At 46.6% G+C, this 288,358-nt stretch overlaps 1 protein-coding gene across 1 annotated transcript; it reads left to right on the top strand.

Annotated features, from left to right (window-relative positions):
* Nucleotides 1–79,947: 79,947 nt before the first annotated feature.
* On the top strand, nucleotides 79,948–209,189 carry ACVRL1 (activin A receptor like type 1). The gene is made up of 10 exons (XM_085600349.1): nucleotides 79,948–80,347; nucleotides 136,549–136,625; nucleotides 161,854–162,084; nucleotides 162,932–163,143; nucleotides 167,395–167,494; nucleotides 173,846–173,992; nucleotides 176,497–176,772; nucleotides 181,141–181,338; nucleotides 204,167–204,297; nucleotides 205,461–209,189. Exons 2-10 carry the CDS (start codon nucleotides 136,559–136,561, stop codon nucleotides 205,590–205,592), a joined length of 1,494 nt encoding a protein of 497 aa, XP_085456475.1. The 5' UTR covers nucleotides 79,948–80,347; nucleotides 136,549–136,558; the 3' UTR covers nucleotides 205,593–209,189.
* Nucleotides 209,190–288,358: the final 79,169 nt, after the last annotated feature.

Genomic DNA, 288,358 nt, shown 5'->3' on the forward strand with positions numbered 1-288,358 from the left:
GCAGAGAGAAGTTTCGCATGCTATCGTTGCATCAGATTTACCCTCAGCTGCAACGGGGAGACTGGCTCTGTGCCATAGATCTACAGGATGCGTACTTCCATGTGCCCATCGCACGGAAGCACAGGAAGTTCCTGCGATTCCAAGTCGGCGCCAATCACTATCAATACACAGTACTGTCATTCGGGCTAAAGTCTGCACCCAGGACCTTCTCAAAGTGCATGGCGGTGGTGGCGGCACACCTGCGGAGGAACAAGGTGTTTGTCTACCCGTATCTGGACGATTGGCTGATCAAGGCATCATCCTTCTCGGAAGCGCAAGAACACTTCCGGTGGACGTGCGCTCTCTTGCACAAGCTGGGGTTGCACGTCAACATGTCCAAATCGGTCCCGACTCCGGTCCAGTGCATACAGTACCTGGGAACCTCCATCGATACGCGGTCAGCAAGCGTGTCTCCTTCGGAGGAGAGACGGGTATCACTCCTTCGGAAGGCTCAGGACCTCAGGACTGCTCCATCGACGACAGTGAGGAAGGTGTCTTCGCTGCTGGGATCGATGGCCTCCTGTATCTTCCTCGCGCCTCACGCACGGCTGCACATGAGACCACTGCAGGAGTGCTTGGAGGATCAGTGGGATCAGAAGACAGGTTCTTGGGACGACAAGATACGGCTGTCTCTACATGCTCTTCAGTCTCTGAAGTGGTGGTGTTCGGCGGAAAACCTCCTCAGGGGGGTTCCCTTCCACAAGGACATTCCCACGAAGAGTGTTGTGACGGATGCGTCTCTCCAAGGCTGGGGAGCGCATTTCGGGGACTTGCAGATTCAAGGAACGTGGTCCCCGTTGGAGGCGACGTACCACATCAATTTCCTGGAACTCAGAGCTGTCTTCCTGGCACTGAAGGCCTTCCTTCCAGACCAACTCGCTGCTCACAGACGGATAATACAACCACTATGTATTACCTCAACAAGCAGGGGGGGGTCGAGATCGCGCACTCTGTCGCAGGAGGCGCAGGCGATCTGGCACTGGCTTCTGGCCCGAGGACTGACGATTACGGCCACGCATCTGCCAGGGGTGCAGAATGCTCAGGAGGACGCACTGAGCAGGCTGATTCAGGAAAACCACGAATGGGTCATAAACGACGAAGTACTAGGAGAAGTCTTCGCAAGGTGGGGGACTCCAGACGTAGATCTGTTCGCCACCGCCGAAAACAGCAAATGCCGAGACTTCGCATCCAGGTACTACCAGCGGGGGACGCTGGGGAATGCGTTATGGATCGATTGGTCGAACAGCTTTCTGTACGCTTTTCCACCCATTCCCCTGATTCCGGCAGTGCTCATCAAGCTGTCCCAGTCCAGGGCGCGGATGATCCTGATCGCGCCGGAATGGCCCAGACAGTGGTGGTTCACGGACCTACTTCACCGGTCTCTCCTTCCTCACATACGGTTGCCGTGCAGGCCGGACCTTCTCACGAAGTTCGGGGGGCGGATGGTGCACCCCAAACTCTCGTCTTTGAGTTTGGCGGAATGGCTCCTGAAATAGTGCAATATGGCCATCTGAATCTACCAGAAGATTGTATGGACATACTGAAGGAGTCTAAACGGCCTTCCACTAGGACGTCCTATGCCTATAAGTGGAAGAGGTTCTGTATCTGGTGTAAGTCTAAGGACTTTGACCCTACGACATGTAAGGAAGATGTCATCCTTCCGTACCTTTTGCATTTGGCGCAGTCTGGCCTTAATTTCCATTCCATTAAGGTTCATCTAGCTGCTTTGACTGCTTACAGGAAATGCCCTTCACAGACTTCCTTCTTTCAGATCCCTGTGGTCAAGGATTTTTTGGAAGGCTTGAAGAAAGTGTTTCCTCCTGTCAGACTTCCCTCGCCTTCCTGGGACTTGAATGTGGTGCTGTCCAGACTGATGAAGGAGCCTTTTGAACCCATTCACAAGGCTTCATTGCAGCACCTATCCTGGAAGGCGGCATTCCTAGTGGCCATTACATCGGCCCGCAGGGTGAGTGAACTTCAGGCATTATGTTGTCAAGAACCTTATACTGTGTTTCATGCTGCTAAGGTTGGATTGCGTACTCACCCTAAATTTCTTCCTAAGGTTATCTCTGATTTTCATGTCAACCAGACTATAACTTTACCTACGTTCTTTCAGAATCCCTCTTCGCCAGCGGAAAGGTCTCTCCATTCCCTGGATGTTCGGAGGGTGTTGAAATTTTATCTGGATAAGACCAAGGATATTCGTAGGTCAGACCAATTGTTTGTTAATTATGGATCAGTCAGGACCGGTCTCGCGACCTCTAAGCAGTCCATTTCTCGGTGGATTGTGTCCTGCATACAATTGTGTTATCAAAAGGCTAATAAGACCTTAGGGGGTAAACCTAAGGCTCATTCCACCAGGGGCAAAGCTGCCACGACGGCTTTGCTGCGTAATGTTCCGATTGCGGAAATCTGCAAGGCGGCCACTTGGAAGTCGGTCCATACCTTTGCTGCGCATTACTGTCTGGACACGGATGCCAGGGCAGATGCTCAGGTTGGGCAGGCTTCGCTGCGAAATTTGTTCGCACAGTAGTGGTATTGTCTTGTGTGTTCACCACCGCTGTTGTTGTGTGGGGATGGGCTTGCCATTCTATTCACTAGATTATGACTATACACAGAGATCCCCTACTACAGAAGGAGTAGTTTCTTTTCTGTAACTCCAGTTCTGTAGTAGGGGTATCTCTGTGATAGTCATAAGCGCCCGCCCTCCTCCCCGGTGGAGAGATAATTCTTCATGTGAGGAATGCTACAGGTCTGGTGTGCTACGCCTTAAAAAAGAACTGAAAGTAGAGGGGACCTGCTGGGCATTCTGGGATACTGGGAAAGTTCTGGAAATCTGGAAAGTTTTCTTAAAGGCACAGTATCCTGTTCTCAGCCACATAATGGCAGCCTATGGGGCTTGTCTGTCCATTCCTTCCTCTCCATCATTCCAGAGGCTTTTGCTGGTAGAGGCAGGGTTTTTTCCTGTGTGGAGAAAAGCTGGACAGGCAGTGCTGTTTGTGGATGTTGGTGGAATTCTAGTTGAAGTACTGGACAGTGTAGCCTGTGGGTATAGGCTGCATTATCTGTCTTTAAATTAAATTCTCTCTTAAAGGTGGATGCAGGTCTACATGATTTGACACCTTAAGAGATTATTTTTTATTGCTCCGGGGTCCACGCACATGGGCAGGACTATTCACTAGATTATGACTATACACAGAGATACCCCTACTACAGAGCTGGAGTTACAGAAAAGAAACTACTCCTTCCTAGGACCGGTTTCTGGCATTTCAGCCGTCTTCAGCCAGGCTTGCTTGAATCCAGTGGCAAAGTGAGCAAGGGACTCACGTTCAAGCATACCCTGCCAACTTATGGCGAACAAAGCGGTACAAAAGGGGGTGGTGATGGAGTGGGTGGGGGATATAGCTGGACCACGGTCCTTAATGGAATCCATCCCCCCAGGAAGTACAGCCCAGGCTAGGCAGGGTTAATGAGAGGGATGCAGGAAGACAGGGAAGTTACAGGGCAGTGGAGTGGGACTCTGGCAGTGGTGTAACCAAACTTGAGGGGGCCCCTTTGCAAAGTTCACAGACGCCCCCCCCCCACGCTCTAAACCCAGTCAGGAGCTTTAAGGACAGGGACCCCACCGCCCATGCACAGTGCTGGAGGGGGCCCCTGGAGTCCCCCCCCCCCCCCTTCCCCCACGGCTATGTGGCCCATTTTTACGCGGCCGCCACGGGGTCAGCCCAGTTGTAATTTTATCTATAGGAATTTGGCCTCTAGGGTGGAGGGTATTTAACAACATGTGCCTGGCACGGGGCCCTCTTTCCCCTGGGGATTCGAGGAGGAGAAGGGGGCAGTGTTCCCCGGAGCAAAGGTGGCCAGGCTCCGAGAAGTCAATAAAGAATGCTGGAATCGGTGCAAAGCGTCAGGTTTTATGCGGGCCATGGTCAAAGCAATTGGCGGTCCATGTAATATAATTCGCACAAATAATTTAGAGCGTTTGAGGGTTCTCTTGTGTGGGGGAGTGGGGAAGAAGGAGTTTGGGTGAAATGGAGTGTTTGACTAAGATTGAGCAGTATCCAGGTTTTTTGGAGAAATTGGGCGTTGCACGCCAGGAATTATGGGGCGCATTCAAGGGACAATGGTAAAGCAGATAAATATGCAATTGTTACACGTGAGGGGGTGCGTAGCATGTTTGAGGGGGTGAAGTAGATGCAAATGAGCACATTTAAGAGAGAGTGAAAAGAAGGATATTCAGAAGGGGGAGATGTGGATAAAAAAGGCATATATGTTGCACATAGACGGCACATAATGGAGGGATTGTGACACTATGAAAACGACTACCCCTCCCACGGGCATCAAGACGGTTGAGTCCACACTGACAAATGCACAATTGATACATTTGCAATACTAATTAGTTGCAACAAATTGTTGTGGTTACTCATTATGTCAAATAGCTGACAACAATTGGCGATGGCCATGGCTCTGGTGGGTCTTTAGGTGTGCTGCCCCTAACAGAGGGCGGATCAGCGGGTTATGCATGCTGTGCTGGGACCACATTAACGCTGAAACCCCAAACGTTAACCTTATGTACCCCTTATAATTTGCCAGTGAATAAGGGATGAGACGGTACCCATTCGCAGATCTCCTCAGCAGCTGCATTGCCCATCATGGTTAGGTTGGCAACTTATGCATGCAGGGCGGGCGGCAAGTTTTACAGCAGGTACCTTGTCCTCGGCGGTGTAAGCGGTAGAACAGCCAGATTCACACCAAGCGAATGAGTAGAGCAGAATGGGTGTCACAGACTTTGGTTGCCAACTAAACTGGTCTGGGGGGGGTTGCATTTGGTATACCATATGGTAAAGAAAGAAAAAAAATCATCTGGTCAGCAGTGGTAAGGAGTATCCCTTGACCCTCTTTTGACGCGGGTGGGTGTGCAAGGCACCTCGCCGGGGGTTGGGGTGAAGGGAGTTGGGAGAAACTGACCGCTCCCTGCTCCCTCTACCCCCTTACCCGGCGCCTTCACACTGGTGCAAGGCAGGTCGCGGGGAGGGTGGTGCAGCATATACTATGGAAGGTCTCTGCGAAAGGCGGAATAGGTTGGGGGTTTGTGCACGCAAAAGTTTGTCACACCCGGGCATTGGAACGGGTCGCTGGATTGCGAAACGGGCACTAACAAAGGTGATTTTATATTGGGTTTTAAAACCTTCATACTAGTAGTGCAATGTGAAAGTATTGAGTTGCCTCTCAGGCACTAATAGCTTGTTACGGGTGTTCTAAAAGGGTTGGAACATTGCTGACTAAGCCTTAAACAAAATAAGTTTTATCAGAAGATTCTTCACTGTTGGAATTAATACACGAGCACACAGAATAAAAAAAGGAACATTTGCCAAGGATCGTGCAATAGGGTATGGGGACGGTTAATGGCGTGTACCCTAGACACAATTAGATGCTACACAGTGACAACAGCAAACAGGTGAAGGAATTGGGGGGGGGGGCAGTAGAGGGACAGTAGTGGGGCTGATCTTTTCTCTCTTTCAGTATGCTAACACCTATTCCATTTTAGGTCAGCTGCAAAAAGGACGTGCACCAGGCCAGTCCTGAGGAAAGTGGGAGAGGAGGAAGTGCCCCACAGAGCCGGTTAGGTGTGGCCACAGGGGGTGAGACAAAACCTAGCAGCTGTGGCCTTGGAGGTTAATTACCAGGATGGAGACCATTCTGCGCAATGTTGGGCCCGCTTTGCAGCAACAGCCAAAGCCAACAGTTGGGAGGGGTGGGGACTAGCCAAAGCCCATATGCGAGCGCCCTCACCCCCCCCCCTCACTCCAGTTACAATTCTAGGGCAGTGGAAGGGACTGGCAACAATAGGGGGGATACAGCATGTCTGTCCAAGGCACAAGGTGTGAATGGTTTGTAAAGCCATGGTTGCAGTGGAGGGAATTGGAAGGTGTCATTCAAGCATGCCTAACCCGTGTAAGAAAGGCAGACGTTCTGATCATCCACTTGGGTGAAAATTACCTCCCAGCTATGGGTAGGTCCGATTTGTTTCATATTATGAAAGAATTCCTCATCGACTTCGCTGGGACCATGAATACCACAGATGTGGTATGGTCAGAGAACATTCCCATAAGGTCCTGGGTAGGGCTCAATGGAAAGTTGCCAGTTACAGAGGGAAACAGGCTACAAGCAGGTGACGGTCAGGACCCAGGAGGGTACTGGCAGGCTACCACAATGGCCTTGTTGGGTGAACCGAGCCATCGACGGCGAGATCAGGCCCGGCGTCGGCGCTCGCCGTCGAAGGGGGAGCGCCGCTCGCCGTCGGCGAAGAGGCGACGATCGCCGTCGAAGCGATCGACGTCATGGAGATCGACGCCGAGAAGACGCTCGCCGTCGAGAAGACGATCGACGTCGAGAAGACGATCGACGTCGAGAAGACGATCGGCGTCACGGAGGTCGACGTCACGGAGGTCGACGTCGAGGCGGCGGTCGCCGTCGAGGAGGCGGCCGACGTCGAGATGACGCTCGACGTCGAGGCGGTCGATGTCGAGACAGCGCAGGGGGAGCCCTGACGCCAGGAGTAAGAGGGGAACGGAGTCGCCGGGATCGGGGTACTCCGTGGTGTATACACCCCCTCGGAACCCTACGCCTTCACCACCTCCACCGCCACCGCCACTGCCACCACGGCCGGCGTCACCACCTCCACCTCCCCCTCCGCGTCCTATACCACCTCGCACTCCGTTGGGGCCGCCTGCAGTTCCACCGAGGTCGGTCTCCCTGCCCAGGTATCCGACTCCGCCGCAGGGGACGCCGAGGCCGCGTCACCCACGGTCGCCGGGCCCGGCTAGACCGTTGGACAGGCCGAAGCCGAGGAGGTCGCGCTCCCGCTCCGTCAGGAGGAGAAGGTCGCGGAGCCATAGGAGGTCGTCGTCGTCGACATTGGGACAGCGCCATAGGAGGCACAGGTCCAGGTCACGCACACGGTCCTTGGCCAGTGACTTCTCGCCGATGCTGTTGGACTCACCGGGGACTAGGGTGTCTCCGGTGGATGATCTGGTCTCCTTCCAGGAGGTGCTGCTGCGGGGGGCAGCCAAGTTGGGCATCTCGGTGACGGTACCGACACCCACGACGTCCGTGATATTCGAGACTCTACACAAAAAGCACCTGTCTCGCCCTCTGCTGCCTCTAGTGCCGGGACTGGTGGAACCCGCGTTGGAGTTGTTCCTCACCCCCGCGGTGACGAAATCCGCTCCCTCACGGCTCATGAAAAAGTATCGGGCCCCGGACTCGGACCCTGCTTTTTTACGGATGGACCCGAAGCCGGACTCTGTAATCGTGACGGCGGCGAGGAAGCAGCATGCGACTACACAGTCATCGATGGTCCCGCCCGACAAGGAAAGCCGCTGGCTGGACTCTGCGGGCAGGAAGGTGTGTGGGACCGCGTCGACCACCATGAAGGCGGCAAGCGCGGGGGCGCTGTTGAGGCATTACGACCGGGCCCTGTGGGAGTCCCTCCAACAGTATGCGGACCTGCTGCCCCGGGACCGGAAGGAGGACTTGCTGGAAACGGTGCGAGAGGGCATGCTGGTTTCGAACCAGGTCATCGGTGCGGCAGCGGATGTCTCCTTGTTGGCGGCACACTCCTACTGTCATGGTGTCCATCAGAGGCGTCACTCGTGGCTGCACCTGACGTCGCTCAAGCCCGAGGCTCAGCACAGAGTAGCCAATCTGCCCTTCTCGGGGGAAACCCTGTTTGGAAAACATGCGGATGATGAGATGGCCCGCATGAAGGCGGAGGCGGAGACCCTGACGGCTGTCGGGTTGGAGAAGGCCGAGAAGAAGAAGCGCCCGTTCCAGAGGCGGTTCGGGTCAACGGGCAGAGGGCGTGGGCAGGGTTCAGGACAGCAGCAGCACCAACAGCAGCAGTTCCGGAAGCCCTTCCAGAAACGCCAGAGGGGTAGAGGAGGCCAGCAGGCTGCTACCACTACCAAGGGCCCGGCCGGGTCTCGGCCCTGAGCGACTACTTCCCCCTCAACCGTTACCCACTCCAGTGGGGGGAAGCATTCAACTTTTTCCGGCAGAGTGGAGAAAAATTACTCCGGACAAGTGGGTGCTGAATATTGTTTGCAATGGATACAGTCTTCGGTTTATCAGCCCGCCTCCAGCGATTCCGCCGGTAAGCTCTCAGGTTCAGCTGCGAGAGCTCCAGGCGGAGGCAGACATCTTGTTGAGAAAAAAGGCGGTAGAAGAGGTACCTCTGTCTCAAAGGTGAAGAGGTCTGTACTCTCGGTTCTTCCTCGTTCGCAAGAAGGACAAGAACGAGTTCAGGCCCATTCAGGATTTGCGACAGGCAAACAAATGGATTCGCAGAGAGAAGTTTCGCATGCTATCGTTGCATCAGATTTACCCTCAGCTGCAACGGGGAGACTGGCTCTGTGCCATAGATCTACAGGATGCGTACTTCCATGTGCCCATCGCACGGAAGCACAGGAAGTTCCTGCGATTCCAAGTCGGCGCCAATCACTATCAATACACAGTACTGTCATTCGGGCTAAAGTCTGCACCCAGGACCTTCTCGAAGTGCATGGCGGTGGTGGCGGCACACCTGCGGAGGAACAAGGTGTTTGTCTACCCGTATCTGGACGATTGGCTGATCAAGGCATCATCCTTCTCGGAAGCGCAAGAACACTTCCGCTGGACGTGCGCTCTCTTGCACAAGCTGGGGTTGCACGTCAACATGTCCAAATCGGTCCAGACTCCGGTCCAGTGCATACAGTACCTGGGAGCCTCCATCGATACGCGGTCAGCAAGCGTGTCTCCTTCGGAGGAGAGACGGTTATCACTCCTTCGGAAGGCTCAGGACCTCAGGACTGCTCCATCGACGACAGTGAGGAAGGTGTCTTCGCTGCTGGGATCGATGGCCTCCTGTATCTTCCTCGCGCCTCACGCACGGCTGCACATGAGACCACTGCAGGAGTGCTTGGAGGATCAGTGGGATCAGAAGACAGGTTCTTGGGACGACAAGATACGGCTGTCTCTACATGCTCTTCAGTCTCTGAAGTGGTGGTGTTCGGCGGAAAACCTCCTCAGGGGGGTTCCCTTCCACAAGGACATTCCCACGAAGAGTGTTGTGACGGATGCGTCTCCCCAAGGCTGGGGAGCGCATTTCGGGGACTTGCAGATTCAAGGAACGTGGTCCCCGTTGGAGGCGACGTACCACATCAATTTCCTGGAACTCAGAGCTGTCTTCCTGGCACTGAAGGCCTTCCTTCCGTCCTTCCAGACCAACTCGCTGCTCACAGACGGATAATACAACCACTATGTATTACCTCAACAAGCAGGGGGGGGTCGAGATCGCGCACTCTGTCGCAGGAGGCGCAGGCGATCTGGCACTGTCTTCTGGCCCGAGGACTGACGATTACGGCCACGCATCTGCCAGGGGTGCAGAATGCTCAGGAGGACGCACTGAGCAGGCTGATTCAGGAAAACCACGAATGGGTCATAAACGACGAAGTACTAGGAGAAGTCTTCGCAAGGTGGGGGACTCCAGACGTAGATCTGTTCGCCACCGCCGAAAACAGCAAATGCCGAGACTTCGCATCCAGGTGCTACCAGCGGGGGACGCTGGGGAATGCGTTATGGATCGATTGGTCGAACAGCTTTCTGTACGCTTTTCCACCCATTCCCCTGATTCCGGCAGTGCTCATCAAGCTGTCCCAGTCCAGGGCGCGGATGATCCTGATCGCCCCGGAATGGCCCAGACAGTGGTGGTTCACGGACCTACTTCACCGGTCTCTCCTTCCTCACATACGGTTGCCGTGCAGGCCGGACCTTCTCACGAAGTTCGGGGGCTGATGGTGCACCCCAACCTCTCGTCTTTGAGTTTGGCGGCATGGCTCCTGAAATAGTGCAATATGGCCATCTGAATCTACCAGAAGATTGTATGGACATACTGAAGGAGTCTAAACAGCCTTCCACTAGGACGTCCTATGCCTATAAGTGGAAGAGGTTCTGTATCTGGTGTAAGTCCAAGGACTTTGACCCTACGACATGTAAGGAAGATGTCATCCTTCCGTACCTTTTGCATTTGGCGCAGTCTGGCCTTAATTTCCATTCCATTAAGGTTCATCTAGCTGCTTTGACTGCTTACAGGAAATGCCCTTCACAGACTTCCTTCTTTCAGATCCCTGTGGTTAAGGATTTTTTGGAAGGCTTGAAGAAAGTGTTTCCTCCTGTCAGACTTCCCTCGCCTTCCTGGGACTTGAATGTGGTGCTGTCCAGACTGATGAAGGAGCCTTTTGAACCCATTCACAAGGCTTCATTGCAGCACCTATCCTGGAAGGCGGCGTTCCTAGTGGCCATTACATCGGCCCGCAGGGTGAGTGAACTTCAGGCATTATGTTGTCAAGAACCTTATACTGTGTTTCATGCTGCTAAGGTTGGATTGCGTACTCACCCTAAATTTCTTCCTAAGGTTATCTCTGATTTTCATGTCAACCAGACTATAACTTTACCTACGTTCTTTCAGAATCCCTCTTCGCCAGCGGAAAGGTCTCTCCATTCCCTGGATGTTCGGAGGGTGTTGAAATTTTATCTGGATAAGACCAAGGATATTCGTAGGTCAGACCAATTGTTTGTTAATTATGAATCAGTCAGGACCGGTCTTGCGACCTCTAAGCAGTCCATTTCTCGGTGGATTGTGTCCTGCATACAATTGTGTTATCAAAAGGCTAATAAGACCTTAGGGGGTAAACCTAAGGCTCATTCCACCAGGGGCAAAGCTGCCACGACGGCTTTGCTGCGTAATGTTCCGATTGCGGAAATCTGCAAGGCGGCCACTTGGAAGTCGGTCCATACCTTTGCTGCGCATTACTGTCTGGACACGGATGCCAGGGCAGATGCTCAGGTTGGGCAGGCTTCGCTGCGAAATTTGTTCGCACAGTAGTGGTATTGTCTTGTGTGTTCTCCACCGCTGTTGTTGTGTGGGGATGGGCTTGCCATTCTATTCACTAGATTATGACTATACACAGAGATCCCCTACTACAGAAGGAGTAGTTTCTTTTCTGTAACTCCAGTTCTGTAGTAGGGGTATCTCTGTGATAGTCATAAGCGCCCGCCCTCCTCCCCGGTGGAGAGATAATTCTTCATGTGAGGAATGCTACAGGTCTGGTGTGCTACGCCTTAAAAAAGAACTGAAAGTAGAGGGGACCTGCTGGGCATTCTGGGATACTGGGAAAGTTCTGGAAATCTGGAAAGTTTTCTTAAAGGCACAGTATCCTGTTCTCAGCCACATAATGGCAGCCTATGGGGCTTGTCTGTCCATTCCTTCCTCTCTATCATTCCAGAGGCTTTTGCTGGTAGAGGCAGGGTTTTTTCCTGTGTGGAGAAAAGCTGGACAGGCAGTGCTGTTTGTGGATGTTGGTGGAATTCTAGTTGAAGTACTGGACAGTGTAGCCTGTGGGTATAGGCTGCATTATCTGTCTTTAAATTAAATTCTCTCTTAAAGGTGGATGCAGGTCTACATGATTTGACACCTTAAGAGATTATTTTTTATTGCTCCGGGGTCCACGCACATGGGCGGGACTATTCACTAGATTATGACTATACACAGAGATACCCCTACTACAGAACTGGAGTTACAGAAAAGAAACTACTCCTTCCTAGGACCGGTTTCTGGCATTTCAGCCGTCTTCAGCCAGGCTTGCTTGAATCCAGTGGCAAAGTGAGCAAGGGACTCACGTTCGAGCATACCCTGCCAACTTATGGCGAACAAAGCGGTACAAAAGGGGGTGGTGATGGAGTGGGTGGGGGATATAGCTGGACCTCGGTCCTTAATGGAATCCATCCCTCCAGGAAGTAGAGCCCAGGCTAGGCAGGGTTAATGAGAGGGATACAGGAAGACAGGGAAGTTACAGGGCAGTGGAGTGGGACTCTGGCAGTGGTGTAACCAAACTTGAGGGGGCCCCTTTGCAAAGTTCACAGACGCCCCCCCCCCACGCTCTAAACCCAGTCAGGAGCTTTAAGGACCGGGACCCCACCGCCCATGCACAGTGCTGGAGGGGGCCCCTGGAGTCCCCCCCCCCCCTTCCCCCACGGCTATGTGGCCCATTTTTACGCGGCTGCCACGGGGTCAGCCCAGTTGTAATTTTATCTATAGGAATTTGGCCTCTAGGGTGGAGGGTATTTAACAACATGTGCCTGGCACGGGGCCCTCTTTCCCCTGGGGATTCGAGGAGGAGAAGGGGGCAGTGTTCCCCGGAGCAAAGGTGGCCAGGCTCCGAGAAGTCAATAAAGAATGCTGGAATCGGTGCAAAGCGTCAGGTTTTATGCGGGCCATGGTCAAAGCAATTGGCGGTCCATGTAATATAATTCGCACAAATAATTTAGAGCGTTTGAGGGTTCTCTTGTGTGGGGGAGTGGGGAAGAAGGAGTTTAGGTGAAATGGAGTGTTTGACTAAGATTGAGCAGTTGGGCGGGGAGGCTGCGAAGTATCCAGGTTTTTTGGAGAAATTGGGCATTGCACGCCAGGAATTATGGGGCGCATTCAAGGGACAATGGTAAAGCAGATAAATATGCAATTGTTACAGGTGAGGGGGTGCGTAGCATGTTTGAGGGGGTGAAGTAGATGCAAATGAGCACATTTAAGAGAGAGTGAAAAGAAGGATATGCAGAAGGGGGAGATGTGGATAAAAAAGGCATATATGTTGCACATAGACTGCACATAATGGAGGGATTGTGACACTATGAAAACGACTACCCCTCCCACGGGCATCAAGAAGGTTGAGTCCACACTGACAAATGCACAATTGATACATTTGCAATACTAATTAGTTGCAACAAATTGTTGTGGTTACTCATTATGTCAAATAGCTGACAACAATTGGCGATGGCCATGGCTCTGGTGGGTCTTTAGGTGTGCTGCCCCTAACAGAGGGCGGATCAGCGGGTTATGCATGCTGTGCTGGGACCACATTAACGCTGAAACCCTAAACGTTAACCTTATGTACCCCTTATAATTTGCCAGTGAATAAGGGATGAGACGGTACCCATTCACAGATCTCCTCAGCAGCTGCATTGCCCATCATGGTTAGGTTGGCAACTTATGCATGCAGGGCGGGCGGCAAGTTTTACAGCAGGTACCTTGTCCTCGGCGGTGTAAGCGGTAGAACAGCCAGATTCACACCAAGCGGATGAGTAGAGCAGAATGGGTGTCACAGACTTTTGTTGCCAACTAAACTGGTCTGGGGGGGTTGCATTTGGTATACCATATGGTAAAGAAAGAAAAAAAATCATCTGGTCAGCAGTGGTAAGGAGTATCCCTTGACCCTCTTCTGACGCGGGTGGGTGTGCAAGGCACCTCGCTGGGGGTGAAGGGAGTTGGGAGAAACTGAGCGCTCCCTGCTTACTCTTCCCCCTTACCTGGCACCTTCAAACTGGTGCAAGGCAGGTCGCGGGGAGGGTGGTGCGGCATATACTATGGAAGGTCTCTGCGAAAGGCGGAAAAGGTTGGGTGGTTTGTGCACGCAAAAGGTTGTCACACCCGGGCATTGGAATGGGTCGCTGGATTGCGAAACGGGCACTAACAAAGGTGATTTTATATTGGGGTTCAAAACCTTCATACTAGTAGTGCAATGCGAAAGTATTGAGTTGCCTCTCAGGCACTAATAGCTTGTCAAGGGTGTTCTAAAAGGGTTGGAACATTATAGCTGACTAAGCCTTAAACAAAATAAGTTTTATCAGAAGATTCTTCACTGTTGGAATTAATACACGAGCACACAGAATAAAAAAAGGAACATTTGCCAAGGATCGTGCAATAGGGTATGGGGAAGGTTAATGGCATGTAGCCTGGACACAATTAGATGCTACACAGCGACAAGAGCAAACAGGTGAAGGAATTGGGGGGGGGGCAGTAGAGGGACAGTAGTGGGGCTGATCTTTTCTCTCTTTCAGTATGCTAACACCTATTCCATTTAGGTCAGCTGCAAAAAGGACGTGCACCAGGCCAGTCCTGAGGAAAGTGGGAGAGGAGGAAGTGCCCCACAGAGCCGGTTAGCTGTTGCCACAGAGGGTGAGACAAAACCTAGCAGCTGTGGCCTTGGAGGGTAATTACCGGGCTGGAGACCATTCTGCGCAATGTCGGGCCCGCTTTGCAGCAACAGCCAAAGCCAACAGTTGGGAGGGGCGGGGACTAGCCAAAGCCCATATGCGAGCCCCCTCACCCCCCCCTCACTCCAGTTACAATTCTAGGGCAGTAGAAGGGGCTGGCAACAATAGGAGGGATACAGCATGCCTGTCCTAGGCACAAGGTGTGAATGGTTTGTAAAGCCATGGTTGCAGCGGAGGGAATTGGAAGGTGTCCTTCAAGCATGCCTAACCCGTGTAAGAAAAGCAGACGTTTTGATCATCCACTTGGGTGAAAATGACCTCCCAGCTATGGGTAGGTCCGATTTGTTTCATATTATGAAAGAATTCCTCATTGACTTTGCTGGGACCATGAATACCACAGATGTGGTATGGTCAGAGAACATTCCCATAAGGTCCTGGGTAGGGCTCAATGGCAAGTTGCCACTGCATACACAGGTGGAGTTTAGGCTTACCCCCGAGGAGGACCCGCTGACCCCGGCCAATACGATACGCAACTTGGGGGTCCTAATAGATAAGAACCTCCAAATGGAGTAGCAGGCAAACAAGACAGCCAGTGTGTGCTTCGGTTTGCTGCACCTGCTTCGTCGGATACTTCCGATTTTACCGAAGGATTTGCGTCCCTTGATAGTAAGTAGCACAGTGATGAGCAGAATGAACTATTGCAATTCCTTGTATTTAGGGGCCCCTCAATACATCTTTCAGGGTCTGCAAAGAGTCCAGTCGGCCGCGGCAAAACTGGTATTAAACTGGCGGCGCAATTCGTCCTCCACTCAGGCCTTGAGAGAGCTCCACTGGCTACCAATTAAGGAAAGGGTCCTTTTTAAATCCCTCTGTCTGGTGTACAGAGCAACACACGGGATGGGCCCGGTCCCTTTACAGGAAAGGTTCACCTGGTACCTCCCTCGGAGACAGCTCCGTTCCTCCAGCGCCAGTCTGCTGGTAGTTCCCAGATTCAAACGCTCTAGGCTGGGAGGGAGGGCCTTTAGTGTGGCTGGTGCTCGGCTGTGGAATGAGCTACCACAGAGGATCAGACAGATCGACTCTCTTCAGAAAGAGCCTTAAAACATGGCTCTTTCCGAAAGCCTGATCCTCTCTGGCCTGCCTCTAATCCCTCTGCACTGGCTGTATGTGCCTATATCTGAGCGCCAGGATACCCGTGGGGTGACAGCAGCGCTATACAAGAACCAGTACAATACAATACAAAGTTGCCAGTTACAGAGGGAAACAGGCTACAAGCAGGTGACGGTCAGGACCCAGGAGGGTACTGGCAGGCTACCACAATGGCCTCGTTGGTTGAACCGGATGTAAACAATCAAGGGCAGAGTCTGTGGCCCGGAAGAAGTTGGTGCACAGGTGACCTGGTCACCTTGCAAGGAAGGGTGGAGGCTTTCAGGGGCTGGTAGCAGACTCTTGCCCTGAATAAAATGAATAGTTACACTGGAAGTGAATGGTCACCTGGCAAGCTGGAAGCAGACGTTTGCCAGGAAAGGAAAAGGTATGGTTATGATGGAAGTGAAAGGTCACCTGGTGAGGTTGGAAGAAAACGCTTACCCAGAAGAAAATGTGTGGTTGCACCAAAAGTTAAAAGGTCACCTGGTTGGGCTTGAACCAGACTCTTGCCCAAAAAGAAGGGTATGATTACGCTGGAAGTAGAGAGTCACCCGGCTGGGCTGGAAGCAGATGCTTGCCCTAAATGTGGGGGAATGGTTACACCCAAGGTGATAGGTCACCTGGGATGACTTGCCGGCACTGAATGTAGGGCACAGTGCTCGTGGCTATGGCAAGGAAGGCATAGGCTCATTGGATAAAGTTAAAATGGTGGTTAAATGATTGCTTGTAAGTTAAAAAGTGCCTAATTAACTGCGACTTCAATTCTTCCATGAATGTGAAATTGGTGTGGTCTCAGTTTGGGAGATTTGGGAGGTCGACTAGGTGGGGGGTGCCTCCGCTAAGCGTTTGGCGGGGTATGGAACGGTGGCGAGGCTTGCTCCTGAGAGCGCATTGCTGGGCTTGGGGTTCTGTCTGCAGTGCCAGAGCAGAGACCTACAGGGACCAGGCCCCGTTGCCAGCCATCTCGCAAGCTGAGCAGCTGACATGCGGCTCAATGAGTTCAGCCATCTATGCTGACATCTGCGTTGAGCCGCTTGCCACAAGTTCTGGAAGTGCAGATCAGTTTTCCATTTTTACAATGTAGGTAAATTCAGGCACCCCAACACAGTTCACTTATGAATAGCCGAAATGTCAAAGATGTTTTAAGGCATGGCAAGGGCCCCATCTTCCAATGAAAGTGAACTTTCTCCATATATGACCTCTGTCTATTCTATTTCTCCCTCTCTAAACATCTCTCCATCTGCCTACCTCGAACATTCATGCCAACATTTGTGGAAAAATAGGAAAGAAGAAGATTTTGAAATCAAACATAATCAGGGGACTTAATTTGCCCCACTGACGTACATTGAAGTAAAGGCAAGTTCAGGCTAACCCTGTGTTAGCTTAAGGATTTTTGGGGTCCCCGCCAAGACATAATAGAACTGTTGCGTGACCATGTTAAAGTTTAACATATACTTTAGTATTGATTGGCATCAAGGAGAACATGGACTATCAAGAAATAGGGGGGAAAAACATCTAATTTGTTCTATACAGGAGCCCCCAAGATATGTCTTGCCCAGGAACCCAACAGTCCTTAAAATGACAGTGCGAAATATTTTATGAAAAAAGAATGTGTGACAACATCATGCACCCAGCGGTAAACAGGGGTACATGTGCAGATTTTAAAACCCGGTACCTACATTTAGGCCAGATAAAACAAGACCCGCTTGTACTCTGTTTTAATTGTGAATATGGAAATATTATGTGCAAACTAGATTTGGTAAATCTCTATTTTAGTAGGGATTATAAAGCATTATTGTTTTGTTTCTCTGGGAGATATAAGGTAACATAAAATACTAGTGGTTCTCTAGCTCCCAGGCAGGTGAGATTGAAAGTAAGGAGCTACTCACAGTCACAGCAAACCTTGGTCTGGTTTAACCACAGAGGCGTCCCTTGGGTCGAAGAGCCCTAAGCAAGCCCAAGAGATGGTGGATCTTTCTGGGTGGAGGAAGGAAGGCCAGCGGGAGCTGGAACACGCAGGTGATGGGAATGTGGCTAAGTGGAGCCTCGCACCACCTCAGATGCCTCCAACCAGGCGCAAAGAAAAGCAAGAGATATGGTATCCATTGGTACAGAACCTAGGTAAGACCTTGAGGAAGTGTTAGAACCACACACCAAGAGGCGCACGCCATGTTGGGGCCCTGCTGGACACTAGTCAAGCCACAGTACCACCAGGCCCAGGGCCTTAGAAAATGTGTCCCTGGGAAGACCAACCCCAGCCTTGAAAGGAGACAGGAGAGGCTTTTTCCATTAGAGGAAGGGAGGAACCATAATTCTAATTTCCAGCTGGGCAAGAGAGAGACCCTTTCTCCTGGCGGGAGTTCCTCCATGGACGTCAGTTCACCACACTGGAGTGGTGGTCTAGCAGTGGTCGAATTATTATTATCATAGCCTTCGGTATGCCAGGGCCAAAGGCAGATGTGCAAACATAACACCCCAATCTCACTCACTTACATTCAGTCACTCACACTCATTCTCACCTACACTCGCTCACTCAGTCAGTCTGCACTTCACCTTGCTCTCACTCAATATTTCTCACTCGTTTATATTCAGTCTCACTCATTCTTGCTCTGGTTCACTCATACTCAGTCACTCTGGCTGACTGCACTCACTCTTACTCTTTGTTCTTTCCCCTCCCAGTCCTGTTCTTGCCCCCTGATTCTGCCACCTCTGAGGCCAGGGGTCCCGAAGGCATAGCCAATGATCTCAAGGGGTCACAGCTCCGACTCCTGGAGACCCTACATGACGTCCATGGGCTCCCCCCCCCCCCCCCCCCCCCCCAGGAACTGTCTGTTCCCATGAGGACAGCGGCCGTAGGAGCCCCTCTGAGCCCTTCATGTTCCAGGTTGGCAAGCCTTGGCATGAACAAGGTGAGAGGAGGCTCCGGGTCACACCCAGAGGTCAGGGTGCTGTGGTTCGGGCCATAGACTTGTGAGCTTTACAGATCAGTGATCCCTCCCCCCTCCCCAGCCAATCTACCCTCAAGACCTGGTACCAGTCACTGTTGAAAGCTACTAGAAGGGAGTGGTCACCAGGTAAAAGGGCGTATGGAAGCAGCAGGCAGTGCATTGGAGCGCTGTACATGAGCACCAGTTACACTACACATGGTCACATTCATTTTTTTGTTTTTCAGGCACCGAGGAGATGAAGTAATTTGGCTAGAACCACACAAACCTGCAGCCTTCACTCTTTGGGACAGAAAGCGTTCTTGTGTATTGGGGTCCAGTTGGTCGACCGCCTTGGTGTACCACCACTAAGGAACTTCAGGTCCACAGCGACAAAGAATCATGATGAAACAAGGGGGCACGGCAAGTACAAGTAGAGAGGGGAAAGTCAGATAATTCTTAAGAAAGTCAGAGCCTGTTCATTTCTTGTACATTTGTCTCAGTTTACTGCATTGTTTCATTACTGCCTTGTGTGACATTCGTTAAAAAGACTGACTTCTAAAGATAAATGAAAGATTCAAAACAGAATTCCATCCCCAGAATAACCATGAGTGAGTCCAGAAACATTTCCGTTTGTAATAGTAACTATGTCAGTTGTCAAAATTCTTATTATAGATGACACACATTTAAGGTCCTTAAAACAATATACTAGTGAGGATGTTGTTTTTGTGCCGTAGTCACTATGAACTGAGGGCCTTATTTTCAAGGAATTAACGCAGCTTGGTGCCGCAAGCGATTTGGCTGCACTACACTGCGTTACTTTGGGAGCAAAGAGATACGTCATATCTACAACGATATGACAAAAACTTTTGCTCTCCCCTGTGCGGGCACACAATTAGCTGCCATGCACCATGGTGCAAGGGTGCCTGCGTCATGGGGATGATTCTTTTTGTGCCGGAAGGTGTGCCTTCCTGCACAAAAACAATCACAAGAGGTGATTTCCTCTTCCTATGTGTGCTGAAGAACGCAGCACAGATAGAAAGAGGAAAACAAGCATTGGCATAGCCAATAGGTCTCGCCTTTGGGACCTTATAAGTGTTTAGCCATGGAACGGTTGATGTTGTTGCACCAAGGATATTGTGCTGCATAACCAAATACTTCTAAGGTCCCAAAAGCGAGACCTATTGGCTATGCCAATGCTTGTTTAGGCATTGGGAGAATAAGTGATTTGCCAGCATCACAGGAGGATTGAGCCTCCCACCAGACTCGAACTTGGATCTCCAGCTTCAAGGTCGGCCGCTCTAGCCGTTAAGCCACATCCCCAGCATGTGATAGAAGTTATGAGTCAGTCAGCAAAGCAATGACCCAGGTTGAGACTATGCTGGGTGTGAGACACGGACCTCAGAAGCGAGACTGCAGGAGTGCACTCTGCCATGGCATAGACCCTCTAATTGTTTACAGGCACATACATTCTCTGTTGGACCCCTCAGCTCCCCCACCCCTTCTCTGTGGTCTCTCCTCGTAGTCTTGCAGTTCGGCCCAGAGTCGCCTGCCTACGAGCTAGTTATCAACGAGAAATCTGACTCCTCGCGCCTCTAATAAATCCCAAAGTGTTTGGGGGGATTTCTAAGCAATGAGGGGTTTTACAGACGTAGTAAAGCAAGTACCGTGGCGGGGAAACCTTAGCCTCCTTAAAGATCCGGCCTTGAGGAGCCCATTCTTTTCCTCATTCCTAGAAACGGAAGGAAACTATTTCTAATGAGGGGGGCTGTTTTCATTAGAGAGGGGAATTCACGAAGGAGGAGGGGTTGAATAGCTCAGGTCAGCCGCACGCGGACCTGTGAGCCTGTGGGCCTGCAGACCAACTAGCGCTTCCAATGCACCTCAATCTCTGTGACGGTGCAGGGTACCCCTTCAGTGCCAGCAATACGGCCCACCGCAGAACAACCAATGCACCTCGCTTCTTACCTTCAGCACAGCAGTCTGACTTTTTTCAAAAGAGTCCATAACAAAAAAAGAAAAAGAGGGTGACAACGAACACATTAAGAAACAGAGCCACGAGACAGAAAGACATAGGAAGGAAAAACGAAAAATGAACAAGTTTCACTTTCCTGTCAAAGGGCAGGGACCCAGAGCTGGAAACAGGGCACCTGAGAGGGAGGGCGAGGTTGAGACAGGCAGGGGAGACAGAGTAGAGAAATGTAAACAAGCGTGCGCGGCTACGCTAATTAGAAAAAGATGGCCCCTGCGCGTCGCTGCTCTCTCCCGCAAGGTGGATGCCTCCACACGCACGAGTGTTCGAAATGTGCAGACCGATTCCAAAAGGTCATCTCCTAAAGCATCGCATGAGCGCTGAGCTAGGCTCGACCTAAAAACGAGGAGAAATGAAAAACTTTCTCCTCGTTGCGCCTCCCTATTGCCCCCCGTAGCATTCTGATGTATTTCCAGATTTACTAATTTTTGTAAACCTGGAAATGTGTCCGGTTCTATGGGTGTTGCGTGGGAACACCCACAGCAAAACCCATGTCACGCCCCTTTCAAGCAAAGTGTTGCTTGTAAAGGGGCTATATTCACAAGGACAGGAAAAGCCACGCAGGGTGACTTTTCGTATCCTTGTAAATGTAGGGCAGCAGGTTGCGCCGCCGGTGCGTTACAAAAAGTGGCGGCACAAGGGGCACAAGGGGCTTGTAAATAAGCCCCAATTTGTTTAAGTGGGAAAGGCAGGACGTGTGCCCCAGTTTCCGTGTCACAAATCCTACAGTCCGTCCTCTGCACAACATCTGCTCCTCCCTCCAGTTTCACACAGGAGCAAGCATGTCAGGAAGCTTGATGGGGCCAGGATCCCAAAACTACTGCGGAGCCCCTCTTAATCTTTCTGTTTCAAGAAGCAGCTGGTGATTAGGAAGACCTGCAGTGTAGGGGGTGTGAAAGCACAGTATCCGTCGCCATCTAGGGGTGTAGCTGCATTAGCTGCATTAAGTAGGAATACATCACGCCTTATGATTTACTGTTAAAAACATGTAACAGGAGAGGAGGTCCTCAAATGCAGAGTGGTGGGCACAGAGCCCGGGAGCCCTCCCCCTGTGACAGCCTTGTACAAGGCGCCAATGCCTTTGACTTGGTTGTGTTTCAAGAGCTAAGTTGGTCACTGTGTTTAGTAATACCAATTTTCAGGTAACATTAACCTGATGCTGTGTAAGTGATATTTTCAGTTGCAAGTTTGGTTTGGCCCCTTGATTCTGCCTCAAAGAGTGACGAGCAAAAAATGAAATAATGTGTTAGCCTACAAAGCAATCCAGCAAACTGCATGAATTGAACATACATCTGTCTTATTTACAGTGATACGGAGTGAACTGTGAGGGGGGGCACCCCCTGTGCATGCTCGGCTTAACAAACTTTTTCAGGGGACCGTTGGCACATTAATGGAGACAGAGGTCAGCAGTTAGGTCTGTGGTCCCACGGAGCTGCCCCTCGGGGTACAAGCACGCAGAGGCAGAGATCTGCGGGAGGCAGCCCTTGTCTCTGGAAACGCCCTCACTTGCGTGCTCTATATTTAAACTGCAATTTCAGTGGAACGAGTTAAAGGAAAAATCCACATTAGACGTGGGTAATATGCTTGCCAGCTGTGGTCCGTATAGCAGGATGTTGCATGTTTTTCATTCCCAAACTAATTTAGGGAAAGGGCAGCGTGGGCCGTTCCCAGGATGGTGGGCTCGGAGAAGGCTCGGCAGTCCCATGGGTCAAGAGACAAGCCAGGGAGATGCTGCCAGGCCTGCGCTTTTGTTGACTCCCTCGCCATAACAATCACCCGATCTACACAGACAAGCACAGCTCTCACGGTAAGGGAGCATCAGAAATCACAAAGGTGCATAAGGTGGGTCGACACAGAGTCGACTTAAGTGCTGGTGATGCCTGCTGTGCCAATTTATTTCAGCCCCCCCCCCTCCCCATGACCTCCTTCTCCCCGGATCCTCTCGCTACCACCCTCCAATAGTGCCCTCATCCCTCCATAGCACCTATTGCATGCATTTCATTTGATTTATAGCGCCACTCATACCAGTGTAGGGTATCAGAGCACTTTACATCACATACACACTATACAGAGACAATGAATCCTACATTTGTAAATCCGTGTACAGTAAATGTTACATAAGACAGTAAGGAATAAAAGGTGTAGGTAGCACAAGTCATCCGTACTGAGGGCAGTGTATTTCAAGAGTGTTTGGTGTGGAGAAGAACAAACTCAGAATTTAAAATGCACTGCATTGGTTGGAGTTGACTTTACTAATATGAATGTGTTCCTACACAAAAAAACTCTTTTTTAGCAACATTGGGAACATGAAAGAATGGGGAAAAAACATAACATTTATGGCCTAAATCCATTGTCTTTTTGTTCACCATGCCATTCCAGTTTGGACCCAGCCATATGCAAATCAGTCTTGACCCTGCGCCCAATGGGACCAGTCCGCCCGAACTTCCAGACCAGGTCCTCCCTGGACTGGAAACAAGCATCCTAGGACCGGTTTTGTTCTGTGGCATGCCCACATGCATCCCAAAACTACACCCCAATACATTCCCAGTGTAAGTGTCATACATCCCAGGTGTGTGCCATCCATCCGCAGTGTGTACTTCTGTTCACAGTGAGTTCCATCCATTCCCACTGAGCACTACCCTCACCTTGACCCCTCTGTGCAACCAGCCTATTCAGTCCACTTTTATTCTTTGCATCCTGTGTAGTTAATACTACTCTCTTTAGTGTAAAATGTGATTTGTGCATAACATATGCAAGGCCCACAGGGCCTGTGCTGTTGGAAATAACAAGAACATTGTTGGACCCATAATAATGTTCCCACTATTATATACCTAGGACTACGAGCCCCAGAATGCAGTGCTCCAAACTTGGACTGAATGAGCTACTCAAACATGGAATGGCGGAGCCATGAGAGCTCTCTTCTCATTCTGTGACTTGTACTTTTAAATTTTAAAATAGTAAGGTTAGGCTAAGAAAATTGAGGCTACAAAGGTCCTAATAACAGGGATTACTGGCCCAATCAGCATTACCAGATCCGAAGGAGCACCCCACAACTAATACATTACATCCGAAGATTTTGGCTCCTGAACGCTGGGTAGACACAGTGGGTCTGCTGTTCATGCAAGTCCTCGGCCTCCACCGCTTTGAGGATAACGGATTTGACAAAGTTACAAAAAATACAGAGCTGGAGACTAGGGGGCTTATTTATGACATTAGTGGCGCAGGAAGTCACCTTGCTGCACTGCCCTGCGTCACAGGGAAAGGGTAGACATGCGCCATGTTTATCAAATACACACATTCCTGTCCGTTTCCCTCGTGCTGGCGCTGTTTTAGCAACCTGGCACGAACGCAAGCACTTTTGCACCATGGTGCCTGTATTGTAGGCAGGATTGTTTTTGTGCAGGAAGGGGACACCTTCCTGTCCAAAAACAATCCTAAGTGTCTTTTTCCTCTTTCAACGTGTGCTGCAGAATGCAGCACACATAGAAAGAGGAAAAAACAAGGAGAAATAAAGATATTTCTCCTTGTTACGCCTCTCCTGGAAAGGTGTAAGATTTTTTGTGCAAAGCCACATTTACAAGTACTTGGATTTACAAGTCCTTGTAAATCTGGGAATGCGTCAAAATCCATGGGAGTTGTGTGGGAACACCCACCGCAACACCCTTGGAACGCCTACCCAGGGCAGAGTACCACAACACAGCAATTTACACTGAGTTGTGCTACTCTGGATTTATGCAAAAGACACACAAATGATGATAGAGGCTACTCAGAGCCACGCAAAGTGTCTTTACGCGACTTCATAAATCTGACTCTCTTTCTGTCGCGCATGTACCACATTGCGTGGTGCAAACATGATGCAAGCCGCCCATGAATATGCCTCTAGGTTTATGGTGACGCAGCACATCACCAGTGGGCAGTCTAGACGGGCCTCATGGATTCCTCTCACAATGGCTGTGGAGGGCTCAAAGAGCTGGTTCAAAGAATGGGTGGTGCCTAAAAAGTGGCGCGAGTAGCCTGTAGAAGGGGCGGAAAGGAGGGAGCGTCAGATGCGAGGTCAGATAGCTGAGGTGGGTCTGCAGGCGGGATGCAGGGTCTGAGCGTACACAATGGAAAACCCTGGCTGCTCCCCCTGCTGCCGTGAACTTCCTGCCTCGCGGGGCTGTAAATAGCAGCTGTCCTCGTTACCCGGCTCACCCATTGAAGTGAATGATGTTGACAAAGAGGCCATTTTCGATGAAAAATTGCTACCATTTTTGCTTATTCTGGCAACAGGAGCCGGGGGTGACATTAGGAGTTGTAGACTCGAGAACAGTGCAGTGGCGTCACTAGATGTGATTTTTGGGAGGGGGGCACAAGGAGTAACATATAAAGCTGGTGGGGGCCACCTATAATGGGCAGTCGTAAAAAATGCATACATGCTTATAATAAATATGTGTGTGTATGTGCGCACAAACAAAAACATACAAAGCCATTTAAACATTTTAAGCAGACTATGAATTAAACATTAGGAAGGCCTGTGGTCTCAGGAGTGTCTCAATCACTCCAGTTCTCCTATTCAAACCACTTTCTTCTGGAGTCTCCCGGTTAGACACTTGCGCCCCTTCTCTCCTGATATCTTCCTGACACCCTCCATCTGCGTGTCTCTCACTTCCTCTCTTTCCTCTTCAGCACCTTCTTTTGCTCCTGCTGCACACACCTGCTCACATTTTCTTCCCTTCATCCCCCCACACACAAGGTACGCACTCACATTTAAGCAGTGCCTTTTCTTTAACTTTGGCCATGACAATATTTTGACAGCTGTGTACCCCCTTCACACACCTTCTCATTGAATCATATTTACAATTCACACACCGAACCATTGCTCTATGCGCTCTGCAAAGAAGACAAGGATTGGATGGACATTTATTCTGAACCCTTTCATGACCGACTGATGGGCACTGTGAATAAGTCACACTGCCTTCGGACTGAACTCCACAGCACTCAATCGTTGCCCATTGTAAACACCCACCTACAACCTGAGCGCATGATACATGAGTAATGGGTTGCTTGAAAAAAATGCAGAAACACATCCTGGAAAAATCAAATACTCTTAGGGAATTCAAGAGAAAGTAAAACCGAATTGCAAGCAGGAACAACATCCCTCTTCTCAGGGTGAGAGGTGATCCAGCGGGTTACCAGCCTCAGATACTCACACACCATATACTCAGCCGGGCCCATAAACACACATTCACATAGGCTAGTAAATACCGCTGGGGATCAATTTTTATTAATGCTTTTTATGAGATTAGTTACCTGTCAGATTTTAACCAATCTTTCACTGATCCAAAAGTTCTTTCCTCTGGTCAATGGACCTATTATTTGGAACTAGTTGATGGTGAAATGACATAGAATTTATATTTCTTATTATTTTGAAATAACCACAGACTCGGGAGCAGTTTTAAATGTTTATCTAGTTAATTCATGTGAGCCAAAAAACAAGATTACAGTACAAACTCCGGTTCTCCAAGGAGGAAAAGTCGATTCTTTCTTTACCCTGTCACCCATATTAGATTGACATTTCACAATGACAGTACTTCAGAAAGGAGAGGATAGAGAGAGCAGTACAATGATATACTACACAGAGATATATTTACCTAGGATGGTGTGGAAACCAACCCCTTGGCCAAGGAGCTGGAAGGGTCCCCTGGGAAAAGATCAGGTGACAAAGACTTCAGGACAGGTTTCAGGACAGGATTCAGGACAGTATAGATGACCTCTTCTAGATCCGACGCCTGCGTCGCACCCCTCTCTGACACTATCTTCCTCCTCGATTCTTCCGCGATCTTCTTCTAATTCTTTGCCTATTTTCCCTCCTCGATTCTTCCGCGATCTTCTTCTGAATTAATTTGGTTTAGGCTCCAAGTTCTGCAATTCAATTCTCCTTGAGCATTCGTTCAGCTCTCGGACAGCATCCCGGTCTCTCAGCATTCTGGTCTTGCTGCGAATAAACTAACTAACTAAACTACTTTAATTATACCTTTCTTTGCTCATGTACCACCCATTAATGCTTCATCTTTATGAAGCTCCTAATTCTGATAGGACAGGCAAGGGGGGGATGATCATCACACCATGCTAAGTTTTAATAATTTTCTTCGGTTCTTTGTTTAATGTTCCCACCCCTTAATTCTTATTCCCAAGCTTTATTTGCCACCAGTATTCACATCTTTTATCAGACAAATGTATACATTTGATGTTCGTTTCCATTCAGTTTTCAGGATGTCCATCAGGTTTCCAGGCCATGTAGCAATGATGGCCTTGGACGGGTTTCAAGTACCACATCACGGCTTCCCGCCTTGTTTTTACTGCGCCTGCGTGAGGAGTCACATGCTGTACAAACTTTAGCATCGCGCGGAGGCCCAAATACGAACTAGTAGAGAGGTCAAAAGATAACATGTTAAATTCAAAATAAAATGATTTCACTGTATACCACCTATCTCTACTCTAACCCATTTACTTATAATAGCTCACCCCGCATTACATTTAGTCACTAGCATGTTTTAGTTTCGGCAAAGCAGATGCCTAGCAAGTGAGTTTACAAGCGGCCATTTTAAAAGCATTTGCGCAGGTGCAGGAAATTCCCTCCAAGCAAAGACTTGTCATACTGCGTAGATGCAGTTGACGCATGCGCAGTACAGTTTCCCGCGTTAGCAGCCATTTTAAGTTTCACTCGGGTTACTTGTTAGTAAAACACATAAGCAAGCGTCATTCTAGCTAAAATATGTGTAAAAATGTGGTGTATATTAGTTTATACGAAACTTCAATTAATATATTATTACGAGTTATATGAGAGGATTGCTTCCGAGCAAGTCTCTTTTATAAGAGTCCTTGCTACATCAGAGGTCAGTGTCTGTTTTTGCTGGCTGCAACTGTCACCTGGTACTGGGGGCACAAATTGGGCAGGATTATTATAGATTGTGCAGGGCCCCACCAGCCATCCCCTCAGCAATGTCACTAGAACATATGACTTATTTGCTGGAGCACTATCCGTCCATGATGAAAAGTAAAGTTTTGGGATCTTTTCTTGTTATGCGGTGCCAGCGGCGTTGTTAAACTGCTGTCTTACCTGGTTATGGTGGTGCCACCCCTTGTCAGAGAGGCATACATGACCCAGGAAATGCCCCCTGGTAGCCTGCGGTGTAGAGAGCTGATTGATAGGCTGGCTGGGCTGCAGTTTTCCCACACTGAACGCAGCCACCAGGAAGTGTCACATAATTTTGTTATTGAAACATAATGAAGTTGCTGCTGTTTTGCAATGGTGCTCCTTGGCACTATGCTAAATCATGAATTACTGGAATATTTCATGAGGTTCCCTACAGAGCTGTGTGTAAAACCTATTGCTTTGCAGGTAATACATTTAGAAAACTGTGCTGCAAAAAGAATTGTTTGTCCCATTTTTAAAGAAACTTTCCAGGGTCAGAAGCCAACCTAAACCCTCATTACTATACTATGCTTTTAGATCCCAGACCTCTCTCCGACATTAGGTGTCAACATACATGTTAATCAGCTGACGACGACGAGGGAGATTTGGGGGGTTCCTTATAATAGACGCAGATCCAGAAACCATGCTAAAATGCCATCTGCACTCCATGCAGTGATCCAGATGTTCTTTTTGATCTTGCTGGGAAGTCACTCTGTGGTCTGCATCTGCTTTTGATAAAAATGGCGCTGTATACTTGGATGATATGTTTGCTTAGTTCATGTGAAGCTGCATTTATTGAGCTCTCGCGTTTCCCATTTTGCAAGTGTGAGAAGCACATCCAGTCCAGGCACTTTTCTTTGGATTTCGGGGATTTGTAGTCTTTTGAACCCAGTATGAAATTAGGATTACAAGTCCCAGAATGCAAAGAAATAAACAGGTCTAGGTGAGTGACTCTCACATGGACCTGAGAAATGGAGCAATTCTAGATTGAGTTTTTATTCATTATTGCTTTAATTGTGCACTTCAGGGGTACAAGCGATCTGGGTCACAAATGCCCATCATAAAGCTAGGTCAAGGCTGGGCTGACCAGATAATTTGAGCCATGTCAACTATCCCCAAACCATGAGGGCAAATTTCAGTAAGTCCTATGTTTTCAGGCTACGGCTGTTCGCAGGCCCATACTTGTAATGGGAATGGGAAAACCACAAGTCCCATCATGCCTATAGCTGGTGACTGGAAAACCAGAAGTGGCTGAACATTACTTGAAAGACAATAGGGCCAGATGGGAGATCTGTGGAGCTGCTGCCTGACAAAGTGCAGCAGAAGCTACAAGAACTTTAGAGTGGTTCAGAAAGTCTTATAAGCTTCTGTATAATGACTCCACAGGACTGGCAAGCCCACCAAGAAAGTGAACCTGTGCATTTCTGACTAGAAGACAGGGCTCCAGGTTGTATCTTCAACATAGATATGTAATGGTCCCCATAATAGGTGCAACACTTTCAGGATTTTCACCCAACAGCACTATTGGGCCTATTTCTGAGGTCCTGGAGTGTGGCTTGCCAACTTATCTCTCCACCTCCCTCCACATGTACTATTGTCCTGGCACTGGTAACTCCAGGGGCGCTGTTACTGCACATTATCTGCTCCAGGTGGCTCCACCGTCAGAAACCCATAACCCGGCGGCCCAACAACCTCAGGACCAGGGCCGGTCCTAGGATTTGCGGGGCCCTGGGCCAAAATGGAATGTGCGAGCCCCTCTAATTTACATAAGTGACCCCTTGCAAGTAGACCATTCAGAGACACTGCGGGAGGCCCATTGTCCAGCATTTTAGTGACCCCAGAGTTTTAACTTTCAGCCCACATGCAATTCTCACACCTTCAGCCTGATAGGTGTGAGAATTGCTTGTGGGCTAAAAGATAAAACTGTGGGGGCGCTAAAATGCTGGACAATGGGCCTCCCGCAGTGTCTGAATGGTCTCCTTGCAATTGGGACAAGAGAAAGCGTCTCCCTCCCCTAGGCCTAGAGACACCATCCCTGAGAGACCCGGGGGGGACCCCTCCAATGGACCCTAATTGCAAGGAGACACATTTCTTTTAGTTGGATCGGTAGGGAAACAACAGGACACACGATCGGTGAGGGGCCCCATGCTGGTGTGCTGAGTGCGAGGCCCTGGGCAACTGCCCAAGCCAAGCGCCGGCCCTGCTCAGGAGCCTGGGTCACAGTGGCAGTATAGGCGAGACAATCAACACTTTTTGCTTTCCTGACCGGGTCCGTCATGCCAGGCAAGGCAGTCAGTGGCCCAAACATGCTAGGGGAAAACCAGTGCTTAATTTGAGCCGGTGGTTTCCGGTGCTCATCACCTGCACTTTATTCTCAACACCGGCCCTAATGACAGTCTCCCACATGTTGATGCTGTCTTTCAAATTTTCAGGTGAGCAGACAGTGTTTGATAATTCAATATACATTAAAAATTAATATCATCTGCCACTTATGCCATTCTTATAGCTTTGGGTGGCCTGGAATAGTCAGAATTTGGTACACATGTAGGCATGCTATGGTTAGTATTTGTGCTGGTACTGTCATTGGTAGCGCTGGCAGGACCCCCCAAGAAAGGCCCTGGCACTTACGTTTTTTTTTTACAAATTAAGCACTGGAGAAAACTCTCTGTACGGACCAACTATTGTTACTTAAAAAAATTCCAAGCGGGCCAAAAACCACAGTAGGATGCTCAGCACTGACCTGAGAGGAAAGTCCATCCACTAATGCAGTAGATTCACTTTCATCACAAACATCCCTGTCATGCAGTAAGAATCTCTCAATGTGGCAGTCAGGCCCCCGCCAGGCAGTGGAGGCCAGAGTCCTGCTGATGGGTGAGCTTGTGGCTCCCCATCAGGGTGTAAATGACCCCCTTAGTTTCCCCACTGCACACACCAATCACTCCCTCCACACTCTCTGCCAAGGATTATGTATCATGCTTTTCCTCCAAGATCACCACTATTTAGTGCCCTCCTATTTACTTTTCACATATTCTCCCACCTCCATCACCCCATTGATTTGCTCTATCACTGGCTTTTCTACTCCTTCACCCATGGAGCTTATGCTCCTTCCCAAATCCTTTAATCCATTACGCACACCACCTGACCCTTCAGCCCATAAACGATGAAACCCTTCACTCTTTCTTCCAAGGTGCTTCACTGCCTGACCTCCCTATTCAAACACTCCTACTTATCTGGCATTTACCCACAATGATTCCAATCTGCGGTTGTCCTCCGCTAACTAGAGAAATACTGCGGAACCTTCCTCTCCCATTAACTAGCAGCAGTCGCCCAAGTCCCTTTCTTCACCTAGAAACTGGAACACCAAGGGGCATATTTACAAGCCCCTATCGCCACAGGAATGTCACTTTTTTCGACGTTCCTGTGATGATACGAGCTTCGCCCTTATTTACAAAGCGGCGTTAAGCCACGTTCAGGCCCCTTTTCACGTTATACTTAGCATGAAAGGGGTGGGCAATGAGTGTTGTGGTGGGCGTTCCACCGCAACACCCATTGGTTTTGATGCTGCCCCATATTTACAAGGTTGGCGTAAATATTTGGCAGCACCAAAATCAATATAAAAAAACTGGTCTTAACATGGCACAACGAGGAAAAAGGCTTTATTTCTCTGAGTTTTCCTGTTTCTATGTGTGCTGCATTGTGCAGCACACATAGAAACAGTAAAATGCCATACATGGTCGTTTAATGTGCAGGGAGGTGTCCCTTCCTGCACATAAACAATAATTTTAAATATGTGTGCTGCATTAAGCAGCTCACATAGAAGTTACAAATCACTATTTATGATTGTTTATGTGCAGGAAGGGACACCTTCCTGCACATAAATAATCATTCCTACAGCACATGCACCCTTGCACTATGGTGCAAGGGTAACTGTGTTGACGCTAGGAAGCTAAATTTAGCGCCAGCGCAGTGGGAAACACAGGGCTGCCCCACATTGTTGTAAATACAGTGCAGCTCTCTGTATCAAAAGTGGTGGAGCGTGGCGTTAAGCCAAGAAGGCTAACGCCGCGCTCCGTCACTTTTCTTGTGAATATACCCTAAGTGTTCAATAGACCCACTACAAATATATCATCTTCCAACCTTCTCAGTCTCTTCTAGTTGAGTTTCTGTGCCCTCCAGTTGACTAAAGCTGCACCCTCCCATTTTTCACCTTCCTCTCCTTGGCTTCCCACCATCATCTATCATTCATTCTTCTTGATCGATCCACCCCACTTGGCACAGTTGATCACACCTAATTACTTTCCTCCTCTCACACCATTGGCACGAAGTGCTCTGTTCCCCATATCTAGCCCATCACTTCTTCTCAGTACAGTGGGACTCCAAGAGATTCCTACCAGCCTCTCTACCGGTGGAGGCTCCTCAAGGGTCAGTTCTAGGTCCCCTCTCTACACCATCTCACTTTGTTGCATGTTCTTTTTCATCCCTTCTTTCTCCTTATGTTACTATTTGTCTGTCTTGCTCTTACCCCTTCCTTCCCCGTTTGTGTTTTTCTCTCTCTTGCTCTGGATCAAAATCTGATGAGGAAAAAAATAAGTGCTGGTCCCCAAAAATGAGTGCCGGTGGCCCCACCTTCTACCATCAGCTCAAATTAAGCATTGACCAGACACCACCTCTAATCAAAAGGCTATGTGGCTCTCAGCTCAATAGAGGGCCTTCTGCATGTTGTCTATTGTATCCAAAGTGCTTCACTTCACCATCCTGGACTATCTTACAAACGTTCTGACGTACTACATGCCTACTAGGCATTTACCCAGCAGAACCTGCAGATGATGCGTAAATCACTGAGTGCTGCATCAAGAGTCTGATCGCTCTACCTTCCAGGACCCCATCGGTGGAACTCAATGTCTCCTGAGATCTGAGCCAGCCCACTCACTCAGTGTGCTTAAAAATACCAATGGGATCCATCTTGTTCAAGCAGCACAAAATGCACATTGCGTCACATTGTAAATAGATGTTTCGTGAAACTCGACTGTGTAACTTGTCTTCATATGTTTGTCAATGCCTATACATCACGAAGTACAATCTTTGTACAATACGTCAACCACCCTTTTTGGTGAGCGTCAATTGCCCTCTTTGATAACCATGCTAGGTTCCATTATTTCTGATAGAAATTACATGCTGATCATGTCCAATAAATAAATAACCAATCAGCGCTAGTTGTTGTGATCAAACTGTTCTGAGTGGCTACTGAACAGCCAACCAGAATATCTCTGAACAGCGAGAAATATTTCCTGGGGCTTTCTTTGTACACAGAGGCACAAGTAGCCCAGATACCAGTGATTCTCCATGTTCAGGCATGGAATTCGCCCTTTATTTTAGTTTGCCAGGAGATCCAGCTTTTGCTGTAATGCTAAACACAGTCTGCGTTCTTGTGCAGACTATTAAAACAAGCATTGGCAAAGCCAAATAGGTCTGGTTTTAATGTGCCCACACACGTGTAAAAAAAGGTGTTCACAAATGCTGTTTAAATGAGTTGCTTAAACAAATGCTTTTTATCACAATGAAGACAGCCCTAATGATTTTGTGAGTGCTCTGAAAAAGTAGCTTACATGATTGCTTTCTATATAGATTGCATATAGGAGATAAAGAACTGAATGTGACAAACAGTGTGATGATTGAGTGTACTTTTCAGATGTAATTCAATAGAGGCTCTTCCTTGAAGGTGGAATGATACACCAGCCAATAGCATGAGGTCAGAGAGTTCTAGGAGGCAGAGAGGGAGAGTGGTTTAGATAGTGAAATAGACAGGGCCCAGGTCGAGGGTAGACATGGGTAGATGTTGTCTACCCACTATTTTCCGAGGGTAAACGCTCTCTACCCTGCTGCAAAACTGGAAGCTTTCTGCGATGTGCAACGTTCCTTTCCCCCTTCTCCCGGAATTCACAGAAATATGCTGCACTACTCCCGGTGCCATTTTCTGACACCGGGACACATGGAGCAGCACCCTGTACATTGTCTGCTTTTGTTCAGAGCATCAATGTGCAGGTGGTGAATCAGATGCAAGCTGGGCCCATAACACAGGCCCAAGTTAAGGGCCCATCAGGCCTCCTCTTGGTGGATTATCCTGGCTGGAACTATCAGAAGCCTAAACCTAGATGCAATGGAGGGGAAGCAAAGGCTCACATCTTATCAATTCACATGTACTTAAGAGAGAAATGATTTTGACTCTGTTCAGTCCCTGTATATAAGAGATATTTATGCATGCACGCACTGTAAGAATGTCAGATGTGCCGGTCGCCCCAGTATTTACACAAATAACAATTTAAATACCACTATTTTGTTTTATTTATTTTATAGCGCTTTAGCACTACAGTAGTGCTAAAACGCTATAAAAGGAATAAAACAAAATGGTGGTATTTAAATTATTTGCGCACATGTGATGAAAAGTGCTCTGACACCCTGCATTGGGATAAGTAATAGTATCACTACTCATCTCAATGCAGGGTGTCAGAGCACATTACATCACATGTACATATTGTGCATTGACAATAAATCATATGTGTGTACATCAATTCAAAGGATGTGTTACATAAAGCAGTGAGAGTTACAAGGTGTGGGAGCCACATGTCCTTCATACCTCACTATGCTGTATTATAAGGATTACAATGTATGAACTGAAGGTAACAAAAGGATCTCTGTCTTAACAGCAGTAACCCATTTACCTATTTACATAAAATAGAAATTTGTCAACCGCTTGTTACATAATGTGCGTTGTAGGAGACAAATTAACCCTCTATGCTACTTTGATTCAAAACTAGGACTACACAAAATGTAGATCTCTCCAGAAAATATGTTATACTCCAGAATTATCTTGCCATTATTATAATTCCATGAAATTTAGCTGGCACACAAAGATCTCTGCTGCAGGTGCCTTAGCCCCATAAGGTATTAAAAAATACAGACATTGCAACTAATTAAGCAGAACTGATTTACTGCCACATTTCTCCTTGTTTCCAATTTCTTTGTGGCAGGGTTTTAAAAAACATAAATGTATAAGTTGAGGCCCAGATTTTGCTAATGGGTTGCGTCAATATTTTGGCACAGCCCCAATGCAAAATCTAATTTGTTAAATATTGTTGTGCGCTCAAATGTATACTCATGATAGACCTGCTAACCATATGTGAGGTCTTAAGATCTGATGTCACTTCCTGTGAGGTCAAGAGTTGTGATGCCACTTCCTGTGGTGCCACCTGTGGCCATGCCCCATGATGTCACTTCCTGTGATGTCACGTGCTGTGGTGTCACACCCATTCTGCCTAACTTGGTGTTTTCCCACACTTCTTTTTTAGGACTTGAGCCCTGGAAATAGACATAGTAGACAGAATTTAAAATTGACCCAATGTTTACTTCCACAGGGGGCCTATTGAAAGGTAGAGGCCCTCGGCAATTGCCCACTTTACCCATGCCTTAAAATGACTCTGCTATTGAGACAGAACACCACTCCACCACACAACAATCAGGGAGCCAGCACCCCTCAGGGTGGGGCCAACCCATGTTATAATACACAACAAGGCACACGACCACCACTGCTAGACAAATACATACCAAACCCTAGTCCACCAATAGCCTACCCAACACAGCTCACATCTACTTGTGTAAACTGGGATTAAACAACAGTTGTAGTAGAGGAAGGCAAACACAAAGAACCAAGTCCTCCGTCTCTGTCTGTTAGTGCACTCAGACACATACAGGGGAGAGGAGTTGGCCTAACGGCTAGGGCGCTCGGATCTCGGACCGCCGAACATCCTGTGATTCTGGGCAAATCACTTAATCTCCCCGTGCCTAACTAAAAAATGAATGTGTGTCCTCATGTAACGTAACTGGTGCTATGTAAAGCGCTCTGATTCCTGATTGGATTCTGGTCTAGTTCGCGCTATATAAAACTCTGCAAAAAAAATAAATATATATATATATATATATATATATATATCACTTCCACTCGCCTCACTCTTCCCTTCGTTGGAAAACAAACGAGCGCAGACCCAATCTTATTCGTGCAGTTATTTATTAGCCATTCTCCGCCATTACGCGTTTCGGGCGATCCCGCCCTTGATCACATGACAACACTTTGGCTGATGACCGCTCTTTTTAAAGTGCAAGTGCTAGTGCATCAATTAATGGACATAGAAAACATACATTTCCTTCAACGTTTACAGGTATATACCCCACCAAACCTAATAACCACATAATGTCAATGTGTTATCCTGATAGTATTTTTCACATCATATGAAATAACTCATAGGTATTACCATAACTTGATAATCGCATAAATGCATGAAATTTGCTTCAAAATATGTCCATTACAAATTATTATACAAAGTTTTGACAGTGCCCTCACCTCAACAATTTAAAGTGCAATATAATCTATTAATTAAAGACTAAATTCATTCAAAGAAAACTAGTTGATGACCTTGGAAGATTGCCATTTTCTATTCTGACCTGATTCTGGCATGATACTGATCCAAAAACCAGATCTAAACAGAAAGCAAAGTTGTATCAATAAATATAAAGTGCATTAAAGGTTTTGGATGATACGTACTGATGTTTGAATTGAACTATTTCTAGGAGGTCCAACAGAAACCGTAAATCACTTAGTAGAAGCATGTAATATGCTTTCTATTTAATTTCTAAAAACATTCCTAAAAACTAATTTTGTATTCAATAAATAACCATATATATCATCCTAAAATATTACCTAAAATATTCATGTCCAAAAACAAACTATGGTGATGAAGACTCCCACCTAACCATCCAAGGAGGACCAAAGTGAAACAAAGAGGCACAACCACATACATATAATCAATTCGTCCCTGTGGACTGTCATTCACAGCGTGAAACTTAAAAAGACATTTCCCCTCCATCACACTTTCTTTATGTCAACTTACATCCTATTGTGAGCATTTTTCAAACTTCACAAAAACGTGTAAAGGTCTTCACTGTTATTAAGCCCCATCGGGTGTTTAGAATCCAGCTGTAAAATGTATGTTGTTTCTAATTTCCTTAGCTTGGATTCCCTATCCCCTCCTCTTTTTTGTGGGGTGACCGTATCAATAACATAATACTGCAAGAATCTTGGATCACTGTTGTGAGTGCTTTTAAAGTGTCTTGCGACCGGGTAACTTTCATCATTATTATTGATCGCTCTCAGGTGTTGCAGGATTCTTTTATGCACCGGTAATTTCGTGCTCCCTACATATCTCAAGTTACATCTACAGGTGAGCACATAGACAGCGAATTCGGTCTTACATGTGAGATAATGTTGAATATCACACGATTTAAAACCAAATGCTGGAACATAGTTCTTAGTATTAATTGCATATTTACATGCTTTACAGGATGCACATTTAAAGAATCCCTTTCTCATTGTTAACCAGGAGCCTTTGTTACCTGTTTCCAAGTTGCTTCTGACTAAAGCCATGCCCATACTATTAGTCTTTCTGAAGGCAACTGAGGGACTACTTGATAATAGTTCTCCAATTATAGGGTCATCCTTCACAATAGGCCAGCTTTTTCTTACAATATTCCTGATCTGTTTCTCCTGCCGTGAAAATCCTAAAATCAAACGAATGGGTTCCTGCTCTTTTTTCGAGTCTAATACAGTCTCTTTCTTTTTTAACAGATCCTGTCTTGCCAATGATCTAGATTTAATGATGGCAGACTCTATGATCTCTGTATTGTAACCTCTATTTAGGAATCTCGCCCGGCTTTCGCCTTGTTTGATTGTACATTCTTTATCCTCACTACATATGCGTCTGATCCTGAGCATCTCCCCGTAGGGGATGCTCTTAATCAGATGTGGAGGATGGGCACTCGAGGCGTGTAATAATGTATTGCCCGCTGTGGGTTTCCTATAGAGGGTAGTGGAGATCTTGTTGTTGATTATCTTGATTTCCACGTCAAGAAATGTGACCTTTTCCTTGCTGATGTGTGAAGTGAATTTTAAGTTGAGTGTATTATCATTCAACAATGTAATGAAGTCAGTGGCGCTTTCAACATCACCCTCCCACACTATAAAAAGGTCATCAATATAGCGGAGCCAGGAGATTACCTTCTCATTAAATACTCGTTCATGTTGTTGCATGAGGACCAGCTCCTCCCACCAGCCCATAAACAAACAGGCATAGCTGGGAGAGAAGCTGGCCCCCATGGCCACTCCCTGTATCTGTTGGTACATAATACCATTGAATAAGAACAGATTATTTTCAAGGCAAAATAGAAGCATTTTTACCAACATCTTATTGTGCAGAAAGAATTCAATTGGTCTATTCATCAAGAAAAATTCTATAGCTTTGATACCATCATTGTTTCTAATGCAGGTATAAAGTGAAGACACATCTAGTGCAATCATTAAATAAGAAGGTTTCCACCTAATATGTTGCACTTTCCTTAGAAAGTCACTTGTGTCCTGTACAAATGATTTCAAACTTTTCACAAAGTCCTGCAGAAAGAAATCTATGTATCTTGACAAGTTTTCCAAAAGGCCATCACACGCAGAAATAATAGGACGTCCCGGGGGTTTCTTCATATCTTTATGCAATTTTGGTATAAAATAGATAACGGGGATGGTAGCATTTTCCTTTTTAAGATATTTAAATTCATCCCAACTGAGTAAACCCGTGCTTCTCCATGCCACAAGCTGGGAAAAGAGCGTCTCTTGTGTGGTTTTGAATTTGGTCGGTGCTACTTTTTTATAGCATTCTATGTTATTTAATTGGCTGTGTGCCTCTTCAAGATACTCCTTCAGTGGCCACAGCACCAAATTGCCTCCTTTGTCTGAATTGCGTATGATGATCTCCTGATTTTCTTTTAATTTTTTGATGAGTTGCCAATATTTTCTCTCATGGTTGGAAAACTTCTTTTTGCTTATTTCATTGGTTGCAATGTTGAGCCTTTTGATTTGCGCCACTATCTGTTCGTTGAAAACGTCTATAGAATCTCTCGCCATGACAGGTACAAATTTAGACTTGGGGCGGAACGGAGTCCAAGGTTTTATATCCGTCCCTGGGATCTGTGACGTTTGCATATTAGTTGTCATATTTTCACATTGAGCTTGTCCATTCACGATGTTGTCACCTCTTTCCAAACTCCGCGTAGTCTCAAAAAGTTCATAATCGGAGCCTCTCAGCCCATGCATTTCTGATACCATGACCGGGCCCCCCGATTGTTCTGGTCTTTCTTTGTTCCCTCGCTGATGATGGTATTTCTGTAATTTCAGCTTACGAATGAACTTGTAAATATCTGCGCGGGTTTGGGTATAATTAAAATTAGATTCGGGGCAATAGGAAAGTCCCAATGATAGAAGTTGTCGTTCTGCAGCCGAGAGATCAATACCTGCCAGATTTACAATGGTATTGGAATGCTCAGAGGATGAAGGATCAGTGCATAGATTTGCTGGCAGTTGGTCCCCTACCGTCGTGCCCTGCCCCTCCCACGCCTTCTGACGTTTTCGCTTTGCTTGCCTACGCTCCCTTCTTCGTTTGGTTGCCCTACTTTTTCGGTTGCCTGGGTGCGTGGCCGCAATGTTTCCCTCCTGCTTCGTTTTAAAATATCCAATTCTTCCCCCAAGGTTAATCTGATGTTCCTTGCCTCGGCCCTCGCTGCCGGATTGTCGGACTCAGATCCGCTCTCCATGGCCGAGCTAAGCTCCGATGCTGATGGGGAAGCGTTGGTAGCTTCTTGGTAATTTCTTCTATCCTCCTTGTTACCCATACGTTTTTTAGCTGTGTCAACACGCATAGAGTCATACCTCCTTGCAAATGTGAATATTTGCCCATTAGCATAATCGTCACGATCACGCCTAAATTTGTAGGTTTTGCGACTCTTTATCTTTTCCTCCTCCTTTTTAAGTCGTGCGTTCATCTCCTCCACCAATTTTTGCTTAACCTGCGGGTCACCTAGTGGTTCTATTTCTTTTTCCATGAGCTCGATCTTTTCTTGCAGCGCTCCCCTGTCAATCTCCGCGTACTTTACCAGGATTGTAACAAGTCGCCTCGATGATTCAAGATTACATTCTCCCCATTCGGCCATCATGAGGGGATTCGGGGATTCGTAGCTGGGGGCGATCATTATCCGAAGGCCTCTCGGAATTCTCCCAACATCAAGATACCTCTGTAATGACCGCGCCTCCCACCACTTAGCCTGCTCCTGCCGTTTCAGTTTTTCCAGCGCTCGGAAATTATCTCTCAGTCCCATACCTTTACTAGGTTCTTCCGTGGTCACTTTTCTAGTTCCTTGACCGTCTTCGGGGGAGTCCGAAAACATCCCCTCAGCTGCTAGCTCGCGGTCCCTGAGTGTGTCTGCGGACATCTTCTGGCTTTTTTATAATTCAAATCGCGAGATGGAACCCCTCGTACGTAATGCTTTCAAGGGTTCGGACTCGCGTTGCACACCTTTCCACCTGTCCTTTGCCAAAATGCGCCGTACCTTATTGGAAGTGCCCACCAACTCTGCCGCAGGTGCCTCTTTGCCGCCGATCCTCCGCAAGGAAACCACCGGAAACGGAAAAGCCCCACAGCTGCTCGGCAGGCAAATCCACGTACTTGCGTTGAACTACAGGCTGACAGGGGGCTTCACTTTTTCCCGACTGGAAAAACCTTTGAGTGCCCCGGGGGTCCCCGCCAACACGCACCACGAGCCCGCGGTGCTGACTGCAGTCGGATACTCCAGGACAAGACTTGCCGTAAGTGAAGCCACAATCGGAGAGGGGGTCCGCGAACCGGAGACAGTCAGTCCGGTAAAATATCACTTCCACTCGCCTCACTCTTCCCTTCGTTGGAAAACAAACGAGCGCAGACCCAATCTTATTCGTGCAGTTATTTATTAGCCATTCTCCGCCATTACGCGTTTCGGGCGATCCCGCCCTTGATCACATGACAACACTTTGGCTGATGACCGCTCTTTTTAAAGTGCAAGTGCTAGTGCATCAATTAATGGACATAGAAAACATACATTTCCTTCAACGTTTACAGGTATATACCCCACCAAACCTAATAACCACATAATGTCAATGTGTTATCCTGATAGTATTTTTCACATCATATGAAATAACTCATAGGTATTACCATAACTTGATAATCGCATAAATGCATGAAATGTGCTTCAAAATATGTCCATTACAAATTATTATACAAAATTTTGACAGTGCCCTCACCTCAACAATTTAAAGTGCAATATAATCTATTAATTAAAGACTAAATTCATTCAAAGAAAACTAGTTGATGACCTTGGAAGATTGCCATTTTCTATTCTGACCTGATTCTGGCATGATACTGATCCAAAAACCAGATCTAAACAGAAAGCAAAGTTGTATCAATAAATATAAAGTGCATTAAAGGTTTTGGATGATACGTACTGATGTTTGAATTGAACTATTTCTAGGAGGTCCAACAGAAACCGTAAATCACTTAGTAGAAGCATGTAATATGCTTTCTATTTAATTTCTAAAAACATTCCTAAAAACTAATTTTGTATTCAATAAATAACCATATATATCATCCTAAAATATTACCTAAAATATTCATGTCCAAAAACAAACTATGGTGATGAAGACTCCCACCTAACCATCCAAGGAGGACCAAAGTGAAACAAAGGTGGCACAACCACATACATATAATCAATTCGTCCCTGTGGACTGTCATTCACAGCGTGAGACTTAAAAAGACATTTCCCCTCCATCACACTTTCTTTATGTCAACTTACATCCTATTGTGAGCATTTTTCAAACTTCACAAAAACGTGTAAAGGTCTTCACTGTTATTAAGCCCCATCGGGTGTTTAGAATCCAGCCGTAAAATGTATGTTGTTTCTAATTTCCTTAGCTTGGATTCCCTATCCCCTCCTCTTTTTTGTGGGGTGACCGTATCAATAACATAATACTGCAAGAATCTTGGATCACTGTTGTGAGTGCTTTTAAAGTGTCTTGCGACCGGGTAACTTTCATCATTATTATTGATCGCTCTCATGTGTTGCAGGATTCTTTTATGCACCGGTAATTTCGTGCTCCCTACATATCTCAAGTTACATCTACAGGTGAGCACATAGACAGCGAATTCGGTCTTACATGTGAGATAATGTTGAATATCACACGATTTAAAACCAAATGCTGGAACATAGTTCTTAGTATTAATTGCATATTTACATGCTTTACAGGATGCACATTTAAAGAATCCCTTTCTCATTGTTAACCAGGAGCCTTTGTTACCTGTTTCCAAGTTGCTTCTGACTAAAGCCATGCCCATACTATTAGTCTTTCTGAAGGCAACTGAGGGACTACTTGATAATAGTTCTCCAATTATAGGGTCATCCTTCACAATAGGCCAGCTTTTTCTTACAATATTCCTGATCTGTTTCTCCTGCCGTGAAAATCCTAAAATCAAACGAATAGGTTCCTGCTCTTTTTTCGAGTCTAATACAGTCTCTTTCTTTTTTAACAGATCCTGTCTTGCCAATGATCTAGATTTAATGATGGCAGACTCTGATGCTAATACTGTATTTAGACACTTATTTGCCAATGTCTTCTTCCATACATTTTTAGCTATACATATATTACAAATATTTTTTTTTCATAAAGACACATATGTCATCAGCAGAAGATTGCGGTCGCGTGAGTTATAGTTGCCAGCACTAACTATAACGGGGCAATTTCACTGGTTTTTTATCAGTAAAATTTCCGCTAACTATAACATGTGTGAAACCTATGGTTTTTTCAGTGAATTTGCAAGGTTTTTTAAATGCTAATTCCTAACTATAACGTGTGTGAAACCTATGGTTTTTTCAGTGAATTTGTACGGTTTTTTAAATGCTAAGTTACTTTACGCCATTCGTGGCGTGCGCGCCCACTTAACGCAGTTCGTTCCGTGCACGGTAATATTTTAATTTTTCGTAAGTTTTATGAGCCATGCACAAATGGTGCCCTTCAGGCACCATTTGCACACGGGGTGGAGAGAGTGTGGATAATTTTTTATTTTATTATTTTTGTTTACAATATTTAGTTTTTGTCCAGTTAAATAATCCCTATACATTTGGTGGCCGGCGGCAACCAAAAGCACAGGGGGTGGGGTGAGTGTGGATAGTGTTTTTTTTATTTCCGTTTTTTTACCGTACGCGTACCGTAAGCGTAATCGGCGAAATTCCCGAAAATATAAAAATTCCGTTTTTGCCCTTGGGGGATCTTTGGGGACTCCCTCAACATGGCTATGTGTGTGGGAGTTGTCTACACAGCCCCTTTACATGTTTTTGGGCTTTATATTTTAAAAATCACTCTCAGTGCGAGAGACAAAATGGCGGACGCCGCTTCCTGGTTTCGGCCGATTCGAATGTTTACTAAGATCTAAGAGCCAATCAGAATCGCGCTCGCGCACGCCACCGTACGCGTACGGTAAGCGTACCGTAAGCGCACCGTAAGCTGGCTCAGATATATATATTGATTTAAAGGCTATTTTCTCAGAATCTACCGAACAGATTTACACCAAACCTACAAAAGGCACTTCCTTGACCTGAGGACTACCTCTCTGCCAAATTTCAAGTAAATCTGTTCAGCCGTTCGGGCTGTAGCCCTGTCTAAAGGTCCTAGGGAAAAATGCATGGGAAAAACGCGTTTTGGGACCCCCCTTTTATCTCAGCCCCCGCTTGACGAATCCCCCCGAGACTTTCAGGGTAGGAGCGGAGCATAGCGCCCCACCTATTTTGAAAAATTCGCGAGGATTCGTCGACCGGCGCCAAAGTTATTCAAAATAGAATGTTGCGGATTTCCTATGGAAAAGGGGTCCTAACTATAACTACCTACTGGCAACCGCCAGTAGGTAATATATATATATATATATATATATATATATATATATATATATATATATATACACACACAATTACCAGGTGCACCCATCCTGCATGTACACCAACCCTTTGGCACACCAGTCATGCAGCCACACCCAGCTAGCCAACACATTACGATGCCACCCTGTGGTCTGTTACCACTCTCATCTGCAAGCATTACATGCTCCAGGTCTAGGCTGCACACAACAGGAGCAAATAAAACAAACACTATACACTTGTAATAGTGTCTTCCACAAACTAGGCGCTAATCAACAAGAAATTCCCAGAGGTGTGTGAAAATATACATTCCGTCAGCTATCTGTGCTACAAATCCATATCAGTGAAATATACGTGTCATTCAAATTCCCACAATATACAACGATGGGTGCATAGGAACAGTGAAGAGATCAGTTGCCGGTAACACATGGCATACCACTTGTGCCTCTTGCCCCTTCATAAAATCAAAATGAGCATTGGCAATGCCAATAGGTCTGGCTTTAAAAGACTGTTGTATGGTAATGTAAAGCATTACAGAAAGATAGCATGAGAATAGATATGTATTTGTGTGATACAAAAAACTGCAGAATAACATTGGTGTAGGTTTGCACTCTCAAGCCAGACCCAAGAATCTATGTACGTTAATGACTCCTGTCCTTCTATTTGTGCTGCTGCCAGAGAAAAATACCACAAATTATCTATTTTTTAAGACTCTTTAATAGTATTACAATGTAGTGTGTGCCCCAGAAGATTTAGGCTCTAGGTAGCTGGATAAATAAACAAAACAATCACAAGCCGTGTGGAGGCCAAACACTTTTTTGTGGAAGCACACACATTCTGCCCAATCAAGACATGTTCTCTTAGCTCCCAACAAGTAGGCGGAGCCAAAGTCCCTCTCCTGGTGATTCTCATTCTCACATAATTGGCTGACGGCAGCTGCGCTATCAAGCCAGACCATAAAGAGGGCGCCGTCAGTGTGTGAGCAGAGCTCAAGAGGCACCATTTGAAGATTCATTAAATTGCATATGTCTTGCCGAACAAGATTTATTTCGGTTAGGGCCACTGGAATCACGAGACAACAGAAAACCAAATTATGCAGCAGGTTTGACTAACTTATCTGGCAGGGAAAGGTAAATTATGCTAAATAATGCAGTATATTCCATAGCAGTATTATTTCTCTATTTTGTCATTTAAACACAAATTTTCATTGTCTTTATCAAAAGTTCCACCTTATTTGTTCCAGTTTAACACCAAAATGCAGCAATCAGCACTGAAATGTGACCAGTTAAGCTTTGCAAAAGGTGTACCACTGGGTGGCTCCACAACTAGCATTTTTGGGTCGTTTTTAGGTCTTTCCTACCTGACAGCGCAAGCTGTCTGGTTGCAAAAGACCTATTGTGGGTCTTTTGCACTGGGCTTAGAACCCACCCATTTCTTACCATTGTAAGGCTTTATTGACACTCTCATTTACTTGCTTCTTATTAGATGGCTTGCATTGCCCCATCTTGTCTATCTTGTGTTTGTCCCTCCCTTGGAGCATAGCTATTTTTTTCTTTTTGGTTAAGCACTCCTTTAGAGTGCATGTGTTTTCCATCTCTCTCCCTTGTGTGCTTCTCCCGCCAAATATCCACACCTCACCCCTTACTGCTTCTGCATTGCTCCAAACTTTTTAAGTGTTTTATTTTTAATTTTTGAAGTACATGTCAGCTGCCATCTGCTGACTGGCCATTTCGACATACACAAATTGCATTCACACTAACAAATCCTCTTTTTTTTATTCACCAATCCAAGCTCTATCCTGGACCAGTAAATAAAAAATCATTATGCTGGCACATTCATGTGTCATCGTGCATTTGCACAAATATGTTGTCATGCATATGCGCACCGGCGCAATGGCACAAATGCTTCTTTCTCTAAGTCATTGCGCCATTTTTATTTCTTTTTGCTGATGTTGCACAACATAAGCAGAAAGCATTTGGGTTTTCCTCAATCCTGTACAGCATTGGCAAAGCCACTGGTCAACAAGGTGAGATCTTTTGGATTTGCCAATAATTCTTTTTAATAAATTTTAATCAGAGGGGCGTGGTTTCAGCGCCGCCTTAGATGGCCGCTTGACCGGGAGGCTCCGGCACACCGGGACGTTTCTTGAACAGCCGATGCGATTTTCGCATCATTTACATCTCGGAAACCAGCTCCTCTACTGTCGGAACACCGCTCTTCACGTGAGCTACTTTTATTAATGAAGCGCGTCGTGCTTCTTCATCTTTTCATCATGGACACGGTCATCTCAGAGCGCCCGCCATTTTGACTATCCTGCATTTCTCCGTTATGGAAAATGAGCTGAGCAGAGTTTCTGGTGCAGTTTTCTGTCTCTCCTCATACTAAAGGATCTTCTATGCCTCTATTCCACAGCTGCACCTGCACTCCATCACATATGCCATAATTCTGACTATATGCTTTATTCTCACTGCATTTTTGTGGCATCTTCATTTAGAAGACTATTTTTGGCGCTTTTTTCTTCTTCTCTACCTTTTAAAGGATTTGTTATGCTCCTACTCTACGGCTACACCTGTTACCAGTCTCGTATGCCATAATTCGGACTGTTCATTTTAATTTCCCTGCATTTCTTATGGCATTTTCAATTAGAGGAACTCTTAATTTTCCTATCCAGTCACCACATGCCTCCTTCTACGTGAATGGAATTTATTTGTTTTATTAATCAAACCTTTCCCTAGTCAATTTGTCGCTATTTCATGACATGTGACCTGGCTTCACTGCGTGTTCACTAAGGGGTGTCTAGCAAATGATCCTTTGATATATTTCAATTTTCATTGGTCATCATATATAACGCCTTTTGAGGAATCTTGCTTCCACGATTGCCTTCTCTTCTACCTTTGGCTCCCTCTACATAGAACGCACATTGCTCTATTTGTCTGGCTCACTTTTATGGGTAGACTATGCAAGCCACAATTTGCATTCGTTCCTAAAGGTCACACCCCAACGACAACTCCTCCTCCTCTACCAGTAGAAGCAGCATCCCCTGCTGGAGAAATGGCTGGAGTGGCTTCTACTCGCACTCTCTCGTCGCAATCTACACCCCATAAATCTTCTCCACCTACTTCAACTTCCAAACGTCTGAAGCAAGATCCTCCCTCTCCCGACCAGGCACCATGTCCCATCTTCTTAGAACTGCTGTTGGAGGAAATCCGTGCCTTGCGTCCATTTGTGGAAGAAACAAACAGTAAAATGCAACTCCTGGAGGAAAAGTGGTCTTCAATGGAGGACTTTCGGTTGTCCAAGGTGACTCTCAAAGACTTTCCTCTCTGGAGAAGGAGGTATGCACACTTGAGCAGCATACTGAAGATTTGGAGAACCGAAATAGGAGGAATAATTAACATATTTATGGACTGCCTGAAGCTTTAGAAGGTGACAATCCTGTCTCCTTTTTCTCCTTCTTCTTACCAAAACTATTAGATATGCCTCCTTCAACGGCTCTCAATATTCAGAGAGCTCATAGACTTAGTCCCCATCCTCCGATTTCTCCATCTTCGGCCAGACCCAGGGGAGTCATCATTATCTTCTTGAAATTTACTGACTTGATTTCAGTCCTTTCTGCACCTAGAGTCAAACGACAAGTCTGTTGGCTTGGTCAGAGGGTCTTCCTATTTCAAGATGTCTCCAATGTTACAGCTGCCAGGCGGAAAGAGCTGCTTAGTCTTCGACCACCGCTTCGCTCTCTTGGAGTTTGTTATGGCCTTTTTCATCCCTGTATCTTTAAGGTGACTTTCCAAAACCGGACTCTGTCCATTGAAGACCCTGCGGAACTCAAGAAATGTATTCATTCTCACACTACAAGCGACATGGACACTGCTGGTCCTTCTAATGGTTGACAAGTTGTGCATCTATTTGCATTTCTTTCCATTTTTCAATACTGTTAACGTATGATTCAGTTGTGTAGTTTATCTTTGTTTCTCCTTTTTCACATTTTTCATTACTGTTGATTTATGATTCAACTGTTTAGTCCATATTCGTTCGTCTTTTTACATTTCTTAGGTTTGTCAGACGTGTAATTTTTCTAATATTTATGATGTCTGCTTTATTTCCTTCTCATATCTTCAGAGGTTTTGTCTGTTATCTTTAACATGTTTGGTCCATCTCCGTGTTCCTATTTGTTCTGGTGTGGTCTGGACTTCCCGGGTTCGGGCGTCTCATCTTTTCGTACGTCGTCATTGCCTCAGTGTTATCTCGTTTGTGTCCCCCTCAGGTATATTTTTTCAGTCATCCTATTTGGATATGTACTGTCTCTCCTTGTCCTTTCTCTCTTTTATTTGACTTCCCTTTTTCCTTTCCCTGTTTTCTTTCCCCCTTTCCCATTTGTTTCCTGTTTCACTTTCTTACTATTGCATATTTTGTTCTATAAGTCTCTTTAATGGTTTTACATTCAGAGTTATCTCCTGGAATGTGAAAGGTTTTATTAGCCCAATTAAAAGACAGAAAATTCTTTCCCATCTTGCCTCTTAAAACCCTGATTTGGTTCTCCTACAAGAGACACACCTTACAGAAATTGAGGCGTTAAAATTTAAAAGATGTTGGGTGGGTACAGTTTTATTCTCTCCTTCTACCAATAAGAAAAATGGTGTTATAATTTTATGCCACAAGAAATTAAATTGTAAAGTTATATCGCAAGAAATTGACACAGAAGGAAGATAGATGTTAGCTAAGTTGCTAATTAATGTTTCTTTAACTGTTTTTAATATTTATGGGCCTACACATCCTGATTGTTCCTTTTGGCCTTTGATTACGCAGAAATGTATTCAATTTAGGGATGATCTCTTCATATTAGGAGGCGATTGCAATCAAGTTGTAGAGCCATTTCTCGACCGACAATCTCAAATCCGCTTCATTCCTCACAAAACTCATAAACATTTTCTCAACACTATCTCTCAAACACACCTTGTAGACTCTTGGAGACTTTCCCACATCGACACTCTTGATTTTTCTTTCTACTCTCCTCCTCACGCCTCACCTTCCCGCCTAGACTATATCTTTCTCTCTCAATCTTTATCTCAAAATCTACTATCCTCCTCTATTGAACCTATAGTCATCTCTGACCATGTCCCAATTGTAACAGATCTTGATTTGCTCCCTCCGCATCCCAAGTCCTCCCGTTGGCGCTTCAAAAATTCTCTCCTTCTGGACCCTCTTTTCTCTTCTTCTTTTCGCACTTTTGCGAATTAATTTTTTTACCTTAACAGTGAACCCAATTCCTCCCCCGTATCATATGGGATTCTTTTAAAGCTACTGCAAGAGGCTTTATTATAGACTTTGTCTAAAAAAAAAAGAAACGTTTTCTTCAACAACGAAAAGCAGCCTTGGCACATATTAAGCTCTTAGAACATAAATTTTACACTTCTTCGATGGATTCGGTCTCACCAGAATTAATACGTGCTAAGCTTGCCTTTAACAAAACTACTACTGATAATGCGTCCTCAATACTCCTTCGTAGTAGCACTCGCCACTATGGTGGTCGCAATAAAGCAGGTAAGCTCTTGGCGAATTATCTCAAAACACGTAAAGACCGTACTGTAATTGATTCTATTTATTCTCCAAATGGCTCTCTCTTGCATAAATATGAAGAAATTCTCAATGAATTTAAACTTTTTTATAAGGATCTTTATACCCCAGAATCTCCTCCTTCCCCTCTCTCATTCAATCATACCTCAATAAACTTCCACCTCCTTCATGGCATGGGAGAGATTCCTGTTCAGTAGGACAGGAGTACGGCAGTGATACACAAGCCAAGAAGCCCGACTAAAAAGGTGGGCTCCACGGAGCTCATTAAAGGTGCCAGAGAGAAGACCTTGGCTTGGCTTCTTATGTCTCATTTCTTTAACGAGCTCCGTGGAGCCCGCCTTTTTACACTAACACTAATGCAGGTGATACGGGTGTAAACGGAAGTTGGACAGAAGATCGGCATGGCATATGATTATCATTAATTATTAATCAAATGTGGCAAAAAACACAGGGCAACAGGGGAAATAGGCATTCTCATGGAGTGCTTTTAGATAAAGAAAAAAATCCTGAAAGCAGACACTTGTGGTACCATAAAAAGAGCCAAAGAGATGGTAAACAGGCTATATTTGACTGGGACAAAGACTAGAGGTGCAGCGCTGTATTTTCAGCATTTGCATGCGTTTATGTGTGAATGGTAGTGTTTCTGTGTGTGCTCTCGTGTGTTTGCTTCGATGACTTGAATGTGCTACACAGCTTGTCTCTGGTCTGATGTATTTGCAGCATTGGTGCATGCAGGCATGTGTGAGCTCTGTTATATGTGCTGTATTGGCATGTTTGTGCTCCATTTAAATTTGCTGCACATGCCCAGGGTTTGCTTCTGCACTAGCTAGTTTGGATCTTGTTTCACTCAGATAAATATTCTCTATTTTTCTAAACTGTTGTGGATTCTTTTTGTGGCGTATTTACTGTGTTGTTGTATGGGTTATTGCACAAATACTTTCCACATTGCCTTCTAAGTTAAGCCTGCCATCTCTGTGCCAAATCACCAGAGGGTGAGCACAGGGTAATTTGGGATTGTGTTGTGACTTACCCTGACTAGGATTGTGGTCCCTACTTGGGACAGGGTGCATACCTCAGCCAACTAGAGACCCAATTTCTAACAGTCTGCTTTATTGTCACTCTCATTTGGTTGATTCTGATTTGTTAACCTGTGCAGTGTTCACATCGTCTTCTTGTAATTGACCCGCCCCTGGAACATAGCCAAACTTATGTCCTTGCATTATGGCAGGTATTTGTCTTTTTTGTTGAAGCACTACATGAAAGTGAATGTGTTTGTGTTGGTCTGCTTGTTCCCAGCCCCTCCCACACTCCCCCTCTCTATCAGTGTGTACTCCCACCTCACCTCCCCTTCCCTCTTTGTTTTGCCTCCCATTCCGCAATCCAAAAAAAGCTCTATGAGGTGGCCAGCGCTGTTCACGTCATTGAGCATTTTATTTATTTATTTTCTGGCTTTGTTTCCTCCGCACATATCCTCTTGCCCTCCATGTTATTTCATGCCACGCCCTCCCTCAATAGCGCTATGACGTGGCCAGTGCTGGTGGCGTAATAACCCTTTTTTGTTGCTTTTTGTCTGTGTTGCTCCCTACACCCCCCTCAATCTTGCCTTATGTCCAGGCCTTCCTCCCCGCCAGCAGTTAAAAAAAATAACACTATGGCTCAGTCAGCACTGGCCGCGTCATAATGCATTTTCTTTTTGCTTTCTGTCTGAGTTGTCTCCCACGCGCCCTACCTCTGTCTTGCCTCATGCCAGGGGAGTTACCTAGGCCCCTGCAACTCCTGTGGAACAGAGGCCCCCATGTCCTCTGGAGGTCCCCCATCCCTTCAAGGGGCTCCGATTCAGCCCCTAGCAAATTCATATTTGTGAGACATGGTAAAGGGGCCCCTCATGGCATTCTGCAGGAAGGTCCATTATTTTGTGTTACACGACTCCCTCATGCTCCGCCCTCCCCGCCAGCAATTTAAAAAAAGCACCATGACAGGGCCAGTGCTGACAGGCATGCTCCTGTGCAGCATTCCTAAAAAAACATTGACAAAGCCAATAGCTCTCAAAAGCGAGACCTACTGAATTTGCAATGGCTTGTTTAGGTCTCGCAGACCTAGTGCTGGAACGCACATGCACTCCTCGCTCTGCGAGACATATTGTGGTAGAGGAGATTTTACAACTGAATGTGAAGCCCCGCTCATCTTTATTATTGGCTAGTGTCATCATTTATGTTAAACGCTGCTTCTGATTGAGTCTCCTTTTAGCTCCGCCCATCCAGATTGGATTGTGTACTCGCGGAAATTACACGGTGGCTTCATGTTGTGGGTGCGCGCGATTTTATTTCACTCGGCTTTGGCAATGGTAGCCGCATGCTCATTTTTGCATCGCGCTTTCACTTAAAGTGAAAGCACAATACAAATATAAACAAGCGGCTGCCTTTGTCACTCGGCTTTGGCAATCGCAGACGCGTGTTTATTTCTGCACTCTTCCGTTTTATGAAGACAAATTTTCATCTGTTCCAAAGAGCTCTACTGTGAACCTAACAGTGCCCTAGCAAAGTGCCCTGCCCACTCACGTCCCAAGCATTACGAAAGGTGAGCTGCCACCTACCCTCCCTAAGTGCCAAGCCTTGCCAAAATGTCTTACATGTACAATAACCCTTCCAACTGGAGCGCCAACCTCCCAAACGTTAACACTAACCTCCTTTCGTCTACCGAAAGAAAATCTTTAATCATCCGATTACTTCTGCTTTGCTATCAACTCTCAAAGCACTTCAAAACCAAAGGCAAAGAATACCAATTGGAAAGCTAGTTTGCGCAAACTGACAAGGTAGGGGTGGAGTAAGGAAAGGCTGCCTGCACCGCCCCATGAAGCCTGTAATTGGCTAGAAGCAATATGACCAGCCCGGAAAAGATGACACAGCTGCTCCAGCGGAAAAGGGCAAATTTACATATTCTCCCTCTGTCACAGACTCATCTTCACAACCACTCATCCATACACTCATTCATTAGTGGGGCCCATAACACCAACACGCACTCCTTTTATTCGAATCTGTACACAGGAGAAAAAGCTCTGGACATGTGGGTACCTTATTACCTATCAGGATTAAATTTCTTTACATTATATACATTATATGCATCTGCACCTATGGAATCCTGACCTTAACATCAAGGTACTCCACCCCTTGGTCAACGGACCAATTAGTTGGACTGGTTGATGGTGATTTAGAACCAGCTAAAACACAATTAAAGCCTAGGAAGCATTTGATTAATTTTCAGTACTCAATTAAAGACTCACAAACTCATTCCTTATTAATCCAAATTTGTTTATCTAATAATAATTTGCTCTGCATTAGCATTTAGGCGCTACAGAATATAACATAATTCGGTTCATTTCAAGCATAGATTTAGAAATGCTTTTATATTTACCAAATATCAAACGTTGGCGACCCTCCGACCACACAGAGGATTATTCAAAGTCTCTGCTACAATCTCCAGGATAAACTGTCCAAACCATCAGGTGAAATAACCTTTCCCGAAAATCAAAGAAACCCAAGGTAAACCATGGAAATCTTCATCAGTTCAACGTAGACCCAGCGCCACAGAAGATCAGCCCAGTGAACCACCCCCCTTGGGCGGATGAGGGTCTTTTATACCCTTTTTCTCTCTTACTTCAGATCAACATGCAACAATTTAGGGGTAGAAACTGTTCTGATTGGCCAGTCCGGGTCAACCTGCAATTTCTCAAAGGTTTCACATGACCCACTGGTTTTCCATGAGACTTGGCATTGCAAAGCGCAAAATGTATCTATTATATATTTTTTTCCTCCGGTTCACAGGCAAAAGTTCCGAAGTAATAACACACAAGCCTCCTTGTACAGGTCTCCCATTGTACCCTTGGTAGTTCACACCGTTCATCACTTGGCAACCCTCCATGCTCCTATCCTTGACAAGGAACACAATGGTACAGGGGCTGAGGTCACTTGGAGATCTCCAGTGCCATCCGATTCTGTGCAGAAGTTATCGTGCTCACATGACGACGGCTTCACAGGAGCGCCATCTCAAGTACTGCGGCCTAGCAGGCCAGAATGCCAACTTAAGCAAAAACAGGCATAACAGTAATTAGAATATAGAAATGAAGATTCTAATGTTTAATCCCACTCTAATCCCAATGCATATTAGTATTTTCCTAGTTTGTAGCAACATTTAAAGCAATAATACTCACCATTCTGCAGTACTGAAAGCACAAACCATCACAAAAGCAACTTGAATCATGCAATTCTCTATTTCACCAAAATCTAAAGTTAGTTTGCGTACCACAGTTAATTAATGAGTTGTTCTGCCATGCAATTAGCAATTTAGTCCCACGTGTGTCTTGTGTTTATCAAGGTGTAAGGGTTGGTTAATAGTTTTTCACTTGAAAATAATTAGTACGAGTTAATTCTTAGAATGATTACGTAATTAATTTCATGCAAAATAGAGGAGGTATACAAAATGTTGTTTTACCTGCTCCATCAATCCCCCTTTGATGATTTTTAACATCACCACTAATCACTAAATTTTCTAAAACTTTTCTACGGAAATGGTTTTACTCAGTTCCCTTGCATCAGTATTTTACCCACAAAAGAACTACCTAATTTTGTTAATAAATTCTTAATAGTAGAAAATCTTCTATCAAGTTTCTCCCAAACACTTTCAACCTCCAGTGGAACAATTTCTTCATGCAAATCAGTTATAGTCTTAATGTATTTCATTAGGTTTGGACTTTCGTCAGGAATGTAAGTACAACAATGTTGCACTTTCAGCATTCCACAGACTCTTCCCTCTTTGGCCAATATAATGTCAAGGGCAAGTCGATTTTGCATAATCATAGCTCTCATGGCAACCATTTCGGTATTCACCATTAAAAACCCTCCAGCTGTGCTGGATGATAAACGATCCACAACTGTAGACAATTTTCTAATTTTATGGGCATTCAGAGATATTCCAACTGCTGGTATCAGTGCTCCAAAAATATCACCTATAATTTCTGACCAACTCTCCCTTATTCTACGTGTTAGTTACCTACCTATTTCGTGCAAACCGTCCTCTCCCCTTCCCACATGAAATATTTTTGGGAAGACCAGGCCTAGGTAGCATGTTCCATACCAGTGGTCCGGTAACCTATAATAATCTCTGTTCCCACAGATGTAATATATTCCAGGGAATACCGGATAATTTCCTCCTTTAAATCCCCATCCTCCCATGATTTTATATAAGTCATGGCATTCACTTGCACCTACAAAATAATTATCATAAACAGTATTATCTCTACTAATGCACAATTTCCCTTTCTGGGGCCAATCTAAAGCCATTGCGAGATTTGTTTCTCCCTTTAAATGATTTTCCTTCCCAACATCCCAAAATGTTGTTTCCATCTTTTCCCCAGACACTTTCCTTTGCATCTTAACTGTCCTCTCCTCTACCATGTTCAGGAAGGTTTTCTCTAATTTTCTCAAACTACAAGTAAGATTATTCTTAAACACTTCTTCTAAAGTTAACTTCCTTGTTTCCAAGAAAAATTTGCCTAATGTTCTACCAGGAATCACCTTGTTTAGTTCAGGAACTACAGGTATCTGTGAGAAAACATTATCTGCATCAGTGTAATAGTATTCTAATTTCCCTGTTTTATAAAACAAACTAGCTAACACACTACAAGATATCCCATATGTCAAAGGAAGATGATGATAAGTGACACCTTCTGACACAGATGCAGGTAGCTGCATGCAGACGTAACAGTCCCTAACCTCCATAGTCTTTACATACTCGTACAATAACTTTGAAAAAACATTATTAGAAAAATCATTTATGGACTTAACTTTGTGAAGTTCTGCTCTATCTACCAGTTTTGTAACATGACTTTCATCAATCCTCCCCTTATTAGTCCTGTTTTCGGTGTGTTTTTCTATATCTTCAAATGTTACTCTAAATGAAATTGTTATTGCCAATATGATCCAGACAAGCATTAGTAATCCTGTACAACAAAAACACATTTTACACCATCTTTGGAGAAACCCACATGTAGGTTTTCTACTTTCTCTGTTTGCCATTTCGGTAATGATCAGTATCTTTTGACTTAGTCTCTTTTCGTCAACAATTTTCCTTCGTCTAAACCTAAGGCCTTGATTGTCTACGTGGGTCTTTTCTGGTCATGTGTCTCATCCGGAGTTTAAATTCCTTGCGATTTTCTTTGTCATTTCAATCCATGCATGAATCGTCTTTGTCTTTAGGTTCACAATCTTTGTTCAGAACTTCCTGATCATCCGTTTCTTCTCTGATGTCAGACAAGATAACTCTCAGGATTTCCGAATCTTCTTCTTCTTCAACCACTTCCTGCACAGTCACTCCTAGACTTTCTTGGCCATCTGCTTCCTCTTGTATATCAGGAAGTGCCACATATGTCCATTCCGGTGACTTGTACTTCTGGTTCAGTTTCTTTATCCTCTTTGCTCCTTGCAAGTGTTTCTGATCAGTGTCTTCTGATTTTTCTTGACTAGACACTTCATTCACTTGTTCAGCATTAGAATATTTTATTCTCGTTAATCAGTATCTCAATCTTTTGAGTTTGTTGGGCCAAATTTCTTCTTTTGACGGCCTCTAATTTTGTTCATTTCCCTTCTTGCTCCCTTTTCCAAGCTCTTTTCCTTAAAGTTCTTCCCCCTTTGCTTTCTTCTTCACTCTCTTCAGATTCTGTATCGGTCTGGCTTTTACTTTCTTTGGATTTTATCCTCAGGACCTCAGGTTCACTATCTACATTTATCCCTCCTCGTGTTTCTTCCACGCAATCTTCCTGCTGACTAACTGTCCATTTTTCTACCTGGGTGTGTGTTGTCCCTATACCTCCTCGGGGGGTCTTCTGCAATTATCTTACCCTCACTCTCTGTATCTAATTCCTCACCTTCTATTTCTATGATTTCTAGGCGGAACTTCTCTTGTGGTTGTACTCGGGACTTCCTTACCAAAGATTTCTTGTTCAGTTTCTCCAGTATTCTCATTTATTCTTTCTCGTATTCCCACTTGTTCTGTCTCTGATTCAGAACTGGTATCGGAAATTTTAAGTCATCTTCTTAGTGGTATATTCTCTTGACCCACAATTTGACTCAAATCCGCTTCGCCTGCTCCTGGGTTTTGTCTTGTTCTTGTCTCTTCTGATTCTGATTCAGAGCTGGTATCTGATGCTTCCTGATACTCTTCTTCAGATCGATATGCAGGGCTGGAAACTCGAAAATTGTGGCTGGCATTAATCCAATTCTTTACCTTTGCACACTTCACAGCAGTCGTTGTGGTCAGAATCACTTGACGTGGTTTGCCCCAGCTTGGAACCAGACAATTTCTCCTTCTGTGTACTTTGATGCGTACCCAATCTCCAGGACTCAAGTCATAAGCTGGCTTCTTTTTAAGAGTGGTCGCATCTGGTCCCACCTGATGAAACACCGAATGTACCATATCAGCCAATCCTTTGCAATAATCCAAGACGAAGTCATCAGATATCGGCAGTAGTTTGTTGACAGGAATGAAAACTTGTCTCATTGCTCTACTCGTAACAATTTCTTGAGGACTCAGACCTGTGTTACAATCAGGATTTGACCTAATTGTCATGAGGACCAGAGGCAAGACATCTGGCCATTTTAGACCTGTGGCCAAACACATTTTTCCCAATCTGTTCTTTATGGTGCCATTTATCTGCCCCACCACTCCAGAAGCTTCGGGTCGGTAGGCACAATGCAGTTTCTGTTGTACATTCAATGCTTCACAAATCAATTTTATAATTTCATTCTGGAAATGCGTTCCTCTATCTGATTCAATCCTTACTGGGAAACCAAACCTAGGAATGAACTCTCTCAGTAGGAGTTTCGCTACAGTAACTCCATCATTCCTCCTGGTCGGGTAAGCCTCCACCCAACGTGAAAACAGAAAGACAATCACCAGTACATATCTTAGTCTGTTACATGAGGGCATTTCAATGAAATCAAGCTGCATTTGAGTGAAAGGACCTCCCTCCTGTCCTATGGCTCCCAAACTCACCACAGTGTTCCTTCCTGGATTATATTGCTGGCATATAAGGCATCTCTGACAAAGGTTCTCAGCTATAAGCCAAAACTTTGCATTATACCAGGTCTGTTTAAAAAGTCTAATCATGGCATCCCTACCTATGTGAGCCTGCCCATGGTACATCCGTGCCATGGTAGAGGTCATGCTATCAGGCATTACTGGTCTTCCATCACGGTAAACCCAAACTCTGTCTGCCTCTCGTGGTGCACATCCTGATTTTATCCACTGTTTCTTTTCCTCTTCCCCTGCCACTTCCTGTAACTGCCTCACTTCATCCCATGTATTCACAGTGTTAGGAAAAAGCAAGGGACATGACTCCATTTCCCTCTCCCTATTACGGTTCAAGGAGTTTTGATTTCGCGCACAATATTGTGCTATGTCATTGGCAAACTCATTGCCGGCTGACACAGTCAGTTCCCTTCGTATGCGCTGCGCATTTTATAATTTGTTTAGGAAGCTGTATCGCCTCAAGTAATTTTCCAACCATTTCTGCATTTCTGATTGGAGTTCCACTCGTTGTCAAGAAACCTCTTTGGGACCAAATCTGCCCAAAGTCATGCACCACTCCAAACCCATACTGACTCTCAGTAATCACAGTGTCTCGCAAATTCTTTCCCAACTTGCATGCTCTAATCAGTGCAAACAACTCAGCAACTTGAGCAGATCGTACTCCTCTCAAACAAGATGCTTCCGACACAGTCGCTACAGTACACACAGCATATGCAGCGCTCAAAATCCCTTCTCCAGTTCGCAAGCATGACCCATCCACAAATATCACATAGTCACTCTCTTTCAGGGGCACATCTTTTATGTCCGGACGCAGTTTGGTGCAGAAATCAAGCACTTCCAAACAGTCATGATCAACATCATCCTTCACTTCCGCATTCACAGCATCAGGTAGTGATGTTGATGGGTTCACATTAGTGCACCTTACTAGATTCGCATTTGTAGCACCCAAAATGACCTTTTCATATTTGGTCAGACGACTATGCGTCATGAACTGAGTCTTGCTCCTTGTCAAAGAGGATTGCCACATCATGGGGCACAAACACTCTCACAGGATATTCCATCACAATTACTTCACTTTGTTCCAAACTTTTACACGTGGCTGCCACAGCTTTCAAACAACCAGGCAAAGCTACAGCTACTGGATCTAACACAGCTGAAAAATAGGCAATCGGTCGTCTCAATCTTCCATGCCTTTGTACCAACACAGAAAGTGCACATCCATCTCTCTCACTGCAATAGAGCTTGAATTCCTTTTCGTAATCAGGCATTCCAAGAGCTGGTGCTTCACACAAGCTGTCTCTCAATTGTCTAAAAGCCTTCATCTCTTCTTTATTCAGCTCAAGGAGATCATTTACATCACTTTTTGTTAAGCGTACCAATGGTTTTGCGAGCAGCGAGAAGTTGCTGATCCACTGGCGACAATGTCCTACCATCCCAAGAAACATTCTTACTTCTCTTTGTGTCATTGGTGCTCTCATTCCTTTTATTATTCTAATCCTGTCCACAGTCACCTTTCTCAGACCCTTTTCGATCTTATGACCTAAGTATTGTACTTCTTTCTGACAAAAGTGTAATTTCGATGGGGATACTTTGAGTCCTCCATCAGCCAAATGATTTAACAGTGCAACTGTGCCCACCACACATGCCTCTCGTGTCTTCGATGTCACCAATAGGTCATCGATGTACTGCACGAGCACTGAACATTCAGGCATTTTTAAATCTTCCAGGGATTTCTTTAGAATCTGATTAAATATTGATGGACTTTCTGTATACCCTTGAGGGATACGGCACCATACCAAAATACGCTCGCCGAACTGGAACGCAAAAATGTGTTGGCTATCAGGGTGCAATGGGATGGAAAAGAAAGCATGACACAAGTCAATGACTGTGTACCATTTTGCATCATGGGGAATCTGATATAGGATTACCGAAGGGTTTGGTACAATGGGACACCATGGAACAACGATTTTATTAACTTTTCTCAAATCCTGTACTATCCTAAAAGTCCCATTCGGTTTTTTCAAACCCATGATCGGAGAATTACATGGACTACTCATTATCGCTCTCAGAATTCCTTGTTCAATCATTCTGTCAATCGCAGGCGTTACTCCTGCAATTATTTCTGGTGTTAGTTCATACTGAGGAATATTCGGGTAATTTACTCCTTCTTTTACAATTATTTTCACAGGATCTACTCTTTTCATCAATCCGATATCCTCTCCTGTGAAATCCCATACTTCGGGTTTTAAGGTTTTCTTCAACTCTTGAGGCAATCCTTCCGGATCAAATGCAACAAATGCCTCAGTGATTTCAGGTTCTAAGTTTGTCATTGTCATTCTATACAGTACGTCTTCGGCGGGAGTTTCAAAAGCTATGCCATCAGGGGTACAGAAAATAGTGCAATTCATTTTGCACAACAAATCTCCTCCCAACAGATTTACGGGGCTAGTGTCACACACGACAAATCGATGCATGTCTGTGAATTTCCCTATTTTAACCTTAACAGGATCTGTAAGATAAGCTTTTATCTGTTTGTTTGAGACTCCAACTACTTGGATTGTTTCACCAGAGAGAGGAAGATGTTTAACGTCAGCTGATCTAACAGTTGAACGAGTAGCACCAGTATCTACTAGGAAAGTGATGTTCTCTTCATTCACCTTTCCATCCACAAAGGGTCCTGTTTGGTCTACCTCTAGAGTTGCGCCAAGTACGCACTCCTCTTCCTCTCCTAGGCACCGTCAATGACTCTCTTCTGACTCACTCATCGCGTTGCAGCCAATACTGCGAAACAGCACTAGCGCGCAGTAGCTTTGTTACCTGTTCCTCGGTGTAGAATCCTGTCTCATTACTGCATCTCTGAGGATTTACGTGCTGTGGAAAAGGTGGCTTTGGCACCAGACACTGTTGGGTAACAACCTGCTGCTGTCGCGGCGGTTAGCAACTCACCTCATTCTGCACCTGTGGATTCAATGATGAATTATCACCATTAGCTCTCGGTGGCAATTTACACTCAGTTTTCCAATGCCCTAATTTTCCGCAATTATGACATGGCCACTTTTTCTTAGCTTCCTCTATGCTGACCTGTCCTTTTCCTTTTCCAATATTAGGCTTTTGTTTTGCCTGACCCATACCATTCGCTTGCTCGATCAACTGTGCTTCTTGTCGCTCGGCTACCTTAACCTGTGACCACATTGCTTTTTCCTTCAGTTTACGTTGTTTGGCTTCTATTTCATCACAAAACATTTTTGCATGTCGTAACACCTCATCTATCTTTTTATTCTGCCAATCTATTGTATGTTGTTTGATCATTTCACTAACTTCGGGCTTTAAACCATAAACAAATCTGTACACAAAATGACTGAGATCCTTTTAGCTTAATTTCTCATATCCACTATATTGCTTAAAGGCTAACAATAACCTCTCATAATATGCATGTACAGATTCTTTAGCCTCTTGGTGAGTTCTGTCAATTTTTACCCAGTCAGTTTCTTTTGGAGGTACTTTATTTTTTTAAAAGGTAATTACCTGATCATATTTTTTCATTACCTCCGGATCAGGGGCTCCCGTCTTAGGATCCCTAGGATACTCTTGCGTTGGCCAATCTTTTTTTGATAAACAAGTTTTATTGGAGATTTTGAAAAACACAGCAAAAGAAAACATTGCGCCTGACAAACCACCACTTTACAATCACACAGAGTGAAATCACGCCCCCCTCGCCCCCACCCGAAGCCCCGTCCCCCACCCCCACCCCCGAAGCGCCCAATCACGATACATTGCCCAACCACTTCCCCCATACCCTACGATATTTCTTAGGGCAGCCCCTCGCCTGATAGAGAGTACGTTCCTGGGCCGCACACCAGTCCACCCCAGCACTCCATTTAGCCAAAGTAGGCGGCCGTGGGTGTTTCCATGCCGCTGCAATGTCTCTCTTTGCCACCATGAACGCCGTCATAAGGAACAGTTTCTCTGCACGTGTGCCATGTAGACCATCCGTGATGCCCAGCAGGGTGTGCCTAGGATTGTGGGGCACCTCCCACCCCAACACCTCCGTGAGGTCAGCCTCTATGCCCCTCCAGTAATCTCTTAGGTCCGGACAGGACCACACCATGTGGATAAAGTCGGCCGGGTCAAAGCCGCAGCGGGGGCAAGATGCGGTGACAGAGAGGCCCGCGCGGTTTAGACGTGCCGGTGTGAGGTATGCAGTGTGTAGATAGTATATCTGAATCAGCCGCAACTTGGCAGAGGCCGTCACCAGCCGGGGGGCCATAAGGGCGTCCCTCCAGTCCACCTCATCCAAGGGACCCACCCAACCCTCCCATCTTTCCCTCAAACCGTCCTGAACCGCAGGGGTATTGTTAATAAGTGAGCGGTGTATACGGGAAATGCCCCCCCTCCCCAGGTTACCCAGCAAGACCTGAGCTTCGGGGGGACTGTGGTCTGGCAATCGAACATCTAGAGGAGTATAGGTGCGTATGGCATGGCGCAGCTGGAGGTACCTATAAAACTGTGACGAGTGAAGGGAAAAGTGTTCCTGCAGCTCTGCGTATGAGCACATGCGCCCCCCCCGCCAGATGTCCCCCAGCTGGGAGATTCCGAGCAGGTCCCATGATCGAAAGCCCTCCAGGGCAGTAACGTCCCGCAACCGCGTCCCGTGCCAAAGGGGAGTGGCGCGAGTCAGCCGCCCGGTCCACCGGGTATGGTGAAGCGCCGCTCGCCAGGCCAAGAAGACCGCCTTAGTGATTCCGGGGCAAGAAGCGGGGATGGAAGCTCCGTATAGGCGATCTAAAATGCAGGGAAAACCCAAATCGGCTAGCTCCAACCTGTAAGCCGGGTCGGACCATCCCCCTCCGAACCAATCGTGAATGACGAGAAGGCGAGTGGCCAAATAGTAGAGGTAGAGGTTGGTCATACCCAACCCGCCATCAAAGGTGGGTAGACGACACGTCGACAAGGCCAACCGCGGCCTTCCCCCGCCCCAGAGGAATCGAGACGCCAACCCGTCCAGTTCGCGGAACCAAGGCCGCGGATAGGACACGGGGGTGTTTTGTAATATATAGAGGAACCGGGGGAGGATCATCATTTTGTAGAGTGCCACCCTCCCCAGCGGGTTGAGCGGGAGCGGTTGCCAGCGCGTCAGGTCAGCCTTGGCCTTTTTGACCAGGGGAGCCACATTGAGGGCCCAGCTCAGTTCCGGGAGCAGAGAGACCCAGATGCCCAGGTATTTAAAGGACAGCCGATGGAGGGGAATCCTGTCCTGCCAGTCAAAGCATTCCCGAGAGGGGTGAAGAGGCACAAGGACCGATTTGTGCGAGTTTAAGTGAAGGCCAGACGCGCGGCCAAAAAGGCCCAAGAGATGGAGGGCACGGGGACCAGATCGCGCCGGGTCGCTAAGGTACAGTAACACGTCGTCTGCATAAAGGGCTATTCTGTCAGGCGCAAGACCCGGCCATTCCCAGCCCCGAAGAAGAGGATCCGCGCGGACCAGGGCAGCAAGGGGTTCCATAGCGAGGGCAAAAAGGAGGGGCGACAGTGGGCACCCCTGCCGCGTCCCCCGACCGATCCGGAACGGCTTTGACAACGCCCCGTTAACTAGCACCCGGGCACGAGGACGCGCGTAGAGGACCCGCACCATTCCGACAAACTTGGGGCCGAAACCCATATGAGTCAGGACCTCAAATAGATAGGACCACCCAACCGAATCAAACGCCTTCTCGAAGTCGGCGAGTAGGAGCGTGAGATATGGGGATATGCGGTGGCGATGAGCCAGGGCCACATGAAGTCGACGGAGGCAATGGCGAGTACCGCGGTCCGGCATAAAGCCACATTGGTCCGGATGCACCAGGCTGGGCAGAAAGGGCCGAAGCCTCTGTGCCAGGACCGCCGCGTAGAGTTTGATGTCCGTGTTGATGAGGGAGATCGGTCGGTACGCTGACCTATCGCAAGAGGGCGGCGCGGATTTGGGCAGAACCACAATCGTGGCCATATCGGCCTCTGGACGGAAGGAACCGCGTTCAATCGCATCGGCATAAAGGGCGCGCAACCGAGGGGTCAGAAGGTCCCTGTAGGCGGCGTAAAATTCTTGCGGGAATCCGTCCGGTCCCGGGGTCTTCCCCGCCGACGTGCGCCCGATCGCCTCCCCAATCTCCTCCAGGGAGATGGGCACCTCCAGACTCTCCCAGTCACTGGACCGAAGACAGGGCAGTTTTAGATTGTGAGCCGCAAGCAGTGAAGCTAAGGATAAGTCCGACGCCCGGGCCCGGTACAGCTGAGCGTAGTATTGAGCGAAGGCATTTGCCATGGCCACGGAAGTGGACTGAAGCTGGCCTTCCGAGTCAGTGACCGCCGGGATGATGCGCGACGCCCCGGGGTAGGTAACCAGCCGGTGCAGCAGAGCCCCATTCTTGTCACCCCACCCGTAGACCCTCGCCACCGAGGACCGCCAAAGAAGCTTGGCCGCATCCATAGACCGTTGGCGAATCTCTTCCCGCAGAAGCCGCAGCTGACGATCCACGGCCGGATCCCCGTCCGCGGACAGGGATTGCTCCAGACGCAACGCCCGGGCCTCGCAGGCACTGAGTTGCTGAAGCTGCGTCTGGCGGTGCCGCACTACCAACGCCTTAGCGGCTCCCCTGATGGTGGCCTTACCCGCCTCCCAGAGGGTGCCCGCCGAGGAGACAGACCCGTCATTGTCACCAAAGTACTGCGCAAGCACGGACCCTACCTCCTTGCAGAGTTTCTTATCCCGGAGAAACCAGGCGTTGAAGCGCCACATTTGACGGGCCCCTTGGGGCGGGGGCCCCAGACCCAGGAGGACGGGGGAATGATCAGATATCCCTCTGGGAAGAATGCAGACATCTTGGATGCCCGCACACTCGGTGGACGGGACAAAGATTGCGTCAATCCGCGCATGAGTGTGGTGGGCGGCCGAGGTGTGGGTGTATTGCCGCGCGCGCGGATGCCAGACACGCCAGGCGTCGCATAAGCCCTGAGCCTCTGCCCACCCCACCAGCTGTCTAGCCCGTGCGGCTCGGGGCGTCGAGACCGGTCCCGAAGAGTCAAGCAGTGGGGCAGAGACAGCGTTGAAGTCCCCGCCCAGAACCACAGCACCCGGCGGGAGAGCGGCCAGCAGGGATGTGGCATGGGATAATGCTTGGGCCAACCCGGTGGGCGGCGCATATAGCGACAGAAAAGTAAGCGGCCGACCTTCCAGTGTGCCACAGACAGCGATCCCCATCCCCTGGGGGTCGCGGGCCACCCGGGTAAAGACAAAGGGAACAGAGCGGCGCAGCAGGACGGCGACCCCCCGAGACCCGCGAGAGAACCCAGAGTGTCACACCCGGTCGTACCCATATCTGGCCAAGAAGGGACATCTCTCGCCTAGCAAGTGGGTCTCCTGAAGAAGGAGCACGTCGATCTCAGTACGTTGAGCGTATTTGAGGACTGCAGTGCGTTTAAGTCTATCTAGGAGGCCATTCACGTTCCATGACAGAATGCGCATATGCGCCTTGGAGGGGAGATCATCCATGGGAGCGAGGGGAGCAGAGCATGCCAGAAAGGGAGTGGCCAGAAGAAGCCAGGACCACGGGTCCAGCGCCAGGGAGGGGCAATGGGCCGCGCGCGAGGGCAAGCAGCAGCAGGGCCCGCATGAGTGAATGCAGGGAGGGGCACAGCAGTGTATCAAGTGTGGTGCAGTAACAGACGCCCAAATAAAACCAAAACCAACCCAAACGAAACAATCCCCCAAGAGGAAACAGCCAACGGGCCCCCAACCCCAGACCCCCACCCCCCACCCTACACTTCAAAAACAGAAGCATCTGTCGCCCGAACAACCCAACAGGTACAAGACCCCAAGCCTAGATGCTCGGGTGTAGAGAGCACAGTGGACCCCTCCAGAAGAACGGATTTCAGTGATACGTCCTAGGTAATTGTAAGAAAGCGTGGGAGTGGAAAACCCACTCCTCTCCCCCATCAAATAAGGTTGTCACCCCTCCCCGTAGAGACTTGAATCAAGCAACAAGTTACATGGCGGGACTACGGGAGAGGTCAGACAAGTCAGACTGTATGGTGAGGGGGGCGGGAGTTCCCCCCGGCCCGGGTGACAGGCGACGCCGGGGTCCCCCCGTCACGCGAGACGATGTACCAGAGGAGGCCGAAGAGTCCCTCACACGTCTCTCAGAAGCATTGGCAGACCGGGTCCGGGCCACCGCCCCTCCGCGGCGCAGCCGGGACTGCGTGCGCTTCCTGCGCCTTGGTCGTCGGGTTCCAAGCACCTCGTTGCCCCGGGGCCCCGCAGCGGGCGACATCGCCGCGGTGTGGCGCAGAGGCTGCTCCTCCGTGAGCCAGGTCCAGGCCGCCCGAGGGGTGTCAAAGAACAGAGTCTTGTCCTGGAAAACAACACGAAGGCGGCCCGGGAATTGGAGCTGGTACTGAAGACCCAGGGAGCGCAGCTTCTGCTTCACCTCTGTGTAGGAGCGGCGCTGCTCCTGGACCTCCCGGGTATAGTCCGGAAAAATCATGATGTTGTGATTGTTAAAGGACAAGGGGCCACGCACTCGCGCCTCCCGCAAGATAGCGTCTCTGTCCCTGAAGTTGAGGATCCGCAGGATAAACGGGCGCGGGGGGGCCCCCACAGGAGGTTTGGCCGCTAGAGACCGATGTGCCCTCTCTACCACAAACCAAGTCGACAACCCGGTCTCCGGCATCCAGGACTTGAACCATTGCTCGAGGAAGTCGTCGGCACGGCCAGATTCCACTCCTTCCGGAAAGCCCACCAGGCGAAGGTTGTTGCGACGGGCACGATTTTCGGCGTCCTCTGCCCGCCTGTGCAGCTCTTTAGAGTGGGTTGTGAGTTCTCTGACCTGGTCCTGCAGCAGGTGAATGTCGTCCTCTGCCGTGGAAATCCGGGACTCTGCCTCCGTAATGCGGGCCGTGGCGTTGCGGAGGTCTTGCCGTAGGAGTGCAACATCGACCTTCACCTCGCCAACCATCCCCTCCAGGGAGGTACGGGAGGCGTCGATGGCTTGAAGGATGACGGCCAAGTCTTTATTCGGGGCTGAAGCCCCCCCCCCGCCCGGAGGGTCCGAGCTGGCAAACTGGTCGATCCTCGTCTGGTGGGACGTACTCGGCAACTTGGGTCCCCTTTCCTTGCCCATGGCGGACCGAAGGGGTAGGGGCCCGATCCGTGAGGGGGCCCGGAGGGCAACAGGCGACTCCCGCTCTGCGAACGCGGCACCTCTCCGCACCAGGTCAGCAGGGGATGAGGTCAAAGGGTACGGGCGCCCCCCAGCCGCTTCGCCGGGACCGGACCAGGCCGCCGTCACCGCGGCGTGCGCCACGAGCCAAGGCGTCCGCCCGCTGTCCAACGATGAGTCGCAGGGGGCCACCGAGGCGTCGTCCGGGTAGGACAGCAAGAGACTCCAGGGCCGACAGCCCAGCCCCCTCCCAGGTCCAGGGGCAGGGTGCGGTGCAGGAGAGGGCTCGAAGGGGGGGCCTCCTCCCCGCCGGCGGTGGTCCTGGGCAGTGAGTCAGGGGGGTCACCACATCAGCCAGCACAGGTTAGCGCCAAAAAGGAAATGAGTGGTCCAAGCGCTGTGCCCCACCGGGAGTCCGCCAGGAGAAAGCAGCCGGGAGGGGCCTACAGGGGGTTCCCACTCAGGCAGCCACCATGCGACAGCTCCGTCACACCAGCTCGGGTCTCTCTCTGCGCGGGCCGGCCTGCCCGCCGACAAGGGCCGCGCCACCCCAGGAAGCGCCCCTCCAGCCTCTCCCGTCCCGGCTCACCTCAAGGCCACCGCCAACCGGGGTCTGGATCACAGCTCCTCCGGGTGTGGGGCAGCCCACGACAACTCTTCGCTCCTGCGGGGCACTCCCGGATTCCAGCGGCCTGGGACCCACCAGGGGGGGGCACAGCGGGGCGATCCACCTCCCGGGAGGTAACAGCGGGCCCAGCGGCCGGCAGCGACGGAGACAAGCGGTGGCCCAGACCCCCAGGCAGCCCAGCGCCGCCAAAGCCAATGCGGGTCGATCTCCCCGCCGACTAGGGCCCTCTTCCGCCAGGCGAGCGCGCCGGTGAGCAGCGGGAGGGGGCTGGGCAGCCAGTAGCAAGCGTGGGGCCCGCGCCCCTCGTGGTGCGCCGGGGCCTCTCTTAGCGGACAGCGCCGCACACAGCACCGGGGGGACGCGGCCAGATGCCGGCGCGGCTCACGGGCCGTCCAGCTCCGCCGCGGAGGTGCCGGACGGGACGAAACTCGGGCTGGGGGTAGGGCTCCGGATTCCCCACCCGCTCCGGTCTGTAGCCAGGACCTAGGACGGCATCAGTGGAGGAGGATCGGCGCTGAGGGGTCCGGCAGCCGGGAGCCTCACTCCGTTGCAGCCATCTTGGCCAGCGCCACCTAGCGCTCCCCTGCGTTGGCCAATCTATTGTAATTTTACATTCTGTCCATAAATCTGCAGGCACAATTATATCAAAAAGAAAGTTCAGATCTATCCACAACACCTTTAAAAGTTTGACAAACCTTTCTACCTGCCGGTACCATTCAACTGGTTTTTCTCTTCACCTTGGGAAATCATTGGTAAACGACAAAATATCTTGTCTAGTCCAAGGGACATGCACATATCCCCCTACTGGGATTTCTCTCATAGGACATTCTGTTACCACTGGCTCTTTTTCTCTCACCGGGAATGCTGAGAAAGCCTTATCTGTAGTTTCCTCTCTTTTTCGGAACCATCTACTTTTCCACCGATCCACATCTCCCCATTTCCTTAGCAAGGCAATCAGCTCTTTAATTTGGGTCAACCTTCCTGCAGTATTCAAGTTTTCAATATCCTTTTCGGAAAAATCTACCCTCTATGGTTTTTGTAATGACCTTACTTTCTCAAATTCAATTCCCATTTCACTCGCTGTCTCTTCTAATTTTTCATGTAAAGTCCTCGCTCTCCAAGTTATACTTTTGCAGAGGAACATTAGCTCCTCATCCTGATATGCTTTTAATTTTTCAGTTTGAATGGTTCCTACGATTAATTTCTCTAATGTTACCTTTAATTTTGCGAAATTTAATGGTTGTGGTTCTGTATCTTTTCTCTGTATACTTCTTAACCAATCACTTAATTCTTCAGATATGGGTCCTATAGGGGTTGTCTCAATTCCTATTTTATCCGCTATTCTCTCTGGTGTTTCAGTTGCAGATTCTGTGGTCATAAGTGTCTTACTCACTGGACTTTGAGTTACAGTTAGATTTTTAGAAGTACTTAAACCTGATGTTCCTGATATATTTTTCCATTCATTTCCCCCAGAACCGCTTCTTTCTGTCTCTTTTTGCCTACTACAATTAAAAGGAACTGTTAAACAATGCTCACTATCTTTCTGTTTATTAAAGACAGGCATCACCGGCCCTATGGTTACAGGTATGGTCACCGCTTCCATATTCTTAGTTAACTCTCTAATTTTCTCAGTTAATTCCAGTGTAGTTCTAGCTAACTCGGCTGAATTTTCATTTCCAGTTCTAACGGGTTGTGGCATTTCATAATCTTTAAATGGATTAATTTTCCCCAAATTAGGTGGCGTTTGCTAAAAAATTTTATTCATCACAGTTTCTTTTACCGGCGCACTCGGCGTCAGTAATGTAGAATTCGGTTGATATGGGGGTGGATTTTTATAGAACATGTTCTCCAGCACTTCATCTTCTGATTCACTCACTCCATATCTATAGACTTCTGACCCTGTGTTATTTCTCTTTTCTGTACATTTCCTGCCACTCGTCTCTTCAGCGTTTCTCAGAGGAAACATACCATCAGTCATATTCGCATTCCGCCATCTTCTCATTCTGTCATCATGACTTTCTTGACCACAATGTCTACCAAACAGGTAATTATACCTTCTTCCACTCCGATGCCTTTCCCTTTCATACATCTCTTCTTCCCATTCAGTCAAAGCCTCGAACTGGGCAGGTATGGGTTTCATTCCACCTCATCATTCTTTCTCTTAAATTTTGTAATACTGCCAAACTAAACGAACTACTTTCTGGAAGCGCTAGTACTCCATCCTCTTTGGTATACCTTGCCCAATTCTCCAGCCAGATACATGTATGATAACCATATTTCGCTACCATAAAAGATGCAGGTGTTTTCGGTGGAGGAAGTATCTTTCCTTCCCTAGTCATAATCGGCTTTTTCTTCTTAAATAGGTTTTTAACTTTCCCAAACCATGATTTTTCTCTTTCTCAGATGGATCGTAGTACATCATTTTTAATTTTCAAAGTTCTTAATCAACTAGGCTTTGCAAATCACTTCCTTCACGGCTTCTCCGTATTCTGTCCATTCCCAGCACGACTCACACTAACGCACCAATCCTGGGCATCTACGTCACACCGGTAATTCTCCAATCCCAGCGGGACTCACACTAACGCACCAATCAGTGAAAGCTTAGTCTACTTACACAAGAATTCTGTATTTCCAGTAGGCAGCGCTTACCTCTACCCTACCACAGAATTTTTCCTGTTTCATCGATAAAGTAGCACTTCCCTCTACCTTACCCTTCTAACAAACAAAAGGCAAACTGTTTCTCTGGGGATAAAACACATGTGGAGTCTACAATGCTCCTGAGAATTAGGGCCAGAGTTTCACAAAAGAACCTATTGCTATTTCACTCACAGACATTCATACGGTAAATGTCCCTACCGATAACACATGACGATGTTACCACCTTGAAACCAGACAATGCGCTGTGCGACTTCACTTGCCACACATTTCCCCTGCCTGCATACAGGGCAACCAACGTCCTACTTCCCGTAAGTCTTTAGAACATTTGACACCATAAAACGCAACACAAACTCAACATAAAGTGTTAGACATAAACCTTTGAATATAGGGGTTTTATATACACTAAACTAGTAAAATAACCATTACTAATCACAAAACTAGTCAATAATAACCATCAATCTGCTACCAAGAAAACTGCTCCAGCGGAAAAGGGCAAATTTACATACTCTCCCTATGTCACAGACTCGTCGTCACAACCACTCATCCATACACTCATTCATTAGTGGGGCCCATAACACCAACACGCACTCCTTTTACTCGAATCTGTACACAGGAGAAAAAGCTCTGGACATGTGAGTACCTTATTACCTATCAGGATTCAATTTCTTTACATTATATACATTATATGCATCTGCACCTATGGAATCCTGACCTTAACATCAAGGCACTCCACCACTTGGTCGACGGACCAATCAGTTTAACTGGTTGATGGTGTTTTAGAACCTGCTAAAACACAATTAAAGCCTAGGAAACATTTAATTAATTTTCAGTACTCAATTAAAGACTCACAAACTCATTCCTTATTATTCCAAATTTGTTTATCTAATATTAATTTGCTCTGCATTAGCATTTAGGCGCTACAGAATACAACATAATTCAGTTCATCTCAAGAAGAAATCCAATCTTTGGAACATAAGCATAGATTTAGAAATGCTTTTATATTTACCAAATATCAAACGTTGGCGACCCTCCGACCACACAGAGGATTATTCAAAGTCTCTGCTACAATCTCCAGGATAAACTGTCCAACTCATAGCAATAATCAAACCATCAGGTGAAATAACCTTTCCCGAAAATCAAAGAAACCCAAGGTAAACCATGGAAATCTTCATCAGCTCAACATAGACCCAATACCACAGAAGATCAGCCCAGTGAACCACCCCCCTTGGGCGGATGAGGGTCTTTTATACCCTTTTTAGGTCTCGCCTGATCCAGCGCATGCGCTGGCCTGGCCGAGACATTTACTGTACGGGTTTTGAAAGTGCTGCCACACGGCCTAGCGCTTGCGTTCACGCGAGCGTGCACGCACGCAGCCGGCAGCTTTCAGCGCCCGAGGCGCCATCTGGAGCTTTCACTTTTTCCGCTGCTGCGTGCTCACCACTCGCGTTTTTGCCGTCGCGCGCGCACCCCTGATTTCACTTTTGCCGTTTTGTCTTATTTTGATACAGGCAGAGAAGTTTCTGCTGGCTTCAGGTTAGTACAGTAGACTTTAATTTTGTTTCTAATGTTGTCAACTAGACAAGTTAGCACCGGACCTTTGGATTTGACTAAAATTATATGTATAATATACTTATTGACTCTTTCGGCCATTCTTCTTTGATAGCGTCAGTCACATTTTTTTTTCCAGCCACACAGCACAGAACATGGGGCACTAGGTCGGCTAACTTTTCTGTGAGTCATGGCATTCGGCTAATTCACAGGGAGAATGGACACCCACACACAAAATGTTACTTAAATGCCAATGCTGCGTTGGCAATGTGTGCTGTTTGAGACTTTAAAAAAATTTGCCTTTAGATAGATGTTTTTTTTTTAGATTGACAACGGCCTGGCAGCTTTGCCAACAATAAAGTTTTTCAAAAATCATGAAAAACTAACTAAGCATTGACAAAGCCAAAAGTCTGCCTGCTAGCTCCAGGCCTAATTATTTTTCAGTGCTTGTTTTTCAGTGGACACATTTGTTTTTCCGGCATTGGTGTCCTTCTTTTCTACATGTATCTTTGATATACGTTTCCTGCGTTTTATGTAATATAGACAGACATCTTTAAGACAGACATCTTTTGAATTTCTTTCTGAGAGCAATTATAGGGGTTACAGCCTCTCCATTAGGCCTAGGTAACATTTTAATTTCATTAAGGGAAATTAACAAGTTTTCTGAAATTTTCCATTGCACATGTTTTGTGCTTGTTTTTGCTCAGAGGAGGCTGCAGAAAATATCTCCCTGATAAAAGTATCTGCTGTAAGCAGCCTCATGCTGATGTCTAGCATGACTGATTTATGCAAACTGTCACACAGAGACACCAGCAAACCACATTTTGCATTAAGTGTTAATTGACTTTAACAAATAGTTACGCTGATTTGCAGGCTCCTAATATTCATCTGGATTCCATCTCGTGTCTGTGTATTGAAACTCGGTAATTCACTCTTGCTGAGGTTTCTTGACTCCTTGTTGCCTACCCACCTCTTCTTTTGTCATTTTGAAGTTATACATCCACATATTGGGCAACCTGTTTGCTATTAATAGTGGTTTCCATGACCCGGGATGTTTAGGACTCTTTCTGTGTGTTTTTCCACTGTATGACTATAGAGCCCAACTTCGAACTCTAGGATTTGGAAAATCAAAAGTTTCTATTACTGCTGTTTATTAGGGGTGGTCAACGAAGTATCCAAACTTGTTTGTATAGAGAATGGACATGTGATTACAGTATCCTGGTTTACATTGTATGTTTGTCTAGGATTCCAAGGGACATGTGGTATGTCATAGATAACATTATAAATTTGTGGCCGCATTTTGTTTTTGGTGGGCAACCTGTCGTCCCTCATCACCTCCGCCAACCTGACTAAACTAATGCCCACTGTGATGTCTTGCAGAGACAGGGCCGGCTTTAGCACTGGTGGCGCCCTGTGCGACAATGTTTGTTGGCGCCCCCCACAGACTCCCTCCCTACCACCCTTTCACAGTGCCCCCTCAAGTCTCCATAATCACTCTCTCTCACATGTATTTAATTAGTTGTATGGCACCTCCTATACCAGTGTAGGGTGTCAGAGCACTTTACATCACACACACACACTACACAGAGACAATCAATCATAGGTGTGTAAATCAGTGTATAGAAAATGTTACATAAGCCAGAAGACAACAAGGTGTAGGAGTCACATGTCATCCATACTGGTAGACATTTTAGTTTAAGAGTGCTTGGTCTAGAGAAGCACAGTGTCACAATCGGGTCAGAGAGTCAGTAGTAGGATATACCCAACCCACTAACCTGAGCCGGCCAGCAGGAACGGGGCTAACGTTGCCTATCCCTTCCTTCCCTCTCCAGCTAACGCCCACTGCGACCAGAAGGCCTACGCAATGTATGGGAGCAGGCGGGGGAAAACAGGGGGGAAAGAAGGAAACATAAAGTTGTAGCGGTAGTCGTCTGGGGCAGGTCAAGACAGGCTCACAAAGGGGTTCCCTGGTAGGACCCTAAGGACGAGAAAACAGACTTGCGTCAAAGGGGAGGCCCTATACTGGCACTCAGTATGCCCTAACCCCTGAGCCCTGTACTCACATGTGTTCTTGCCGGGACTCGGGCAGTCTGGAGACATCTTTATCTCCAATGGGCTAGCAGTCTGGAACTGGTGTTCCGGCGGGGCCAGTACGCACCTTAACCTCGGCACGCTGTTCAAGAGCCAAAATAAACAATAAAGACGGGTGCTGCCTTGTGTCAGAAAAAAGCGGGAGAGGAGCGAGAACAAGGGGGGGTTCTTTCTTGCCCCCTACAATCCAGCGTCTTGTCTCTCGCCTCTAGGGAGCGTCCCTGCTGGTTCTGGTGATTAAGAATTCCCCCCAGCGCTTCACCGCTGTTCCTACACAGCGAGGGCTGGCGCGGTATCGTGGAGAACTAGCGTTTGGCTCCAAAGCGCCCACCCGCCTCACTCGGCGGGGGCGCCCAATTGTCGAGAAGCCTCGAGGCTTCCCCGTAGCGCTCGACCGCTGTTACGTCACAGCGAGAGCGTTGGTAATCGAAGAGACTCTGCCCTTCGGTTCCGCGTCTCCACGCGGTTTCCTGGAAGATCTCTAGTGGAACGTAGGAGTCCGGGCACGAGAAGAAATAGCAGCAAGGTTGTTCCGGCATTGCAGTCCGTGGACGAAGAGTCGTGTAGCAAGGTCAGCGTTTTCTCGGGGAGTGTTCTCTCGACTACTCGGAACTGAGCTCACACAAATGTAAATTGTCAAGCGCCTCCTAGTGGGGGAGGCATCCCTTTATACTTCCTGGAGTGCCGCGAGTTCGTCCTGCTCGCCCCAGGGTCTTATGGGGGATATAGTTTTTGGGCCAGGTTCGGGTGATCGCGACACACAGACTCATAATTGAAAACGTATCCCCATGGTTTGGAGTTACATTTAATAATAGAGTTTTTTTATTCTTACGAAAATGAATCCTTTTTGAAACATTAGAATAATGAAAGACCGAGGAAAAATCATAATGCTCTAATCTATATCTTGCAGTTTGCATGCAGCTCTTTGATAGTTATTAGCTCACTGTTCCATGTTAGGATTTTAACATTTACACTGCCAGTAACAAAAGGATCTCTCTGTCAAAAGCACTGACTGATTTAAAATATATGCACTTTCTGATCTGCATGGTACACATTCTTGGAAGCAGGCATAAAACCCTCTGTGCTACCATAAAATGAGTTAAAACTTCCACTAGACAAAACTCCTTCTGTCTCCAGGAAGAACATGAATCACCGTAGTTATCTTGACATTTTTATTGCTGTATGAGAATCGCTGAGGCCAGCAATGCAGCAGCAGGTGCTTCTAAAGCTATAAAATACTTCCAAGAACGCCGCCCCCTTGAAGAGACAGCACCCGGTGCGGTGGCACCGGTCACACCGCCCTAAAGCCGGCCCTGTGCAGAGAGATTTGTACCTTCATGGGTGTCGCCACCACAACTGCTCCCCTCAAAGCACTGAAAGCTTCTATACCAATCTGGCTGTCTTATAGCCTTCCCCTGTTTACTTTTAGACAACTACTTTCCTTTTTGGCCAACCCCTCCATGAGAGTGCCTGTGTTTACCAGCTCTTCCTCGTGAGCTTCTCCCCCTGCCAGATTCCCCTGTGCTGGTTGTTTCTCCCACTTCTCGTGTGGTGTTCGCTGTCTTGTTTGCTGAGTTTCCCCTTCTCTTGCACACCCAGGGATTCGGACTTTGTCAGGTGTGGTAAATTGCATCTATTCTGACTTTTGGGGCATAACGTGGATGTTGGTGCATACTGTACCAAAATATGCATCTCCCAGTAATTACCAGACTTTTTATTTGTATAATTCCGGCCGGCTTTTCTCTCTGGTAATTAATGGTGCTGCTAACTGTATCACACCTGTTAATTACTTGGTGCAACCATGCACAATTGATAGCTCTTACCCCTACCCAACTTGGGGGCGGGGCTTATGTTTGGAATTTTAGACTGGCCTCAATAATCCTAAAAATGAGTTTGATGCTGATGTACTTCTGTACAAGGGGAGTATTCTTGAGTAAAATAGCCTGGTGTACCCTATTATTTCAGTAAAGCTTTGTTTAAAACCAACATTGTGAAATCCAATAGGTCTGGCCATTTTATAAGTCGAACTGTTCATGGATTGGCAAGAGTGTGTGGTTGGTTGAGTTTGAGAGTAAGTCAAAAGCTTGGATAGGTGGACAATGCATGAAGGGGTAGATAAAGTAAGGTACAGTTCAGGTTGAAATGCTTTAAGGCTATCCCATAAAATGACTTATACTTGTTGATCAACAGCACAAGATATATATATGGTTTTAAATTAAAAAAATTGTAAAACGCCATTTTAAAATAGTTTCAAAAGGTACACAAAAATTCAGAAAGGGAAAAAAAACCAGACCTGAAACTTAAGTGAAATTTTTTACTGTAGATGTGCATTAGCCAAACATCATTTCTACGTTTTAGTCGAGAACAACTCCTTTATATGGAGTACTCTACAACACTACCAACACTGTAGATCTGCTTACCTCAAATGTCTGTTTTTCTGGTACGCTATTTAAGCATAGAGTAAGCTCAGTGGGATCGACACAAAGATATATAATATCTTGTGAGCAAGGGCTCACCAAGTGCTACTCCCGTTGTATACTTAATAACCCTCAAATGCACAAGGCACACAACCCCCACTGCTCACAGCTTTCAGCAGTGCACAGCAGAGGTTGTGTTGAACCTGCTGCAGGGGCTGGACCCGGCCTGATGCCAGGCCCTGCACCAAAATCACTGTGGACATCCAACTCCTGCTGTGCATGGTCTTTGGTCATGTGCAGGAGAGCTTGGCCTGTTGACTATGCCCAAAGGTTGACCTATAGTGCTTGGCCAGGCCATTTTTTTTCCTTCAATATTTTTTTTCAGATTCACAATTACTAAATAGGATTTGTGAATCCGGCACAAGTCTCAGTCTGAAGCTTGTGTCAAGATTTCACGTCCTATTTCTGACTTGTGAATCCCCGACATTGAAAATGGCACCCGGGGGACCACGGTACCTAGTATGTTCATCATTGGTTCCAACCTTCATTTTAGGTATTATGGAGTTATGAGCTAAAAATCAGATTTGTGAATACAATAAAAAAAAATATATATATAATTTTAAACTACAAGGTTGAGGGTTTTGAGGGCCTCACTCAGATTAGCCAGGGGGGTTAGGTGGTGCCTACCCTGCACTCGTATAGTCCATATTTTTCTAAACTGCAGGACAAGTCATGTGCCTTTAATTCCTGTAGTGGCAGCTGTATCAAATTATTTTTCTTCTGGCAGCCATTCCAATGTCTCAGATCTGTTTTGCCAACTCTGGTACCACGGATCCGAAAGGTATGACAAAAGAAAGGGCTCCCATGTCCAGCTTTTTTTTTTTTTTAGGAAAAAATCTGGCCTCATGAATTACCTTTAAAATGTGCTTGGCAGCTGTTTTAAATGCTAATGTCTTACACCAAACCGACGAAAGCATGCTTTGTGAGTGCTACTTTCATGCCAAGTTTGGTGTAAATCCAGTCAGCGTTCAAGTTCGGGGTGAAGATATGAACGAACTTTCCAATGGGGACTTAATTGGAAAGCTTTTTTTTTTTTAGTCCTTTCCCTGCCCCAACACACTTTTTCCCCCTTGCAGGCATTTCTTAACAAAACCTGGCACGCCAAACCTAAGCTGACTAAGGTAGTAGATTGCCAAATTTCATGCAAATCCATCCCTCATGCAGGGCCAGGAAAAAACATCGCAACACCCAGTCCACCCCCTCCCACCAACCTTTTGGAATTCCGTCTGCCTGCTTTGCCAGCCCTCGCCATCTTAAAAATGGCTGCATCATTTACAAAGCTACTCTCACCAGTACCCGCGTTTATTTTGCAGACCAGCTCACCATCTCTGGTGACTCTCCAGACCTGTAAAAAAGTAATAACAAGGCAGCAAACCGTTTCCATCAATACCATTAGGATCTGTAACAACATCCGTGTATCCTTAAGGACCACCCAAATGCTGCTCCACCTCCCCACACCCAACAATGGTAATAGAAAGCATATTACACTCTGTACATATACATATACGTTCGTGTATATAATATAAAATAGGTAAAACTGTCTCCAGGCCAAGAAAAGGCCATTGTTGTCTGTTTGCTCGGTGTAATCTGTTCTAAGCAATGAACTCAAGCTGGATTTTCCTTATATATAGCTATTTTTGACGCTCCATGTGTTGACTGGTAGACTTGAAATCTTCAGATCTCTGTAGCTAATTCTTGGTGTCAAATTTTCCTTCCAGAGTCTATAAAATAGGTACCATTGGATTGGGAAATACAATGCCCTTTGATTTATTTCTTGTTGTATACTACATAATCTGTGCGAGGGGAGCAATTTCAATGAAAACAGAAGTCTTTATTCCACTAGTGTTCCTGGGCACCCTTTGCTTGAAATTTAATCAGTGTGTTAAACACTAGTAATGAGGGGTGCTGTATCTTTATAGCGCCCTCAACCTTTTTAGGTCTCGCCTAGCGTTGCTGCGCATATGCGCAGCCCGCTCGGCAAGATTTAATGCAGATGAGTACTTTTACAAAAGGGCTTTAAGCCCCGCCCCTCATTTCCAATGGCTGGCGTCACGATTTATGCTAAACTGTGGCCAGCCATTGGAAATGAGCTATGTATGTTGCCTCCTTTTGGCTTTTTATGCCGTTCCACTTGGACTGGCTCGCCTGCTTTCTGTTTGTCGTAAAGCTTTTCTTATCTTTCTGGGCGTGTTTGATTGTATTTGGTGTTTTTGTGCTCACTGGAGCGTTGCGGCTGTTCTGCTGATGGCGGAGCGCTCCTTTACTTTACAGATAAACGCGGTGCCTGATTCAGAGACACCGCGCTTTCTGTTTCGACTCAGTGATAATTTGGAAGGCATTTCAGTAGGTTAATGCTTGCTCTGCAGAGATCTTTGAGTGACCCGTAGGTCACAGGACTGCAGTCCCACAGGACAGGTCCAACCCTGTGTTGATCTATTGACTCGTTATTAGACCGCTCCGGGGCACCCGGAGAAGTCGTGCTCTGTAAAACAAGTCATAATTAAAAGATTGTGCAGGTGAAAGGAAATGAATGAAGTCAGCGTGTCACTGTTGCTTCTACAACACCACGCCCATATTAAAGCACGCGTTGGAAGCTTCTGCCAGGTGAGAGATGTCGCTGCAGAATTTACACAACAGTCGTGTTTTTTTGGCTCGGCCAGTCTCGTTCAATTATACCTTGTCCTTGTTGTTGGCTAAATAGACTCGTCCTCCAGGGCGCACGATTCTCATTCGGCTTCTGGGCACTTCAGGAGAAAAGGCGAGGGCCGAGGGTAGACACGGCATGCGTCTGATTGATAGGCGCTGACTGTTGATGGGTTGTGCGTGTGTCTATATGCGGGTGTCTGTGTGTGCGTGCGTTTGTGTGTGTCGGTCTCTGTTTCTTCTTGCTTGTCTATGTGCATTTCTGTGTTTTTATTCATCTGTGTGTATCGCAGCGTGTTTGTTTGCGACAGTCTTTTTGCCTCCTCGCCTCTGTGTATTGTATCTGTGTGTTTGAGTGTATGTGAGTTGGGTGGGTGGGTCTTTGTGTGCCTTGTGGGTGCACAATGTACGTGGCAAGCAACCTACATCACAGGGCGGGGGCTCGGGTCAGCTCTGAGCAGTTGACTTGGGAAGGGTGTGTGTGTGGGATCTTTGTGTGCATTGTGGGTGCGCATGCTCATCTGCCCAAGTGCCACTTTTGCAATTGATAGTCTACTTACGTGCCCGCACCTGTTTGCCTGCGTCTCTCTGTATGCGTGTTTGACTGTGTGCAGTGCCTTCAGTGCCTCTCTGACTGTGCATTTGCCTATGTTTTTGCCATAGTTATGCCTTGAATGTACATCTGTAAGGGCCATGTACTTCAATATATTTAGGTATCTGACTATCTAGTAGAACGTACGTGTGTGTGTGTGTGTGTGCGCGCGCGTGCAGGTGTATTTCGTGTACCCGTGTGTGGTGATGTCTTTGTGAGCGGTTTGGTTGTGTTGTGTCTGTTTCCACTTTCTACACATTTGAGTGAAATCAGTAGTAAACTCTGCTCTATTATTCTTTTTAGTATGTGGGCAGGGGGTGTACCTTTCTTCAAATTCCTATTAATTCAGCCCCTCCAAATCACGAATGTCAGCTCAAAGCACTTGCGGGTAGTTTCCCGCAATAGTTTCTAGCGTCACTAGCAGAGGCTTTTAATAGAGGCGTTATCGGCTAGAGCGTCTGACTTTGAAGCCGAGGAACCGGGGCCGTGTCTCGGCGCGAGGCTCAACATCCTGTGAAGCTGGACAAATCGCTCTGTGCCTATAAATGAATGTGTCTGCAATGCAGCTGGTGATCACATAGAGCGCCCCGATATCTGCGGGTCGAGTTCGCGCTATATAAAAAACTGCAAAAAAACACAAGCATTTGCATTGCCAATAGGTCTCGCCTTTGGGACCTTATAAGTGTTTAGTTATACAGCACATTATCCTTGGTGCAACAACATTAACTGTTGCATGGCTAAACACTTATAAGGTCCCAAAGGCGAGACAAATTGGCTATGCCAATGCTTGTTCTCTCTTACTTCAGATCAACATGCAACAATTTAGGGGTAGAAACTGTTCAGAACTTGGCATAGCAAAGCGCAAAATATATTTATTATATTTTTTTTCCCTCCGGTTCACAGGCAAAAGTTCCGAAGTAATAACAAGCAAGCCTCCTTGCGCAGGTCTCCCACTGTCCCCTTGGTAGTTCACACGTGACACAATGTCAATAGCTCAAACTAGTGTCAATGCGAGACCTATTGCATTTGCAAGTGCTTGTTTTAAGGTAAGGGACCACTGCTGGGCCTCTGTCACTTTCTCCATCTCCCCCGGGTACTTACAGAGGGCATGAGGGAGGGGTGGGCAGAGAGAGAGGAGCGGGCTGACACTTTCCCAGGGCTGTTTTGGGTTCCCTGTCGTGCCCTGGTCACCGTGTTCGCCGTCTCGCCATCAGCTCTCTCCCTCCCAGACACTCGAACCCGCGCCGCCCCGGCTGACAGCTTCCGACAGCCTCTTGTTCAGCCCTCTCTAGAAGTCTCGGTTCCCACGACTGTCGGGTCCCTAAAAAGGAACCGAGTCACGAGACGATGCGCCCTGGACTTAGCGTAAAAGGAACAGGAAGTGCCGGGATTGTTTGACTGAGAAAAAACACACTGAATGCTTGGGTTATTCAGCGAGGGAGGAGGAAACGAGAGAGGGGAAGCGAGCCGCAGAGGAGCCAGCGAAAGGGATTCAGAGCTGCTCAGGAGAGGAACGGAGGAGGAGAGAAGGGAACTATAGAAGGCGAGAGGAAGAGCTTCGAGGAACACAAAGGGAGAGCACAAGTGGGGGAAAAGGAGGAAGGGAGAGAAAAACGGGAGAAGAGTAAGAACGGAGGAAAGGACGAGAACAGCGAAGAGGGTGTCTGAAGAGGAAGGCAGAGGAGGAGAGGAGCGCGATAGAGAAGGAGGAGGAGAGAGCCCTGCCTGCTTCTAGTCCGCATAGTGCCATGAAGCCACTCTAAGCACTCGTCTGAGAGCCGAAGCGGGGAACAGACTACGTAACCTGCACAGGTAATTCGTTTTTATAAAAAAAATAGTTTTAAGAAGACGGCTGTTGATATTATAAAAGTGTATACCACAGTGATGAGCCCCAGACATGGCGAAATGTGCCCGTGACTCTAAGTGACATTTATTCTGAGTGCTTGGTAGGAATACTAGATGTTTAAAAGTAGGCGCTCCTGGTGAGACGAGGCATCCCGTCCGTTCCTGCACCAGCCTTGGTTCTGTGACAACATTCCTAGGATGCTGTAGATGAGGTGTGTGTGGATAATCACTGCTGACTCGTTTGTCTAGCGCTCAAACTTGTTATAGGCAGCCAGGCGCTAACGAAGCATGTTCTTCGATCGCCAACTAGTTTGCAGGGCCTGCCTCTTAGAAGGTAAACTGATGTTAACTTTCGGAAGTTTCTTGGCATGTGGGTCCTCATGTTTGGTGAAATTACAGCGGCTTGAAGCCCTAGTCCTGATTCCGTCTCATGCCCTTCTTCCTCCACCCTACACTCCATACCTTTTCTTTCGCTCTTGCAGGTTCATTTTTTCTTCCCTTCTTTTTCCCCCCGTCAGTGTTTTCCCATCTTTTTCTCCCCCCTACTTTCTCGCTTTCATGCCTTCCTCTTTTGCTCTGCTGTCAAACTCTGAATGTGAAAAATGTGTCTTGGCTACAAAAACGAGAAGCGGCAACCATGGGACCAGTTGAGCCCTGGGGCTTTCCTTCCCTGCACTGGGAGTCCGAGGAGTTTTTGAGGAACCAGAGAGTCTCTCGAGGTGACAATACCTTTAATGACTCAATCTTGCAGAGAGAAAGGTTATTTTAGGTTATGTTATTGGCATTTAGTAAGTAAGCACAATGTTATTGTTTAGTTAATTAAAACCATTACAATTTTCCTTACTGTTTATAGCAGCTGAGAATCAACAAGATTTAAAATCGTTCAACAGTCAATTACACCAAAAAGTGTCTCACAGGTTAAAATAACTGTTAAACCATAAATATACCCTAACATTCTATGAAATAGTACCTGTACTCTACTTTTTCTACATGGATTGCAATTATGAACCGACCATTGACTGATGACAGAAGTCAGTCACTTGGGTACCAGCAATAAGTCAATATGAGTCAAAGTAGTAGTCTCTGCGGGCTGGTGGGCCAGACCTCTGGCTCCCTCCTTGTGATGTCGCCATCAAACAAAGGATCAGGTATTACTAACATTAAGCTTTCTATGAGTGGACCCTCTCATTATTGTATTGACTTTGTTGCCTGCTCATGTATGCGCAGAAACTTAACCAGTTATTGGCATTTGTATAGCGCACAGTGCTATTGTTATGGCTTCGACGCACTTTCCATTGTCTGAGGATGACTTTGAACGGTTCCGAGGTTTCCATAACACCTCCCAGTGGTGCCACCAGGTGAATGAGTCAACTTCATGATATGTGGTCAGTGTGCCTGGTGTTTGATGGGTGAGGCCAGAGGGCTGTACCCTGTCGCTTACACGTCTTTCAAGATGGCCCGCATGCCCGTTGCCCTACAGAGGTACAGGCCTGTCAGGAAAGTGGCTTTAGCGACTGCTGATGGGTGCTGTTATAAATAAATAGAGGCAGAACTGAACCACGTCGATGTGTGAGAGTTCTGTTGTATGATGTAGATCGTTGCCAGTCTCGATGAAGAGAGTGACTGAGAGTACAGTGATACATACACGTAGGCCTCTGGAATTATGCGGCAGTCGAGGAGCAAATGATGTGACAGGTTTGACTAACTATTGTGGCAAGAAACGACAAATCATGTGGTGCAATGCAGCACATTTTGTATTAGTATTGTTTATTATTTTGGAGTTTTTACCCACGGTAACAGTACCTGGGCAAAGGATTCACCTCATTAGTACCACTTCGGCACCCAAATATAGAAAAAAGGCAACAGAAAGGTGACCAGTCAAGCTTTGCGAAGAGCCTTCCACAGAGCAACAACCGGTGGTGCCACATTTTTGTAACTTTTCACCGGTTTAAGCTAGAAACTATTTTTTGTTGTTGAAATCTGTAGATTTTCCAGCCAATGGTAGATGGGGTGGCAAAATTGTATAATACGAGTGGCCTTGCTCGTTTTGCAACAAAAATGTATTTTGGAAGTTGAGTTGTTTTCATTCATTCTTGTTCCACCCACAGGCATAAACACAACCCCAATAGGAGGCTTTTGGGCGTGGTTGAGGGGCTCCCCAAGAAATAATGTTAAAAAATACAGCTAGGCGATCCATTTTCTAGCGCAGTATTCCCGCTACTCTTGCTAAAGCGCTATAGCGTTAATAGGCAGATCCTAAGAGAAACTCATGAAAACACTCCAGGGTTTGACTCAGTACCCAGGTGAATGTATAGCTGCAGCAGCCAATCACGCAGGCTCTCGTATGAGATCCCCGAGTTGCCATCAGCTCTGGGAGCAGCCATTGTCCCCTGGTCTGTATTGGCCCTGCTGCATCCTACATGGTCAGTGAAACCTTGGTTATCCGTCTCAACATAATAAAGCTCTATGTCAGGGCCACTGGACTTTTAGTGGCAGGGATTGGACCAAATTATGTGGCAGGGTTGAATAAATTATGTGGCAACAAAATGCAATTATGCCGCATTATGCAAACACATTGTTTTACAGTATTACATCATCATTGTGTTATCTGTACACATGTTAACACTGTCGGGCGAAAGGTTTCATCTCCTCAGTTCCATATTAACAACCACACACAACAATAAGCAATTTAAAAGTGACCAGTCAATATTTGAGAAGGGCTTTCTATTGAGGGGCAACATGAGTTGCTGTCTTTTTAGTAACTTTTTAAACGTTTGGGTTTGACGCAACATTTTTTTTTGTTAAAACCTGCAGATTATGCTGTAGATGATGGATTATGTGGCAAATGCGGCGAATCTATAATTATATGAAAAATGCAAAGGCCAATGAATGGCATAGTTCCTGTACCCTTGTTCTATGCACAAAGATTCAGGTATAGGGGTCAAAGCTTTGTGTAGAATTATGCATCGTGGGCAGACGACCAGTAATTGGAACCAAAGCAATGTTCAGCATTATAAAACCTGACCAGACAGCGTCATGGCGGATTGCGGAGCATTAGAATGTTATTGTTAATATTAATTATCACTCACCCCTCCTAGTTTTATGCAGCGCAAATTTGGCTCAAGAGCATTAGATTGCTTTATATGAGCATCAGATGATACCTCACAAGATCAGATATGTTTTTTGAGGTAGGAAGAAATTAAATGAATTGCCCAGAATCACAAGATGTTGAGTCGACACCGGGATTCGTACCTTGTTCCCCAGTACCTAAGTCAGAAAAGTGGCAGCTAGGCTACGTCTTTTCTCCTATCAGATAAGAACTGTGCAAAATGAACGACTCGAGAGTTCTTCACTAAGGGTGATGGAAAGTCTAGATGGGCCTGGGGTCTTGTCTGCGGGGGATGCTTAGACTGGATGGACCTGGGGTCTTATCTGTGGGGGATGCGCAGACTGGATGGGCCTGGGGTCTTATATGTGGGGGATCTGCAGACTGGATGGGCCTTGGGTCTTATCTGCGGGGGATGCGCAGACTGGATGGGCCGGGGTCTTAACTGCAGGGGATGCATAAACTGGATGGGCCGGGGGTCTTATCTGCAGAGGAAGCGCAGACTGGATGGGCCTGGGGTCTTATCTGCGGAGGATGCACAGACTGGATAGGCCGGGGGTCTTATCTGCGGGAGATGCGTAGACTGGATGGGGCCGGGGGTCTTATCTGCGGGAGATGCGTAGACTGGATGGGGCCGGGGGTCTTATCTGCGGGGGATGCACGGACTGGATGGGGCCGGGGGTCTTATCTGCAGGGAATGTGCAGACTGGATGGGGCTGGGATCTTGTCTGCAGAGGAAGCGCAGACTGGATGGGGCTGGGGTCTTAACTGCAGGGGATGCACAGATTGGATGGGGCCAGGGTCTTATCTGCAGGGGATGCGTAGACTGGATGGACCTGGGGTCTTATCTGCGGGGGATGCGCAGACTGGATGGGGCTGGGGCTCTTATCTGTAGGGGATGCACAGACTGGATGGGCCTGGAGTCTTCTGCAGGGATGCGCAGGCTGGATGGGCCTGGGATCTTATCTGCAGGGGATGCACAGACTGGATGGGGCTTGGGTCTTATCTGCAGGGGATGCGCAGACTGGATGGGCCTGGGGGGCCTGGGGTCTTCTGCGGGGGATGCGCAGACTGGATGGGCCAGGGGTCTTATCTGCGGGGGATGCGCGGACTGGATGGGGCTGGGGTCTTGCCTGCAGAGGAAGCGCAGACTGGATGGGCTTGGGGTCTTATCTGCGGGGGATGCGCAGACTGGATGTGCTGGGGTCTTCTGCGGGGGATGCGCAGACTGGATGGGCCAGGGGTCTTATCTGCGGGGGATGCGCAGACTGGATGGGGCTGGGGTCTTGTCTGCAGAGGAAGCGCAGACTGGATGGGCCTGGGGTCTTATCTGCGGGGGATGCGCAGACTGAATGGGGCTGGGGGTCTTATCTGCAGGGGATGCGCAGACTGGATGGGCTGGGGGCTTATCTGCGGGGGATGTGTAGACTGGATGGGCCGGGAGTCTTAACTGTAGGGGATGCATAAACTGGATGGGCCGGTGGTCTTACCTGCAGGGGATGCATAGACTAGTTGGGCCTGGGGTCTTATCTGCGGGGGATGCAAAGACTGGATGGGCCAGGGGTCTTATCTGCAGGGGATGCACAGACTGGATGGGCCGGGGGTCTTATCTACAGGGGAAGCACAGACTGGATGGACCGGGGGTCTTATCTGCAGGTGCTGGAAAGACTGGATGGGCCTGGGGTCTTATCTGCAGGGGATGCACAGACTGGATGGGCCTGGGTGCTTTCTTGCAGGCAACAGGCAGAGTAGATACTCCTGGGGTCTGTAGCTGCAGGCAGCATATGGACTATATCTTATTGAATATAATTTTAGACTATTAAAAGATTTTTGGGATATCTCTTAGTTTGGTTTCATCATAAGGAAACATAATCAGTGCTTTTTTGCCCTCTAAATTCCATACTTCGAAAGAACCTGGATGTCTGTGGGGCTGGGGCGTATCTGGATAGACCTATGTGGCCAGCTGTCTCTGGGTTCTGGACAGCAGATTGCAAGTATTCTGCCCATGTGCCCTGGTTCTGTCCGGGTTCTGTGAGCACACTATAGCTGGTTTAACTCTGTACACTACCTCTGCCTGGTCTCTGGGGACACAGTTTATCTTGTCCACCTCTGTGCTGCACCACTGCCTGTGTCTGTGGGCATGCTGGGCAAGGTGCTCCTTTGTGCCCCAGCACACTCTGGGCCAGAGTGTACCTGGCACACATCTGGCTCCAGGCCTGCCTGGGGTCTGGGGAAGAGTGTGTTTTGTCATCTCTGTTCACTACACTGCCTGGATATCTGGCCCCCCTCTGGGCCTTAGCTATTCTGAGTCAATGGGGCAAAGTGTCTCTGGTCTACCCCTGTGCTCAGGTCAGCCTTGGTTCTGTGGGCTGAGTGAATTTAGTCCACCTCTTTCCCCATCACTGCCTAGTTCTGGGAGGTAGAATGTACCTGGCCCACCTCTGGGCCCTTGCTCCCATGAGTTCTGGGGCAGATCGCATCTACGCCATCTGTGGGTCCTAGTGCTGCCTGGTTCTGGGGCAGAGTGTATCTGGTCCACTTCTGGGCCCCAGGTCTGCCTGGGGTCTGGGGGCGAGCTTATCTGGTTCACCTCTGGACCCCAGGTCTGCCTGGGTTCTGGGGCAGAGTGTGTCTTGCCCACCTCTTGGCCCCAGGTCTGCCTGGGTTCTGGGGGAAGAGTGTGTCTGGCCCACCTCTTGGCCCCAGGTCTGCCTGGGTTCTGGGGGCAGAGTGTGTCTGGCCCACCTCTTGGCCCCAGGTCTGCCTGGGTTCTGGGGGTAGAGTGTCTCTGGTCCACCTCTGGGCCCTGGCTCTGTCTGGGGTCTGGAGGGTGAGTTTATCTGGGCCCCGGGTCTGCCTGGGTTCTGGGGCAGAGTGTGTCTTGCCCACCTCTTGGCCCCAGGTCTGCCTGGGCTCTGGGGGTAGAGTGTCTCTGGTCCACCTCTGGGCCCTGGCTCTGTCTGGGGTCTGGAGGGTGAGTTTATCTGGGCCCCGGGTCTGCCTGAGTTCTGGGGGCAGAGTGTGTCTGGCCCACCTCTTGGCCCCAGGTCTGCCTGGGTTCTGGGGGTAGAGTGTCTCTGGTCCACCTCTAGGCCCTGGCTCTGCCTGGGTTCTGGGGCAGAGTGTGTCTTGCCCACCTCTTGGCCCCAGGTCTGCCTGGGTTCTGGGGGCAGAGTGTGTCTGGCCCACCTCTTGGCCCCAGGTCTGCCTGGGTTCTGGGGGTAGAGTGTCTCTGGTCCACCTCTGGGCCCTGGCTCTGTCTGGGGTCTGGAGGATGAGTTTATCTGGTCCCCGGGTCTGCCTGGGTTCTGGGGCAGAGTGTGTCTTGCCCACCTCTTGGCCCCAGGTCTGCCTGGGTTCTGGGGGCAGAGTGTGGCTGGCCCACCTCTTGGTCCCAGGTCTGCCTGGGTTCTGGGGGTAGAGTGTCTCTGGTCCACCTCTGGGCCCTGGCTCTGTCTGGGGTCTAGAGGGTGAGTTTATCTGGGCCCCGGGTCTGCCTGGCTTCTGGGACAGAGTGTATCTGGGTCACCGCCTGGTTCTGTGTGCGTGACTCACTGTCCCATCAGAGCCAGAATCTCCCTATCTTGATTCCTGTTCTGGCTGCTATGGCGACGGGTGGGGGCCGGTTACTGAATGGCAGGAAACAGAAGACATCAACATTTATTAAAAGAAAACGGGTTAAAAGACACAGACGAGAGCCACATTTAGAATACCCAAGGCCAGTTCAATCAGAGCGAATAGGGGGAGCCGAGCGTGGGGGGAGGGTTATGGGCTGGAAGTCTGAAACATGTTTACTTTGGACCAAGACTGACTCAAGAATAGTGACTTCTGAGCAGGAACACTTGGGACATTTGGGACGATGGGAATTCAAAAATGCGTGGATGTGATAACCATCTGAGCCTCGAGGTCTGGCTAGCAGACTCTTAGGGCTGCTGAAATCTGCAGCTACACCCCAACCCCCGACCGAGCCCTTGGTACCCATGGCCTCGGAAAGCTGTCAAGAGCCCTAATGCAAGCACAGAGGATGCCCCATCTCCTGTTTTTATTGCAAAAACATCTATAATTGGGATCCAGTGGGCCCCTCACACCTTCGGGCCCCGGTGCGACCGCACCTTCTGCACTATTGACAGCTACGCCCCAGCTTGATACCCCTATAAACTGCTGAAATCAGAGCCCATCCCAAGTTTATAAACTGCTAATGACGTCCCTGCAAATTTCTGAAAGCAGAGCTCACCCTAAAATCAAAGACAGGGAAGTTCTGGGCTCTGTAAACTGCTGGATTTAACCCAGATCTCTTGACTGGGGGAGAATGTATGCATTGTCAGCATTCCGTCCATCATTTGTTTGTTGTAACGATATCAAACGCCACAGCAACCTCACCAGCTGCTAATATTAGCGCCCGCACAAACCGTACAAGTTTTTAAAACCAAAGTTCGCAGTAACCTTCTAAACTTCTAAAATCAGAACCCACTAACCTTACAAGCCTCTAAAATGAGAGCCACTCTGACTTTACAAACTGAAAAAATTAGAGGCCAGACAAACCTACTAAAATCTAATTCTATACCAACTTTAAAATGTGCTAAAATAATGTCCCACATCAACCCTACAAACCGCTAAAATTAGTCTGCCCTAACCCTACAAACTTTCAAAACCTGAAGCTCACCGTAAGTTTACAAACAACAAAAATCAAAGCTCACTAATTTTACAAATTACAGAAATTTCAGTTTACGCGAACCCTACAACTGCTAAAATCAGAGCCACATCGACCCTACAAACTTAGACAACCAGAGTTCAAATCTACCGAGCTTGCGCTCACCCCGGGGACTTTTAAAATCAGAGCTCGCAGTAACCTTTTAAACTGCTAAATCAAAGACACACATGCCTTACTAACTGCTAAAACAACAGCCTACACACTATCTGTTATGCCCTGCATAGTACTTTCATAGCTTGCAGTTTTCCAGTCCACCTGCTGCTCAGCCACTGTGTGTGTTTGGAGTAGAATGTTAGTAATGCTGTCATGAGTGGAATGTTGGGTGTCTGACTGAGTGAGGTATGACAGTTACAGATTGGCTGAGCATCAGGCAGGCTGCTACTGGTGGGGTTGCTGTGGCATAGGACCAAGGACTGACTACTGGGCTATCCTACATCATTACTACCTGTTTATCTGGTCTACAAAGCTGATGTACCTACTTACCATCCTGCTGTACAACTGGAATAAAGGTACTTAAGAACTTATATGGCTGCCAGCGTCTACTTCCTACCACAGAGCACAACATATTTTGGCGACGAGCGAGAGTTGGAGACGTACCTAGATGCCTACTTGCCTCTACAGTTGGTCAAGTAACCACAAGATGACATCTACACAAGTCCACATAATGAGAAGAAGCTACAGGTCTAACTTGCCCAGACAGCATAGAAACGACGCAACTATAAGCACACTAAAGACTACTTATGAAGAGACTCAAGAGGTTCCAACGCAACACAAGATGTCACAAGCAAAAAAAGAAATTGGCACAGCACTCTCCGCAGCCCCACTAGTGTCCTGTACATCAGACAGCCCCAACAACAGCGTGCTGTACTGTGTGGTTGTGCGTACACCCACAAGTCCTGCGCCTACAAGGAAAGTTCACTCCTTGAAAATGACTTCCTACGTGAATACACACTGCATGGACGCGAACTTCAAGATTTACATGGACAGCTGTCCTGCGCCAAATTCGTCTGCTGCCAGGTGTTGGTGCTACTTTGGAGGTGCCTGAAGAATGACTTTGAATGATACAGGTTTCTACAACGTGTGCGGAGATCACAACACATGGTCTTGCACAAGAATGAGGTCATTCTTCAACATACATTCAGCTCTGTATAGAGTGCACATCAAGAGGTACATGGCCTGTTGGCCTGCGCAAGGTATTTATTTCCTGATGTGGGCACAACATGGAAAGGGCCTGCATATCGTCTGTTTGCTTCCTCTCATCTACAAGGTGATACACGTCTACTTCAGGCGCAGAGATTTCTACACACTACCCTGCACTTCAAGTGAAGCAAGTCTGGTGTGGTGACCGTTTGGTGTATTATTGTCTTTCAACCATTCTTGCTACGGTTGCATTTGTGGACTTCTGGGGTAAGTTTACTCTTATTCATATTTGGGCCCCCAGCTGCCCCCTCGACGTTTGGCAGTTCAACCGCCTCTTTCAAATTTCTTCAAGAGCCTGGCATCTCGGGCTCACCTTGCGCGTGCAGCTTTTAAAAAGTGTGCGTGCAGACTTACCTTCCTCACACGATCCAGCAAATCCGTCACTTATCCCCTGTGACGTCGGCCACTCTCCATGATGTTCTTGGGAACGTCTCCTACGTTGTGACGCCATCGCTGCCCACGGCTACTTTGAGACATTTTGGTGCTCAGACGCACTGTGAGCCACCCTGCAGCGACGTCGACAGTGTGCCACCATCTTGTGGTTGGCGGCCATTGGTGGTTCCTCTCATCTACACTGCCGGGTTTCCAACCACGTTGCCTGCCATCCACACTGTTGTAAACTTCTTTTTGTTCCCTGACGAGGTAGTTTCTGCTGGAACGTCCCTACCGCTTCCTCTTCACGCTGGTGTAAACTTGCACTGTGGCCTCCTTGAGTCCTTGGACAACACGGCGTTCTATCGTCGTTTGGACATGGGTAGCACCCTCCGTTTCATGTATGTCGGAGGTATTGTCAGATTGCCGTACTTTCTTCCCTTGTGTTTTCTGGCAGCCAGGTTCTCTCGTTTTTTTTTTAACCTTTGTTTTTTTTATCTAACGGACTCCTTTCAACTGGATGTTCGGTGCTTATTGGTCTTGTTTAATTACATGCTGCACCTAAATCGTTTTCAAGCTGCCACATGTTGCTCTTGTAGTCCTTTGCCTAGCGGTGTTTATTTTTCATGTATTACGTTCCAGCATTGTGTCTTAATCTTCCTTGCAGTGTGGTTTGGGGGCAATGTTACATTTTTCATGTGTCTCATTTCTCAACATTTTACAGTGGGTGTGTTCTACAGTGATTGTTTTCTATGCCTTGCTCGCTTACAGATTTAGCATTATTTGCATTATTACATTTGAGGTGTTTTAGTTCTCAGTGTTTCAGCTTCCACATGTTTAGTTCCTTTACGCAAGGGATGCCCTAGTCTTGCTGTTAGTGGGTAGCTGTACAACATTCTCCCTTACATGAGGGATAGTCATGGGTTTGGGAACTTGTTCCTTTCATACTAAGCGTTACACGCGACCCCTACGCAGGGGTGGGTAATATAAGTTTTCTCTCATTAAGCGTTACACGCAGCCTCTACACAGTGGTGAGTTTATGGGTATGTTTCTCATTGACAGTTTTTAGATTTATTCTATTTGGTAACCCTGACACGGGTCATGTTTATTGGGTCTCCACCAATTAACATAACATTTAACCCTTTCACTGGGTTGGTTTTGGTTCATGGGTACGATTCCCACTAATTGTTCTTTGATTGGTAACCCTTACACGGGGTATGTTTATGGGGTTTCCTCCATTTAACATAGCATGTAACCCTCTCACTGGGTTGGTTTTGATTTATGGGTACGGTTCCCCTACACAGGGTGTATTTTCTAGGTTTATGGTTCCATATTCATAGTTAAAGTCTTAGACCCTTATATGAGGGTGGACTTTAGGGTCTTAATCCCAGGTTTTTGTACCTCACATGAAGAGTGAAGGTTTGGCTTTTATATCCATCTTCACAACGTAGGTAAGTTTCCTTATTCTAGGAATCTTGTTTTTCATTTGTTCCCTTGTAGTAGGGATCGTAGTTGCAGGGTGTTTTTATGCCCTTTGCATTTCGCAACAACATTTTTCTCATTATATTTATTGGGAGAGGATGGGTTATTTTACTCAATTTATATTTTTGTAAGCTATCTATTCTCTCTGTTTAATGGCTCTGACCCTCTCGTGATGTTTACATAATTGCACATCCTTGGGTTTTGAACTGTTTATTGCATTTGTAATTTTTCGTGTGTATAGTTTTTTTCCCCTTAACCCTTACCAGTATTTGCAATTTTTGTTTTTCATTTTAAAGGAGGGGGATGTGTTATGCCCTGCATAGTACTTTCATAGCTTGCAGTTTTCCAGTCCACCTGCTGCTCACCCACTGTGTGTGTTTGGAGTAGAATGTTAGTAATGCTGTCATGAGTGGAATGTTGGGTGTCTGACTGAGTGAGGTATGACAGTTACAGATTGGCTGAGCATCAGGCAGGCTGCTACTGGTGGGGTTGCTGTGGCATAGGACCAAGGACTGACTACTGGGCTATCCTACATCATTACTACCTGTTTATCTGGTCTACCAAGCTGATGTACCTACTTACCATCCTGCTGTACAACTGGAATAAAGGTACTTAAGAACTTATATGGCTACCAGCGTCTACTTCCTACCACAGAGCACAACACTATCCTTACAAACGGCTACAATCAGAGCCACACTCGCTAACAAATTGTTACAAACCGAACCCAGTGCTAAAATAGGATCCTAGATTAGCCTTAAAATGTACTAAAATCAGAGCCCCATTAACCTTAAAAGCTGCTGAAAGGAAAGCCCATGTGGCAGGAGCACTACAAACGTCTGAAATCAGAGACACTAACCGTACAATGTATAAAAATCTGAAATTGTGCTAATATAAGTAACTAAAATCAAAACTCACAATAACATTACAAACTGCTAAAATCAGAACCACACAGACCTTACTAATTTCTAAAATCACGGACCACAAAAACCTTATAATACTTTACAGAGCTCAAACTAAACTTGTAAACTGTTAAAATCTGAGCCACTCTAACAGTTCATATATCTGAAATTAGAGCCCGAACAAACCGTACTCACTGTTAAAATCTGATCCTATATTAACCTTAAAATGTGCTAAAATCGGAGCCTCTGTAACCTTCCAAAGTGTAAAATCAGAGCTCACACTAACCTTACAAACTGTTCAAATTAAATCCCACATGAGCACAAAACCCCTCTTAAATCGGAGCGCAAACTAATCGTACAACCTGCTAAAATCAGAAATTGTGCTACATGAACAACTATTAAAATCAAATCTCACAAGCGCCTTACTAACTCCCAAAATCAGAACCACACACACACCTTACTAACTTCCAAAACCAACGACCACAATAACCTTAAAAACTGTTAAAATCAGCGCCAGATTAACTATTCTTGAGAAATGCTAAAATCAGAGGTCCCACTAACCTTACAAACTGTTAAATTCTGAGTCACTTTAACCTTTTACACGTCTGAAATTGGAGCCCACACAAACCATACACACTGTTCAAATCTGATCCTATATTAACCTTAATATGTGCTTAAATCAGAGCCCACACTAACCTTACAAGCTGCTAAAATAAAAGCACACTGCAAACCTCTAAAATAAGAGCCCACACTAACCGTGCAACATGCTACAATTAAAAAGTGTATTAACATGAAGTACTAAAACCACAGTTCACAATAACCTTACGAACAGCCAAAATCAGAAGCTCGCATAAACCTTACTAACTTCTAAAATCACAGACCACAATAGCCTTACAACCTGTTAACATCAGATCCACACAAAAATTAAAAAGCGCAAAATTCAGAGCTCAAATAACACAAGAAACCATTAGTAAAAAAAACCTTCTAAACCTACTGATTGAATCAGTGCTTAATTTTTAAAAAACACAAGTGCCAGGGCTCTCATCTGGAGGCCACTGCAGCTTGCTCCACCCATTGCCCCTGCCAGTACTGCCAATGATAGTAACAACACAACTATACTAACTATCACACTCCTACAAGCGTGACAAATCGGACTATTTCAGGCCCAGAAAGCTACAAGAATGGCCTGGGCTGTAAGTAATAGTAATTTCTAATATATATTGATTCAATAATTAACTGTTCTTGTGGTCATCTCTAACTTATCCAGACAGCGTCACCTTGTGGCAGACTATCACAAGCGCCACTGCTGACAATTAAGTGGCGGTGCCAAGTACCGGAAGCCACCTGCTCAAATTAAGCACTGGATTGAATGAGAGCATAGAGTTACCCTGTGGACTGCTAACTTAAGGTCCTATGCTACTCCATGGATTACTAAAATTAAAGTCTGCACCATCCCCATGGACTGATACAAGCAGAGCTCACTCTGCCTCCATGGACTCTAACACTATGGACTATTAAAATCGGAGCCCAAATAAATCCTTGGGCTTCTAAAATGAGATTTCACAATAACCCTACAAACTGCTACAATTACAGCTCACACTAATCATGGGGATTGCTGAAATCAGAGGCAACACAACTCCTGTGCCCTGTTAAAACTGGGACTCCCACTAGGCTTAAAAACTGGCCCAGAAGTATTAACATGGGCAGGGCTGGACTGGGAACCCAGAGCAGCCCTGGTAAATGTTGTCAGACTAGTCCACGTATGGTGCATAGCGAGGGAGCGCAGTGAGCGAACCTGACCAAGACAATTTGGCAAAAAATGTTGCATTCTACAACACATTTAATTATATAATCAATTGCATTACCTTTTAAAGCAAATTAAATGATGACCTTAAAGTGCACCAGGATAAGGCCAACTTTATTGGGGCCTTTCAATGATTTCCTCACTATCACCCTCCAGTAGTGCCCCACTGCCCTCCTCTTTCCATAATCACTCTTTCAAGTGTATTTAATTTGTTTTATAGTGCCTCTCACACCAGTGTAGGGTGTTGGAGCACTTTACACCACACAGACGTACCAGGGACATCTTAAGGATCTTGGGGGCCCTGGGCCAAACGAATTTTGGGGGCCCCTGTTCAGAACAACTTTTAATTTAAGATCCAATCTCAGATTTTTCATGACCTCTTTAGCCAGGTCACTGACAGCGCAGAAGCACACTCGTCCAAATGTTAAATGTGTTTACATCTAATATTTAGGGATAGTGACTTGTGTTTTCAATATTAAACACAGCAGCAGCTCCCTAATATAACTGCAAATAATCTCTGTGACGCCCTCCCATTTCGAATATGTGAGGTCCTGTTTTGAGCTAAAATAACCTTTTTATGGATGTTGCACAAAAGGTAAACCGTTTTCCTCTTCAAAATGTCCCTTATACACTCTCTCACATCACCCACATAAAAAATAAGTTAAAGTAAAACAGTATTTGAAAGAATTTGTTAAAAAATTACCCAGGGTCACCAGGGTAATACTCTCTGTAGAACATAGCTGGCTCCATAAGGGGGCCCCCTGAAAGTCTGGGGCCTGGGGCCAGAGCCCACTTTGCCCATGCCTTAAAACGTCTCTGAGACGTACAGAGACAATGAATCATACATGTGTAAATCAGTGCATAGAAAATGTTACATTAGACAAAAAGGAATACAAGGTGTAGGATTCACATCATCCACACTGGTAGGAATTTTTTAAGTGTGCTTGGTCTGGAGAAGCACAAACTCAGGATTCAAAATGTAACACAGTGAGTGATTGGGGTTTTAGGATTGACTAATAAGATTGTATTTCTACCCAAACAAACCCATTTTAGCAACATCAGGATAATGGAAGACTGGGGAAACACATAACTTTCAAATCTGTACCATGCAGTTTGCATGCAGCTCTCTGATTGTGGTTTATAGCTCACTGTGCTAGATTACAAATGCAAGTAATGCAAGTAATGAACTGCAAGTAGCAAAATAATCTTTGAGAAAAACAGTAACCCACTGACCTATGCACATAAAATACAGTTCTGTGATCTGCATAGTACACTTACTGCCAATAGACAAAACTCCAATCTCAATCCTGAAGGAAGTGATCCGATGAGGGTCACCCGGGTCACTCGAGAGTCGCGACCACCTCTCAGTCTTCCATACAAATGAAGAGTCGGTCAGACAGTAGAGAATACAAACCAAGTAAGCTTTATTCAGGATACACTCAAGTGGAGTCTGGTCTGACCAGCCTCCGTTGATTGCTGCAGAGGGACTGACTTGCGCAAGAATGGTGTTACAATAAGTATAACTCTAAACCAATCAAGATGTGCTCTGACTGGAAATTTCCAGTTGGTAGCTGGTGAACAAAGGAGACACAGAAAGATGGGTTTCGATCCTGAGACCGGGCACATGCTATCTCAGCGCCAAGGTCACTCTGCCTGCACCAGCTGCTCTAAGGTTGGGAGCAGGCCTATCTAGTGGAAAAGGTATGTACGGACAGAGACAGTGTATTCCTTAGTACAGCGAAGCTCAACCTTGGAGAAATGAAAACAGTTGCAGCTGCTTTCAGCTGGGGTAGAACATGAGAGAGACAGAAGTTAATGTCGATCATGACTCAAAATAGTGGCTAAGAAGAATATGGCGCCGCGAATGATAACTTAAGTCATATACTGCATGGATAACTCAGCTAACACATTTTTATTCCAACACTCCTGCAGAAAGATTAATCACCAGAGATACCAAATAGTGAGACTAAAATTGTTGCCTGAAAACTGCTGGAAATACAATAAAACTCTGCAGATAGAGTGAGAAGTGAGTGATGATGCTGGCCAGGGCTGCTGATTTTGTTACTAGGGGCCATATTGCAGCGCTGCTGCAAAACCTGCCCCCAGCAGCAAAACCGGCCCCACCCCTTCAGCCTCCGGGGGAAATGCCTGATGCAAAATATGGCCAGTCTGGCCTTGACCTCGGGCTGCTAAATTTAGACCACAATCAAACCTTTGGATTTCTATAATCAGAGCTCATACTAATGGTATAGCTGCCAAAACCATGCCTCAAACTAAGCAAGTGGACTACTAACATCAGAGCCCAACACTAGACCTAGGCCGGAGTAGCTGGCATCCATAGCCCTGTGCGATACTGAAATGAGAGACTGTTCAAGACATAGAGACTGAATTAATCAAGGACCATACCAGCCATGCTGACTGCTGATATTAGAGCCTAAGCTATTTTTACCAACTTCTGAAATCAGAGTACACACTACCGCTACCAACTGGGAAAATCAGGATACTCCCTACCGCTACCAACTGGGAAAATCAGGATACTCCCTACTGCTTCAATCAAAATTAAGGGGGGAGGGAGGGAAAAGCAATGATCCATTCAACTTCCAAGTCAAGTACAAATATCAACAAGTATTTTTAATGCAATAGGTCTCGCATTATTAAAGTTTGAGCTGTCGGCATTGCTAATAATAATGCAACACCAATAGCAGCTCAAAGATTCAGTAATGCGAGACCTATTGCATTGCAATTGTTTTTGTTATTTTTTTTATATAGCACGAACTTGAGTGACAGGTGTGTATTTATGTTGCATTGAGTACAGTGTAATTATGTGTTGTGCTATTATGTGGCACAGAGTGCTATTGTGTGGAGTGTATTTATCTTGCATTATGTAGAGAGTAATTATGTGACGTGCAATTATGTAGTACTGAGTGGTATGTGGAGTGTATTTATGTTGTATTGAATACAGTGTAATTATGTGATGTGTAATCACACAACCACACACAACCACACACACACACCCGCACCCACAACCACAACCACACACATAACCACACACACACAAAACCACACACACAACCACACACACAACCACACGCACAACCACACACACAACCACAAACACAACACACACACATACCCACAACCACACACACAACCACACACACACACACAACCCCACACACAACCACCACAACCACACACATAGCAACCACAACCACACACACAACCACACACACAACCACACACACAACCACACACACAACCACACATACAACCACACACACACTCAACCACACACACACAACCACAACCACACACACAACCACACACACACAATCACACACACAACCACATACACAACCACACACACAACCACAAACACACACACAACCACACACACAACCACGTACACAAAACCACACACAACTGCACACACCACACACAAACCACAACCACACACAACCACACACACAACCACACACACAACCACACACACAACCACACACACAACCACAAACACAAAACACACACAACCACACACAACCACCCAACGACACTCACACACATCCACACACACAACCACACACACACAGCCACACACACACACACACACACAACCACACACAACTTAAGGGAATCGGGTAACGGAAAGAGAAAAAACTCTATCCAAAATCACACGTTTTCAGTTCAGTCAGAAAGTATGACTTAGCCCCAACGAGTCCTTGTTTTGTAGCTAAGCAGATACAGTCAATTATTTCAGTAAGCCTGACGTGACATTAGAAAAAGAGAAGTATAGTGCAATTATTAGGCACGCATTGTTTACCTTGTAACCGCGTAAATATTTGCCGCGCATTTTCATTTTTTTTACCTTGTAACCGCCTTCATTTATTTTACCTTGTAACGAAGTAAATATTTGCCGCGCATTTTCATTTACTTTGCCTTGTAACCGCTATTTTACCTTGTAACCGCGTAAAGATTAGCCACGCATTCCTTCCAATTAAGCAACAAACTGTATTGCAGCCTCAAAGCCACAAGTAAAGTGATCGCAAAACTGAAAGCAAAGCCACAAGAAGTATTTGTTTTACTGTCTGTTTCTTCTCTCATAGTGTATTCATCTTTCTCTTAGTTTGTGCATTTCTATCTCTCTGTCTATCTGTGTGTTTCTGTCTTTGTATATGCTCCTCTGTGCCCGTCATGCTCCGCTATATGTGTCTACCTATGTGTACACTGTATTTGAGTGTATGTATCAAACTCTATATGTGCCTTTTAGTGTTTATAAGTTTCTGTCTTTATCTCTGCCTCTGTTCCTCTTTGTCTATCTGTCTCAGTTTCTAGCTTTGTGTATGTGCCTGTTTCTGTTTATCTCTTTGCTTGTGAATCTCCTTTTCTATATGTGTGTACGATTGTTTTCCTGTACCTAGGTCTAGCTCTGTGTATTTCTGTCTATATGTCTATAACTCTATTTGTAAGCAAGCGCCATTTTAGATTAAGGGAATCGGGTAACGGAAAGAGAAAGAACTCTATCCAAAATCATACGTTTTCAGTCCAGTCAGAAAGTATCACTTAGCTCCAACGAGTCCTTGTTTTGTAGCTAAGCAGATACAGTCAATTATTTCAGTAAGCCTGACGCGACATTAGAAAAAGAGAAGTATAGTGCAATTATTAGGCACGCATGGTTTACCTTGTAACGGCGTAAATATTTGCGGCGCATTTTTCATTTTTTTTACCTTGTAACCACCATCATTTATTTTACCTTGTAACAAAGTAAATATTTGCCGTGCATTCCTCCCAATTAAGCAACAAACTGTATTGCAGCCGCAAAGCCACAAGTAAAGTGATCGCAAAACTAAAAGCAATCGCTTTTGGAAGCAGAGACAGCCGCCAATGGTGCTCGCGCGCGTGCCACAGACAGCCATATGCTTTCAATTATCGCGCCCGTGTCTGGGCACGATAATTGAAACCAGATAGGCTTTAGTGCGCGTAACAGACACCAATATGCCGTGGGTGGAGTGATGCGCCCGCCTTTGGCCTATTGCGTGCTCTGTCTAAAAAATACAGCCTCTAAAAGCTCAATAATAGAAGACAAAACAAAAAACACATGCACGAGTGTGTACGATTCCAGGGTCCATTTCTGAACCCCAGACAAAAGGACTCTCGCTGCGCGAGCACTGCTGCGCAGGGCAAGGCTAGGCGCGAGGCCTAAAAAGGAGGGGGGAATGGACCACTTGTACCTACGTTACCAGGGTTGTCAGTTCATGGTACCTTTCATAAAAATCCTCATACATGTATATAGGTGGAAAGGCCGTATATCTTGATTCTCCACCTATTCGTAACGTGACAGCATCATCATAGGTGACAAGACACTGGAGGCCGGTGTTGCCCATGCTTTCCAGGAGGTCGGAAATGTTGATGTTGCTAGGTTTGTCGAGGTGGAAGTTAAGATCCCTTGGAAAATGTAGTGCTTGCAGTCTATGGTGATTGGGGCCATGAGGTCAGGGATGGTATTGTAGAAGCTGGAGCGTGGTTCTGGTGGTCTGTAGGCAAGGGTGTCCCTGATGGTGCTTTTTCCATCTGTGTGAAGTTAGAAGTTGAGATGTTCCATTATCGGGGTCAAGTCGTCTGAGGTCGTGCAGCGGATGGTGTCCTTGTAGAGGATGGCAATTCCACTTCTGTGTTTGTTGGTTCGGTCCTGATGTGTTATCTGGTTTAACCTTTGGGGGTGGCGATGTCTGGCGAGGAGAGGGCGTTCAGCCAGGTCTCTGTGAAGACATGAGATCATGTCCCAGATCTCCATGGGTGTTTGCCAAGTGATCATGCATTGCATACAATGCACTGGAGTTGTGCCATGGTGGTCTTGCTTGGCGTGGTGTGTGCAGTCCTTCTTGCGGTGTCTTTAAGAGAATCTCTGGCGTTGTTGGTTGCTTCGGTGTTGCAGGTGAAATGGCAGTGCTGGCAGAAGAAAGGTCCACTGGTGGTGTGTGAAGATATGCAGCAGAAGTTGTTGTCGATGCACCCAGGATCCAGGGCTCGGAGGTCTGGGGCGGTGTAGGTGTGCGAGGTGGAAAAACCATGGGTTTTCCTTTGGCCATACATACTAGAAAGTATTGTAGTCTTATTGAGGATGTCAAAAATGGACCACTGGAAAGTATAAAGAATCCTAGGCCATATAAATAGAATGTATCTATTTAAAGAGAATTTATAAAGAGAACGGTCTGTTGTTTCACCTTCCAGGATGATTACTTAAGCCTTCTGTAGGGTGCAAGATTCCATCATGAATTTTGTCAGAAATCTTCATTGAAGAAAATATTGATGGGCATGTGTCCTCTAAAACAATAAATATAGAGCAGTTTACCGCTTCACTGCTCTTATGATGTGTGTATATGTCATAAAATGTATAGAAAGGTATTGCTATCCTGGCAGGAAAGTCAAATTAAAGTATCTAAACATGGGTGCCATGACTTCTTATAATACACATTGTCGGCAAACTATATTTCCACACATACTCACCCAAATATGCACCTTAAAATAATTCACTTGGAAGAAGTCCTTGGGTACTCAGTTCCTAGTGATTAATGCATATATTTTTAAATATAAACCTATATCACAGTGCCAAAATATTGCATCCAAAATATCGACAACCACATTAATGTGAAGATAAGTATATAAATGCTGTGCAAACAAATGATGGACGGAATGCTCAACACATCAAACATCCACTCCCAGGCACATATCTGGGTTAAATTCATTGTTCTTTTCCTCACCGTGCCACGGGCGAAACAGTTCCTTGTTTGCTTGTGTTCGGGTTCTGGGAGGACATGGCCTGGCAGTTCGGGCTGGAAGTTTCCTGTTGGAGCAGGGTCAAGATTGATTTGCATATAGCGGGGTCCAAAGTGAAGTAGCATGGTGTGCAAAATAACAATGTATTGGGATGCGGCACAAGTAATTTCCAATAGCTGAGAGTAAATCAAGCATTGCATCCATTACTGTTTTATTTACTTTATAAGTAAATAAAGGCCCACATAGAGTTGCTATTCTTACTCCACACCTATGTACTTTGAGAATATATATCTTCAAAGGACACAGGTGTCGAATTAATAGTAAATCTATATTTACCTTTATATACTCACCTCATGACATTGTGGTAATCAATATTCTGGCTAAGATACTATTGCAGGACCGTAGTCGGTCATTCAATATAGTGGCTTACATCATCATCTCAAAGGGAGTTGTGATATCCTCTTTCTCATATGGCACTTATATGGCTGATGCATGGTGGACCAATGCATCCTTTGCAAGGGCCTGTGTTCGACTTCATGGTCACAGGTTCAAATCCTAGCAAGTCCACTCAGCCTTTCATCCATTTGAGGTCGTAAAATGAGTACCGTTGAGTTGGGTAACAATAAAAGTCTAGTATTCAGCACCAAGGTAGGAATATATACCTTTACAATGTGGATTTTACTCCGCAATACAATCACAACGCGGTTGTTACAACGACCGCTTTGTAACCACGCAATGCCATTACTAAGCAAGTCATTACATCGACTTGCAGTAGATGGCGCTGTAACATAAGAAATGTATACTTGTCTATTCCAACTCCAGCCTACGTAACAGTAGGGAAGGTGTTGGAATAGTAAACTATACTATTCCTTATGTTAGAGCGCCATCTACTGCAAGTCGATGTAATGAGACTGCGTGGTTACAGTGCGGTTGTTGTAACGACCACGTTGTGATTGTATTGCGGAGTAAAATTTGCAATGTTAAGGTTGTTTCCCCCAAGATACCTACGAGTGAACGTGTGCTTTACAAATACTTAAGTTATGTGCTGCATGTGTGGTACTGCAAGCCCCTCGATGCTGTGTGCTGTTGACTGAAAAAGACACAGGATTGGCTTAAACAAATTCATCTTAAGGACATGGGGTTGGGTAATATGGAAGAAGATAATGTATGAGGGGATGTAAAACCCAAGTGCCCACTGATTACCCACACCTGCTCACAGAGGGAAAGAATTTTTTTTATGTGACTAATACCTTTTTTAACTTCAAGAAGTTTACTTTTGGGGCTTGGGATTTAAAATGGGATCTGGCTTGGCGCCTCTGTTAGCAGTGGCGTAACACAAAATGATGGGGCACCCAGCAGAATGTGACGAGGGGTCCCAGAGTCTCCCATAAATATTCATTGGCCTTTGGCTGGTTGTGAGCCCTCTGTAGGGTTGGCGCCACCTGGAGGGTTGGGGGTCCCTTGCACTTCTCAGGCCTGCATTCCATCCCTGTCTGTTAGGTTATTTATTTATCTTTTTTCAGAGTTTTATATAGCGTGAACTTGACCTGGAGGTATCAGAGCACTTTATATGAGCACCAGTTGCGTTACACAAGGACTCAGGGTGGATTACATGATATGCCCAGAATCACCAGATGTTAAGCATCATTGCCGAGACTCGAACCTGGTTCCCCATATTTGAGATCGACCACATCCTCTCCCCTAGGTTATAGCTATCCCACGTGCAGGCCCACGCCTACACAACCCCAGTTTGTAAGCAGGCCTCATAGCTGGTGCTCAGCCTTGCACTCTCCCATGACCCCAGACATTTATTATCTGATAGAGCACATTTCTGTAATACAGTTAAAAGCGTCTGTTTTCATAACAGAGAAATGATAATCTCCCCAGCCGCCCTCTACCACGAATTTCACCTCAGAATCAAGGCCCAGGCAGACGGGACACACGCTTTTCAAAACAAGAAGCTCATAATGCGATTCCATAAAGCCAAATTCATTTTGTAAGCCAAGGACACAAAGCTCTCCTAATAGTAACAAGCTTCCCCGGTTTTATGGTATTTATTTTTAGACATTTCCGTCTGTTTAAATCCTTAGTCATTTTTTTGCTATTTTTTCTGTATTTTTCCTTGTTTTGTGACTAAAGTAGCCGACGCTCGTATTTTTCCTCATTTCTTTTTACCAGATGTTATTCTCATACTTCAGCCCCCGATGAGTTTAGCACTAAAAGAAGCCAAGTGCTAAACATCAATGTACATAAGGGGCACTGAGCTCACATGAGCACACCTGCACCTCCTTAAAATCTATTGGAAACAGTATGATTTTTTTTAAATTTAACTTCTGATTGGCAATCCTACAAGCCTGACAGTCATGACAGCATTAAAAACACTCTAGACAGAACATTTTCCTCCCCCCCCCCGCCCATTTAAAACAAGCATTGGCATAGCCAATAGGGCTCGCTTTTGGGACCTTATAAGTATTTACTTATCCAGCACAATATTCTTGGTGCAACAACATCAACTGTTGCATGGCTGAACACTTATAAGGTCCCAAAGGCGAGACCTATTGGCTATGCCAATGCTTGTTTTTTTTTTTTAACGGGTTGAAGGTAGTAGTTGTCAGGGGTCTGGGTTGGGGGAGGCCGTTCGATTTGAAAGCTTTTGTGCGTGAGAGAGACTGTTTACATGCATGTTTGAAAGCATGCAGTTTCCGTTGTTCGCTTTCCATTCTCGCTTGCAAGAAAGCTCAGTAGATTTGCGCACCTGCTGCAGAGATCTGCTGCCAGCCACTAGGTTAAAATTTTGATGGGACAGCTTTAGCCTTTACTTTGCCCCACTTTGTTTAAATTCTTACAGTTAGGATTGTTCGTAGCAGGCGCGCAACACCCGTTGGGCTCACCGGGCCTCAGCCCCCCACCCCCCTCATGTGTGTCAGCCCGGCTGAGACAGCCTCGCGGGCTGGCGTCCGTCTAATTGCAGCCGCACCCGAGTACTTCACACGTCTTTAAAAGACCATTTACTCGTTAATGAGGCTTTTGTTGTGTTTTCACCTCTTCTTACAGCCATTCTGCCTATGGCTGGAAGACTTAGCCCCCCCCCCCTCCCCCAAAATCTTTTTCAGCCCCCCCCCCCCCCCCCCGAAATTTGGCTCTAGTTGCCCGCCTGGTTCGTAGTAAAATAAATTGCTCATTAGAGAAACCATAAGGTCAAGAAAATGCTGATATTGTTAAATGTCTGCCTTGCAGCCCAGCCCCCCACTCCAATCAATTTGGTGAGCAACCGCATTTAATTTGTTTCCATTTAAAGCACCGAGTGCGCGTTGCGTTTCATTGGAGGTGTGTGCTCTTTTTCCATGCAGTTATCGGATGGTGAAAGACCAACAAAGTAGTTACAGAGAGTATTTTGTTCGTTTTGGCAACTTCTTTGACCTCGTCCCCACACTCCCTAACCCCTAAACATTGCACCAGGATCACAGTTCCCATACTTTTGTTTACGCACTTCGCTGTGCAAAAAAAAAGCATTGGGGTGGTATAGTGGGTTCTGCTAACAGGGAATATTTGACAACCTCTATGGCTACACAGTGTTACGTCCATCTCAGTGGCTCATGTTACTAGGAATACCAGGTTTCCATTAGTGGGCTTTCAGTCCTCTAATCAGTGTACTGTGAGATTTGCAGCCACATTTCGCTTTACTTGCGTAAATGCATTTGACAAGAGATGGTGTTTCAGTTTCAAATGGGACAAACATCAGGTGGTGCTATGTTTCTGCTTGCAGCTCTTACAAAATGCAGAACTACATTTCCCATGGTGCAAAATTCTGTCGGCTGAAAAGCCAGGACTGGAAACAGATCCGCTCGCCTCAACTGCATGTTTTGCTTTCACTGTTTTCATGCATATTTTAACGTTAGGGGTAGTAAGCGCTATATAAATACATGCAAGAAGGTACGTTTTTTCTTTTTAACCAGGTATGCTATTTATTGTAACCAGTTATCGCCGTTATGTACGTGAGCTGGCTTCTTATTATTTGTTTTTTTTAACAAGGGGATTGCCCTTATTTCTCAGCAAATTAATATACCTAGGCTGTAGCCGCTGGAGGCACCTATCGCTTTCCTACACAACGCGGGAGGTAAGCAGCTGCCAGGTATCTCTTCTTGCACCCGGTACTTGTGAACTTTTTTAGCCACAGAAGTGGCGGAAGTGAAAGAGGGTTGCATGTAATCTATGCCAATACAAAAAGAGCAAGGTTATGATGTTCATACTTTCGAAGTCGCTTCATCGTTTCACCTTTGTGGAAACCATTTGGTTTGTGAGCGGGAGTGCAGGATATGGCAAACATTGACTTGCGAACCTACAAATTGGGGGTCACGGAATGGCAGCAAAAATGGGGTCGAGTCATGAGGTGCTCGGTCCAGTCAACGTATACATTAATTAAAACAGTTGTGGCAAATACCTTGGTAATTCTGTCAAACCCCATACTAAATTTGTTTCGGCATAATTGATCACAAACCGGCTCAATTTAAAAATATCATTTGGGGTTAAGGTACATGCTGGAGAGACGGTTGTATACACGCCAATTTCCAAGTTATTAGAAGAGTAATATAAATAGTGGTTAACAGTTGTGACGCATCTTAAAATAGCATTGGGTTAACGTGTCTGCTGTGGAGTATAAAGTAAAATTGAGGTCATAGATTTGTATTTTATGTAGCTTTTTCAATGGGTTACTGCAGAGATCCTTGTGTAACCCGCAGGTCACACATTACAGTCCTTGGAATATAACTAAATGATGTTTATTTCTATCCACTAGCTGCATGCGAACAGCAGCAGGCCATAAGCTTAGAACCTAAATGTTTTTTTCTTAATTTTTAGTCATTCGAAGGTTACTAAATGTAATTAATCAACTAGACTTTTGACATTGTTAAAGTGCACGCACATTTCTTACAGACACAGCTTTGAAAAGGTAAACCCGACCTCCAGTTCAGTTCAGCTTGTTTTACGCACGTGTGAAAAGACGACAAGCTGTCTTTGATTACTTTGTGGTGTTGGCTTAAGGTGTTAATCTCCATCAAGCTCCCAGTCGGCTTGATACTCTTAACAGAAGGATGTTGATGGCCCTCTAAGTGAGGCATTTGAACCGCTCTTCTACTTTGAGATTCCTTCACCACCTGCAGATTGTTTATTTGAACGCAAGGCAACAAAATGTGGCCACTTCTAAACGTGCCCCGATATCCAAAAAAACGTTAGAACAGAGATGGCTGTTGTGCTGAAAATAAGTGCAGATAGGGTTGCCTCCTATCGTAAATAATGAGCCATGGCGGCTTGAAGGCTAATGAGATAAGGAAGGCAGATGGCGGCTGCGCACGTTCACGCACACATGCACGCAAGCTTTAGGCCATGAAAAGCTTGTGGGTAGCACTTTTTTTTACCCCCTACTAAAAGTCGAGCAAGCAGCGCATGCGCTGCTCTAGGCTCGGCCTAAAAAGGAAGATTTAGGACTGTCCAAATGTTTATTTTGCCAGGTCAAAATGACAGTTTTAAAACTGCACTACAGGCTGCAGTGGCAGGCCGGAGATGTTTTAAAAGGCTACTTTATACGGTGGCACAACGAGTGCTGCAGGCCCTAATAGCCTTTAATTTCCAGGTCCTGGGTACATGGAGTACCATTTACAAGGGACTTGCAAGTAAATTAAATGCACTAATCTGGTATATGCCATGTTTTAGGGAGAGGTCACAAGCAATTTACCACTGATTAGCAGGGGAAAGTGCACAGAGTCCTAATGCCCAAAAAATGGGTTCAGCATCACAATGCACTCATCTGGGAGTGACCCTGTAAAAAGAGCCAGGTCCATCATGGCCATTTTACAACATCACAATTATTAGTTCTCTCCTAGGAGATGGCTTTTAGCTGTCTGTGGGCAAAAGCCTATTGGGGACTGCAGTGCTTTAAGTGGAATGAAAACGGTGGGGGCTCTAAAAGGTGCTTGGCCCAAGTAATTACTAACATAGCTTAAAACATGTGAACTGCAATCCTGTGGTTATACAACAGCTGCCTGGCCAGCTTTTAGGTGCTTCTTTGTGACTTTTCAGCATTTGGATCCATACATATCACACCGCAAACATGCCTAATACAAGCCAGACTTGTAGGCTCTGTGAGTGCTTTTTAACAGTTTGATGTGAATGAGAAACAACAATGATCTGATGTAAATAATGAGCTTTGTTATTTACAAATGGTACATATGTGACCATCACTATGTGCGCAGTGGAAAGAGGCCAAGGATTGGATGAGCATGCGTTCTGAACATTCTTATGCTCCACTGTCTCACACAGCCTCCGCTTCAAGGCTCTCAATTTTTCCCCATATGAACACCGTCCCAGAACTCAAGTGGACACCTAGATGTGTCTCCGCTCACCTGTACCATACAAGTATTGGAAAACGCATTAGCTCTTCCTCGTCGAGCCGAGACACCTTGGCTTTGCTAATACTTAGTAATATCAATTCCAATTATAGTACAAAGTTGAACTTAAGCAAAAGTAGTTTACAAATGTTAACATATTCGGACTTTGCGTATGTCAAATATGCAGTGTATAAACAGAAACATATTGTTAAAACGGCTGGCAAAGGCAATAATTTCCCAAGACATGACCTTTTGGCTTGGTCAATGCTTTTATGAATGTTACTTATAAATCTTGTGGTATCATATTTTACTTTCAACAATAAATGAATGATTTCTCAGTAAAGGATGCCTTGTACATTGTTTGCAATTGATTCACATTCTTTTTGGCCCTGTTTTTTTTTTTTTGCTTGGATGTAAAAATGTTTGTGCAAAAAGGACTAAAGCTAAATCAATATGCTCTGTTTGCTTGTGTGCAGGCAGCAAAATGGTCCAAAAGCGAATTTTCTCCATTATGGCAGTAGTGCAAATGTTTTGCGCTCTAGCCCTTGGTCTTTCTTTACCCACTTCTCTTTTCATAACTTAGCATACGCATGCGCACAGCTACCTGCACGCGCGAGCACACGCCAGTAATTAATGGGGGCTCAGCAGGCGGGGAGATGGCAGCAAGGAAATACCCGCCTGTCCGCCCCCTCATCCCTCCGCAGTGCACTCTAGGGTGGGCGCATGAGAGGGCTGATGCGCCGCTCAGAAATGTGCGGCGTTGAGTAGATTGATGTATGCCGCAGGAAGCTCCAACAGGCCAGCTAGGTTCTGCAGCCTTGCAGCCTCTGCGCCGGTGGTTGCTGCCAAGTTTCCGGAAGCGCCTCCAATTAATTAACCAGCTCTGCTGCTGTTACAAATCTAGGTACACCGGGAGATGGTCGGTCATTAATTTTGGGTAAACTAGTTGTTCCAGCCTGAGTCACCCAGGGTAACGGCCTGTACTAAATGTGTTCACACCAGGCCTGAAGAGGCATTGTAACGACCACTCAAGCATGGCCAGAAGAGACAAGGTGTCTCCCGAGAAAACACTCCCTTTAAATCTCTGCAGCAAACCGTGAACTACTAAAATATCCTGGTCTTAGAATACCAATAAGTAAAAAAACAAGCATTGGTTGCGCGCGCGAGACACCATATGTGGTGGGTGAGGGGGAGAAGCGGGAGTTGTGTGCGCGTGAGGCCAAAGCTTGGAAATCCAGCATTGGCCACGCGGGCGGAAAAAGTGAAAGCTTCAGATGGCGCCTCAGGCGCTGAAAGCTGCCGGCTGCGCGCATGCACACTCACGTGAACGCAAGCGCTAGGCCGTGTGGCAGCACTTTCAAAACCCGTACACTAAATGTCTCGGCCAGACCAGTGCATGCGCTGGATCAGTCGAGACCTAAAAATAAATATAGGCAGGGAAATGGATGTTTTCTGCCTCCATTTACATGTAAAAAGTATGTAAAAACAGAAAATCAAAAGCTTTAATAATAACCAGTTTTTGTGTAGCTCTTAAAATCGCACTTATTGCAGTTTCTGCTTTCTGTAAGTAGGAAGTGCAACAGAGGCCAAATGGTACGCAATGTATAGGCCTGGGAAGGATGAAAGTTTGAATTGGCCCAGCCTGGGGGTGACATTGTGATACATTGGTTGCACCAGGAGGCAGCAGCAAGCACTTAACTCGGTTTAACATTTCACTGGCTCTGCAACGCTCATTGTTGACATACTCATTGCAAAATGGCTCCATGTCATGCAGTGCTACCTTCCTGAAGTGTAGTATAACACCCTAATTGTAGGATGCTTGTTCTTTATGTGGCATACCAGAATGAGGTATATCGTGCAAAGAGTCCAGGGGTTCCCATATGAGTGGACAGTAGCTTGCTCTAGCAATTCCAAGGTACTCTTCTAGGGGGTAGTGTGGTCGAGCAGCCTAAGGCTTATCAGAGAGGAGTGTTAGACATCTGCAAATATACAAAATAGTCAATAACTGATGCACACGACTCAATAAGGAGATCCACACCAACTTATAAAAATAACACATATTTTTATATATGTTTAGGTACCAGAATCAATACGATAAGGCAAGTATGTTTTTCAACAGAACTACTTCTACATTTAAATATTCGACACTTAGTGCATTTTCCAGAAGCTGCAATGTTATCCTATGGGAGGAAACACAAGTACGGCATTCAGGTAGAGTACAGTGATTTACGATACCAATCTCCGGGACTTAAGGTGAGTATTGGGCAAGGTCCAAGGCATCACCAGCCGGTCACCTCCAGAGGCACTAGAGCAGCCGTGGGTAGTGGTGCAAAACAACTTTGGGTGCCCAAGGTTAGTCAATGGGGATCGGTCTGGGGGAAAAGAAGCTGAAGGTTTCGACTGGAATGCCACTCAGGCTAAACCAACAGAAGGATTCAAGTCTTGCGATGCTATGGGATGTGGGGACACCGACGGTCCTCTTTACCTCGGGCTGGGGTTGCCGGTGCAGAGGATATTTGAGGTGTCAGGTTACTTCATCCAGGAGCACTCGTGGTTGAGGAGGCCTGCAAACAGAGGCAGCAGGGATATTGGGGAGTTTATGAGGTGTGAACCCAAAGTGGTTTCTGTCTCTGAGCGCTTGGGGACCATACTGGTACCGTTGGCCCACTTTGACTTGGGCTGGGGAGAGCTTGGGTGCAGTGTTGCTTGGTGGCATCGGGTTTTTGCAATTACGGAGTCCTCACGGTTCTTCTCAGGGTGCCTGCAGGATGCAGGGGAGTAGTTCTGCCGTTCCACAGAAATTCTTGAGTCTTTATTGAAGGCAGGCCATCCGTCCAGGCTCTGGAGGCACGACAGCTGCAGGTCGCAATGTCTTTGGTGCAGGTTCGACAGGAACAGCAGACAAGCCGACAGGGCTGATGCCAAGTCAGTTGCTCTTCCTCAGTCTTCTGCTTTCGCGGCTCTTCAGTGTTCTTCTTCGTAGGTCATCAGGATCTGTTTTTCTGGTGCCAAGGCCTACCCTAAATACTGGATTTAGGGACGTTAGGGGAGTGTAGGGCAATAGCCAATGGACCACCTACCCCTGGGGTCACTACCAGGCACAGCTCCTCCATAATGGCGGAAGAGCATTACCCCACTGCTCATAAGCAGCAGATGAAATATAAAATGACAATAAAACTATTTTATTATCATTTAATTTTACCCTGACTACTGAGCTGATGCGAGTCTAAGGTGGGGCGGGGCCAGGCCATGGCAGGTAGGTGGAGTGGTAGGCACTGTAAGTGCGCTTGTCGGTTTGGTTGGCCATCTTAGGGCATCCAAACCAAAATGAGCAGTTAGATTTCTCCAACCCAGCTGTGTTGCACAGCCGGGTGGAGAAAAGGCACAGACTCCCTGTGCCTGAGCGAACATCAGACCAGCACGCTCAGACCAATCCTAGTGCTTTTTTCATACTAGGTATAGCCTGAGAGCAGCATCCGGATTCTGTGGGGAGTCTGTGTGTGGCCCATGGACTGCCGGGAGGAGACGAGTACCGAGGCGGCCGGCAGCGGCAGATAAGTCTTTTTTAAAATATATTATCATTCCCCCACCCACCCAACGCGCTGCCCCACCTCTTTAGATTGGCGGCATCCGCCACTGGTCACTATGCCGCTTATATGACCACTTACTGTGGGAAGTGGGCTAATCCTTGTCCCAGAGTTCCTGAGTATGCAATCATCAAAATGGCTATTTTTGAAAAAGTCGCCTCCACTAAAGTAGCCCACTTTAGGAATGGTACTGGCCTGAAGGTGGACATGCCTATCCAACTAGCTAATTTTCCCACCTGTCCAGGAGCCAAAAGGCTCCGGGCAAAGGGGGGTGGCTTTCCTCTTCTGTGAGAGAAGCCAGATTTGCATACCAAAGGAAGTCAGTTCTTTGAAGCTCCCCTGCCTAGAAATGCTAATCTGCTGGTCATCCTGAGGGTGGGGATGTAGGCACCCTCGGCCCAAGCAGGCTTTATTTCTGGCTTCCTGAGAGCAAAGGGCCTCATCCTTGTGGGTCAGACCTTGTCTCGGTGGCAGGCTGGCGAAAACCAGTCAGTCAGCACATTGTAGCTGGTAAGTTTTCAGGGGGCACCTCGAAGGTGCCCTCTGTGTGCAAGTATCAATAAATCTAACAGTGGCACCAATGTGAGTTTATTAATATGAGATGTTTGATACCAAATATCCCTATTTTCAGTGAAGCCATCATGTAGCTGGCTAACTCGTTTTCATCCGTGTCCAGCACATATACTCAAAAAGCCTTCTCTGTTCACCTGTACTGGCAGCAATAGAGCTGACCAGCACTGGGGTATATCTGCTCATGCAGATAGCTCCTCACATGTTGTAAAGTGCACCCTGCCTTACGGGTGACTTACCTATCCTGCATGCAGTGTCTGGGGGCATGGCACACAGGGATGTGTGCCATGGTGTATTTTTACTTTTGTCTGCACCAAGACATGCTGCCTGCAGTGGCAGTCTGTATTTGTTTGGTGAGGAGTCCTTTAGGGTGGCACAATGTATGCTGCGGCCCTTAAGGACCCTCTTTAGCCTTCTTGCCCTAGGTACCAGGGATACCACTTACTAGGGACTTACAGGAAGTGCTAGAAGTATTTGCAGACTGGAGTACACTTGCACAGTTTTGGGAACGAGATCTGGCACTGGAGAGCTGGTTAGCAGGAACCCAGTGCCCTTCCAGTCCAAATCACATCAAATACCAGGCAAAAAGTGGGGTGACCATGTCAAAAAGGGCACTTTCATACACTAATGCACTGTGGAAGTTGTAGTCATTGTTGGCATATGTAGATACAATTGACCTGCTACACATGAAAACAATGACATGTAAAAGAAAAGTCTAGAGATGGTGCATTGAGGGCCAGATGTACGACCATTCCATTTTGTGAGTTGCAAATTGCGATGTTTTACGACTTGTAATTTGCGACTCACAAATTGGAATGTACAACAGTGTCTCTGACACTGTTTGCGATTCCTAATGCTGTCGCAAATGACCTGCCTCTTCAATATTCATGAGGCAGGTCACAATTTGTTACCCATTGGGAATGGCCAGCACTCGCAGGGATGGTGGCCTGCTGGGGTCAGCAGACCACCATGTCTGTGACTGCTTTTTCAATAAAGCATTTTTTTTTTATGCAGTCCATTTTCATTAAAGAAAAACGGGATGTATTTAAAAAAACAAAAACAAAACGTTTGTTTTATTTTTTAAGAGTAGGTAGTGGTCTAAGGGACCACTGCCGGCTCTTAAAAAATATTTTCGCATCCATTTGAAAAGGGGAAGAGGTCCCCTGGGGACCCCTTCCTGTTTGCGAGTGGCTTACCACCTACTTGAAATAGGTGGTAAACTGCGAGTGTTTTGCGACTGCAAATGGGGTTGCAAAGCAATGGCACATACCATTCTGACTCGCTATTAGGAAAGGACACCCTTGGCATGCCCCTTCCTTATAGCGACTCACAAACACTATTTTGCGAGTCATCGACTCGCAAAATATTGATTGTACATACCAACACCCTTTTTTGCGGTCACAAAGGGGCCGATTTCTCATTTGTGAAAGCAAAAAATGGTCATACATCTGGCCCCATGTCCGTTGAGTCCAGTAGTCATCTGGTAACATTGCCTCACACTCAGCTTGGCACCCGAACTCAAGGAAGAAACCAGGTCCTAGGAGAGTGATAGTGATCGGATCTCATGTGCACACTGGGAGACCTCTTTGCTCTTTTGGTCGGGAGCCTATAGGCCTCTGGTCTTCTGCAGGCTGTGTTTGCTGGTCATATATTAAGCTTGAAGGTCCACTGGCCCTGGTCCTCACCAGAACAGTAGTTCTTTTTGGCTAAAGAACTCTGAGACACGTTCCTTGACAGCACTTTTCTGCCGGTACCATCACATGTTTAAGAGCCAGTGTGCTCCTGGTGCAAAGTGATAGTATTCCAATTTGAACTAGTCTGTCAGCTTTGTCCTCGCCAACCCGCGTTGGGTGGTCACTTATTTACACTTAGAGTCAGTTGATTGCCTGGCCTCACCAGGCTGCTTGTGCAAGCCACTCAAGTACAGAGTGTATCGGGAGCTGGTCCTCAATAAGACGTATGGATTAACATCCCAAAGCAGCATATCTCAAGTAGCTATTGTCTTTTGCTGGACCAATAACTGTACACTGGGCAAGTAACAGCAGTTAACCCCCCTCTGCAGAGAAAGTTAACCACTATTGCTGTCATGGTCCGAGTGCTATAACGGTGACTTGAAAACTGGAATGTTGAGAGTTCTGTTGAAAACAAAGGGATGCAGAGGGTCAATAATGGATAGTAGAGACCTTGTGGTCAAGCATTCCAATATCTGTCTTTCTGTTGTTCCCTCTTTCATTTAGAACATTCTACTCTCTTTGAGTAGAATGGTCTAATAGGATTATAGCCATTCGGCTTCAGGCTATACCAGTTGTTAAATGCCCTGCCCCTCATTCTATGACCCAGCCTAAGGCTCAGACCTATTACTGGAGCAGAGGGCCATTAACAACCAGTACAGCCTTCTGCAGCAGGCTATAAAGTCATTATGTCACTTGACCTCAAAACATTAATGATAAGCAAGAACTCTTGGGTCTATTTCATTACAACCACAGTCATATTGTTGGGAAAAAATCTTTCTAAAAGCTCAAAAATGAACCAGCCATTCAAAAAACACTAAGTATTCAAAAGCACAGTCTGTACAGCAAAAGGCAGTGGTAATCAAGTACAGATTTCTTGATCTCATTGGGATTGAAACACATTACGTTTGTAAGTCAAGTCTGGATGCCCTTCCGATCCCTGCCCGGCTAGAATACTCAAACTCCTAGCCCCCGTAGTTAACAACACTCTGAATAATGTTTGGAACACCTCACTGGACACGGGAATCTTCCCCACTGAATGGAAGAAAGCCTTTGTCCGTCCTATCCTTAAAAAAGAGGACGCTGATCCAACAGAACTGAAAAATTTCAGACCAATCTCTCTGCTCCCCGCCCCTGCTAAGATTCTGGAAAAGGAGGTACAGAGACAGTTGTCGGACTTTCTTGAATCCAATAGCTGCCTGCACGACTCACAATCAGGTTTTAGGGCGGGCTACAGCACCGAGACAGCTCTGCTGGAGGTGGTAGAGTCAATTCGGGAGACGATGGATACTGGAAACTGTGCCATGCTTGTGCTGCTTGACTTGTCGGCAGCTTTCGACACGGTCTCTCATAAGATCCTGCTTAATAGACTCCACACATTAGGAGTCACAGGGACCGTGTTACGCTGGTTCCAGTCGTTTCTGGAAGACAGATCTCAACAAGTCTTCCTTCCCCCACATACTTCCAGCTCTAGGACACTGTTACAAGGGGTCCCACAGGGATCCGTCCTGAGTCCTACCTTGTTTATTGTGTATCTGGCTCCACTGGCATCTATCGTGGAAGATTTGGGTGTTCGTGTTGTTTCCTATGCTGACGACGCTCAACTTATCTTCTCCTTTAAAGAGCAGAGTGAGAATGCTTTTACCAACTTCAGGCAGTGCCTTCTTAATATTTCATCTTGGATGACTGACAACTGCCTGAAGTTGAACACTGATAAGACCGAGATATTGTTTTTTAATCAGCCTCTCCCTCCTCAATCCGAGCTTTGGTGGCCAGCAGAATTAAACCCTCCTCCTATTCCGGTCAACTCTGCCAGGAATCTGGGTTTTAGAATTGACACCCAACTAACAGGCAAGGCTCAAATATCATACATATCTTCACAATGTTTCTGGAAACTGAAGGCACTGCGCAGGTGCCTTCACTTTCTTCCTATGGAATGCAGGAAGACGGTGGTCCATACGCTCGTCACCTCTCAGTTGGACTACGCCAACAGCCTCTTCATTGGTCTCCCTGACTATCTTTTGAGGAGACTTCAAAGGATCCAAAATGCTGCTGCAAGACTTATTAGAAATGTGCCCTTACGGTATCACATTACCCCCCATCTGCAAAGCCTACATTGGCTGCCGGTTAAAAAAAGAATGATGTTTAAGGCTCTAGTCCTTGCTCACAAAGCACTCAGAGAGGTTGGTCCTCTCTATCTGAGACGTAGGCTCCAAAAATATCAGAATGCTAGAACTCTTCGTTCCAGTAACCTGAATCTCCTAGCCATTCCACGCTTTAGGAAAGTAAGGTTAGGGGGAAGAGCCTTTGCGGTAAAAACAGCCACGCTCTGGAATCTGATGCCTAACCCCCTGCATCAGATAAAGGAGGAACTTCCTTTTAGAAAGGCCTTGAAAACTTGGTTGTTTGGCCTTTCTGCTACCCTCTAACTCCCTGTTTCTCTCTCCTGGTCTATCACCCTCCCTGGATGGATGCCAGCGCCGGGACACCTCCGTTGGAGGTAGCTGTCGCGCTCTACAAATGCTAATAATAAATAAATAATAAAAAATAATAATGTGCTCCTCTTTCCTTGAGCAAACAACACTAAAAGAAAGTACTTCCGTGTATACGCACTCATTTTCAAAGTAAAAAACATTCCCCGCTAGACACGCATGACCAGCCCTGCCATGTTTTCCAAGTCCATACTGGAGGTGCTGCTCTAGTTCCGGCTTTTTCTTTAAATTCTGGGACTTGCAGTGATGGTTATTCCATTAAAAACCAGGAGCACAAGTCCCAGAATTCAAATAAAAAAACCTGAACTGAAGCAGAACATAACACTTGGACCTGGGAAACTTGGCAGCTATGCAATACCTGTGAAGAAATGTTCTGACTGCAGTGTCATTATTGTATAAGCACAGGCGCAACCCAGTATGCCAAAGGGATCTGGGTATTTGATACTTGAGAAAGCATGGGTTCACTATCGTCTCATTTGCAAGTACTCAAACACTCAGTGGTCACTAAATTATTCTGGTTTGCTTAAATAATTTGCAACAGGCTAGTAGGATAGCAAACAATTTAATGTTTCAAAACTTTCGGGAAAGTGTACTACGCTCCACACAGGGCCGGACTGGCCGTAGCGAGCACCGGGTATTTCCCCGGTGGGCCACCATGGTGGGGGCCAGGTTTTGGGCCCCTGGGGGGCCATTTATGTTACTGGGGGCCGACAATACCGGCCCCCTGTAACAAAATTGGCCGAAACTGGCCCTAACAATCAACTCGGCCGCACTCCCCCCTCCCTTCCAGGGGGGCCGGCCAAGCAGTTTGCCAGGGCTGGATTTGGTTCCCAGCCTGGTCCTGGCTCCACACCATTTTAGTAAGAAAATTGCCAAATGCCTAAGTTATCACACTGTGAGAGGGAGACGTAGAAATAGTTTGTGTACATGCAGAACTTCAAGTGACAAGAATTTCTTACTAGAGTCATGGGCCACTCACTGGGACTCAGGACACAAATGTATTCATCTATGGCAACAGGAAACCGTAATGAGTGTTCAGCTACCTGTGCTAACCTGAGATTGGAACGGAAGTAAAGAGGTGGAGCCAGCGGAACCCTCTCCAACACAAGCAGACCCCCAGGATGGGAGGATACTGTCAGACCTGCTCCTGCCCTGTACATAAATATTGCTTCTTGCTAGTCATTGTAAATAATTCTGAATAAAGTTGTGTTCCTGTTTCACTCTCCCTTCACGTCTTTAGGCGAGCACAGTTCCTGCATGCGCTGCGGCACGCCTTTAAATGGGTGCGTTTGAAAGTGAGTGAATGCACCTTCCTGCAGGAGCATGCCTGGGATATCACTGGGCCCCCTTTCAAGGGCCATCCTTGGGTGTGTACTGACTTTGTGTCACATCTTTATGATGCATAGTCAGTGCACTTCTCAACAATTCCTTCGCCACAGAACCTGGATCTGTAATACGGCACAGGTGCAGAGGCAATGGCACGGGGCCACGCCCTCTTGCAAATGAAGGACCACACCCTGGAGATTGCGCCCGCACTAGTGGTCGTAGTGCATAAAGAAAAGTATGGGAACTGTGACCCTGGCGGGGACTGCAAGTGGGGGGGAGGGTGTGATCAGAGACACGACTGAAAAGAGAAAAATGTTCTCTATTTTGTTGCCATTTCACCTGCAGGCTACTGCCTATAAAATATAATGCACACATCTTAAATGGAAAACAAAGGAAACTCATGTTTATCTGTGGAAATACATTTTTTTCAGGTAGGAAAGTTCAGTTGGTTAAAAGCAATCACTTCAGTTGTCTGTGGGTGTAACAGGGCGGTTACTGTTTTGAATCCAGGTGGGCGAACTTTCGAAATAGTGCCGTGCATTTATAATGCTAAGTGGTTCAATCTGTGACAGAAAGGACGGAGTATATGAGCCAGTTTGAAAATATATATTATAGTATAAAGTTGCACACAGTATAATTAAGCTGTCAAAAAATGTGCAAAAACATGGGTTAAATGTTTACAGTTCATTCAAAAGGCATGTTTTTAGAAAGACGTAACTGTACCTAGTGTAAACTTCTTTATAGGTCTCCATTAAAAGGGCAAATTCCAGATTCTATCAATTAAAGCCCGTACTGGCTCCCAAGCAGCCTTCAGATTTGCTGATTAACCCATTGCACACATTCACATTTCTTTCAGGTAGAAGACAACTCCTTCTTTAGCTGCCTCTCCCTTCTCCCTTCACAGAGGAGGAGAAGCTTCTTCTCCGCTTTCAATCCACACTGTTCAGGAATAGTTGTTTTTAGGTCTCGCCTAGCGACGCAGCGCATGAGCTGCTCGCCTTGGCGAGATCTATTGTCGTCGGTTTTTTGGCAGAAGGGGGACAGGAGATGTGCACGCGCAAGCGCCTGGACAGGCGATGTCAGGCACGCCCCAAGACACATCGCCTCTCCGTGCGCGTGCACATCTCCTGTCCGGGTGCGTGCGCCCGCACATCTCCTGTCCCCCTAACCCCGAAAAACAGTTAAACTCTCACGCTGTGCACAGGGCTTGTTAAGGCCTTGCGCTGTGCGCAGGGCTTATTAAGGCAGAATAGAGTCTGTGGTAATAACTATCCCGCTCGGCAGGCTGTGACTTCTAAAACTAGACCATCTGAGCAGACGCCAAAGGACTCCAGTGGAGCAGGCCACAGGCAAGGGAGCGGAGGGGTCAGACAGAGTCCGCCACGTCACAGTGATGTTTGATCCCCTGAAGACCACCCCCCGGAGCAGACAGGCCGTGCCTTTTCTTTTTAAAGAACTGCACAGTGCAAGCCAAGCTGTCTCCTGCACCATGCGCGCCCTGGCATTGGCTGTGCTGGCACTCTGTGCTGGAGGCTGGGCACTCCCTGCACAGGTAACTCTTCGAATGCTTTGGAACTGCGCGCGTGAATGCTGCTTGCGCCACTGTGTGTGTGTCAGTCTTGCGCCACTGTGGTGTCAGTCTTGCGCCACTGTACACGTGCCAGTCTTGCGCCACTGTGCAGGTGTCAGTCTTGCGCCACTGTGCACGTGCCAGTCTTGCGCCACTGGGCACATGCCAGTCTGGTTTCAGTGGGCACCGTATGATTGTGTCTCAGGCTGGACTGTGGCTCAGTCAGGTGGGAACAGGGACGCAAACCTATGCACAGAGCGGTATAGTTGTTGTTACACTAAAGAGCACTGCAAAGTTATGTTGTCAATCTTTGGAAATGCCACAGTGTTTATATGTGCATGTGTCTATCTATGCGATAGGCCAGGGGCTGTATGTGCATCGCTGAGCCATGTGCGCGTAGCAATCACGTGTTTATCAGTCCAGGCAACAGGGCACAATCACTGGATGTGATAGTCTGGAATGGGCAAATAGTAATACAATGTGGGCTCACAGGCCTTATCAGCGGTTAAAACCTATGTGTTCCGTGGGTTACACTGTCCAGCCTTGTATAGCGTGCTGACCCCACCACACCTAACTGTAATAGAGGGCAGACAAAGGCATACAGCTTATCACTCACAGGTTATCACTCAAAGGTAAAGAGAGGCATGCTTTGGCTTTGTTTAGTTCCTGTAAATAAGAGATATGCATGCACTGTAAGAATGGCAGATGTGTTGTTCTATCCCAGTATTTACACAAGTAACAATTTAAATACCACTATTGTGTTTTATTTATGTCAGAACGCTATAGATTGACAATAAGTCATTTGTGTGTAAATCAATATGTACGATGTATCACAGAAGACAGCAAGGGTTACAGGGTCCAGGAACCACACGTCTTTCATAGCTCACAGTGCTATACTAAAAGGATTACAATTTATGAACGGTCAGTAACAAAAGGATCTCCGTGTTAAAAGCAGTAACGTACATAAATAAAAATCTGTCACCTGCGTTAGGACATATTAACCCTCTATGCTACTTTGATTCAAAACTGGGACTAGACAAAACACAGATCTCTCCAGCAAATACGTTATAATCCAGAGTTATCTTACCATTATTATTCCCTGATATGTAGATGGCACACTAAGATCTCTGCATCAGGTGCCCTAATGCCATAAGATATTTTAAAATGCAGACTTTGCAACCAATTAAGCATAACAGATGTATTGCCACGTTTCTTCTTCTTGCCATTTTCTTGGTGGAAGGGTTTTATAAAATAAATAAGTTGAGGTCCGGATTTTGCGTAGGTGTCACTTTTTGGGCACAACCCTGATGCAAAATCCCATTTGTTAAATATTATAAATGCACTCAAAGTAGACCTGCAAGCATATGTGTGAGGTCTTAAGACCTGACATCACTTCTTGTGATGCCACTTCCTGGGAGGTCACTTCCTTGGAGGTCACGGGTAGTGATAACACTTCCTGTAATGCCACCTGCGGTGATGTCAGCACTGTGATGTCACACGCCATGATGTCACACGCCATGATATCACTTGCATACTGCCAAACTTGGTTAGTGCCCCCACTTTTTAAATTTTGTAGGTCTTGGCTAGCGTAGGCTGCGCACATGCGCAGTCTCGCTGGCGAGATTTAATGTTTTGAGGTCTTTTCGGTAAAGGGCTTTAAGCCCCGCCCCTCTTTTCCATTGGCTGGCGTCACCGTTTATGGTAAACGGTGGCCAGCCATTGGAACAGAGCTGTTCATGACGTATTTTCTTGGCTTTTTGAGCTGTCCCATTTGGACGGGCTTGTCTGCCTTCCGTGCGTCGCGAAAGGTTTCTTATCTTTATGGGGCCAAACACATGGCCCCATAAAGATAAGAAACCTTTTAGCAGGCGAGGCCGTCCAAGTGGGACGGCAGAAAAAGCCAACCGAAAACGTCATGGCGAGCGCTTGCTTATTTATTTGCTTTGCGTTCTGGGACACGCAATTCTGGTTAACGCTTTACGCATGCGGAACTACAAGTACCTGAATACATAGAACACTGCAAGAATCCAAGCAGTGTACTTAACGGCTTGAACGGCCGATCTTGAAGCTGAGGAACCAAGATCGAGTATGGCGGGAGGCTCAAGCATCCTGTGATTCTGCGCGAATACCTTGATCACCCTGTGTCTAAAAACATTTTTTTTTAAATTGAATGTGTCCGCGTGCAGTGCAACTGGTACTCATCTAAAGCGGGTCGAGTTCGCGCTATTTAAAACTGCACAAAAAAGCCCGCTACTCATGCATGTACTTAGGAAACGTGAGCGTTCTGGAGCCTATGACACTGCAAAGCAGTTGCTCCGATTTAGACAGCATCTATCTTGCTTTTGGGAATCGCAGTTTGTCGTAGCTGTGACTCCAAGGGTACCAGTATGCACAACACATTTTACTACAAAGCTAGAACTGGCTTTAAGTGGGTCCTCTTGCCAGCTCAGCTGTATCCTGAGTGAGTGTCATTTGTGTGGTTGTTGCAGGAAGCTTAGGAAGCAGGGAGGGGCCCTGTGGAGAGGGTCACGTGCTTAGTTCCACTTTAGTGGTGAGGCAATGACTACACATCCGCGTGCAGTCTCTGTAGACTGCGACGGAGACTCCAGAGGTTTGCTGCTGTCTCAGCACATTGTGCAACTTCCTGTCGGATGCTCGCGCCGTTCGGGGTACGCCTACTGCATGACGGTAGCGCAGGGCCGGACTGGGAGTCAGGTGACCGAGACCAGGAACTGGGAGCAGAGACACTGCTGCAGAGATGGATAAAAACAACATAAGCCAGGGCGGGATGCAGGAGGGAGAGAGACCGCGAGAGCAGGGGCCAGAGCACACAAAAGAAAGTGAGGGGCTGCAGGGGCAGAGGTATCCGGGACGGTAGGATGAACGAGATGAAACGACTGGATTGAAAGACCTCCCGAATCAGGTAAGAAAGTCCCTAGTTCCCAGAGAAAAGTCTGTGACCCCTGTCCTGTGTCATCTACAGTACAGTTTATAGGTGTAATTAGAGAGGAGATAGACGTCTACCCGGGACACTCTGGGGTAGTAACCCCGCTGATTCTGACGCGGAGGTGTACGGGCAGAGCCTAGGGTAAGTAAGGGCCGTGTCCTAAGATACTAGAGGTGGGATGAGGCAGGCAGGGGTCAGTGGCAGGTGGTTGGTGCTTAGCGAAGTGCCCTGTGATCAGTGAGGGTGTCTGAGCACTGTGCTCTTTGAATGTCTGATAACTGAGGCGAGGCCTCAGTATCGGGGCGCTGTATTAGTACATGAGGAGATAACGGAAGATTGTCTCTGTGCTCACTGAGGGTGACCAGGGGGTCGGGGTCGGTCTTGTGGCAGTGCCCTATGATGTCTAAAGGCTATAAACCGTTCTTGAAATAGAAATGTGCAAGTACCCACTATCTTGGAGAACCCGTTTGCCACTCAGTATTACAGACCCTCTCCCATTAACCCCCTTGTGAGAAGACTCTTTTATATGATAAAAGTGCAGGCACTCAGTACCCAAGAGTACCGGCTCATTTAAAGCACTATAGGTAAGCATGTTTTCAGGGTACTGTGGTACATGGTACCGGGGTGAGATGCAGAGCATCAGTACTCTGTTCCTTTGATGTGAGGAGTTTGGGGTGGGGTCAAGTGAGGGGGCCTGGGGACCCTGTTATTCTTCTGGGGAGGGGTAACGTTTTATTGAGGGTTCTTCACTCTAAAGTACTTGGGCGACGGTTGGCTGTGCTAGAACTCGGTGCTCTGTTGATACCTTAAAGGCTCTAGGCTTCTGGTCAATAATGTACCCTATGATTCCTGTGTGCATCGTGCTCTGCGGTGTGGAGTACGGAGTACACAAGGAGGGGGGGGGGGGCACAGGTGAAGTAAGAGTTTCAGAGATCAGCAGGGAGAGGCAGGTGACTGCAGCCTCTGCTGAGACCTGATAGACATCCCCAGGCACCTGTGGGTCAGAGAGAATACTGGTGACTCAAGACAGTCAGGTGTTTGGCAGCTGACAGAGCTGTTGTACCGGTGACTCCCAGAGGCAGCTGCTGGAGTCAGTTTGAAAAGGCAGGTATTTAGGCCCTGCCGGCTGTCGAGGCAGACATGTTGGAAGTGGCTGTTTACTGACCCTCGTGCCGCATCACGTGACGCTTTAAGAGTTTCCCGCTCTTTTATTGTGACCTGCATTTAGTTTGCATTGTGCATGTGTGTCAAGAAGTCGCATTCCACAATAAAGGGCATGAAGGCAGAGGCGAGGAGAGGCACTGATGAATAGCTCTCTAGTAAATCACGTTTCGGTTTCATTGTCACGAGAAGAGATGAATGTTATAGATAAAATATTGGCAGAGTAATGGGTCTGGCCTTGGCAAGCTGGTGCAGCGGTTATTTTTTTTAATCTTTTGTCGTGAGCACATGCTATAAAGATAACAATTTTGCCACCCAAACTATGGCAGCATGTATATGTAATTGCGATATTCAGTTAAAAAAGGACCATTGTGTATAGTTTTAATAAAACGGTACTGATGCTTTTTGGCAATCTGGTGTACTTGGAAAAGCGAAACCCTTTTTATGAGTTTAATGCAGGCCAGGCCTAACAAGCAGCATGTCAGAGCACCCGGGCGTGCCAACTTTCAAAACCGTTAAAGGTGGGGAGAGGGATTGACAAAAGACTGATGGACAGTAGAAATGGATCGAAAATGTGCCAACAGCTACGGAAGGCATAGACTTCCCAACTCTTGTAAACCATGAAACAAAGTCCTTTTAGAAGCACCTTTCAGCAGAGGACGGAGTTTATCCTCAGTGCGGTGGATGGTTGATAAACTGATAAATTGTGCGGTTCCTTTTTCACCTTTAATGCACCAGCATTGTGTTGAAGAACAGCTCCGTGTGACGTTAATGCCGTGTGTTTAGAATCTGTTCACATTGGTACATACGCGTCATTTAAATATCACTATAGGGGAACAACCTTTACAACGCAACTTTTACAACGCACTACCTTTACAACACATTTTTTACAACGCATAATCCATTACAACGCATGACATTACAACGCATGACACTACAACGCATTTTTAAAAACTACCTTTACAACGCATTCCATTACAATGCATACTACCATTACAACGCATACCATTACAACGCATAATATTACACTACACTATCCAACACATACCCTACTGTTGCACCCCCTGGAGTTAGAATAGTAATTTTTACCCCTATACTATCCAACACTTACCCTACTGTTGCACCCCCTGGAGTTAGAATAGTAATTTTTACCCCTATACTATCCAACACTTACCCTACTGTTGCACCCCCTGGAGTTAGAATAGTAATTTTTACCCCTATACTATCCAACACTTACCCTACTGTTGTACCCCCTGGAGTTAGAATAGTAATTGTTTCCCCTATACTATCCAACACTTACCCTACTGTTGCACCCCCTGGAGTTAGAATAGTAATTTTTACCCCTATACTATCCAACACTTACCCTACTGTTGCACCCCCTGGAGTTAGAATAGTAATTTTTACCCCTATACTATCCAACACTTACCCTACTGTTGCACCCCCTGGAGTTAGAAAAGTAACTTTTACCCCTATACTATCTAATACTTACCTTAAATGCAATTTAATATTATGCGTTGTAATGGTATGCGTTGTAAAGGTAGTATGCGTTGTAATGGAAATGCGTTGTAAAGGTAGTTTTTAAAAATGCGTTGTAGTGTCATGCGTTGTAATGTCATGCGTTGTAATGGATTATGCGTTGTAAAAAATGCGTTGTAAGTGCATGCGTTGTAAAAGTGTGCGTTGTAACGACATACATCCATCACTATAGGGAGCATGTATGTTTAAATAAAAAGGACATGAAAAATAAGTTTTATTCGCGGTATCGTGTTTTATAAACTAATCTCTCCCAATATTAGGCCAACAAACCACGAGAGAAGAGGCGCATTTCTGCGTGTCGCTTTCTGCAGCTGCCCCAGTAATCCTGGATATGATGTGCAGGGTTCTGCGCCCTTCTCTCCATGTTGCGTCTCACATATGTGCAGCAGTATTTTACGGCAAGGATAAGATCACGTTGGTATCAGTGGAGCAGGCACCATCAAGTATTACAAGCCCTCGGCGAGTGTTGTGGGCAGATCTTCAGTATCGTTAAAGTTTCTTAACAAACCCCAAAGCACCCAGCACAATAACAAGCCCAGAGCCACCAACTTTCTTCTTTTACTACCTCTTCTGGGCCCAAAGTGAATTTATTTATTCGAATGACACGTGCATGAGGGGTCTCTCTGTTATGGTGATGGGGTGGTCTCCTGCTTCCAACAATCCCTTACCGCCTGCCCTCATATCCCTGGACCCAGGTATCTTGATTTCTAAACAATGAATCCTCTTCCAGCCAACACCAGTCTTTGACTTTTTACTCCTTCCTTTGCATGTACACTCTTCAGAGAGCTACCCTTGCACCATGCCTTCCTCTCCTTCCCCTTTGCCAACCAGAAGCCTGTGATTGACTATTCACAACCCACAACCTCCCATCCTGTGAGATGCTAACATTTTGAGGAAGACTCTTCCATCATTCCTTCCTCTTGTCCCTTTCTTTTCCTCTCTTGGGCCTTTCCATCCCCCCTGTTCAATCCCCACAATTGTATGGAAAAATGTGGGTGGCATAACGTGCTTTATAAATAATCACTGTATTACATCTTTGCTGTGATTGTTGGACATCTTTGAGAGATGTTGGTCTGTGATTGTTAAACATGTACCAAGGCCCTAATAATTGGCAAAGGGATGCTCTTCAGTGCGACAACTCCCCCCTCAAAGTACTGTTGCTCACAGATACAAAACATTATACAATCAAATCAGTTTTTATTAATTTAGACCTCATCAGAGATCAACAATATAAAACATTCAGGATCAATACAAAAATAAATATGACAAACTTAATACATAGCATCTAATAATACAGTAGTAGAAAAGTTGTAAAACATTTATACAGTTTATAGCATACAAATTCATCAAGGGGTGCTCTCGTTAGACATCTCAAATCACTAATTCTAAATATGCTATATTTAAAACGTAAACTTTTTAATAAAGCGGTTCCGAGCTTCCACCAAGACTTCACTGGGGCAGACATATAAGACATGCAGAACATCTTGGACACCTCCCCTACAGAGTTCACAAGATCCAGACTTGTCACTATATCATTCCAGTGTTTGGTGTAGATTTTTTATGGTAAGGCCCCTAAACGTAAAATGATAATACAGCATCTAACGCTGTGATCCAATGTATATCTCAGCTATCTTTGATGAATTTTATATTCTAGTTTATTAGCGAAAAGCCTATAATTTACTAACTCGGAACAGTGTGCAATGTCAAGATCATAACTCAGTCAAGGTGTAAACAAACAAAAAAAACTGTAAAAGTGCTGGTGACCAGGACTGCAGTAGGGTGATAGAGCATTGAAAATGCTCTAAGGCAGTCGCAAGATTTTCATAAAAAAATGTACTGGCTCGTTCCAGCCTTAAAAGTTTAGCTCCTAAGAGAACACTCTGAGAGCTTTCTGCTGCATGCTATACAATACCATTAGCAAAGCAAATGGCTTTAACTTAATCAAAGGCGAGACCTATTGCATTTTCAATGCTTGTTTAGGACTTGTGCCCTGGGTATGACTGCGCGCAATGACGCACAGCTGCATAACATTCGGTGCAATGCACACTCTGCAACCGCTCTAACTCAGCTGCTCTAGTGAGCGTGGGCACAGCTGCTCTGTAAATTCATGTGTGTGCTGTTGATACTTTCAAGGTACCTATAATAGCGCAGAAAAGCTGTTAAACTGCGCCCTTTAATAATAGAAAGTGAAAGACGAAGGTACAATGCTTCAACCAACTTGTTTTTCTCGGCAGGGCGGTAAAACAACACAAAATCATGATTTTTTTAATCCATGGAAGAAAACACTGTGTTTTCACTGCGAATATGAGAAAACGTGGCCTATCTTTCAATGCAGATATTTCTCACCTTTTTGTTCAGACTCGGCTAGCTCAGAGCTTAGCGTAGAACCATTAAAATCCAATAATAAAGGAGATGCTGCCAGTGTGAAGGGAGCATAAAATGCCCTCAGACTACGTGGCACGCACACTGTGTTTATAAATGCAAGCAGCTGCAGTGTTCTCAATTCGGGCTCATGTAAAAAAATAAAAATTCCACTTTCTAACAAGCATTTGCAATGCAATAGGTCTCGCATTTTAGAAACTTTGACCTATTGGTATTGTAAGTGATAATGCCTTTTAATATTGCAGGTTTTTTTAAACACATAAATAAAAAGGCATTGTCATTTACAATGCCAGTAGCTCAAAATCTCGCAATTGCAAGACCTATTGCATTGCAAATGCTTGTTTAAATAAAGCTGGGGAACATAGTTCCCCGTTCCTCTTCCCACTTAGACCTCTGGTTGGCATAAATGTAGCACTAACATGATCTGGATTATAGAAGAGGCTGCACTTGTTACAGAAGCGGCCACACAAGCTTCTCCTGTTCCTATTAGGGTTGGTTTGATTCCTTGAGACAAAACGCCAGGACACGATGGATTATCACGCGGCTATCTGTTTTCACCATAACCAAAGGTGTGAAGTGCGTGTGCCTTGTTTGAAATATAATAACGGATACCATAAATTAAGTTCCGTTTTGATTTCCTGCGGAAAGTTTGATCTACAGCGATATCCTTGTGTGTATACACACAAACCAATTTAGGATTACGCCCACCGAGTAGGTGAAGATACGGTGGATTTAACCAGACCATGCGGAACTTTTAAAGTCCATCTGGAAGGATCGACTATATAATCATCTTCCTTCTTTTATACAGAATTAGCAGTATATTTTAAATTTATCCTGTTGAGAGAGAGCCAAGCTCTATAAATGTCCTGATGAAGGTGGTTCTTCAATAATTTACTACCACCGAAACGCGTCAACGCCTGTACTTTTATATTGGGTTATATCCAGGAACAACCTCATGTCTAATGCAACTAATGAGTGAATAGACAGATGGTGTTTTATACACTTGATTCCGGTTGGGAATAACCTTTGTCTGATGAATTAAAGCATTTCACATATATTTCTCTGTCTCTCATGATGTTTTTTAAATGTTTTTAATGTATGAATTTGTGTAAAAACTACTTTTTTCCTTGCTATTTTTAACTAATGATTTTTAATAAAACCTGATTATGGTATACATTTGAGCTCTTAATCTTTGTACAATACATGGTTGCTTTTTGGGTTCAGATTTGTGTTTCTATTGAGTTTGGTATATATGTATGCATGATATAATAGATAACTGTGGTTGATTGTGCACTTGACTGTTGGTAGATTTCGGTGGCTGTCCAAGAGAGTTCCCTCTTTGTATTTACCAGTGGTACCCTGTCTATTGGTCAGTGGGATCGCTCCCTGTGTTTTCTTCACATAAATGTAGCACCAACACGATCTGGATTATAGAAGAGGCTGCACTTGTTAAAGAAGCAGTCGCACAAGCTTCTCCTGTTCCTTCTGTAATACCAAAGTGTTCCAGAGACACAGATGAAGATACACAACCAATGCACACTCCCTCCTCCCCTTCACCCTGGGCCTGTGACAGCATGCCATAGCGCATGCATCTCACTTGCGAGACACTGTTGTTAACAAAGAAGAGCTTGGAGCCCTCCTGTTGCTTACTATTTGTTGGCTTGCGTGGCACTCTTCTTTTCAACCTTGTAATTAGTCACTGCAGGCCTAGCATCATTTCCATTCCTCTCCGTGGAGCAGGGACCAAGCACTAATTGATTCAACGTAATCAGTGCCCATACACTGCTCTCGACGTGATGGCAGTACTATTTTGTTCTTTTGACCTTTAGTGTCCTGCAAACAGAAGGCTTGTGACTGGCAAAAACTGCCCAGCAGGGCAAACAAAATTGCAAAGATTTATTTCTAAAGGTAACTTTCTTTTTATTTTGCCAAGTCTTCTTTTCTCACTATACACTCATGTTTTGTTTTTGTTCGCGAGTGCTGTTCTCAAAACATGATGATAACCTTGTTCTAAATTTTGCAAAGCCACATAGTTTCTTTCTTATGTGTAATTTCTGAAATTATGCTTTAACACATAATTATGCATTTCCCCCAATCCACCCAATTCGCCCCACTCCAATCCACACCAATTCAACCCCACCTCGCCTCACTCCACACCAATCCACCCAACTCAATCCATTCTACCTCAGACCAATTCAATACACCCCATTCCAATCCAACCCACTGACCCCAATTCAGTTCCACTCTATTCCACCACACTCCAATCTTCCCAACCCACCCCACTCCATCCTGCCCAAGTCCAATTAAAAACAATCTGCCCTCTCCAAAACAATCTTCCGCAATCCGATTTATCCCATTTCAATCTGCCACTCCAATCAACCCCACTCCAATCCGCCCCACTCCAATCTAAAACAATCTGCCCCACTCCAATCTGAAACAATCTACCCCACTCCAATCCGAAACAATCTGCCCAATTCCAATCCAAAACAATCTGCCCCTCTCCAATCTGCCACACTCCAATCCAAAACAATCTGCCCCACTTCAATCCAAAGCAATCTGCCCCACTCCAACTTGCCCCATTTCAATCTCCCCCAGTCCAAGCCACCCCACTCCAATCTGACCCACTCCAATCTGTCCCACCCTAATCCAAAACAATCTGCCACACTCCAATCTGCCCCACTCCAATCTGCCCAATCCATTCCAAAACAATCTTCCCCACTCCAATCCACCCCATTCCAACCTGCCCCACTCCAATCGAAAACAATTAGCCACACTCTAATCATTCCCACTCCAATCTGCCCCAATCCAATCCAAAACAATCTGCCCCTCTCCAATCTGCCCTACTCCAATCCAAAACAATCTGCCCCACTTCCGTCCAAAGCAATCTGCCCCACTCCAACTTGCCCCATTTCAATCTCCCCCACTCCAATCTGACCCACTCCAATCTGTCCCACCCTAATCTAAAACAATCTGCCACACTCCAATCTGCCCTACTCTAATCTACCCCACTCCAATCTGCCCAATCCAAAACAATCTGCACCCTCCAATCTGCCCCACTCCAATCCAAAATAATCTTCCCCACTCCAATCCATCCCACTCCAACCTGCCCCACTCCAATCAAAAACAATTATCCACACTCTAATCATTCCCACCCCAATCTGACCCAATCCAATCCAAAACAATCTGCTCACTCCAATTCACCACAATCCAAACTGCCCAACTCCAATCCAAAACAATCGGTCGCACTCCCATCTATCCCACCCCAATCTTCCCCAATCCAAAACAATCTGTCCTACTCCAATCTGCTCCTCTTCAGGTAAAAGAATCTGCCCACTCCAATCCGCCCCAGTCCAATCTGCCCCACTCCAATCTGCTCAACTCCAATTTGCCCCACTCCAATCAAACCCAATTTTCCCCACTACAATCCAAAACAATCTGCCCCACTACAATCCTAAACAATCTACCCCACCCAATCCAAAACAATCTGTCCCACTCCAGTCCAAAACAAACTGATTCACTCCAATCCAAAACAACCTGCCCCACTCCAATCCAAAACAATCTGCCTCACTCAAATCTGCTCCACTCCAATCTGCCCCACTCCAATCTAAAACAATCTGCCCACTCGAATCTGCCCCATTCTGATCCAAAACAATCTTCTGCACTCCAATCTGCCCCACTCCAATCCAAAGCAATCTGCCCCACTCCAATCTTCTGCACTCCAATCTGCCCCACTCCAATCCAACCCAGTCCACCCCAATCCAATCCAAAACTACCTGCCCCACCCCAAACCAATCTGCAGCATTCCAGTCTGCCCCACTCAATCCAAAACAATCTGCTACACTGCAATCCAAAATGCTCTGCCTCACTCTAATCTAAAACACTCTGTCCCACTTCAATCTGCCCAACTCCAATCCAAAACAATCTGCCCCACTCCAATCCAAAACAATCTGCCCCACTCCAATTTACCCCAATCCAATCGGCCCCACTCCAATCCAAAACAATCTGCCCCTCTCCAATCATGCCCCACACTAATCTGCCCAACTCCAATCCACTCCAATCTGCCCAACTCTAATTTGCTCCACTCCAATCTGCCCCATTCCAATCCAAAACAATCTGCCCCACTCCAATCTTCTGCATTCCAATCTGGCCCACTCCAATTCAAAACAATCCGCCCCACTCCAATCCAAAACAAGCTGCCCTACTCCAATCCAAAACAATCTGCCCCTCTCCAATCTGGCCCACTCTAGTTCAAAACAATCTGCCCCACTTTAATTCAAAACAATCTGACCCACTCCAATCCAAAGCAGTCTGCCAGACTCCAATCTGCCCACTCCAGTCTGCTCCACTTCAATCTGCCACACTCCAATCCAAAACAATCTTCCCCCACTCCAATCCAGAGCAATCTGCCACACTCCAATCTGCCCACTCTAGTCTGCTCCACTTCAATCTGCCGCACTCCAAACCAAAACAATCTACCCCCACTCCAATCCAAAACTGTCTGCTCCACTCCAGTCCATCCCACTCCAACCTGCCCCACTCCACTTCGCACCACTTCAATCCAAAACAATCTGCCCCACTCTAATCCGCTTTACTCAATCTGCCCCACTCCAATCCAAAACAATCAGCCCACTCCAATCTGCCCAACATCAATATGCCCGACTCCAATCCCAAAAAATCGCCCCACTCCAATCCATCCCACTCCAATCTTCCTCACTCCAGTCCAAAACAATCTGCCCTACTCCAATAGGTTCCAATTCAATCCCAAAAAATCTGCCCCACTCCAATTGAAAACAATCTGACCCACTCCAATTTGCCTGACTACAATCTGCCACACTCCAATCCACAAAAATCTGCCCCAGTGCAATCCTCCCCACTCCAATCCGCCCCCTCCAATCTGCTCACTTCAAACCACCCTTTTCAATCCTCCCCAATCTAAACCACCTTATCCCAATCCACCCACTCTATCCCAATTCACCCTACTCCAATCCACCGCAATCCACCCCATTCCACTCCAATCCACCCCACTCCAATCCAATCTACCCCAATTCAGCCCAAACCAATCTACCCCACTACAATCCAATCCACCTCACCCACTCCAATCTGACCCGTTCCAATCTGCCTCACACCAATTCAAAACAATCTGACCCACTCCAATCCAAAACAATCTGTCCCACTCCAATTTCCCCCACTCCAATTCAAAACAATCTGTCCCACTCCAATCTGCCTCACTCCAATCCAAGATAATCTGCCCACTCCAATCTAAAGCAATCTGCTGCCCAGCAATCTAAAAATGGTGCCCCACTCCAATCAGACCCACTCAAACATGCCCCACTCCACACCAAAACAATCTGCTCCACTCCAATCTAAAACAATCCACCACACTCCAAACCACTGCACTCCAACTCAATCCACCTCACCCCAATCCAATCCACCCCACAGCAATCCAATCCACCTCAATCCAGCCAAATCCAATCTACCCCACTCCAAACCTCCCCACCCTGCCCCAATCTAATGCCTCACAATCCAATCTACCCCCCCAATCCCATTCACCTGACCCTAATCCAATACAATCCGCTCCACCACACCCGTCCAATTCACCCCACTCAATCCACTCCACCTCACTTCAATACAATCTACCCCACTGCAATCCAATCTATACAACTCCAATCCAACCCACACCAATCCAAATAATCTCACCCCAATTCACCCCACTCCATTCTACCCCACTCCAGTCTATCCCATCCCACTCCAGTCCAATCCACTCCAGTCAATTAAATTCACCCTACTCCAATCCACCCCACTCCAATCCAATCCACACCACCCCAATCCAATCCACACCATCCCACTTCAATCCACACCACTCCAGTCCACTCACCGCACCCTACCCTAATTCAATTCAATCCACCCCACTCCATTTCAAACCATCACATGTTAAGTTAATTCACCTCATGCAGTCCACCCCAATCCAATCAACCTCACTCCACTGCACTACCGTCCACCCCACTCTACTCCAATCCATCCCACTATACCACAGTCCAATCCACCCCACCCAGTTCAGTCCACTCCAGTCCAATCAACCCAAACCCACCCCACTCCACTACAGTCCACCCCACTCCAATCCACACCATCCAGTCCAATCTAATCCACCCGACTCCAGTTCAATCTAATCCACCTGGTTCCACTCTAATTCACCTACCCCAACCACCCTACTCTAATGCCAACCCACACCATTCTATTACTCCAAACCATCCTTCGTAAACCAATCTAATCCATCCCACTCCAATCCGCCCCAATCCAATCCACCTCATCCCATTTCAATCCACCCCAATCCAATCCACCCCACTCCAATCCACCCCACTCCAATCCACCCCATCCATTCCACTCAGTCAACCCACTCTATCCCAATCCCATCCACCCCAATCTACTCCAATCCAATCCACCCCACTACGTCAATCCCCCAAACCACTCCACCGTATTCCACTCCACTCCATTCTACGACATTCTCTGCTAGTGAACTCCACTCCCCCCTACTCAACTCTTTGACACTCTACTTCCTCTACTCCACTCTACGACTGTCTACTCCTCCTACTTCAATCTACGACACCCTACAACAACAAATTCATTCTATGATAATCTACTCCCCCAACTCCACTCTAGGACACTCCACGCCACTAACTTTTAGCCATGCTGAACTACAGCCACACTGGCGTACAACCTGGCAAAACCACATTGCCAAAGCCAATAGCTCTTGCATAGGTGAGACCTATTGGCTTTGCCAATGCTTGTTATAGTAGTGATGGGACGTAGGACTCTACAGAGGCACAGATGATCAATCACAAGGAATTTTATACTAGAACAAAGTCTGGTAAGGGCTCTCAGAGGAATACTGAGTCCAGGGGCGAATGAATGCTGGGATCAGTGGCGGAGGGAGAGGAAAGGAATGCAGAGGAGAGATGACAGAGGTTTAAGAAGACAGGCTGAGTTTTCGGGAAAAACTGTTTTTTTAGCTAGACAATGAGGTGACCGAAAGAAAAAAGATTATAAGACAAGGATAGGAAGAAAAAAAGAGCAGGAATAAAAGAAAAGGGCAAAGAGATAGTAATATTGAAAAAGTGTAATATAAATAAGGTTGCCATTTTTCCAGATTCCCAAATGTATACAGACAGAAAAACATCAATTTCTTTGTCTGTGTTTATTTTTAAATATGTCTGAAAACAGGAAATAGGTCTTTTTGCGTAATACTCACTGCTGTCCGTCTGCTCGGCCAACAGCTGTGCAGATTCACAGTTAAGGGAGTTAAAAAAGGGAGAAAACGTACTAATGAGGCTTAAATAGCTTCAGAGTTGCATGTTTGTAGAACAATACTCGTATCTTCTCAAGAGTGCACTAATGTATCACATCAAAACCCTCCAGGCCTTCAAGTATGAATAAACGTGTATTGGTTAAATAAATGCAGATATAGACTTGTTTCAGCTGTGTTTTTCCCAAACCCCAAATAAATATGGATATGCACAGATAATTAGAAGCAAAAATCAAATATGGAAAAATATAGGCAGAAACATCATTCTGCTCCAAACATGAAATATAGGCTAAATGTTTTAAAAACAGAAGGAATGCAACTATTAGTTATAAATTAAGATGAATTATAAGTAAATCCTGATGTGATCCAGTAGTATTATGAAGCTGCTGATAAGGTGATAATGGTAAAACCTTTGTACGCATATATACATAAATAATCTGCAAAGCCAAGCGGTCTTGCCTTTTATAATGCGACAGAAAGTTATTTGCTTTGCCAGGGCTTGTTTGCCTGGCTTAGAGCAGTGTTCTCCAACCTTTTCTGTAATAAGAGCTACCTATGATCAGTGAAAAGCTTCCTGAGCTACTAATATTATTAGAGATGTAATAGTTATCACATCAGACAAGAATATATTAGAGGCCACCATATGCAAAGATCAGCAGAAGTGACCCTTTAGTGTGTTAGAAAGGGTTAATTGCAGGTATGTAAAAATGTTTTGTCAATGTGGCATGCCTCTATATCGGTAGTACATAACAGCCATCTACAATGCCCCTAGCACCAAATTAATAATAGTAATAAGTCTCCCCAACACAGTTGGGTTTTTATCACTCAAATATCAGTATTAAATATATTTAGGACATGACCTTTTTCTCTAAACATCAGCTTTTGAGTTCTGAAAATGGACACATTTCTGTCTTGCTTTTCAATTACATTATATGTATTTTAATTCAGCAAAGCAAAAGTTTCTAATTTAGTTGACTAGGCTGCACACAGGAGAGCTGCATAGAGGTAGCTGTAGAGCTACCAGTAGCTCACGAGCTACTCGTTGGAGAAGCCTAATTTAGAGTAAATAAATAAAAACAAAAATCCAAGATGGCACCAGTGCACGCACACACATGTGCATGCATAGATGGTCATTTTAGAATGCTTTTCTTTTAGTTTATGATACAAAAAACATTTCCAGAGGGCCACCCATGCCTGAGCAGGCAAGCCACACATGAGCAGCCACTCTGGAATGCTTTTATCATACCCATAATTTCAGGATGGCTGCCTGTGTGTGCGCATTCGAACTTGCGGATCGCACAAGCTGGCGAGAACGTGATGCACCTGATTGCCAGAAGTGAGCAGTCTGGCAGTACCATGAAGCTGCTGGGCCTGCGCAAAACAGTAAAAACATAAAGAAGAGGGTATGACATGATTGGAAGAGCAAGGGGTTGCAAGAAGAAAGACACCTGAGGAGAGAGCTCTCAAAAAAATAGTCCCCTCGAGTGAAAGGTGGAAGGATTCAACTCATATAATCAGAAATAAGGTGAAGAAGCTAGGTGCCAGGGGAAGGACAGACACAAGAACAGGGAGTATGCAATTGAATAAAGAACACAGAGCTGAGATACACAAGAAAGTCATCCAGTCATAAGGAAAATTCTGAATCAAAGCCTACTCTGTGTATTGTATTGTAGACAATAGGTATTCAGCAACAACTGCTAAAGTTGTCTGTAGGCAAGACCTATATATAGTAGAATACATTGCAAGCCAACCTCATTTCAGAAGCACAATTAGCTCTCCCCTGAATTCTATGCATATTTTCAAGCTCTTCTTTCGGTCAAATGCAAAGTATGACTCCCAAGAGGAACATCATTCAGTCAGTTCTTCCAAGTAATCGCTCTCTGAATTGGCTGGGCTAGTGGGTCGGTCTGAGTGACAGCTCTACCTTGGGATTGGTGCAGCAGCCGAGGGGGCGGGATTAAATAACGCTTTCCTCTTTCTGTAATGTTAATGTTATTTTGGGTTGCTGGACAGATGCACATGCTCAAGAGGAGAGGCCTGAACTAATATGCTGTGAACGATAGGCGCTTAGACGGTGCTTTATTTGTTTTGAAAAAAAAACAACTGCAAGGGTCCTAAGTATTTCACAGGAACCCCTCTCAGCTTGCCCAACCCACTACTCCAACCAACACTTCCAAATACCAGTGCCTACGATACCGATCAGCCATCACACTCCAACAAAAATGACAATTTGGACAATTTCATATCCCCCCCAAAAATGTGGGTGTATAGTCTGGGCGAGCTGGTATTATTTTTATTTTTATAATGTTTATTAAATTGTTACACACCGTTGCTGATGTACTCTGCTAAAAGATGGATAGAAAGAGCCACCATGTGGTGGATTGTGGGAAATAAGTGCTGGTGTTAAGAATAAGAGCCAGTGCTGAGCCCCAGCAAACACCAGCATAAATTAAGCACTGTAGAAATAGATCAAGAGATGTGTACCTAGTGAGGGATGAAAGGAGGTTTACAGATTCTTTGATGGATAAGCGTTTGGTAAGGTGTATGAGCTAAAGGGGTTATCGGACTTGGGGTGGGGGATCTTAAAAGCAGGAGGGTACTGCGTTTTTCCTTGTTATTAAAGCCACAGTTTATTGGCTGTAAGATGTGATGCTAAGTTATAGCTTATATACTGCAGATTTTAAGAGTTATATTGAAGTGGGTTTTGTACACTACAAAGTGAGTCTATTGTGACTGCTCTGTCTGGCCTGAGACAGATGTTGAAAAGTCTTGAGAAAACCTCTCTAAGTGTCTGATTACAAAGACGAGACCATTAATAACTCACGTTTTTTTACAGGGTGGACAACATGCTGCCCCGGGACAGCTGGATCATACCACTTGCAATCCTGGCCTTTCCGACGAGCATCCGGACGGGTGAGTGAATCCAGTTTTAGTTACAGAACTCCTCTCCCCCAGCAGTTGGAGAGGGAATGTTGGACAAGCCCCGCATGCTTCCACGCTGCCCACGCCGAGCACAGCCCCTCCTGCCTGTGAACTGGAACACTCGGGTCACAACTTCCGCTGGGGATTGACAGCACACACGACGCGCTATAAAGCTTCTGAAAATAGCTCCTTTATTACAGAGGCAGGGGAAAGCTCACATTTTTCATTTACTGCACTTCTGCCATACACACCAGTGAAGTCCCTCACATCAAGCTAGAATAAATGAACTGCAACCCCCCCCCCCCATCCTTTAAGCAAATCAACCCACCCATTTGGCTCTAACACCCCATCGCCTCCCCATATTTTTGTTATTTCTGATTTTAACTTTTCCAGGCCTCCTGGACCCACACAGGGCCTAGTGCCACCAGCTACCCTTCCGCTCTACAATGTCTTCTTGGCCTAGAGGTCTCCAGGCCTACGTGCCCCTGCCCTTCTGCCCCACCATTACCCCAAGAATCCCGGGCTTCCGGTCCTTGGCTGTGCCAGTCCACATATGCCTTCTGCTCCAACATTCCAACACTAGTTCATTCTACTGGACTAGTGGCCAGCTGCCTGCGCTTGGACCATGGCTGCTGAGCGCCCACGTTCTTCCCGCTCTTCATTACCTACCCTTGTCCAACGTAAAAATTCTATAGTCCATCTTGTTATTTCACCGGAGTCTTTCTTCTGCTGCCTGCATCCAGCAACAACATATGGTTGCATTCTTATTAACCTGCTCATTCCTGTCTCCACCAACACCGCCCCCCCAACGCCAAGGAACAGGGAGTGTGGTGGGTATTTTTTGCGGCACATGAGGAAGTTCTCTCTGCGCACACCCGATGGGAGGGATACTTTAGGCCTCTAGCTCACCTGCTTCATGGCCAGGAAGCCACTGGCTACTCGGCCGGCATGTTTGACATCCTTGACCGAAACCACATCACTCCAGTGTGGGTGAGTCTGGGTGTCCCTCTCCTTTCTTTCCCTCGCTGCCCCTCTCTCTTTGTCTCTAATAATAAAAATAAGAAGAAGAATCCTTATTTGTAAAGCGCAAACGTACCCCAGGTTTCAAGGCGCTGGGGGCCATTGGGGAGATGAAGTGAACTATTGCCCAGACTGAGTCACATGATGCTGACCTGAGCTGCCATCGAACCGCGAGCCCCACGCTCCGGAGTCAGTCGCTCTGGCCTCTGCTCCACACCTCTCCCACTCCCTGATCTCCCTCTCTCTCTCTCCCGCTGTCTCGTTTCTCTCTCCTTGTCCTCGGTTCTCACGGTCTCTCTAGAACCCTCTCTTTGTCCTCTCTTCTTCTTGCTCATTTCTCACCCCCCTTGTCCTATCTCGCTCTCATTTCTCCCTGGTTCCCAGTCGTAGTTGGTAATCTTTGAAAGTGGTGGAGGCGTAATAACTGCCATGACCCCCCCCCCCCCCCCATTAAAAAAAACAAAAGCCTTCACCGCCGAGGCGGATACTCAAACATACTCACTAAAATATACGGGTAATGGGATTGTCTGCGCAAAGTTGTCATTGTTATATATGCAAACTTGCTCATTTTGTATATAAACCTGGTACTCTTGAATTACATTTTGTTTCAATATGTATATGCAGGGCTGTTGCCCAGATGGTACCTTACAAAGTCAATAATGTGAGTTTTCAAAAAAGAAAAAAAAATCCTTCTGTATTCACCGCATCTTAAGAATTACCTTCAGTATGATAACGCCAGCATTTTGCCATGGGTACCCCCTTGTTCCAAGAAGTACATACAATATGCCAGTGTCGGAATGTTGCCATTGATACTGCCTGCATGGGTCACCAATGTGTCAAAATTTGCTCCAGTATTTCGGACCAGCATTTTCTCATGGTTTGTGTCATTCAATGCACCCCTTAGCCCCAATATGCCATGGGTGCCATCTCTGAGACCAAGAATGAGTGTGCCAGCAGCAGCAGTCTGCCATAGAAGCCCCCCTATACCAAGTATTACTTCCAATATTTTAGGGTCTGCATTTTGCCACATGTCCTCCCTTATGATGAGAATTACAACCAATGTTCCAGTGCCAGAACTTTTCCACGGGTGCCCCTTCAGAATGCCAGGGCCTGCATTTTGCCATAGGTGCCCTGCCTTATGCCAAGAATTACCTCTAATATGTCAGCAGCAGCATGTTACCATGCGTGCCAACATAAGCTCAGAACTGTATTGCGTACGCCATGGCAAAACACAGACGCATAAAACATGCAAATAAATACATTCTGAGTTACTTGCACTCTCTCACTCATAGTCCCTCCCACTCTCATTCACTCTCTTTCTCTTTTCCTCTCACTCACTCATGCTTCTTCCCTTACTCATTCTCTCCCACGTATTCATACTTACGCATACTCACTCTCACTCACTGTCGGTCATACACAAACGTACTCACACGCACTGGTTCTCACTCTCACTTAAACAAAAACTCACAAAAACTCACACGTTTCACACTCCCTGACTAACTCGGCTCCCGATGTACAGTCAGTCGCTCTGTTTTTTCAAATCGGATTCAGTCGGCGCCTCAGGCCTCTGGGCCCAGGTTGAATTGCACCTGCTGCACCATTGATGGCTACACCTGTGACGCACTTCCACTCCCTCTCACAAATTCCCTTCACTGCTGACTCGCATCTTCACTAAATCCCTCATACTCACTTTCACTTATATATACTCACACCCTTACTGATTCTCACCAACTTTCACTCTCATTGACACTCTGAAACATGCTCACACACACACAAACACACACATGCTCTCACTCAGTCTCATTCACTCCCAGTCACTCACAAACACACACTCACATGCAAAAAGAAACAACGTTTTGTTTACGTACCTTGCGTTCTTTCCTGGCAACTTGTAGGCTCCATGAGAGCAGGCGAGCAGGAATCTAGTTGTGAACATTGAAACCACCAAGTTAGGATTCCCAAGAAAGAGCCAGACAGAGCTGCAGGGTCAGGTTTGAAAAGTGGAAGACCCGCCCTAATCTTAAATGAGCCACGCCCCTCACATGCAGACTCCTGACATCCACCCATAGAGTGCTGTGTTTTTAAATAGCATTCTGTAGATGGATCATTGCTTAGTCCACTTAGCCCTTCCCCGCCTATTTCTGTCCAAAAAAACTTGGAGACAAGGCAAGACGGCTGACCTGCGCACTGGCAGTGTTCATGAAAGAACAAAACTTGTGCAAAGTTCAATAATTAGCAATTGTGGCAAGGGGAAATAAAAAGATCTTACAGGAGGCAGAGCTGGGCCCTGAAGCCCCTGGTAAGGATCCGCCAATGCATTCTCCTTTTTGGCATTCTTTATCTCAGTCAGTGTCGCCTATGTTTCGCTCTGTGTACTCTCATCATTCTCTCTTTCCAGGTGTTCTTGGCTCTCGTTCAATCCCTAACTCTTTGCCACTCTCATTTGCTCCTCTCCTTTCTTTTCTCCATCTGCTTTCATTTTGTAGTGAAAACCCGTATTTAAAATTGGTAATCTCAACATTGACACCAGTAAGTAAAGTGCCGTATGGTAGAAACACTTCAATATACCATTTTTGCTCATACAACACCAATCAGATTTTCTCCATGAAATAAATAAGGGAGAGGATGTGGCCTTACAGCCAGAGCTGCCATCTTTGGGACAGAGGACAAGGTTTGAGTCTTGGAGTTGGCGCCACACATTCTGTGATTTTGGGCAAATCGCTTAATTTCCAGGTGCCTAAAGAGATGAATCTGACCTTCTGTAATCTAACTGGTGATCGTATAAGGGGATCTCTGCCTTTGGGCTGAGTTTGCGCTATATAAAACTGAATATATATATATATATATATATATATATGTATGTTCACAAATTCTTTCCTCACGGGAAAGAGGTTGAGCCGCACTCGAAACTTTTGATTTGCATATTTATTCAATGGTAAAACAGCATGAGGCGCAGACCTGACGCGTTTCGTTCCTGCCTGCAACTTTTTCAAAGGTAAGCCAGCACCATAACACGCCGATTTTCTCCACAGGCTGATGTCCTCATTTCAAATGCACATCCTCTGGTTGACAGCTTTTCTAGTTGCATTGTGGAGTCTGTGGTCCAATTGGCAGTGTAGAATTTCTTCCCTCTGGTGGGCGGTGCTTGTTCATGCTTTTTGAGAGTAACAAACTCAATTTTAAGTTATTTATTTATTTCCGCAATCAGTTTCCCCGTGTCAAGCCCACTTTTCAAGCCTGACTCGGGTCCAATACCGAAGACAGTCTTCGGCGGCACCACACTTCCCTTTTCGTTTTCACGGGCTACAGAGTTGGTTCAGTGTCGGGAAATGATGGCGCTCTTGTGGTGGTGCGTCGCTCTTCGGCAGAACCAAGCCAATGCTATGTTCACAAATTCTTTCCTCACGGGAAAGAGGTTGAGCCGCACTCGAAACTTTTGATTTGCATATTTATTCAATGGTAAAACAGCATGAGGCGCAGTCCTGACGCGTTTCGTTCCTGCCTGCAACTTTTTCAAAGGTAAGCCAGCACCATAACACGCCGATTTTCTCCACAGGCTGATGTCCTCATTTCAAATGCACATCCTCTGGTTGACAGCTTTTCTAGTTGCATTGTGGAGTCTGTGGTCCAATTGGCAGCGTAGAATTTCTTCCCTCTGGTATATATATATATATATATATATATATATATATATATATATATATATATATATATATATATATATATATATATATATATATATATATATATGAATATACAGTTGCTTGAGTTAACTCTAACCATAACTGCTGAATTTCTATGGTTTTGTGTGTAAATTTTGAACCCAACTATAATGTCCCTGTAATCTTTGTTTTTTTCAGTGAATATCTATCTATATGTATATAGGTAGGTAGATAGATTGATAGATAGATAGATAGATAGATAGATAGATAGATAGATAGATAGATAGATAGATAGATGGACAGACATACATATATATATACTCATACAAACCAATAGTCTGTATACATTGACAGCAGTAAACTGGTACACAATGACAACAGGATTGTAAGGGCTTCACATATACTAGCTATATTTTTAAAATGCATGACTACAGATCTGACATACCATTCATTGAAATGTGGGGTACCAAAGCATTGCACAAATTAAAAGTACTACTTGACCACGGTATAGTAAACTGTCATGGCAATTGTTGACATATTCGGGCTTGAATGGATTGTCCTTTTTCACTGTCTAGCATGTGATGGCTGACCCTTCGTTTAAGTTGTAAGTTTTTGGATTCTTAGTAGTTTGCTGCATTGCATTCTGTTTAGCAGTTGTGTTAGGAGTTCAGGTGAGTTGTGCATTGTATTTGTTTGCTTTCGATAGCGGATAGGGGAACTGTGCATCTGGGATATCTTCCTATGTATTTGGGAGGTGTGTGTGTCTTTTTTTATACGGGTTGCTGTGTTCTTAGGGAATTTGTTTACCATGATTCTATGGTTTGCGCAGGTTTCTACAGAAAACATTTCCTACAGTCTGTTTTACGATATCAGGTAATAATGGGTGTTGTCCTAATTTTGCTGAACCGGTGTTGTGGGAGTACTTGATTGAAGAGCAGCAGGTGCGTGTTTTATGTAGTGATGGATTCACACTTTTGGTCATCGCTGGCTCATGTGTGGCCCAAGTCTTCAGTATAGGAATAGTGGAATGACAGCCCAATGAATAGTTGGGCTGTCAGACCAATATGGCAGTCTGACAGCCCAGTTGGGAGGACATATCTTGGAGCCCGGAGGTTAGATGAAGCCTTCTTTTGGGTACATTTAATGGTGTTTCCAGGTCTGTTCAATGTTATTCCCAGCTAAGTTAGTCGAGGCGTGGTTGAATACCTCCTCTCGTTTGTTGTAAACAGGTTTTGGTGGGATGTATTTTGGATTTGTCCTTTAAAAAACACTGTCCTTGACTTTTGTTTGGTTTTTATGTGTGGACCGTGTTCTACAACTGACGGTGGAACCAGATCACGTGTGTGATGCAGACAGAAAAACGTTGTATTTTGTTGTAGTAGTATTCTGTGATTGTTGATTCTTCTGAGCTCTTTGCATTGCTTATCGCCAACGCGGCGTACCGTGGGTGGAGCATTGGGGTTCCCATGCAGCTACCCAAGGGTACTGATGCTAAACCCAATTATCTAAACAAAGTAAACAGTGTTTACTGTGTGAAAACTGTGCCCTTTTCAAGTAGGCGCAAGGAAGGAGAAAGGCTTTCATTTCTCCTTCCTTGTCCTACTTTGCATGAGTGCTGCATTGTACAGCACGCATGCAAAGTAGGAAAGGATTTGAAGTCAGTCTCAGCATAGTATTTTGTACTGGAAGGGTACCCTTCCAGTACAAAACCTTTGCTAGACTCCCGGAGACACCCTTGCACCCTGTTGCAAAGGCGTCTCTGTGGAGCACGGCAGCTGATTTCAGCACTGGCGCTAGGGAGAGGGTAGGAGAGTGCTGTATTTTAGTAAATTTGGAGCTCTCCTCCTCTCTCCTTTTCACACAGCACAACATTTACAGCTGCTGCACTGCGTGAAATAGTAGTAAATTGGCGCTGGATTTGATTGACCACTTCATTACTTAGGACCTTATTTAGAATTTGGCGGATGGGTTACTGCGTCACAGCGGTGACGGATATCCCAGCTGCCGAAATATATATCCCATTATATCCTATGGGATTTATATTTTGGCGGGCGGGATATCCGTCACCGCTGTGAAGGAGTAACCCGTCGTCAAGATCAAAATCAGGCGCTGAGTGATTCTGGTAGCGGTACCAATCATGATGTCATAAGGGACTTTCATCTGAACACCGCCCCTTTACTCTGGGCACGTGTGAGGGTCTTCTGCACCTCTACAGGTGTGACCAACAGCAGGCAAGGCTCGCGCATTTATCGCAATATAGAGAGTGGCGCACGCATTCACATTGCTTTGAGTGTAGTCCACAGCTACCACTCCAGGTCTTGATCTGTAACTCATACAACAGACAAGTAAGTGCTTGATGAAAGGGACAGGAGAGGCAGTGGTGACAGAAGTGTCACATTCATGTACTAATAACAATACTAACTTAGGAGCCAATCAGTAACTCCAATTATTGCCCCTAACCCTCTTTGTACATCCTCACCTGCAACTAGGGTTCCTCAGTGAGATGTAGGTGAGTAACCAGTAATATCAAGTAATGCTGTAACAGCTTATTTCGTACCCAACGTAGGCATATTTCTCTGAATATCTTTCTGAATATTCTCTGATATTTCTCTAATTACCCACTGCATGTGGGTGGCATAAACATATCTTGTACATTTACTAACTTGGTGGTGTTGTATCTACTTCCAAACACTGCGCTCTTATTGTGAATTTCCAGACATTAAAGAATAAAAATGTAAATGAAGAAGAAAGTAAAGGGAAAAAAATTGCGGCCCTTTCTTCTAGACCTCAAAAGTGCTTGTGAATTCGCCCTTATTGAAAATCTCTTCAAAAGGCGGAACACATCATTGGCCTGTAAGGAGACTCCCACAAGACCATTCACTACTGGGAATTTGTGTTGCATAAACCACACATAGAAAACATTGAATATTTGAAAATTGAGAGAGCTGAACAACTTTAAGGTGAAAATATGAGGCACTTTAGCCATGAACTCAGGTTTCCAGGTAATATTGCTGCACTGCATCTTCAGGGTGTAACAGTCCTTCACTGTGCGCAAGACAAGTGGTATAGTATGCATTAAACGCAGTGAGCACAGACGCACCGCCATACGCTGCCCATGGGGAGCAGTGGCAGCAAGTGTCACTACATGGTACCTCATGGCTGTCTATAGTAGACCATGGCTGCACATGGAGGACTAGAGTTTCCGATGAAGGCGTGACTACGCGTGTGGATTGTGGCTGCAATCAAGGGATCGAAGCTGCAGCACAAGTGATCATGGAGGGACATGGCAGGCCGACTTTGAAGCTGAGGGAACAGGTTTGAGTCTGGCGGGAAGCTCAAACATCCTGTTATTCTGGGCAAATCACTTAATCTCCCATGCCTAAAAAAATGAATGTGTCTGTCTGTAATGCAACTGGTGCTCATTTCAAGTACTCTGATAACTTTGGGTCGAGTTTGCGCTATATAAAACTTAAAAAAACAGACCTTGGCGACACATAGGGCACTGTTACATGCAAATGTAGATATGTCTAGGTAGGATTTACCAAATAATTTTGTGGAAGCCCTTTGAGGAACTAATACTATAGCAATACTCTTTTACGCACTCTTACACACCAGGGCCAGACTGGCCATAGCGGGCACCCGGCATTTTCCCAGTGGACCGGAAGGATGGGGGCCAGTTTTGGACCCGTGGAGGACGGTTTTGTTACAGGGGGACGGTTTTGCAGCAGTGCTACAATATCGGCCCCCTATAACAAAAGCGGCAGAGGGAGTGGTGCTTCCCACTTGCACCCCCACCCATACACCCCACCCAGCTCCTCCAGCCGGTCGAGCTGATTGTCAGGGCTGGTTTCTGTTCCCAGTCCGGCCGTGTTACACATCTTTGTGACTTGGAAACCAAACGTCTAAAATAGGAGTAAAATGGGAATATTCATATACAATTAGTAAAAAAAAAAGGACTGTGCTCTATATTTGGCACTTTTGCCAATAGGGAGTTGGCCATTTTGTTATCGACTCTCAAAGGCACGTTAGAGTACTTAAAAGAGAACTCCTTAAATACTGCTTCCAATACTCATAAATGCTTTGTGGATCGGCCTCATTGTGAGTAATATATTGTAATGTAGAATGTTGAGAGTCAGTTAGTTGTAAGGAGCAACTGAAGTCTTGGATCATGGCTGCCATGGCCACCAAAGCATCCTCTTTTCTATCCCAAAGACCACCGCAGGTCTATGTGAGCCTCTGTCTTCCCTTTCGTCGACATTGGATTTGCACTCTGTTGTCAAAAAACAGAGGAACAGCACATCATGTGCCTGGCATCATGCGATCCCAATTCCAGGTTCCAATTCCCAGCTCTTGATGTGTTCTGGACACAAAAATTGGAACTAAGTGTTCTGGTCTACAAAGGAGCTACTTGACTTGTCTCAATTGCTTACTTTGTTCTGATACGCCCCCCCCCCCTCCTCACTTCGAGGGACTGGGCACCACAGCCAAGAGGCTCAGCTCACATGGCTGCCAGGTATGCGAGTATTGTATTGTATTGTATTACAACATTTATATATCGCTTACTACCACTTTGTGAGGCACTGAAGCACTTGCCTACATGAACAGCATGCTCCTTCTATGGGGGATCCGTCGGTTCTTCCCGGAGAATGACTTAAAAACGTTGGTACAATCGCTGGTTCTCTCAAGACAGTATTATTGCAATTCTCTTCTGACGGGCCTACCCAAATCCCACCTCTCTCCTCTCAAATCCATCCTCCATTCAGCAGCTCGCTTCATTTCAGGGTCTAAACGAAGCGACCACATCACTCCTATCCTGTCCTCTCTTCGATGGCTTCCGATTGAGGCAAGATCTATTTACAAAACTGCCTGCATCACACACAAAGCCTTGCACACGTCCTCCCCTCGTTACCTGGCAAATAAATTGAAACTGTCCGGAGGCTCTCGACCCTCTCGGAATGCGGAAAAGCTTCTGCTTGAGCCCCCCGTCTTCAAAAGGGAAAGATCAATGGCGCAATCCTTCTCAGGCAATGCGGTGAGAATATGGAACTCACTTCCCCCATTGCTCCGTGCCACCTCCTCGTCCCGGATTTTCAAAGCTGAACTCAAAACTCTTCTCTTCCAAAGACACTTTCAGAACTAATACTTTCATACTCCGGCCCCTCTTGGAAGTTCGCTCTTCATTGTAAATTTGTATTTTTTCCTGTGCATTCCTCACCCCTGCGTGCTGTGTTGGATTTTGTGTTTGTGCACCCTTTATTCTCAGGCCCCTCTTGGAAGTTCGCTCTTCGTTGTAAATTTGTATTTTCCTGCACATTCCTCACCCCTGTGTGCTGTGTTGGACTTTGTGTTTGTGTACCCTTCATTTTTAGTCTGTGTAATGTTATATTCTGTACCACTTTTCCCTTGTAACGTAACTAGCTCTCTTGTACAGCGCTCTGGCACCTTTGAGTAATGTCCGCGCTTTATAAAAATGCACTAAATAAATAAAATTAAATAAAATAAACTATGTAGGGTGTGTAGTTGGACGGGTGTTGTCTTTGTTTTTGATCCTATGTAGGAAGTGTTTCCATGTCATGCGTGAAGATGAAGACATGCGAGAGACATGTGCACAGTTTAGTGCAAATGCATGGATTTCCAGCAGGAAATCAAAGAGTTTCACTGGCCCTAAGATGAAGTCAGACAACTAAGTTATCTCTAAAGAAAGCCCAGCGTGGTTGGCCACAGCTTGTCAATTGACAGGATTTTTTCAATTCTACTTTGCTTGCTTTTCAATCGGATTACCTACTGCCTCGTTAGTCTTGGGCTAGTGCATTTTTTGCAGCTCTTTGTCTTGTTGGTGTTTGATGGGGCATGCCTCCTTGCAGCCCTGAATAGTACCATGGCTCCCAACCAGCTTCCTTTGAAATGCCTCCCTCCTTCTATTTCAAAGGCCTCTGACGCTTGGGAGTCAGGCAGGGGAAGGGCCCAGGGCTGCGACTCCCCTCCCAGACAACAATAACAGCAGCCCTCTGGCTCCCTCGGCACACGCTGACCTTCACCAGGAAGCAGACTGCTGCAGGAATGTCCAAGGATGTTAGATCCTGCGTTGTGATTACTTTTTTCCAGATACAAAGTCACAAAAGACTTATCATTACAGCAGCGGGTGGCAGAAGGGGTCCTTTTTTGGCCTCTTAAAACTCACCCTTGGAAAGCAAACTAAATATCGTCAGTACAGTTATAAGGGCTTCATTCAGGGTTTTATGTACACAAGCAAATTAAGGTAATAAGAGATGCCACCTTAAAGCTAATGAGATTAGTTTAGTTGGGAAGATTACAGCATGGCATGTGGGTCAACATGCGAAACGAGTGCTACGTGTGCTACAACACAAAGTCACGTGGCGAAACTGAAACGTTACATCCGGTTTCCAGTGTTCCTTCCAAAGATATGCTCTTTCCGAAAGCGTTGACTAGCTTCCTGCACATGTAACCACTTGTCTGATGCAATTTCATGGACGTAATTTGGGTGTCGCCAGGGGTCATGGTTGCGACCCCCTGGTTTGCCCCTTGCGACCCCTGGCACTGCCTTTGTGACCCCTGGCCTCAGAGGTGTCAAAATGAGAGCCTGGAACACAGCAGCAGCTCTTTTTTATTGACCTCCTTTGGGGTTCCACTCTCCTTGTTTTCTGTCAATTTGTTATTACACTAATAATGAATCATAGTACGTTATTCACTAGTAGTGTAAAAATATGGATTTTTATTAATATTTATGAGCTGGAATATAACCTTGCCTGGCAGATGAGGTAAGTAAACAAAAATGGTTTAAAATGCAGGTTGTGTGTGTGCTTGCGGGTGAGAAGAGAGTGTGTTTATGTGAGAGAGTGTGAATGAGTGTGTATTTGTAAGTATGTGTGTGTGAGTGAAAATGAAGGTCAAAGGGCATGTGATGTCACTTCCTGAATTGACGTTCATATGCAATTTAATAATAAAGCCTTGTGATTAACCCCTGGCAGGTCTGGCATTCGGACAAGGCCTCACTCATGTCAATTGTGTAGCTGCAAACTAGTGAAGCTCGGTCCATTGCTATAGGAACACACAGGGATTTAGCAAACTTTATTATTCATAGTGGAGTTAAAAAAAGACAAGTGGAGTTCCTAGAGCTGTCCCATTCATTTTTAGGTCGAGCCTGAGCAGTGCATATGCTGCTTTGTGAGGCATTGCGCGGCGCTGGGTAGTTACTGGGAAGACGTCACGGAATGCCTGAACCAAGTGACAGATCGCAACATCGATTTTGAGATGGGGGCCTGCCTGTTGCTTTGGTTCCCCCACACCCGCCGCACGAAGGTTACTAGCAAGTTCTGTGACTTAGGGTTGATCATGGCCAAGAGGGAGCTAACCATGCATTGGAAGTCAAGGGTGGGGCCTAGCTTTCTGAGGTGGAGGACGGCGTTCGCGAAATGGGCAAGCGCGGAGTGCACACTTCGCCTGCAATTAGCACATAGGAGGAACGACGAAAAGGCGTTAGCGACGGCCCGTGCATGGGAGTCACTAGTGGTTGAACTTCAGGGGCTGATGTCAGAAAACATAGGAGAGGGGGGCATACCTGACCGACATGAGGATGCGATAAGCGGGAGTAGGAGGGGGGTCACTGTGGTAGGTGGACACATTCAACGCGGCTGAATCCAGGGGAACGCCCAAGCTGACAGAGACAGGATTGAATACCCCTATATGCATCATAGTAATAGGGAGGGTCACATCAGTGGGAGGATAGGATGACGGGGGCACACTGACATGGGTTGCGGGAGGGAGTGGGGGGGGGCCCCAGCGGGAAGGTTAACTTCTCCAATGCATAACTGGTTGCAATGTCGTATGTAATATTCTCTGGTGAGTTGCTGGTGCTTTTGTGGGAATTGGATTGGTATGTTGGTAAGAAAACAATAAAAAAATGTTTAAACAAAAAAAAAAAATGCTGCTTTGCGAGGCATGCTGTATTCAGGTATGGACTTGAAGCTCTTCCCGCTCTCCACCCCTATTTTTCATTGGCATGTGTCATTGTCCTTTGTAAATTTTGGCATCTGATTCGTTCATAGGCTTTCTAGTCCCGCCTTAGTACCGCCTTGTCTACACTGGTAACCTCCCATGAGGACTGACCCTTTTACGTGTGTAGTTGCAAGTATGTTTTCTTTACAGTCTGTCAGCACTATCCTCTTTAATGATTTTCTCCTACAGCGCAACACAGGTTGTGTGTTGGTCTGCTTACCAGAATCTTACAATATTGAAAAAAATAGACTTAGGCGAGCCGCATGAAGAAAAGAACGTTTTTCAATATTGTAAGCTTTTAGTCAGCAGCGTGCCACTGGTGGCGTGCTGCGCTGCTTACCAAAATCTTACTATATTAAAAAACATAGACTTCGGCGAGCCGCGCATTTCTTTTCTTCCTCACGGCTCGCCAAAGTTTTTTTTGTCTTCAAAATTGTAAGCGATTAGTAGGCAGTACAACACAGGTGGCATGCTTAGGTTTTTGCCAATATCTTACAATATTGAAAAATAGACTTCGGCGAGCCACACCTTTCTTTTAATTGGCGCGGCTCACTGCAGCTTACTCCTTCGCCTCCCCATTTGCTCCCTCTCTTCCACTACAACAGGAAGCAATGCAATAGGTCTCGCATTTGTGAGAGTTTAACCTATTGGCATTGTAAATGACAACGCCTTTTATTTATCTGTTTTAAAAACAAAAACATAGATAAAATGCCTTGTCATTTACAATGGCAGTACCTTAAACTCTTGCAAATGCAAGACCTATTGCATAGCAAATGCTTGTTCCTTTTATATTGTTGGTGTTTTCAAGTGGTAGAGATGCCTGGAAAGAAAGGCAGCGGGCACAACAGAATGCATCCCATCACATCCCATATTGACCATCTGTAACAGGTGGCATTGATTGTGGGTCTTCCAACTGGGATGAAATTCTGCATCCCAGAGTTCTGTGTGCCACAAAAAAACATGCTTCATTTGGAAAAAGGAGGCAATCACATACCTGGACGTATTGGTAACATAGCATAATATTTTTAATTACAGGCATTGTTTTTACATTGACAAACCTTTTACCAAGAAAGAAGATTGAGCTTATTGACTTCATGCTCACAACTCTAATTCTGTGGGCAGTTGTCAGTTTTCAGTAGTGGTTTGCCACAACAAGGAAAGACTTTGGGGCATATTTACAAGGAAGTGGTGGAGCGTGGTGTTAGCCTCCTTGGCTTAACGCCGCAATCCGCCACTTCAGAAACGCAGGGCTGCACTGTATATACAAGAATACGGTGCAGCCTTCTGTTTCCCTCTGCTCTGGCGCTATATAAAGCTGCCTAGCGCCAAGGCAGGCTTCCTTGCACCATAGTGCAAGGGTGACTGTGTTGAGGGGAAGGATTGTTTATGTGCAGGAAGGTGTTGCTTCCTGCACATAAACAATCTGAAATGGTGCTTTGTATCTTCTGTGTGTGCTGCTCACATAGAAGTTGAAAAATGTAATTTTTTTAAATGATTGTTTATGTGCAGAAGTTACATCTTCCTGCACATAAACAATCAATGGTGTTTTGCTATTTCTAAATGTGCTGCACAACGCAGCAAACATGGAAACAGCAAAAACGAGGAGAAATTAAACATTTCTCCTTGTTGTGCCAGGCAGGGGAGGTTCATTCATTAGGGTGGAGGAGCATCATCCCTCTGCTTTCTCGCAGTGCGAGAAACAGAAACATAAAATGGTAAAACTACCATTTTATGTTTCTGCTTCTTGCACTACGAGAGAGCAGAAGGGTTTGGTTGGGGCAGGCAGGTCTGCTGGAGGGCAGGGGAAGAGTGGCTAGCTCAATGCTGCGGGTCCTGACTGTTTGGCAGGTCCTCTGGGGCAGACCAAACAAGTCATGTGCACTCTCCCTTTTCTCCATGTTGGCTGCATTTAGGCTACATGGAGAAAATGGCAATCTAAAGGCACCTGGCTGGGTGCCGTCCCCACCAATCACAACACTGCCATTGCAGCATTGTGATTGGTTTAGGGAAGGTGAGGGAAACTGCCTGCATCCTGTTACACGGGACCTGGCCAGGAGCTGAGACAGCGCGGGACCCGGGAAGGTAAGATTATTATTATTATTTTTTTATTAAATTCCCCCGTGCGAACCTCCGTGGGCCCCCCCTCCGCTGCTCCCTCACCTGCAAGTCATGTCGGACGCGACTGGTGCCAGGGTAAGACCAGATTTTCCCTGGTCTTAATTTTGGCACTGCCCCATATTTACGCCATGGGGCTGTGTCAAAATAAATGGGTGTTGTGGTGGAACGCCCACAACAACACCCATTGCCCACCACTTTCATGCTAAGTGTAGGGTGCTTAACGCTGCCTTTTGAAAAAGGCGATGCTCCTAACGCCACCACAACATCAAGAAAAGTGACGTTGTGGTGGGGATAGGGGCTTGTAAATATGCCCCTTTGTTTTACTGAGTCACACTTATGTACAAGAGCATTATATCCGTCTGTCACCTAACACCCTGCATAACAACCAATACGGCTGCCCGTGGGACCCTGAAACACGGTGATTTTAGACAAGCTATCTTGTAGATCTTTAGTCTTCAAGGAGAAGAGGTTTGGTTTCCTTGTGCACTCCTGTCTCACAGTAACTGCAAGGGACTGAAATCAGTATCCAACGGAAGAGGGCCGTTAAGTGGGGCAAAAAGACCTCTGTGCCTAAGGACTTTCCATATCCCTGATGCCCACCTTTACTGAAAATGGTTGCTGATGGTGCCTCGGTGACTGTTTTCCTATACCAACAATTTGGGCCAATGACGTCATTGTTATTGTCAAAGTACCTGGCTACTGAATGCATTTTAAGCTCAGATACATTAAAAAACACAACCAAGAGAGCCCAATATTGCCTTTGAGACCAGCACCTTCTTCCCATGACAGATAAAGTGAAGTTTTTGTCAGGCGCTGCAAGGGGAGGGGTGCCTAGACATAGTACAGACTAGACCAGGAGGAGACAATAAGGGATAGGCAAGGAGATTGTTCAGACTTTTAAATTATGATCCCCTGTCCTTTGATGTGTCTGTATGTTGGTAATCCTCCCAAATACGTTGATCCCTCTTTAGCGAGGTGCATGGCCACTACTGAAGGGAGCGGTTAGATTCCTTTGAAAACTCCTGTCTCAGTCTACATCTCGAGGCCAATGGGATTCTGTTGTGAAAACAACCCATGCTTTGCTTTTCACAACTTTATCTTCCCCTCTGGCCACAAACCCACAAGAAAGTGAGCGACAGAAGCATTTGTGCCGCAATCCCACCATTAGCAATGCCTTCCTCAACTTCAACCTCATTCTCAGCCCTTTTCCCTCTTAAAAATGATAGTTGAGACGCGTTACATCCCGCAACCCTACCAACAAAGTATCAGAAGCACAGGGCCCTCTGTGCACAAATAATCTGCGTGTGTTAAACATAAATGATTATGTAGAAAAAGAACTCCAGAAAATGTATACTCCAGAGGGATTTCCTAAAAAATTGTGCAAATTTCCAGAGGTTTTTTGTTTCTGGCAAAAATTATGCTTTCTTGTATAACTTGTCTAACACTTAATTTTTTTAATGAATCAGAATAAGGGTGAATTATCTTATTTTCTATTTTTCACTGGTTTCAAACAATAAGGTAGAGCCATACATTGTCCGCTTGTTTTGCTTACTCTGTACAAACATGGTTGCATGTTGGAAGCTTCTATGGACATCACTAAAAAGAAAGAGTCGGGCTACAGTTACGCAAGTTTGCCTTCGAAATTCGCAAAGACTTTCCTCTGGGGAATGAAAGGCCCTCACCCACAATTTGTGGCCTGCTTCATCATCGGGCTTTCCCACCTGGACCGCAGAGGGTGTCCGCACGGTCTCGACCACATGATGTGGGAGAAAATAATTTTTTATGTTGTTAAAGGCAGTGTTGGGGGCTAGAGAAAAGAAGAAACTTAAAACAGTTTGGAGCCGTCCACTGTGGTCACTCTATGCTAGGATGCCTTGCCTGGATTAAAATGTAGTGAAGGTATTAACTGACATGGGTTATACTGACCCGACTGCCTTTAGTGCACCAGCATGTTTTGGCTGGATTTGTCTTGCTGTATTGTCGGTGGCCTTCATCAGGATGTGAAGTCTCCGGCTTAGTGTGAGACATTTTTGAAAATGAAATACTACAACACATAAAGTGTATGTAGAGACAATACTGCAAACACATACAATACAAAACAGCATACAAGATAGCGTATTTGTTATGTGCTATATCTATTGGAAATCTATAGGAAATTTTCTTTGGATCAGAGAACAAATGGCTTTTCAACAAATATGCACTTTTCTTTCCCAGCAAAACAAATTTATTGATGCAAACAAAAACCGTGTTTTATAACACAGTACACAGTGAAGTATAGCACACAACGCATTGAGACTTGTGTTATTCAAGCATCCGGTGCGGGTATCACATGCTTACCCGAATGTTGAGAACATTTTTCTCAACACAGGACTTCAGGGGAGTGCTTCCTGTAGTCACACACTGAACAGTGAGAACCTTACCACAGTTAGGTTGTGATGTTCATGACGCAGGGTACTAGATTAGCAATCACAATAAAAACCCCTTTCAGAAAAACTTTATTCATTATTAAAGGGGAAATGTAGTCTCTTTTAAGGCGGATGGTGCCCCCCCCCAGTCAATGGGAATGGTAAGGCACTTCTTTAATTTGTCAGTAGTTGGTACCCAAAAATAACAGCCTCCTGTTTGTGCCCTGTAATCCCTTCGCCAGTGGCTCAAAGGGACGGCTGGCGTCCTTTTAGTTTCCATGTCTGCATCCATTTTCTGGATACGTCCCCTCCATGCAACATGTGATGCCTGACATTGGGGCATACTTGCTTACTGAGTGAGCCCTTGGTCCCAAGGATCGGCCATGTTGGACTGGGAATGAATTTACTCAAACCATTTTGTTCAGGCGGAATTGTAGCCCCATTTATTCTCTCTAGTGCTTGTTATATAGCCTGTGGGACCGAAAGCACGGGTCATGAGTACCTCTCCCCAATTGTCGTGTACATAACTGAGATTCAATGGCCTGTGGTACAACAGCTAAAGAATGATGATGGATTAAACTCAGATCAGTTGACTGGGGGTGAGTGTTTGATTTGCTCAAGCGCTCCGTCCATCATCCCCTTTGGTATCGCTTTGTTCGCCCTAAGTTGGCAGGGTATGCCCCGACGTGGGTCCCTTGCTCACTTTGCCACTGGATTCAAGATAGCCTGGCTGATGAGGGTTATGAACCCGAAACCGGTCCCAGGATGCTTGTTTCCGGTCCAGGGAAGACATGGCTTGGCAGTTCGGGCTGGACTGTTCCCATGAGGCACAGGGTCAGACTGATTTGCATATGGCCATGTCTGAACTGGGGTGGTGGAGTGAGCTAAAGAATGATGATGGATTAAACCCAGATCAGTTGACTGGGGGTGAGTGTTTGATTTGCTCAAGCGCTCCGTCCATCATCCCCATTGGTATCGCTTTGTTCGCCCTAAGTTGGCAGGGTATGCCCAGACGTGGGTCCCTTACTCACTTTGCCACTGGATTCAAGATAGCCTGGCTGATGAGGGTTATGAACCCGAAACCGGTCCCAGGATGCTTGTTTCCGGTCCAGGGAAGACATGGCTTGGCAGTTCGGGCTGGACTGTTCCCATGAGGCACAGGGTCAGACTGATTTGCATATGGCCATGTCTGAACTGGGGTGGTGGAGTGAGCTAAAGAATGATGATGGATTAAACCCAGATCAGTTGACTGGGGGTGAGTGTTTGATTTGCTCAAGCGCTCCGTCCATCATCCCCTTTGGTATCGCTTTGTTCGCCCTAAGTTGGCAGGGTATGCCCAGACGTGGGTCCCTTACTCACTTTGCCACTGGATTCAAGATAGCCTGGCTGATGAGGGTTATGAACCCGAAACTGGTCCCAGGATGCTTGTTTCAGGTCCAGGGAAGACATGGCTTGGCAGTTCGGGCTGGACTGTTCCCATGAGGCACAGGGTCAGACTGATTTGCATATGGCCATGTCTGAACTGGGGTGGTGGAGTGAGCTAAAGAATGATGATGGATTAAACCCAGATCAGTTGACTGGGGGTGAGTGTTTGATTTGCTCAAGCGCTCCGTCCATCATCCCCTTTAGTATCGCTTTGTTCGCCCTAAGTTGGCAGGGTATGCCCAGACGTGGGTCCCTTGCTCACTTTGCCACTGGATTCAAGATAGCCTGGCTGATGAAGGTTATGAACCCGACACCGGTCCCAGGATGCTTGTTTCCGGTCCAGGGAAGACATGGCTTGGCAGTTCGGGCTGGACTGTTCCCATGAGGCACAGGGTCAGACTGATTTGCATGTGGCCATGTCTGAACTGGGGTGGTGGAGTGAGCTAAAGAATGATGATGGATTAAACCCAGATCAGTTGACTGGGGGTGAGTGTTTGATTTGCTCAAGCGCTCCGTCCATCATCCCCTTTGGTATCGCTTTTTTCCTGTAGGGGCATTCATTAACTTCCCTCTCTTTCTTGAACTACATGAAATGACTGATCTTGTGCATGCGATTCTTCTGTTTTCCACATCTATTAGGGACAGAGGACCATATCCTATTTAATAGCTCAATTTCACATATTTTTAGCAATCTTGGCAGAAAAACAGGCTTCAGCTATGGTGATGACAAGGCAACGTCCATATTGTCAGGAGAATCTAACATCTCACAAGCACTCATATACGTAGACAGAACTCAAGAAAAACCAGATCAAAATAATGTTACATGGAGCTATCCTGACTGAAAATCTGCTGCGCCAAGAGGTCTGTAGTTGCCAAGGAGCCACGCATTGAGCCACGAGAATGACCTACCACCTTTCCTTGATTGACTGATTGCTGAAACCTTCCAGAAATAGTAATTGGAGGACTGAGCACCAGCAGTCCTATACCTGCTGAAATAGGGATGGATAGACAGTGTGTCCGTTACACGCAGGGCATGGTAGCCGGTACGAAGGCTTTTAAACATAATTCTCTTGGACACAGGAAGCTGCTATAAATTTACCATGGACTCCAACAAAACGGACTCCTTGGCATTCGCAATCACTAACCTGGACTTCACCGCAGCAGCTTCCATGGACTTCAACACAGCAGCTTCCATGGACTTCACCGCAGCAGCTTCCAGGGACTCCAAAGTAGCTGCTTCCATGGACTTAGACAAAACCACATCAATGGACCCAATCTCTTTATTGAGCTCCATTAAGACCGCTTTCACAGATTCAAAAACGTTATAGTTCTGCCGCACAGCTGCTTTCAATGACCCCACCACAACTATTTCCATAGACTCTATGACAACTGTTTCCTGAGACTCTAGCGCAACTGCGATCTAGGATGTTAAGCACAAACAGATGCTAGGGCTAATACACTACAATACTTTCTGGGACTCAACTATTTCCAAGGAACTCAGCACAAAGCTTCCTGGGACCTCAACACATCCAATTCCAGATACTCCAATATAAGCACAAATCTTTCCTTGGACTCCATCATGGCTGCTTCCTTGACATACTACACAACAGCTTCTTTGGACTCCAATATAATTTCCCTCGAGTTCCTAATAAGTGCTTACTTGGACTATAACACACAAGATCTTTCATGAAATTCAACACAAACATACAACATACATGATGACGTGCATTCTTATTATAATGCTGGATATTGGATTATGGGGGCGGACGGGAAGGCTAATGTAACTCCAATGTGTTTTTTTAGGTCTCGCCTAGCGAACGCAGCGCATGCGCTGCATCGCCTTGGCGAGACTATTGTCGGTTTTGTGCGCAAAGGGAGACAAACCATGTGCGCGCACGGACAGGCGTGCATGGCGTCTCCTCTCTGCCTCACACACCGCGCGCTGCAACTATACAAGGCAGACACACGCTTGTTAAAAATGAAAGAGAATGCTTAGCAATGAAAGCTGGGGTCTGACATGAGGGCTAGCAAAGACTGCAATTACATTTCAAGGAGCTTTGGTTGGAGTGCAGTGTTAAAAGTCTCTCAGCCAGGGGAGGACACATGATAAATGAATAGGTATTTGCATTTCCGTTAATATGTTGGCTCGCTATCAACTCAGTATTTGTGCTGGCTGTCACAGCTTAGATTCTCCTTGTCAAAATACTTATTGCTGCTGGCAGGGGGAACATGGCCGCATTACTCCTTAATTCCTCGAGTCAATTTCCTAACTGCTCTGCTGCCATGCGAGAGCGGCGCGCGCGTTGCGACATACGTGATCTATGGATCCTGCGCCATAATGCTGTACTTTTGAAAATGAAATGTGCTGCTTCCAGAGGTGGGGCCATATAGCAAGCAGGCCTGCTTTCCAGCGTTGCCTGCGCCAATGATGCTCTCCTCAGGGGCGGGAAAAGGCCACACCCTGCAGGGCCTCGAACCCAGTGAAAGAGTTCAAAGGTTGGTTAAGAACCGTGTTGTAAGTCACTGATGCTGGCACTTGAGAAGGTGTGTGGGGATGATGAGCAAATGTGCAAGGGTAGGAATCCATCTTCCTTTCCCAACCATTTATTTTTACGATTTATTTTTTAAATCAGCGTCCAGGACCACTCACAAGCATATGACGTGCTGGTGCGAAAACTTCTCTGAATATAATTTTGTTCATAAACTGTTGACTCCAAGCTTATAACGAGACAGATGTTTGGCTTTGTGTAACTCACTTTATACAAACTATCTGTGGTTGCCATTCTCTGAGAAAGCTCTACCCAAATTCGTAGGTGCTGAAAATTAGCATAGAATTATGCATTTGGTAAACCTATAAATTCAGGCGTACTTTCGAAAACGATACCTTTTATAATCATACTTTCCACCTTTTATAATCATACATTCCACACAGGTATATTTACAGAGTAGGTTTTTGCACAGCTGTGCCTTTTAACCGCTTAAATTGTACAGCCATACATTATACTGAAATGTTGTGAAGAATCAGATGTTGCACAACTATTTGTATCTCTGTGATACACACTGTACACCTAAATGTTGGGCAGCCATGTGTTGTACATCTGTGCATTCTATACTCAAATGTTGCGCACCCATATGGTGTGTCCTATAGACTGGGCAGCAATACATTCTACAGTCATATTTTGTACATCCATGCAGTATCCCAAGATTATACAGCCATGCATTGTAGATGTACATTGAGCACCTACATGGTGTACACATCTATTATACAGCTATATCCGGTACATTAACATGTTCTACAGCCATACGTTCAGTCATACATTGCAGAGCAAAGCATTTTATAACTGTAGCAGGGAGCCTAAAAGGTTTCATACCTCTGCTCTCTGCCTCTAGGCACTAGGTGTGCTGGTGGCGGTGGGTGGCAAGGCATCAGGTATTTAAATATTTGGGGAGTGGAGGGAATGCAAAGGGTGGTAGGGCTGGATAGCAGAACACAAGGTATGTATAACATGATGTTGTGGGGGTTACAAAGGTAAGGTGTTATTGAGCCGGACTTTTCTACCCCTGCGATGCTCAGCCGAACAGGTGAAGAGGGTGTGGGGAGCCATACATAACCGGTTCATGGTTTGCAGTGAATAAAGGGGATGATTTTCACCTCCGGCTTCGGAGCAGCTCCTTCGACATCTTTAACTTCACTCTTGTTTTCTATGTTTCTATGTCGCCCAGAACTCCCCAATGAAAACACAAACAGGTTTTTCTCTGGTACCCTGCTATAATTCTAAGTCCTGTAACATGATATTTGTAAAAGACAGCACTGCCACCAGGGCTGCCACCTGGCCAGTGTCTTGCTATGTCCATATCCGTAAAAAAAAGGGGAAAATCTTTTTTTTTTCTCATTTGAAATATAAACTGTTTAGAAAAGTATCTGACAGCTACCTAAATAATGTAAAATTGAGTATTACAGTAAACAGAGGTGTAATTGTACTATTGCAAATGAATACTTATAACTTTTTGCAAATTCTTTTCACCTACCAGTTCTTGGCCACAGGAAAACTTATAAAAATGGTAGTTATCCCCTCCGAGATATGTGTCAAATCTAGCTGCTGCTTCTTCTGCCTCATAGCACGCAAATTTGTCCATTTGGGAGCTTGAAATTTATATTCCCATACCTAGTACACCAGTATATTTTTCACTCATGCATTGTACAGCTACACATTGTCCCGCCATGAATCATACAGACATATATTGGATGCCAAAGTATGGTACACCACAGTAGTGTGCAGCATAAGTAGCAGAGGCGCAACTAGAGGCAAATTTCGGGGGGGCTAGGAAAAAAATTCGGGGGGGGGCTGATTATTCAAGCAAAAGGCAGAGTGGAGCTGCAGGGGCTCTAAGCAGGGGTGAAAAACATCAAAGCCTCATTAACAAGTCAAAGGTCTTTTAAAGACCTGTGAAGTACTCGGGTGCGGCTGTGTGTGTGCCCGGGAAGCTGTCTCATCCCTGGCTGCCACACATGACGGGGGGGCTGAAGACTTTTGAGTCCAATGGGCGTTGCGCGCCTGATAAGTAGACCCTCACATTCAAATGTGCATTCATACAGAGACGTTTCCTCATCCCTCATGTTGTATATTGATACATTGTAAAGACATTTATTGTCTAATGATAGGCCACGCTTTGTACTTTAACCAGTGGTCAAAGTGGGTGGGATCGGAGGTACTTGACAAGGGTGCGCTCTTCCTGCGGCCAGAGAAAGCTCACCTCCCACTCCCGGGCATCCTCGCTGCTGCGCGGGTCTCCTCTGGCCTGGCACAATTCCACGACAGGCTGAGCGCGCACCTAATTTGGGTGCCTTTCCTGGGGAAAGCCAGAGGGGTGTGCGCCGCTCCGGGCGGAGGCTCACACGAGCCGCCCCTTCGCTGCGCCGCAGCTGTAGCCTGTAGGAGGGATTGGAAAAGAGAGATGCTGGGGCTCTTCGTATGGCTATTGCAAGGAAATAAAGTAAATATCAGACGTTAGCTTTTGTGTGTGTAATATAATGCATTAGAAGCTATATTAAACAGATCAGTTTGGAAGGTGATAGTGATAAAGCCAGGACTGATGGTAGCGTCAGGCCCCCAAGACTTGCAAGCTTGCCACTTTCACATAACCCCACTACACATTTGCATTAACAGTCATTCCAGAATACATACACACAGTATTTCAACAAACATTTGCAATGCAATAGGTCTCGCTTTTCTGAGAGTTTAAGCTATTAGCATTGTAAATGACAATGCCTTTTATTTATGTTTTAAAAACCAAAACATAAATAAACGGCATTGTAATTTACAATGCCAATAGCTCAAACTCGCCAAAATGCGAGACCTATTGCATTGCAAATGCTTGTCTGTGAGATGGGATGGGTTCCCAACCGGTTGGTATTATTGCTGTATGTTGTAAAACTAATAAAGAAATGGTAAAAAACCCATACATTAATTATGGAACCTACTTTTATCTGAGCCTGGGCAGTGTTCAGGGAGTTCCGCTACGTGGAACTCTGCGAAGTGACCGAAAAACTCTGCCACGCTACGTACAGTTTCGCAAGCAGAGGACTGTGCTTGATCATGCCTGTCTGTGTTGATTTTCAGAGCCGGGTGTTTGTACTGCGCTGGAAAATCAACACAAACGGCACCATGTGTAGCACAAGAGCGCGCTGCTTCTTTTCTGCCACTCTAGTAGATTTTCTACTCAAGCGGCAACTTTCTCAACGTGAACTGAAGGTTTCTCAACACAAGTGATTGCGACCACCCGCAACCATCTGCATTGAGAAATCCGACTGCCTGCGTTGAGAAATCTCACCGGGAAGTGGACTTTTCTCGCTTGAGCTCACAAACTTGACTATGGGAACGGGAGCAAGGAAAAATCTCGCTGGGAGGTGGATTTTCCTCGCTCGCCAACTTCACGTTGGGGAGCGTGAGCAAGGAAAAATCTCCGCTATGTGGAGCAGAGTTTTTCGGAACACCGCGTGCTTTGCGGAGCCCAGAGTGTGGAAAACTCCGCAAACGGAGCGTAGTTCACTGCTCGGACATACTTATATTAACCCTGTAAGGGTTTTTGCATGACTCCTTCATTATTATGACTTTACAAAGAAATATTTGCATTTCATTTCCTCGTTCCCCATGTGATACCAAATAAGAGCGTTAATATCTTCTGGTTGTGCCAGATAAAGGTACTCCTGAAATATCAGCCACTACATATATTTAAAGTATGATATTGATTCCGATAGTATTGTGAAGGTATGTGTAGATTTACTAATATTAATTCCACAGTGACAATATTTAGAAGTACATATTATAGTCATGATACATATGTATTGGTCAACATTTCAACTGTGATAATGGGGTACAGCACCATACCATACTACATAATCTGTACATTGGTGCACGCCAGTCTCATACAATCTTAACTAATAGAAAAGATTGGGTTTGCCAATCAATATCTTAAACAACGGATCTGTTATATTGTGTGAATTATTTTAATTCAAGATCATATAGAAATGCTCTCCATCAAATAATGTCTCTCTCTGTTCCATGTTTACAGAAACACCCTTCTTTACCTGTGTCTGTGAAAATCCTTTCTGCACTGGGAATCTTTGCCTCGGGGCTGCGTGCTTTGTCAGTGTATTTCAAGACTCTGGGATTTTAACTGAATCGAAGGGCTGCTACAACTCAAACATCGAGAACCACTGTAGGAGCATCATCGAAGGCGTGGCGGCCACGAAGTGCTGCAGCTCGCAAGACTGCAACAGGGACCTCCAAGTCAGCATCCATGGTGAGCAGCCTCGACCAGTGTTGATGCGCTTCCCTGTCCTGTGAGCTCCAGTCTTACATGCCTGCTGCAGAAGAAAGCCAGTCCATGGAATAGGCTGGGCAACTCCTAATAATTTGACTCCAGAATATCTACTCCCAACATATTGTCAGGGGAGGCATACATAAGAAGAATAGACTTTGTATTTTTGACACCTCATATACTTACCCTGATGATATGTTGGGGGTCAATACTGTGCAGTCGTTTAAGTGTAAGTCAACATAATAAGTTGGATATGTTGGTAGAACGCCTCCAGTTTGAAGTGCTACGCTACTGCCCATTGGCCTAAATTGTTATCAGACTTCACAGCTGTAGAAGCGAGTGCATCCAGGTGTTCTGGAGGTCTGGTACACAGCTGTAGATCAGCCCTACAGCATCTCTTGAAGTCTTTCTCATGGCTATAGGAATTTCAAGGCATTTATATCTGCAGATTTTTTCTCTGGTCTCAGGGCTCAGGATAGGTGCACCTGCCTCAATATGTTTCAGTCCAAAATGAGAAGCTTGGGGTAGAATCATTATGGGGGCCTGCAGCCCCCCTCTGATACTCAGTTTAACCTTGGGCATAGATTTTCACTTAACGTCTAAGGTGAGGATCCAAAAGGAAAACCTAGTTTTGGTGCAAGACATGCTGGCAGTTTTGACAACTGGTGTAAAATGGATGCTAGTGGAAGATCGAAGAGTTAGTCTATGGGCTGCAACCTATGCTGAGCGGAAGCGGTGCTCAGAATGAGCAGTCGGACCACAGGCAGTAGAGAGCCGATCCACAGCACTTGATATTCATCTCTTTACTTTCTCCCTCTTGTCTTTGAAGTGCTCGGAGACCTGCCGCATGACACCAGTGCAAGGAACCTTCTGTTGGCCATCCTGCTTCCGCTGCTAGTTTTCTTACTCGTGACTGGTCTCATCGCTGTCTTTATTTGGAAACTAAGACGTCGGAGCAGGAAGCGCCTGCTGGCCCAACTCAACGAACTTGGAGACGCAGACCTACTGAAGGCGTCTATTGTCGGTGACAGCACGCTGGGGGTGAGTTTTTCTCCAAGATTATCCTGGGAGCCACAGTCAGCAGCTGCAGAAAAGTTATGGTACATTATCTTATATTATTACAGCTTGAAACTGCCACTAGTGTGGCCCTCAACCTGTCAGGAGAAGTCACTGGTGGACCTGAATGTTTGATTGGAAGAGAGTATGGTGATGAATCATGAGTCAGGCTCCCTGTTTTCCGTTTTTACAGATTTTTACAGATAAATACAGACAGAAAACATTCATTTTCTTGTCTGTATTTATTTTTAAATGTGGATAAAAATGGAAATTGGGTTGCTTTTTGAGTAATTCAAAATACTGTCTGCCATAACTGCCAGGCCAGTAGATGTGATAGATAAGGGGGTTAAAAAAGAAAGAAATTTTTAGTAAAGAGGCTTTAACAGCAGAAGATATGCACAAGGTTGATACCGAAACTTGCTTATTTTCATATAAGTGCACTGATTTATCTTTTGTGAGTGTTCACAGCACTGAAACATAGCAGACATTCAAGCATGAGTGCATATATATTGGTTAAATAGATGTGGAAATATACTAATTTCAGCCTAATTTTTTCACAAAACCCAAAACAAATATGGATAAATACAGATAAAATTAGAAAAAAATAAATATAGATAAATACAGACGGAAATGGCAAAAAAATAAATACCATAAAACCGGGTGCCCTAATCATGAGGTACTGACATGTGGTCTGGTTGTGGTGGGGCTACCATGTTGCTGCCTGTATTGATGCCAATGTTGTGAAAATAGTGAGAAGTAATAGCACACACTTCCTGTAGGTTTTGCTCAATGTACCTGATTGATGAATCCTCACATGGTAGGTGTGCTACCCATGTGTTTGTAGCTTAGTTGCCTTTGGTGAAATACCATGTGAGCTTTTAGATCATTCCTACCATGACTGTTTGGAGTGGCTTATTGTACAGCAGGTTGCTGTTTTGCAGCGTGTAGCTAATGTTGTGTTGTTAAGTTAAGGATCACTGAGGGACCGAAGGTTGTAGAGTTAAGCTTTTATGGCCTTCTGGAAGGCTGACACAGAGCTGTAGCAGCACAGTAGAGCCACTGCTCACAAGCGATGCTGTCTGATGCAGAGCCGCTGCAGCACCAGTGATGCTGTCTGACACAGAGCCGCTGCAGGACAAGTGGCGCTCTCTAACACAGAGTTATGTTATGTTATATGTTATGTTATAACATCTTATAAAGCGCGACAGCTGCCCCAGCAAAAAGGCATCCCGGCACTGATAGCAGGGAAACAGACAAGGCAAAGAGAAAGACTTATGACAGTGGAAAGAGTTGTGTTTTGATTGCCTTTCTGAATTCTAGGTAGTTATTCAAACTCCGAATCTGTACCGGCAATGAGTTCCAGAGCATAGCTGCCCTGGTACGAAAGGAACGCCCCCCAGCACGCACCCTCCTTACCCGAGGGACCACGACCAAGTGTTGCCCCAAAGAACGGAGTTGGCACGTGGGTTCATAAGGCACCAACAAGTTGGCCAGCATTCCTGGGGTAGCATATTTCAGAGCCTTAAAGGATATGCAGAGAGCCTTAAACTCAATCCGCCTGGCCACTGGCAACCAGTGGAATCGGCGAATGGCATCTGCCACAGGACAGGCTCTGCGCAGACCAAGAAGGGTTCAATGCAAGACTAGTGACGCTGTCTGACACATAGTTACTGCAGCACAAGTGACGCTGTCTCACACAGAGTCACTGCAGCACCAGTGACTCTGTCTGATGCAGAGCTCCTGTAGCACCAGTGACGCTGTCTGACACAGTCACTGCAGGACAAGTGACACTCTCTGGCACAGAGTCACTGAAGTACAAGTGACGCTGTTGGATGCTGAGTCGCTGCAGCACAAGTGACGCTCTTTGACACAGAGTCACTGCAGGACAAGTGACGCTGTTTGACGCTGAGTCGCTGCAGCACAGGTGACGCTGTCTGACACAGAGTCACTGCAGGACAAGTGACACTGTCTGATGCAGAGCCACTACAGCACCAGTGACGTTTTCTGGCACAGAGCCGCTGCAGGACACGTGATGCTCTCTGACGCAGATTCACTGCAGGATAAGTGACACTGTATGATGAGGAGAAGCTGCAGCACAAGTGACGCTGTCTATCACAGAGTCACTGCAGAACAATTCACACTCTCTGACACAGAGTCACTGCAGCACAAGTGACGCTGTCTGATGCAGAGCCGCTGTAGCGCCAGTGACGCTGTCTGACACAGAGTCGCTGCAGGACAAGTGACGCTGTTTGATGCTGAGTCGCTGCAGCACAAGTGACGCTGTCTATAACAGAGCCGCTGCAGGACTAGAGACGCTGTTTGATGCTGAGTCGCTGCAGCACAAGTGACGCTGTCTGATACAGAGCTGCTGCAGGACTAGAGACGCTGTTTGATGCTGAGTCGCTGCAGTACAAATGACGCTGTCTGACACAGAGCCGCTGCAGCACAAGTGACGCTGTCTGATGCAGAGCCACTACAGCACCAGTGACGTTTTCTGGCACAGAGCCACTGTAGGACAAGTGACGCTGTGTGACGCAGAGGCATTGCAGGACAAGTAACGTTCACTGAGTGACGCAGAGCCAATGCAGGACAATTAACAGACCCTGTATTACCGGACGTTGTTGTAGGATAAGTGACACTCGCTGAGTGACAGTGAGCTGCTTCAAGAAAAGTGACTCTCTCTCACTGTGACTGACTGTTGCTGCAGGACAAGTGAAACTTTTTTGTAAGTAATAATCCATTGATAAAATTGGTTCTAGATAGAATTACATATTTATTTTTTATCTAAAGCATAAGCCAAAAACAAGCAAACAGCACTTTAGACATTTGCTTTAGTGGCGTGACCTGTGTCCTATTTTTGCATTGCACACTTATGACTTGGCAGTGGCTTGGAATATCAGCACTTTGAAGAATATTTGAACATGTAGGATGATATGTGGATTAAGAAGCATAGCAATTCCTCAAAAGCTGATAGTCGTACAATGGAACTGCCAAAAAGCATAATAAGCGAGAGAGAGAGAGAGAGAGAGAGAGAGAGAGAGAGAGAGCGAAAGAGAGAGAGAGAGATGTGCAGAGGGTATTATGCTATTTATTACCAATGTTGAGGGTGGGAATAAGTCATGATATATGAAATGGGAAACTTCACATGGAATGTGATGCCCCTCACCTCCCTCAAAAATGACAATAAATAGCATATTTATTACCATTGTTGAGCGTGGAAAGAGGCTATGAATCAAGTAGGTCAGGATGCCTCTTACCTCACCCAATAATTGTCATTGCATTTATATAGCACTTACTACCCCTGATGAGGCATCGAAGCGCTTTTCAGCGAGTAGCACGCTACACCGGAACCCAAAAAGGATTAATGGTGAATTAGTAAATCTTCATAAATAGAATACTGGAATCAATGGATTTACATGTACAATTCATATGTTGCTTTTTCATGTGAAATACTTAAAGAAAGTTAACCAGAACCAGAACGTAAGTAGTTAAATCCGTGCAGTGAGATAAATTCACATGACCTGGCTCTGGCGAGTATTTGCCCAGTTGTTTTCAAAACTGTGAAAGTGAATCTACAAAGGATATGGGGCTTTAAGCATTGTTTTCTGACATGAATTAATGTGTCTTGTGGTAATAACATGGAATTTGACATGTACACTCTGGTAATATAAGTCTAAGTGTCTTACTTAGGGCTTTTGGAGTATGATTGCACGTTACTTCATTAGCAATACAGAGCAAACTATAATCATGCACATGGTTCCATACTAAATGGAAGAATATTTACACAATGGTTGCTGCTGTGTTTAAGTCCAACTTGTTGCATTTTTCCGCTTTTTGCAGTTATTTAATACAGCCCCTGAAGAAGGGAGTTCCTCCCAGAATGCATTGGGCAAAGTACTCTTTGGCAAGAGCATGATACAAGACAGAATGTGTCATCAGAAACACTTTTTATTGTCACAAAGTCATGTGAATGAAACTATTGTTTAGGAGATTCAGGAGTGGTCTCTGTATTAGTAAAAATTTCCTGAGAATATAAATACAAGTAAGAAATATGATTTTGAAAGTATAAACAAGTTTGCTTATTATTTGTGATTTATTCTTAATGCAGTGCTCACTGGGTCTAAGAATCTAGAGGATCTTAGCTCACACTTTTCATAAATACACTTATGCAATAAAATTGTAAGTTATTGTTCTGCCTAATACAAAACCTTAAGATGTCCTCTTTGCATCTGGCAGGACCTTCTGGAAGACAACTGCACCACGGGCAGTGGCTCCGGCCTACCCTTCCTGGTGCAGAGGACCGTGGCGCGGCAGATCACGCTCGTCGAATGCGTGGGTGAGAGACCCTTCTACTACTCATAACTGTTCGGTGTAGAGAGAGAAGCTTAGTAGGATCAATATAGTGTGTCCGTTCGACAAATATTAGTGTAATGGTCAAAAGTCCTCTCTTACTTAAAATGCAATATAATTTGATGACTTGATAACTATTAAAACTAAACAAAATAGTGATAGGAGAAATGCTTGTTGACTCATACGGTGAATTACGTCACAGTATGCCTCGAAATCCCAACAGGTGTCACCAAACTAAGGAACATTCTGGAATAATTATTGTTCTGATTGTTAGTGATGCAAGACTGGATAAAGAGAGCTGTTTTAATTTCTCTTCACCAGATGGCCCCTTTAGAGTCAGCCACTAGTAGTACCTCTGGCCACATTCCAGTCCAGCTCGTTTTTGCCCACTCCAGACAGAGACCAGCGATGTGCAAATCAGACCTGGCCGTCCTGGTTCAGTGGGCCCAGTGAAGCCATAACCACCTTGCCACATCAGCTCCAAAGTGACAGTGTATCAGGCCACACTCGCTACGCCTTGCGGGGAAAGGTTGGGGGGGGGGGTCGGGCTGAGGGGAGGCGCTAGGAGTATGCAGTTGGCGCAGTTGCACCCACTACACCAGAAGCTCTTTGGCACATGACTACAAACACAAAACTACTGCAGATTCATACAAAGACTGTATGTCGCATATTGGTTATTCGACTCAAAAACTCTGGGGCATATTTACAAGCCCCTGTCGCCACAGGAACATCACTTTTAACAACATTCCTGTGGCAATAGGGGCTTCACATTATTTACAAGGCAACGTTAAGCCACTTAACGTGGCATAACGTCGCCTTATAAATAAGGCACCGTTTCACGCTACACCTATTGATTTCGACGCTGCCCCATATTTACAGAAGTGGTGTAAATAGAAGGCAGCGCCAAAATTAAGAGCAGGAAAAACCTGGTCTTAACATGGCGAAACGAAGAGAAATGCTTAATTTCTGCTTGTTTTTGCTGTTTCCATGTGTGCTGCATTGTGCAGCACACATTGAAACAGCAAATCGGCCATTAATGTAGGAAGGTGTCTCTTCCTGCACATAAACAATCATTAAAAAAATACCGATTTGCATATTCTATGTGTGCTGCACAATGCAGCACACATAGGAGTTACAAATCACCATTAGTGATTGTTTATGTGCAGCAAGGTACACCTTCCTGCACATAAACAATCATTCCCACAACTCAGGCACCCTTGCACTATGGTGCAAGCACCCTTGCACTGTGGTGCAAGGGTTCCTGCATTGGCGCTAGGCAGCTAAATTCACCAGCGCTAGGTAAAATGCAGGGATATGCTGTATTTTTGTAAATACGGTGCATCCCTGCGTTTTCAGAAAGGCGGAGCGTGCCATTAGCATTGTGTGCTTAACGGCACGCTCTGCCATTGCCTTGTAATTATGCACCTCTGTACTTTCATTTCTATATGATGCTTTGTGCAATAAGTTACAAGCTAAAATGGCATTATGCAACACTATCGGCAAATTTTGGAATGGATTAAGGCAGCAGAGAAGTCCAGCGCAGGCACAGAGCTAGCATTGCACAAGTCTCCTCTCGCTGATCATGTGCGCATTGTGCAAGACAACACGTTATTAAGGAAGGCACAACTGAGCCTCTATTCTGCACTGAGTGGAGTTTCATATCACAACACAATGCACAGTCAAAGAAATGTGACCCAATGCAAGGTGTGTGTGTGTCTGTGTGTGTGCGTGTGTGGGTGCATGCGTACGTGTGTGAATATGATGTTTGAATATAGGTTGATGGTTAAAAATGAAAAGCTTGTAAAACCAACTTCAACACAGAAAGTGAGAAACAGAGGGGTATAGTTATAAGCCCCAATCATCACCATAACGTCACTTTTTTGGACGTTGTGGTGGTGAAATGGGCTTCGCTTTATTTACAAGGCAGCGTTAAGCCACTTAACGTGGCTTAACACTGCCTTGTAAATAAGGCCCTTTCACGCTATACTTAGCATTAAAGGGGTGGGCAATGGGTGTTGCGGTGGGTGTTCCACCGCAACACCCATTGATTTTGACGGTGCCCCATATTTACAAGGGTGGTGTAAATATGGGGCTGCGCAAAAAGTTTTTATGTGTGCTGCATTGGTCAGCACACATAGAAACAGCGAAACGCCATGAATGATTGTTCATGTCCAGGAAGGTGTCCTGCACATAAACAATAATTTTAAAAATGATGAGTTGCAACTTCTATGTGTGCTGCATTAAGCAGGACACATACGATTCAGCCTGTGTTTCAGAAGTGGCGGAGCGAGGCGCTAAACCAATAAGGCTAACGCCGCGCTACATCACTTCTTAGTAAATATGCCCCAGAGTTCGAAAAAGTCTGGGTAATTGTAAATTAGTTTGAGGCCAAAATAATAAAATAAAATACGTTTTGAAATAGTAGTTTTTTATTAAAGATACTCGCCCATGAAGTAAGGAGCTTTAACCTCAAATCTCATCTTCTCACACTACTGCTAACACCCCATGCTGTAAGTACCCGAAGACACAACTCTAACCTAAAAGATACCCCAACGCTAACCCAATTTAGAACCCTAACATGAAGACTCTCTGTAGAGTCTGTCACCCCATTCCCAACTAACCCTAGTTCGAGGCCTAACCTTTACCCTAATCCTAAACCCAACCTTAGCCTTCACCCTCACCCTTAGCATTACATCTACGGTCAGAGTTACCCTTAAACTAACCCTTTCCCTAACCCGTTAAATAACCCTAAACCTCACCCTAACCATTTTGCAACTAAAACTAATCATAGTAAAACTTTATCATATAACCTCTTGTAACATTTTCAGACTCACATTTAAAAAATAAAAAGTTATGCATTTCAACTAATGGTTTTCCAAACTTTACATTTAGATCGTTTGGTCTTTTGAATGATATGATTAGAACTTGTGACCTAATAACGATAGACGTATCTCCACTGGGTATATGTGGCTCATAAGGATGTGTCAGGGGAGTGATCTCCGGTGATGGTAGAAGGTCAAACATAAGTCCAAAAACTCTCAATTAAGGTTTGTGAAGTATGTCAGGTCTCCATCATGAAACCACTTGATTCTGATTGGTGATGTCCATCTTCTGACAGCCTTTGGAAGATGGTGGTCCAAGCCACTTACTCAACGAGAAACAGAATTCGAGTGATGGGTAACACCAAGTTATGTTGGAATAAACCTCTCTTATATGGACTAGGTACTGCACATACAATTTTACCAGTGTAGAGTCCAGAAAGACAAACTGTTACCACCTGATGGCATCCCTTACTATGACACTGTAGGCAGCTGTCCTCCTTCACCGTCATATAGCACGAGATGTTTGTGACACTCTTCTCGGCATGATGCTGCATGGGACCCCGGGCTTATATTTGTCTTTCCTTCCTTTTTAATAAACAAAAGACAGCTGTACAGTGCTTGACACACAATAAACTTCAGTTTCGCAAAAAAGCAGAAGTCCCACACAAAAAAGTACCACAGATTGGCATTTTTTGTCCGATTTAGACTTTAGCAGACGGTATTTCGTTTGTCAGGGTGGCGAAGGATATTAGCTCTTCCACACTGACGGATTACTATCTGCCAAATTTAAAGGTGATCGATCCCAAAATGGGACTTTTTCTTTGAAAAATAAAAAACTAATAGTCTCCTCTTTGAGAGTTTTCACCCAAGAAGTTGAGGATTTTTTTTCTTTTCTGTTCCTTACTGCCAGATTTTTTCTCGCAGTGCTGGCCAGAAAAAAAAGACTTTACAGCATCCTCTGATGGGCAGATGGTGTAATGCCCTACCTCCGATGCCCCATGCTCCGTTGGGCTATCGAAGGAAGCTTTCTGTTGACGAAGCCAATGAGGGCTCCATCAACGAAAAGTTTACAATCCACTCGTCTCTAAATGAGGCAAAAGGTCCAAGAGTTTGGCAGACAAGGTACTCTGTTGCATTTGTGACAAAAGAACCCTGTACTCCAAACACAAAATCTGGCCCAAAGTCATGATGTCGAGCTCGGTGATATGTAACATCACAACATTTTTGTTGATTCATCCTTCAGTGCATTGTCCATGCTTCTCACATTTCCTGGGATGGTGCAAGGGAGGCATAATTTCTAGGCGAGACAAGAGAGAAAGAAATGTTGTAAGAAATGTGTTTAATAGCTAGCTGTGAAGGGTGGGAGCCTTTCACAAGCAAAAAGTCCACAATTGTCTATTTACTTTACTGATAACCATGTACCCATTGTGGCACTTGACTCTCTCAAGGAAGTGAAGCAGAGCAGTCCATTGGCTACTCAAGGGAAGTGGCATGGGCTAGTAATCCCAATTGGTTGGAACACAACAACAATACTCAATAAATGATTGTCCAGTCAGTGCCTTTTCTTTTATAAAGAAAATGTACTATTTTTACACACACGCTACTAAATAATATGTCACCCTGCCACCTACACCAGATGCAACATCACAACATAAGGGGTGCCATTATACATAAGGAAGGCCTACTGGCTTAGGCAGGATATACCACATTAGTAAAATCAGCCACATGTTATGTTTCAATATTACACCACCATTAAAACCACTAAGCATGGCATTAATCTTTGATAGCTTTCAATGTAATGCTACACTTTGGATGGTCAATATCAATGTGGTCAATAAAACATTTTAAATTGAAGACGTGTGTCAGAATGATTCTTTACAGTGAAAAGGCCATAAAATGCAAGCCATATGATCAACCAAAAGAGGTCCCCGCACTCCAGAGCTCAAGAGCAAAAGCTCCAGCTCTGGGAATGCTTATAACAGTGATAAACCTCTAAGGGAGTCATGGACAAAATACCCAAGCAGACTTAAGTTAAAAAGGACCTTTATATGGGCATTTTTGGGTGGCTGCTGCCCTCCCTGCAGCCCCCACAATACTCTTTGGAAACGTTGGTGGTGCCCCTATGCATTTTGGGGCCACCACAAGAAGCACAAATATATCTTTTAACCTTGTCATGGGGCATTATGAGGCAGTCCTCGTCCGTTTCTGTGCAAAAACAATAAGTGCTGTACACTCGTTACTGTGGTCTTGTGTTTTGTGTCCTTTTTCTTTTTTTCTTTTTCTTTTTTATTTATGTGACCTAAGCTCATCTCGGGCACTCAAAAACTTAGACATGTATTTATTAGGGGTCACGGGGGGAGCTCCAAGGCCTCAGCAGCCCTGCCTACTGCGAGTGCTCCATGGAGCTGGCATCTTCTTTGTGCTCCTGCTGCAAATAGAGTGAGCAATTCTTCTTCTCCTGCTCGAGCACTTTTCCCTGCCCAAGCTACTCGTGGGCAGGGGAGACAAGAGGTTGGCTCTAAGCACCCACCTGAGACACGGGCACGGTGGCAGGCAATGAGCCTGCCCAACTCACCCTGTGGGCCTCGCGGGATGGTTTCCTCTGGGGCCCTTTACTTTATAGCAGATGCCGGGAAATGGGGAGCTACAGGGGGTTAAATTGTGTTCATAGAGAGGTACCCCTCTACCGAAGCAATAATGAAATATCATTGCACTGCCTCCCACCCTTGAGAAAAATCCAAAAGGGCTCATTGTTTTTTTTATTTTCAAAAAGAAAATCCAGTTTTGGGACTTTCTTTTTGAAAGTAGAAAAAGAAATCGAAAGTGTGCTTTACATCTCCGTCATGTCGACTGAGCTGTATGGTACACTTTCGATACATTGACAGGAACTGCTGTCACAACAGTTCCTACCAATTTAAGAAATGTCCACAGCGGCAGTGGAAATCTCTAAATTTGGAGTGGATTTGTCAGGGCGACGGAGTAAAATACTATGTCGCCCTGAAAGAGTAATTGCAGTCTAAACCAGGCCTTATATCTGACCGTTTTCCATGCCTTGCTTCTAGGGACAGGGGCAAGAAGTGGAATATTGTATGATTTTGTATTAGACACTGGCATGGAGTGATATATTGAGTGTCCGTGTACTACAGACAGAGACAGGTAGTGGTATATAGTAAGGCTTAGTACTACGAGGCAAGGAGTGGAAAATGCTCAGACTTAGTACTACAGGCAGAGACAGGAAGTGGTATATTAGCTGGGTTGGTATGACAGACGTAGTGCTACGGACAGACCGAAGGAGTAGAAAATGGTCAATCTAGGCACTATGGACAGAGACAGGGAGTGCAATATAGTTAGGTTTGCACAAATGATGTACATGCAGGCCACTCAAGATGCACACTCTGCGGTTTATTTATATTCCGTTACTTACATTATATATTATCAGGATTTGTATACTGCTTACTTGTATGTTGCAGTCGCTAGCCGCTGACCCCAAGTGTCATGTTATTCTCACCCCACAGGTAAAGGCAGGTATGGAGAGGTGTGGAGAGGCATGTGGCAGGGTGAGAGCGTGGCAGTGAAGATCTTCTCTTCCCGCGATGAGCAGTCATGGTTTCGGGAAACTGAAATTTACAACACAGTCCTGCTGAGGCACGAGAACATTCTTGGTAAGTTAAGCAAGAGCCAACGGTTCCCAAAGAGCCACCCAAGCAGTGGCGGCCGGCTCAGGTAAGCGCGGTGTGGCGGGGAAGGGCACGGCAGGGGGGAAGCCGACAGGATGATGGAATAGGTATTATTTATTTATTTAATTATACCTATTCCGTCATCTGTCGACTTCCCCCTGCTTCCCCCCCACCCCGCCGCCCTACCGCGTTTACCTGTGCCGACCGCCGCTGCATTCAAGTGTTTGACATGACAGCGCACACTTCCAAACCAAAGAGTCAGGACGCACAAGGACATGAGGCATGGGCATCACCACATGACACCAGTATTTATGATGGTGTGGGCAGGAGCGTGATAACGTGATGACGGTACAACGATATGTCACCCGGCACATGTCATGGTGCAGGGGTATAATGACATAAAAGAAACCAAACGGACTGCATAAATTAACCTTAGGCACTGGTAATTACTATGGGCAACCTTTGGCTTTCATCCGTTTTTTAGGTCTAGCCAAGACCTTTTAATTTTATTATAATTATATGTCAACTTACAGTCAGCCCTCTTCACCCATTGGTTTGTTGTTGTGTCATTCACATTTTTCTTCCTCCCTCTCCATCATACAGCATGGGGCAGTGGGTCACCAGACTTTATCCATTGGCTAACATAATTATGAGTGACAGCATTCGGCCCTTTCACAAAAAGCAAATCCACACGCAAAATAGTTTCCTTAAGTGACAGGGGCTTCTATGATAATGTGTGCGACCAAAATAATATTTTTGTCAATTTTTTTTTCACATTAATGAGGTCCCAGTGGCTTTCCCAACAATTAAATTGTTCAAAAACTCTGATAAAAACAAGCATTGCCAAAGAAGTCCAGAGTCTCAACTAGTCAATCTATCCTCCTCAAGGTATCTTACCACACAAATACAAGAGTACCCACTTCGTATCTGCGTATTATGTCCCTTGCAGACACGAAGGGCAGATTCCCCTGAACCCACTTTTCTTAGGCCCGTGCAGCACCAATGTTGGAATGCCATGTGTCTTCATGGCAATAGGGCTTTTTTTAAGCAGTTTAGTTAAGTTAGTTTCTTTTAATTTCTCATTCACCCTGACGGTTAATTAACAGCAATATAGCAAGCAACTGTATTCCTTTCAATATAAGTTATGTCCATATATTTGTGAAAAACAATGCCCAGCATGCTGATGGGTAGCATTGCATTTGTAGTGAACACCCCAGGAAGTTGTCTGCATCAAGGGTGTCAATTTAGCTAAATGGCAGTGGTAAGGAAAGTGACATCATGCACCTTCTGACCCTTGATGACCTCACAGTATTGAGCCCTGCCCTACTTTTAGCTCCCTACTTACTGCTGACGGGCTAGTGAAGGAAGTCTACACTATTGAAAATAACAGACCTCTTAGAGCCCTGGTTACAGATTCTTCCTTATTCGGCCTTTCTGATCCCTTTGATTTGGGATACTAAATGGCAACCCAAGAGTTGAAGGCTTTACCCTACTTGTTCATTAGTGATGTTCATAGTCAACCAGTAAACCCAACACATCTTGCGAAAAATATTGACAAATGTGCCTGCAATTGTTTTTGTATTGGCTACAGTGTGATTCCATGGTGTGCGTGGCAACTCCAATAGGTTTTTAATAAATTGTGCAAAATCTCCAACTTTGGCCAGTTGGTTGACAAATGTTTTGCCCCCTTGCTGCTAGGAGACCGCCTTTATGGAATCATGGCTGGTATGGTTTGCTTTCTGGCTCAAGTCCATCACTTGGAATTTTATATCTGATCAATTTGTATGTTAGTGTTGAGGCACTCCTGTTCTCACAATATTAATTCATTGTATTCTAATGTACTGTTTTATAGGGGAAAATGTGTGTACAATTCTATTTAAAATTGTCTTTTTTGTGGACATGTCAAGTTTTAGTTGTACTACACTTCCTTTTTGTTTGCTACTTCCAGTGTGATGCTGATTCTACCTGAAGCATCTCTTTAGACATGTGTGAGAAGTGCAGGACAGACAGTGGTTGCAGTGATCTGTGGGCCATACAAACTGGTCCATAGTACCCAAACCCAGTACCTTTTGTCTCTTTTTCTATACAATGCATGGCAGATGTGCACAGTAACACCCTTAGGTATATCCTGGCCAAGATTCACCCTCACATTAGTGAAACACTATTTTTCACAAATATGGTGGCTTAAAACAAATAATAATTTAAAATCCACAGTAATATAACATAGATGATTCTTTTCTACACTGTTGTCACTTAACTGGATTATGGTGCAAACACAAATGGCCAGACAAGGACGCCAGATTACAAATTTTGCTTTAAATAATGCCTTGCTGCTAGAGCTAAGGGGCTCTAAAATCCCTAGGTCTGAAGCTGGTGAGGAGGTTACCTTGTTTGTAGGAGGAAGAGCCATGAATTGACACTTGTTTAGAGTGGTGACTTCTGCAAAGAACGAGGATGCTCACAATATGCTTTATGTCCACCTGCCTTAGGGTTTATCGCATCAGACATGACTTCCCGCAACTCCAGCACCCAACTTTGGCTCATCACCCACTACCACGAGAGTGGCTCGCTGTATGACTACCTGCAGAGGACCAGTGTGGACGTGGAGGGCTGCCTGCGGCTGGCACTCTCAATTGTTTGTGGGCTGGTGCACCTTCACGTGGAGATCTTCGGGACACAAGGCAAACCGGCCATAGCGCACCGTGACCTGAAGAGCCGCAACATCCTGGTGAAGGCCAACAAACAGTGCTGCATCGCAGACTTGGGTGAGCCAGAGTCCTGAGATCTGTAAGCAGTCAGTGGTGTTGTGGTCAATGAAGCCAGGGTTGGGGATTCATGCCCAATAAGCTGGCAACGCAGACACCTAAGTGGCTTCCATATGCACCTTCAGGGGTAACACACACAGTGTCATTGTTTATGGATCTGGAGCCTATTCTTTTCGCTGTGATCCCTGTTCTGTACAACACCACCAAGGCAAATCGTCACCTATTCAGATGCTCTGCCAAGACCTTTCTGTGATGGAGGCACGTGTTTCTCATTTTCAGGTCTGTCTCTGATGGAGGCACGTGTTTCTTTTTTTCAAGGCTCTGATGGCGGCGTGTGTTTCTTGTTATCATTGATGCTGATGCGATGTGTGGTTCTTGTTTTCAGGTCTGGCTTTAATGGAGGACTGTATTTTTTTCAGGTCTGGATCTGATGTGTGTGTTTCTTGTTTTTAGGTCTAGCTCTGGGGGAGCAGGGTGTTTCTTGTTTAAGGTGTGGCTCTGATTCGGGCATGTTTTTCTTGTGTTCAGGTCTGGCTCTGATGCAGTTGTGTGATTGTATTGTTAGATTTGCTTTGATGCATTGCACGCATGTGTTCATTGCAAGTCTAGCAGTGATGTAGGCGTGTGTTTTTTGTTTTAGTTCTGGTTCTAACGTAGGCATTTGTTTCTTGTTTTTTAAACCAAGCTATGATGCAGGGATGTGTTCAATTTTTTTTATAGTGTGGTTGAGGCTTGTGTAGGTTTCTTGTGTTAGTTTTGTCTCTGATGCAGGGGGGAGGAGATCTAGTATTTTGGACAGGCTTAGATGCCGTAGTGTGTTTTTTGTGCTGGATCTGTCTCTATAGTGGAATATATTTCTTATTTTTAGGTCTGCCTCCAATGCAGGTACGTATTTCTTGTTTGCCAGTGTTGGACTTGGCCCTTTTGGCAGGTTCACCCCTAAACTTTTTGCAATTATCCTAGCCTTTTTCCCTATGTAGTGTTAGTGGTTTTAGGCCTCTAGGCACTTTAGCACGATGTCCCCGTGTAAAGTGCGTGCGCTCTGTGTTACATTTAGTGAGGCTGGCCTGCCCTCCCATAGGAATGCATGGGGGATATGTGTGTCCATGGTAATTCCTGATGTGAGAGAAGTGCAGGGTCAAGTTTAGTATGTGCGAACTCGTAAGAATAAATGCTGCGCAATGATGTGCACAGATTTATTATAACTATAGGAGAAGTGCCACTTCTAGAAATTAGCACTTCTGTGTGCTGTGTGTCTGCCTGCCTGATGTGGAGTGCCTGTCTGGCTTGTGATTGACAGGTGCTGGATGGTGTGGGGAATTCCAGGAGCCAGGATGAGTCAGCCCAGTGGTGAATAGGGAGATCAGCAGCTAGATGGGAGGGAGGAGTTGCACCTGGGACCTGAATAGGGCTGTGCCTTCCCTCCACAATGCTGGCTCCGCCCCCTGTGGTGCGTCTAATGTCCCTAGCCTGTCCTGTGAATAGGGAGAGGGGCTGAGCAAAACAAAGTGCTCCAGAACCAGTTGCATCTGGTTTTTCCCTTGCCCTGCACCTTGGTGACAAAGGAAATCTGTGTATAAAAGAAGGGGCTGTGACCCCATAAAAATGTTCTCTCTCTGTGTTCCTAACTTGAGGGGGGCCTGCTGCTGCTGGGCACCAGGAGATACCGTCACTGGGGACTGTCTCCCTGCTGGAGGGCCCTGTGAGCTGGCCCCTGGGCCCAGCCTCTGCCCCCCCCCCCTGCATCCTGAAGTTTGCCTTTTATTGGGAAGGGCGCTCCATCTTTCCCTGGACTCTGAACTTCTGCGCCTGTGGGCGCTTTATTTTCCATTGTTGAAGAGCGCTTTTATTTCCTTGCTCCCAGAGGAAACGGGAGAGTGTGGGGGCTTTGCAGCGCAGAGCTGCACTTCATTGGGAGCGAATCCCCGGCGTAGGGATTCCCCTAGGCTTTGTGGAAAAGCGGGAGCCCACCCCGCATCTGTGCCGCTTTTTGGCAAATTTAAAACAACGGGTGCCCACCCCGCGTTTTGCCGGTTTTCAGCGGGAGCCTACCCCGCTTTACGGTAATCTAAAAAGCATCGGGTGCCCACCCCGTGGTTTGAGAGAAAGAGCGGGTGCCCACCCTGCAGTTTTGTGTCTTAAAACAGGAGCCTACCCCGTATTGCAGCCACCGAAACCCTGAGGGCCACCGCGCTGCCCGCGGCGACCCGGAAACTGAACCCGGCAAACCTTGACTGTGGGCGGGGCCTGAGGTGACACGGAAGTCGGCGCCGGCTGGAGCGGGGCTCCCAGGAGGAAAGGGAGAGCCCCGCGTGGCGCATCGTTCTGCTGTTCAAGAGTTAAAGACCCAGGCGGGAGCCTACCCCGCGCTGGGCCGGACCGGGAAAGAAATGTCACCCTCTCGACCCAGGCGGGAGCCTACCCTGCGCTGGGACGGGCATCGGAGCAAGTCCCCCGGTGCCCAGGAGAATGGTGCCGGAAGAGAGGGAAGGTCCCTAGAGGAGGATCCTCCCCGCGTTTGAGACCACGAAGCAGACACTGAAGGAGCCCGGGTCAAGGCGGGAGCCTACCCCGCCTTTGTGTGACCCCCGCAGTGAAGTCCGGAGAGCCTCCGTAACCGCCCGGTGAGTGGAGGGGCAAACCGGGTTCATTTTTGGAGTGCCCACTGTACCGTGGGCGCAGTACCATTTCTTTGGGGCAAGTTTCGTCGAGGAGAGCCCCAGAGGGGGGCTCATGAGGCCCAGTAAGTGCCGGTACCATTTTCGCCACAGCTGCACCGCGAGAGAAAGCGGGCAGCTGCAACTTGGGGCACTTTGCATTAGCAGCTCCAGGGGCCAGTAGAAGGCCCACCGCTTACGCCCTGACATTTCAGGGACTTGGGGGGGCAGATTGGGTGGAGAAGCCCCAGTGGGGGCCCAAGAAGCGCCAGGAGCGCCAGAGCTTGTTTTTGCCTAAATTTCCCCAGCTGCCCTGCGAGAGCGCAGGCAGCTGCAATGTTTGGGGCCACCTTTATTTTGTTAGGTTCCCAGCGGGGGACAGAGACTGCCCTTGTCCATCTTGTTGATTTTACAGATGCCCAGCAAGTAGTGGGCAGCTGCCACGTATAGGCCTAAACTCTTGCGCACTCTTCTTTTGCTGCATGCGCAGCGCCCTGACTGTGGGACATAGGGCATTTGAGCCCCATGGAATGCCAGTTAGCCTGGGGCTAGTACCTAATGTGATTCTTGCGCAAAGGGATTGCATCCTGTGTTTTATGTCTAATATGTTTGATGCCTAATGTGATTGTGATTGCATAGTGTGCTCCTAACTTGTACCAGTAGTTACTGGTTGTGCGCTACATTTACTATTTGTTCTACATTTACAATTGGTGATTGGTGATGGTTGTGACAGTGGCCCCATTGGCACTGTCGTGTGTAAATAGTCCCCTGTAGATACTGATCAGTGCCAGTTGGCATCGTGTAAATTATGTGATTATTATCTAATGTGCTTATTATAATACAAAGGCTATTTTTATATATAACCTTGTGTGGAGTTTCCTTTGTGGTGGGCCTAGGGTGTTGTTGCTGTGTGTGCGCGCAACCGCTTTACATTGCCTCCGGGATAAGCCTGACTGCTCGTGCCAAGCTACCAAGGGGGTGAGCAGGGGTTATCTTTGGCGTGTAACTTCTTGCCCTGACTAGAGTGGTGGTTTCTGCCTGGCTTTGGCGCAAGCCTTAGCCAACCAGAAATCCCATTTCTAACAGCCAGTCTGTCTGATGAACGAGTATGTTTCTTCTGTTAGGTCTAGCTCTGATATAGATGTGGGTTTCTTGTGCTTAGCTCTGACTCTTATTCAACTGTGAGTTTCTGGTTTCCAAGTCTGGCAGATGCGTATGTGGGTTTCCAGGTTGCAGGTCTAACTCTGGTGCAGTCTTAGTTTTTTGTGTTAGGTCTGACTCTGATGCAGGTTTATCTTAATTGTGTTGGGTCTGGCTCTGATGCAGATGCATGTTTATTGTGTTGGGTCTCGCTTTGACGCAGGTGTGTTTCTTGTGTTCAGGCCTAGCTTTGTTGCAGGCTTTTGTTTATTTTGTTAGATTTTGCTCTAATGCAGGTATGAGTTTCTTGTTTTTAAGCCTGGCGGATGCATCTGTGAGTTTTGGGTTTCGAAATTTGTATCTCAACTTGCATTAAAACTGACTCGGACGCAGGTGTGTCTTTCCAGCTATCTGGTATGGCTCTGACAGATGCAGGTATGTGGTTTGCCTCTAACACAGGTGTGTGTTTCTTGTTTTTTGCATGCAAGTGTGTTTTTTTTAGGTCTAGCTCTGATGCAGGTTTATGTTTTCAAGTTTAGTTCTGATGTATGTGTTTATCTCTTGTTTTCAGGTCTGGCTGTCATGCATTCCCAGAATGGTGATTTCCTGGATATTGGAAACAACCCGCGAGTTGGCACTAAGCGCTATATGGCACCAGAGGTTCTGGATGAAACTATCCGCACAGACTCCTTTGAATCCTACAAACAGACGGATATCTGGGCCTACGGCCTTGTGCTGTGGGAGATCACTCGAAGGACAGTCATTAATGGTGAGACGCGATGAGTCACCATAATGTGGTGGGTTGGATCCCGTAGGGTCACCAGAGGGATTTTATAATGCATGTAGGCTGCTGCACTGCTAGAACAGTGACTTGTGTTCGGTTAGCTTGCACCCTGTTGCACAGCATTTGCACGTTTTAACTTGCACAGAAACAAGCAGCGTTCTAATGAAAAAGAACCGCTGTCAGTGCAAGCGCTACAAATGTGTACTTTACTAAGTGTTGTCCAGACAAGATCTACTAACTGCCTGAAAGGATCATGCAATATCTTCTAACACAAAGTTTGAGCACAGTGGCCAACCAGCGACAGGAAACACATAATTGTGCTCCCATTGGAATAACATGAAACTTCTTCTGCCACCCCAGAAAGAGGCGAAGCCTCTAAAATCCTTCCAGTGGGGAATGACTGACCCCAGCCTCACCTTTCTATTAAGAGAGGTTCAACCCCCACGTGTCTCTGTCGATATAGGAGCCCCCCACACCCTGCCTTCATCATGGTTGAAAACACTCTCCTCTCGCTTGACACTGCCACCTGCCATTCTCCTTCCCGATTCTGATTGCCAACCCTGAAGTCATTTCCAGCAGAGTAGGAGTTCCCGCCTGTCTTCCTCCTGCCAAGGTCAGGGGCTTCCCTTGAGACAAATCAACATTTGCAAAAGGAAACCCATGGGCCCATCTGTAGAAGTTCTCCCGCTCGACCCCATGAGAGAGGAAGGAAGTATGCTTGCCATACATCCTGAGTTACCATCTTTTGATGGCTAATTACAACATCCACGTCTAAAACTAGTTACAAACAATGAGTCTCCTGAGGCGGCCATGTCTGATCCAGGCAATGCATGGTTTTTCTCACTCAGTAAATTGCAATAGCGTCTAGCCATAAAGCAGCCATCAAGGAGGAACAGTAACTCCCATTACAAGCATCATCGGAATTTTATTTTTTTTAAACTTATTTTGATTCATACTGCTGCATTTTTAATCACAGAAATTATAATATTCTACATTTACTTTTAATCTGTCCATGGGCGCTCAACATGGTTTACATTGTAATATGCGTGGTACACCAGGGTTTGCTCAACCCCTCATCTTTTATGTCTATTGTTGACATTTAGCAATTATAATAATAAAAAAGGATCATATAGTATAAGGGAAAAAACAAAACCCCCACCCCCCTCAATGTTGCGCAGCAGTGATGGGTGACGGACTTCACTTTAAGTATTTGTAATCACCAATCCGTTAATGATCCATTCCACGGGACTGGTGGACTGCCAATCATTCAGGGGTTATTGGACCGGTGTGGGAGGAGGGGCCCCCACCGCTTAGCGATATCTGGCTCGCCTGCGCATGCGTGTCTGGGCTATCCCTTATCTCTGTATGCGGCAAAGAGGTGTCCGGATATGTTCCTTGTGCAAAATCTGATTCCAATTCGAACTGCGAGGCCAGATTCGCAGCCCTTCCAACATGTGTCCCCAGTACTCTAAATCCCGTTCGGCGTGTTAATCTGTGCGGACTGCTGTTAGACGATTTTCCTCCGCCACCCCCCACTCCTGCATGTCTGATAGCCATGTGTCAAATTTGGGGGGGAAGTGCTCGAGTCCAGTGTATTCCAATACAACGTTTTGCTTATACAAGGACTAGGAGAGCGAATTCATGTCTGGTGCGTGTTCCCTTTTTTGCTATCGGGAGTACCCCCAGCAGACTCTGTTTAACTGTCTGTTCTATCCAAACTGCTGTGGTTTTGCAGAGTATCTGAATAACCTGATGCCAGTACCTTTGTAACCTGACACAGGTCCAAGTCATATGCAAGAATGTGGCAGGGTCAGAGCCGCCTCTGGGGCAGTGTGAAGGGCGCGTTGGATTAAAGCGAGATAGACTCTGAGGGGTCAAATAGGTTTGATGTAAGTAGTGGAACTGAGTACGTTTAAACCGAGCATTACTAGATACCTTCCGGACCTGTGCAAACACCCTCTTCCATTCCTCTTCCGTGAGGGGGACTGTCAGGTCAGCAGACCACCTGTCTTTTATCTGTGACGTCTCCGTAATGCGGTCTTCTTCAAGGGCCTTATATATACGGGTGATCAGGCCTCTCGTTGATCCCAAGTTTAGCAGGAGGGCCAATGGTTGGGACTCAGCTGGCTCATCTGGAAAGGAGGGCCACATTTCCTTGACAGTATGCGCAATCTTGGTGTATTGTAGGAAGTGTCCTTCGGGTATTTGATACCAGTCCCTTGCTTCCTTGTACAAGCATCATCGAAATTAACATAGCACTAGTAATTGAGGGACAGATGTACAAAGCTTTTTGGCGGTCGCAAATGGCCTGATTCACAAAATCAGGCCCTTTGCAACCTCAAAAAAAGGCATTTCCAATGTACAAACCCCTGTTTTGCGATTCGGTACCCTGTTACCGAATCACAAAATGGGTTTGCGAGTCGGTATTAGGAAGGGGCGTTTCAAAGGCGTCCCTTCCTAATAGCGAGTCGCAGAGGTATGTAGGAATGTTTTGCGACTGAGTACCAGTCGCAAAACATTCACTGTTTACCATCGGATTTAATCTGATGGAAACCCATTTGCAAATGGTGGAGAAAACTTTTTTAAGAGCAGGCAGTAGCCCGACAGACTGCCTGCCCTTAAAAAATGAAAAGGAAACGTTACATTTCTTTCTTTTAAATGCATCCCATTTTCCTTTAGGGAAAAAGGGCCGCGTTAAAAAAAAAAAAAAATCATACACAGTCATGGTGGTCTGCTATCCCCAGTAGGCCACCATCCCTATGTTATTGCCCATTCCCAGTGGGCCACAAATTGCGACCTGCCTCATGAATATTGATGAGCCAGGTCATTTGTGGCCCCATTGGGAATTGCTAAGGTGTCTACCACAGGAGTACACTTCTAAAAGTACCCCAGGACCTCAGGGGAGGCACTGAGAGACACACAGGATGTCAGGCAGAGGCCAACAGGAGGGTGCAGTTACAATTGGTCAGCTGTGCAGTTTCAGGAAAAGCCTCTTGTAGCTTGTTACATCCTTTTAGTTTTAACAGGTCAGCCTTATGACTCTTAGAGTCCACTTCTTTGCCCTGGGTTAAAGAGGGAGCAGGTCCTGTCTTTCAGGGTTCCTCTGAGGTCATAGCCAGAACGTCCAGTTCTCTTCTGTCTTCCTCAGGTCCAGCAGTGTTCTGAAGTGAATGCCTGAAGATGCCACATTTATGTTTGTCACGAGGTAGTGGTTGGGAATGACTCTTGCGCAGGTCCTAACCAACGGGGTAAAAAGTTCCCGGGTCCAACTCTACTCACTTTGGGAATTTTCAAGATGGTAAAAGTCCTCAGCCACACTCAACTTGGGCTCTAAGGGCTGGGAGGGAGTGTTATATTGTAATCCTAGTGTGCTCCGACATCTCACACACCAATTCTGTTTAAGGCAGCCACTGTGCCCCAATTAGCTCAGAGACAGAAGTTTGGTAGAAAAAAACTCTCCCGCAACCATACAGTAAATACATAAGAATTGTCTTCACATCCTGTTTCTTTCTTTTCAAGTCTTCCCTATGTGCTATATGTAAACCTCAGCAGAACTGTCAAGCAGGATTTGACACTCCATCTGGTCTTGACACTGTAATTCCAAAAAGGATGCTCATAGCCCACACCCTTCTGGTGAGCTCAAAGGAGTCATCCCTGCCAGTTCAGGTCGACCTGTCAATCACAATGACCCACTGTGTAGCTCATTGGAAGCATTTCACACCTTTTTCATACCTATTCCAATGCTAATCCCTGGCTGGGGAAGTTGGAGAGCAAATGCAAATTAGCTGCCAGGAGCTTCAGGCAGAGAAAGAATAACTTTCTAAAAGTGACTTTTTCTTAATATTTATTAGAAATAGTTACATAATTATTTTTCTAGCTTGTCCCATTCCTAAGATACAGTATTAGGATTTTGATAAGTACTGTGGTTTTCTATGTAGGACTGCTAGGCCTGCCACAGTGAAAAACAGCTTTCACTGCTAGTCACTGTAATGACATGTTAACATTAAATTTCTCCAGGTCCTACTTTTAAATATCATGCACCCAGCCTTGTGGGCTACAAGGCCTACATAGGGGTAATGTACTGACATTTATAAGGGAGCTTTTGACCTGTCAATATGGTTTATTTTAACAGATCAAATTTCACTTTTTACACTGCTATTAGGCTACAATGGTGGGTATGAAGCCCTTTTGCACTGCCATTGTAGATAGCACAATATGTTCTGCAGTCCATTAGTGACATTCAACTTACAGGCCCTGGGTACACGTTGTACCATACACTAGGTACTTATAGGTAAGCTTAAATATACCAATTAGAAATAAGCCAATTCGACCATGTTGAATGGGGGGGGCACAGGTACTTTACTACCGGTTAGCAGATGGCGGGCGGATCGCCACCGCCCGTATGGCGGTGGCGATCCGCCCGCCATTTCCGTCCGCCTAACATTCCCCCCCCCCGCCATATTACGATGGCGGGGGGAACCCAGGCGGATGGAAAGATCGTCCGCCAGTTTTCCGCTGGTAGGCAATCCGCCCGATTGCCTACCGGGCGGAAAAGACCTGCAATATGGTTGCGATGCCTTCCAGGCACCGCCATCCATATTACGATGATGGCGGTCTCATGCCTTTCCATGGCGGAGCCTCCGCCATGGAAAGGCATGCGGAGAATGCCTTTGGGGGTGGGTGGGTGCACTTGGGGGGTACCCATGGTACCCACAACATTTGCATGCACACGGGGGCAGGCACCACGCAGTGCCTGTCACGTTGGCCCTTTTAACATTGTGGCGGGTGCTGAATACAGCACCCCTGCCACAATGTTAAATATACAGGATGCGACTGCCATGGTGGCGGTCACATCCTAATTGGTACAGCGGGACCGCCGCACCACTGGCGGCCGGTCCCAGCACCACTAGGGTGGCGGGCGGACTGGAGTCTACCCGCCATCCTAATAGACTCCATGGTGTCCAACAAAAGGCAAAAAATCTGGAATGGCCTCATAGAAAAGCTGGATTTCCTACAAAACATATTCTGTAAACAGTAGGGAAAATGTTGGATAGCGAAATAATTACATTTACCATTCCAACTCTAGTGAGTGCAACAGTAGGGAAAGTGCTGGATAGTGGAGGGGTACAAATTACTATTCCCACTCCAAAGAGTGCAACAGTAGGGAAAGTGTTGGATAGCGGAGGGGTAAAATTTACTATTCCCACTCCAGTGAGTGCAAAAGTAGGGTAAATGTTGGCTAGCGGAAAAATTAAATTTACTATTCCCACTCCAGTGAGTGCAAAAGTAGAGTAAATGTTGGATAGCGGAAGAATTAAATTTAATATTCCAAATCCAGTGAGTGCAACAATAGGGAAAGTGTTGGATAACGGAGGGGTAAAAATTACTATTCCCACTCCAGTGAGTGCAACAGTAGGGAAAGTGTTGGATAGCAGAGGGTCACAATTTACTATTCCCACTCCAGTGAGTGCAACAGTAGGGGAAGTGTTAGATAGCGGAGGGGTAAAAATTACTACTCCCACTCCAGGGATTGCAACAGTAGGGAAAGTGCTGGATAGCGAAGGGGTAAAATTACTATTCCCACTACAAAGAGTGCAACAGTAGGGAAAGTGTTGGATAGCAGAGGGGTAAACATCACTATTTCCTCTCCTGTGAGTGCAACAGTAGAGAAAGTGGTGGGTAGCGGAGGGATACAATTACTATTCCCACTCCAGTGAGTGCAACAGTAGGGAAAGTGCTGGATAGCGGAGGGGTGAAATTTACTATTCCCACTCCAGGGAGCACAACAGTAGGGAAAGTATTGGAAAGCGGAGAGGTAAAAATTACTATTCCCACTCCACTGAGTGCAACAGTAGGAAAAGTATTGGATAGCGAAGGGGTAAAAATTACTATTCCCACTCCAGTGAGTGCAACAGTAGGGAAAATGCTGAAGAGCGGAGGGGTAAAAATTACTATTCCCAATCCAATGAGTGCAACAGTAGGGAAAGTGCTGGATAGCGGAGGGGTAAAAATTACTATTCCCACTCCAGTGAGTGCAACGGTAGGGAAAGTGTTGGATAGCAGAGAAACTAAAATTACTAATAACATTTAAAAATAAATAAACAATATTTTAAAAATATATGATTAAATATATTAAACATACAAAAAAATCACATATTATAATTTTAATTACATTTAACAAAAAGGTACAAATATTATATAAAATGAATAAATACATTTATAAACAATATTTATATAAAAAGAGCAAATATTAACAAACAGAATATTTAAAACATAAATTTATTTAATTTTCTACCCTATAACACCACACCAATAAAAAAAACGTCAACATTTTTATTTAAATGTATTTCCATAATTAACATAATTAATAATGAATTGAGTACACATTCTTTAACACTATAATATCCACAACACACACCTAAAATTATTTACACAATTAGCATAATTAATTACTAAATAATTAATTAAATTAACAACTAATTAATAATTCATCGATAAAAAATAAATTACTTCCCACCATTTACACCTTTAAACACCACAACACACACCTAAAATTAATTACACAGTTATCATTATTAATTACTAATTAATTCATTTAAATTAATTAACAACTAATTATTAAATCATTAATAATAAATTAATGTACACATTTAACACTATAACATCACAACTAAACAAATATTAATAAATAAAAATGATTCAAGAAATTTTATATAATTACTTCCCACTCTATTCCCCTATAAACCCACAACCCGCTACGGACCTAAAACTGCAAATTTCAAATAAAAAAATAATAACTACTAAAATTAATCAATACATTTTATATAATTAAATTACTTCCCACCCCATTCCCCTATAAACCCACAACCCACTACCGAACTAAAAACGCTAAGTTCAAATTAAAAAAAAATCAATGTGTGCCCTCACAGTCGGTCGCTCCTTACCTCTGCTCCGCTCTGACGCCGCCTGCTGCCTGCCGCCGCCTGCTGCCTGCTGCCTGCTGCCGCTGCCTCTCTCCCCCAGGTGGGGAACACCTCCTGCTCCCCGCCGGACGCTAAGCTTCTTGGCGCCTTTTTCCGCCGCCCCTGCCCCTGGTGAGTCGCTCCTCCCGCCGCTGACCCCAGACCCGCCTCCCCTCGCCTCCCATTGGTCGCCCAGCCTCCCGCCTCCCAGCCGACCCTCCCACCCGGCTACCTACTTAAGGGGACCACGGGGGACCGGTCAGTGTGACCCACTGTGCCCTCACAGTCGGTCGCTCCTTACCTCTGCTCCGCTCTGACGCCGCCTGCTGCCTGCTGCCTGCCGCCACCTGCTGCCTGCTGCCGCTGCCTCTCTCCCTCAGGTGTGGAACACCTCCTGCTCCCCGCCGGACGCTAAGCTTCTTGGCGCCTTTTCCCGCCGCCGCTGCCCCTGGTGAGTCGCTCCTCCCGCCGCTGACCCCAGACCCGCCTCCCCTCGCCTCCCATTGGTCGCCCAGCCTCCCGCCTCCCAGCCGACCCTCTCACCCGGCTACCTACTTAAGGGGACCACGGGGGACCGGTCAGTGTGACCCACTGTGCCCTCACAGTCGGTCGCTCCTTACCTCTGCTCCGCTCTGACGCCGCCTGCTGCCTGCTGCCTGCCGCCGCCTGCTGCCTGCTGCCGCTGCCTCTCTCCCTCAGGTGGGGAACACCTCCTGCTCCCCGCCGGACGCTAAGCTTCTTGGCGCCTTTTCCCGCCGCCGCTGCCCCTGGTGAGTCGCTCCTCCCGCCGCTGACCCCAGACCCGCCTCCCCTCGCCTCCCATTGGTCGCCCAGCCTCCCGCCTCCCAGCCGACCCTCCCACCCGGCTACCTACTTATGACGCCCCCTCAGCGACCGCGCAGCGGAGGCGCCGATTGAGTGCCGAAGGTGCGCCAAAGGTAAGCCCGTCTGCGCCCGTCCGCGCCTGGACCGCGCCCAGCGCCAGACCCCCTGGCCCCCACGTCCGCCAGCCCCCCGCAGGACCTATGATGCCGCCACACTCATCGCACTCAACACCGCCCGAGCCCCCGGGTGCCACCGAGCATCCCCGCGACGCACCCATGGACCCTTCGCTTGCCGATCCTGCAACTTCTCCTGCCTTCGACCCGGCACCGCGCCCACCAAGACGGACAACAGCAACCACCTCAAGTGCATCCTGCTCAACACCCGCTCCGTCCACAGACACGCCGTGGAACTCTGGAACCTCCTCGACACAGCATCTCCAGACGTCGCCTTCCTCACGGAAACCTGGATGAACGACTCCTCAGCCCCCGACATCGCCATCCCGGACGGCTACAAGATCATCAGGAAGGATCGCGTCAACCAGACCGGAGGAGGTATCGCCATCGTACACAAGAGCACCATTCGCATCTCGACTGACTCCATCGACGTTTTCAACGCCGCCGAATACCTGCACTTCCAGATCCACACCGACCCCAAGACTACCCTCAGAGGCACCCTCATCTACAGACCCCCGGGACCACGCGCACAATTCTGCGAGGACATCACGGACTTCATCAGCCCTCACGCCCTCCCCTCCGCCGACTACATCCTCCTCGGGGACCTCAACTTCCACCTGGAGAACAACAATGACCGCAACACCACCGCCCTGCTGGACAACCTCGCCAACCTCGGACTCCAGCAACTGGTCAACACCCCCACCCACTACGCCGGCCACACGCTCAACCCCCTCTTCTCATCCAGCAAACACGTCACCTTCAGCCACTCCACCGGACTTCACTGGACTGACCACAGCTGCGTCCACTTCAGCTTCAGAAAGAACACGGTCCACCACCACCCGAAGCAGGTTCCCCACAGAAACTGGAGCAAGATCACCGCCGACCAGCTCGCCACCTCCCTCAGCCAGAGCCCACCTGTCAGGACTACGGACTCTAACACAGCAGCCCTCGACCTCACGCAGTGGCTGACCTCCTGTGCCGACGACCTCGCCCCACTGAAGAACCCACTCACCAGGCCCAGAAGCAAGAAGGCCACCTGGTTCACCGATGAACTTAAGGACTCCAAGAAGGCCTGCCGCACCTTCGAGAAGGCCTGGCTCCTCAACAAGACCGCCGACAACATGACCGCACTCAAACTCGCCACTCGCAGACATCACCAGCTCATCCGCACCACCAAGAAGAAATCTCCGAAGGAACGACTAGACAAGAACGCCCATGACAGCAAGGAGCTCTTCAACATCGTCAAGGAGTTCTCCAACCCCAGCACCGGCAACAACGACATCACTCCCTCACAGGACCTCTGCGACTCCCTCGCCTCGTACTTCCACCGCAAGATCGCCGACATCCACAACAGCTTCGGCATTCCACCCCCGCACCCATCGGTCGAACCTACGCACCCCGCCGCCACCCTCCAGACATGGACCGAGGTGACCCCCGAAGACACGTCACGCATGATGAACACCATCCACTCCGGATCTCCGACCGACCCGTGCCCCCATAATGTCTTCAACAAGGCCGCCTCTACCATCGCACCTCACCTCCGAGACATCATCAACACCTCCTTAAACACAGCCACCTTCCCGGAGAGCTGGAAGCACGCCGAGCTCAGCGCTCTGCTGAAGAAACCAACAGCGGACCCGACCGACCTCAAGAACTTCCGCCCCATCTCGCTCCTTCCTTTCCCTGCCAAAGTCATCGAGAAGGTCGTCAACAAGCAACTGGCAGCCTTCCTCGAGACGAACGGATCCCTCGATCCATCGCAGTCCGGATTCAGAGCCAACCACAGCACCGAGACCGCCCTCATCGCAGCCACCGACGACATCCGAGCCCTGCTCGACAACGGTGAAACAGCTGCACTCATCCTCCTAGACCTCTCCGCAGCATTTGACACTGTCTGCCACCGCACACTAGTCCAACGCCTCAATGACACCGGCATCCAAGGGAAGGCTCTGGAATGGATCATCTCATACCTCTCCGGCAGAACACAGAGAGTACGCCTCCCTCCGTTCAGCTCCGAGGCCACCGAAGTCATCTGCGGCGTCCCGCAAGGATCGTCGCTCAGCCCCACTCTCTTCAACATCTACATGAAACCCCTCGCTGCCATCGCACGCCAACACAACCTCAACATCATTTCCTACGCCGATGACACCCAGCTGATTCTCTCCCTCTCCAGAGACCCCGACACCGCCAAAGCCAGCCTACACGAAGGGATGACAGACGTCGCTGAATGGATGAACATCAGCTGCCTGAAATTGAACACGGACAAGACAGAAGTCCTCATCCTGGGACCATCGCCCTCCGCATGGGACGATTCCTGGTGGCCTCCGGCACTAGGCACCGCACCCAAACCAACGGACCACGCACGCAACTTGGGCGTCATCCTGGACTCCTCCCTATCGATGGCCAGACAAGTTAACGCCGTCTCCTCAGCTTGCTTCCACAACCTCCGCATGCTCCGGAAGATCTTCCGATGGATCCCGACCGAGACCAGGAAGACGGTCACCCAGGCTCTCATCACCAGCAGACTAGACTACGGAAACACCCTCTACGCCGGTACAACAGCCAAGCTTCAGAAAAGACTTCAGCGTATCCAGAACGCCTCCGCCCGACTCATCCTGGACGTCCCCCGACGCAGCCACATCTCGTGCCACCTGAGAGACCTGCACTGGCTCCCTGTCAACAAGAGGATCACGTTCAGACTCCTCACCCACGCACACAAATCCCTCCACGACCTGGGCCCAGGGTACCTCAACGACCGCCTCACCTTCTACACGCCCACCCGCCAGCTACGTTCCGCGAACCTCGCTCTCGCCGTCGTCCCTCGCATCCAGAGAGCCACTGCCGGAGGAAGATCCTTCTCCTACCTGGCGGCTAAGACTTGGCACTCCCTACCCGTCCACCTGCGGCTGACCCAGGACCACCTGGCCTTCAGGAAACAGCTCAAGACCTGGCTGTTCGAGCAGTAGCAGACCCCCTTCCCCAAGCGCCTTGAGACCCTTCCGGGTGAGTAGTGCGCGATATAAATTCCATGATTGATTGATTGATTGATTGAATAACTACTAAAAATGTTAACACATATAATAAAAATATAAACAATTCTTATACAAACAAACAAACATCACACACATATAAAATATATACTAAAATACATAACATTAATATAAATTCGATATTTTTAACAACTATATTTTTGCAAATGATATTAAACACTTCGATGTTGTTTAAATCGATATTATTTACCTAAAATCTATATTCTTGACCACAAGAATTTGTCTGTCGTTATTCCTGACCCACGATATTTTGCCACGACATTTGTGCAATTCGATATTTTTTACTCGCTATTCTGTCTCTGCGCCATCCTGTAGTACAATCATGGTCATACTTTGTATTTCCACACTTAAAAACACATTCAGAGGGTACAACTTACCAATCACGTAATGACTCCTTCACTTATGTCACACATTACCAACTTGTCCTGTAATAGGGGCTGCACCCCGAGGCAATCAGTACTTCTCCGATACTAGCTGCTGTGCTTGAGGTACAGATTACTTGCCTTGTAACCTCTGCAGTACTTGCAGCTCACATGCTGATCATGTAACCCCTACCGTTCTTGGATCACCCATCACTGCCTTACATGACTACTCCTGTAAGCGGTCCGGTATACGTTGCTTAGTACTGACTGTACTCAACCATGCACACTTGAAGTACACACATGGAATGCGCACTGCTGGTCTTTTAATTGTGCCAGCTCTTTTAAAGCACATTGCTGCTCATGTAGCCGCTTCATCTTGAAGCATGCATTATTTGTCCTGTAACTGCTCCACCTTGTGAGCACAGGTTGCTGGCCATGTAGCTCATTGCCGTTAAAGCACACATTACTGGCCCTGTAATTGCTTGCTCTTAGAGCACACATTGCTGATTCTGTAGCCACTTCTTCTTAAAACAGATGCTGCTGGTCCAGTAGCCTCTTGCTGTAGCAACACACATTGCTGGTCCTGTGGAAGCTTTCTTTTGGAGTACACATTGTTGATAGTGTGTGCTGCATTCTCCTGGAGCTCACATTGCTGAGCTTGGAGCTGTTTCCTGTTCTAGCAGGTATTGCTGGTCCTGTAGGCACTTGCTTTTGAAACACACATTATTGGTCCTGTAGCTGCTTGCTATTGAAGCATGCATTGCCGGTCTTTGTACCACTTGCTCTTGGATTACATATTGGTACCATGCAGCAGCCGCTTGCTCATGTAGCACACATTCCTTGTCCTGTACTCACTGACTCATGGCGTGCACATTGCTGGTCCTGTAACCACTTTAGGTTCTGGAGCGCACACTGTGTGTCCTATAGCCATTTGCTATTAAAGTGTGCATTGCAGCTCCTTTTGCTGCTTGCTGTTGGATTTCACATTGCTCATGCAGCAGCCGCTTGCTCTTGTAGCACATATTGCTTGTCCTGTATTCGCTTGCTCTTGGGAGTGCACATTACTGGTCCTGTAAACATGTTAGCTTTTGGAGCGCACATTGCTTATCCTATATCTGCCTGCTCTTGGAGTGTACATTACTGGTCCTGTAGCCTTTTGCAGCACACATTGCTGGTCCTGTAACTGTTTGCTCTTGTAGTGCACACTGATCGTCCTCTCACCACTTACTCTTGTAGCAAGCATTACTCGCCTTGTAACCACTTGCGCTTGTAGCATGCTTTGCTGACCCTGTAGCCGTTTGCAGTTTGCATGCGCATTGCTAGGACGGTAATTGCTTACTGTTGTATTGCACATTGCTGCACCTGTGGCCACTTGCTTTTTGGAACACACATTGGTGGTCCAATAACCTCTTGCTCTTGGAATACACAGTGGAGATGCAGTGACCGCTTGCTCTTGGAGTGCACATTAATGGTTCAGTAACAGCTTGCTCTTATAGTACACATTGCTAGTCCAGTAGCCGCTTGTCTTGCAGCACACATTGGTGGTCCAGTAACCGCTTGCTCTTGGAGTGCACAATGCTGGTCCAGTAAACCCTTCCTCTTGGAACGTTCATGCTGGTCCAGTAACCGCTTGCTCTTGGAGCGCACATTGCTAGTTCAGCAACCCCTTCCTCTTGGAATGCACATTGCTGGTTCAGTAACCACTTGCTCTTGGAACACACATGCTGGTCCAGTAACCGCTTGCTCTTGGAAAGGCACATTGCTGGCCCAGTAACTGCTTGTTCTTGCAGCACACATTGCTGGCCCAGTAACTGCGTGCTTTTGGAGTGCACAATGCTGGTCCAGTAACCGCTTCCTTTTGGAACAATCATGCTGATCCAGTAACCGCTTGCTCTTGGAACGCACATTGCTGGTCCAGTAACCGCTTGCTCTTGGAGCGCACATTGCTGGTTCAGTAACCTCTTCCTCTTGGAATTCACATTGCTGGTCCAGTAACCGCTTGCTCTTGGAACGCACATTGCTGGTCCAGTAACCGCTTGCTCTTGGAGCGCACATTGCTGGTTCAGTAACCTCTTCCTCTTGGAATTCACATTGCTGGTCCAGTAACCGCTTGCTCTTGGAACGCACATTGCTGGTCCAGTAACCGCTTGCTCTTGGAGCGCACATTGCTGGTTCAGTAACCTCTTCCTCTTGGAATTCACATTGCTGGTTCAGTAACCATTTGCTCTTGGAGCGCACATTGCTGGTTCAGTAACCCCTTCCTCTTGGAACGCACATGCTGGTCCAGTAACTGCTTGCTCTTGGAAGGGCACATTGCTGATCCAATAACCGATTGCTCTTTGAACGCACATTGCTGGTCCAGTAAACGCACTCTTGGAGTGCGCATTGCTGTTCCAGTAACCGCTTGCTCTTGGAACGCACATTGCTAATCCAATAACCACTTGCTCTTAGAGCACACATTACTTGTCCAGTAGCCGCTTGTTCTTACAGCACACAATGCTGGTCCAGTAACCCCTTCCTCTTGGAGCTCACATTGTAGGTCCAGTACCGGCTTGCTCTTGGAACGCACATGCCGGTCCCGTAACCACTTGCTCTTGAAAGGGCACATTGCTGGTCCAGTAACTGCCTGCTCTTGGAACGCACAGTGCTGGTCCAGTAACCGCTTGCTCTTGGAGTGCACATTGCTGGTCCAGTAACCGCTTGCTCTGGAGCGCAAACAGCTGGTCCAGTAACTGTTTGCTCTTGGAACACACATTGATGGTCCAGTAATCAACCGCTTGCTCTTGGAGCACACATTGCTGCTCCAGTAACCAACTGCTTGTACTTGGAGCACAAATTGCTGGCCCAGTAACCGCTAGCTCATGGAGCGAAAATTGCAGGTCCAGTAACGATTGCTCTTGGAGTGCATATTGCTGGTCCAATAACCACTCTCTTGGAGCGCACATTGCTGGTCCAGTGACCGCTTGCTCCTGGAACGTACATTGCTGGTCCAGTAACCAACGGTTTGCTCTTGGAGCACACATTGCAGGTCCAGTAACGGTAAACATTGTTTACCACGCATGCGAGACAACGCATGCCAATACAATGCGGTTGTTACAACAACCGCGTTGTAACATCGCATACCATTACAATGCAAGTCAGAACAACGACTTGCATTAGGGGGCAGAAGGTGTAGGATTTAAAATCCAACACCTTCCCTACTGTTGCACAGACTGGAGATGTAATAGTAAATTACACTATTCCAGTATCCAGCGCCATCTACAGCAAGTCGTTGTTCCGACTTGCGTTGTAAAGGTATGTGATGTAACAATGCAGTCATTGTAACGACCGCGTTGTAATGGCATGCGTTGTAAACGCATGAGGACTAAAGTGCCATATTCCCAGTAACCAACCATTTGCTCTTGTAACGCACATTGCTGGTCCAGTAACCAACCGTTTGCTCTTGGAACACACATTGCTAGTCCAGTAACCAGCTGTTTGCTCTTGTAACGCACATTGCTGATCCAGTAACCAACTGTTTTCTCTTGGAGCACACATTGCTAGTCCAGTAACCAACTGTTTGCTCTTGTAACGCACATTGCTGGTCCAGTAATCAACCGTTTGCTCTTGGAGCACACATTGCTGGTCCAGAAACCAACAGTTTGCTCTTGGAGCACACATTGCTGGTCCAGTAATCGACCATTTGCTCTTGGAGCACACATTGCTGGTCCAGTAACCAACCGTTTGCTCTTGGAACACACATTGCTGGTCCAGTAACCGACCGTTTGCTCTTGGAGCGCACATTGCTGGTCAAGGAACCAACCGTTTGCTCTTGGAGCGCACATTGCTGGTCCAGTAACCAACCGTTTGCTCTTGGAGCACACATTGCTGGTCCAGTAACCGACCGTTTGCTCTTGGAACACACATTGGTGGCCCAGTAACCGACCGTTTGCTCTTGGAGCACACATTGCTGGTCCAGTAACCGACCGTTTGCTCTTGGAACACACATTGCAGGTACAGTAACCAACCGTTTGCTCTTGGAACACACATTGCTGATCCAGTAATCGACCGTTTGCTCTTGGAGCACACATTGCTCATCCAGTAACCGACCGTTTGCTCTTGGAGCGCACATTGCTGGTCCAGTAACCGACCGTTTGCTCTTAGAGCGCACATTGCTGGTCCAGTAACCGACCGTTTGCTCCTAGAGCGCACCTTGCTGGTCCAGTAACCGACCGTTTGCTCTTAGAGCGCCCATTGCTGGTCCAGTAACCGACCGTTTGCTCTTGGAGCGCACATTGCTGGTCCAGTAACCGACCGTTTGCTCTTGGAGCACACATTGCTGGTCCAGTAACCGACCGTTTGCTCTTCGAGCACACATTGCAGGTCCAGTAACCGACCGTTTGCTCTTGGAGCACACGTTGTTGGTCCAGTAACCGACCGTTTGCTCTTGAAGCGCACTTTGCTAGTCCAGTAACCGTTAGCTTTTGGAAAGGCCATTGGAGATCCAGTAATCGCTTGCTCTTAGAGCGCACATTGCTGGTCCAATAACCGCTTGCTCTTGGAACGCACTTTGCTAGTCCAATAACCACTTGCTCTTGGAGCGCACTTTGCTAGTCCAGCTAGGAGAGCACTTTGCTGGTTCAATAATCGCTTGCTCTTTGAACGCACATTGTTGCTTGTGTAACTGTTTGCTCTGGAACGCACATTTAACTGCTTCAGTCCCTATAGCTCGTTATCAGTTAGCTCACGATTCGCACAGTACTGGTCCTGTAGGCACTAGCTCTTACAAATGCCATTACTGGCCTGTAAACGCTTCCTCTCGGAGGGGAGGGCACGGTTGCTGGCCCTGCAGCCCAGGCTCTGGAGCGCGCAGTGAGGTTGCTTGCTGTCGCCTCTCCCGCAGCACAGCACACCCAGACCACATATTGCTGGCTCCGGGTGCAGAAAGCCCCCTCTATCAGCGCTCGTAATGTCAGGAGGGGCGAGAATCATAAACAGTGTAATCTGGTGTCAGCACCCAGGGCTGTGATTAAAGGCGGGTTTACACTCAATCAGCGCTCTGTTTGCACAACACTGATTAGGCGGCGAACGCAGCGGGGAAGAGCTGGACGTGAGCCACCGGGGCTGTCCCGGCTTCCTGTCCGCGCGAGCCCTGAGGCCGGAAGTTTCCATGTACACTGCACAGCTGAAGGAAGGAGGCCCCAGCTGTACCAACGTCATATTTTGCGTTCACCGCCGGGTAAAAAAAGATATTACTGCCACCCCCTGCAGTGGCGTTCTGTGTATCGACTTTGTTCACGGGAAATGGTCATACAATGCCGCAGTATACGATATTACAATGGAGAATCACATAACATATGACACCACAACATACAAAACATATAACATTCCATCTAATCAAGGCTACATCATAACGTTAGCTCTAATGTAATGCAGCGTACCCTGTAATAGTATAGCATACTGTCACTGTGACACACGGAACGTAAAGCAACACGTCACAACATACCATACAATGTCATAGCATTACGCAGCATGGGATAGCATGGCAATATTTCACAAAACGAACACACCGAGGTATACCTTACCATTTCATACTACACTGCATCCGTCATTCATACCATTCGCTGCATAATATTACATCACATTACATAACACACTACAGCACATGATGCTATCCCATATATTACAAGACACCACAACAAGTCATCCCATTTCACATCACACCCTACATACACCCTGCCATACGGTGCTTAATTTGTGCCAGGGTTACAGGTGATGAGCACCGAGTTTGTACTTTTTAAGCTCCCCACTTTGTCTATGCTGCCCCCCCTGCCCCTACCAAACGCAAAGCCCGCTCCACCGCCTCCCCCTACCCGGGACTGCCTCTACCTTTATGCTTTCCCTGAAAATCAGAGAGGACAGAGGAGGCACAGAAATACCCCCAAATATTAGAGGAAATGATGAATAACTACTAAGTACAGTCCTGAAATATTTGGGGAAACTTTTTGGTAGTAAACATTGCCATACTTTCGGCAAACAGCAGATTAAAAATACATGTCAGTTAGTGCGCATGCGTGAAATGGTCTCGCGTGCTCAACAAAGGCCGAAGGTTACAGAGACAGTGGAACTTCAAGAGGGGAATGAAGGGTAATAGCAATCCCTACACTACAACGCGGCCGTTTCCACGCATGACCATAACCACGCATGCATTACAACGCATGCGTGGTTACAACGTAAAGCCTTTACCACGCATACCTTTACTACGAGATTCGTAGTAAAGGCATGTGTGCTAAAGATAAAAGAAAAAAAAGGGGGGTGTGGGGGGTCTCCCCCCCCCTCCCAAAAAAAGCGTGGGCTTAAAAAAGGGGGCACCCCCAAAATAAAATATTAAAAAAACTCACCTGTTTACATCATTTAAAGAAAGAGATGTGGAGGCAATCGGCGTCGTTAGGGGTCACGAAGGAAGATCGAGGAGAGGAGAGGTAAGGGGGAATGAGGGGGTGTTGTCGCACAGGGGTAAATGTAAAGGGTATGTTATTAGTGTAATATCCCTTAACATGAAAATGCCATTAACATGCATAATTTAACAACGAAAATCGTTGTAAAAGTATGCGTGTAAAAGGCATTTTCGTGGTAAAGGATATGCGTGGTGATGGCATTCAAGTTGTAACGCATGCGTGGTCAAGGCATGCGTTACAACGGAATGCGTTGTAAAGTCATACAACCCTTCAAGAGACTGAGCACTGCACTGGCACTCATTTTCGGGGACCCGGAATTATTTTTCATCTTCAGACTTTGACCTAGAACAAGCGAGAGATACGCCGAAAAGGAGGAAAGAAGGATGAAGACAAAAACTGGAAAACAGAGAGGGCAGGAGAAAGCAGGGATGAAGAAGAGTGAGAAAAAGTGGAAGCCTCGGGTGGTGAAAGTCGCAAGAATAGAAGTGACTTCAGCAGTTTCGTCACTCAGCAGCGCCTGTGTCGTGTTCCTAAGAAGTACTTTAGGGCACAGCATTTGAGTTGTTTTTTGTTTTTTACAATTAATCACTGCTACCATAACACCCAGTCGATAATCTATATAGCATAACACTACATCACACAACATTGCATACTTGTCATACCAAACCATAACATTCCATACCACATCATCCCACCCCATAACATAATTCAGTTTGACTTCATTGTCTCAGTTCGAGTGTCGCTGTATGTCCTGTCTGAGTGTTCGTGTGTTACCTGGCTTAGTGTCAATGTGCAAGGGGGGCTTGGGGCAGCCTAACTCAGTGAGGTATGCCCCCCGGGCAGATTGGGAGGGGGTAGGGCTGGCCGAATAGCGGCCATTTTGTGCATTTTGGGCTTCTCTTAAAGATAGCCAAAGTATAGCCCAATCTATAAGTGGTGGTTCAGGGCGCTCCCAGCCACCATTTTAGGTTTGGTGACCTGGTGGCTGGGATCAGTGCTGTGTAGTCGTAGTTTTTGCCCACCCTCCCAACCCTCTTTATAGATTTTGCTGGGGTGTCTTTTTGGGGATTTATATATTAAATTCTTCGGCTAGGTTTGTTGAACTCAGGTGCATAGGGGATGCTTTTGTTCAAGTTGTCGCTTGTAACAGGTGCTGTCGGGGGTTTTAAAAGTTGGCCAGGGTTGGCAGAAGTTTTTGGTTAAGTGTTGGAAGTTTGTGAGCAGGAGCAGGGAAAGGGTAGGCAGGTCGGCTACGTTTTAGAGTAGACGTTGGTTAGTTACAGTTGTAGAAAGGCAGGTAGGAGATTTGGGTCATTGGAGGGCATAAATTTTTATCTGCAATACTGTGAAATGTTGTTGGTATGTTAACGGCGGGGTGGGGGAACTGCTGAGGGGATCGTAGGGGCAGGGGTATCAGGGGGTCAGTTATTTGATGTATAGTGAGGTTTTACTTTTCTAAGGCAGTTGCTAGTGATTTAATGTGATATACACCTGTTTCAATAAGGCGGCCTTTTACACACACAAATTTGGTCTTGGTTTGGCTTGCCCCCCTCACTCCCAATGTACTGGCAGAGAGTCTGTGCATTCATTCTTCCGGTCTCTTCCCAGGTCCAGAGGCAGTGCATTCACTGTTCCAGCATATCCCCTATATTACTTTTAGGGACATATTCACAATGAAGTTACGGAGCGCGACATTAGCATTGTTGGCTTAATGCCGCGCTCCGCCACTTCAGAAACGCAGGGCTGCACCGTATTAATAAGAATACGGTGCAGCCCTGCGTTTCTCCTTGCGCTGACACTAATTGCAGCTGCCTAGGGCCAACGCAGGCACTCTTGCACCATTGTACATGGGCCCCTGCGTTGCAGGGAAAGATTGTTTATGTGCAGGAAGGTGTTCCTTCCCGCACATAAACAATCACCAAGGACGCTTTGTAATTTCTATGTGTGCTGCAGAATGCAGCACACATAGAAGTTGCAACATGTCATTTAAAAAAAAAGATTGTTTATGTGCAGGAAGGGACACCTTCCTGCACATAAACAATCAATGGTGTTGGCTGTTTTTATGTGTGCTGCACAATGCAGCACACATAGAAATATCATAAAACGAGGAGAAATAAAGCATTTCTCCTCGTTTAGCCAGGTTAAGACCAGGTTTTTTTGGACCGAATTTTGGCACTGCCGCATATGTACGCCTCCCTTGTAAATATGGGGCAGCATCAAAATCAATGGGTGTTGCGGGTGAACGCCCACCGCAACACCCATTGCCCTCCCTTTCAGGCTAAGTATAGCATGAAAGGGTGCCTTATTTACAAGGCAGCCCAAAGCCACGTTAAATCCCAGGGTAGAGCCTCCCTGCACCAATGTGCCCCCCCACCCGTTCAGCGAGTCAGACTCCAAGCTCCAGTGTGGCTGACTCTCCATCCCAGTGTCATTCCATTCCCTTTGCTCCAAGTCCTAGTGCCCCTATATTCCCTCTCTAGGTGTTGGCCAATTCCGTAACTAGGTGTACACTCCCCCTGCTACGGCGTCAGATATCCATAACTTCCATAATAAAGCCTGCAGTCTGTGTTCAGACGGACATAAGTACCCAATCCGCATCCCCTATGGTCCTCAGACACAATTAGAGCTTAATTAAACAAAAAAACATAAGTGACAGGGCCCAAAGTTTTCCTCAGACGTTCTTCGGGCACATGCTGCAGATTGGCAGCGGTGCCCAATACTACCTCTATTCCTTTTTTAACCCACCACCAGACACTCCCTGCCCATTTATCTCACTCTTTAAGGTTATTGCCACAATCTTTCCTTCTTTCTCTTTTTCTTCCCCTGGTGTGTTTTTCTGCTCTTGCTCTATGTCAAAGTCTGATGAGGAAACATAAGTGCCGATCCCCAAAAAAGAGTGCTGCTGGGCCCCACCTGCAACCACTGGTTTAAATTAAGCATCAGACATAATCTCGGAAAGTGCTGGAACCAGTGGCAAAAATGTGTGCACACTACATTTTTCTCCCTTATAAAATTAATTCTCACACTATTTTTATGACCATTGAGTTGTGGGTACAAGTCTAACTCAGCTGTTATCTGTGGCTTCAGACTAAGACAAAAAGAACTGTATGGTTTCTTACAGATTACACATATTGTACCAGCTTCGTTTTAAAAGTTCATAGTGACTCAGTAGGTTCGGCCAAGAAAGTCACAGTTCTTGTTATGTTCTTTTTTCACTTTTCTCCTTTTTACTGGAGTAATATTTGTAGTAGTAGTTTTGCTTCATCCTGTGTGAACTTTTTAAGGCTTGATGTTCCAAAGGTCATCTTGGAATCTTCTATGCTCGTGAAGGACTCCATTCCAAAAGTGAAATAAGTGTCTAAGGGGTATATTTACTAAGATTTTACACCATGTTTGAGTCATAAAAATAACGCGGATCGACGCAAAATCTTTCTTCCTCAATTCACTTTCCAGTGCAAAACTTGTTTTGCGCTGGACAATCACTTGAAAGTAACGCAAAGCAGTGTATAGCGCTGCTTTGCATTATTTAATGCAAAGAGGGCCATCTATGGATGGTGCATGGGCATTCCCAAAGAACCACCTAAGGTTTTTGACGCTAAACCATATTTACTAAATAATGTAGAAAGGGTTTGGCATAAAAAAATAACACCCATTTCAAATAGGCGCTATTATGGAGAAATGCTTTTATTTCTCTCATCTCTTCCGACTTTGCATTGTGCTGCACTGTACAGCACACTTACAAGGTGGGAAAAGTTTTAAAGTTAGTCTAAAAATAGTGTCTTGTACTGGAAGGGCATCCTTCCAGTACAAAACCCAAACCTATGGTAGACTCACGAAGATATCCTTGCTTTATGACACAAAGGTGTGTGCATGGCGCTCAGCAGCAGATTTCTGCGTGCTAGGTAGAGGGGAGGAGAGAGACATAGCTTTGTAAATATGGCTCTCTCCTTCTCACCCAATGCAGCACAGCATTTTTGGCTGCTGCGCTGCATTGCTGGACAATTTAGTAAATATAGGCCTAAAAGTTCAATGTGGCCACAAACAATTGCACTGTTTCGGAGGTAGAAATCTTGACGAAGGTTTTGTAGTCTTAACACACTGAGTAGGACTCTCATATATGTATAGTCCAGGAATTATGCTGAGCCATTAAGATTCCTGTGATGAGTCACATCTCAGTCTGTTCATCCATTAAATAAGAAATTGATTAATTTCTTGAAATACTGACGGATGTACAGGTGGTGGGAACACATTGCTATTGGTACTACTATGAAGGTGAGTCCAGTTAAAAGTGAAAAGAGCAAACAAATAGTACCAAGACTGACTCTGTATCACAGATATCAGGCACGTGCAAATAGTACAGAGAATGACTGAATCACAGATATCAGGCGCGTGCAAATAGTACAAAGAATGACTGTATCACAGATATCAGGCACGTGCAAATAGTACGAAGAATGACTGTATCACAGATATCAGGCGCATGCAAATAGTATGAAGAATGACTCTGTATCATAGATATCAGGCGCGTGCAAATAGTACGAAGACTGACTCTGTATCACAGATATCAGGCACGTGCAAATAGTACGGAGAATGACTGTATCACAGATATCAAGCACGTGCAAATAGTACGAAGAATGACTGTATCACAGATATCAGGCGCATGCAAATAGTACGAAGAATGACTCTGTATCATAGATATCAGGCGCGTGCAAATAGTACGGAGAATGACTGTATCACAGATATCAGGCACGTGCAAATAGTGCGAAGAATGACTGTATCACAGATATCAGGCGCATGCAAATAGTACGAAGAATGACTCTGTATCATAGATATCAGGCGCGTGCAAATAGTACAAAGAATGACTTTGTATCACAGATATCAGGCGCGTGCAAATAGAACGAAGAATGACTCTGTATCACAGATATCAGGCTTGTGCCTGCCTGAACTAGCAGTACCTGTAGACCGCTTCAGCAGAATGCACTCAACGGCTCTGTTTTTCTCTTGCAGGGATGGTGGACGAGTACAGGCCTCCTTTCTTCGATGTAGTGCCAAGTGACCCGAGCTTTGAAGACATGAAGAAGGTGGTGTGCACGGACCAGCAGAGACCAGTCATCCCCAACACGTACTATTCAGACACAGTAAGTGCGCACTCGCTTATAGTGCGGGTGGCAGATGCCATTGGTCCTAACACATCCCCTCAGAGGCTGCAAATAGTGAGTAAGCGAGCACTTGTGGAGTACCGGGTGCCCGATCAAGGCTTCAAGCAGCATGGTCCACATTCAGCAGGGACCCCTAAGGAACCACAGACCCCTTATTTCACATTCATATCCACATTAGGTTTAAGGGCTGACCCGGATAGACAGAAGCAGTATCCTCTGACTGCCAGAGGTATTGGCAGAGGCTCCTCACACTAATACCTAGGGCGGCACTTTTCTTCTATCATCAGTGCTATTGGCTGCAGTGCCCAAACCTGACCCCTAGAGAGGGACCATATCCTCCAATCACCAAGGGCGTTAGTAGCTGACCCCACCTTGACCTCTATCGAAAGAAAGGTAATGTCCTCCTATCACCTGAAGGTTAGCTGCAGAGCCCCATCCTAGTCTAGCAAAGAGGCAATATCTTCAATTGTCCAGTGGTATTTATATGAAACTGATTAATAGTTCACAAGAGCACAGAAAATAGCACAATATAAAATTAGAAAACCGTAAACGAGATAGTATAAATCCAATCCAAATAATCAGGTTTACCTGACAATTTAGCTTACAGTATTTACCAAGTATCGAATACTATTCGCAAATATTTGTTAACTTAACCCAGGAAGGAAATGAAAAATACACAGACCAGGACAAAGACAAACAAAATACAAATTAATTACTACAGAGAATCACTAAATAGCAATATTCAACCATACGCATCAACATACTCTTGCAGTGCTATAGTGATGATGATGGTGATAATAATGTGATTATTATTGAAATTGTTGTTGTTATTCTTCTTGGTATTATTACCAACATTAATAATAATATATGACATAGTTGCAGAGGCTTCCTGAGCATTTTGTACGTTGGGCATCTGACTTACCACTTTCTGTCTGTTACATGGCACTTTAAGAAAGTGCAAGTCCCAAAATACAAAATTTAGTCAGGAACATTTGCTCTACTCCTACTCAGAAAATGGAGGCTCCATTTGAATGAATCCTTGTGACTGCCCCACTCTGTCCACAAAATTAGCCTCTTACGATATATTTCTCAACCACAGTTTCTCTTTTGTACCAACCTCTCTCTCTCTCTGTTGTCTCCAGATTTTATCAGCGTTGGCAAAAACCATGAAGGAATGCTGGTACCCAAGCCCGTCCGCCCGCCTGACAGCCCTCAGGATTAAAAAGACTCTGAATAAGCTCAACAACGCCGCCAACCCCAAGCAGGAGTGTTAATGGCTCAGAGGGAAGTCCATCTGACCTAGGCTCACACGCCTTGTACTGGGGACAGTTTTAGATACTGACCATCAAAGGGCATGCCTTGGAAGGGACCTTCACTGTCGCGCATCCTTCATAGCCCATCGCTTCCTGAGAACAACAGTGGTTATGGAATTTCAAAACACAAAGTGTTCTGAAATTAAAAGCCTGCGTACATCAGGACCAAAAATCAACATCCTGTTTGCTATCAGGAGACCAACAATCAACACAAGAGAGCTGTTAAAGACCAGGCTTTGTTGGCAAGTTTAATAACAATGATATAACATCAAAAAATTATCTATATTTAGGGAATCTGTTACCGACAGATAGTGTACAATCACTGATTGGAAACAGACACCCAAAATGCCATCAGAACCATAAATCAATGCAGTGCATGCCATAGTAATACCCAAAGGTCAGCCCGCACACTGTAAACCAATAATTCACAATGTATCTTCAGGGGATGTGCAATCAACACCCAATGTTTCATCAAAGGCGTGAAATCTACACCCATTGTACCACCGAGGCTTGAAATACAGCCAGTGTGTTATCAAAGCAAAACAAATGGACACACAGCTATCATCAAAGATATGACAATAACAACAGATTGCCTTCAGAGGACCTGCAAATGACACCCAGCGTGCCATCAAATATCTGCAATCAACATCAAATCTGTTTTCAGAAGACTTACAGACAATTCCCAAACTGCAATCAAAGACCTGACAATATCGTCAATAGTACTATCAAAGACCTGAAAGATATGCATTGCTTCATCAAAGCCCAACAAATAACGCCAAGCATGTCATGAAAGACATTCACTTGACGCCCAACTTGCCATCAAAGACCAGCAATCAACACCTAGCTAGCCATCAGAAAGACACTAAACAAGCCATCAAGGACTTGTAGATACCAACTGTGCCATTAAAGAAGATATGGACAACCAGCGTGCCTGGGAGACCTGCAGCTGAAATGTAGCATGCCATCAAAGACCTCCATTCATCACCCAGGGTGGATTGAGAGCAGTATGATCAATAACCCGCATACAATAAAAGAGCTAAAAGACCCGGGAAAAACATAAAAATAAATGGAAACAATAACCTGCATGACATCATGGGACCTGCACCAGTCACACTGTATGTTATCAAAAATAAGAAACTGACACCCTGAATGTCATCAAGGATTTTAAAAAAAGCAGTGCTCCAAAGCCATTTGAAAGCGTGACAAATTAAGACATCAAAAACTAGAAAAAGAGATTAGTTCAAGCCTATATAGTTGTGTTAAATAGAACATCAGCTATTGTTAGAGCCATTGCAAATATACACAGCTGAGTTATCCAAGCTAAGTCCACCAGGAATGGATCCATGCCAGATTTTCAGGGTACATATATGGGATATATTTATATACAAGAGGGTATTACCTACATAGTCAGAGGTTATCTAGAACATCTGGCATGGCCTGAACTATCATGGAACTAATTTGGATAGGATCTGTTGGAAGCCATTTTGGGATGCACATCAGCCATACAGTCCCTGGTGAAGGAACCTTGCATGCCAGTGAAAGCAGAGCCACTAAAGATGTGACTACACACATATATAAAGCAAAGAAGTCATAAGGGTCACACTTGAGTAAAGGGATATCAGTTTTCATGTAGTTTTCATAAATAGAGCCTACAAAATACAGAATCTCTACTTGGACAAACAAAGCCTTGAAAACACTTCCTAAAGATTTAGGCCCCAATTTTGAGTTGCATGGTGTGGGAGACAGAAATACCAGGGATAGAATGACTGTTTCCAGATGGCATTCCGCCTCTGTAACATATAATTCCTAGTTTGAGTACCTGGAACGTGGAACATGAAATAACATGCGGGCCCCGACTAACCTAGCACTTTCCTGCTTATTTATTACTAATTCTGCAGTTTCCACATATGTGTGGAAACACAGGAGTAGAAACCAGGTGCAAATCCACACCCGATGAACTCAGGATCAAGTAGGGTAGTATCTCCCATCGGAATCCAACTTATAACAGTGATTGTATATCACAGACCTTGTTGTTGGTACTGGGTGCAAATTTGACAAGGGCATCCTCTTGACTCAAGAGAGAAGAACCAGTGCAGAAGTGCCTGCTTGGATAAACACATTTATAATTCCAGGATCAGCACTTGCTTGACTAGCTCCACTGAACAGGACAAGGATATTATTAACGGAACCAAATTCACACTTTACTTTATTTTCCTTTGTGATATCCTTTGCTTTTCAGAATAGAATTTAGCAATTAAAGACCTGATCTTTTCGGATTTCATGGGCAAGTCCTGGTAATCCCTTGTCAATACCAGTGCACCCATGCACGGCTCGGGTTTAACCGGTTTGCTGCAGAATATTGATATTTTGATATTGCCCTGCCAAAACACCATGGCCAAAATATAGCCCACCACAATATCGTGATTATAAGTATATATAGGATGTATAGGTAAGTATAGATTTACTGTTCTTCTCTCCTTTTATAAGCCCCTAACGATATATATATATGTATATCTTCAAGGGATGTATTTATGGAGTTATTAATAGTAAATCTGCGCTTCCTTTAGGATATTGTCATAGTAGATATTTCTCCAGAACAATATTTTTCCCCTCAACATTCCCACACGCAGCCTGTTTAACTTTGTTTTTGACAAAGGTGGATTAAGGGTTAGCAAAAAAACATCCGATGATCACTCACAAGCCTTGGATTTACTGAAAAACGTCTTCAATGAGGAGTGAGCCCAAACTGGGAGATTTACCATTTTTTCATGTCGCGCACTGCAGCAGCTGCAAATGCTGCGCTGCTCGATATGGCGAGAGGAGGAGAACGCCCAATTTACTAAAATAAGACACTCTCCTCCCCTCGCGCCACGGAGACACCTTTGCGCAAGGGCTCAAGGGTGCCTCCCTGAGTCCAGCATAGGTTTTATACTGGAAGGGAATCCTTTCAGTACAAAATACTATGCACAGACTCACTTGAAGCCTTTTCCCACTTGTGTGTGTGCTATACAATGCAGCACACATGCAAAGTTGGAAAAGGAAGGAGAAATGAAAGCCTTGCGCCTACTTTTGAAAGAGTGCAGTTTTCTCACGCGAAACCCTCTTTGTTTTGTTTAGAAAATTGGGTTTAGCTTGCGAAATCATGGGTGGTTGCATGGGAATGCCCATGCTCTACCCTTTGGCGCTAAGTAATGCAAAGCAGCGGTATGCGCTGCTTTGCATTACTTTCCCATTATTTCCAGCGCTAAACAAGTTTAGCTCTGGAAAGTTAATTGTGAAAAAAAGATTTTACGCCGATTTCGTCATTTTTGTGACACAAAAACTGCGTAAAATCTTAGTAAATCTTCCTCAAAAGGGTTCTGAGAAATGCAGAGCAGCAGAACCATGGCCATTACCACAGTCCCTCTTTACTTTGTCACAAAGAGTGCCAGACAAGGCATTAATTTATAGTGCAATATGTATTATTGTGTGTGAAATATTTATATGTAGGTTGTTAGATACATATTTTATTGTGGTATATTAACAAAAGTGCAATAAAGAGCTTCTGCAATTGGCCTACACATTGTCTTTTGACTTCAAAAGAAATATGAGCAAAATATTTTTACTTTCTCCCTACATCCAGGGGTTTCTAATTTACAGCTATTTCCTTTTTTTCCTGGGCTCGTGGATAAACTCTGACCTGACAGGATCGCCTACAGATCAAATGACAAATTGACCTTTTTTGATTTCTTCTCGGCACCCTCACAACTTTTATGATATACAAATATAGACACATCCTGCAGTCCTACTATTATTTCTTCAATAACTGTCTTTTGACGCTGCCTATTCACTATCTGACCCTTTCAAATTGTTTCTACACATGGTCTGCAGCTTCCTGTTGGCTTTTCTAGGACTAAGGTTGTCATTTGTGTTCAGGGCCTTGTTTTAATAATATTTACAGCTTTTTCTGCCTCACATCTGCTGTTTGGTTCACCCATGCTTATACCCCTGTCTATGTTAATATATTGTTAGGTTTGGCGCCTTAAAATGACACATCTCAATACATACATACATACATACATAGGCTTTTTGTCAGCCATCTTCTTCCATTGACCTGAGGGAGTGTCATTCACATTTTGCTGCCATCCACCACATACAGATAGGGCCCACTTTAATGCTGGGGGCGCCCAGCGAAGCAATCTCTGTTGGCACCCAGCCCCATTGAACTCCCTCACGTATTCCCTCACTACCACACTCCAGTGGCGCCCCTCATCTCTCCATAGTCATTCACTCACATGGAATTAATTTCTTTTATAGCACTACTCATACCAATGTAGCTTGTCAGAGCACTTTACATCACACACATACACGATGCAGAGACAATGAATCATACAAGTGTGTAACTAAATGTATAGGAAATGTTACATGAGACAAAGAGGACTTTGAGGTGTAGAAGTCACAACATCCATACCGGGAGGCATTATATTTCAAGAGTGCTTGGTCTTGTGGGAGCCAAACTCAGGATTTTAAACGTAAGACCATGATTGGGCCTGGATTTATTAATAATAATAATTTCTACCCAAACAAACCCTTTTTAGCACACTTAGGATAACGAAAGACAGGGAAAAAACATAAGGTTCGAACCTAAGCTTTGGAGTTTAAATGCAGCTCTTAGACTCCAGTTCATAGCTCACTGTTCTATATTAAGAAGGTAACTTGTACACTGCAAGTAACAAAGAGATATCTGTGACAAAAGCAGTAACCCACTGAGCTAGCTAAATAAAATAAAACTAAATAAAATAGAATCCTGTGATCTGCTGTGTGACGTAGATTGCAGCAGGCACATTAACCATCTGCGCTACTTTATAGGTCAAATTCTCTTCAGCAGGTACATTAATCATTAGAGTTTGCAGATTTTCTTATATAGGGCCAATTCGGCCAAAGGGTATTGGAAGGCCTTACATTAGCACCAGTTCCATTATACAGGGTCAGATTGTTATAGGGAATATGAGATTAAGTGATTTGCCCAGAGTCACAAGATGTTGCGCCATGACTTGAGCCTAGTTTCCCAGTTCCAAAGTAGGCAGCTCTGGTCTTAACTCCTCTCTCTCAAGAGTTATCTTGATATTTTTATTATTGTCTTACAATTGATAGACACATAAGGATCTTCGCATCAGGTGCTTTTAACGACATCTATTATTTCAAAATACAGCGCCCTGTGAGCTCTGCACCTGGTACGGCACCACCGGTCACACCGCCCTAAAGCCAGCAGTGCAAAAGCAAACCGCATGGAACAGCGGATGAGCTCATTTCATCCATTGGCTGTCTTCAATGTGAGTGAGGTAGCCACCATAAAATTATAAAAATATTCAACTTCGGTGCCAGGACTGGTGTGCCGAAGTAACCTAAACATTTAGGTCTGGCCCAGAAGCAGCATTAGCTGTCTTGCGGGCCTGTGTTTTAATTAAAAATACAAAATGTACATACATATACATATTTAGTGGGGCTTTTGGTCAACCCCTTCACCCATTGGTCTGTTCAGGTGGAAATCTGGCCACCGCAGCATACACCATGGGGCACTGTGTCAGGCCGCTTCATCCACGGACTGCCTTGTACTGTGAGTGGTGGCTTTCTGCACAGCCGCCTGAAAGGACCACACGTCAGTGACAGGGCTGGTCTGCCTAGGCTGGCGAAATATGCCTTTATTTTTAACAACTACTTCTATTTTTGCCAATTTAATATACATTGCATATGTATTCGCAAAAAACGTAAGTCAAAAAAGATCTATTGGTTTGCCAATGCTTGATTATATTTTATTCTGTGAATGACCTATGCATTTACTCCCCGTCTGTAAATATGTTTTTCTAATGTTGTTTGTGGGCCACCTCCTCCCAGTCTCATCTTGCTAGCTATAAACATGCAGTCAATGGTTCAGTGTTTACTGTTTTTAAAATCTGAATGTCGCTGCCATGCTCCCTCTCCTTCAGTGTACTCACACATATAGATTCCTCAGTTGCCCCCACGGCTTCATGCCACTGAACATCCCCGTACCCCTCTCTTGACTGTCTTCAATCCTTCTCTAGGCCACTAGTCTACTTCTCTAGCCCTTTGGTTCTCTAATCTCTAGTCCTTTTCTAGATGTGGTCTCAAGAACCCAACACAGTAGCCTGATGAGGCTGGTAGGATTGGCCTACATTCTCCAGTGACCCCCAGGGCTGGGCGCATTGCTCCACATGTGGCTTCCAGAAATGGAAACAATGATCTTTTTGTAGCGTCCAGAACTTGTGACAACATTCAAGTCAGTCATCTGGACTCGTGTTAAAATTAAAGCGACAGTATCATAAGTAGTTGTTTATATATATACTTCGACCAAGTACATATGATGTCTTCATTAATATAAGGAACAATCTATCTGCCCTGTAATATGTATCACAGTAATACCTTTTTAACATATTTTTGCAAAAGATTTAAGAAAGCAGACCTTGCTTGTTAAAGCAGAGAAACTGTAATCATTTCTCAAGGTGTGTAATAATAGTGAGGGTCCCAGATTTACTTATGCTTTGTGTCAGGTTTTCGTCACTTTGTGTGACGCGAACCTGGTGCACAGTGTTAGGGTGGGATTTACTATCTAACACAAATCAGGATTTGCATTGGACAGTATCCCAAAGTAACAAAAGGTTTGATATATGGTACTTTGCGTTACTTTGCATCAAGGGGGTGTTCCATGGGTGGTACAAGGGCACGGCCGTACAATCACCCATGTGTTTTCGCACAAATTCCTATCTACAAACATTTGTAGACAGCGATTCGTACCAAAATCTTACACCTCCAATGAGAAAGGTTTATATGTCTCTTCGTTTTTCCAACTTTGCATGTGTACTGCATTGTACAACACACATTTAAAGTGGTAAAGCCTTAAAGAGTAGACCCCTACCAGTACAAAATCTATGCTTTAGAGAATGCCCACACCCTTGCACTATGGCGCATGGGTTGTGCGTTGGCTCATGGCTGCCAAAGTGCAGCAGCGCTGGGGGGGGGGGAGAAAAAATGCAGAGGATGTAGCCTAATGGCTAGGGAGGTCGATCTCAAATCTGGGGAACCGGGTACGAGTCTCGGCAATGACGTTCAATATCCTGTGATTCTGTGCAAATCACTTTATCTCCCCGTACCTAACAAAATTGAATGTATCCTTGTGTAATCCAACTGGTGCTCATGTAAAGCGCTCTGATACCTGATACCTTCGGGTCAAGTTTGCGCGATATAAAACTACGGAAAAAAGACAAAAAAAAAGATATGGCACATTTTTCGCTCTCCCTTTGATGCAAGGCAGCGCAGAAACTTTGGTGCAGTGTTGCCTGGTGCCAAAGAATAGTAAATCTAGGCCCTGGTGCCTAGTATTAGGCGCAGTACTATGTGATTAGTGTTTACATTTATTAACATACAGTTGCTGTTAAGATGGAACCAATATTGAAGACGGGATCCCACAACAAGATATATGGCTTCACATAATAATTCAGGTATGGGCTCAACTGAAGGAAACATTGACCACATAGAGATCCAAGAAGGGGAAATGGCCTCACACAATACTCCAGACGCAGCCTTAACAAATTGACCTAATACTTCAGGGGAGATACCTAAAAACAGGCTGTGGCTGTGACCTCTAGAGCTGGACACAATACTCTAGACGTGACATCCACAAATGGAACCAATGCTCCAGGTGAGGTGCCTAGAAAGATGACGAGTCCTCCAGAACTAGATACAGTAACGAGTCCTCCAGAACTAGATACAGTAATAGTGCATTGAAAAATGGCCCTAATACTCTAGATGAAATACTTAGAACAGGGGTGTGGTATCTAGCATTAAACACACTATTTCAGATGTAGACTCAACAAATCGAACACATGCACCACTTCAGATCCTAAGAAAATAATGAGTTCTCTAGATCTAGACACATTACTCCAGTGTTTTCTACACAGGTGGCTTGTGAGGCAATGTTTTTGCATAACAGATTGTTAAATTTGTTCTAGGTTTCTAAGGTGCAGGTACAATTTGTGATAGTGCTATTGATCTGGCAGCAGTTTGATATATATATATATATATATATATATATATATATATATATATATATACACACACGCATATATGTGACATACTGGTGTTTACAAGTAGGTAGTTATAGCTAGGAAGTTAGGACCTACTTTCCATAGGAAAATAGTTTTTTGACTTGCCTATATCTTTGACGCTGGTTAGCGAATCCTCACAAAACTTTCCAAAACAATTTGCCACTCACTTTAGCTTGTATCTGGAAAGGTTCTGCATGGCCCATCAAGTGGAGGCTGAGAAAAGGGAGGGGAGTACCAAAACGCATTTTCCCAATGTTAATTCCCATAGGAGTTTTGACCACGACTTCAGCCCAAACCGCTGGACGGAATTACACTAAATTTGGCAGAAAGGTATATGTTGTCCCGCAGATCACGCTTTTTGTGATGTGGTATACATCTGTTTAGTAGTCTTAGAGATATTAAACAAAAAACTAATTTTTAAATATAGGGACACATATCCCCACGACAGTGCATTCGAGGCTCCACGTGCCACTGGAAAACTCCTGATTGGCTGTCTGCACCTTCACAGAAACATTACAGCTGCCATTTTGTTTGTTGGGAAATGGTCCCATGGACAGAAAATTTCTGTGCAAAGTAAATAAAGGAGTCCGGGTACAGGTACCCTGACCCCATGTGTGTGTTAGAGAAGTCCCAGAGGGATGCATAAAGGCCAATAAATTGCCTGATAATATTTGTTTCTCAACACTCCGGAATCCGCGGATCCCCACGGTGCTCAGCATGATCCCCGCCCCAGTGGAATGCAAATCCTGATGCAGCTCATCAAAGGCCCCGCCCCTTTCTCCACCATGCTGCAAACGTGCACCCTGACACACTATTTATTGGGGAAAAAAGTACCCTTAAATGCTGAGGGCCCTTGGAGGCCAAGAACTCTCCTGTTACTTCCAGTAAGTCCCACATAGCAGGAGCTGAGACCTCGTCGGAGGCCTGCCCCCTTTCTCTGAGCAAATCTGCAAACGCGCCTCCTGGCACACTACAGGTTGGAGGATGAAGTCCCCATGGATGCTGAGGGTCCATGGAGGCCAAGAACCCCTCCTGTTATCTCCAGTAAGTCCCACACACTGGGATTGCTGAGAGCTCATTGGAGGCCCTGCCCCCTTTCTCCACAACTCTGCAAATGCGCCAACTTCTTGGGGTTGAACTCCCCTTGGATGCTGAGGGACCTTGTGGGCCAAGACCCCTCCTGTTGCCTCCAGTAAATCCCACACAGTGAGATTACTGAGAGCTTGTGGGAAGCCCAGACCCCTTTCTTACCACTCTGCAAACGTGCCTCCTGGTGCACTACTGGTTGGGGAATGAAGTCCCCTTGGATGATCAAGGTCCTTGGAGGACAAGAACCCCTCCTGGTACCTACAGTAAGTCTCACAAAGCGGGATTGCTGAGAGCTTGTGGGAGATCCCGCCCCCTTTCTCCAAAACTCCGCAAAAGCACCTCCAGGCACACTGTTTGGAGGATGAGGTCTCCTTGGAAACTCAGGGTCCTTGGGGGACAAGCACCTCTCCTGTTACCTCCTATAAATCCCACACAGCTGGATTGCTGAGAGCTTGTGGAAGGCACTGCCCCCTTTCTGCATTATTTAGGAAATATAATTTTGAAAAATTTAGAAATTCACTAAAAAAAACAAAGGTTACAGGGACATTATAGTTAGGAAATAGAACTTTTTAAAAAACTTTTACATTCTCTGAAATACCCATTTACACATCCATACAAGCACTCCAATATCCGCTCACTCACCCATACAGCCATTCAAAGACACTCACTCTCCAATACAGCCACTCACACATCAACTCACTTAACCAAACACCCACCCATGCAGCCACTCACTCACCCATACAGCCACTGACATACCCACTGACACATCCATACAGCCACTCACACACCCATAGAGCCACTCACCCACACACCACACAGCTACTCATACACCCATGTGTATACCCATACAGTCCCTCACACACCCATACAGTCCTTCACACACCCACAAAACCACTCACATACCCATACGACCACTCAGACACCCACACATCCATTCACACATCCACAGAGCTAGTCAGAAACCCATTCACTCACTCATACAGCCACTCACACACGCACTCACACACCCATACAGCCACGCAGACACCCAATCACATACTGATACAGTCACACAGCCACTCAGATCACATATGTTAAAAATAGTATCACTCATTAGTAGTTCAACCTATATACTAATCTAACTTTTGTAGTAGGCTAGCATTTATGTTTAACACTCATTATTATGAAATCTGTTTATTGGCATTTCTTTGTTTTAAACAACATACACAGTACATTTTAAGATCCGGATTACTTACATTTGAAAGAGACTCGATGGTACATATATAGTCAGGTGTACATTAATTAATGGGAGCGGGCTCGCCACCCAATCTCTAATACAAGAGAAACATTGCGGGCCTCTCAATTGAAACTACTAACACAACGTCCCCTTCGTTATCTTGTCACTAAGGGGCCTCGCCATGGCAAGCCGCAGGTATTTCGCCCGCTCCTCCCCTTCGTGCTTCCATTATTAGTAAATCTGTACATTGGCAATTCGTAGTTATAATCACAGTACCTAGTACATTGGAGCAACCTGCTGGCTGATGATTGAAGTAAGACCAATGATACATCGGTAGGCATGAGCATGGTGACAAACAGGATCAGGTGCTACACGCACTTACTAGGGAAAATGCGCATTATGGGCCTCCCAGCCAACACCAGTATCTCAGCATTCCCTTTGCTCTCACATCACTGGGGGGCTTCCCCTAGAGGCGCCACTTATAATGCACCCGTACTTCCCTATTACATTCCTCTAAACAGTTCACTTAAACAGCAAGAAGAGAGGGCCGAACAACAAGTGCCTCAACATAACAACAGCAGCAACTTCGGCATTCACTATAACATCCCCATGTTCCGTCCCCCGGCCTGACCCATCCCCCCTATGTTTAACACTCATAAACTCTTAGAAAACACACTCACTGGATGTCATCAGTGACGTCATTTGAGATGTCATGAGTGATGTCACTGACCTTATCACAAGTGATGTAATATGTGAGGTCATAAGCAGTGCATTGCATGGTCATGAGTAATAGTTAACTCAGGTAATTATAAATTATAACTGTTGAATTTCAATGGTTTTGTACGAGGGAAATCTGAGCCTAACTATAACGTCCCTCTAACCTTTAGTTTTTTTCAGTGAATATATATGGCTGTGAAGCTATGTTGTGCACATGATGGTGAGAAGATTATGTCTACTGTGTGCTGTCTCAGGATGACCATCTGGTTCCAAAGGCTTTCCAATGAAAGCCTATATATGGTATATTGGGGCAGTATTTGTTAAGAACTGTCTATAATATACCTACTGAGACGATGCATAGTACGTCTTGAGTTTGAGTGGTATGTGCATCCAAAAAAGTATTCTCTAAACCAGGGTTGCAGTATTTGTATGTGTGATACTAAGCAGTCCCATGTTTCGTTCCCCTGTCCAATCCCTCTTGAGCCATGCAACGTTGCTCTCTCATAAATTCACTTCCAGAAGGATTGAGGTCAGCAATACGCTCTAGCCCTCAGAGACAGGAGCACGCAAAGCCAGCTGTGGCCTAACACCTTCCCAATGCCTTTGTCTCCTTGAGGACACACAATAGGATGAAGGACGGAGTGTGGAAAGTTTTCAGACACTCACGCCCAGTCACAGATCTGGGTTGAATCCATTGTTGTACTTCTGCTCACTTCGCCATCCCAGTTTGGACCGAGCCATATGCAAGTCAGTCTTGACCCTGTTCCTCATGGGAACAGCAAGCCTGAACTGCCAAGCCAGGTCCTCCCTGGACCGGAAACAAGCATTCTGGAACCGGTTTCGGGGTATCACCCTTCATCAGCCAGGCGAGCTTGAATCCAGTGACAACGTGAACAAGGGACCCACATCTGGGCATACCATGGCACCTTAAGGCTAGCATAGAAAACACAATAAGATGATGGATGGAGTGCTGAAACTTTTCAGACACTCACACCAGTCACCGATCTGGTTTGAATCCATCATCGTTCTTCTGCTCACTAAGCCACCCCAGTTTAGACCCAGCCATATGTAAATCAGTGTTGACCCTGTTCCTCATGGGAACAGTCCTGCCCAATCTTCCAGGCCAGGTCCTCCCTGGACCAGGAACAAGCATCCCGGGACCAGTTTCAGGGTTTCACCCTCATCAACCAGGCTAGCTTGAATCCAGTGGTAAAGTGAACAAATGTCCCATGTCTGGTCATACCCTGGCCACTTAGGGCAAACAAAGAAACACAATAAGATGATGGGCAGACTGCTGAAACCTTTCAGACACTCACACCCAGTCACAGATCTGGGTTGAATCAGTCATTGTTATTCCGCTCACTAATCCAGCCCAGTTTGGACCCAGCCATATGCAAAAGAGTCTTGACCCTGTTCCTCATGGGAACAGTCCAGCCCGAACTACCAGGCCAGGTCCTTCCTGGACCGGAAACAAACATCGTGGGACCGGTTTCGGGGTATCACCCCTCATCAGCCAGGCTTGCTTGAATCCAGAGGAAAAGTGAGCAAGGGACCCACGTCTGGTCATACCCTGGCCACTTAGGGTGAACATAGCAAACACAATAAGATGGACAGAGTGCTGAAACTTTTCAGACACTCACCCCAAACACAGATCGGTGTTGAATCCATCATCGTTCTGCTCACTAAACCACCCCAGTTTGACCCAGTTCCTCATGGGAACAGTCCAGTCCAAACTGCCAGGCCAGGTCCTCTCTGGACCAAGAACAAGCATCCAGGGCCAGTTTCGGGGTATCACTCCTCATCAGCCAGGATAGCTTGAATCCAGTGGCAAAGTGATCAAGAGACCCAAGACTGGGCATACCCTGGCCACTTAGGGTGAACATAGCAAACACAGTAAATGATGGATGGAGTGCTAAAACCTTTTTAGACACCCACCACCAGTCACAGATCTGGGTGGAATTCATCATCTTTCTTCTGCTCACTAAGCCACCCCAGTTTGGACCCAGCCATACACAAATCAGTCTTGGCCCTGTCCCTCATACGAACAGTTCAGCCTGAACTGCCAGGGCAGGTCCTCCGTGGACCGAAAACAAGCATCCAGGGACTGGTTTCGGGGTATAACCCCTCATCGGCGAGGCTAGCTTGAATCCAGTGCCAAGGTGAGCAAGGGACCCACATCTGGTCATACCCTGGCCACTTAGGGTGAACATAGCAAACACAATAATATGATGGACGGAGGGCTAAACTTTTCAGGCATTCACCCCAGTCATAGATCTTTGTTGAATCCACCATCGTTCTTCTGCTCACTAAGCCACCCCAGTTTAGAACCAGCCAGATGCAAATCAGTCTTGACCCTGTTCCTTAAGGGAAGAGGTCAGCCCGAACTGCCAGGCCAGGTCCTCCCTAGACCGGAAATAAGCATTCTGGGACGGGTTTCGGGGTATCACCGATCATCAGCCAGGCTAGATTGAAACTAGTGGCAAAGTCAGCAAGGGACTGACGTCTGTGCATACCCTGGCCACTTAGGGCGAAAATAGCAAACACAATAAGATGTTGGATGAAGTGCAAAAACTTTTCAGACACTCACCCCCAGTCACAAATCTAGATTGAATACATCCTTGTTCTGCTCACTAAGCCACCCCAGTTTGCATTTGTCACCCCTAATGGGAAGGGTATGCCTAGACATGGGCCATGTGCTCTCTATGCCACTGGAGTCAAGCTAGCCTGGCTGATGAGGGGTGATACCCCCAAACAAGTCGCAGGATGCTTGTTTCCAGTCCAGGGAGGACCTGGTCTGGCAGTTTGGGCTGTACTGTTTCCATGGGGAAGAGCTTCAAGACTGTTTTGCATATGGCTGAGTTTAAACGGGAATGGCATGGGGAGCAAATAAACAATGGATTTAAGCCCAGATCTCTGTACTGGAGTAAATGTTTGACATTGTTCAGCATTCTGTCCATTAATTGTTCTTTTTGCATTTGTCACCTGAGTGGGATGGGTATGCCCAGACGTGGGTCCTATGCTCACCATGTCAATGGAGTCAAGCTAGGCTGTCTGATGAGGGGTGATACCCCAAAACCGGTCCCACGATGCTTGTTTCCAGTCCATGGAGGACCTGGCCTGGTAGTTCGGGGTGGACTGTTCCCATGGGAAACAGGGTCAAGGCTGATTTGCTTATGGCTGGGTTTGAACTTGAATGGCACGGGGAGCAAAAAAAGTGAAGGATTTAGGCCGAGATCTCTGTACTGGGGTGAATGTTTGACATTGTTCAGCATTCTGTCCATCAATTTTCTTTTTGCATTTGTGACCCCAAGTGGGAAGGGTATGTCAAAAAGAAGGTCCAATGCTCTCCCCGCCACTGGAGTCAAGCTAGCCTGGCTGATGAGGGGTGATACCCCAAAACTGGTCCAAGGATGCTTTTTTCCAGTCCAGGAAGGACTGGCCTGGCAGTTTGTGCTGACTGTTCCCATCGGGAGCAGGGTCAAGACTGATTTGCTTATGGCTTAGTGTAAACTGGAATGGCATAAGAAGCAAAACAAACTATGGATTTAGGCCCAGATCTCTGTAGAGGAGTGAATGTTTGACCCTGTTCAGCATTCTGTCTATCAATTGCTGTTTTTGCATTTGCCACCCCGAGTGGGACGGGTATGCCCAGACGTGGGTCCTATGCTCTCCATGCTACTGGAGTCAAGCTAGCCTGGCTGATGAGGGGTGATACCCCGAACCTGGTCCCAGGATGCTTGTTTCCAGTCCAGGTAGGACCTGGCCTGGCAGTTCGGGCTGGGCTGCTCTCATGGGGAGCAGGGTCAAGACTGATTTGCATATGGCTGGGTTTAAACTGGAATGGCATGGGGTGTAAAAAAGATGGATTTAGTCAGAGATCTCTGTACAACGGTGAAAATGTGACATTGTTCAGCATTCTGTCCATCAATTGTTCTTTTTGCATTTGACTCCTTGAGAACATCACTGTAAGTGATCCCAGTCCAATCCTAGGAATATAGATTCCGATCAGGACCCCACCTTCTTGAGCAGACTGTACGCCCAATGCAAGAAGTGCTGGGTGGGCACAAGCAGAAAAAGGACAACAGTTATGCCAAAAGACAATGATGGACTGACCGACATGGCAGGGGAGAATTTATCTGTCAACTTACCCTCTGTCCTCTTCTAAAATCATCCCTCAGATTTCTCAGAGATGTCCTGGTAGCAACCACCCCCTTCTGAAGTTTCTTCTTAAGTACCAATAGCCAAAGTGCCAAATTTCATCATGCCCTCCCCCCCAACTACCCACCACACTCACCTCCTTTCTGCATCTAAGCAGTGAGAAAAATCCGATAGAGAATGAAAGTTATAGGCAGGGGCCCTGGAATTAAGGGATTCTGTGTCCAAGGCTTTTACTGCATAGTTATGGATTTGATGCATTTGGCACATAATTGACTATCTGATGCATAACCTGCAGATTTCAAGAAGAGAAATGTTTCTAGCTCAAACGGAGCAAAAGTTACTTAAAAAAGTGACAACGTGTTCCTGCACAGTAGAAAGCCCTTCGCAAAGGTTGACTGGTCATCTTTAAATTGCTTATTGCTTTTTGGGGGATTTCAACTGGTACTTATAAGGGAAAAATCATTGCTCAGACACCATTGTTATGTGTCAAAATGAAAAAATAATGAAGTAACACTAACCTAAAATGTGCCGCATAATTTGCCTTTTCTTGAAGCACAATTTAGTCAACCCTGCCAGATAATTTGGTCCTCCCCGTCACATAATTCCAGTAGCCGTGGTCATAGGGGATGGAAATGGAGCGACAATGAGCCAGGAGAGGCAATGACCAGTCTTGGAGATGAGTGGAGATCTCATATCCTGGCAGCCTAGTCATCCATCCCCAAAGCTACTGAAACAGTTCATTTGAGGTCCAAGTAAATAAACTACGTTGGGAAGTGTCATTGATAGGTCTATTACTTTATTAACCTAATTTAAATAAAATGAATGTAAGATTGGGGTTGAGAGGGTCACATCTTTCATGTTCAAGTGTTTCATAAAAGCCATTCTTAATATATTCCTAGGGTGATTCTTCCCTGTCGCCATTGCTGGGTAGTGTTTTCATGAGATACATCACAGCATGTCTTTGAAGTTGAAAACTGCCCCAGTTTGCAAATATAGGCTGCTTTTTAGCTATCGAATTCACTAATGGGGGCCACTTTTATTTTGGTGCCCAGGCCTATTTTATTTTCTGTGCCAGTCCGACACTTGTCATGTTTCTTTGCAAAAGTGCAATTTTTAATTTTTTTGCCTTTTCTCGGAAAAGGCTTCACCTTTCAGCCTAAGGGGTTGCGAGAGTGAGCAGTCCAGTGGTTTGCACAGCAGAGGAACACTAGTGTAATCTGAACCAAGAAAAACATTCCGTTATACACGACCCAAAAATTCTGCAAATGACCTACCATCCTATGCCAAATTTGAAATGGTCCAAAGTGCATGGATGTTACATTACATGAAAACAGGTGTTTTTTGCAGTGGAGGTAATCTCAAATTGGATATCACTGTAGACAACAGAATACATTTCTAAAAGTTAGAGAACATGTGACAAAAAAATACATTAGAACAGATCATGTCAACGTACTGCTAAGTATTTAGGTTTGGCTTGAGACTACAGCTGTTGCCATACCATCTGTGAGCAACAGAAAACGACCTTTAGGAAGCACTACTGAGAGAAGGGATTTGGCTTCGCCCACATATGAATTCTCCTTCCAACAGCATTTGATTGGGCAGAAGTTGTGTGCTGTCCTTGAAAAAGAGTACTCGTATTGTGTACACTCCTATAGACTCTTGAGGGGTCTCCTCTCCCCTAAGATGGTCCTCACGTTCAAATGTAAGGACATGGTAGCATGCAGGAGAAGAAGCCAATGAAAATGTGGCAGTACATCTCAAGGGTCGGAGGTCATTTTTTTACTTTTGTCTTTCACACACATGCTGCTGTGTACCATTTTTTTCTTTCTTTTATGTTTATGCTCCACTCACCACACTAGAAGGGATGGTGGAAGGCATTTCTGCGGGCTGACGCTCGCTGCGGTGCTTAACTTGTAAAAAACATACCTGCAGCGACTCTCGTCAGGAGGCCACTGCTGCTTGCACCACATATTGCCCCTGTCATGCAGCCAGTGATATTAACTACACAACTACCAACGATCACACTGCTATATGTGTGACTATTCGGACTATTCCTGGCTCCCAAAGCTATAAGACTGGCTTAGGCATCAGGTAATAGTAATTTTGAATGTATATTGAATTAATAATTGACTGTTGTTGTGTTCATCTCAGACAGCGCCACCTTGTGGCAGACTGCCACAATCACCGGCGTTGATCAATAAATGCTGTTAAGATGGCACTGCCCTTCTCCACTTCATAGTGCCCCCCTGGAGGGGCGTAGTTAGGTCAATAAGGTTGGGGTGTGGGTGAGCTTCAGATTTCCGACAGTCATGCTGGCATATAATGTTAAAATACATTACACGCCAAAGCGGGTCTATAAGAGGGTCTAAAGGGGCACTGGAAAGGGGGACAAATGCAGATTGGTAGGGGTACTAAGTGAGAGAAAACAATATTTTGTAAAATAACCAACATTTTTTAAGCCTTTCAAAACTGAGAGGGAAAGAGAGTGTGTGTGTTTTAGTCTGCGTGTATGTAAAAATTGCTAGTAAAATCAGACAGACACCTCACGACACCCATCTGAAAGCCCCTGTACCAAACAATTTACCAGAAACTACATTTATTAGTAGGGTATAACACCCCAAACACCTCCCTAAAGCTACGTCTTTTGCCCATAGTCTCCCATGATGCTGCCTCCATTGTCCCGCCCTTGCCTGCTGTCCAGTGCCTCTCTCCTGGACTGCCCTTCTCCACCTCTGGACGTGCCGTGGACTACCACCATACTTCTCTTGCTTCACCTGCTGCCCTGATGCCCATGTGGGTGTCTATATGAGTGTCTTTGTGAGCACTGGTGAACCTGTGGGAGTGCAAAGTGAGCAGTGTGCCTGTATGGGTGCAGGGAAGGGGTTATCTGTATGAGGAGGGGAACAACCTTTACAACGCAACTTTTACAACGCACTACCTTTACAACGCATTTTTTACAACGCATAATCCATTACAACGCATGACATTACAACGCATGACACTACAACGCATTTTTAAAAACTACCTTTACAACGCATTCCATTACAACGTATACCACCATTACAACGCATACCATTACAACGCATAATATTACACTACACTATCCAACACTTACCCTACTGTTGCACCCCCTGGAGTTAGAATAGTAATTTTTACCCCTATACTATCCAACACTTACCCTACTGTTGCACCCCCTGGAGTTAGAATAGTAATTTTTACCCCTATACTATCCAACACTTACCCTACTGTTGCACCCCCTGGAGTTAGAATAGTAATTTTTACCCCTATACTATCCAACACTTACCCTACTATTGCACCCCCTGGAGTTAGAATAGTAATTTTTACCCCTATACTATCCAACACTTACCCTACTGTTGCACCCCCTGGAGTTAGAATAGTAATTTTTACCCCTATACTATCCAACACTTACCCTACTGTTGCACCCCCTGGAGTTAGAATAGTAATTTTTACCCCTATACTATCCAACACTCACCCTACTGTTACACCCCCTGGAGTTAGAATAGTAATTTTTACCCCTATACTATCCAACACTTACCCTACTGTTGCACCCCCTGGAGTTAGAAAAGTAACTTTTACCCCTATACTATCTAATACTTACCTTAAATGCAATTTAATATTATGCGTTGTAATGGTATGCGTTGTAATGGAAATGCGTTGTAAAGGTAGTTTTTAAAAATGCGTTGTAGTGTCATGCGTTGTAATGTCATGCGTTGTAATGGATTATGCGTTGTAAAAAATGCGTTGTAAGTGCATGCGTTGTAAAAGTGTGCGTTGTAACGACATACATCCGTATGAGGACTGAGGGAGCTGGGTCTTAGGGAGGGCAGGTTGACGGCAGTAAATGTATCAGTTAAGAGTCAGAGCTTCACTTGTGTGAGTGCAGGGTGAGGCGGTTCTCTATGGATATGTGAGTGAGTTGAGCTTGCGTGGGTGCAATGTGCTTGTGTATGCGCACGGTGAGCAATGTGCTTGTCTAAGACCAGGATGAGGGGAGTTGCTGTATGAATGCAGGATGAAGGGGATGCCTTTATCTGTGGAGGGGGAGGAGAGCATCTGTGTGAAAGGAAAGTGTAGGGGTTGTCTGTGTAACTGCAAAGTGAGCAGTATGCCTGTGTGTGAGTGGAGGGAGTGGGGTCATTATGTATGAGTATAGTGATTAGGGCCTGTATAGGTGCAGGTTAAGGGGAGTGCCTGTATGAATGGAGTGTGAGTGATGAATGTGTATTTGTGACTGCAGGGTGAGTGTCTGTGCAAGTGCAGGGTGAGCAGTGCGCCTGTATGATGGCAGGGAGATGTGGTCAGTTGTATGAGTACAGTCTGTCCCGTCTGTATGAGTGTGGGGTGAGCTATGTGCCATGATACTGCAGGGTGAAAGACATGTTTATCAGTGTGCAGGGTAGATTTTTCCGACTGGCAGGTGCTGTACAGACCAGGACAGTATTTGTAGGTCTAGGGCAGAAAGAAAATTGGGAAAATCAGTGCTATCCTGTATATTTCCTCTTTAAAATATAAACTGAAAACATAAAACACATGAAGAAACCGATTAAAAACCATTTGAGAGCTGTCTAAGTTATGTTCTAATGATTATTAAAGCAAGCAGAAGAAGGTTAGTTGCAATGTAAAACAAGCATTTGCTATGAAATAGGTCTTGCATTTATGAGAGTTTGAGCTATTGGCATTGTAAATGACAATCGCTTACATTCTCGTAAATGCGAGACCTATTGCATTGCAAATATTTTTTGTTGTTTACAAGCGCCCCATGCTGCTTTTTCACGGTAATAGAGGCCGCGTACCCTTCTTTAGACAAGTCGCATCTAAAGAAAGGGGTGCGGCCGCCATTAAAGTGAATGCGCAGTATGGGGCACTTTTACAAAAAAAGCATTCGCTTGTTAAGTTGACAGACAAATGCTTTTTTAAATTAAATCGCACTATGCCGCAATTTCACTTTAATAGCGGCTGCGGGCCGTTCTTTAGATGCCGCTTGTTTAAAGAAAGGGGCGCGGCCTCTGATTAACGTGAAAGCGCAGCATGGGGTGATTGTAAACAACAACATAAAAAAGTGAATAGATAGTAATAAAAAAACATGCAGCCGTGTTTGGCACCGCATATAAACCAAAGGCATGGCTGCTACTGTGGAGTGCTGTGCCATACAAAAAAAAAATAAAGGTTAGGAGAGAGTGTGTCTTGCCTGCAACAGTAGGCAGGTAAAAACATTTTTACTAAACAGTGCTCGGAGGCTGTCATTAAAGCCTACCGAGTACCAACACACGTAAGAAGACCAGTCCTTATGGGAGGTTACAAGATAAGACAAGGACGGAGTACTAAGCCTATTGACCAATAAAAAGCGACAGTTTACAAAGGACAATGACACAAGCCAATGAAAAATATGGGTTGGAGAGTGGGCGGAGCTTCAAGTCCATACCTGAATACAGCATGCCTCACAGAGCAGCGCATGCGCTGCCAAGCTAAACCTAAAAAGAATTCTTGGAATTTTACACTACTTTTACACATATTCATCAACTGTTGCCCCTTCCAAAATAGCTAAACATAAACAAATAATATTTTTTTCTGAGACAAATGGCAACCAGGGCTTTAAGTGGAGCGGGTCCTGCCAAGTGTCAGACCTAGCATTAATTAAAAATACACTTAGACGGGCGTCCCTATCACATACTTTTGGGGTTGGGTGTTTTTAGGACAGGCTTTTGAATTAAAATACCCATTGAAACAAACACCATGGATTTAAGAGCAAGGGGGGTTTCCTTTAACCTTTTAAATATATAAACAGTAATTACATTTATGGAACAAAAAGAGAGAGCAACTGTGAAAAGATAAAAAACATAATATTGAATGGACAGTACTTTTGACAGTAGCAACACAATCATAGTTTGCCTGGTAGACTTCCTAAGCGATAATGATGAATTATGGAATTAATTACATTTTCATTCAGTATCGCTCAAGTTAATTTTATTTCACTATCAAATTTCCTCACCCAGGGGCTGAAAGTGAGGAAAGAATAGCAGCCTGACAAAAACGCTCTTTAATAAAGATTTTAAAAGTAAGTTTATATATACGACTCTGCTGATGAGCCAACTATATATACTACTGTGGCAGTTAGGTGAATAATTTAAAATGAATGCATGCTGGATGTAAACAGGGGCGACTCCTCCTAAATGGCAGAGGACTGTCAGCGGCAGGCAGCGCAGCAGGCAAACACAAATAAATAAAATGGAATATAAATGCCTTTTAATTTTACCACCACTCGCACTGTGTACAGCGCGAGAGAAGGGACGGGGCTGAATCCTGCAAATGCAGGACAACTGCACTGGTCTACAGTCCGCATGTCGGATTGGCTATCCTATCCATCATGTGCACAGTAGACCCAGCAATCCAAGGGCTTTGAAAGAGCCTGGGAATTGCTGGCGCAGGCACCAGCCTCAAAATGAGGACTGGGTTAGCCTGCTCCAAACAATCCTGGAGCAGCTCTCATGCTGAAAACAGCATGAGAGCAGCTCCTAGATTGGTTGGATTTGCGTTCAACAAGCAGGAAGGAAGTCCTTCCTTTTCCTGCTCATGGACTCCAGGATTCCGATCCCGCCAAGGAGAAACAGACTGGCCATGGGCCAGCAAGTGTGGTGCAACATATTACTGAGTTTTTGGGGCAACACGCCCCATCATCACAAATTATGTATTAACGTCAAAACATAATTAAGCCTGCATTGGGAATTGGCGTACTTGTGTGTTCAAAGTGATCATTTATAATAGGAATATCAAGTGTGAAACATTCAACTCTTTCTCCAACTAGTTTGCGCTTAGATTGTTAAAAGATATTAATATGAATGAAGTAAGACACTTGCACTCCTTAATGTATGAAATGAAGTAAAAATACTGTATTCCAAGTTTAGGTGCTGATGGGTATCGTCTGCTGAGCACGAGACGTGCAATCATTCAATATCCACAGCGTATTCTTCAAATCGAGAAAAACGTCCCTAATCTGCACTCTGATTTCAATAAATTTCAATTGCAAAATGTGATTACATTTTGCAATTGAAATTTATTGAGATCAGTCTGCAGATTGGGGATGTTTTTCCCGATTTGAGTAAAACGCTGTGGATATTGTTAAAAGGTACACACATATTTTTGGTGTTTAACTTGATGTTCGAACTTTTTGTAAATGCAACGACTACTCATTTTAAATTCGAATTAAGCAATTCGTGTGAGAAGTTGGCCTGGCATATGCTGTCTCCTAGTTATAGGGACACGTTGCACCAGTCCAATTCGACTCTTATTGATGATAGGTTTAAGACAACCTTTAAAGAAAGCTATCCTGGTGGTAGCTGTGGAGAGCAGCCTTCAGGCTAAGTCTTGAAGGAGTGTTAAGCTTATTGTTTTACCATAATAACCTCTTGAATAACCAAATGAAAGAGTAGCCCACACAGGTATATATATAAAATATATGTATTTATTCTAGACAGAATCCCACAGTCTCTTTATGAGGCTAGTGGCAAAGTTACAATTCAAACAAGCATTTATAAACACAATAAATAGCACAGGAATCACTGGGCCCCAGGGGGGGACCAAACCATATATCAAAAAAAGTGGTATAAGAATCACGACAATTCTACAGACAATGCCTAGGACATTTAGGATCGCTGGCCCCTTAAGAATCCACCCCAGGTTATGAGAAAGGGGACCCACGGGAGGCGCGTGCAGTGGAAGTAGCTGCTATTGGGATCTCTATTATAGTCTATGGAGAATGTCGCGGTTGAAATTACACAGATTAAAGTCACTTCTAGCGGGAGTACAAAGTTAAAACTTTAGACTTAAGCTTTTGAGGAGCCCACTACCACGAGAGTACCGAGGTACCACTGATACCTGCCCCAGGGAAGCCGGGTGCATAGGTCGATTCTGGTGTCGGGTCGCGGGCTGATTTTCTATAGGAAAATGTTCAAAAGTGCTGCTAGCCTATCAAAGATGTGAAGATTGTAGAGAAGAACCTGAAAGCAGAGGGGACAGAGTCTGGGTCACGACAAAGTGACCAGGAGGCTCAAAGCAAAGAGCCCTTCGATGTCGGGTGCTTCAGGTGCAAAGTGGTGTAGCTTGGATCTGCAGCCACGGGCTCCGGGAGGCTTCAAGGAAGGCCAGCTTCCGGAGGGCGACTGTCCCACGTCGGATGAGGGTCGCTGCGGTGTTAGTGTCCGGATTGGATCCACTAAGCCTTGGCAACCGCAACCCACGAAGAATAAACAAATCGGCTACAGTGCAGACCCACGAGGTCTGGGAGAGGTCTCCTTTGGAGAGACTGTAAAGCAGGCCTGGAGCAACCAGGCAAACTCTTGATTGTCGAAATAGACCTCTGCTAGGGCCCACAAGTTGAGAGACAAGGGACCGCGGGAGGCGGCAATTTGGAGTGCGTAAAAGGGCACCCACGGGCCACCGGAGGGGGCTAGGGCGCTGGTCTTTGGCACAATTGCTGTAGAGGGGTTGGCTCAAAAACGGGCAAAAGCACAACTTCCCCACTGGTCAGGGTCGTGTGCTACGCAAGAGGTGGCTGGTGTCCTGGGGTATTGGGGATCTCGGCACCCATGCGGTCCACGGTGCCCAAACTCGTTGAGCACACTCACTGGCCTCTGGGATGCGCTGGAAATCCACCTCAAGGGTGCTGGAAGTCATCGAAGTCCGTAGGAGCAGCGAGGTTCCAACCGGGTCACTTGCAGTGTTTCAGGTGCCTGCCAAGCAGGGGGATAACTCCTTTATCCCAAGGGAGATTTCTTCCGTCAGCTGGGCAGCAGCAAGTCGAAGGTCAAGACTGTAAAGTTCAAGATTAATCTGAGGCTCTGGGGCCACTTTATTCACCTTTATCCCCAAGATTAGGGGAGTGTCCAGAGTAGTGTCCACCAATGAGTGGTGAGGCGGGAAAGGGTGGCTACACCCTCTCCTCTTTGTGTGTTTCCCGCCTGGGCGAGGGGCAGGATGCCCCTGAACCGGTTCCAAGCGGTGTATGCAGAATGAGGTCTCTGCAGCTGCCTACGTGCAACTCTGAAAGGACATTTGGTGCACCCACCCTCTTCCAATCCTCATTTTCCTGTCTGGGGAGATGCTAGCACCTCCCTGCCACAGGAGCCCTATTGTCCAGCTGGCGAGGCTGGGGTTTTCCCCAGCAACAGCCAGCCAGGGTCGTGTAGGTGGCGGGCAGTAGCCATTTTGTGTTACTTGTTCACTTTTAAATTGGTGTCTAAATTCTACCGCTTTTCCCATATTGCCCCTCTAGCAGGGGGGAATCGTACCCTCATGCCCATGACTGGACTGGGGGTATGATTCCTACATGTTTGACACCAAACACGATATGGTTCTGTGTAGCCATTCTCAAGTTAGCGCGGTATCGCGATAGACTTATAATGCGGTTAAGAGTATATGGTATGGCTACACTACAAACAACCCAGTAATGATTTTACGAAGGTTGTAGAGAGGCCCTACTCATGTAGGGATCCCCCCTCACACATATCTCAGCACCCTGCCCTGTAGGATTAGCAAGGCCTGCTATAGGGGTGACCTATGAGAGTACATGTGTTGTAATGGGGTGGGATATAGGGTACCTATATCCCTGTAAGGGGTGCTAGCACCACCTTACCCAGACTACAGTAGTGGTCTGGTGGTGTCAGTTTGTATGGCTGTCCCAGGGTGGCACAATGTGCTGCAGTCCTGGTAGGCCTACTGGGGGACCCATGCCCTGGGTACCTAGGGTACCATCTACAAGGGACTGGTAGGGCATGCCCAGCATCCAATTAGGTTTGTACCTAGGGTACTCACATCAGTTTTAGGGAGAAAGCAGATAGGCTGGGGTCCTGGATAGCAGGATCCCAGCCAGACTAGTCAAAAACCACTCAAATACCAGGCAAAAAGTTGGGGGCAACCATTAGTCAGATTCCACTCTCCTACATACCCCCCACCCCCCCAAACGAAAGGAGATAAGGCTAACCTTGTCCAGATAAGCCTTTATTCCCTGAGTGGCCATATAAGGAAGAACCTGCACTAGCATGGTTGCTCCCTGTCTCATGGTCCACTTGGGAAATCCTACCCCAAGGGGTTCTAGAGTTTCTCCAAAGTCTAGGGGAATTACCTGTATTGGTTTTTGGTACAGAGGTGGGCTGGTGGGGTGTCTGAGTCTGGAAGTGAGGCCCCCTATTTGGGTTGGTCTCAACCTCCTCAGGTCACTGGTCACCATGGAAGCCTTTCTGCCCATGACTGTGTCATATCTGGCCCTCAGGGACAACCTCAGGCCGCCTACAGCTGGGGGTTGGGTCCCTTTGGTTGGAATAGTTGAGGGAACTGGAAGGTTGGGGGCAACTATGTCCCAGGTTTCCCTGTGCCCAACAACATCCATTTGAGGGGTACCTATACCTAGGGGTAAGGGGGATCCCTCAGTTTGTAGAGGAATATTCACCTGGCTAGAACTACTCTGCTGGGTGTCCCTAATCTGCTGATGAGGGGGTTCCTCTGGGCAGGGGCCCATTAAGGGTCCACTGACCTCCCTGACCTCTGCAGCCCTGGGCTGACTGAGGCAGGGTAGAGAGGGGCAGGATACCTGCTCCAGACTGGGTACCACCTTGGAAGGGTCCCCTGCCATCAGAGAGGTGGCCAGGCCAGGCCTGTCCACTTCTGGAGCAGTTACTTCACAAGGGGCAGGATCAGTTCCCTGAGAAACTTGACCCTTACCTTTAGTCTGGTGGGGGGGAGGACTGTTCCTCTTCCCCTATGCTCTCTGTTTGGGTGGAGTGATCCATAGTTTCAGGCTTCACTCTTTTTACTTTCTCCTGGGGTGGAGGTGAGGCCTTTAAGGGCTCATCCACTCTCTCAGGGATGCCTACCATTTTCAAGTGGGCCTTGTGGTCTACCTCAGCCCAGGCTGAGATTTCCAGATCATTCCCCAGTAGACAATCTACAGGCAAGTTTGGGGACACTGCCACTCTCTTTGGGCCAGTGACCCCTCCCCAACTGAGATTTACCTCTGCCATGGGATGGTCTGTCCTAATTCCATCTATATTGGTCACCTGGTAGCTAAACCCAGGTAAAAGCTGTTCTAGGGGCACTAGCCTCTTGGTCACCATGGTGACACTGGCCCCTGTGTCCTTGTAGGCCACAGCCTTCTGACCATTGATCATGGGCTCTTGTCTGTACCTGCCCAAGATTTTGGGATCCATGGTAAAGTTGGCAAACCCCAAGCCACCATCACAGACTAGAGTTGCTTGTGCAGGGGACCTGGTTAGGTCAGAGTCCACCTGCGTTCCCCAGGAAAGCCCAACTAAATGTTTGGGTGCACTCCCACCACCTGGGGGATTACTACTAGTAGTAACAGGAGGTGTTGGAGCTGCAATGGGAGGAACATTGTCTTTATTGCCATTCTTTGGACAGCTGGAGTCAGTTTTCCAGTGGCCAGGTTGCTTACACACATGGCAATATGGTTTCTTGGTAGAAGAGGAAGTATTTTGGGACCCACCCCCAGCACTGGGTTTTTGGGGCCCTTCATGGGACTTTTCTGTTTTATTATCCCCACCTTTCTCTTTGGGCTTGGTAGAATCTTTCTTCTGGTCACCACCTTGGTTCTTGGGCCTGATCCTGGTTCTGACCCATTTGTCTGCCTTCTTTCCCAATTCTTGGGGAGAGGTCAGATCAGAGTCCACCAGCTGCTGGTGTAAGAGTTGGTTATGACAATTATTAAGAATCTGCTCCCTCATTATGAGATTGTACAATCCTTTATAATCATTAACTTTACTGCCATTTAACCAACCTTCCAATGCCTTGGTAGCACAATCAACAAAGTCTACCTGTTGGACTTGGCCCTTCTGGCAGGTTCACCCCTGAACTTTTTGCTTTTACTGGTGACCTGGTGGTAATGATTTTTGGTTTCTGCGCACTTTGTCTGTGTCCCAGGGTAAAGTGCGTGCGCACTCTGAGTGCATGTGGTGAGATAGGCCTGCCCTCCCATAGGAATGCATGGGGAATGTATGTGTCCCTGGTAGTTCCTGATGCGTGGGGTGTGCAGGCTCGAGTTTGGTATGTGCGGACTCGTGTGACCAAATGCTTCGCAATGATGTATGATGCGTGATTATGTCATGTGCGGAAGTGCCACTTCTAGGAGATGGCATATTAGTGTAAAGTGTGTCTGGCGTGTGATTGGCTGGAGCTGGCTGGTGAGCCTGGCTCCAGGAGTCTGGTTGGGTCTGCCCCAGTGGTGAGTGTGAGATTAGCATGCTGATGGCTGGGGAGGAGTGCACCTTGGACCTGAATAGGGCAGGGCTTTCCCCACACAATGCTGGCTCCGCCCCCTGTGGTGCGACTGACGACCCTAGCCCTGCCAGTGAATAGAGTGAGGGGCTGAGCACATCAAGGGTGCTCCCCAACCAGCTGCGACTGGTTTTCCCCCTCACCCTGAACCAAGAACAAAGGGTTTTACTGTATAAAAATGGGGCTGTGTCCCCACAGAAACTGTTCTCTTTTTGGATCCTGACAGGGGGGGGGCTTGCTGCTGGTGGGGCCCAGGAGGGACCGCCATGGGGGCTACCTCCCTGCTGGAGGGCCCTGTGTGCTGGCCCCTGGGCCCTACCTTGCCCCCTGGATACCCTCAGGACCTTGGGGACCTTTTTGCAGGTCCTTTTGCTTTACCAAGGCTTGTTAGCCTGCCAAGCGCCCTGGGAGCGCGTGAGCCTCGCAGAACGGCGCTGCACGACGAGCGAGGAGGGAATCCCCAGCCTAGGGATTCCCCCATGGTGTGTGCCTTGCGGGTGCCCACCCCGCGTATTTGATTGCTTAGGGTGCGCAGGTGCCCACCCTGCGTCTTCGTTTTTGTTTCCTGGTCGGTGCGGGAGCCCACCCCACACACTTGTGACGTCGCGGGTGCCTACCCCGCTTTGTTAGGGAAGTGAAATCCCTAGCGGGTGCCCACCCCGCCAGGGACCTGGCCGCTGTCTTTATTTTATCCTGAAGCGGGTGCCCACCCCGCCAGGGACTGTGTGATTAATCCACGGGAGCCTACCCCGTATTCCTGCCACCGGGAACACCGGGCCGCCGCGCTGCCTGCGGCGACCCGGAAGGTGTCAGGGAAACCCTGATTGTGGGCGGGGCTTTTGGTGACGCGCCCCCGGAAGTAGACGGGCCTCCCGTGAGCTGGGGGAGACCCGGGATACTGCCAAAGAGAGGCGGGAGCCCACCCCGCTCTCCCGACCAGAGAAGCCTCTAGGCGGGGCTCCTGTGCGGAAGGTGGAGCCCCGCGTGTCCCTGCCTGATTCGGAGGAGTACGGGAGCCCACCCCCTTCTCCCACAGCAGACAGGAGAAAGTCCCGGGTCCCAGGAGGGGGCCCGGGCGAAGGCAAGTGAGCGCGGTGACTGCCCCACGCCGTAACGGAGGTGCCGCATGCCGAGAAGAGGGCCCGCGCGCAGCTGCCAGAGTCCGGTGAGTGGGGCTCCAAGCTGACCTTGTTGGGGCCGCATTGCTTATTTAAGAGCCGGTTGAGGCTCCAACGCGGGCGCATTATTGTTTAGAGCCTGCGAGGCTCAGGGGGCATTTCTTCAGTGATAGAGCGGCCCCAGATGGCAGCGGGCCGCTCCCACCTTGCCCCACAGAGTTGTTCAGAGCCGCGGAGGCTCTAGGGGGGCATTTCTTGTTGTAGAGCCCAGAGGGGCTCAGGGGGCCATGAGGATTGGGTATTCAGAGCCCTGGAAGGCTCCAACGTTGGCCCCAGCGTCTTCCCAGCTGCCCAGCACTTAGTGGGCAGCTGCCACGTTTAGACCCCCCCTGACATTGGGACAGAGGGCGTCCTAGCCCCCTTCAAGGCCAGTTGGCCTATGGACTGCCACAGGTGGTGGCTTATGTGAGTTCTTGCGCTATTGTTCCTTTCCTGCACCTCTGAATGTGTTTTTATGCGTCATGTGCCTTGTTTTACACCGCTGAATGTTTTTATGCATCATGTGTTTTCCTTCCCTACACCTCTGAATGTGATGCATCATGTGTAACGTGCTATTACCCCTACAGGTATTGTGATACTTAGGTGGTTGTTTGTTTACTCCTAGTACAGGTGGTGCTAGTGAGGTCCTACTTCCCTGCGTGACATTTTCCTAAGGTGGTTAGGGTTGCGTAGGTGGTACTTACCTGTTACCAGTAGTTACTGGTTGTGTTCTACAGTGCTAATCTGTGTTATGTTCCACATTTACTATTGGTGATTGGTGCTAAATTCTACAAAGTGCTAATTCCTGACAGTGGTCCATGTGGCCCTGTCCCCTGTATATATAATCCCTTGTAAATTCTGCCCGTGCCTGTTGGCACATTGTAAAGTGTGTGTTTTTATCTAATGTGTTTTGATATAATACAAAGGCTATACTCCTAGTACAGGTGGTGCTAGTGAGGTTCTACTTCCCTGCGTGACATTTTCCTAAGGTGGTTAGGGTTGCGTAGGTGGTACTTACCTGTTACCAGTAGTTACTGGTTGTGTTCTACAGTGCTTGTTAGACGGCGATTTCAGAGGAGCCTGGAAGGGGTCCTGACTACCCTGAGACCCACCCTCGAAGTATCGTAGCCGGGCACTGGCGGGAGACTCCCCAGGGGGAGGAATCTCGTATCTAGGATCGTACTTCTGGCACCACACGACACAGAGTGACCACACCGGGTATTCTGAGAAAACAATCTTTATCAAGTAGGTTATCACTGCAAATATGTACAAGGTGAGCACGGGCTCAAGAGTCTCTTAAGGGGTAGGGGGTAGCGGGACAGTCTCTGGTAAAGGTTCAAAGCAGGGACGTATCCGGCGCACAGCTCACAATCCTCGAGCTGGGGGATACGATGTTGTAGTCGGGGTCCGGCGGGACCGTGAGAGTCTGTTGGAGCCGCGAGTCACTCAGCGGGCTCAGGTACAGGGTCGGAGGTCTTACGATCTTCAAGGAGCCGCGAGTCACTCAGCAGGCTCAGGCACAAGTTCGGAGGTCTTACGATCTTCAGGGAGCCGCGAGTCACTCAGCAGGCTCAGGTACAAGTTCGGAGGTCTTACGATCTTCAGGGAGCCGCGAGTCACTCAGCAGGCTCAGGTACAAGTTCGGAGGTCTTACGATCTTCAGGGAGCCGCGAGTCACTCAGCAGGGCTCAGGAGGGTCCAAGTTCCAGGAGCCGCGACCACGTCGGCAGGCTCTCGTTGTTCCAGCGTCGAATCTGCCGGACAGACCCAGAGCACCCCTTGTTATAGGTCGACCCCTCTTTGATGTCCGGAGTCTGTGCAGGCAGGGGTCTTGTCACCTGGGGGTCACTTGTCGGGATTTCCTGCTATTGTCTTTTGATCCTTTCAGGGCCGGGTCGGGAGGAGTCCCAGACACCCAGCAGGCACGGAGCCAGCCCTCAGGGAGGCCGGAGGGCCGATCGAAACCCGTAGTCCCGGGGGAGTTCAGAGGTGCGATAGAAACTGCTCCTCCCTCTCTCATCCCCTGGAAGCGTGATGTCCTCCAGCCGGAGTGGCGCCTCTAGGCCCGGGTCGCGCTGGGGCCGGGCGGCCATCTTGGTGCATGAAGTGGGCACGCGGGCCCGGGGTGGCCGAAAGGAGAGAGGCCATGGACGGGGATGTCCGGGTCGGTGCGTGTGTCCTGGTGGGGAGGGTCGGCTGGGCCGTGTGCTTGGGCTGCAGGTACCAGGTTTCGGTGGTGCGGGGGCACGGAAGGCCATTCTACGAGGCCGGGTCCAACAGTGCTAATCTGTGTTATGTTCCACATTTACTATTGGTGATTGGTGCTAAGTTCTACAAAGTGCTAATTCCTGACAGTGGTCCATGTGGCCCTGTCCCCTGTATATATAATCCCTTGTAAATTCTGCCCATGCCTGTTGGCACATTGTAAAGTGTGTGTTTTTATCTAATGTGTTTTGGTATAATACAAAGGCTATTTTTATATAATACCTTGTGTGGAGTTTCCTTTGTGGTGGGCCTTGGGTGTTGTTGCTGGGTGCGCGCGCAAACGCTTTACACATTGCCTCAGAGATAAGCCTGACTGCTCGTGCCAAGCTACCAAGGGGGTGAGCAGGGGTTATCTGTGGCGTGTACCTTCCTTGCCCTGACTAGAGTGGTGGTTTCTGCCTGGCTTTGGCGCAAGCCCTAGCCAACCAGAAATCCCATTTCTAACATTGGTGGCAGCGGTGGGATTTGGACTTGCGTTTGCGCTGTACCGCAGCAGCAACTGGCTGCACCACAAAACTCTGCAGTTAGATAGTCACATGGTATAGGGATTATTGTGCTAAGTTTGTTTTTGTCATTTCTTTGGAAATGTGGTTCTTGTGCACTGTGAGTTAGGTGTCCCTAGCTTGGGAGGGTAGATCATCCCCCTAAGTGCATTGTGTTTTCTGGATTCACCAGTAAGGGTGGGATCCAGTGGTGGCAGCAGATGTGTGTCCAGTGCATGTATTCCCATTCCCAGTTCCAGGGGTAGTGGTACCTGTGTCACGTGGTGGTCAGGTTGAGAAATCAGGGGCAGTAGAAACTGTCTTACCAGTCTTGGGAGGGGTTTGGGGATGAATGTGTAATGCGCTGGATGAATGTGAATGTCCCATTCCCAGTTCCCAGAGTAATAGTACCTGTGTCACGTGGTGGTCAGGTTGAGAAATCAGGGGCGGTAGAAACTGTCTTACTAGTCTGGGGGGTGTGTGTATGTGGATGAATGGTGTGAGTTCTCTGAAATAAGGAGCTTGCTGGTTGATTGGGTGTGAGTTCTCTGGGATAGGGAACTTGCATTGGGGAGTGATTCCAAAAGTAGTGGCTGAGGTGTCTTCCAGCCCAGCGTGGTGGAAGAGGTTCACAGTAGCCCAGCTAGGTCTCGGTGTAGGGGCTCACGTCCTGTCTCTGCGGAGAAGGAGTGGGTGGGACTGCGTGTCTCCAGATGCCCGAAACCCAGTCTCAGGGCCTGGATAGTTTCTTTAGGGAACATCAGGTCGGGGGCCTAGGCTGTACCAATAGGTCATTTGAGGAGGATCTCCCAGTGTCTAGAGGACGTGGAGTGTCTGTAATCAGAGCTCCAGTAGTCCTGGTGTCTGGCGGTACCGCTCCAGTTGGGAGGGTGCAGAAGTCCAGAGGGAGGGGTGAGAGGGGGAGGGATTCCCCAGTGGGAACCAGTAGGTCAGGGACCAGCCGGGAGGGCTGAGTCGCCACTGAGTGACCGTGGTGTCGCCACTTCTGTCCTGGGGGGTCTGCACGCACTGTCAGATGGACAGGAGGTCGTGAGATCAGCGCCAGGCAGACTGTCACACGACCCATTAGGTATGTGTCACCCTCGTTAAGTCCTGGTTCGCCAGGCATCTGACCGAAGGGTACGTCCCTCGGTTGGGGAGCCAGTAGTCGGTGTTTCCGGATCTGGACGTAAGGGCAGCTGTAGTCCTGAGGGCAGGTGGGGCTCATCTTAAGTGAAGAGACCCTGCTCTACAGTGGAAGGGGGTGCAGAGGGAGGGAGTCCTCGCCTCTGACCCCTTGGATCCCAGGTGGTAGACCAGTTGATGGAGAGAGGTCCTGAACTGGTGGGAGAGTTGTGTTCTGGTGGGTGCTTCCCTGGGAGGGTGCGGAACCCCAGAAGTAGAGGTAGGGTGGGGCATTCTTGCCCGTGACCTCTGGTCAGCCTGAGGGTGTGGACCCTAGGTTGAAGGATCAGTGGTAGTTGGGAACTACACTGAGAGGGAGAGTGGAGAATGGCTTGTATGCCAGGGGTTACTACCCCCCACTCTGGGTTTGGCAAGGACCAGTGGTATCTGGGTGGCCTAGGGCCTGGTCCTGGCCGTGGACAACTAGGTAGTACCAGTGGGGTAGCCTAGTTGGGCCTGAGTTTTTTTTGGTTGTTTTTTTTTCGGATGGAACCATGTTGATTGAGAATGGCGTAGAACCGGAGAGTGTCCCTGCGGTGCGGGCCTGCGTCCGTGTTCTATCGCCCCAAGCAGGGAAGACCACCACGGTGGTGATTGGTCTGCCCTGCGTTTTGGCTGGAAGGGGGTTGTGTTGGACTTGGCCCTTCTGGCAGGTTCACCCCTGAACTTTTTGCTTTTACTGGTGACCTGGTGGTAATGATTTTTGGTTTCTGCGCACTTTGTCTGTGTCCCAGGGTAAAGTGCGTGCGCACTCTGAGTGCATGTGGTGAGATAGGCCTGCCCTCCCATAGGAATGCATGGGGAATGTATGTGTCCCTGGTAGTTCCTGATGCGTGGGGTGTGCAGGCTTGAGTTTGGTATGTGCGGACTCGTGTGACCGAATGCTTCGCAATGATGTATGATGCGTGATTATGTCATGTGCGGAAGTGCCACTTCTAGGAGTTGGCATATTAGTGTAAAGTGTGTCTGGCGTGTGATTAGCTGGAGCTGGCTGGTGAGCCTGGCTCCAGGAGTCTGGTTGGGTCTGCCCCAGTGGTGAGTGTGAGATTAGCATGCTGATGGCTGGGGAGGAGTGCACCTTGGACTTGAATAGGGCAGGGCTTTCCCCACAGAAACTGTTCTCTTTTTGGATCCTGACAGGGGGGGGGCTTGCTGCTGGTGGGGCCCAGGAGGGACCGCCATGGGGGCTACCTCCCTGCTGGAGGGCTCTGTGTGCTGGCCCCTGGGCCCTACCTTGCCCCCTGGATACCCTCAGGACCTTGGGGACCTTTTTGCTGGTCCTTTTGCTTTACCAAGGCTTGTTAGCCTGCCAAGCGCCCTGGGAGCGCGTGGGCCTCTCAGAACGGCGCTGCACGACGAGCGAGGAGGGAATCCCCAGCCTAGGGATTCCCCCATGGTGTGTGCCTTGCGGGTGCCCACCCCGCGTATTTGATTGCTTAGGGTGCGCAGGTGCCCACCCTGCGTCTTCGTTTTTGTTTCCTGGTCGGTGCGGGAGCCCACCCCGCACACTTGTGACGTCGCGGGTGCCTACCCCGCTTTGTTAGGGAAGTGAAATCCCTAGCGGGTACCCACCCCGCCAGGGACCTGGCCACTGTCTTTATTTTATCCTGAAGCGGGTGCCCACCCCGCCAGGGACTGTGTGATTAATCCACGGGAGCCTACCCCGTATTCCTGCCAACGGGAACACCGGGCCGCCGCGCTGCCTGCAGCGACCCGGAAGGTGTCAGGGAAACCCTGATTGTGGGCAGGGCTTTTGGTGACACGCCCCCCGGAAGTAGACGGGCCTCCCGTGAGCTGGGGGAGACCCGGGATACTGCCAAAGAGAGGCGGGAGCCCACCCCGCTCTCCCGACCAGAGAAGCCTCCAGGCGGGGCTCCTGTGCGGAAGGTGGAGCCCCGCGTGTCCCTGCCTGATTCGGAGGAGTACGGAAGCCCACCCCCTTCTCCCACAGCAGACAGGAGAAAGTCCCGGGTCCCAGGAGGGGGCCCGGGCGAAGTCAAGTGAGCGCGGTGACTGCCCCACGCAGTAACGGAGGCGCCGCATGCTGAGAAGAGGGCCCGCGCGCAGCTGCCAGAGTCCGGTGAGTGGGGCTCCAAGCTGACCTTGTTGGGGCCGCATTGCTTATTTAAGAGCCGGTTGAGGCTCCAACGCGGGCGCATTATTGTTTAGAGCCTGCGAGGCTCAGGGGGCATTTCTTCAGTGATAGAGCGGCCCCAGATGGCAGCGGGCCGCTCCCACCTTGCCCCACAGAGTTGTTCAGAGCCGCGGAGGCTCTAGGGGGGCATTTCTTGTTGTAGAGCCCAGAGGGGCTCAGGGGGCCATGAGGATTGGGTATTCAGAGCCCTGGAAGGCTCCAACGTTGGCCCCAGCGTCTTCCCAGCTGCCCAGCACTTAGTGGGCAGCTGCCACGTTTAGACCCCCCCTGACATTGGGACAGAGGGCGTCCTAGCCCCCTTCAAGGCCAGTTGGCCTATGGACTGCCACAGGTGGTGGCTTATGTGAGTTCTTGCGCTATTGTTCCTTTCCTGCACCTCTGAATGTGTTTTTATGCGTCATGTGCCTTGTTTTACACCGCTGAATGTTTTTATGCATCATGTGTTTTCCTTCCCTACACCTCTGAATGTGATGCATCATGTGTAACGTGCTATTACCCCTACAGGTATTGTGATACTTAGGTGGTTGTTTGTTTACTCCTAGTACAGGTGGTGCTAGTGAGGTCCTACTTCCCTGCGTGACATTTTCCTAAGGTGGTTAGGGTTGCGTAGGTGGTACTTACCTGTTACCAGTAGTTACTGGTTGTGTTCTACAGTGCTAATCTGTGTTATGTTCCACATTTACTATTGGTGATTGGTGCTAAATTCTACAAAGTGCTAATTCCTGACAGTGGTCCATGTGGCCCTGTCCCCTGTATATATAATCCCTTGTAAATTCTGCCCGTGCCTGTTGGCACATTGTAAAGAGTGTGTTTTTATCTAATGTGTTTTGATATAATACAAAGGCTATTTTTATATAATACCTTGTGTGGAGTTTCCTTTGTGGTGGGCCTTGGGTGTTGTTGCTGGGTGCGCGCGCAAACGCTTTACACATTGCCTCAGAGATAAGCCTGACTGCTCGTGCCAAGCTACCAAGGGGGTGAGCAGGGGTTATCTGTGGCGTGTACCTTCCTTGCCCTGACTAGAGTGGTGGTTTTTGCCTGGCTTTGGCGCAAGCCCTAGCCAACCAGAAATCCCATTTCTAACACTACCCAATCTTGATCCTGTGCTTTTTGGGTGTCTCTGAACTTAAGGCTGTATTGATCAGTGGTTAAGCCAAACCCATCTATGAAAGCATCTCTCAAGATATAGTAATCATCAGCATCCTCTTCTCTTACAGAGAGGAGCTTGTCTCTACCTTTGTCTGCAAAGGAGAGCCACAGGATTGCTGCCCACTGCTCTACTGGGACCCTTTGTACTTTACAGGCCCTCTCAAGAGCAGAGATCCATTTGTGGATATCATCCCCTGTCTTATAGGGGGGCACAATCTTGTGGAGGTTCCTATTGTCAGGGACTTTCTCTCTAACTCTAGGGGTTTCATCACTGCCACCAGGGGTCTCTAGACCCCACTTTCTTGAAGCTTTCTGCAGCTCCAGGGACTCCCTGTCCAATGCTAACTGTTCTCTCCTGAGCTGTAGCTTTGCCTGCTCAAACTGGATCAGTCTGCATTTCCTCTCTTGGGAGGATTCTCTCCTCTGAGGAGAGGCAGAGATCCTTTTGGTTCTCCTAGAATGGTTGGACCCCACTGAGGGGGATCTGTTCCTTCTACTTGGATCCACCACTCTCCCTTTAGGGATGGAGAGAGTGCCTTTTGGGCCATCACCTCCATGTTGTGAGTGGTCTGGTTCTTCCAGGTCAGGATCTTCATCCTCTTCCTGGTCCTCATCAGAGTCCTCTCTAGGAGGGTCCTCTTCTGAGGGGTGCCCACCCAACCTATTTACCCCATCAGACCCTAAAGTCTGCTTAAAGTCTGCTATGAGCAGGATCTCCCTGAGGCGTTGAGTATTGGCACCTTTGTTTGTCTTAAGTTTCCTAGAGGTGCACATCTCCCTAAGATCAGCAAAGGAGAGATGATCATATTTGTCGACTGGAACCCTTTGGGGTCCTTCCAGAGCCTTATGGGCACCTGAACCTAAATACATTTCTAGTGTAGTGATAGTGGTGTATCTACCTACTCTAGGTGTGGCCTACTAAACCCTTTCTTGAGTTGTAGTCAAGGTGTGCTAAACCCTCTACGCACAACTCCTAAGTTCAGTAGAACTTATTGTATTCTAGCTTGAATTTATATGTACCTTTGGTACCAAGTGGCTTTTACTTTAGAAATTCAATTTGTTATCTGGTAAAACAATGGCAAGCTTGAATCCAACCGCTGCACACCAATGTGAGAAGTCGGCCTGGCATATGCTGTCTCCTAGTTATAGGGACACCTTGCACCAGTCCAATTCGACTCTTATTGATGATAGGTTTAAGACAACCTTTAAAGAAAGCTATCCTAGTGGTAGCTGTGGAGAGCAGCCTTCAGGCTAAGTCTTGAAGGAGTGTTAAGCTTATTGTTTTACCATAATAACCTCTTGAATAACCAAATGAAAGAGTAGCCCACACAGGTATATATATAAAATATATGTATTTATTCTAGACAGAATCCCACAGTCTCTTTATGAGGCTAGTGGCAAAGTTACAATTCAAACAAGCATTTATAAACACAATAAATAGCACAGGAATCACTGGGCCCCAGGGGGGGACCAAACCATATATCAAAAAAAGTGGTATAAGAACCACGACAATTCTACAGACAATGCCTAGGGCATTTAGGATCGCTGGCCCCTTAAGAATCCACCCCAGGTTATGAGAAAGGGGACCCATGGGAGGCGCGTGCAGTGGAAGTAGCTGCTATCGGGATCTCTATTATAGTCTATGGAGAATGTCGCGGTTGAAATTACACAGATTAAAGTCACTTCTAGCAGGTGTACAAAGTTAAAACTTTAGACTTAAGCTTTTGAGGAGCCCACTACCACGAGAGTACCGAGGTACCACTGTTACCTGCCCCAGGGAAGCCGGGTGCATAGGTCGATTCTGGTGTCGGGTCGCGGGCTGATTTTCTATAGGAAAATGTTCAAAAGTGCTGCTAGCCAAAAGCGTCGATGATGCTGTGAAGATCAAAGATGTGAAGATTGTAGAGAAGAACCTGAAAGCAGAGGGGACAGAGTCTGGGTCACGGTAAAGTGACCAGGAGGCTCAAAGCAAAGAGCCCTTCGATGTCGGGTGCTTCAGGTGCGAAGTGGTGTAGCTTGGAACTGCAGCCACGGGCTCCGGGAGGCTTCAAGGAAGGCAGGGCGACTGTCCCACGTTGGATGAGGGTCGCTGCGGTGTTAGTGTCTGGATTGGATCCACTAAGCCTTGGCAACCGCAACCCACGAAGAATAAACAAATCGGCTACAGTGCAGACCCACGAGGTCTGGGAGAGGTCTCCTTTGGAGAGACTGTAGAGCAGGCCTGGAGCAACCAGGGGAACTCTTGATTGTCGAAATAGACCTCCGCTAGGGCCCACAAGTCGAGAGACAAGGGACCGCGGGAGGTGGCAATTTGGAGTGCGTAAAAGGGCACCCACGGGCCACCGGAGGGGGCTAGGGCGCTGGTCTTTGGCACAATTGCTGTAGAGTGGTTGGCTCAAAAACGGGCCAAAGCACAACTTCCCCAATGGTCAGGGTCGTGTGCTACGCAAGAGGTGGCTGGTGTCCTGGGGTATTGGGGATCTCGGCACCCACGTGGTCCACAGTGCCCAAACTCATTGAGCACACTCACTGGCCTCTGGGATGCGCTGGAAACCCACCTCAAGGGTGCTGGAAGTCGTGGAAGTCTGTAGGAGCAGCGATGTTCCAATCGGGTCACTTGCAGTGTTTCAGGTGCCTGCCAAGCAGGGGGATAACTCCTTTATCCCAAGGGAGATTTCTTCCGTCAGCTGGGCAGCAGCAAGTCGAAGGTCAAGACTGTAAAGTTCAAGATTAATCTGAGGCTCTGGGGCCACGTTATTCACCTTTATCCTCAAGATTAGGGGAGTGTCCAGAGTAGTGTCCACCAATGAGTGGTGAGGCGGGAAAGGGTGGCTACACCCTCTCCCCTTTGTGTGTTTCCCACCTGGGCGAGGGGCAGGATGCCCCTGAACCGGTTCCAAGCGGTGTATGCAGAATGAGGTCTCTGCAGCTGCCTACGTGCAACTCTGAAAGGACATTTGGTGCACCCACCCTGTTCCAATCCACATTATCCTGTCCGGGGAGATGCTAGCACCTCCCTGCCACAGGAGCCCTATTGTCCAGCTGGCGAGGCTGGGGTTTTCCCCAGCAACAGCCAGCCAGGGTCGTGTAGGTGGCGGGCAGTAGCCATTTTGTGTTACTTGTGCACTTTTAAATTGGTGTCTAAATTCTACCGCTTTTCCCATATCGCCCCTCTAGCAGGGGGGAATCGTACCCTCATGCCCATGAATGGACTGGGATTCCTACATGTTTGACACCAAACACGATATGGTTCTGTGTAGCCATTCTCAAGTTATCGCGGTATTGTGATAGACTTATAATGCGGTTAAGAGTATATGGTATGGCTACACTACAAACAACCCAGTAATGATTTTACGAAGGTTGTAGAGAGGCCCTACTCATGTAGGGATCCCCCCTCACACATATCTCAACACTCTGCCCTGTAGGATTAGCAAGGCCTGCTATAGGGGTGACCTATGAGAGTACATGTGTTGTAATGGGTGGGATATAGGGTACCTATATCCCTGTAAGGGGTGCTAGCACCACCTTACCCAGACTATAGTAGTGGTCTGGTGGTGTCAGTTTGTATGGCTGTCCCAGGGTGGCACAATAAGTGCTGCAGCCCTGGTAGGACTACTGGGGGACCCATGCCCTGGGTACCTAGGGTACCATCTGCAAGGGACTGGTAGGGCATGCCCAGCATCCAATTAGGTTTGTACCTAGGGTACTCACATCAGTTTTAGGGAGAAAGCAGATAGGCTGGGGTCCTGGATAGCAGTATCCCAGCCAGACTAGTCAAAAACCACTCAAATACCAGGCAAAAAGTTGGGGGCAACCATTAGTCAGATTCCACTCTCCTACAATTCGTTTTTTGGCTAACGTGGAATGTAAAAGTGCTCACAAGACAGTGAGTCGCAGGCAGTGGCAGCACAGCTAAACCGTGCTTAGTATCCTTTATGGCAACAGACGATGTGGCCCAGGTTCAAGTCTCGGCATTGGCTCAACATCCTGTGATCCTGGGCAAATCATTAAATGTTCTTGTGCCTACAAAAAATGAACACGTCCTTGTTGTTAGTGTTCCAATAATGTTGGCTCGCCAGCAGCAGCCCAATTCAACTATTTTACTGGGTAACAGGAGAAACGAGGCATCTCGTGGACAGGCAGTCATCACTCTGTCTACTGTGATGTCTCGGTTTTAGAAGTACCACTCAGTCACAATGTCAGATAGGTAAATGTTTCTGTGCTGGGAAAGGCAAAGGAAGCGCTTCTATGGTTGCTGAGGACAGGTTCGTGGGCAGAAGAGAGCCAAAGTAGATCGGAATAGAGTGTGTAAAAAAGTCAAGAGAAAGAGAGACAGCAACACTATAGGAAGAGTGACTACAACTAAAAACAAGCATCGGCTACTAAAAACAAGCATTGAAGCAGAAGAAGGGTGGCACGTGTGTTAAGGATAAGGATGGGGGAAGGGGGAGATTTAATGATTGAAATGGATGCGTGGGGTGAAAGAGAGGGACGAAAAGTGATAAAAAGAGTACCTGCAGAAGGCTGTGGCCAGTGGAAGGACACTGACCACCGGAAATAGTACTTGGTCCATGCTCCACAGCAGGGACGAAGCCTGAAGCGAAGACTGAAGCCCAGGAGGAAACCGGGGTGAGGAGGAGGCACTGACCAACAGGAATCAAAGAAAGAGGAGTAACATGGGAACCAGCCAATGGCAATTAAAGGTAAGTAATGAGCAGGCTCTAAGCCCCTTTTAAGCTTTTTCTTTTAAGAACAATAGCTTTCACTGACAGCACATGTGCGCTGTAAGCAAAACTTAAAGATGAGAATGGCATGTGCTGAGACACTTTGAAGACCACTACTCCTTCCTCAGACCTTGGTAACATTTAACTTACAGTCTCATTGTGGGGAACCCCCTTCCCAATTTCTGCACTTACCTGATGATAACACCATGGATCCTTCATTGCTGCTCTCAAAGCACCACCAGAGCCTGGCATGGAAACAAAGGAAGGACAACAGTTTAGCAAAGGGGTATGATCAGGCCATAGTGCTGCCAAAACTGAGAAAGGACTTTTCCTTTCAGGTACCAAGGGGCGGGCGATCATGCCAAGAGCGAAGATGGACCAGGAGATCGGCGTGCAGCAGTATCCCGAGATGGACATCAGGAAGGAGCAGGACGCTGTGGGAAGCCAACAGTAGGAGGATGCTAAAGGAAACCAGCAGGCGGACACCGAAGGAAGAGGGGACTGCACTGCAGGAGAGCAGGAAGCCGGTACAAAGGAACAACACCACGAAGATCCCCCAGAGATGTGGAAAGAGGATTGGTGGATGCTGCCAGAGGAGGTCTGTATGCCAGCCACAACTCAGAAGAGTTGTGGCAATGCGGTGAGTGACCGCTGTGGGGAAGGAAGGCCATGATTGTTTAGGGGTTTTGTATTCTGGGTTTCACACACTGTTTTTAGGTTGAGCCTAGAGCAGCGCATGCGCTGCCTGCTCGACTTTTAGTAAGGGGGTTTTCAAAGTGCTACCCACAAGCTTTTCCTGGCCTAAAGCTTGCGTGCATGTGCACGTGAACGCACGCAGCCGCCATCGGCCTTTCTTATCTCATTAAGCCTTGTTTTACAGTTACGAGCCGTCATGGATCATTTAGCGCTTTCGCGCGCACCCAACTCCCTCTGCCTCTCTCTCCCACTGCAGCCCCTATCTATGCATTCCGCGCGGCCAATGCTTGTTAACTACTTTTGCCTGAACGTTCAGACTGAATGAGGAGGGATGGCGGATTAGTTGCATGGAGGCAGTGGAGATTGTTGTCCATTAGCGTGTCAAGTAAGTGCAGTTTGAATCCGTTTGGAATGCAAGTCCTACATGCTGGAACCGGTGGTCGGGTCAGAGTCTCTGTGACTGCTTGAGCAACTTCCCCGGCTGTGTGCGATAATGAAATTGCCCTGCGTTTCTTTCATACTTCGGCCTTTGAGAATCCGCTTACATTCTGTCACTGTGTTTGGAGAAAGTTGTGCTCCAGCTTTAAATAATAGCAGATTCCACTTCTCCCTTATTGTTTCTTTATTGTTTCAGTCAGGCAGGGGTTTAAAATACTCTCCTAAGAACAACGCATTGCATCTACTAATTGAATCGTTTGGACCCACCGTTGAATAGTGATGAGAACGTTGCACCACAATTCCTCTTGAGTTATTGGAAGGTAACTTTAACTGCTGTAGCAGTTATCTGCAGACCTAAACATGATTTAAAAGAGAGGGAGCACACAATATAGCTAATTTTATTTTTCCTTAAACTTTCTCAGATAAACACAAGTATTCACCAGTCTACAGCCCGGAAGAGAACCCTGAACAACCTGGGTTCGAAACGCGTTCGCGCATATCATTTGGGATTCTATTTCTAATTTTGGCACCAATATGGCTTATGTAAAGGAATTACATGGATTATAATTTACCCATATTTCGATGACCCTTGAACCCAGATTATTAGTGTCATGAGGGTTTGGCTTTCCCAGAGTAGCCATATACTAACCGCCTCCGCTTTAAAAACAACGTTTTGGACTGGTCAAAAATAAATGTTTTCCTTTGGCACATATCATCTGGGATTCTATTTCTAATGTTGGCACCAATATGGCTGTCATAAAGGAATTACATGGATTATAATTTACCCATACTTTGATGACCCTTGAACCCAGATTACTAGTGTCATGAGAATTTGGCTTTCCCAGAGTAGTCATAACTCATAACCTAACCCCCTCAGCTTTAAAATCTTTTTGAACTGGTCAAAAAGATTTTTTTCCCTTTAGTGTACTTTGAACAGATTACGTAAATTGTTTTTTGTGTGTCTGTTAAAAGATGTATAGATTCACATATTTAGGTTATTGTATTTACTCGATTTTCTGTCCTTAATGCAGCACAATCGTTTTCTGTTTGAATTTAGTTTATGCAGCACCATTCATTTATGTAAAGGAAGAGTGTTTATCCTTTTTTATGTGTTGATAAGAATGTAAACAAGCATTGGCATAGACAATAGGTCTCGCCTTTGGGACCTTATAAGTGTTTAGCCATGCAACAGTTTATGTTGTTGCACCAAGGATATTGTGCTGCATAACTAAATACTTATAAGGTCCCAAAAGCAAGACCTATTGGCTATGCCAATGCTTGTTTTAAACACTGGTGAGACGCTTATGAGCATGGGCTGAGGAGATGCACTATTCCTCCACCGTTCTGCAGAGCGACGTAGTTTTCTCAAATCTTTTGAGGTGCCTCGACTCTATCAAGAGTGTTTTAAGCAAGCATTTGTTCCACCCTGGTGGCAGAAGGGTATTAATCCCCTAAAAACCCCCAAGGGGTGCACTATGCCACAGCATTCACTGAAGCAAGCTGCATGGTTGTTGTTTATGAATGGGGATTGCTCACTACCAGCAACGCCACAATGTGGGTCATTATCTAACATGGGTGATGCAGAGGTGAACTTCATGCCCCTTGGGGACCAGATCCTTTTATCACAGGTATTACAATGAAGGGAATAACCAACACCTAGTGAGGACATTTTATTTACCATATTCCTTTCTGATTTTCCTGAGGGTGCTGGCGACGGCCATCATGATGGAAGACCTGTGAGCCTCTCAAACTCTCGGACCAGATCCGGATCAGATATTAAGCGACCAACGCAGGGCCCTCCAGGAGGCCGCGGTCATCAATAGGACACAAGAAGATGAAACCGCCTTGACTTCTAGTCAATACGGACAGGCCAGTGATGACGAACTCTCATTTGGTTTACCGGCTTCACAGGACTCATGCGAACTACCCCAGGTCACCCCACAGACCTCTGATGACATTGTTTAGTGCAGTTTTCTTTCTTTTGGACTCCCCTGTCTGGCAAGAACAGAGCTGTGACGTCATGCACGCAAGTATTATATGTTTGCTCTAGGCCACCTTGTAGAATTACTTGCCCACATATATAGAAATGTTGAACTGCAGCCGAAGATACGGACATAAGTGGGAGGTGGGAGCCACAGCTAAAATGAATCTACGTGTTAACATATGGGGGACTTCTGCTTTATCTTTCCCCCCCAAAGGGAACATCATATCTGATATTTGTAATAAGGCCCTGGTTCACACATTCCTGGCTGGAGGGTGGGACGCTGCCGAGGCACAATCCCTATCGCCCGACACCTGCAGCTTGCTGCGTACAGTAAGCCCCCCCCAGACATTGGTTAAATGTTACTTCCACTAATTGTTTGGACGATTGCCTGTTGCACACTCGCCCTTTTGGTATTTTTGTATACAGTTTATGTTTGTTATGCCATCATTTACAAGCTGGGATGTGTTAATTAGAGACTTAGCTCGATGGAGATATGACAACTGCAACCGTTCTCAACCACAATGCTCCAACTTTACATGGCTGTTGGCTCGATACAGCCGTATACAACAACATTAACCGAATACTATGGCCACAATTAGAATAGGTACTTGGAGTGTGAGGGGTATACACAGTCCCTTGCGCAGGTATCTCATTTACTCATACCTCAAAAGACATCACATACAAATATCCCTCCTTCAGGAGACACACTTGCCTAAGTCAGAGGTGATGCAGCAGCTGCATAGGAGATGGAGAGGGCAGCTATATGCCACAGGCTACTCAGCGTTTGCTTGAGGAGTCTTGATATGGGTGCAGCCAGGGACTCCCTTTCGAATCATGGATTCCTTAATAGATGCAGAGGGTCGATACGTGGTAGTGAAAGGCATATTGGATGGCAGGCCAGTGGTCATAGCGTCATTATATGCGCCAAACTCCGACCAGGCCTCTTTTTTCGAAACAATGTCACACAAGCTGGCTGCCTGGCACGAGACCCCCATGGTTTTGGGGGGCGACTACAACAGCGTCCTTGATGTCTCACTAGACCGTTCCTTCCCCCCCTATCTGGCACAACCACACATGCCGCAATGAAAGCGTTAAATAACTGGGCAACGCAATGGCACCTGACAGATGCAGGGAGACATACAAATCCACAAGATAGAATGTACTCCTACTACTCGGGAGTGCATGGCCTCCATGTACGCTTAGACCGATTCATGGTCTCCGATGACCTGTTACCGAATGTCTCCGCGTCGCATTATCTGGGACGGACACATACGGACCATAACCCACACGTACTGGAACTGGAGTGGGTGAGCGGCAGGCCGCCGATCCCTATCTGACACCTACAACCTGACACCCTGTTTGACGCGCCATTCCGTGACCTATTGGCAACTACTATAGCACAGTACTTTGATGAAAATGCAGGCACGGCCTCAACGCCACTACTAGAGTGGAATGCTTTCAAGGTGGTCACAAGGGGACACTGCTTTGGAACACAGGCAGGAATGCGCGTACAGCTGGGAAAAAATCTCACCACCATAGAGAAGAAACTGGCATCTAGTGAGAGGGAGGCGGCTGAGGGCTCCGCTGGATTGCTAACACGGTATAGGGAGGAACATACTCGATTATTAGAACGGCTTCGATGCCTCAAATATGCAGCACATTCAGCACGGACGCACCAAATAGGGGACAAAGCAGGCAAATTACTGACATGGCTGATACACCAGGATGAGGCGACATCGCCGGTGGCATCGCTATGCACTACAAAGGGTGTTATAGTATAAGCACAGCAGGACATACACCGTGAGTTCACAATGTACTACATGGCATTATACAAGTCTCACATGCAAGCCACCCCAACTGACGTGCAGACTTATCTCGCCGAGATTGCCCTACCGCACCTTACTCGCGAACAGAGAGCGGAACCGAATGACCCTATTCTCCTAGAGGAAGTTAGGGAGAGCATATTTTCGCTGTCAAACAGTAAGACGCCGAGGCAGACGGCCTACCGGCAGAGTTTTACAAGGCCTATGCATACATACTAGCGCCGCTGTTGCTGAAGGTATATGAGGCTGTTGTAGACGACTCCACTCTTACTGACACACAAAACGAAGAGCTGCTGATCTCTCTTCCCAAACCCGGTAGAAACCCTGAATCCCTAGGATCCTATCGTCAGCTAGCCCTCTTAAATATCCGATTATAAAATCTTCGCGTCAATAATAGCCAAAAACCTAGCCCCATTGGTAAAAACGCTGGTCCACCCGGACCAGAATGGTTTTGTCCCCACTAGAAGTACATCACTCAATATCCGTAGATTTTTCAGGGTACAGAAATATCCACTGCATAGATGGCCACGATCTGACTGTCTAGTGCTAGACCTGGAGAAGGCTTCTGATTCCCTGGAATGGCCATACCTGGCAGCGGTATTACGTAGATACGAGTTAGGGGATCACTATATGAGTATGATCCAATTACTCTATCGACGCCCCACTGTCAGAGTCTAGACAGGACGGCTTATCTCAGATACTATTCAGGTGAGAAGGGGCACGCGACAGGGTTGCCCGCTGTTCCCATTACTTTTCTCCCTAGCCATGGAGCCACTAGCGATGCTACTCCAACAGGCCAGTGACGAATGGGGCATACGATTGGGAGACGGAGTACCTGCTGTCTCTTTATATGCAGACGACCTGCTGTTGTACATACAAGATCTACACGCCATTCCCACGACAATAGCAGATACACTCAGGGACTTTAGAGAAAATGTCGGGACTCCGGGTAAACTGGGCAAAATCGGGAGCTTACCCGTTTAACGACAACACGGCGGAAATAAACGTGTCTATAAATGACTCCACTCTTGCTTGGTACCCAACCACGTTCCTCTAACTTGGCATCTTCATTTATCGGTCCCCCACTGAAATATTGGAAGGAAACCTAATCAGTCTGTGCTGTCAGAGCCCAGGTGCCATTTTGGAAGACCCTTCCGTTAAGTGTCATGGGTCGCATAACACTGACAAAAATGATAATACTACCAAAACTGCTATTCTATTTTTCAAACCTTCCGATCTATGTCCCAGCCAAAATATTTCGAGAATTGGAATGCCTGTTTCGTGACCTAATCTGGAATAAGGGCAGGCCCCAGTTTGCGCTGTGGAAATTATACGCCCCCGCCAGCCATGGATGGCTGGCAGTTCCAAATATGGAATTGTATTATCTAGCGGGCCAGCTACAGTGGGTGACGAGATGGTTAAGCGGTGTGGGGTTAGAAGACACGGCTGCCACGCAACAGCCATGGGCTACATCTCAGATTTACCACTTGTTTCACCCCACTGCTCGTCTCTCACGCCCATCCCAGATATATCTGGAGCTGGTGCACAGGTGCTACAAGAGAGGCCTAATCTTACCCGGGGTGTGATCCCCTATGCTCCACTGATACCGGTCAGGGGGACGCACAGGGGGAGGACGGGCACCTCCGACGGAGCACTCGTGCAATGGCATGGGGCAGGCCTAGAGACGCTGGCCGACCTTTACGCTGATGGCTCCCTGCTCTCTTTTGAAACACTGACGATGGACTATGATTTACCGGTAGGACAATTTCTTCTACTTAATTCCATTGTGAGATCCTCGACAGCAGCGTGGAGAGACACAATGACTGAACCAGAAACACACTTGTTGCTGCAGTACTTGCACATCATGAGTGCAGGCTCGCATATAGTACACTGGCTAGTAGAGACTCTACTCACACATACACTTAAACCCATGTCAAGCCTCCGTGAGAGGTGGGAAACAGACAGAGGGCAACCATGAACAGAGAAGGAATGGGGCATAAACCTCGCCAGCTCCTCACACATACCAAGGAGCTCGAAATTTAAAACTCATACAAACGTACATAATACAGAGGGCATAATCCACCGCCTGACAAAGTAAATAGGTATTTTAACATCACCACCTCCGTGTGCCCGGGATGTCTACACATAAATGCAGAGCTCTTACACATGCTATGGTCCTGCACCTCCCTTAACGCCTACTGGCATGTGGTCACCGCAGCGCTCACGCAATGCACAGATGCACCACTGGCACACTCGTGGGAGGTCTGTATATTGGGCCTGTATAGCAGATCCAAGAAGAATAGGGTCACCTCCAGATTCCGAAACTTGGGATTGATCGTGGCGAAGCAAAGAGATGGAAGCATGGTGCTCCCCCAGCAATAGTCAATTGGATAAAATCCCTCATGGTGTGGGCACAAGCAGAAAGCACAACACTGCATCGGGAGGAAACTGCGGGATTACGCAAGTACCCGATAGCGCAGTCCTGGGACACCATCCTCATGGCATTCACACAAGCGGGCAGAGTGGATTGCACTACCTCCTCACAGGTAGCTAATGAGAGTAACAAAGCCATAGACACATAGATGCACTATATCTCATGCACCAGCTGTGACTTATAATGCTACTAGGGCACAGCCTGAATTTACCGACACATGCAACACCCCCATGGCATTAATCGTACGCTTGCTGATCTAGGTCCCTGACTGCGCGCACGAGCCGGCATGCCACCCCAACGAGTTACTGGATCACAACATGTATAAGTCGCACATACCACGACCCAGCTGTGATAAGTTCTTGATGGCGGTTTTTGTTAAGTTAATAGTTTAGTAGACTCATATCTTATTAGCATAACCCATAGACCCCTTGGTTGTAGGAGGAGGTGACCCTTTACGAGCTGCCCCCAATGTAATGTACAACTGAGCATTGTCTACTGTGACTGGAAACAGCCGTGCTCTGAGCGACTGTGTGTCACATAGGCGCCACTACCTGTGATAACAGAAGTGACATTGGATGCAAAAAGCATGGTGTGCAATTGTTCTCTTTAAAATGATGTATGCAGAACACTATTAATATGCCTCACATTTGTAACTGTATTGCGAACTCCAACCATATGTACCATTTAGCAATCTATGTCAATATATGACTCAATGCAATTCTGAATAACCTTTACAAGTCTGTACAACCAAAAAAAAAAGAAATGCAATAAAGACATAAAAAAAATTTTAAAAAAATGATGGAAGTCCTGTGAAGGGGAAAACCAGAGAACTGGTTACCGCTTGTTACCTGGAAGAAAGAAGCTCACCAGTTCATCCTTCTATGCATGCATTATAAAGCTATCAATAAAACTTCATGATTAGTAATCTAACCTGCTTCCGAAGCCATATATCGACTCATCCCTCCTCCAGGTGGTGTCAGAAGTGGGATTGCGGGATATGGAGACTGTCATGAATCGCATGGCTGAGAGACAGCAACGACTAGAGAAAGTCATGGAGAAGTTGCTAACCACAGTTCCGGAAGAGAGGAAATCCTTCCAAAAAGCTATCACCAGCAAGACAGAAAATATTGAGAAGGTGGCGCAGACTCAAGATGCGGCTATTGGACAACTGGCCGACGTGTTGGGCCAACAAAGGGGGCTTACCGCTCTGCATTCAGTGGTTTTGCAAAAATATGTGGGGGGAGAAGACCGGGACTTATTCTTCAAGAACTTTTGAGCGGCTGGCACAGGCTGCTGCCTGACCTGCAGACTGATAGGGACAATATTTAGGGCCCCTGCTTACCAGGGATTTACAAACCGCTTACCATGCAGCCAACCAACACAGTATGACCTCCTATAAAGATAATAAAAAGAGCGTATTGGAGAGACTCAGATGGATGAAGAAACATATCAAGCACGGATGCAACAAATTAAGGAGGTGATAGACGAAACTCCTAGGGCTCCGTATTACAGGGTGAAAGACATGACTGATCTGTGGCTCAAACCTGTAAAGGCTACCAAGGAGGAAATCCTTAAAAGGATCTATTTAGAGCAGTTTCTGGCATCCCTACATCAACTCATGCAGAAATTGGTGAGGCAGCACAGCCACATAACCCTGGAGAATGTAATAGAAATTGCCAGCACCTGTAACAGTGCACAAGAACACCAAAGGGGTCGAGATAATGGTGGGTGGAGAAATGTAGGCCCTGGTCCAGTGAGACCTCTCAAACTCTCCATCGTAATACGGAAACCAGCGTGTGGCAGGGTGATAGGGACAGAGTCGACAACCAGGTTAGGGCGGTGTAAAGATGGCTTTATTTTAGACAAAGTTCTCTTTTGGCGCAATGTCCTTCTGCTAGCTATAGACAACGGAGAGTCTGATGGTTTTTTCCCCGACGCCTCCAGGCTTCTGGTAGGGGAACGCTTCTCCCTTGTCTTGATCCGCACCCCCTGGATGGATCCGGTGACCTCGCAGCAGTGATATCGGCAACCGAAAACAAACAACAAGGAAAACCACGGATTAGGACAACGTCCTGCTCAGCTTGTATTAAGGGCCGGGAGTGAGGGACACAGAGTGCTCTAGTGCTCTTTTACCCGCCGGCAAGTGAAATGGACAGGGTGTCGAGTGAAGGGAGGGGGTTGTGACTGAATTATACGGGCACTTTAGAGTAACGGCGGCGGCTTCCGTCCCACCCAGCCCGCTACTTTCCCCCGTACCTGCTCAAGCCACGCTCCTCCCGTGGGAACGTGGCGGGGCGACTCGAGGGGTCGGTGGCCTCCTGGCTTGCAGCGGTCTTCTCTGCTCGGCTCCGTGCTCCTGTCGTCACGTCCTTCGCTTCCTCGATCTCTCTCCTGTCTCCTCGTACTCCTTGGCTCGGTCTCTCCTTCTTCCTCCTGGGAAACGCCGTCCGTCGTCTTCCGGGTATCCGCAGCCTTTATCCGCCCCTCTACGATGACGTCCTCGGTGGGCGGGGTTTCGTCCAATTGGAAGGCCGCATTAAAGGAGCCCTGTCCCTGTTCCAGAGTCCAGTCCTGTGTGGGAAAGGAATACCACTCTGAAGCGCTGTGGTCCGCTGGTGGCTGTAGGGGAAGAGAAGGTGATGAGTCCCACGGGTACCCTACTGTTGGGGCGTAACTCTCTTCCCCGTCACACAGCGGTAGCTCCCCTCTTGCCCAGACCTGGTCCTGGTCCCCATCCGCCCAGTCCTCAATGCTTCCACTGGGGGGGTATGGGACATCAAGCAAGGTATTGTCCCCAGAAGGTGGAGGCAATGGATGTGAGCATGGATCGACCCTCCTACTATGCGGCTTCTGGAGCACGGCCAACCTATCACTGCTTGATGAAAGTGAACGGGGAGCCCATCCCTGCTTTGTTGAACACTGGGTGCCACCAGAGTGTCATATGACCACAGCTCATCCCAGGAGAACCCTGTCAGCCAGTCGGAATTGTGAACATAGAGTGTGTTCACGGGGACAAGAAACAGTATCCTGTGGAAGAAATCAATCTTCAATCCTGTTGTACCCCTACAAGTGGGACTGATTCCCCGGCTGCCAGAACCCTTTATAGGAGTAACATATTATTCCGATTTGGATTCCTTAGTCAAGGAGACATGGAGAGAGGAGGATTCCTGGTGGGAGACCGCCCCTTTCTTACAACTAGAAGACTGCGACTGGCCACTTCCAAAATTAAGGAAAAGTAAATGACAGAAGAGAAGCGAAAAACAAGAGATGCACATGGTCTTGCCACCCTACTCTGAATACTTTATTTGAAGCTCTGAGAGAAATTTCAATGCAGCCCAGAGGAACGAACCCCTCTTCAGTGAAGCCTGGAAGGAGGGTGCAGTAGAGGAAGACCCCCAGGCATTAGGTCCGTCCCCAATTCTTTATCCAGAGAGGGTTGTTATACAGAAAAGGGGGGGGGGAATACACAGCCCACACAGTTGCATATACCCACACCCTTCAGGCATGAGATTTTGTTTTTGGCTCATAGTCACTTGTTAGGGGGCACTTCGGGACCGAGAAAACAGAAAAGGCAATTCTAGACAGGTTCTACTGGCTGTGCATATTTAGTGAGGTGAAGAGATACTGCTGTGAATGTCCGTTCTGCCCAAAACACAGCTGGTATCGACCTATGAGGGCCCCCTTAATTCCCTTACCTGTGATCTACTAACCTTTTTCGATGGTGGCGATGAATATGATAGGGCCACTGCTCCCTTCCATCACAGGGTATGGCTAAATCTTAGTAATGGTTGACTATCCTACACTGTACCCCGAGGCGGTTTCCCTTCATTAACCCAACAATACCCAGATTGTTAAAGTCATGGTTGATCTACTCACTAGGGTGGGGTTTCCAAAAGAAAAACTTACCGGCCAGGGCACCTCATTTACTAAACAGCTCATGACACAGGTGTGTTATATCAGTTGGGTATCAAACAGATCAACAAAAACAATCACAGCAGCCTATCACCCACAGACCGACGGCCTAGTGGAAAGATACAATGTCACACTGAATATCACCCATAAAAACCTGTTAGACCTTGTAGCCCATCAATGGGAGCAAATGTTGCCTCTGGTATTATTTGCTAAATCGTGCAAGGTAAAGAGCATTACTGGGTTTTCGCCTGTTGCGTTAATATTTGGCTGAAAATCCCACACTTTCTTGGACATGGCGCAGGAAGAATGGAATCAGTAAATGGCTGGTACAATGCCTCTCCTGGAGTATGTAGCTAATCTAAAGATCCACCTAAATCAAACCCGAGATATAGTGAAGACGAATTTGGAACAGGACTAACAGACACAAAAATCCCACTGTGACAAGAAGGTGAAACCACTGGTATTTGCTGTAGAGGAATTGGTACTCCTGTTGCTGCCTTCCTCTGAACACAAACTATTGTGCCAGTGGCAGGGCCCCTATATAATAGTAGAACAGGTAACTCTGGTTACCTATACAGTGGAAACCTACAGGAAAGGAAAGAGACTCATATATACCATGTGAATCTGCTAAAGAAATGGGAGGGTTCTCTTCCGGTCCTTCTTGAGGGTAGAATAGAAGTGTCAGATCCGGTCCTACAGTGCATCGATTCCGAGCTTAAGATGACATTGAGGGAGGAATTGAGGGGTCACTTGAGGCCTCTCCAGGGAGTATTTTCCACCATTCGGGGAAAAACCAATATAATACACCATTCTATTACAACTAAGCAGGAGGAGAAAGTACGTCTTAAACCATATAGGATTCCTGAGGCATTTAAACCAGCTATTGAGGTGGAGATAAGGAATATGCTACAGATGGGTGTTATAGAACTCTCTGTAAGCGAGTGAAACTCCCTTATCGTCCTAGTGCCTAACCCAGATGGGTCAATCCATTTCTGTATCGATTTTCGCAAAGTGAATACAATTTTCAAATTTGATACATATCCCCTGCTGCATATCAACGAAAGGCTAGGAAACGCCCGAAATATAAGCGCCATAGATTTCTGCAAAAGGAAAGGGAATTAGTAGGTCCCTCTCAACCCCGTGACAAAGAACAAACTGCTTTTTCTACCCCGGGAGGGCTGTGCCAGTTTACGTTGTTACCATTTGGATTACACTGAGTCCCTGCCACTTTCTAGAGAATGATGAGCACTGTCCTTAAGCTCCTCAGCTCTTACGCAGCAGCATACATAGACGACATTGTCATCTATAGCCCCACATGGGAAGCACACTTGAGACACTTACAAAACATCCTGCAAGCCTTAAAAGCAGTAGGACTGATGGTGAACCCAGCGAAAAGCCAGCTGGCAGCCAAGCAAGTGGAGTACTTAGGGATATTTACTATGGGAGAGTCACATACAACCCTAATCTGAAAAAGTTTTGGCTATTCAGCAGGTGCTTTCCCTGAAAGCTAAAAGAGATCTCCGAGCCTTCCTTGGACTGATTGGCTATTACTGGAGGTTCACCCCCAGATTTTCCCAAATAGCAACCCCCTTGGCTAACTTACTGAAGAATACCAGGGAAGCAGACCAAGGTCTAAAACATCCCTCACAACAGGTAATAGAAATTTTCTGTGTTTTACAAGCCATTCTCACATCCGAACCAGTTCTTTGTAGTCTTGACTTCTCTCAACAGCTTATCCTATAAACAGATGCTTCGGGTGTAGGGCTAGAAGCAGTCCAGTTGCAAAAAGATGAAACAGGAAATAAGATGCCCACTGTCTATATTAGTGGACAACTCTTTCCCAGAGAGAAAAACTATGCTGTTGTTGGGAAAGAATCCTTAGTCTAGTCATCAAGTGGTCCATAGACTCCCTCTGATATTATCCAGAGGGCTGCGAGTTTTCCTCTATACTGACTACGCACCCCTAGGGCGGCTTTCCTGCAACAAAGGTAATGACGATCATATGCTGCAATGGTTTTTGGCCTTACAGCCCTTTTGTTTTAGGACAGATCATTGTAAGGGGACTGACCAAACCAATGCAGACTTCCTGTCACAGTATCCTCAGGACTCACTTCTTCCAGAGAAGTAAGCCAGGGAGGAGAGATGTGGGGCACCCCCTACGTGATCCCCGCACTTACTTGATGATCACCCCGTGGATCCTTCCTTGCTGCTCCTGAAGCACCACCGGAGCCTGGAAGGGAAGCATAGGAAGGACAAGAGTTTAGCAAAGAGGCTGGATCGGGCCATAGTACCGCCAAAACTGAGAAAGGACTTTTCCTTTCAAATACCAAGGGGCAGGGATAATGCCTAAAGTGAGGACGGACTAGGAGATCAGAACGCAGCAGTATCATAAGACGAACATCAGGAAGGAGCGGGACGCCACAGGAAGCCAACAGCAGGAGGAGGCTCAAGAAACCCAGCAGGAGGACCCCAAAGGAAAAGGGGACTGCAATGCATGAGAGGAGGGAGCTCGTATAAGGGTACGATACCCCACCAAAGATCCCCAAGAGGCGCGGAAGGAGGATTGATGGACGCCACCAGAGGAGGTCTGCATACCAGCACCAACTTACGAGAGCTGTGGCAGTGTGGTGAGTGGTCTCTGTGGGGAAGGAAGGCCATGACTGTTTAGGGGTTTTGTGTTCTGGTTTTTGCACACTGTCTTTTTTACACGGGTGAAACGCTTAGGAGGGCGGGCTGAGGAGAGGCACTATTGCGTCACCATTCTACAGAACGACATGGTTTTCTCTAATTTGTTGAGGTGCCTCAACTCCATCCAAGCGGGTTTGAAGCGAGCGGTTGTTTCACCTTGGTGGCAGAAGGCTATTAATCACCTAAAAACCCTCAAGGGATGCAGTATACCATAGTATTCACTGAAGCAAGTGGTATGGTTGTTGTTCACAAATGGGGATTGCTCACTACCAGGACCCCATAATGTGGATAATTATCTAACATGAGAACATTATATCTCCTGGGAGCCAGATCCTTTTCTCATGGATGTTACGGTGAAGGGAATAACCAATGCTTAGTGAGGACATTTTACTTACTGTATTCCTTTCTGATTTTCCTGAGAGCGGCCATCCTGACGAAAGAACTGTGAAGGAGAAAAAAAGAGAAAAGAAAGAAACCCGGTTACCGCTTGTCACCTGGACGAAAGGAGCTCACCAGTTTACCCTTCTATACATGCATTATTAAGTTACCAATAAAGCTTCACCATTTGTAAATCAAACCTGCCTCTGAAGCCATATATCCGACCATCCATTCTAAACTCATATTTTCAGAATTGAAACATTTACAATTCTTATTATTCCCCACAAAATGATGGTTGTGGCTCATTTATCTAACAAGCACCAGCAAAGCCCATAGATCTGACTTGCTTTAGGTCTAAGTTTGTTGTTGATATATATGTCTGTATCAATAACAGAAACTGACAGTGAGGCACCCAAGTACTGGTCAGGTGGCACACTGTGAAGCACTGGATTTCACTGACATGTTTTAAGCTGTGTCCTTATTTACATAGGCCACGGCTTTTGGAAAGAATTCTGAAATAGGCTTATTTCGCCACTCCCCTTTAGAGACGCCTTACATTTTTCATCCCACTTAAGCACAGGTGGAACCCTAGCGCAGGGAGAGAGGCGTGCACGTCGTATCTCAACTTCTTGCCTCAAACATGCCGGTTTAGTCAGGCTTTTAAGGGAGTCATCCCATTTAGGTCAATGGGGAATGAACGCAATTTTTTCAAGGGTGATATCGTTTGAAAAGCGGGTGACTCCATTAAAGTCTATTGAGCCATTTTGCTTTGTTAGGTGGGAAAGGAAAAAACAAGTAACACATGCCAAATGCAGGTTAGTTGACAGTAGGGTTGCCACCTTTCCAAGAGAACAATACCAGCTATTTGTTGTTTTAAGAGCCTGCAAAGGCCTGAACGTGATTCTAAAAAAAACTTTAAACAAAATCATTCGTATTAATTTTTAACATCACTTTTCTGTCTTTGTTTACTTTCAGTATTACTCATGGATCATTAACACAGCTCTAGAACATATTTAAAAGTGTTTTCTATCTGAAGAATGTACAGATAAGGGTTAAAAATACCAGTTTTAGGTACTAGCCGAGACATCAAAATATAGGTGGTGCCGGTAGAAAACCAGTCAGGTGGTAACCAGGCCCTGTTCTAGAGGGAGTGCCAGGTGTGTCAGGCCTTCCTAAACGAGTCCCCTGGCCCATCCAGCAGCCCATTCACAAATTGAAAGATCTCAGGCTATTTTTAGGTCTCGCCTGACCCAGCGCATACGCTGGTCTGGCGAGACTTATTGAGAGGGCTCCAAAAAGTGCTACCAGGCCAGCCTAGAGCTACAGTGCATGTGCACGGGCGCGCGCACCGCGCTTTACCGCGATTACTTTTTCTTTCACGGCCGCACGGCCGCTTGGCATAGCCAATAGGTCTCGCTTTTGGGACCTTATAAGTATTTAGTTATGCAACTGTTGCATGGCTAAACACTTATAAGGTCCCAATAGGCGAGACCTATTGGCTATGCCAATGCTTGTTATGTTTAGGGAAGACCAGCCAATCTTCAATGGAGCCTTGAAGTTTCTTACTAGTCTTGAAGACTGGAACACTGTGTGTGTCGTTGGCCTGTTACAATTGGTCCCTGTTTCAAAATGTTCCACCAGCATGGGGTTTCATGCTCAGGCAATCCGGCCCGGCCCTTTCTGCTTGCTAAGGAGACAGTGAACAACAGCTGCTGTCACCCTTGCAGGTTACTCCCTATTAAACCAGTCACAAAGGGAGGCTTCACTACAGTTCTGTAGCTCTGAGGCAATATTGCACGTCTGCCTTTGGGTTCAACCTATTCCAGGCTTCCTTTATTTGATGATGAGCACTGTATGAGCAACGAGTTTGCTCTGTAAACTGCTGATTGATCGTTAATGAATGATGAGGTTTCGATATAGGCGGCGTCTATGAAAGGGTAGTAGGGATGGGAGAGAGTCAATTATGTATCACTTAATACCTCAATTATTTTGTTCATTGGCATTTGATTGAATCCATCTCGGCCTTTCTGATCTTTCATAGACATCAAACTGCTTTAAAATGTTTTTGTTTCTAGGTACATTTTTAAATCATTTTCTTTTGTGCTATTTCATCACACCCTGCCAGATTCCATCACTGCTACTGATCCAATTGGTTTTAAATACACCATCGCCATTCATCTTCTTTCAAGTTTCTCGTAGAGAGAAACTACAACTCATGCATAAAATTGTGTTAACACGTGTTATTTACAAAGTTGTTGGCTCTGCATACATTAAACTGTAGTCAAAGTCAAAAGATACTTTATTCGACAGCTAACATTCATAAAAGCACAATTCATTAAAAAGTATTAATAGATAAGACCTTAGAACACACTCAAAAAATTATATTCTAAAAATGCTTATGCAAAACAGATAAAACTGCATCCCAATTAACAGTTTCATCATACATCTATAAGTCTACAAATAGAGCAGCAATATAAAGTGCAAACAGACAATAAATATATGACCAGAGTATATTAGAGCTATCTCATAAAGTGCAGATTAAGTAACCAAACATACTGACTCTAATGCCAGCAAACTTTTCCTGTATCTAATAGCCGCTATTAAAAAGCTTGCAACCCCCAGGCAAACTGTGGGAGAGGATAACATTTGGAGATAAGTCAGGGCCGGCCTCACTTGGACAAACTGGCGGTCTTTAAACAGTGGTAAAATATGATACCTGCGTTGAGAGTCATAAAAGGTTGTAGAAAAACATAAAATGTAAAGTGTCCTGATCTGAAAAATTGTCGTAAGGGCAGGGTTTAAGTGAATCAGGTTTCGAATAGCCTTGGGGAAATGCCAGGAGCCAAGGGACCAGATTCAGGCGAAATCTTGTCAAAACAAAGCGGTGATATGCTTTATTAACATAAGTTAAGTAAGGCTGCATCTGTGGGCCCATGCTCAGTATAACAAATCTTCTCACAGACGGTTTTGCTAATTCCACCTCCTCCCTAAGAATCTGCCGCTTGTCCAAAAACTGCTTTTTGACTTCTCTGATATCAGTCTTGCCCAGTGCCCCTGGGTTCGGGAACAGATCAGGGCGGCCAAGCCAACCAGTCTGCTCCTTTATATAGTTAAACCTGGGAATGCGTAAGGCCCAATCCAAACTAAAGCAGTCGTCAATTATGAGCTGGTTTAGATTTGGTGTAGGACATGCCCAAATTCTGAGCCTGCGCAGCAGTGGTGCAACCGCAATCTCATCTAAAACATATCCTGCTCCCAGTTCTTCATGCAGGTTAAAAACAGGGGTTGCGATGGGGACCGCAAGGAGTTTCCGCATATAGTTATTCTCAGCTAACTGGATCCCCTTCGCGTCCTTGCAACCCCAAATTTCACTCCCATACCTAACCATCGGGATGCATTTTGCATTGTAGATCCTTAATAGTGCAGGCAGTGGTTTAGACCCCAATCTCTTTGCAGAATTCAAGGTAGCCCCCGCGGCTCTGGCTAAGGTGTTCTTTTTAAGTAGAAGTTGCGGACCCCAGGAACCTTTTTCATTAAAACCGTAGTAAATTCTGCCCTTTTGCAATACAATTTGGCCTTGGCCGCCTTTCCTGAATCTATGGTCATACTATGTGATTTCTTATAGTTCGTAGTTAGATCCAGTGACTCCATAAAACTTGTAAAACAGTTTAAAAGACGCTGTAAGCCCAATGCAGTTCTAGCCAGTAGAACTGCATCATCTGCATACAGAAGTGCAGGAATCATTTTGGAGCCGGCTCTGGGAATATCTTCACAACAAGCTGTTAGGCTTTCACCCAATTTATTAATGTAAAGTGTGAACAGCAGAGGTGCAAAAATGCACCCCTGCCTAACCCCCCTTTTTACTTCCCAGGAGTTTGTCAAACTACCATCTGTGTTATACCTTACTGCTGCTGTGGTGTTTTCATGGGCAGTATGCAGAAAGAACACGAACTCCGCATCTATTCCTAGGTCACGTAACACTAACCACAGCTTAGACCTGTTGACATAGTCAAAAGCTGAGGTTAGGTCCATGAAAGCCAGATGTAAGACTACTCTCTTGGCAATAGTGTACTTTCCAATAACTAGATGCAGGTTTAAGCACTGGTCCTGGGTCCCTTTCCCCTGCCTAAAACCATACTGCAAATCAGAGATGATATTGGCCTGATCGAGGTATCCTGTAAGACGATCCAAAATTATTTTTCCCAGTATCTTAGCTACAGAATCTAAAAGGGAAATTGGTCTATAGCAGGCGGGATCATCCCGGGCACCTTTTTTAAATATAGGGACGATAACCGCCTTAGCCCATGATGGGGGAAAACCCTTAATGCACGCTGCGTTAAAAACGTGGGTTAAAATCTTGGCCCAAACATTTGGATCAGTTTTATAAAGGTCAGCAGGTACCCCGTCTGACCCAGGCGCCTTCCCTGATGAGGTTGAGACTATAGCTTTTTGAACCTCATCTATGTTAAAATTAAGGGGGTTACTAGATGTGCCGAGAACTGATTGTCCCGCGGCAGATTCCAAGTTTATATTGCTATATATATTACTAAAATGCTGGACCCAGAGCTCAGCTGGTATTGTGCAATCGCTACTAGAATTAGGTGTGTCTGAAAAATAAGGGCTATTAACCACCGACCAAAATCTAGTACTGTCGGCCTGGACACTGGCTTTACTAAGTTCTTCCCAGGCCTGTTCCCTTATCTGTTTCTTCCTTGCCTGGATTGCTAATTTATAGGACTTCCTACAACACCTAATCAATATAGCATCCCTTGGCTTTTGCATCAGAGCCTGTTTTAGTTCCTTGTGAGTAGCCGAACACATTTTATCAAACAACCTTTTGATTTTTGGGCAGCTGGTTCTAGAATTCGAGCTTAGATCAGTTGCCACCTGCTTGATAATGCTGTCAAAAGCTTCAAGAGTATCTTTATCTTGTGAAGCAGGGTCCATACACACTTGGAGCTCCGGGGCACATACTGAATACAAATTATCTAAGAAACTCACTGGTGTAATCCTTTCCCACTTCAGTCTTCTTGCTTGATGTTTAGTGCTAATATTTTCGTTAGCAATTTGACTTGTGGCCTTCCCCTCAAATGCGGCCAACAGAGAGGCATCCAGTGTTAAGGGATTATGATCACTAAGGCAGTTCCAGGTGACACTTAAGTTGTTAACAACTGGTGCTAGTGATACAGATATCATAATAAAGTCGATAACACTAGAACTACCATTGCCTACATAGGTGGTGACCAGGGCTAAAGCATCTGATTGCTGTAGACATAACAAATTGTGGTCTGCGAGAAAACTTTCCCTTCCGTTATTCCTTCGCTCTGAAACGAGTACTTTACGTTTCCGAAAACTTTACGTTTCCGAAAACTTTTAAAGACCCACCTGTTCCCTGCCTAATGCTGCTGTCCTGTGTTATGGTGTCTTTTTCTCTGGAAGAGCGCGGGGATGCCCAAGGGTAACCAGGCGCGATATAAAATTCAGTAATAATAATAATAATAATAATAATAATAATAAATACCCGATGTTGTGTGTTCAAGATGATTAAACAGATCATACCCGTCATCCTTCTCCAGTGTAGGAATACAATGAAGGCTGCAGGGATGGATGTTAAAGTCGCCAAGAATTAGTGTGTCGTGATAAGCTTGGCTTCCTTCTCCGTAGCTTTCTAATAGAGCTTCCATAGCTGAGAGATGTTCTGTCTCATGTGATCTGGTGTGGGAGTTATAAAAATTGACCACTAACAGAGTGGGAAAATTCTTGCGTGACAATGCCACTGCTAACACATTGGGTGAGCGACAGTCAATCAACTTTGCTTTATAAGAGAGCTTAAGTGAGAACATTAAAAGCAAACCCCCTCTGGCTCTTCCCATATTTGAGGGGACAGCATATTTACAAAACGTAGTAAAACCATCCAAGTAAAAACAATTTTCAGATTCCCATGTTTCCTGTAAAGCAATAATGTGATGTGTACTAAGAAACTGTTCCCAGGGGGTATTACCCTGTTTAGACCTAAGGCCTGCGATATTGCAGGACAATACTTTCACAGTAGAATCTACAGAATTGGCCAGGGTAGAAATGGGAGTAGGTACATTATTCAGCAGTGGTAGTGGGGGAGGTGTAAGCACAAAGACACATGGGTAAATAAGGGTATTTAATGATGGCAACTTGCCTGGGGTGTTTGTAACCACAGGAAATAGTCAGTCATTTTCATCAAGGCTCGACGGACAGTCTAAAGGTAAGTAACGGTTAGTCAGAGTTAACCCTGAATTCACATTTCTTTGTTGAGGGGGCTTAGCCAGCTTGAGTGGAAACTGCCATTCGGAATTTGTCGGGCGGTTTAGGGGGATAAAAAGACAATAAAAAAGCTATTCTAATCGGGACTTAATGCCATCCCTGACTTGGCAGCCTACCATACCATGGCCTGTATAGGATTATTAAAATTAACAATAATACAGTCTCCCTCCACAGATTTCCTAGTCCCATGGCCTATCCAACCCACCCTTCTAGCCATGATGATGTCAGTAGTGAACTGTGGGCCTTTTTCCACATTATTGTTACACCAATGAACTGTCTTATGCATAAGATCCAAAGTTGATTCCTTAGTGCCAGGAGTTAGTGTGGGGCCCCCTGTTAAGATGGCAACTAAAGATGCTGATTGGGGGGAAGATCAGTGGTGCAATCTTTTTTTCCTGTGGCCATGTTTGGTGCTAAGGAGGGGTATGTGGGTGGTGGACCCGCCTTAGTATTTCCCTGACCTTCCGTATGGGCTGTCAAGGGAGCGGTGGCGGGCTCCCCAGATTTATAGATGGTATGATTAGTATTAGATATGCTAATTAGGGATGGTGCGATATTATCTTGAAAGCTGTTCAACTGTGGTACTTAAATCACACCACCAGGTTCCAGACAGAAGTCCCCCCTCCCCCTAGCTTTTATGTCACTAACAGAGGGGCATGGTTTATACATGGTGATAAAAGAGTTAATTTTCAACTCAATTTCATTCAATTTTAAAAATATGGGTGCCAGCAAGTCCTTAGTCAAACTTCCCAGCTTAGTGGTAAGATTGTCCAGCAACAAATCCATTTTACGTTCACAAATGCAAACAGCAGGGGGTTTAAGAGTTTGAGGCCGTGGTGATTTCCTCGGGGCTCCTCTGCCGCCGTTTCTCTTTCTTTTGGGAGGTGGGCTGCCCAGATCCTCACCCAAGGTCGAGACTGCAGCGGAAGTGCAGCTCGCTGCACCCGCCTCCTCACATTGACCTGCTATTGATGGTATTCTGGGCATTAGCAGGGATGTCATTCTTGCAGTGTCTCCAATGGTAGTCAGCCTTTCGTTCTCCCTCGCTGATGCCAGAACTAATTTCTCAGACTCCATAGACAACCTCTTTTCAGTTAGGGCTATTTCCTTTGTGATAACATTAGCAGCTTTCGTCAAAAAGGAATCTATGGTCTCGCTTGAGCCAGCTGCATTAGACCTCTGCAAGCCCCCCTGTCCGTTAGGTAACTTCCCTTTACTCATAGCTAATCAAATAGAGGAACACTTTGTTATATAAAACATCCTATTTACCAATAGTTTACCAATAGGCTAATCTTCAAGTGTTGGAGATTGCAAAAAGGGGGAAAACAAATTACTTTCTGATTCAGCTAAGAACACTCAGATATATAGATCAGGGTTATTTAACAGAATTAAGGGCGTGGATCCTATATGTAGGGGAAGTACACACAATGTACCTTGATCATGCGATTATGAAGTTGATCCGATCAGGAGATGATCTCATAAGGCTGAGTCTGTCAGGATGAATTAAGGGGTATGGCCCAGCCCAGCCTCTATCGGCCGCGTATGGGCACAGACGGGCCCGCCCTTGGCCCGGGCTTTGCCTGGGCACGCCCGCGCGCGTCCCGTACTGCGGGAGCCCTTGGACGTTTTTAAATACACCTCCTTGCGCAGGACAGACGGTGGCGGCTGCGTTGGATGCCGCTAGGGATGCTGGGGAGTGTAGTCCTGCACTCCCCGAGCTCCCGTTCCCGCACTCCGGCCCCCTTTGCACTCCTCCTCCGGTCTGAAGCCCCTTTGTAGGGCAGACAAACAGCAGCAGGGCGTCACGTGCTGCGGGAGCCCCTGGACATTTTTAATTGCACCTCCTTGCGCAGGACCGACGATGGCGGCTGCGCTGAATGTCGCTAGGGATCCTGGGGAGTGTAGTCCTGCACTCCCCCAGCTCCCATTCCCGCACTGCGGCCCCCTTTCCACTCCTCCTCCAGTCTGAAGCCCCTTCGTAGGGCAGACAAACAGCAGCAGGGCGTTAAACTGTAGCACTAGCCATTTTTTTTTGCAGTTTCCTTAGGGGATTCCTCCTATTCTTAACTATAAATTATCTTACTATTTTTTTATCAATTGTATTGGCCCGAATTGCTTTAAAATGCTGATTTTGCCTTTTTGTAGTCCCAACGCCCACCCCCCTTGTGAGGGGACTCCCACACTCTGTCTAAATATGTCTTTAAATAATGACAACATTTGACCAGTGACTCTCACAATGTGCTTTAAAATGTGTTTCCTTTTGATATGAATAAAATTGGTATCACTGAGCAGACTAGTAAGAACACTTGCTATTTACATTGCTGGAAAACAGAACAATATGTGTAAGCAATTGCTACATAAAAAGATTACTATTTGTGTAATGAAAAACAAAGGTTTCAAAGGAAGCTAAAGTTAAATCTGATGTACACTGCAAAACACAAAATATAGCAGGTCACAAAAATCCCCGAAACACATTCATTGTAGTGTATTTTTAAAATTTATAAAAATCATAGCACTATACTCTTCCTGAAAAATGCAGTGCAGTATTGGTGATCATTTTGAATTAGCGAAATATTTTGTTTAGCGCTATTATGTGTTCTTTTAAAAGCAACTTAACTGGTGCTTTTTAGTATATTTGAGATATATTCTTATGTGTTGTAGTCGGTACTCCCTGTTCCTTTACCTGTTCCTAAAAACTTTATGTAAATTGAATGGCATGACTAAATAGTTATGTAGTGCACCATATGGAGCTGTCAAATCAGAATATATAGAATTTCCATCTTTGTGTATTAGCACACTTTCCATATTTTTTTTACGCTATTTGAGAAGTGCTTACTTCAAACGTGCGAATCTGGCTAAGTTTTGAAATGTAAATAAGTAAACTGCAAAAAGGTTCCTTCCTCGAGCACACCAACTGCGTCTAACTGTCTCCCACTAGTCCAAATTTGTCCCCTTTCCCGATATTGGAAGCACCATGACGGAACTTCCAGCACCTTGGAAAGTGAAGAATGGGGCTAATCTGACAGCGGCTATTGCATTTCCCCACTGTCATTCAGGGTTTAAGGCCATAGGAGAGAAATCGATATCCAAATTTAGGGAAATCAATATCCCTGGATGTCCGGTGGAACTTCCAACAGAAGGAAACAGGACAGGATGGATGCAAACCTAAGTGGGCAAAGTTTATAATTCAATCAGCCAACGCTGCGTTCTTGTGATATGTTAATGTGAGTTTGGCAGAGTGGTTGGTAAAGGTTACCATAACTTCTGAAACTGTTATCTGTTATGCATAATTTACATAAAATATTTGCAAAACAGGAAAATGAATATTGAAAACAGCAATACATATAATACATTATACTACACTACTGTCCAGCCTTCTCATATTTCCAAATCCATAATTTCTATAAATAATGTAATTTCACAAATTGTAGAAAATAAATAATACATAGGTGAGACACTATTTCTGTGAAATTTCGGTTTTGAAATCATTGCTATAAGACCATTATAATTATGATCCAGAACCTAAAAACATAGACGTACATTTTTAGTGGGCCTATGGCAGTGGTTCTCAAACTTCTTTGACCCACGGCTCCCTTGACCTATTAGCCATTGGCCGCGACTCCCCATATGTACCTGTTTTTGGTGGGTGGGGGTATGTAAGCCCAGCCTCGGAAGTTCTTACATTTTTCAACCTGTAAATATTTGGGATGAAGCTGATGCAGGTATTATAATCATAGATGATGTAACAAATTAAAAATATAACAATTATTTAATAAAAAAACTTTAATTGGTTATGTCAGAAACAATACTTTTCAGCAGTGGGGTCTACGTATGGAATGTTTTTAAACAATTTTTTGTTTTAAAAAAATTGCCTTTAGAGAGATGGCCTCACTCCTAGAAACCAAGTGGAGAGGGAGATAGACGGGAGACTAAATAAATAATTCTCATTGAAACCTTTCGCGAGATCACGTTAATGTGCCAATGCATCCCAGCTGGAGTAGAGTGAACATAGAGTAGTATAGTTATCCATTAATTAGTCATGCAGTTCAATGCAAGCATTCAAGTGGACATGATAGATACACTTAAAAAGCCAAAAGCACTAGTTAGCAATAATATAGAATAGCCGCATCTTCGTTAATTTTTCTTTTTTTCCTGAAAAAGACAAAAAGGAAATGGTTGTAGCTTTCTAACTTTCTGTATATGTGCCTAAAATTGTTTTTTAAATACCGCCCAAAAGCATGTAGAAACTGTTTTAATAAATTGATAAGCTGTCTAATTATTATAGACATATGAACCAACTCTACTTCCCTATTGTGACAACCCAGAATGTACTGAAATTTGAAGTGCCACTCTTGTTCCCATTTACAAAACCTGTTCAATATATTTTGGTCAGGGAATGGAATAATCTAATGAAAGAACTATCCTCTACTATACATCTATTCCCATTTGCAATACTCATAAAACTAAGGGCCAGATGTAGGTGGCTAAATACCGGTCGGTAACGCCGAAATTCGTTAAATTTCTGCGTTACCGACCGGTATTTACCCATGTGCGATGCAGGTATTACCGAACGCCATTGCTAATAAGGAATCGGTAAAAATAAGGGAAACCAGTTACCGATTTCTTATTTAGCGATTGGCAGACACAGAAACACTGAAATACAGAATCGGTAAATAAGAAATCGGTAAATAATCGCAAATGCGATGTACCAAAACTCGGTAATGCCGAATTTGCCAAAAATCGGTATTTAAAAATCGGTAATTGCCACTGACTCCAAGCAGATGGTAATCAGGTGCACTGCATAAAAACCGCCCCAAAATGCTACAGTGTAAACACAATGGCGGCCCTCTACGTTATAGCAAGGCGGCTATGTTTGCGAGCAGCAGGACTGATTGTCTGGAGAGGGGAGGAGTGTGTGTACAGACTGCGTGTCACACTGTTCCAAATGACTGAGGCAGAAATACATGAGAGATACAGGCTACACCCACAAACCATCCTAGACCCTATACGGGACCTGCACCCATTCCTAGAGCACCAGACACCAAGGGCGCACGCCATACCAACACATGTGCAGGTGCTCTGTAGCCTGCACCTACTTGCATCAGGAAGTTACCAGGGTGTGATAGCTGAGGCAGGTGGTGTGTCACAGAGTTGCCTTTCCCGTTTCTTCAACTCCTTCTTGGATGCCATGATGCAGAGAATGCATCACTACATACACTTCACCAGCACACAGGTGGAACTGCAGAAGACAAAGCTGGATTCCTACCAAAAGGCACAGTTCCCACATGTAATAGGGTGCATTGATGGGACCCACATACCAATCTGCCCACCTGCTGCTACAGAATACATATACCGCAACCGCAAATCCACGCATTCCATCAACGTGCAGGTGATATGTGATGCAGACAACATCATCACTGACATCGTGGCCAAATTTCCAGGGAGTACCCATGACTCCTACTCATTCAGGAACAGTGGGATCTACACAAATCTGGCTGGTGGTGAATTTGGAGAAGGATACCTGCTAATGTGACACACTTGATGTATACCTTGGATGAATGTATTGGTGACTCCAATTAATGGCACTTCCTTTCCCATTTAGGTGACAGCGCATATGCCCTGAGGTCATTTATCCTAACTCCATACCTCAACCCTTCCACCCCAAGTGAGAGGAGATACAATGTGGCACATAAAAGCACGCGCAACGTTGTGGAGCGCACCTTTGGACTACCAAAAAGCAGGTTCCGTTGCCTCCACAAAAGTGGAGGTGCACGTCAGTACCGTCCCATCATCTGCTGCAAAATAATAGCAACATGTGCAATGCTGCATAACCTTGCCACAAAGAAAGGAACAGCAGTGGCACTAACTGACTCTGAGCACGAGGGTGACGACTGTCCACAGCCAGAGCACAGCGCAGCAGGTGTGGAAGCAGCACCGGATGGGAGATACAGACGGGCTGAGATAACACGCAACTATTTCTGAGTAAGTAAGGAGACATAGCCAGTTACTGTATGTGAGTGATGGTGTTTAATGATCATAGCACACCACCACAACTTGAAGTGCGTCACATGTTAGGCCTAAATCAAATGCAGTGTCCATACAAAAAATGGGTTACATCACCCATTTGAGGAAAACCATGTTAAGGCTGGCTCTACTTCCTGCGCCCACGCGCTGCACTGCTGTGTTCCTTGGCCACACTGTCCACACTGCCAGTCTGTACTGTGGCAGTGCTGTGGCATTGGCTGCGCCTCCTGGATTCTGTGGGAGTGGGCGTGATGCTACTGCGGCTAGTAACCGCTTCACTTTCACCCCATCACCTGTAGTGGCTACCTTGTCAGTTTGTAGCACTTCTAGTGCACTGGTCACTGTGACCAGCCCCCTTGCAACATCACGGCGGCAGTGGGCCATCTCCTCCTGCATGGCCACCGAGCGCCTGCACAGCAGAGAGGTGTCAGTGGAGAGGCGGTTCACCGCCTTGGTGTAATTGTCAAGTTTCTGCCTCTCCTTGCGCCTTGACAAACGGTCCTCATCTAATTTGTTGCGCAGCAGCCTCACAGCCTCGGACACGTCCAACATTGCCCTCAGCCACAGTAGTGTTCATGGAACAGATGCCCTTCTCAATACGCTGCATGTGATCATTCATCTGTGCCATCTCCCGCTGAACTGACCTAAATGCTTTTCCTTGCAGGCGCTGGACCTTCAACATGTTCCCTTCAAGGCCAGCGAAGACACTCTCATCTTCGACCTGAGAAGGAGGACTGGCTGCCCTTGCCCTGCAGCGTCTGGAACGTGTGTGGGCGCGCTCTGTGGGGGATTGTGAACCTGCCCCGTTGGCATCCTCAGCCACCATGGACTGTTGTCCTCCTGTGTTGTCCTCCTCTGACACATCCATCTGCTGGAGGGTGGCCACTGAATGCCTCCTGCCTCTCGGTGCTGGTGGCATTGATGGTGGTGGTGGTGGTGGTGATGGTGGCGGTGGTGGGGTGGTGTGCCCTGCAGGCGACTGAACCTCCTCCTCTTGTCTCCTCTCTGCCCTGGGTGCCTTTCCTTTGCTCCCCTCTGCTGCCCTGCGAGATGGCTTGCCTGTGAAGACAGAATGTACATTTGCTCACTTATCTGGCAGCGTTTGCATTGTAATAAATGTCATGCCTGCCAATCACACTGACTGTGCTCTGCTTGCTAATTGGTGTCACATGCCTTTGGGTTCAGTGGACTGACTGCTCTGACATGTGTTACTTCTGACTACATCTCCCATAATGCATTGCAGGTTTTATGTCACACATGTACTGGAGTGGTAGTCCCTATGCCTCTTTGGGGATTGGAGGTAGGGAGTGGGGGGGGGGGGGGGGCACAGCATGCTGTGAATGCATCTTACCTTGTTTCTTGGCAGCTCTGGCTGAGCTGTCTGCATCCCCAATCCCACTCACGCTCTCCGGCTGGAGGGTGGACTCGACCAGGAGATCCAGGGCAGTTGGTGCAGGTGCTATGTTCCTCCCTCCACCTGTACGATTGGCCTGCTTCTGCCTCTCTGCCAACCTCGCCTTAGCAGACTTCCTCAGATCATACCATCTTTTTTTTAGGTCCTCAATGGAGCGCTGGGTGACTCCGATGGCATTTATTTTTCTGGAATTGCAAGCCAAATCTGCCTTTTCTGTGACTCAGGCACGTGCAGGGACTGGTTGCCAAATAATTTCTCGTGGTCCTTGGTCACATCCTCAATAAGGGCCTCCAGCTCCCTCTCACTGAATTTGTGCTTCCTTTTTCTTTCACCTGCCTCCTTCTCCCTCTCCTGCTTGTCCATTTTGCTCAGTTTTGTTAGCAAAATTCAGTTGAGTTGCTCCTGGCTTCTCTGCTCTGCTCCCTGCCTCACAATCAGCTCCAGGTTCAGTGCAGATGCATGGGTGTGGCCACTTCCTGTTTGGGAGATAATGAGGATGCACAGGATTAGCTGATCCGACAATTACCGATTTTTTAAATTACCGAATCGCTAATTACCGAATCGGTATTAAGGATTCGGTGATAACGAATCGGTAATGGGGATTCGGTATTTATTTTTTACCGATTCATTCCGAATCGCTATTTATTAACGATTTTTACCGAATCGGTAATTTTTACCGATTCATTATGTACATCTGGAATACCGAGTTCTTAATAACGAATCGGTAAAATTCGCTATTAAAGACTCGGTATTTCAGGATTACCTACATCTGGCCCTAACTTGTTTAACCTTTGTTATTAACTCGTGTGAACTCTTCCCCCTCTGCATGTTTGTCACCAAGACACTTCTGTAAAGCTGTGATTACAAATATTAAATCCAAAAAGCACGGATTTAAATCTTTAGCTTTAAATAGCTACCAGGAACTGGAAATGTTGAGGCATACAAAAACCTGCAAGCCCAGGGTCTTGTGTGGTATTTAAAGTTTGAAAGGAAATACTAACAATTAAAAAGTAAGGAAATGGCATAGTAACCATATTAAATCTTGTTCGGTTGTGCCCCCTAAAAATGTAAAACATCAATCCTAATGATGCGTGCGACCAGCCCTGTCATTCTGGAGGATAACCTTTAATTTAACCGTGAGTACAGCAACTGTTTTCACAATTTCCCCACATCATAAATTGTTTGAGTGTTGCATTTCCTGCCAGTCAGACCTTTGTGCTTACAAAACTGTTCAGTTAGGCAGCCAGCTGGCTTCTAAGAGTCCGTGCTGGAGGATTCAGGCTGTGATTTATGCCCATGGTTCCCAATCTGTTTGCGGCGCCCCTAGCTTGATTGGATGGCGCACCAGAGTGCCACGGCGCACAGATTGGGAACCACTGGCCTATGGTATCAATGCATCTCCCCACTTTACATCTCATGAACTTCAGACATACTCTGTGTCCAAAACAATCCTCTCGGTGGTAATCTCTGGTCATGGCAGTGCCGAGGAAGCACTGAGAAGAGGTACTTTCTGGCATTACACATTGGGCACGGCCTACAGCTGTTCCTAATGGGCACTGAGATAAGAGCAGGGCCTGCACCCATGCCCAGTGTCCTGTATACCAGCACACAATACACAGTGGGCCCTGCAGAGCACAGCCAAAGATCGTACTCATTAGACCCAACATTATGAAAAATATTTCATTTTGCTTCTTAGACATGTCAGAACTGGACAGATGTTGTCAGCATAGTCCCATTATGGCACCAGGCCCCACCCTTACCACAACAGAGTATGCATGCATAAATAAATACACAACACAACTTTTGTTTGGGAAAAATATTGCTGCAGGTTTATTCCATACAAAAGTATGCAATATGGTGGGTTATCTTACGGGCGATCCAAGGGCAGGCAGCTGTATAAACCTATGCTGCCCTGCCCGCCTGATGAGCCACGCACTGTGGAGAAACCAATCAGCGCTCCCCTTATGGGGGGTGATCCCCTTACTGGATCACGGGTGATCCTCTTACTGGATCATGTGACACATTGGTCCCTTATTACTCACGCCCTTTTCAGGGCGGAGCGTAGCAAGGCGAACCCCCGGTTGTTCAGGCCCACAACCGCCCGAAGGACTAACGGGGCGCCGACGTAGTTGTTCCAGGACCCTCCACACGAGGTTCCTGTGATTTGGCTCTGGCACCCCTATTGTGCTCTTGCAGAGGTAAACTTTCTGTACCCATATGCTTCCAGATCGCCCTGTAACTCCGCCTGCAACGACAAAGAAAAACATTACAACATCCTATGTAATTCGCCTGCCAACCCCACGCCGGGTAAGCGGTAGGGTGGGTGACGGCGTGTCCGGCGCAAAGAGGCCGCCAAGATGGCCGGGGGAGGCATAAATACCTCCCCCTCCTCTTTGTGCCGGAAGTGACGTAGCTGGTCAGGGGACTCCTCCTATAGTCCCCCGTCTTAGTGGGGGTGGGGGAGTGCCAAATGCGACTAAGGGTGGCCCCCTGCGGGGGCCGCGGGCAGCCGCATAGTCCCATTATGGCACCAGGCCCCACCCTTACCACAACAGAGTATGCATGCATAAATAAATACACAACACAACTTTTGTTTGGGAAAAATATTGCTGCAGGTTTATTCCACACAAAAGTATGCAATATGGTGGGTTATCTTACGGGCGATCCAAGGGCAGGCAGCTGTATAAACCTATGCTGCCCTGCCCGCCTGATGAGCCACGCACTGTGGAGAAACCAATCAGCGCTCCCCTTATGGGGGGTGATCCCCTTACTGGATCACGGGTGATCCCCTTACTGGATCATGTGACACATTGGTCCCTTATTACTCACGCCCTTTTTCCGGGCGGAGCGTAGCAAGGCGAACCCCCGGTTGTTCAGGCCCACAACCGCCCGAAGGACTAACGGGGCGCCGACGTAGTTGTTCCAGGACCCTCCACACGAGGTTCCTGTGATTTGGCTCTGGCACCCCTATTGTGCTCTTGCAGAGGTAAACTTTCTGTACCCATATGCTTCCAGATCGCCCTGTAACTCCGCCACAGCTCTGGAGGCGGCTACCGTCGCCTAAAGAGCCCCCCACCAAAACAGTTCCTTTCTCACTGCCACCTGCAAATTCCCGGGCCATATTCATGTCCTGTAAGGACGGATCAAAGCCCACCTGTGCCAAGTGCACCCAAACTATGTCAAACTAAGCTTTGGGTTTCGCCCGGCATGGCTCATGCCTGATGAAGCCAAAGCCCCTTGCCCTGCGCATTTTGCGCATGGAGCGGTGCCTGCTTCCCTGGGAATGGACCAGTGCCTCGCATGCCCTGCAAGGATGTGATGGCCTCACAGGACGCACATCAGAACATACCTTCTGCCATAAGAAACTTGGTTTGCTTTGGCAGGGAACAAATTGTTGCATCTGTCACGCTCTAAATAGTGGCAATGTGCAGTTCTGTTGCATTCTACCCTAAAGGGTGGAACTACATAACCCACGAGACCACGGAATCGTGTGTATATTCCCAGAGATATTCTTAGAATCTAAGGTCCCCAGAGTCAAAAGATGGAAGCCAAAACCCCTGCTCTGCGAATTCGCGCATGGAGCGGTATATGGTTATCTGTGAAGGACCAGTGCCTCGCATGCCCTGCAAGGATGTGATGGCCTCCCAGGAGGGGGCTCTACTCTTAAACGCTGCTATCTTCCTTCAAGCTGAAGTGGCTCCCACCTCCTGAAACCTTCTAGTTGCAGCTCTCTAGCCGTATGTGCACCTTATCACCTGGTTCAATGGAACCGCAGCCCACTCGTTTATAGGACCGCTTGCACAACCAGCCTATATCCGTGGCTATGTGGACGGGGCATTTGGTGCATCACTGAAGCGACCCGTAGCCCGACCCAGGAGCAGAGTGCACCTCTTAGTTGAGGTTGACCGGACATGTGCACAGACCTTCTCTATAATAATCCCTAGCGAACCAGACTGCTTTCCGCCTAGAGACAACTTACGCCTACTACCAGACTTCCTTGACTAACGCTCTATAACAGATGCTAACGTCCCTGCTAACCAGCTGAGATCCCTGATGCTCTATGGTCTTGCCCTACTCTATTTATGCAGTTTCCTGCAATGTACCCTTCCACCCTTGTATGGACAGGAGAATACCTACGACATTGCAAAACTCACTGAACTCGCGTTCGCAGGCAGTTCGGTGGGGGAGAGGGGTCCTTAGGATTTGCTCTGCTACATTGCCTGGCCTCCCAGCCGGCAAGTACCGTCGTCTGGCAACAGCCTATCTGCAGTGTTGCCCATGCAGTATCCGCAACCTGGCGCAAGACGTCCCGTTCTATACCTCTGCTAACAGACTACCTTCAGTGAGGCAAGGGTGAACGGTTGTATGTTGTGCGTCTGGCCATAGGAACCTTGGATTGCTTTGGCAGGGATCAAATTGCTGCATCGGTCACCCCCACAATAGTGGCATGTGCAGTTCTATTGCCTTCTACACTTCAGGGTGGGACCAACATACCCCACGAGACCACAGAATCGTGTGTGTCTTCCAATGATTATTAGGATCCGGGGTTCCCGGTGTCAGTTGGTGGCTATCCAACTGGTGTGGATGGGCTGTTAACCATGCCTGGCACTACGTACTACCGTAGACAAACTTCTCCTGACCTGCATCTATGCTCTTCTTACACATATTTACTGGTTTATGCCACATGACACCCTGCTAGTTGGTGATACAGCACCACCTACCCAGCATAAGCTGAAAATCCTCATGGGGTCATGGGGATCTAAAGGAGCACACCATTATCCCCCGGACGTACCCCTATGGGGACTGGCTACCCCAGCTGTAACACCAGAGACACACCTCTTAACATCTTTACTCGTTATGCCACTTGGCCCCCTTCTGGTTGCAGCTTTTTACATTTGTAAAGCGCGCATGACCCCGGGGCACGATTACGCTGACTAGCCAGTGCATGTTACCCACTTTCTGATACTTATCTATCCTAACTGCCCGTACTTGGATTGAAGGGTTGCAGGATGCTATCCCAGGCCCGAAGACTTAATGCTCAAACCCACTTTGACCCCAGAACCTGGGGGCACCCCCAGTGGTGACCATGCCATACATGGTACATCACCCCAGCGCTTGGCTATCAATGTGTTAGGGACCCCAGTCCAAAAGATGCCCCTTCTATTGTCTGGTTCTAGCCCGCAGCTGGATAACCCGGGGGGAAGGGGGCAGACAAGTCTGTGTAAGCAGAGGGGAAAGAGTGCAAATACCTACCCTTTCCTGAATTATGGGATGCCAAAAATACCCTGTCGCCATTTGGCAGTGACGCAGTGTTTGCCACACTTTTCGCTCCACAGCACACTTGTTAGCTGGCAACTACCACCACCCGCCTGCTGCCCTGGTTTAAGCATGGGTGGATATGTCATACTGAGGCTACCTGATACCGGCCCTTGGCTGCAGGGAAATACCCACCCAGTGTACATGGTACCTCTTCCCTGCATAGTATATTGAAAATGCTTCCAGTCTGAACTGGTGGGACTGTCCCCCTAACGTGTTGCACATTCGTACCATGTCTCCCTTTGATGAATAGCAAGCTCTACCGCAAATGGGACCATTACCTAATCAACTTCTGCAACCGCCAGGCAGGTCGCCTGCACGTGAACAAGGTCCCAGAAGCGGAAAGCGGGAGCCTTTTGGAAACGGAATAGTGGCGCACAGTCCCCGCGTTGGAGACCAAATTGACCTCGTTGTACAGCGAAAGAGGCACATGCGTAGACAAATTAACTATTCCATGCAAAAACAGAGCCCGTCCGTAACTTTGTCTATATTGGGACAAGGATGAAACATGATAATATCACTGATCTAGTCTGAGATATGTATACGCTACCTCTGGGATCTATCCCATGATTCGCCATATCTGTCTGACACCAATCACTCATCCTGTGCTTTGTGTGACCATGGCCCACTTATGTGTGAGCAGATCCCTGTGAAGTTTACTTTGCTTCTAGGCCGATAATGCACAAGTGTTAGGTGAAAGATGAAACCATACTTGCCGAGCCCCGGCCAAAACCGACAACCATTTTACCATTTGTCATCAGTAGAACATACCTCAGTAAGACATTGCTAAGGGCCACCTGCATAACTCCTGGTGGCCAAAGGCCTTGTTGGCCAAGCATCGAAATCTTCGCTCAATGCAGAAATACGAAAAAGACTTCTCACGGCGCACGCCACCCAGGCGCCGGACAGGACACCGAGTATTACACCGAAAATCCCAGATCAACAGTAAAGGCACCACAAACCCAACCCCCTGCGCTAGTCCCTCACCAAGACACCGCTGAAGGGTCCACCCCTGAACAATGCCTAACGTGTTGAACATTCCTTAAATGTCTCCCTTCGATGGATAGCAAGCTCTACTGCAACTGGGGACAATTGCACTACTCAACTTCCACAACAGCCTGACAGGTCACATGCACGTGACCCAGGTGCCGAAATGCGGAAAGCGGGGGCCCTTTGGAACCGAAATACGGCGCACAATCTCCGCGTTGGAGACAAAATTGACCTCACTGAACTGCGAACAAAGCCCATGCGGGTACAAAATAACTATTCTTTGCAAACAGAGCCTGGCCGTAACTTAGGTCCCTGTTGGGACAAAGGATGAACTATGGGGACATTTAAGTACTAAGACTGACACTTTATTGCGAGCAAACCAACAATGAAGGTGAGGGTGACATATCGATATCCAGATACAAGCGTATAAGCAAGTCAACTTCTTCCGAGGAGAACATGTGAAATGCATGCTAGAGGCCGTGCATGAACATTCAGCTTATGGGATACCTTGGGGACAATAGCAGGATTCGAACCCTTGTCTTGTGGTAGCATGCTCCACCGGAGGCACAAGGATTACCACTGAGCTTGCGTAAAACAGTGCGCTAACGCGGTCCCAAAATCATCAGCCGACGAGACCTGCAAGAACAATCACCCTCCCCTTTGTACTTTAACACCCCAACTGGTTGGATTGAACACCAGTTACTTGGCTTTAAGCCATCCCGGATGAGGTTGGCTTCGTGCTTGATAGAAACTTCCCTTCCCTGTAGAACAGCTCATGCTACTACCTATCGGCAATGCTAGCTCGGGAATAGTGAAGCAATGCCCTCAAGTGACCTGAACAGGCCCACTGGAGGCAGTGGTCTGTCCAGTTCTCCTCCGAATTCTCCATCATCGGGTGCTCCAGGTAAGCTCAGGTGTGACAAAAGTCAAGCAATAGGAGCATGCGGCCTTAAGCAACGGGTGTCTTTGTGTACTGAAAACATTAAATAGCCACACAAAGAACCAAGGACATCCCCTTAAATGTGAGTAATCAGATCAATGCCATCGTGTTGGATTTGAAACATAGGTGCCATCCAAAACTACAGCTGCATCACAAACTCCCTGTATAAAGTTTTGAATCAAGCCGCAGGTGGCGCTCAAGATCAAGCACCGCTGCAAATCACGTGGAAAATGGAAAACCGCATTTACATTACAAATTCAGGCCCGGGGAGATTACGTGATTTGCCCAAAGATCACAGGACGCTCCACAATGTTCGCATTCATGTTACCTGCACCAAAGTGAGCAGCTGCGCATTGAGCACCGTATTTACATTACATACTCAGGCCAGGGAGATGAGGTAATTTGCCCATGATCCCAGGACGCGACCTCGAGGCTCGAAACCTGGTTTCCTGCCCCAGAGTCGGCAGCTGCCCATGAGGACCGCATCTAAATTACATATTCAGGCACGGGGAGATTAAGGATTTCCCAATATCACAGGCGCGACTCGAGATTTCCCGCACCAAAATCGCACTTGCTAGGCAAAGATGTGGCTTCTGCGCTAGATCTCCAAAATTCCAGCCAAGGATGACATAACCCCCGCTTAAGGCCCCCAGGCAAGTTAGTCCCAGAGATTTGAGTGAACCAGGAGAGCAACGTAATACAAAACTGTCCTCACAAGAAAGCAGGCCCCCACAGCGCTGCTGAAGGCCCTCTGTTCTAAGGCCAAAGCCACAAGGACATGCACGCACCTTGGAACCACATTCTTTGTTATTCAATTTACCTTCGTGTGCATAAATTACAAACGACATCATGCCAATTTCAAAACCTGAGCGCCAATGCGTAGCAGCCAAACCAATATAGCGCCACGGGCCTCGTAACACTATTGTCTAATCATTAAATGGACACATGTAACAAGGATGCGCAGTAACTATGGCTTGTAATAATATTGTCACGCTTCCACTGAAAACTCCGGTGACACCACGACCCTGTTGCTCCTAAGGTGTAACAGGGAAGGGCAATCCCAGGGGTTAATTGACACTTTAAAGGACTATCCTTGCCTTACAACGCTCGCTAGCCCGAAGTCAGGTTAGCCCTGCGAGAGCTCAAAGGGGGAGACCAGTTGCATGCTCAGCTTCAGTGTCGCAAGCCTCATTAAAGTACATGATACCCCTTAATTGTAGCCCGCACATGGAGCCGCCGAAGAAGCAGAGTGCGCCGCGACACTTACAACAATGCCCCACCCAGAGAGGATGTTCTGCACCGAAATGGCCACATGCGCTGAAGCAGAGTGCGCCGCGACGCTTGCAACAATGCCCCACCCGGAGAGGATGTTCTACACCGAAAGGGCCACATGCGCTGAAGAAGAGTGCGCCGCTACGCTTGCAACAAAGCCCCATCCGGAGAGGATGTTCTGCACAGAAAGGGCCACATGCGCTGCCCTGCGCCCGTGCCGACATCAACAATGCTGAGCGTCCGCCATCCGATGTGAGCAGCTGCTCAAGGCCCGCATCACTCTGCCTCTGTCTTGAGCGCTTGGAAGCAAATTGCCCTTGTAGCTGCCTAAGGCCACGGGAGCGCTCAACTGTTATGAAGAACCTACCACACCAGCGTACCACCAGACCTCAAGTACCGCTTACACCCGACCGAGAGCGCTGGGCGCGCTTCTCTCCTGGCGGAACACTCGCTATAATGTGTTGGCTTCTGCCTGAGTATTGGTACCTCAGCAACCATCAGAGGAGCTGTGCCCTGGCCGCGCACCCACCGAGTACACCACATCGACGCATTAAAAGGTTCAGGGGATGCTGCCTAATAACTGGGACACGTATACAAAACCAGTGGCTGATGTCAGGAGTGAGGGGGGGGGGGGCACCGAGGACAAAGAGCTAAAGTGTTGTGCCTTACCGCCGATCCCTTCCCCCTGTGAGCTACAAGGCGAGGCCCCCATGACACGGTTATCTCGCACCCCGTAGGCGTAGCGGAAAACGTCTGCCTATCGCCCATACAGCGATGCCGGCCCCAGTCAGTAAACAGGGAGTGGGTGGGGGGGTGGAGCCGGCCCAAGCCCGCATGGATGATGGTGACCATGGCACCACAAACGCCCCACCAGCTCAGAATGCGCTTAAGGAGCTAGGGCCCCGGCAACTTCACTCCAACTCTGCTTTACAGAGTCTAATACCCAAAAACGAGAGGCACCGATAGGGGGGGCAGTAGCTACGCCATTGCCGGTCATTCGGGAGTCGGTGATACGAGAAGTTCCGCCCGCTCCTTTGCCCGGCCTGGGACCCCGACTGAGCTGCACCGCCCATCAAACTTCCACTGTCTCTACCTGCTCCCAGGAGTTTGTGTAAGCTACCTGCCCCCAGGAGTTTGAACAAGCACCAGTATCTGCCCCCACACCTGAGGGAAACATGCAGATCAACCAGAGGCACGAAGGGCATGAACAATCAGGCCAACAGGGCTCCACCCGAGGCATACATATGCCCCCTAGGGCCCAAAATCAGCGACGTCTACCCCGCAAATCGAAATCCCTCAATTAAAATACACCAAGAACAGCTTCCTTTGAAACTATTTGCGGCAAAACCTCAGCTGAGATGCTGCTTCGTGAAACTCAATGTCCTTCCATGCCAACAAATCCATCTCACTTTAACGTTCCCTGCTGTGTCTAGCTGTACTATGGTAGGGCCAGGAAGCATATTGAAATGTATACAGCAAAGAAAATCAGCACACAAGAAACTGGTATAACAGGGATCGTTATAAACGTATCTCCGCTGTCATGAAACAACTTAATTCACCTGTAGCATTTGCCTGCCACCTGCTGGGCATACGAATTAATTTATGTGCTTTCCTTTTTCATTTAGGCGAAGGCACATACTGGGGGATCACGAAGGATCCACCGCTCACCTAGTCACAACTGCCATGGCCTGATTCTGGCACCAGGTGTACAAAGATTCACCTGCTCAAATCCGACATTCTTCTATAATGCCGACGAAGGGACACAGGCCCGGGCCTGCAACCCAAGGCAACGGCGCTAGTTACCACCAACCGGGCTGCCCGGGAAAGCTGCTCTTTCTCTCTGCCCATCAGCCTCATTCTGACCGGTTCATGTCCTGATCCATGCCAGGAGCCTGCGCACCCGACAGTCTGCGGGCCCCGACTGCCGCTCAATTTGTCTCCCCGCTGATACAAAACTGGAGGCCAAGCACCCGGGCCTAGATATGAACACCGTGGCCAGTGGCAACATCAGGTCACCGAGGGACGCAAAACTCACCGCAAAACGACGATCGACAGAAAACGACAACGAGACAACCAGTTGAAATCGTGTCCAGCGGGGGGGGGGGGGGGGGGGGGACAATAGGCGACCTCCCGAGACGGCGTGTCCGGCGCAAAGAGGCCGCCAAGATGGCCGGGGGAGGCATAAATACCTCCCCCTCCTCTTTGTGCCGGAAGTGACGTAGCTGGTCAGGGGACTCCTCCTATAGTCCCCCGTCTTAGTGGGGGTGGGGGAGTGCCAAATGCGACTAAGGGTGGCCGCCCGCTTAGAGTGGCCCCCTGCGGGGGCCGCGGGCAGCCGCATTACAAACAGCAGACCATTCACAACCCTTTGTTGATATTTATTATCTCCCCATTTAACTACTTGGCCCACCTATGCTTCTTTGTGGTCCTCCTAGGTCCAGAATCCAGGAGCCAGCCTGGTGGTGGTAACGCTAGTTGACAGGCACATTAAAGCCAGATTCTTGCTTGAGTAATATTCGTTGAAGATATCAAACACCCTTTCGCGTGGAAACTTCTTAAAACTATTATTGCGTGAACGAATTGAAAATATTCCAGCTTCTTCCCCACATAAATAGAATTATGGGAAACCAAGTTTAAAAGGCTGCGTCGGCCGTCGCCGGCACATTTGGCGAGAATCCTGTCTCCCACTGTGCAGACGGTTTGGCAATTAATTAGAAGTACTCTATGCAGTTATATTGTTCGAGTGGCTCGCCCCTACTCCGGACATAGTATGAGCGCTCTCGAATCTAATCCCCGAATCTGAGGCAAGAAATGGCCGACAGGCGCTTCCTGTAGATAACGCGCCAAGCCTACACCGGAAGCCGAAGATTCCTGAAGCAGATTTTCTTTTTCCTTTCTAAGACGTAAACAAGAGAATCAAGGCGCTCTCAGATTACGTTCTGTGCTTTAGAATCCATATATGTCGATGACGGCTGCCAGCTGCGTCGCCGTCACGGAATGGGGTTTTCCAAAGCTTTGAATAAGGTAGGAGTAGTTTAAGAAATTATTTTCTTCAGAAAGTCGTCACTCTGAAGTTCGATCGCCTCATGAAAATGTCCCGCCTGCCAGCACGTTGAAGTTCTGTGGACCTATGTGTTATTACTTGCTTCTTTGCCAGGCTGGCAACGTCTGAGAAGCAGCCTCTTTTGAGTTACGAGAATTTCAAAAACACTGGGCGTCGTTTCAAAGCATGCATTCTACAAAGAACATTCATACAACACAAAGCAGTTTGTTCAAAATCCATATTTCTTGGCTGCATGTATTTCGGAGCCTCAGAATCTCATTAACTTTGTTTTCCCCAATACAATTTTTTGGGTATCTTGAGTTCCCCATATGACAATGGTCAGTGCTTTAAATGGGGGGGGAGGCGAGGGGGGGTGCAGGAGGGAGAAGTGCAGGTACTCACCAATTTGAATGAGTGCGCCTTGAGGGGCAGTTTAGGCGTGTCTGGGAGCGTGGCTGTGAGGGAGGCATTTAACAATATCAACATTTTCTTGCCTTGGGGTGTGTCTGGGAGCGTGGCTGTGAGGGAGGCATTTAACAATATCAACATTTTCTTGCCTTGAGGCGTGTCTGGGAGCGTGGCTGTGAGGGAGGCATTAATATCAAAATGTTCTTGCCGTCTATCAGGGGCTTGTGGTTGTTGAGCCAAGTACAGCATTTTCAGTAAAATTTTCACACAAATATGCAACAAATACAACAGAAAGGGCACCATACAAACACCTTATAGCAAAACAAAAAGTTAAAGTTGTAGCACTGCCGGTGAGGATGTAGTCTTGTGGATAGTTGCAAACTGTGTCACCATGGGACCCACATCCTGATCCCTGTTACCTAACCACACCATTCCTGTGTGTTTTAGATAAAACAAGCTTATCACATACTCTGCTGGTACCCTTTTCTGCCCCATCGGACATTGGTATGTAGTACCCTTAACAGGGGCGCAACTAGACCTAAACTTCGGGGTGGGGGCTTCCAGCAAGGGGGCAGGACAAGCATATCCAGCAGTAGGGTTGTAATAATCCTCGAAGTCAATATGAGAAAAAGTAGTAACAAACTGTTCTATTTAAACATATTGGACACAACTGATATTATCACTAACCTGTTTTTGTAGACCTGACACCGTTCCTAGGCTACTCACAGTGATCTTTGAAAAGTAGATTGAGTGCATTGACAACTAAAAAAAAGCTTCGACAAATCTTAATCCAAAGCACCTAAAACAAGTTTTTGCAAAGTTAAGACAGCACTCTTTTTGTCAATTCACTATCCATTACCTTCTGTGCCAGGACATTTTGCTTTTGAAATATTTATAATTTCAAGTCCAAAAAAATGCTCCTGTACCATTAATGACTGAAGGCACAATTTAGTTTACCCAATTGGATATTGCAAAATATTCATGGGTGATGCTGCCCTTATGTACATGATTCTAAATATTAGGCGTAGGGGCAATGATTCAGCAGTGGAGAGGGAATCGGGGTCTAAGATCATTTGAAGGCTTGGAAGTAATGCAGGTATGCCAGGCGTATAGCAAGGGCCATTGAGGGCTTTGACTGTACTGACAGGGCTTCAGGGTGTCATAAGGTACTGCCACTTCAAGCACTGTGGTTAGATGACCCCTTTTCCTGTGATCTCTTCCAGCTGGTCTGTTATTGTGATCTTGAGACCCATCATCAACCCTCCCTGTCGAGAGCTCCTGTCTCATGTTCAGGTCTGATGAGTATGGTCTGCTCGTCAGCCGTAGGTCATCGCTCCAAGACATAGAGCAGGTTCCTCTGAAACAAGGCAGGCATCTGGTGTCTTGGCTCCAGTCAGCTTTCCCTGCTATCTACTCCTGGGCTGTTCTTCAGAAGAAATAAATGCTGTATTATTGGCTAATAATATTGCTAGAGTGTTATGACATGCTCACTGTGTGCATTTACTACAGCCTGGACCATGTTTTTATTGCCAGTCCAATGCAGTTGGTTAATAGAGCGTCTTCATAAGGATGTTCCATCTTTCAAAATGGTTGTGGCAACCACTGTAATGCTGCAAAGGAATCTGTGCATATGTTTTTCTTCGACAAAACGACCTCAGGAGCCAGACCTGCTTCTACCACCCACAATGCATCGTTGGCCTGCAGTTCCCACTCTTTTCCCTCACCGGTCCACAGCTTCTTTCATATTGCTTCATCCATAGCCTGTTGTGCCCGCTTCTCCCTTCTGTAGCCTTTGCCTGCTGTCTCCTTCTGTACTGTGTAACCACCGGTTCCCAGCTCATCCCCTCTGCCTCAGACCGCATTCACTCTAACTTGCGAGACGTGTTGTATACAACTAGGGGCTTTGCCAATGCTTGTTATGTGTGCAGCATAAGATATGTTCTCATGTAAGTGCTGGGCGATGGTGAA

This window comes from Triturus cristatus, chromosome 4_2, assembly GCF_964204655.1.
Source record: "Triturus cristatus chromosome 4_2, aTriCri1.1, whole genome shotgun sequence".
Taxonomy (NCBI): Eukaryota; Metazoa; Chordata; class Amphibia; order Caudata; family Salamandridae; genus Triturus; species Triturus cristatus.

Bases quoted from the DNA above. Each gene is read 5' to 3' on its own strand.
- ACVRL1 (XM_085600349.1), top strand. From the start codon at position 136,559: ATGCTGCCCCGGGACAGCTGGATCATACCACTTGCAATCCTGGCCTTT. The intron at 136,626-161,853 runs GTGAGTGAATCC...CCATGTTTACAG, and splicing joins TCCGACGAGCATCCGGACGG to AAACACCCTTCTTTACCTGT. The intron at 181,339-204,166 runs GTGAGACGCGAT...TTTCTCTTGCAG, and splicing joins TCGAAGGACAGTCATTAATG to GGATGGTGGACGAGTACAGG.